At 42.5% G+C, this 257,879-nt stretch overlaps 3 protein-coding genes and 1 pseudogene across 5 annotated transcripts; 2 read left to right on the plus strand and 2 right to left on the minus strand.

Annotated features, from left to right (window-relative positions):
- The first annotated feature begins 10,553 nt into the window (after positions 1-10,553).
- On the plus strand, positions 10,554-36,053 carry LOC139453109 (protein FAM204A-like). The gene is made up of 7 exons (XM_071234734.1): positions 10,554-10,846; positions 14,673-14,766; positions 15,263-15,395; positions 17,006-17,204; positions 31,727-31,783; positions 33,382-33,431; positions 35,836-36,053. Exons 1-7 carry the CDS (start codon positions 10,640-10,642, stop codon positions 35,876-35,878), a joined length of 783 nt encoding a protein of 260 aa, XP_071090835.1. The 5' UTR covers positions 10,554-10,639; the 3' UTR covers positions 35,879-36,053.
- Positions 26,492-31,185, minus strand: LOC139452429 (ankyrin repeat and SOCS box protein 1-like; annotated as a pseudogene).
- Positions 36,054-57,136: 21,083 nt separating the features above from the next.
- LOC139453412 (dentin sialophosphoprotein-like) lies at positions 57,137-187,959 on the minus strand. Of its 3 annotated transcripts, none has more exons than XM_071235104.1 (4): positions 187,625-187,959; positions 149,691-150,954; positions 79,421-81,405; positions 57,137-59,816 (listed from the first exon to the last, which is right to left on the minus strand). In XM_071235104.1, exons 2-4 carry the CDS (start codon positions 150,154-150,156, stop codon positions 59,778-59,780), a joined length of 2,490 nt encoding a protein of 829 aa, XP_071091205.1. In that variant the 5' UTR covers positions 150,157-150,954; positions 187,625-187,959; the 3' UTR covers positions 57,137-59,777. The 3 variants fall into 3 exon arrangements, with proteins under 3 accessions (XP_071091205.1, XP_071091204.1, XP_071091206.1); XM_071235103.1 differs by having other exon boundaries at positions 149,691-150,957; XM_071235105.1 differs by lacking the exons at positions 149,691-150,954; positions 187,625-187,959 and adding an exon at positions 87,116-87,200.
- A 41,409-nt stretch (positions 187,960-229,368) lies between these two features.
- Positions 229,369-248,812, plus strand: LOC139452571 (uncharacterized). Its single transcript, XM_071234094.1, has 2 exons — positions 229,369-229,800; positions 247,953-248,812. Exons 1-2 carry the CDS (start codon positions 229,746-229,748, stop codon positions 248,414-248,416), a joined length of 519 nt encoding a protein of 172 aa, XP_071090195.1. The 5' UTR covers positions 229,369-229,745; the 3' UTR covers positions 248,417-248,812.
- The last annotated feature ends 9,067 nt before the right edge of the window (positions 248,813-257,879 follow it).

The raw sequence follows: 257,879 nt of genomic DNA on the forward strand, positions 1-257,879 counted from the left end.
GAATGTCAAGAATGACCACATATCACTGTCACCAGGAATATCCACCGATATTTGAAACTGACATAAACATATTGAACTGAAACACAAATGTATACAAATGTCCATGTGTCTACCTGTTAACCTAGAACTCACCTGCACAGGTAATCCTTGACGAGCGTCAGGTGTAGACCATGTTTAGTGTTAAGTACCTATGTGATTAGCGCCTACACGCTCACAAAGAAAAGAAATGGGCTTACTAATGGTCCTTAACAAGTAGTAACTTTGACAGCATTCCCTGAAACGGGCAACAACCGCTTGTGATATGGTGATTATGACGACTGGATTTTCCTGTCAAAATCATATTTTGGAATGCGGTTCGTTAGACTTTGTTCCTGCCTAGTTCAGGTGTATCATCTTGTATGGCTGACATTACAATCAAAACAATGCAACATTGTCTTAGCAAGGCCTGTGATGAGTTTAGACAAAGATAATATACATGTCGAAAGGTTTTCTCTGTTTTACAAAAGTGGGGACCAATAATTAATGTTAAGGGTCCTTGCAGGCAGTATGAGAGTCCTGTGAAGTAGTGAAACAGTGTTATGTACTGTATGTTCTGATAATTACTTTAGAGTCTGGAATGAATCAATGATAATGTGGACAGTGGTTATGACTGATGGACACCCATAACTGCTCTTGATGCACTGTAGATACAATGAATAGAATTGTGCATCTCGAAAGACGCAGTGTATTTTTTTTCTGTGTCCATTCGCTACATTTGTGTATCGTGTAAAACCCTGGTGTCGTTTACAGAGGTGAGTGCGTTATAGGCAAGAAAATAATTACAAATCTACAACAAGTAATCATACAGGTAGAAAGGTAACAAAATAGATATATTGTGTAAGAAATACAAGTTTTGATGAGTTTTCCACAACAACTTTAGTCGTGTGATAAAAATGTCAGGGCAAGGTGAAATGATGGGTCGTTTAGACCCGGAGAAACTCCTGTACTTGAGTGGGTGGTGGCGGCAGGGATGGGAGAACGACTTAAGACACAATATACACCTCCTGGTTTATTATCTGTTATCGTGCCAGGAATTCTCAGAGAACAAAGCAGACACCAAACCAACGAAATTAACCTGGATGGTCCAAGTCCGTAACATCAGCAAGCATTATTGTAATTACCTGTTCAGTTTTAATGCCATTGTTTGGCAGCTTGTTGCGTTTTGAAATGATATCCGTAACCATTAAACTTATCTTCCCCATCTCCAACATTCACGACTGACTCAAGTACACTCTCCGAACTTGCCACAAGTAAAATATAAGTGAGTGAGTGAGTGAATATGGTTTTACGCTGCTTTTAGCAATTTTCCAGCAATATTGCAGTGAGGGACACTGGAGATGTGCTTCACACATTGTACCCATGACAAGCGAACGCTTTAACCACTAGGCTACCCCAGCGTGCTCCAGGTATGAAACAATACTTAAATCAGTAATATAATTGTCGGCACTCATATACTAGTATCTCTGTTTTCCATGGTTCACAGACTACTTCCGAAACTACTACTTTCACCATCAGAAGCACGTATTTCAGACATCTGTATAAAAATTTATAAACTTAATAACTACTCAGTAAATATTACAGACAATGATAATTGTATCAACAGATGTCAATACTTTAAAACAGTATTGCAAATTAGTTGTGACTTTTTTGGCATGTACGGAATGGTTTTGGGATACAAGGAAAATACCTTTTTACCACAATGCAACATTCCTTGCTTCATCTGACTTCAAGGCCTACAAAGCCGTTGCTGGGATCGGTACATTGCATGGAGATATGTTAGAACTATAATTACAATTCAAATAAATGTACACTATCAACTATAAACCCACACGTACATTAAAACAAGTTTAAACTGGATAAACACAAATGTTCTTTATTACCTGGAGATGTGACTATAATGAACACTCTCAACAGCCTAGTTTCCACGTCAACTACGGAGGTGAGGTGGTGAAATGGGCTTTAACGCTGTGTCCAAGATTATTCACTTATGTAGCGACATGCATGCCCGTGTGTGGCTGCGTGTACAAGTCTGGACTAAAGCTGACTATAGAGATAGCCCACTGAGATACCATGCCTCAGTTTAACATGAACACCCCGGCCCACTTAGACACAGTGTACTGACTCTGAGCTGACCAGTCCTTGTTTTAGCCCCTTACTGCTGAGTGCCAGACAGGGTAACAACAAGTACCAACTTTCAATGTCTTTTGGTATGTCACGTTCAGGGATCGACCCCCACTCTCCCGGCGGACGTCATCAGAACATTGCCCTTGGTCAATGGTAAACTGCAATGCACTGATAATTTTTTTGCATATTATAGTGAATACTGGTAGAATTATTAAAATATTTAGAGAATAATAGAACAAATTCTAAAAAACCCTGACTTTTCACCAACATTGGGAATGCAATTTTTCACTGCCAATCAGGCAATGTTCCAGCCTGTTCTCTAGCCTTGAGTCTGCCTGACAAACTGGTCTAGGCAATGCAAAACAGAAGCAAGAGCACAGCCTGATGGTTGCACAAATGCATTGTTTCCAAAAGCATTTCAAGCATTTCAAGCATGTCAAATTGCAGTCATTTCTTCCAACAAACATGACCTAAAGTATGAAACACAAAACACTAGCTGTTTCCAAAGAATTTCAAGCATGTGAATTGTAATTATTTCTTTACACAAATATGACAATAACTTTGAAACACAAAACACTGTTTATCTTTAAAATCTTAACAATCTTATGTTTCCCTCACAAAATAATTAATCAAATTATCTGACAATTAATCAACTGCAATACCTCCCTTATAAATCTAATCATACAATGTCTCTCCCCTAACAAAGCCTTCAACAAACAATGAGCCTCGTTTTCTGGTAGCTGTAAATGATTCCTTCGATTGGTCTTTGATTGGACGTGGATTTCCTGGCATATTTGCCTAAATGAACCACTTACAGACAAAAGACACTGTAAACCTCCTCAGGGCATGTAATTGTGTATACTGGTCGTGTTTACAATGACTGAGCTTAGTCTTACAACAAATATTTAGCAAGGAGATTTGTCCGGCAGGTCTTAATGACTTGTATCTGTCGACGTGGTATGTTTTTATTTCAAGATAGCAGACAACACAAGCCGAGAAGGTTCAGGATAATAGATTTCAATGTGTTTTTTCTGACCTTGCAATTAGCCGCAGGCTATGACGTTTTGAGCAGTGTGAAAGGGCAACAGGCTTACTTCAGGGGTCGCACTCGGGACGCAAGCTTGGGTGATCATGGGCTGGTGGTCTGTACGTTGTCACACAGCCAAATAGAATCAAAGTCCTGTGCTTGGATCTGAACCACAGACCTGAATCCAAGGCTGGACACCTTGTCCACATGACCAAAGACCAAAGACCAAAACATTTAAATTGTGCTAAATATTGAGGCATCATGTCCAAAACTGGTGCACTGTTTGTGGTCAAAGAGTGCACGTGAAGCCTCCATAAGTGACTAGTCCCCATGATATTAAGAACAGAGGTCATCAGAGCCAAGTGCCAAACAAGACAATCTGGATCAGAATAGGATCCAGCTTGTCACACTGTAGGCAACCTGGTTAGAATAGGTCCCCAGGACTCTATTGCTTGACCCCATGTGATGGCCCCGGTTAGAATATGTCCCCAGCATTCTATTGTCTGACCCCCTGTGATGACCCAGGTTAGAATAGGTCCCCAGGACTCTATTGCTTGATCCCTGTGATGGCCCAGGTTAGAATAGGTCCCCAGAATTCTATTGCTTGACCCCCTGTGATGGCCCAGGTTAGAATACGTCCCCAGCACCCTTTTGCCTGACCCCTGTGATGGCCCAGGTTAGAATAGGTCCCCAGCATTCTATTGCTTGACCCCCTGTGATGGCCCAGGTTAGAATAGGTCCCCAGCACTCTATTGCTTGACACCCTGTGATGGCCAAGGTTAGAATAGGTCCCCAGCACTCTATTGCTTGACCCCCTGTGATGACCAAGGTTAGAATAGGTCCCTGGGACTGTTGCTTGACCCCCTGTGATGGCCCAGGTTAGAATAGGTCCCCAGCACTCTATTGCTTGACCCCCTTTGATGGCCCAGGTTAGAATAGGTTCCCAGGACTGTTGCTAGACCCCCTGTATAGACCCAGGTTAGAATAGGTCCCCAGGACGGTTGAACACAAATGTCATGGCAGAGATGTTGGTAATTGGTTTCAGGGATAACAGTGCGTGAGTGAGTTTGGTTTAATGTTGCTTTAAATTTTAAACAGTATTCCAGTTATATCATGGCGTGTCAGCTTAATGTGGGAGGAAAGCCTGAAATTATGCAGATCTCAGATATTTACCCCTTTTGGTCCTAGGTTTCTGGCATGCCCAAGGGACAGAACTGTGCATAGCAAATTACTCCATCTTGTATGACTGGGCCACCCAACAATGGAAACTGCAACGTCACACGGATATTGACCCAACAGGACGTTGAGGACAGAATATACCCTTATTAGAAAATACAGTATCCTACGGTTATAACGAACACAAAGGGAGAACTAATTTTAGTTTGTAATAACGTAGTTCTATGTGAGCATATATACAGCATATATATACTACAAATAGCCAGGATTAAAATATAAGTACATTATATCAGTCAGTTCGTTATAAGCGTATTCGTTATAAATGTAGTTTACTGTACAACAAAGACAGAAAAGAAATTTCAGCTCTAATCTGGAAGCTTGAATATCGATCTCTTGTCATTCCCTCGTAAAAATGTTTGCTTTTCTTCACAAATTGTGTTTTGTCTTTGAACTTTTGACATGAGTCACATCATGACTATATATATCCAAACTGTCCTCATATATAGTCTAAATATCAACAGCAATGAGCAACGAATCTTGGCAGCTTCGGAGTAAAGCCAACAAGTCATTTTCCATTAACCGAGTTAAAAATTTTCAATTAGTGTAGAAACATAGAAGACCACTTACCCTGTAGGTTGGCGGCCATGTTTGATCCTGTTAAATCAGCCGCCATTATCACCCTTGTCCACTCAAATAGCTGTGTGAGACCATCACCGCACATCCTGTGATAAAAACAATTCGTTTAGATAATCAATTTATTATACTCAGTGCAATCAAGGGTAAGATGATCCCTGGAATCTAAAGTTTCCGAGCTACTGTTTCTGGATGGAGCTCACCCAGCAAATATTGACACGCTACAGACATTCTGATAAACCCTCTTTTATGAGGTGATAGTCACAGGCTTGATTCTGGCTGGCTTCAGTTCTTCCAGGTTCCAGACAGACAATATTATTACACTTCACTTAATGTTAGGTAAAAGTTGTCGTGGTTTTAAAGATGCAATGTGGTCAAAATATAAAAAAAGCATGCTATCAGCACCTGGTCCGGATTTGATTATTTAAGGGCCACTGTCAAAGAGCGGGAATATTGCATGAGCGTTGAACAACAAATAAACAAAAACTTCATATAAAATGTTGTGAACATAAATAGTCTTAAACTATTTCAATGTTTGACAAAAGTTGTAGCTTTATTTCATGCAGTAATCAAGTTTCTAGGAAAAACCTAGACAGACAGATTTATTTGGTATAAGGCCTTTGGCCCAAAATAGACAGATTTAATATTTATGTTTACACATTTACCAAATATATCCTATTTTCAGATTTTTTATTTTTTCTGTCCTTTTTTTAAATTTCTAATCTTATAGACGTTATACAGAAATAAACCAATGATATAGATGGCTCACTGGTTTTCAATTTGAAAAAGAATAAATTTACCAATATATCTTACAATTTTTTTCTGATTTCTATATAAATATCGCAAACAAATAACACATGGAATTCATCTTCAGTACTCAGAGACTCTACAAACTAATTGTTATTTATCATATAATGACGATGGCTACTCCCACACATTCCCATCTTCACACTGAAACAATGTTCATGATTGGACTGATGAAGCCCTTCTCCCACCCTTGCAACACAGGTCGTGATTACAGTGTCTGCTACCCTAAGTAGTACAATAAATATGAAATTACTTAAGGAATCAGTGTTTGTAAGCTGTCAGATTGAAGGAAGTATTTAGCCACAGGACGTATGAGAGACTTGTGTATGTGACCACAAACCCAACTAAGCCCTAAATTATCTGTCTGATCCCAAGTTCCGTGTCGTGGACAATGCCTCAAAATTAACTCTTGACGATCTCCACCTTGAGGAATCTCCATGTGAAAAGTCACTTCAAAGGCATCCACAGTGGTGATTGTGGCACAAATAGCCTTATATTAGCCGCGATTAGACGGGCGACACATCACAAAGGTGTACCCATAAGCCATCACCATGGGGTTGGATACGGCCGTTATTCCCCAAATATCTCTGAACATTTGATAACTGCCAATTGTTTGCTTCTGTTCTCCAGGGTGATATAAGCAAATCATTTAATACTGAAGGTCATATAAGGCTTCTAACAAGGTTGTGGAATGTTGATAACAACTTCGTAATAACACGTCACTGAGGACATTTAGAATGAACAGCATGGGTCAGTGCAGCTAACTATATTGTCTAAGCCTGCAGATGTATCATCTTATAGCACTGTCTCACACCGTTATGTTCCCAGGAAGAGATGTCTTTTGGGGTTTATGATGGCTCTGGATGACTTGGAGATAGAAATGGCTTGCTGAAAAGAACTATCTTGTCCAAACTTGCTAACATGTCAGGCTGTAAAAGCAGGGCAGAATTTACTTCAGATTATATAAGATTTTGATGTTCCAGTGGTTGACAAATGTACCCAGAGAACACTTTGTTCATTTTGAGGTGGTCGGATTTGATGAAATGGGGAATGTCAGTCTCTTTGTCTTGTCAACAAGAGGATTAAAAGAGAAGAGATATGGGAATATGTTTGTTATTATTGTGTGCTAATCAATATTATTGCTACAGCTTTTCAGAAACATTGCAATATGAAAATACTGAACTTTTGCAATTGTCTCCAGGAACGATTCCTGGAACATAGCACACAATGGTAGTGTATGCGTGCATGCGTGCGTGCGTGTGTGCACATGCATCTGGCGTGTGTGTGTGTGTGTGTGTGTGTGTGTGTGTGTGTGTGTGTGTGTGTGTGTGTGTGTGTGTGTGTGTGTGTGTGTGTGTGTGTGTGTGTGGCGGGATAGGTGGGACGGGTGTTTCTCTGTGTGTGAGCATTTGGTGTTTGTCTTTGCGTGAAGTGTGGTGTGTTTGTGTCTACTATGTGTGTGGTGTATTTGTCTGTGTGTAAGGTCTACCAAGCAGCACCCTCATCAAGGTAGGAGACACAAACAATAGGCTACACACATTCTACCCAAACAGGGAATCAAACCCAGACCTGTGGCGCACCAAGCAAACACTTTCACCAAGCTAGGAGACACCAAGAATGGGCAGCAGCCATTGTATCCAAACAGGGAATCAAACCTAGGCCTGTGGTCTACCAAGCAACACTCTCACCAAGCTAGGAGACACAAACAATGGGCTACACCTATTCTACCCAAACAGGGAATCAAACCCAGACCTGTGGCACACCAAGCAAACAATTTCACCAAGGTAGGAGACACCAAGAACAGGCTGCCTACATAGTACCAATGTGGAGAATCGAACCCGGGACTTCGGTGTGACGAGCGAGCGCTATAACCACTAGGCTACCCCTCCACCCCAGAAGTTGGAAGAATATGATTACATGACTACTTCTTGATCCTTCATCAGGTGGCTTTTTTATGGATAGCAACTTTGTTTATTCTTTGCAAGACGTAGCTGCTGAAACACTGCACAAAGAATAAAAGAAGTTGCTGTCCATAACAAAGTGTCATGTATTCAAACAGTTTCTGAATACAAAATCCAAAAAGTAACAGAGTGAGTGGAAAAGACCACTTTATAGTAGCAACTTTGTGTCACACACCTTTCTAACATTGTCCACATACTTAACCTGTTTCCATGGCAACACTTATGACCAAAGAAATGATTATAAAGTCAATACCTGGAATGATCAACTTAAGCCTAAAGATGCTGAACATTCATTTTCCCATCCATTCTAGTTTGGACAAATTAGAAACAAAAGAAGATGCAAATACCAAAAACAACAAAAAACACCTGTTAATTTATTTAATGATACATGTCTGATCAAATGGTCAATACAGTCTAAACATAGTATTGTAAAAATAAAAAACGGTTTGCTAAAATCACAAATTGGGGGAGTGAGTGCTGTGTATACTGATCTATGCAAACTTTGACCAGGCTCCGCAAACACCCATGATAGGACACAATGGATTTGATTGGTCCTTCAACTGTACCGCTGTACCCAATGGCAGCAATATCAGATTTTGACATTTCTATAAATTCAAAACCTACCCACTATGGGATACAGCGCATAAAATGAGTTTCTTACAATTTCTGAAAAGATGGAACTGTTTATGGCAGCCAGCACACCATGACATCACCTCAGATGAGTCTACAGCTAAAGAGCAAAAAATATTTTATTGCCAAAAACCATCACCCATCACCATAACAACTAAATCCCCCTTCCGCCTCACTCTCCAGACCTTCAAACATCACTTAGAATAAATCTTTCTCTCCATTGTATTTTGTAAAGGGATAAAGGGTAAAGTTTCTCAGAACAATACCCGACAAGTTGCCTTTCTATAAAGAACAGGAGGGACAATGAGTGTAGATATATACAACCGAGGGAGTGCTGAGGGGTTAATAACTGGGAGATAACATCTATAATCACCCCAAACATTACAACAAATGGAATCACAGAGTCTCTTGTCTACGGAAAGTAAACATTTACATCTGTAAGGTTTATAGAGGGAACTATTGTAGGGGGGATTATGTAAACTAGCACCATCACACAACAGGCTCTATGTTGAACTGTATCAACTTGAAAGCAGTGCATGTGATAATTATTTCTTTTCCATTTACACAGGTAGCAGGTTACCAAACGGTCATAAATGCAAGACTGATGTTTCTCTACTTTATCTCTCGGTGCATACGACGACAAGTCCAGACCTTCCTTCCAATATTGGGGGCATGGGTGGCCCAGGCATCTAAGGTGCCTCATTTTGATGTGCAGTGTTGCATCCCTTAGGCACACCAGAGGCCTAGGACCGTATCCCAATTCGACCCGATTATATTTCTAGGTTTGTCAGCACCATACCCATGCTCGTGGGTTTCACTGAAGTGGTAAACATCTGAGACAGTTCAAAGCGACGTTAAGCCAAACTTCTTACATAGTAACAGATATTCTACTCCCAATCTACAAATTATTCAAAGAAAACGAGTATGCTACATTTTCAACAGCCAATATTCATTTTGATAAAAAGATATCACCAATTCTTGGAAATGGAGCAGAGATAAGGGGCACCAGGTATTTGAAGAAACTGAAAAGGTTTAAGCATAATATTTTAAAAGATTTCTTGTTGGAATGTTTGCTTCTAATTAGGCCATACATGGGGAGACTGGTTGCTATACTATATTTATTCAAACCCATTTGAAAGAAATTAAATACTGGATTCAACTTATAGGTATGCCACATTATTGTAATGAGAATTAATGGTTGCTAGAATCTGCAGGGATACTTTTTTTAAACTATAACAACCAGGGGTATTTCCAAATGACGACAACCGATGAGCTCCGCCATTCTTTTTGTCTGTTTGATTAGGCTGAAGAAATTAATTAACGAAATTAATGTCGAAATCTTTATTGATCACGGTTAACCAATCAGTGTTAAAAAATGGGTAAAACAAATATTGTCCCAAGTTTATTTAGCTGTCCTTGCAGACAGTAGCCCAGTCTCTTGTCACGCTCAGTTACTTTGCTTATCATCCGGGTACTCACGGGGAGAAAACAATAACAAAGGCAACAACCAGTCCCGGGCAATTGCTTTAGATCAGTGCCCCTTTAAGTCCAATTTTGGAAAAAATTTTTTTTACCTATAAGCCTTTAAATAATAACAAGATAAATCCGAGGAATTTATCACAATACATGCCGAACATTGTGAAGAAGATAAATTTGAAAATAATTGACAACATGGTAAGGTTGCGGGTGAGCAGAAACATGACATCAACTCATTAAATCTGGGCTTTTTGTCGTCTAGGCCCGCAAGAGTTATTTCCCTTCTACACCTTATAGCTTCCGCTATTTCATCAGTAATCCGTCTTCCGAAAGGAAACAATTATGCATATATGTTAATTTCTAGAACTTTCATATCATCTGACCTCACTACGTAGAAGTTCAATTCAGTCCTCCCAAACTCTAACTTCTGAGATGCTTTTATTAATTCTGAGATTAAAACGTGTCAATAATGTTTTCTAAAACGAACTACGGTATGCAGACAGAATAAAAGAGGAATGTTTCAAAGTAATGATTTGTATTTTAAGTCACAATGAAGACTTAAATCATATCTTTCGTACTTAGAATTAATATTAGTGGCTGAATTGCTAACTAAGAAACACGTTCCAATCATATAGTTTGTATTTTACATGCACCTGTCACGTGACGCGACAGGAGTTAAAATGGCGGCGCCCATGTTTGACATGTTTTCAAAACAATAACAATCTACATGTTCTTGTGTCTCCTCTGAAAACCCTGACAGACAACCATGTATGCACGAATACCTGCCCCTAGTGATTTATATGGCGAATCTGTATCAAATAAATCAGACGAAGATACAACGTGTGCTGAAGCGAAATGTGAAGAAAGTGACAGTTTTCTGAAAAGTGAAAAAACCGGGACCACAGCAGAATCTTGTTTGAGGATTGAAGATCGCCAAAGCAAACCAAAGAACATTTCTCAGCATTTGTGGGAGGTAAAGGATTTATTTCATCGCGAGGTCTGTGTTTTAGCCAAGAACCCATGATGTCTGGACTGCCATCCCCATCAGCTGCTCGAATATGTCGCCTTAGCAATTTCGGATGACCTGTCCCTCTTTGGGACTCATGAGTGTGACTTGGGAAGCAGAGACCATATAATAGATCTGTCTCTGTTGGGAAGTGTCTATTGGAAGTTTTAGTGTTGATAAATTTCTGTTTTTGAATTGATAAGGTTTCATTTTTCGTATTGATATGATTTCATTTTGGATTTTTAAAAATTGATAGAATTTCTTTGGCCACTCTGTACCGTGTACACGTTCGAGTAGCAGGCCATCTCTCAGAAAGAGTTAGTTTGGTGATAGCTATTGCATCTCTAAGCTTTAGGAGATCTACGACAGATAGCATATCTAACTGCAATTCTTGTTTTATCCAAGCCCGGGCTGGGCAAGGTCTTAACATTCCAGTAACAAGTGAGCAATGGATTCAGGTTGATTGCAAGGTGGGCATAATCTGCACCTAAGCAAAACGTCACCAATTTCTCGGGCGAAAACGGCACTTCGTTTGGCAAAAACAGCTCCTCTATCTTTAATAACAATAAGAGCGATTTATTTAGTAGTATATATGCTTAATTTACATGGTCTATTTCGTTATGTTGTAGTATATATGTTTTCCTTGGGCGGGGACACAGTCTGTTATCAGCAGAAACATTCTTGTGATTTCGGCTGTGCCAGAAAGGGGATATATTTATATATGAATTATCTATAAAATTACTAGTTGTTTCCTACTTACTAAGATAGATATCAAATATATAGTATACCTGCAGTCCAATTTCTTAACATTTACGCCAGACTCAGTTTCAGCTTGACTAAGTTAATTTGAGTACAGGTAATTAAAATGTCAAAGCATGTGATGCTGCACCTCCCAATCAGGGTTTCTCACTAGTTTCTAATGTAAACTTGTTTTAACATTCCACAATTATTTGTGTTTGCAACTGACCATGTGAGTTTAATTTCATGTATTTCAGTACCAAAGTAAAAAAAAATAATAAGGTGCCGTTTTCGTCAGGCAGAGTAGCCGTTTTCGCTTCAGGCGAGGTGCCGTTTTCGCCAATCGGTGCCATTTTCGCTCAGTGACGTTTTGCTAAGGTTCCGTTTTAGCTATAACCCTCTTGTCACAAAGTCTGAGGCGTGAGAGGGCTACATTTATTTGAGTTTGACGATGGCTTTTTTTGTTTGGGTTGACTTTTGTATAGCCATCTGCCGATCTTACTTGCATTCCATTGGGCTTGGCTATGGCTTTGATTTTGTTTTATATCTATAGTTTACTGTGGGGAATAGGGTGTATCTCCGCTTTGTCTAGAGCCAGCATTGCCAGTGTCCGCTTTTTCATTCCCATAAATATCCATGTGAGACTGGATCCAACACAGCTCCATCTGTTTTTCTTCATCCAATAGTTTTATATACTGACTGTTTGGTCTTGAGTTTGAGTTTCTGCCGCTGATTGCTTGTAGTGCACTTAGTGACCCTGATATGATTACTGCCTTTGCTTTCGATAGTTCCAGTATGAGTTTGAGTGCATGATAATTGCCTCCAATTCAGCAGTGAATACGGAATGTGCTTGGGGTTTGGAGCCATGGACACGGATCCTGAACCAGCAGTGTTGATCATAGGATTCTTGGATCCATCAGTGTGTATATGGGCCCAGCGGTCCCAGGTAGTTTGAATTTTAGTGATAGTAATTGATCGTACTGATTTTTGGTATTCATTTTAGTCCCTTGTGATGTTAAAGCAGTGTCAACTTCAGGCGTTTTTAAAGTCCAGGGAGGATGTAAGCTTTTGTAGTGACTTTCTGGTGGCTGAATGTCATCAAACTTGTGACTTCAGATGAGTTCACATATTGCGGCTCTCGGGTCTTGGTTATCCTTCTTGACTGATAGTGGATAAGTTAACATTTGGAAATAGCAAATGCCATTTTTTAAATTATGCGTTTACAGTTTATAGTTAAAACATGTCAGCCAAATAACTCAATCCTTATAGTATCATTGAATAAACAAGATTTAGGTGGGAACTCATTTGTGAAACGTACTCCCCGATGTTGCTGAGTGGTAGGTGTCACTGAAAGAGATGACTCATTTTTACCAACAAAAAAAAACAGGAAAGAAACGCGAATCATGAACTGTTAAAGTAAACATGGAAGACCCTGACACCATTGTATATCTGGCAGCAGAATTTGTATCTCGTGTCAGGAAAGGTTAGGGTAACAATAAGGGTTAATGAAAATATGTTGCAGGTTTGGGCGTATCCCTTTGTCAAAAAGGGCCATTGGAGGCAGGGTGAATTCACTTGATATATATTACTCCATGTATCCAGTGTATTCTTGACCCCAAAGCTGGTTGTCTTTTGAGGTTTTCATGTAAGCAGATTGTCACAGTACAGTGTTGATCTTGAGACAAATTAGTGACAACTGCAGACTGGGGTAGGAAATGCCAATCAAATTATCAAACATCCAGGCGGAGTATAAAACATTCAGTTTATGATATTTCAAAATATTTCTGAGGTTTAGCTATCAGCAAGATGAATGCAGGTGCTTTAGAATTAGTTGTCCAATTCTAGCATGAAGACTAGGCTCAGGCCAGCTGGTTGTCATAGCGATGTCGCTTGTCTTCATGAGTGACAGTCAGTTTGTTTCAGAAGTCTTAGGTATAGTAATTTGATGAGCATACCTCCCTGTTTTCATAGTTACTAGCTTATTTAAGATCTTTAGCATGAATTCTGTCTCTCAGTGTGTGTTTGACGACACCTTGACACTGAAAAGCAGCATTAGAAATTGGCACTTATAAGTCATGTTGCCCAATTGTTTAAGGTATCATAAGGGCTGGTCGACATTTTCCATTTTTAAGGGTTATACTATATGTTATCTAACGACTAGTGAACTAAAACAGTTTAGTTTCTATTGCTGAAAAGTGTAACTAGCTTTGCTCATTTATTCTTTGGTTTCGAAACTGCATGCACCTTTGAAATTTAACTATCCCATGGACATGAAGGGTAGCAAACATCGTATACAGGTTCAAGAGAGCAAAGATCTCCGGTAGATGCAAGGGAGACAACTGCAACATGTAGCATGTGTCTGTAAAATGAACTCCGAAGCCTTTTGAAATTCTTTATTATCCTGTTGCTTTGAAAAATTGGGGGAAATAGCAATCAGCATGTCTGTCTGTCTGTCGGCCATTTCCGGAGCAGAACTCCTAAACCGTTGAATACTTCTTGTTGAAACTTGCTATTCAAATTGTGCAAATGAGTCTAGTCGTTAACTGGTGCTTTTTGAGGATTTGGATATATATATATATTTTTTTTTTCTTCATGAAAAAAAGTTGGACTTAGACCATGTAGACTGAAAACGATGCAAGGGCTCATTTCCGGAGCAGAATTCCCAAACTGTTCAATCTGTCTTGATGAAACTTGCTATGCAGATCAGTCTAGTGGTGAACTTGTGTCTTTTGATGATTTGAGATATTGAAAGATTCTGAACAGCATTATTTTTTTCTCCACTCAACTGAAGGTATATGATGTATTACTATAAGTAGCCAAACTCTATGTCCGAATTGCACCAGACAAGGAAATACGAGTATGTCATGTTCTGACGACTCTTATATTAATTATGTAAAACAATCAGGTAACCATGATAACAACATTGTTATAATTAAGGTCAAATATCTCGCAATCAATCATTTTTTAGTTTTAGCACATTTGATATTGCATGATAGTATGTGTGATAGTTATTTACAGATTTATTATAAAGAACGTCCTCTTTCTGTTTCGACAGAAGTTTAAAGTTTTACAGAAGAGAACTGATGATGCCACAAGACGATCCACTGAGAAGAGGATCAAACATCTTCAGAGAGAAACACTTGCTAAAGGTAATAGAGAATTTGGACTTTGTACAGGTTTCGTAATAGACTTGGAATGAAGGAAAATATGTAAATGTTTAAACTTATCCTGTCTCACACAATGCATTTCTTCTCCTTTTGATCCTTTGTTTAGGAAACATGCTTGAACAAAAGTTTCTAGGTTCTAAAAATAAATAACCCGAACACATCCAAGCATCACCATCGTCACCACCCAAACAAATGGGTCACACACTGTAATCCTGTGCATAGCGACCAACACAACTAGATCACGCGACTATTGTACATGCATTTAGAAGCTGGAAACTTTTTTTCAAGTACATTTCCACATGGAGTCAAAAAAAGAACAAGAAATACATAGTGTGACATGGGATAAGTAATAAAAATATAAAATTTATGTAAAATACAATACCGTTCAAAGTGATGTCATCACCTCAACCAACTCAATACATGTATATATAATCAATTTAACATGTATATATAATCAATTTTTATGTTTCATTCCCAGTTCAGGAGGAAATAACCAATCCTGATGATATTGACATTTTGCGAGAACATGATGTACGTCTTGGGCCACCAGTTATAAACAATCCTGAGAAAACACCATCAGGCCAAAAGAGGAAAAATGAAGACAAGCCAAGGTACCTTTGTAGCCATGGATTCATCACAGACTAAAGATCTAGAAATTTAATGTATCAGATATTTATTTGTCTGTTACTATGGTAACATGTCCTGTAGGAGATTGGTGTGTCTGTTCCCCACCCAGGGTGGCTGGTAGGGTAGTGCTCCAGTCATTGGTTGGTCACACTGTCGAGGAGCCAGGGTCGAACCCCCATCTATCATGTCTTCAGCTTTGATGGAATATAGGTTGAAGCATCATAAACGCCCACTCGCTCCGAGGGCTGTGATGATACACTTTGTCATTTAGGAATTGTCTTCAATAGTTTTTAATTTTTATGGAGGTATAACATACAAAACAGTGTGCACTCTGTAAATCCACGTAGCAAAAACACATTGAAGTAAATTCTTATAAATTAACATCTAAAATAATAACCTGACAGGGTGCTTTGTTTATCCTTAACACAAAAATACTGTAGACAACAACATAAAGCAAGTGATATCGTTCAGGGTGCCGTTGTACAAAACAACCTTAGTGCTACGACTGTCGGGAGTCAATGTTAAGGTATGGGAGTTACGATCACCTCAGCGCTAAGATCGCTTTGTACAACGGCACCCTGCGCAATAAGGCCACAAAAGCCCTGCCCATCCTGTTATCAGCCAATCAGGGAACTAGTCCATTTGTGGAAGTGGCATATATTTTTTTTTGAAACATAAATGCTAATATAAATGCTTGTTTAGGAATCACTTGCACTCTATTTATGTTACGATACATATCTCGATAGTAGTTCACACAAAACAATACATGTTAACTTGACACTTAATATGTAAAGAGACATATTCCATCATCTTAGAAAATGAAAAGAAATCCAACCAGAGCAGATTCAGTAGAGGTGAGCTTACACATCATGCCTACTGACAGAATACAGTATTTTACAAGAAATTTTCACTCAGTTGTACTGTTACATGAGGCAGTCTGTTACACCATGCTTAACACCTGACATTGTGTTAAATGTGTTCAGTGGATTGTTTGTTGGTGGGAAAAAAGTAAAGTGTTCCTCCTTCCTCATCACTTGTTTAAATACGCCTGAAAAATAATTCTCAGGCATATTTTGTTTTTATGCAGCCTCACCTGGTTGCCTGGACTCCACATGCATGTCCGTTATTTCATACTTGGTGGTATCCGTGAAAATCTAGGGTAGAATAGGTCTTCAGCAACCCATGCTTGCCGTAAAAGGCAACTATGCTTGTCGTAAGAGGCGACGAATGGGATCGGGTGGTCAGGCTCGCTGACTTGGTTGATGCATGTCTTCGTATCCCAATTGCGTGGATCGATGCTCATGATGTCAATCACTGGATTGTCTGGTCCAGACTTGATTATTTATTATTTCATATAGCTGGAATATAGCTGAGTGCGGTGTTAAATAACAAACTAACTAATCATACTTGATGATCTGTAATGGTAAGTTTAATATACTAAATATAAGTACTCCCTGTGATTATCACAGATTGGAATAGTGATTACAGGTCGAGCTGAGATTGTGTTATTGACATTAACCACTAGTTTGGCCCTCAAGTATGAACAAGTCGTGTGATGGAAAGTCTGTTAATATGGAAACCTTGCTGTTTCCAGTGACGCTCCTTCCACGTCGACCAGCAATGCCGAGTGGCTGGAGGTGCGAGACTTGCTGACCGTCAATGACCATCTGAAGGGCGTGGACCGTGGGAAGCACGCCCCCAAAACTCAGCTGGAGAAGAATGTGGATGCAGCCATTGCTGGTGGAGATTTGGAGGAGGCGGAAGAGCTCAGTGATCGGCTTGCCACACGAGAGGTTCGGTGTTCAGATGTTTATGTTATGCAAAACCTTGTTAACTTAAGGCACTTCCGTCCAGAAGATGTGACGGTGTCCATAGAGGCAGATGGAGGGATGAAACTAGACAGGACATGTGTTAATGTTATTGGGTACCCATGACCAATGAGAAAAAGAAATGTTCTTGCTATTGAAATACTGGGTAATTAAAGCTTATATTTGAAAAGTTAACACACTCACCACTGAGGTATAATTAGAAACACGGGATGTTACATTACTTGTCTTGACGAGGTTCAGCAATATGCAGTGGAGGTTGAGGAGGTTTCACTGTACGTCTGTCTCTGAGGAATACTTACCCATGACTGCGCTGACGTACTAATTAGGGTTATAATGTGTGGTTTGTGAGCAACAGAAAATACTGTCTAAATTAGGTTACAAAAGTCTCAGTCTCCCACTCCACAGGATTACTGCCTGTAAAATGTTAAATTGAACCATGTGCCTTGTTGGTCCCCACCACTCTACTGCTTGTCCTACTGTATAGACCCGGGTTAGAATAGGTCCCCACCACCCTACTGCTTGTCACACTGTATAGACCCAGGTTAGAATAGGTCCCCACCACCCTACTGCTCGTACTCCTGTATAGACCCGGGTTAGAATAGGTTCCCCACCACCCTACTGCTTGTCCCCCTGTATAGACCCGCATTAGAATAGGTCCCCACCACCCTACTGCTTGTCCTCCTGTATAGACCCGCATTAGAATAGGTCCCCACCACCCTACTGCTTGTCCCCCTGTATAGACCCGCATTAGAATAGGTCCCCACCACCCTACTGCTTGTCCTCCTGTATAGACCTGCATTAGAATAGGTCCCCACCACCCTACTGCTTGTCACCCTGTAAAGACCCGGGTTAGAATAGGTCCCCACCACCCTACTGCTCGTACTCCTGTATAGACCCGGGTTAGAATAGGTTCCCCACCACCCTACTGCTTGTCCCCCTGTATAGACCCGCATTAGAATAGGTCCCCACCACCCTACTGCTTGTCCTCCTGTATAGACCCGCATTAGAATAGGTCCCCACCACCCTACTGCTTGCCACCCTGTATAGATCCGGGTTAGAATAGGTCCCCCACCACCCTACTGCTTGCCACCCTGTATAGACCCGCATTAGAATAGGTCCCCACCACCCTACTGCTTGTCCCCCTGTATAGACCCGGGTTAGAATAGGTCCCCACCACCCTACTGCTTGCCACCCTGTATAGATCCGGGTTAGAATAGGTCCCCCACCATCCTACTGCTTGCCACCCTGTATAGACCCGGGTTAGAATAGGTCCCCACCACCCTACTGCTTGTCACACTGTATAGACCCGGGTTAGAATAGGTCCCCCACCATCCTACTGCTTGCCACCCTGTATAGACCTGGGTAAGAATAGGTCCCCATCATCCTACTGCTTGCCACCCTGTATAGACCCGGGTTAGAATAGGTCCCCACCATCCTACTGCTTGCCACCCTGTATAGACCTGGGTTAGAATAGGTCCCCACCACCCTACTGCTTGTCACCCTGTATAGACCCGGGTTAGAATAGGTCCCCACCATCCTACTGCTTGCCACCCTGTATAGACCCGGGTTAGAATAGGTCCCCACCATCCTACTGCTTGCCACCCTGTATAGACCCGGGTTAGAATAGGTCCCCCACCATCCTACTGCTTGTCCCCCTGTATAGACCCGGGTTAGAATAGGTCCCCCACCACCCTACTGCTTGTCCCCCTGTGTAGACCCGGGTTAGAATAGGTCCCCACCACCCTACTGCTTGTCCCCCTGTGTAGACCTGGGTTAGAATAGGTCCCCACCACCCTACTGCTTGTCACACTGTATAGACCCGGGTTAGAATAGGTCCCCACCATCCTACTGCTTGTCACACTGTATAGACCCGGGTTAGAATAGGTCCCCCACCATCCTACTGCTTGTCCCCCTGTATAGACCCGGGTTAGAATAGGTCCCCCACCATCCTACTGCTTGTCACCCTGTGTAGACCAGGGTTAGAATAGGTCCCCCACCATCCTACTGCTTGTCACCCTGTATAGACCCGGGTTAGAATAGGTCCCCACCATCCTACTGCTTGTCCCCCTGTATAGACCCGGGTTAGAATAGGTCCCCACCACCCTACTGCTTGTCACCCTGTATAGACCTGGGTAAGAATAGGTCCCCACCACCCTACTGCTTGTCCCCCTGTATAGACCTGGGTTAGAATAGGTCCCCCACCATCCTACTGCTTGTCACACTGTATAGACCCGGGTTAGAATAGGTCCCCACCATCCTACTGCTTGTCCCCCTGTATAGACCCGGGTTAGAATAGGTCCCCCACCATCCTACTGCTTGTCACACTGTATAGACCCGGGTTAGAATAGGTCCCCACCATCCTACTGCTTGTCACCCTGTATAGACCTGGGTTAGAATAGGTCCCCCACCATCCTACTGCTTGTCACCCTGTATAGACCTGGGTTAGAATAGGTCCCCCACCATCCTACTGCTTGTCACCCTGTATAGACCTGGGTAAGAATAGGTCCCCACCACCCTACTGCTTGTCCCCCTGTATAGACCTGGGTTAGAATAGGTCCCCCACCATCCTACTGCTTGTCACCCTGTATAGACCCGGGTTAGAATAGGTCCCCACCATCCTACTTCTTGCCACCCTGTATAGACCCGGGTTAGAATAGGTCCCCCACCAACCTACTGCTTGTCACCCTGTATAGACCTGGGTTAGAATAGGTCCCCACCATCCTACTTCTTGCCACCCTGTATAGACCCGGGTTAGAATAGGTCCCGACCACCCTACTGCTTGCCACCCTGTATAGACCTGGGTTAGAATAGGTCCCCACCATCCTACTGCTTGTCACCCTGTATAGACCTGGGTTGGAATAGGTCCCCACCATCCTACTGCTTGCCACCCTGTGTAGACCTGGGTTAGAATAGACCCGGGTTAGAATAGGTCCCCCACCATCCTACTGCTTGTCACACTGTATAGACCTGGGTTAGAATAGGTCCCCCACCACCCTATTGCTTGTCACACTGTATAGACCCGGGTTAGAATAGGTCCCCACCATCCTAGTGCTTGTCCTCCTGTATAGACCTGGGTTAGAATAGGTCCCCACCATCCTACTGCTTGTCCCCCTGTGTAGACCCGGGTTAGAATATGTCCCCACCACCCTACTGCTTGTCCTCCTGTATAGACCCGGGTTAGAATAGGTCCCCACCACCCTACTGCTTGTCACCCTGTATAGACCTGGGTTAGAATAGGTCCCCCACCACCCTACTGCTTGTCCTCCTGTATAGACCCGGGTTAGAATAGGTCCCCACCACCCTACTGCTTGTCCTCCTGTATAGACCCGGGTTAGAATAGGTCCCCACCACCCTACTGCTTGTCACCCTGTATAGACCTGGGTTAGAATAGGTCCCCCACCACCCTACTGCTTGTCCTCCTGTATAGACCCGGGTTAGAATAGGTCCCCACCACCCTACTGCTTGCCACCCTGTATAGACCCGGGTTAGAATAGGTCCCCCACCACCCTACTGCTTGTCACCCTGTATAGACCTTGGTTAGAATAGGTCCCCACCACCCTACTGCTTGTCACCCTGTATAGACCTGGGTTAGAATAGGTCCCCACCACCTTACTGCTTGTCCTCCTGTATAGACCTGGGTTAGAATAGGTCCCCACCACCCTACTGCTTGTCACCCTGTATAGACCTTGGTTAGAATAGGTCCCCACCACCCTACTGCTTGTCACCCTGTATAGACCTGGGTTAGAATAGGTCCCCACCACCTTACTGCTTGTCCTCCTGTATAGACCCGGGTTAGAATAGGTCCCCACCACCCTACTGCTTGTCACCCTGTATAGACCCGGGTTAGAATAGGTCCCCCACCATCCCCACCATTGTCACTCTGTATAGACCTGGGTTGGAATAGGTCCCCACCATCCCCACCATTGTCACACTGTATAGACCCGGGTTAGAATAGGTCCCCAGCACTCTGTTGTTTATCATGAGAAGCACTTTCACTTGATCTGGTGGTCAGGCGTTGTGACTGAAACGATGTTCACTCAACTATGTTTACATCATGGAATGTCCTGACTGATTGAAACAGAAATATCTGAGTCTATTCCAAGGTTTATTGACATATGGCATGACATACACTTGCAACATTATCATCCTACAAACATGGCACATCTTCTTTTGATTGTAACACTCACAGACCCTTCATCCTGAGAACACATCAGTCACAAACACGAGTTTATCACGTCCACGTACCCTGTATTATACATATGCCCATAATAGGAAACTGTTTGAAGAAATACCTTACTCCAAAAGGTCATACACCAGTTGTCAGACACTCCAGTTGTTAGGCAGTGGATTAGAGATGGCTTGTCAAAACATATGAAGATTTGTGTTTATCTAATTGGGTTCTCATAAATAATGAGAAAACAATCTTCATGCTATTGAAATACTGGGTTATTAAAGCTTAAGTTGAGGCTGCAGCATGACATTATCATTCACTACATATATCTACATATAAACTTATTAAGTACATATTTCATATTGCTTTGGTAGACATACAAAACGCAAATATTTAGGCTGTTCAATATGATTCATGGGTAAATTGTATTCAGGTATGTTAAGGCATTTAATAACTTCTGTTATCTATGTATTTGGGAAGTGGACATAGTATTAGGATCATTACTAGTCTTCATAATTAGCCACTTGTGTGAAATTTTACCATGGATATACAGTTTTTGCTGAACTAGATACCTAACGTGTATTAAAGGAAGAGCTCTGGTAAATATCACTCACCTTATACTGTAACTTTTTCTGTTTTAAAAGTGAACATTTGATAAAAGCACCAAGTATATAATAATGACTGGTCAAAGGGAGATAACTATCAACCTGATTAACAAGCTCATCACAGTGATAGCTCGTTCGCGGAGCTCTCTATACTATCGCTGCCACCAGTCATAACTCCTCACTGTGATAGGTGGCCACAACCATGCTTGGAGTTGAACTTGCAACCAAATGACCGCTATGTTTACAAACAAGTGATGACTGTCGTGACACTCATCGCTGCTAAATTACTTTCTTTGTATGTCAATTTGAATTTCTGTTTCATTAAAACTATCGTGTTATTGATATTGTAAGAATGAATTGGAGAAGTTTGTTGATTTTCTGTTAGTCTGCAATCTTGAACCAATCTGATTATTAAAACAACAAAGTAAAGTCATCTGGAAAACATGGTCAGTCGTAAACCTTTTCAAAATGAAATATGATGACATTCCCAAAGACATAAACAAAAGTATAAACATTACTACAATTGGGGTCAGAGGGCAAATTTCAAGATTATTCTAATGGCTGCGCCTGGTGGCAGTGATGTTACCGAGAGTGTAACGAAGGTGTCACACGCTGGGAAGGAGCTTGCCTGATTAAAGGTAAGGAGAGATAGCAACTTATCAAAGGGAGATAACTATCGCGAAAATATTCTTGTCAGTTTTAGTTACTGGCAGCTTTACCCAAATGAAAATCTCATAACTGGCTACAAACATTTCCACCTCCATTGTCTGTCTAGTTCATTGTTCATCCTCTGTGTTGTCATGTAGGAAATAATAACCTGTAAATGTTGAACGAGACGAGACAATTGTGAAATTAGCCAAGGACTTAAAATATTCAGTAGCAACTTCAGAACAACACCACTAATCTTATAACAAGTTACAACAGTACAATATCCAAACAAGTCATGAAACAAACAAAAATATATCACAAAATTACAACATGTATCAAAAACAATCAAAAACAAAATATGGACATACATTTTCCTCAGTACTAATACGTTCCACCAGGTGTTCTATACGTCAAATGATTCAACACATGATTCAACACGATTCACACATACCTTCCTTTCTTCACAACCATAATTGCATATTTAGTATTAATCAACATGAAGAATTGGAATTGATTTCTACAAAAACAAATTGGTGATGCAGACAACTGTAGATATAATCAGTGAGTGAGTGAGTGAGTGGGGTTTTATGCTGTTCAGTAATATGCCAGAAATATGGAGAGCAACATCAGAAATGTGTATCAAACTTGGCACTGTGACAAGCAAATATTGTAACTACTAGGGCATGGTGGTCAGTATGGCATCATCATCACCGACTTCCCGGGAAGTATGACTGTTATATCCAGGGTTGCCTGCGCACTTTGTTATAACAACAACATCAAACAATAAGTGTATAAAATATTGCATACATTTCTCACATCATTATGCTCGGTAGAATTCATTTTTTACTTCAAAAATAAATCACAGTCACCGTGGTTACAATACATGATATGGTCCACATTTCAAAGAGTATATTTCTTGTTCATGGATACAACTGGTTAACACAATTAACCCTTGTCCAGCAAGCATCATAAGCATTGGTCAATTTTCACAGCTAATTGCTCACTGATTCATCAGTGATTGGTCAGATTGACGGAGACAACAGTAAATATAGTTCCAGCTGAAACAGTCCCACACAGTAATAAAAAAAGAAACAAAGTAAAATTTTTGACATATTTTGGCCATATCTAACTGTTTCCAATTTGGGAAAAGACCCCAAACTGCAGAGATGTGCAGGCACAGATCCCACTGGCATTTTCAGGTGTTTTCACTAAGTTCATTTGCAATTTACATTGCCAAAGTTGCCTTAACTAAAGGCTGCAGCTCTACCCATGTTAAAATTTTGGTCTAACGTAGACTATTCTTTTGATAATTTGTCCAGATCCTCAACCCCAATAGACAAGTGCGATGCCAAGTTTGTTTGAAAACACTGATATTAGTACCTCCTCAACCTGTCTTATTTGCATATTTATCTGTGAATGACACCAACAGATATGGTTTTTATCCACTTGCTTTATTCTGCCAAGAAACCTACACATTATAAGGCTGTTACACGTTACACACTGACACTTGGCACACTGTAACACATTACATACTTTGGTGAATGAGGACACAAGTTCCATACAAGCTTGAATGGCCTTTAATTTGGCAGTCTGGCCTTTAAAGGCCTAAAAAATCTATAAATGGCCTTTAACAGGCAATGAATTTGGCAACCATTACGACTGTTAACTACACGTCACAATGATTGTTTCCCCTAATAATTGTTACTATATAAAGTGCTGAATGATTATACAGCACATAGCACAGTTTGTGAATATGCTTGATTGGGGCTGGAAGTACCACAGTGTGGCCCTTGGTGAGTGTTACAGCTATGTCTTCCAGTTTCTGTGCACACAGAGATTAATATACATCATTGCTGAGTGCATAAAGAGTATTTATGCTGTGACAACATGCATGCACAAGACTCACAATATATATAGGTTTTAGTTATGAACATGGATAAAACTCATGGTATCAATATGAAAACTAATGATGTCTTAACATGCTCAAACAAAATGTTTATCAACCATCAATAGGGATAATGGGATGTTTCATTAATTTACTGTTAAAACTCAGAGGACTTATTGAAATGTGTACTTGTATATATCTTAAATTAAAATATAGCTGAATGTGTGCCATTTCTATGGAAACATTACATGCTAATTGCATGACATCATTTCCAAGCAATCAGTGATATCCCACCTGTACACCCAAAATATCCCTATTGATTGTTGAGTGGTATATGTAGATTATTTCAGTTGTGAGGTGTTATTGTCTTCACAACAGACATTCAGTGTCCAGATACACTGTCATTAAAAAACTCAGCGAAAAAATGTAATGTCAGCAAATTTTACCTGTGATATCATCTATAGTGTTGCCACACTTTAGAAAAAACATTTTCTCACAACCATTGCTAATGTCCTCGCATTATCATATTATTTTATGAAATTTCTAAAAATGAATACTCTAAGAAAATAATAAGCACGTAATGTTGGCAACAGATTTTAGAATCTTCGCCTTCCTTTATTTTTGGTTCTAATTTTGTATAAAGGTAACAAAAAATTTAATATTCAACATTTGCTGTGACACAAGTTTTATTTTTTTATATAGATGTGATAAAGAGAATGCAAATATAAATTTTAAACCATTTTAATCAGAATAACATACACTCAAGGAGAGTTACCTCCCCTTTGCCTGGACACAGATCTGGACAGTGTAGAACCAGTGTAGTGGAATCCTTCACTTGAGTAAAAAACTGATAGAAGTTGAATAAAAATTTCACACATACGAAAAAACAAATGTGATATCAATGCTGAAACATAGCATAACAAATTCAAATATGTTCTGATAATTCTATCACAAAGAAATGTGTAACAAAATAACAAGGTAACAATCAAATTTCTAACTCAGTATTGACAAGACTTAGTGGGTTGATATAGGCCTATGCTACTCAAGTTTTGATAGGGATCATCCTCCTATACCATGTTTAACCAATACCAATTAGATCTTCAGCAACCCATACTTGCTGTAACAGGCGACTATGCTTGTCGTAAGAGGCTACTAACGGGATCGGGTTGTCAGACTCACTGACTTGGTTGATGCATGTCATCAATCCCAATTGCGTGGATTGATACTCATGATATCAATCACTGAATTGTCTGGTCCAGACTCGATTATTTACATGCTGTCGTCATATAGCTGGAATATTGCCGAGTGCGGCATTAAAAACAAACAAACAAACAATAACCATTACTTATGGTACATGACAGTAGTGAGAAATATATCAGTATCCCTGTCAAGAATTGAATAGCATAGCAACAAATGCACCCTTCACATCCAACAGCGGAAGCCAACAGAGGTCCGTATTTAGCAACTTTGTATCACAGTGTCTTCATTATTTGATTGTCCTCTTCCTGAAACTAGCACGAAGGTCAGCCCAGGTCAATGTCTGCTTTTTCTCAAGGGTTAGTGAGTGAGTATGGTTCTACCCTGCTCTTAACTATATACTTGACCAATGTCATGGCAGGGGACACCAGATCCCATGTGGGGAATCAAACATGGTCCTTCTGTGTGCTGAGTGAACACTTAACATATCCTGCGTTTTCTAAATGCAAAAAAGAAATCGTACCATGATAACATGTTGATTTGGTGAACCAGGTAAAGTAAAATTAATAATGGTTTACATATCGAGCTTGTGACTATTGGGTCTACTCCCCGACACTGAAGTTACAAATGGTTCAAGTGGAACCCCCCTTTTTTAAAATCCTGGTTGCATCCTTCAAGTTTGATTAAATATTGGCTTATTTTGAACATAATTTCATCTTTTTTCCATGTTTAATCAAATGTTCCATTTATAATTTTCTTGCAAACCCTATACTGACACTGCCATGATGTTTGTGATCTGGCAATACCTACATCGCTTGGCCATCAACTGCCTTGGACAAGTAGAACTTTCTTGTTTCCTGTCAGTGTCTTGAAACTATTGTATGTGGAAAAGTAAGATATGAAAATATTGCATGAAAAATGTTTTGGGAAATATCCCTTCTTTGTCAGTTGGACCCTGGGATGAACATACAATGCACACTAGGAAGTTCTGTTCTACATTATTCCTATTTTGAAGCTGCTAAGCAACTGAAACTGTTATGATATGTCTGTACAATCTGTCATCACAAGCTTCTTGTTGAGGCCACCACAAACTAAAGAAATGTTCACCAGAGTTTGGGGGCAAAATATACAAATCATTCTGTTTATTTAGTATGACAAAAAAGTGCTATTGACTGAATTTCGTGGTGACCTTGACCTTTCTCCCAGGTTGTGTATAATAAAGCATTAATTACCAATGAATAGAGGATAAACCTAAGCCTGTTTATTCTTATAGTTAGGTCATTATAGGGTTACCTCCCTTCCCTAATCCTGTAAGTTGTTTTCTAAACTTTGTTATCAGACTTGAGAGACATAACAGACAGTGACATACTCGTGAGTCAATGGACCTTTAAGACATTTTAAAAAACACCTTACAAGTCATGGATATATTTAGTGGGGAAAAGAGCCAATGATTTCAACATTTTATCATTATGTTATGGCCTAATTCCCCCAATTCACTGAAAGCCCTCTGAAAGTTGACCTTAACACGACTACATAGCATCACTGGCGTCACTATTCTCCTCCTGCTTCTCCTCTGTGGAGTGGAGTTCACTGTCCATACAAACAAAGTCTCGTAGTGATGCAGGAAGGGGCAGAAACCTCGACCCATAGAAGACGTTGACGCGAGACTCAAACGCTCGTCGAATGGCAATGCGACAATAATGCTGTAATGTCTGAGGCTTGAATAGATACGACTTCAGCCATTCAAGAAATCGCTTTTCATCCGATGATTCAAGTTTCAACTTCTGTTCATTTGTTAGCTGGTACCCCCGTCATCACTAGGAGTTTTAAACTGTGTAGCATTTTCGTATCTACCAGTCGGTAAAATAAATTATTCTGTGTATTACTTCGAGTGGATCCAAAATTGGGTGTGGCACACAACAATGTTCCCATGACAACATCAGTGGCCTCTTTCCAAAGTATCATAGACCCGCCAGACTGCAACCACATGACGCTGATTTCAGGGAAATTGGTAGCGTAACGTAATAATAGTATGAGACAGTCCTGATGACTCTTCCGTGTTGCAGTGTCGATAGGCGTCAAGTTGAAGTCATTTTTTAACATGGGATCAGCTCCTGCTTCGAGAAGCTTCTTAACAATTTCCTTATGTCCGAGTCGGGTAGCCAGGTGGAGAGCGGTGTTGCCACCCTGTTGCTGAACCTTGCTGTTGATCTTGTAGTTCTTGATAAGTTCGCAGACCCGGTCCATGTCATTGTTGTTGACTGCGTCTTCCATCTGTTTCTCCTGACTCAGTGTTGATTGGAGAAAACTGAAGAAGTCGGCCATCTTGGTTGTTTAGGTCTGTTTCTGAAGAAGAAATAACAATGGAACTGAAGGCAAACTATTTGATGAATAATGTGGACAGCGTTTACATGCTCTAAAATTAACATTGGGATAATCATTTGATGATCGTAGATTTGACATATGAACAAATGAACTGCACTTCCTTGTCCTAGAATGTTATCGGCTGTATATCTGCCATGTTTGTTTGTTTGTTTGTTGTTTAACGCCGTACTCAGCAATATACCAGCTATATGACGGTGGTCTGTAAATAATCTAGTCTGGATCAGACAATCCAGTGATTGATATCATGAGCATCAATCCACGCAATTGGGATCGATGGCATGCATCAACCAAGTCAGCGAGTCTGACCACCCGATCCCGTAAGTCGCCTCTTACGACAAGCATGAGAAACAGTCTTTCATGAATAAAACTGAAAAAGGAAATGACTGAAGTCATTATATCAAACCACTGAACTATTTAGAAGTTTACATAAGAAATGGAGATATTAATTGTTAGATTCTCACACCAAACACTCTGCCTCACATCACCTTATTGTCCCCAAGTACCCTCACTTGTTCTGTCGTAAGAGGCGACTAGCGGGATTGGGTGGTCAGGCTCACTGACTTAGTTGATGCATGTCATCGTATCCAAATTGTGAAAATCGACACTCACGATGTCAATCACTGGATTGTCTGATCCAGACTCAATTATTTACAGACTGCTGTCATATAGCTTGAATATTGATGAGTGCGGTGTTAAACAACAAACAAATAAAAACACTTGTTCTGTCTTTCTTAATGATGAAATACGGTACACCATATTTGGAGTACAACCAGACATTCCTACTTCAACCAAGCATACACCAGAGCTACAGATAAACAGCGTATTTGTGAAAAACAACCCCCCCCCCCCCCCCCCCCCCCCCCCACCCCCACCAAATATTCAAAACCCAATTACTTTCAATTAACTTGCGTACCGAAATGCATTCGTTAAATGAAAAACTCAAATGTATAAAAACAGTTCACGTAAATACCTAATGAAGCTTTTTCAGCATGCTTACAAAGGAGCTAATTTACTTTTATATACATATAAAACATTATTTCATTTTTTCATAATCTTAAAATCTTCACTAATTTGGGAGAAAAACCCAACAGCGTGATGATTAGATGAGTGAAAAAATATTGGTTACCCAATGAAAAATGTAATAACCCAATTAAAATAAAAACCCTAGATTAAAAACTCAATTGATCAAAAAGTTATCTGGAGCTCTGGTTCACAGATGACTCCATTCAGTGAGTCGGACTATATTTTTATCTCCGACTGGGCTCAGTGGCTGTGTCTACCTTTCATGTACTGTCACAAGTGCCTGTGGGGTGAATGAGACTGTACACAGGCTAGATGCACCAGCAAGCCGAGAAAGGAAGGAGACGATTTCACACAAGTGACAGTTACTCAGACACTGGCAGGCAGCCTCATAGATAGACTAGCTCAAGTCTCTAAGGCAATAATTATTATTTTAAATCATGATTTCTAGATCATATAAATAATAAGAACATGCTGTCCCTATAAGAGACTGTAGTCCTTACTGTCCACACATCTAGACTTGCCTATTTGGAAGAGAGATTTACTACACATCCATGGATGTTTCTTTTATGAGTACAGCCTTGGAGTGAGGCTAACTCATAGAGGACGAGGCTCTGTCATAGGAAGTGATTAAAATCTCTCAAAACACCACTTGTGTTAGTTTCACAAATGACAGAAAGTCAAGAACTGTACTGTAAAAGGTAGACTGGAGCATGGTCTCTCGATGAGCAGGGGTAGAAACTAACATTTTTGCTCCACTAGTCCTTATAATGATAATATATAGCAAAATCCTTAAAAATGGCAAATATCTACTAGTCCTTAAGATACCTTAACTATTGGGCAGTTTGGCAAGGACTATAGGACTAGTGCCAATTTCTAACCCTGATGAGTAGACGGACTGGTACTGCCAGTCATGTGGACAGTGAAACAAAATGATTCTGCTGTAATCTCTCATCAACTTGACTTAGCTAGTCTGTCTCATAGTCCCTGAACCGTATTATTTCCCCTTCCGACCAGCCCTTTCTGTAATGCAAAAGCCCCAAAGAAGTAAGTCTAGATTTTCCTCAGGAATTTCCCATCTCACTGGGGCTCCTTTTCAAATTAAACATGTTAAATGGAGTTATTTCATTCTATCAAAACTATAAAGTTTCAGAGATGGTGTTAGTCTAACCCTGACCTGACATGAAGCTGTTCAAATGATGAACGAGGAGGTAGAAGTAGCAGAAAGGAAGTTTGCCGGCCTGGTGTTCGTGTCCGCAACTCTTAGTTCCTAATCTCTTATTTTGAAATTACGACCTTCTACAATCATTATTATTGTCATAACAAATAGTCTTTTAAAAGTTGCTGAAATCAGTTATTGCCTCCCAGTGGTAGAGATGTCAACAGACATGCAGCAATAACATGTCAATAAAGAATATGTCAAAATATTAATGAGAGATGTAACAAATGTTATATTTGAGATAACACTATCTTAGTAAAGTACGGATTCTAGAACTTTTGGGGTTGAGTCCAAACAAGGATTCGAACCCACACTGCCAGAGTGAGGCACCGAATCGCCAGCACGGGGCCAAAGTCAATGATCAAACCCACCCAGCCACTACACTCCCAAGGAGATATTTTTGCTACAACTTACCCCCCTACACTAACATGGCCCTTCACCCCTCACCGCATGTCTCTTCTGTACCCTCTTCCTTCTCACCCTATCCATACTATTTCTCCCTCAGTCACAGACACCCCTCCTCTCAACCCTCTCACCCCCTCCTCTCTCTCTTCCCCCCTTCTCTCTCTCTTCCCCCCCCCCCCCCCCCTTGACAGTTTCATCTCTTGATCATTCACCCACCAACTTCAACAATCAGTCAATTTCCCTCCAGCCTCCATCTTGCTTTGCGCACCCTGACTCACCACTAGTGTCCAGTGTGTCTGACTCCTCCTCAGCCCCGGGGTGGGGTAATATAGAAGGGTGGGGGCACCACCCTGCCAGCCACAGTGGCCGGAGTCCTGACAGTGTCAGTAGACACCACTGTAATGATTCACACTGACACACTGACACCTGGTGGGGAAGGGAGACAACTCCTGGGGGACTCCCATGGTGAAGTGAAGTTCTATTTGTCTGCTCACAGCTCCTGTTGGAGATTAATCAGATTTTGAGAAAAAATTGTGGAAGTTTTGTCATACATGTTTGATATGTGAAGTAAGAGTAATTACATTTCTCAAACATGTTTTAGTGTGAATTTTAAAAATATTATATATTGTCAACCATGTTTGGTATGTGAAGAAATATTAATCAATTTTCTTTTGCTAAAAAAAATATTTTCAAAGAATTATTTTAAAAATGCCAATTGCTTTTGAATTGTTTACCTTGCCAATTAACCAATTAATGAAGATCATTTGTTTTATTTATGAATATCTATATGTATTTTTTGTGTAATGTTCTTTTCTTTCTGTTTACCCAAAGCCAAGATCTAGTACTCCTTGTTCTAGAATATAACTTCTTAAATGATGAACAGGTACTTAATTAATTTTAATTGTGATTTTTTAAAACATATAACTTATATTGTTTTGTCACTTATTCCAGTTTGGAAAGAAAATTGCTGATGCTATGGATGCGAGAAACTACCTGAGAGACAAACAGGTGAGCCGCTGAGGACACACACTCCAAGAACAACTCATGTATGATGGCCATTGTTATGTACGAAGTTTCCTTGCCATCATTATCATTAACACAAGAGGCACAGGTGGCAGAGTTGTGCCCCTTATTCATGCCAGGATCTGCTGATCATATATTTGCGTTGATCATAATCAATGGTTTGTCAGCATCACACTCACCGGTTGTACACCGGTTGAACATCTGCAACTCGCATCATTTCAGGCATCCCTCCCTAACCCTAACCTAACCTAACCCCAAACAGCAGCAATATGTTACCATGGTTATGCAGAACCGGTTGATATGTCTTGAATATCTATAGACATCAGCTCCCAATCCTTGAAACTGGTGACTGAGTGATGACAGGCCAGGTTCATCTTCCCACTGTTCTCCCGACATATTGATTGACTGGTACTGACAGTGAGTCACCTCCACCAAGCCCCGACCATGGCGGCTGTTTGTTCAGACAACTGGGCTCCACAGATCAGGGGGCATCTTCTTCTACCAGCAAGGAGATCTGAATCATTGATCTGATTTCTCATCATGTAATACATCTTTATGTGTCGCATGAGTCTGGGGGACGGGGAGGCAATGGTGGCCAGTCGGCCAAGGAACCGCAATTCGCTGTGCAGAATTGTGTCCCTTTGAAGCTTCAGAAACCTATGATCATTGGTTTAAATCCCGGATGACCCTAAATGTATTTTCAGGTTTGTCAGAAAGCTTCTATGACCTGCATCACTTGGGGCTTTCTTCCCGCATAAAACTGGCCTCTGTGATATAACTGGAATACTGTTGCCAGCAGTGTTAAACCTTACTCACTCACTCACTCACTCAATTGCTAGGTTGATTGTGATTCATTGTTACCTGATTGCTTGGTTAATTGTGTTTAATTGTTACCTAATTGCTTGGTTGATTGTGATTAAATGTTACCTGATTGCTTGGTTGATTGTGTTTAATCAACCACTGGTTTGCTTGATTGATTGTGTTTAATCGTTACCTGATTGTCTGATTGTATTTAATCGTTACCTGATTGTGTTTAATCGTTGCCTGATTGGCTGATTGTGTTTAATTGTTACCTGATTGGCTGATAGTGTTTAATCGTTACCTGATTGACTGATTATGTTTAATTGCTACCTGATTGGCTGATTGTGTTTAATTGTTATCTGATTGCTTATATTGTTGCTGGTTTTGTATTGACAGGTTGTCGTGATGTCCCTAGAATATTACCGATTGTGGCTAAAAATAGCATTTACTCATTGCATCCGTGAATGTAAAGTGAGTTTGGGTTTGCACCACTATTAGCAATATTCCAGCTGTATCACAACAGATGATACCACGAACATCCTTCACACATTGCACCCATGTGGAGAATGGAACCCTGGTCTTCAGCATGCGAATAAACACTTTAACCACTGGGCTGCAGGGACTTGCCGTGGAGTATAAGACTGTATGTTCTGGGGAATATCGGTAATCCCGTTTGGAGGCCCCAGGGTGACCACATCAGCAAATAACAATTATAGGTAGGTGGGGGATGTAGTACAAAGTGACATGTCTTTGAAATCAACAGAATGTTATTTACATTTCAGAAAGAGGCTGAGACGGATAAAGCCAAGAAAAAGAGGAAGTTAAACTGGGGGTTGGTGGTCGAAGATTATATTTCAGTTTCAGACTTGGATTATCTGCCTTCAGGAAACTGCTTTCCTTCTAATTTAGTTGACTGACCAGCACAGGCATTCGTGATCAACTCGTGATCAACTCGTGTTATTTCGGGAACCGAATACTTAAAAGATTTGTCAAATCGTTGCAATGCCACATGTATTTCTCCCCTGTCATATATCAAACATATGCTTTTTAAAACACATCGGGACTTACGATATTTATTCAGTATGAACATATTTATCTGTATCAGTGGTATATTTTAAGATGCAAGATCAAAAATTATTCCTGAGGGATCGAAGTACTTGAAGTCATACATGCATTCTGATTGGTTTGTTGTTTTTTCGCACATAAATATCAAGTGTTATGTTCAACGCAATGAAATATCAAGTGTTATGTTCACTGCAGTGAAATATCAAGTGTTATGTTCACTGCAGTGAAATATCAAGTGTTGTGTTCAACGCAATGAAATATCAAGTGTTATGTTCAACGCAATGAAATATCAAGTGTTATGTTCACTGCAGTGAAATATCAAGTGTTATGTTCACTGCAATGAACATATCACTTTTCCAAATTTCAGAAAACTCAGTCTTTTACACTGAAGTATGTAATAGAGGTTAATGTATGATTTTCATTTTAAAGTAACAGAAACAGATTGACTGTGTGATAGGAGAAGTTCATGGCTGTGTGAAATGGAGTTCTGTACCGTCAGATGGAAATAGGCTGCCAAAAGTAATATGTACAGGCATTGAGGACAGTGGCAGTCCTTATTTAACAATAAGTTGAACAAAACCAAGTATTGTCTTGTTTCATGTTCCCGGCATATCTTGCATGTAAACACACAACTCAACATCGGAAAATAATCATGACTATACGATGAAACAGATTCAGGGGCGTAAAAGAGATATCTTTTAATGATATTTCTATCAAATCGTGCACTGTCATAGGACCGATAAAGGGAAGTAACTCTTCCAGCTCTACTGATTAATTGCAGCATGTTAAAGGGATCAGGGTTTTGCGGAGTGAAGTGATGGATTAACGCATCAATCGGTGAAGAGACACTTTCATTTCAAACGCTATGGTTGTTGGTTTCCTGCCTGACATTCTGGTTGGTCAAAGTCTCCAATATTACCAACATCCGGGTAGAATAGGTCTTCAGCAACCCATGCTTGCTGTTAAAGACGACAAACAGGATTTGGTGGTAAGGCTCCCTTACTTGGTTGATGCATGCCATCGTATCCCAATTGTGTGAAATGATGCTCATAATGTCAATCACTGGATTGTCTGGTCCTGACTTGAATATTTACAGACCACCGTTATAGAGCTAGAATATTGCCGAGTGCAGCATTAAACAAGAAACACAAACAATCAAACAAACCAAAATGTTACCGAAATACAAGATAGACACAATTTTTATGGATAACAACTTCTTTAATACTGTATTAAAGTATTAAAGAAGTTGTTATCCATAAAAATTGTGTCTATCTTGTCATCCACTAACTTCTAAGTAATGCCTATCAAACACGTTACCGAAATACATGTACTAGTTTTTCAACAGTTGCATCATAAAATACCTCTCCTTCCACCTGACATGCTGCTGTATAACAGTCACAAAGTTTGGGAGAATGTTTCATACGGATGCTATGTGTGTTTGATTGTTTGTTTGTTGTTTAATGCCTCACTCAGCAATATTCCAGCTAAATGACGGCGGTCTTTAAAAAATCGACCAGACAATCCAGTGATTGACATCATTATTCAGCATTGATCCACTCATTTGGGTACTTTGACATGCATCCACCAAGTCGTTGTATTTGTTGAGGGGATTTAGTAATGTTGCTTTGGATCTGAGAATTGTCGACAGTCAGTGGCTTAGAGGCCGAGAGCCACCTGACCCTTCATCTATGATTGTATGTGGTGTCTTCATCCGTTAACTGTGTTTAATCACTGTAAGTGTAGCTGTGTACAAGAGTGTTGCTGGCGCCATGTGCTTGCAGCCAGCAACATGCTCGCGAGAGTTATCTCCCTTCCTGTCTTTGGCTGAGGCCCATTTAAGGATGGGGCCCATTTAGGGTTTAGCTAATACCACATGTTGCAGAGGAATGTTATTTTTAGAACATTAAGTGGGATGCTGATTTGGGCCCTGAAAGACTGGCGGTTTAAGTTAAAACCTTTGGCTTTTTCATATTACTAATTAGACATACACATTAATCTATATTTATGCGTATGTATTGAGCTGTGGCCATGGTCAAATAAATAACGAAGACAAAAGATTATGTTTCTTGTACGAATATGAGAAAAAATTTGATTACATGGCAAAATCAGAAATAAACTGAATGCATTCATTTGACTGCAAAATATTTTCAGAAGAACATTTCCATTTTCAGATTTGAACACAAGCAGCGATGGGAGACGAAGGGAAATATGTAGGAGGAAGCAATGCATGCTGGGATTGAGACATCTGTTGCAATGGTTACATTGTATTTTGTTTTGTCTGTGTGCCTCACCTTGGAATCATGTACAAAACATGTTCAGTCTGTGGTTGTTCATGGACAATGAATCCATTTCTTCATAAAAATATAATTATCTTTTTTTTAGATATTTATCATGTTGTTTTCTAGATCTGAATAACCATGTATTTCTTAGAATAAAATTACAAATAAAAACATAGAAAACAATCAGAACTTCAAAAAGAAAATAATATTTCTTTTTCTGATATTGACAAGATGTCAGGAGTTGAATATGGCAGATGTTTTTCCCCCCCAAAAAACTCAGATTTCACAACCAACAGACATTACTGATTTATAATGAAACAGGATTTGAATACAAAAAGTTTTGAAAAAAAAGTCTTTTGAGGAGGAAATTCATGTTTTACCATGTGGAAGCGAGAGCTGCTGTTCAACTAGTTAATCATTCATCTAACAAATACTGTACCACCTCTAATAACCACCAGGTTTTATAGGGGCGGTCGGGTAGCAGTTAGTGGTTAAAGTCTTCGCTCGTCACGCCGAAGACCCGTGGTTTGATTCCCAACATGGGTACAATGTGTGAAGCCCATTTCTGGTGTCCCCTGCCGTGATAGTCCAGTTTCCATCCTTGCAGAACTAGGCTGGAATTCCGGAGTTACATTTTGGCTGGACTAACAAAAAAACAACGGTTTGTAAACAACATGGATTTCAACAGGCAGATTTCGGTCAACTACTGGATTTGTAAAACATGTGTACGGCTATGTGGGCGTCACAGATATTTTCAAAATCTTTTCACGTTTTTAATCAAGGTGCTCAAATGATTTGATGCACTTCGTGGGGAAAGACCCGTTTTATTACAATATACATCTTGATAATCGATCAGATCGTCTTGAGTGGGCTGCCATTTTGTTTGCAAGTCATATGAGAGATCAAATCTGGTTGCTCAATAGGAGGGACATCGAAGGGACATAACTCGTAATAGCTACTGGCAGCGCTACATTCGAACCTGGAAATTCAAGCCAAGTTTGGCAGGGGTGGAAACTGGACTTTTACAGTTGTTAACTCCCTGGTCTCAGGAAGATGGATGCATCTAAACAAGAACCAGGGCTCTGAATAGTGCCAGGTCTCCAGTAAGACCTTCGTACATTAGATTAACTGACTTCTCCATGGTGTTAATTAGAGGAAAAACATTAAGGTCCCTATGTCATCAGTGAGAATTAGAATGGACACATTTTAGTTAACAACAAATGTATCTATAAATAGTGGTAGTTGCATTAGTAGTCCAAAAATGAGAAGTACTGGACGTCATTAAACCATGGAGTCTGGAAGCTGTCTGAACTTATTACTGATTAACATATAACATCAGCATATTGATTAGATGTATGGATGTCATGAGAAACTGTCATGGTACCTGAAACTGAGCCAAATGAGTGATTGAATGTTTATGTGATCAAGTCTGGACCAGACAAACCAGCTGTTGATGGCATGAGCAACAACCTATGCCATTGGGGCACAATGACATAATGGATCCAATTCTACCCCCGACACAAGCACTGGCTTGTGGAACCATTTCTACCCCCGGACACAAGCACTGGCTTGTGGAACCATTTCTACCCCCGGACGCAAGCACTGGCTAGTGGAACCATTTCTACCCCCGGACGCAAGCACTGGCTAGTGGAACCATTTCTACCCCCGGACGCAAGCACTGGCTAGTGGAACCATTTCTACCCCCGGACACAAGCACTGGCTTGTGGAACCTATTCTACCCCCGGACACAAGCACTGGCAAGTGTCACCATTTCTACACCCGTACACAAGCACTGGCTAGTGGATCCATTTCTACCCCCAGACACAAACACTGGCTGATGGATCCATTTCTACCCCCGGACACAAGCACTGGCTTGTGGAACCTATTCTACCCCCGGACACAAGCACTGGCAAGTGTCACCATTTCTACACCCGTACACAAGCACTGGCTAGTGGATCCATTTCTACCCCCAGACACAAACACTGGCTGATGGATCCATTTCTACCCCCGGACGCAAGCACTGGCTAATGGATCCAATTCTACCCCCAGACACAAGCACTGGCTAATATATCCATTTCTACCCCCAGACACAAGCACTGGCTAGTGGAACCATTTCTACCCCCGGACACAAGCACTGGCTTGTGGAACCTATTCTACCCCCGGACACAAGCACTGGCAAGTGTCACCATTTCTACACCCGTACACAAGCACTGGCTAGTGGATCCATTTCTACCCCCAGACACAAACACTGGCTGATGGATCCATTTCTACCCCCGGACACAAGCACTGGCTTGTGGAACCTATTCTACCCCCGGACACAAGCACTGGCAAGTGTCACCATTTCTACACCCGTACACAAGCACTGGCTAGTGGATCCATTTCTACCCCCAGACACAAACACTGGCTGATGGATCCATTTCTACCCCCGGACCCAAGCACTGGCTAATGGATCCAATTCTACCCCCAGACACAAGCACTGGCTAATATATCCATTTCTAACCCCAGACACAAGCACTGGCTAGTGGATCCATTTCTACCCCCAGACACAAGCACTGGCTAATATATCCATTTCTACCCCCAGACACAAGCACTGGCTAGTGGAACCATTTCTACCCCCGGACACAAGCACTGGCTTGTGGAACCTATTCTACCCCCGGACACAAGCACTGGCAAGTGTCACCATTTCTACACCCGTACACAAGCACTGGCTAGTGGATCCATTTCTACCCCCAGACACAAACACTGGCTGATGGATCCATTTCTACCCCCGGACACAAGCACTGGCTTGTGGAACCTATTCTACCCCCGGACACAAGCACTGGCAAGTGTCACCATTTCTACACCCGTACACAAGCACTGGCTAGTGGATCCATTTCTACCCCCAGACACAAACACTGGCTGATGGATCCATTTCTACCCCCGGACCCAAGCACTGGCTAATGGATCCAATTCTACCCCCAGACACAAGCACTGGCTAATATATCCATTTCTACCCCCAGACACAAGCACTGGCTAGTGGATCCATTTCTAACCCCGGACACAAGCACTGGCTAATGGAACCATTTCTACCCCCGGACACAAGCACTGGCTAATGGATCTCATTCTACCCCCAGACACAAGCACTGGCTAATATATCCATTTCTACCCCCAGACACAAGCACTGGCTAGTGGATCCATTTCTACCCCCGGACACAAGCACTGGCTAATGGATACAATTCTACCCCCGGACACAAGCACTGGCTAATGGATCCAATTCTACCCCCGGACACAAGCACTGGCTAATGGATCCATTTCTACCCCCGCACACAAGCACCGGCTAGTGGATCCATTTCTACCCTCAGACACAAGCACTGGCTAGTGGATCCATTTCTACCCCCGGACACAAGCACTGGCTAATGGATCCAATTCTACCCCCAGACACAAGCACTGGCTAATATATCCATTTCTACCCCCAGACACAAGCACTGGCTAGTGGATCCATTTCTACCCCCGGACACAAGCACTGGCTAATGGATACAATTCTACCCCCGGACACAAGCACTGGCTAATGGATCCAATTCTACCCCCGGACACAAGCACTGGCTAATGGATCCATTTCTACCCCCGCACACAAGCACCGGCTAGTGGATCCATTTCTACCCTCAGACACAAGCACTGGCTAGTGGATCCATTTCTACCCCCGGACACAAGCACTGGCTTGTGGATCCAATTCTACCCCCGGACACAAGCACTGGCTAGTGGATCCAATTCTACCCCCGGACACAAGCACTGGCTAGTGGAACCATTTCTACCCCCGGACACAAGCACTGGCATGTGGAACCATTTCTACCCCTGGACACAAGCACTGGCTAGTGGATCCAATTCTACCCCCAGCCACATGCACTGGCTAGGGGAACCATTTCTACCCCCGAACACAAGCACTGGCTTGTGAAACCAATTCTACCCCCGGACACAAGCACTGGCTAGTGGATCCATTTCTACCCCCAGACACAAGCACTGGCTAGTGGATCCATTTCTACCCCCAGACACAAGCACTGGCTTGTGGAACCATTTCTACCCGCCGACACAAGCACTGGCTAGTGGATCCATTTCTACCCCCCGACATAAGCACTGGCTAATGGATCCATTTCTACCCCCGGACACAAGCACTAGCTAATGGATCCATTTCTACCCCCAGACACAAGCACTGGCTAGTGGATCCATTTCTACCCCCGGACACAAGCACTGGCTAATGGAACCATTTCTACCCCCGGACACAAGCACTGGCTTGTGGAACCATTTCTATCCCCCGACATAAGCACTGGCTTGTGGAACCATTTCTACCCCCGGACACAAGCACTGGCTTGTGGAGCCATTTCTACCCCCGGACACAAGCACCAGCTAGTGGAACCATTTCTAACCCCGGACACAAGCACTGGCTAGTGGATCCAATTCTACCCCCGCACACAAGCACTGGCTTGTGGAACCATTTCTACCCCCCGACACAAGCACTGGCTAGTAGATCCAATTCTACCCAAGGATCCCCACGGGTGTTGAATGAGTGTTATTACTTGGCTTTGATGTCTTTATCTTGTATTTATTGTGTAAGAAAGTTACTGCCGAGTGCCCATTTACCATTGCAGGACCTGAAAAGAGAAATTGAGAGTTCATGGAGCTTGGCGTTTTAATCTGACCTGAACCCAGGTTCAAGCGATTTTTTGAACCATTTCGACCCGGACACAAGCACTGGTTGGTGGATCCAATTCTACCCCCGGACACAAGCACCGGCTAGTGGATCCATTTCTACCCCCGGACACAAGCACTGGCTTGTGGTGCCATTTCTACCCCCGGACACAAGAACTGGCTAGTGGATCCAATTCTTCCCCCGGACACAAGCACCGGCTAGTGGAACCATTTCTACCCCTGGACACAAGCACTGGCTTGTGGAACCATTTCTACCCCCCGACACAAGCACTGGCTAGTGGATCCAATTCTACCCCCAGACACAAGCACTGGCTAGGGGAACCATTTCTACCCCCCGACATAAGCACTGGCTTGTGGAGCCATTTCTACCCCCGGACACAAGCACTGGCTTGTGGAACCATTTCTATCCCCCGACATAAGCACTGGCTTGTGGAACCATTTCTACCCCCGGACACAAGCACTGGCTTGTGGAGCCATTTCTACCCCCCGACACAAGCACTGGCTAGTGGATCCAATTCTACCCCCAGACACAAGCACTGGCTAGGGGAACCATTTCTACCCCCCGACATAAGCACTGGCTTGTGGAGCCATTTCTACCCCCGGACACAAGCACTGGCTTGTGGAACCATTTCTATCCCCCGACATAAGCACTGGCTTGTGGAACCATTTCTACCCCCGGACACAAGCACTGGCTTGTGGAGCCATTTCTACCCCCGGACACAAGCACCAGCTAGTGGAACCATTTCTACCCCCGGACATAAGCACTGGCTTGTGGAACCATTTCTACCCCCGGACACAAGCACTGGCTTGTGGAGCCATTTCTACCCCCGGACACAAGCACCGGCTAGTGGAACCATTTCTACCCCCGGACACAAGCACTGGCTAGTGGATCCAATTCTACCCCCGCACACAAGCACTGGCTTGTGGAACCATTTCTACCCCCCGACACAAGCACTGGCTAGTGGATCCAATTCTACCCCCAGACACAAGCACTGGCTAGGGGAACCATTTCTACCCCCCCGACATAAGCACTGGCTTGTGGAGCCATTTCTACCCCCGGACACAAGCACTGGCTTGTGGAACCATTTCTATCCCCCGACATAAGCACTGGCTTGTGGAACCATTTCTACCCCCGGACACAAGCACTGGCTTGTGGAGCCATTTCTACCCCCGGACACAAGCACCAGCTAGTGGAACCATTTCTACCCCCGGACATAAGCACTGGCTTGTGGAACCATTTTTACCCCCGGACACAAGCACTGGCTTGTGGAGCCATTTCTACCCCCGGACACAAGCACCGGCTAGTGGAACCATTTCTACCCCCGGACACAAGCACTGGCTAGTGGATCCAATTCTACCCCTGCACACAAGCACTGGCTTGTGGAACCATTTCTACCCCCCGACACAAGCACTGGCTTGTAGATCCAATTCTACCCAAGGATCCCCACGGGTGTTGAATGAGTGTTATTACTTGGCTTAGATGTCTGTATCTTGTATTTATTGTGTAAGAAAGTTACTGCCGAGTGCCCATTTACCATTGCAGGACCTGAAAAGAGAAATTGAGAGTTCATGGAGCTTGGCGTTTTAATCTGACCTGAACCCAGGTTCAAGCGATTTTTTGTTGAAGCATGTTGTCTGTCCAACCAGCAACCCATCTGTCATATACACATCTAATGAACTACAAGGCCCGTGATGCTGAAATTCTGTATGGATGATCCCAGCAATGGTGTCTTTAAAGAGAGTTCACTGAATTTGCAATTAGACATGATCGACATGGCAGCCACATTGAGAATATAACGTTTGTCCCAAATTGAGCAATTATTGCACGATTCAGTATGAAATTGTGTGCAGTATGTGGTATGCAGAATAACATTATTATTTTTTTTGGGGGGGAGGGGGGGGGTGGGGTGGGGTATATTGATTTCATTATTGTATCTTATCTTGAGTGTGCCTTTTTTATTTTGATCTTTGGGTCGGAGGGTAGCCACGTGGTTAATGCAATTGCTCATCACGCCGAAGACCCTGATTGATAATGTGGGTGCAATGTGTGAAGCCATTTCTGGAGTTTCCCACGTGATATTGCTGGAATATTGCGTAAAGCTGCGTAAAACCCATCTCACCCTCTCACATTTAAACTTAATGTTGTAGTTAGTACTTTACAATCAGTCAACATACAGCGCCTTGTGGCTCTAGTTTTTCTAAATTTTAAACTTCACCTGATCTTTGCCTGAAAAGGTCGCGCTAATAAACTAGTAATTTGATGTGGCTTGAACACACCTGACAGAGGAGTGAATGGACTTTGTCATACTACTCAGAGATTGCCTTGGGATTACTCCCATCACGTGTGACGAGCATCATCATCATGTTGGGAGTTAACCACAGAAACACAAACCTGTAATTAGTGAATGTGTGAGGGTTCGCAAATCATTTCCAGACTGTCTGCCCGACAACTGCTAATTGTCTGTAATGTCTATTTCACAAGGTCGTCAGTAGGTCGGTCTGTTTTACAGCAGCGTGGTTACATTGAAATGATAGCGTTGTATGCTTTCAAAGTTGCTGTGATGGTGTTCTTTGTGAGTGAGTGAGTTAAAATGTAACGTCGCATCGGCATTATTTCAGCCATTGAGAACAAGTTGCTATATACTCTGTGTTCTTTGTGGGACGTTGGTGGCAAGTACTTAAATGTTTCATAACAAGTTGTATCCAATGGTATCCAGGCTGCTTTCAGGAGATGAGAGGCCAAGATAGAAGCAAAGACACGTTTGTAGTGTTCCCCCACTGTGGTATTGCTGGAATATTGCTATTAACCGCATAGGATCTCAAAGACACACACACTCACTCACCAATACAGACAGGTTATATATAGTCTATACACTAGAATGTAAACCTCTGTAACTGAACTTAATCAGGACTTCCTGGTACAGGGTACAGGATCTCAGAAACCCGAATCCAACCAGAAATACTTTTTGGAAGCAAGTAAAAATCCAAAAATCCAACCAGCCAGCCGCCAGCTGCTAACACCTGTACTGGAATCAAGTTAGCTTTAGTTCAAATTTGGATTAGGTGTCTTCGAACCCCAAGTGCGGAGATCTGTTGTCCACCTGCAGTCAGTGGTTTGACTGGTTCAGACTCGATCATTTAAAAACTAACTCGAATATTGCTGAAGCGTTAAACAACATTCAATCGGAGATGGTGTGTGCCTATCTTACATGCCATTTGTAAATCAAAACATGACATTACCGGTCACCAAACCTCATCCATCTACTGCATGCGCCATTACATCGTGACCAACTCGTGTCATCTCGGGACAAGCCGAACATGCCTTCGGTGGATTACGGGGAAATGCGTATTTCCTCACCCACGATTGATAGAGGATGGTGGCCCTTGATCATCAGCTCGGGGCTTGTCACACCGGACAGGGGGATGTGGCATGAACAGCTGATTAACTCCATGTTAACATTTCATCATTTACACGTCGTCCTACACCGTGGTGGCGTTACATATACGCCACCTATCCCTAAGGTAACTTTCCAGTGAAGATCCGGGTTAGAATAGGTCTTCAGCAACCCAGTCTTGCAATAAAAGGCGAGTATGCTTGTTGTCAGTGGCGACTAAGGGGATCGGGTGGTCAGGCTCGCTGACTTGGTTGATGCATGTCATCGATTCCAATTGCGTGGATCGATGCTTATGAAGTCCATCACCGGATTGTGTGGTCCAGACTCGATAATTTACAGAACGCCGTAATATATCTTTAATATTGCTGAGTGCGGTTTTAAACAACAAACAAACAAATAAACGAACAAACTAAGACAACTGAAGCACATCCTGCGGTAGTCCGCAGCTTCGTTATACAGTAGGCGTTACTGTTCAGGTATATGCCGTTATCAGCTTAGCTCCTACTTCGTTTATGGGGATTCCGGGATGGAATTGGCCCCTAGTTGTCCCGACATGTCTTACGAGTGTGAGTGAGTTGGGTTTAACGCCGCTTTTCAACAGTAGTCCAGTTATATCACGGCGTGTCAGCTGAATGTGGGAGGAAAGCCCGGAGTGATGCAGGTCTCAGATGTTTACCACTTCGGTGAAACCCACGAGCACGGGTATGGTGCTGACAAACCTAGAAACATAATCGGGGCGAACCGGGATTCGAACCAACAATCATAGGTGTCTGGCGTGCCCAAGGGACGCAACTCTGCATAGCGAATCGCGGCGCCGTAGACGACTGGGCCACCCGTGCCCTCACATGTCTTACGACTAGATGGACCTTGTTATCGGGCTCCGTGGCTTGGTGATGTGGTGTCATCTACCGCGACATCTTGTGACGTCCCTCCTGATATCCATCACTGGTTTGTCTTATTCAGACTTGATGATTGTTATACAATCCACCGTCGGGAATATAGCTCATTATAAACAACAAACAAACAAACATCGTGTATCATGATGAAGAAGCAAGAACGAAAAACATATAATTAATGTGATGTGATGTCATTTTCTATGTGTTATTTTATCTAATAAAGGTGAGCATCTAATAACTCCGGATGTACAAACACGAATTACCAAACCAACGTGTACATTTTCGCAATGCCGATTTGGAGCTGCATGAAGAAATTGTCTGGTCCAGACTCGATTATTTACAGACCGCCGTCATAGAGCTGGAATATTGCTGAGAGCGGCGTTAAACAACAAACCAAACCAAACCAAAAGCAAAGGTTGTTGCCTCAAACTGATTCTCTCTAAGTGGGAATTACGGTAAAAGACTTGCATCGTCAGATCAATAAATCTTATTTTTTGTTGACTTACAGTATCCGAGTGCAATTGTCCTTGTGGACACCAAGCCATAATAACATTATTTATATCTATTACCCCTCGCAATGATTATATCAGTGACTGTTGGGGTACATCAATTTATGCTCCACAGAAGTTGTTTCAAACAAAGTGCTTCCGAATCGTCTTTGAAGAGAAATTTGTGAGCGCAGTAAGATGAGCTAACGAGCTATAACAGCTCAGGAACGCTGCATGCGCAACTTCCTTCTGTGAACACGTGGAATATGTCGACATGCTACACCGAGTTACACTGCCACTCTTGGTATGTCGAAACATTCCTCGGCTCTCGGAGCCTACCTCCATTATGTCAAAACACAAACACGTGGGATGAGAAACTACATGAAAGATGTACGTTTAGACAAATGGTGTGAGTTTAGATATCACTATGCGACAATTGTGTCCGATATGTTGAGATAAACGTAAGCTGATGATGCTTTGGTAAAAAACACGGACGTTTGCTACCTGGCTGTCAAAACTACAGAGGAAGTGTTAGTTTGTGTAGCCTCGATCTCATCACCTGTTGTGACAGTCATCCCGCAGTTACAGTGTCACGTGATATAATAATACATTCTTCCTGTTATTGACGTTGGTACGTTAAGACAATAATTTGGTGAGAAAATAGAATGGCTATAAAGATGAGTACTTACCCCGGATAAATTGTAGTCTGGATGTTAGATGTGTAGATAAACTTTCCTTGAATGTGAAGAAAAAGGATTCCTTTGGTAATGAGATGCGTGTGGGAATTGGAGAGCCCCACTTTACAAGCAATGGTTTATGTATATTACCTCAGTTCGGGGTTACAATATAGGTCCACGGCAACCTATTTACTGGTCGTGAGTGGCGACTGGGTACTGATCGGGTGGTCAAGCTCAGTGACTTGGTTGATAGCGCGTCATCGTATTCCAACGGTTAAGATCGTTGCTCACAATATCAATCACTGGATTGTCTGTTCCAGATTCATTTGTTTACAGGACGCGGTCGATGACTTGAATATTGCTCAGTGTGGTGTTAACGTTAAACAATAATCAAACTAATACGTGACCCGTGAAGATTCCGGGGTAGAATAGGTCTTCAGCAACCCATGCTTGCCGTTAAAGGGTGACTATGCTTGTCGTAAGAGGCGACTAACGGGATCGGGTGGTCAGGATCGCTGACTTGGTTGATGCATGTCATCGTATCCCAATTGCGTGGATCGATGCTCATGATATTAATCACTGGATTGTCTGGTCCAGACTCGACCAACCAACCAAACTAATACGTATATACAAGATTAGAATATCTAGCATATTTATCCTCTCTTGGAATTGTTCACCTGATCTCACATACATACTCCGAAACAGTAACTCAGTTAAACATTTCTTCAGTTGTGAGTGAGTTAGTATAGTTTTACGCCGCTTTTGGTAATATTTCAGCAATATCACGACTGGGGACACCGGAAAATGGGCTTCAAACGTTGTACCCATATGGGGAATAGAACCCGGGTCTTCGGCGTGACGAGCCAACGCTTTAACCACTAGGCTACCCACCGCCCCCTTCTTCAAGTGTGAAAATGAAGCGATTTGTAGCTCCTTTCTATTATATATCAAAAGACAATTTAACCAAAAACCCTACACTATATTCATTTGAAAGGCTGCAGGTTTGTCCAATGGCTGGCCTGTGCTGGTAATAAGGGGGCGCGGACGCCCCAGACGTCCAAGGAATCGGAACATGTTGTGCAGAGTAGCGCCCCCTAGTTGAGTCAGAATCCGATAATCGCGCGTTCGTATCCCAGAGTCGCTTGCTTGTGATAAAGGGAATCGTGGGTTTCACCAAACTGATGAACGCCGAAGATCTGAATCACGTCAGACTCTCCTCCCACATCACGCTTAGACGGGGCGGTGGGGTAGCCAAGCGGTTAAAGCGTTCGCTCGTCACGCCGAAGACCTGGATTCGATTCCCCACATGGGTACAATGTGTGAAGCCCATTTTCCGGTGTCCCCCGCTGTGATATTGCTGAAATATTACTAAAAGTGGCGTAAAACCATACTCACTCACTCACAACTGAAGAAATGTTTCATGTGTGAAGACCATTTCTGGTGTACCCTGCCGTGATATTGCTGGAATATTGCTAAAACAGGTGTGAAACCTTATTCACTCACTAGGACGCCGCGGGATCGGGTGGTCAGGCTCGCTGACAAATGCGTTGATCGATGCTCATGTTGTCAATCACTGTATTGTCTGGTCCAGACTCGATTATTTACAGACCGCCGTCATATAGCTAGAATATTGCTGAGAGTGGCGTTTAACAACAAACAAACAAAACAAACACTAGGATATATTAATTAAACTATAGCAGACACAGAAATACTTAACCTCCATTGTGTCTTCAATGAATGGGTGGATGACAAAATTATCGGTCGGTGAGTTTATGCTGTGATGTATGTCCCTGTGTGTGATGTTTCCCTCAGAGATTTTGTGAGGAGTTTGGGGTTTCACGTTTGTTTTTTCAGTCCACCTGCACCGAAACGCTACATGAATTGATACGGCATTGGCGTTGACGTAGACGTCATATGCCTCTTTCTCAAACGTTGTTTGATTGGAGTTATAACATTCAAAGCCCCAGTACTGTTTTCAAAACGTTAAATATTGAAATGTGGAGGACATTTCCAAATTCGACGCATCAGTGACAAAAATTGTGTCTGATGCAATTCCCTAGTTTGACTTGTGCCGTATGTTACAGTGTATTTTCATGTGAAGAATTTACTTGCTTTTGCATGCGTTTGTGACGGGTGCCGCCGATGGGTCAGGATACATTCACATATTCACCTGGTATCATCACTATATGATAGTGGGATGCGCGGGTGGCCCAGTCGCCTCAATTCGCTGTGCAGAGTTGCGTTCCTTGGGCACGCCAGAAATCTATGAATCCCGTTTCACCCCGATGATGTTCCTAGGTTTGTAAGCACCATACCCGTGCTCATGGGTTTCACCGAAGTTGTAAACGTCTGAGACCTGCATCTCTTCGGGATTTCCTCTCACATTAAGGTGACACGCCGTGATATAACTGGAATACTGTTAAAAGCGGCGTAAAACCCAACTCACTCACTCACTATTTGATGGTGATTCATAAACACATTCTTACAATAATGGAACTGGTTTTGTCGCTTTTATTTCTTTCTGTATCTTATTTATAGCTATCAGATTTGGGGGTTTTACCAATTGAGACAACCCTCACACATGAAACTGGCATGCCGTGATATAACTGAAGTACTGTTCAAAATGACACTCATTCACTCACTAACTCACTCACTCACTCACTCACATAAAGGGCACCCATGCAGTGTTGTTCGAATCACGTGACCCGATTCAATACTTCTGCAACAACTGGCAACAGCCCACCGGAAGTGCGGCCACACCAAACCGTAACATGTATTGGGTCGGAAAACATACGGTGCGACGTGAAACATCTTATCTGAAACTCTCTTGACCCACCTCAAAACACATCCGACGTCACGACAGCGTGTCTAAATAACTGATGGCTTAATTTACTGGAAGGCTACAGTGAAGCCTGTAGGTAGATCTCCTCGACCAGCAGTGACCATTAGTCACCCGGCGCTTCCTGTAGGGATATAGGTCTATATATCACGGGCTATGGGTAATTACAGACCTGTTACGCCTGGGTTAGTTACAGGGGTGATCTGGAACCTGACCGGACTCCCGTCTATCACTGTATAGCTGGCAGTGTTGCTGCAGGGTGAAGTGCGCCCCCTCTCGTCAGTTCCTTTTGGCCATAACTCACACGTTGAGAGAAGGAGTTCCTGGCACTGCTGACGAGTGTGATCTCGTTTTCATGATTCATGTGTCATGATTGTTATATTTACTGTGGTTTGGGGAGTTTTCTCTCAAATAACATCACTTGAAAAAGATATTCCTGAAGGTTTAAAATCTTTAGTATGTTTTCTCGTCTCATAAAATTTATTTCAAGGGGAGCTGATTTACTGAAAGGCGTCGTTATCCAGTGCGTTTCTGCAGATATGGGCGGAACATGAAACATGCATGGAAAAAGTTTCTTAAAAGAAAGTAAACCGAGTTGACTTAACGCATTCGAGAATTATTCAACTTTTGCCTGAGTTAAAGCAGAGACCATTTAATAGATTATATCTATTATGTGGTCTCCCGTTAAAGACTTGGCAAAATATATTTCCCGTTTTAATAAGTCTTTATAATGATGGTTTCTAATTTACCAGGCCATTGCTAATGGTGTTTCGAAGTCTAAACATGCTATGTCTTGTAAATATCCAAGGCCGAACGTAGGCTGTTTCGAGAGATTGGAAATTTAACGACATTGCATGAGTTACGAGGTCCTGATCGACAAACGACAGTCCATGAGTTACGAGGTCATGACTAAAGACAACTGACGAGTAACGAGGTCCTGATCGACTAACGACACTCCATGAGTTACGAGGTCATGACTAACGACAATTCTTGAGTCACGAGGTCATAACTAACGACAATTAAAGAGTTACGCGGTCATGAATAACGACAATTGATGAGCTACGAAGTCATGACTAACGACGATTCATGAGCTACCACGTCATGACTAACGACAGTTCATGAGTAACGAGGTCCTGACTTACGACAATTGATGAGTTACGAGGTCCTGACTAATGACAATTGATGAGTTACGAGGTCATAACTAACGACAGTTCATGCGTTACGAGGTCATGACTAACGACAATTCTACGCGTTCGCTTTCAAATGAAATTTAGATACTATCAATTCGGTCTAACATTTATCTAATTTTCAAACAGTACGTTATCTCCTAATTCATGTGTTACTTGGTCATGACTAACGACAATTCATGAGTTACGAGGTCCTGACTGACGACATTCCATATCATGCACAAGGCCCTTACTTGGTACGCTCAGCTGTATGTGGAAACATGACGAAAAACGTCGAGAAACTTCTATTCCGATGAAACAAAGTTACGAACAAGCAAGGTTCCATCAAGTGGTTATAGCTCAACTGTACGACCATGGAGTTGATATAATAAGCCTTGGTACAACCGTCTCCGTGTCGCCATAGTTAGTGTTCCCCGAGGCGACATATCCCGCCTGCAGTAACCTTGGACATGTCTGTGGCATCGTCCTAATAAGCGATGCCGGAGATGCACGTCAAAAGAACGTGAAGGGTTTACAACCTTATCACAGACTACAACGTTAGCTGTCGCGGAAGCTGGTGTGTGAGGTTAACTTTAAAAAAGTCCGGAAGAAAATCTGACTCGACGTTCTTTGATCAGACAGAACCGCCAATCAGGGCCATCAGGCCGGCGAGGCCGACAGATCGGATTAATAATAGATTTGATGTCGTTGCTGGACGGATCAGCGGCACAGGGAGAGAGTGTTTTCTACGGCTGGTAATCCGGGATAAGCTGAACCAACTCACAAAACGCGTTTGAAACAAGCAGGCGGTACACAGAATTTGGGCAAACATATTTGGTTTGTTAAAAGTACAGAGGGTGTACACATGTTATGCACGTGCAGGTCATGACGATGACATTGACTACGCTCCCATGGACACGTGTGTTGATCATAAGACCATTAAGAGGTCTGTGTGGCAAGTCGATACCAGAATTCGCTGAAAGTCGTTGTTAATAAGTGAATTACAAACAAATAAAATTGGCAAAGTTAGGTAAGCATGCAAATCATAAGTCACGGGCTCGAGAATTGTCATCATTTACATGGAGGAAGAATGGGATTAATTATGGAGTATGTTATTGTTCACTACGTTAAGGTTTTCTTTGTTTGTGTGATGTCTAACGCCGCACTCAGCCGCATTCAGCGAGCCTGACCACCCGATCCCGTTCGTCGCCTCTAACTTCAAGAAAAGTCGCCTTTGACGGCAAGCACAGGTTGCTGAAGACCTGTTATATCCCGGATCTTCACGGTCCTATGTTAAGGTCTCAACCTTCACAATCATTTGGTGAATGGCATGACACTTTTCATTATTGCTCTCTAGGGTAAAAATAATATTCTTACAGCAAAGGAATTCACTTCATTGTCACGATACTTCTCAAATGTCGTTATCTTTACAGATTTGTTTGCTGTCGCCGTTTTGACAGTCCCCGGGAACCTCACATCAACACGTACTGTTATGTACTAACTCGCCATTTGACCTCGTTGTTAGCCGACTGGTCGCGGACCACCCGCTACCCCTTTCCTCACAGTGGGTGGACCTCATGCATAGTCATACGGGGTTCATTGTCAGGTCACAACTGTAGTTATCCTGGCTTACCAGTTGTGTCTCTCACAACTGATTGTTTACGTGTGATATTCAGTACCAACAAGTGTTTGAGATGGCCCCTATTGCTGCGGTTACGTCACACAGTCATGTGACATGATGGCATTATCAGCTGTGATCTGGGTCTCCCTTCCAATAATGGGGCGCTGGGGTAACCTAGTGGATAAAGCGTTCGCTTGTCATGCCAAATACCCAGGTTTGATTTCATACATGGATACAATGTGTAAAACCCGATTTCTGGTCTCCCCCGTCGTGATATTGGAATATTGCTAAAAGCGGCGTAAAATCATACTCACTCACTACCAATAATGGTGATACGGACATAAGTTTATTATATTCGACCATCAAAACTATGAAATATTGCATCTAATTGTGTGTCCGGGCAATTATCTTTATACAACTTACTGAGAACAGTGTACACACACCCATTCCTTAAATTGCTTTCAGATCATACAGTGAGTTCGTGAGCTGGATTGTATCTTGCCTTCATGTAGTGTAAAGTGCAAACTTACGGTTCCTGGTACAACTAAGGGACACAACTCTGAATGCAATACAAAAACTATTCAGTGTTCTGCGCCACTCGCCTGTCAGCTCCGCGGAGGTTCCGGGTTAGAATAGGTCCTGGTAACCCATGCTGGTCTTCCATTGGTCAATCCGGGTTAGAATAGGTCCTGGTATCCCATGCTGGTCTTCCATAGGTCAATCCGGGTTAAAATAGGTCCTGGTAACCCATGCTGGTCTTCCATTGGTCAATCCGGGTTTAAATAGGTCCTGGTGACCCATGCTGGTGTTCCATTGGTCAAACCGGGTTTAAATAGGTCCTGGTGACCCATGCGGGTCTTCCATTGGTCAATCCGGGTTAAAATAGGTCCTGGTGACCCATGCTGGTCTTCCATTGGTCAATCCGGGTTTAAATAGGTCCTGGTAGCCCATGCTGGTCTTCCATTGGTCAATCCGGGTTTAAATAGGTCCTGGTAACCCGTGCTGGTCTTCCATTGGTCAATCCGGGTTAAATTAGGTCCTGGTAACCCATGCTGGTCTTCCATTGGTCAATCCGGGTTTAAATAGGTCCTGGTAACCCATGCTGGTCTTCCATTGGTCAATCCGGGTTAAAATCGGTCCTGGTAACCCATGCTGGTCTCCCATTGGTCAATCCGGGTTTAAATAGGTCCTGGTAACCCATGCTGGTCTCCTATTGGTAAATCTGGGTTTAAATAGGTCCCCAGCTACTTATGAGGGTCGCAAGAGGCGACTTAACAGATCGGGTGGGAAGGCTCGCTGACTTAGTCGATTGCATGTCATCCTTCTCAGACAGAAGGGGGCGGCGTTAAACAACTTACATACAAACAGCTAAATCAAAATACAAATAACACACACACCAAAAAAAAGAAGAAGATAATAATTCAGTTTTCAACAAATTTATTCAACCAATCACACAGTTTGCTAATGAAGTAACATCTGCAAGTGACCGTTAATTGGCATAGCACCATAACTTCATGTGATGAAGCGCATATTCAGTCTCTATAATAAAACACACAGCTATGCAAAATATTCATATCGTTTGTACAAATTATTTCCAATCGCGCAAAAATACAAATATGTACATTTAATATTCAAACGTATAAAGCATTGTGCCTCCAAAATAAATTTGATAAAAAGCTTGACCTATTTCAAGAAAGTATTTAATAAAAGATCAATAATTTAAGTACATTCGACAACGTCGAGAGTGACCACGTGACCTTATCCTGTGTGCACGTGGTGCTCGTTGAGTCTGTGGGCATTCAGTGGAATAGGTGCTGGAATCAAGTTAACATAGATGCTCTAAGGCCTCAACAAATGAAGTATTTGTTCTTCGGAAGACCTCCACGCTCGCTCCCGTCGTGGAGCAGACTGGTGTACATAGACTCTCAGACTAACAACGAGTCTGTGAGACTACCAACCAGTCTGTAAAATGAACATATCTTACAGAAAAAAAAGTTCTTAAATTATCATAATAAAAATATAATAAAAAGAAGCCAAGAGACTCTCTTCATTTTTAGACCCTGTAGAAATCTAGACTTGCCAAACATTATAGACTTGCATGGGCTGGCTTGGGTATATTTGTATCAGGGTTTGTATGACAGACTAATAGACCCTCAGTCACATACGCTGCCTGGATGAACCAGTCACGGCCTAGCAATAAGACAAAATAATAATTCTTGATGTCATGTGAACATTGTTCAGCCAATACCAGTTCTAAGTTCTAACTGCAAGCGGTAAAACAAATCTTCGAGTTTTCAAAATAAATAATGTCGTCATGTTAAGAAATCGCCCACCATATTCGCCATTTATTTCCCAGAGTGAGTGGGTGAGTGAGTGAGTGAGGAGCCATGGCGTCTTCTCCGAAGAACAAACCTATGTTTGTTGTGTGACATCATACACTTTTTACGTGACCTTGTGACAGTTGAAATAATACACCCCACACAAACAACAGTGATATTTCATATTTCCATAAATGGAAACAAGTCAAATGAACAATAAGAGGTGTGACGTCATAGCTGACGTAGAAATGAACAGATGGTTCTCATGTGTCTAAATGATATATCACAAGGGTTCCTCAACGAAAGATATATTTCAATATCCCCTACTGTCGACTCCATAACCGTTTCTCACTGTCAAAACAGAAAATGTCAAAGGTAACATAATAAGTAATTGCCTTTCAAGAAGCCTAACTGCTAACATTGTATGTTTTAGAACAAGATTCACCTTGTAAAATAAACATAATAAACACGACAAATGCGAGGAACCGTTATCCCGAAAAATGTAAACAGATTGCGAACACTTACAGATACATAAGGAAACCCTGAAGACATTCCCTTCCTTACTCACCACACCACCCGGTGTGAGGAGTTCTCATCGCAGTCCTGCACGCGCATTTACGCGGGAACACTGTTCATGCCAAACTTTTTACAACCCCTGACTCTGAGCCAAGCACAACACGCCACAGATATTGTATTATTCGCTAAAGATTTATGACATGGAACCCACGTTTTCTCGCCGCCGGATTTACTCTTGTCGTCATCGCGCACGTGGAAATATGCCAAGACCTTGCACCAAAATTCTTCCAGGTAATTGTGAATACGCATTGCACAACAAAGATTCCTGTTGCTAGGCAACGAAACAAAACATGTGTTTTTTTTACGTTGGTAGTGAAAATAAAGATTTTGTCTCTAATTTCATTACGGTAAACACAAACGAACGACGGGGTTGTTTTTCTGTAAGTCCCGTTTGTCATGGCTGAACCGTTCTACACACATCACACGCACCTACACCCCTGTTTTTTCTCTTAACAAAGAATAAGCTGTCATCACACACATGGTTTAGTGGCTCGATGTGAGAGGACGAGAGATAAACTGTCGTAATGAACAACGGACAAGTACAAACACACACCTTTCATTTCACGCATGCGCACAAAGAAAGCATGATATACGAAGAGATTACTGGTATCCTAGAGGAAAAAATGATATCAATTTTGGAAACATCTCACTGTTTATTTTTCTGGAATCCTTCGTTAGAGCATATGTGCGGGCACTTTACCACGTGGTTACATGCTGGTGCTCTAATACAGGGGATCATGTTTGACAAACTTCACACCCATCTGAAGCCAAGACAATGAACGACTTTACTTTACTTTTGAGATTAAAATATTTTTACTTTTAAAATAAAAGCCTTATCTTGACATTGAGAGCGGGGCGCATTCGGGACCAACTCGTGTTATTCCGGGACAAGCCAAATAGCGACTCGTGCCCGTCTCGTGGCCATTATTGCGACCGGGTTCCGTCTTAGCGCAAACGGGCATACCTGAAAAAATTGTCAACTCGTTGCGTAATGGTTCACATATATTTCCTCATATATTATATATATTTCAGATGCAATTTCGGGACGTGCGGAATTATACAGTATGATTGAACACATTTAACTGTGTCTTGGGTATAATTTTAGCTGCAAGACATATGTAAAATCAAAAATAATTTCTGAGGGATTCTTTGACGAAGAACTTGAAATCATACGCGCATTCTGATTAGTTTGTCGTGTTTTTGCACATAACATTCATCGACAGGGTAAGGAGTCTTCTTGCAAGTTACGGAAATAGGCGAGTGGTGACGATGACTAGAGTGAGTGAGTGAGTTGGGTTTTACGCCGCTTTTAACAGTATTCCAGTTATATCACGCCGTGTCAGCTTAATGTGGGAGGAAAGTCCGAAGTGATGCAGGTATCAGACGTTTACCACTTCGGTGAAACCCACGGGCACGGGCATGGTGCTGACAAACCTAGAAACATAATCGGGGCGAACCGGGATTCGAACCCACAATCATAGGTTTCTGGCGTGCCCAAGGGACGGCACTCTGCCCAGCGAATCGCGGCGCCTTAGACGACTGGGCCACCCGTGTCCCCGCGATGACTAGAAAAGGGAGTGCTGAACCCGTAGGTTGAGTGTTTATCATCACACTCACTGGATTCTCAACGAATGACTGCAACTTGGTGGTGTTTACTGTTGAGCAATCTTCACAATTACACGGACAATTAAGAAACCATATGACTTTGTTCAGTCATAAAGTGCATGTTGTTTTGCACTATAAACAATCAGAACGCCAACGCTTAACGTTCTGTATTTTGAATAGAGACACTATTATTGTGAACTTCGTGAAGCCATAAATAAAGGTTTGGAGATTAAACATCATAACTTCAAGGAAAATAGGTGATAATCGCCAAAGAACCGCTTACTTTCTAAGAAGAAATCATGAGCGTCAAAGATAAAGAGTAAAAATACTACTTTCCAAACGGCTGCCTCTAATTGAATTTTGTTTACGTAATAAATGTACGTCCAACCTGTCGGTGTCTGCCACAAATATGTAACCCATTTTTGATTTACCTGCGCCTATTACAAGAAAAATCTACATCAAAGGCAAGCACCAATCCACGACTAGTTGGCTACAGTGCTCAGAACTTGTGGAATTTCGTATTGCATGTTTACGAGTTGTGAAACCGGAAACGCTAAGCCAACAAGAGGACTTGATTTGTTGAAAGTTTTGCCAACAGCTCTTTAAAGAGAATCATCGAAAACAGGGCGAATGTTTCAAGAGTTATGATTCTACAACCATCAGTGTTACGTGTCTGAACCTGTTGTAAGGTCAGGGGTCTCTCCTTGTTAGTATATCTAATTTCATGCAGACTGAATATCACTGTTGCATTTGCTCTTGAAAACACGTGTAGGGAAAGAAGAGGTTGCGTTTTGGAGAAGCGATCAGGTGCTGCATTCACTATTTTGTATATTACGCCAAATGGAATCTGTTTCAACTGATAATGGAGACTGATTATACTCTGGCGTTGACGTTACGTTCAACTTGAACGCTTCTCTGTATTCCTGCACACTACGAAAACGTTAGTGATATTTGCAAATATGATTATTTTTTCAAAGGAAATGCTTTTGAAATTTCATCTATTGGGTTTAACCCCAAAGGAGAACACATAATGTTCACTTCAGTGTTATACAAAGTGTTGACATCTGTTGTGTTCATTGGTGGAATGAAATCCTGTCAGGAACACATAACCAATCCGTTTCCCTATTCAAAACATTAGCTTGGTCATGTCTCCAAAACGCAACATCATGTTTCCACAACGCAACAGCATATGCATTTACACAACATGTGTATTCAGCTATTCGTGCACAAATCCCAAACAGACTCCACACACCGATACGTTCCTTCATCAAGGTCACTGCATGATATGCACACATGTATTACGCTGACGCAACGTCGTAAAGGCTCCACACACTGCCTGTGTTCCTGATTGAACGCATCGTTCACGGCGCTTCCTTAGCTGAGGGAAGAGGTATTGCCATTCTTAAGAAGCTAACCTCCCAAGATTTATCCTGCCCGTTTAACAAGGAACGACATCTATTGCTGTTGATTTAGAGATGAACACATTTATCGCATTGTTTCTAAAGGGTATTGCTTCAGTGAACTTCATACGGTATCGGTGTACCTACCATCTGGGCGCATCACTACCCTCCATCGTTACCTGAACAGCTGAGAGCCAGATTGACATAGACCGCCCCCGTAGTGATGATGCTATAATAACCAGACAGTTACATTGCCCCTGTGCAAAGCTGGCACAATGAGACGAGCATACTGTTATGGGAGCATGGGTTGTGCAGAGTTGTGTCCCTTAGGATCCGATGATCACAAGTTCGAATCCCGGTTCGCACCCGTTTAGAATTGTTGGCCTGGCAGCACCATACCCGTGACACCGGGTGTCATCAAAGAGATGTACGTGAACGACGATGTGGGAGCTTGAGACTCCTTCCCACTTTAATTTCACACGCCCTCCAACTGAACCAGCCAGCGACAGACACAACTGATGGATATATTTAAAATCAGACTAATGCTTGATTCTTCTGAACACTGCATATCCTACTCATCACGAGGTATAACGCCCCTTTGAATAAGGTAATGCCTTTGGTAATAACATGACATCAACCGAAACCATACTGACGGGAAGAAATAGGGGGACATGTACTATTTTGTAAGTACTTCCGGGTTGCATATACCAATTCCTCACTTAGTGACATGTTTGATGACATGAACTATTCGTTTTGCTTTGAGTTACATTGGTATCCAACCCATGAATGATCAAGTCAAGATCAGATGATTTCACAGGGGAGAACCATCAACTGCGCAAAGCCCAAATCCTTCACCGGCTGCAGTCCGCGACCTGGAGTTGGCGCTGCTAATGTCAGCCAAGGAAACAGAGTCTTTTCACGTTCACTGACGTCTCTCTGCCTAATGGTGAAGTTTGTATGTGAGGCAACACTTACAATTATACACACAGCCCCAGACCGTGGGGTCCTCACATTGCTGCCCGAGGATCTCCCCTCAGTAGAATTCTCAGCGAGGGACCTGATCCAGTTCCTCAGTCTTGGTGCTAAATTGTGTATATTCTTCACGGTGTGTTGCGAACACAATGAAAACTATGTAACATTATTCTAGAGTTTCTGCTACTTTGTACATTTACTGATTCGATTATAGGGGAAATTGTAATCATTTCGGAAACTAGGATTGGCCAAGACGAGAATGACTTGAAAGTTTGCAGAAAGACTCAATGATAGCACTATGGAGATAATCAGTGATAATCGAGAAGAACATATATTAACAGATACATGAAAAGTGAAACAAATTAGAATAACATATTTGTCTCAAGGTGTGGAGTATTGAGTCTATAGCAACGGGACAGGCAGTGACATATGCAGGTAACCCTTTCATCAAATATACTCATGTAATAAAATAAGGGAACAAGTTCAGAGGCAGGCATTATTATACCATCCCGGGTGTAACTGTACACTGACCGGGGCTTGTCTGGAAATGAAGTGATATCAAATATATATATCATCGACTCCTGGCGGTAACGGGAAAACATGTACAACAACAGTTATGCGTTTTCCTCCCTCGTCCTATTACGTTCCCTTATTTGTGTTCATCAGTATAGTTAAGACCAAGGTTCTCTTTGGACCTGATGACATTAAAATAACGAAATAATCCACGGAGATATTCGAAATGACTTCTTGGACGTAATACCGAGTGGCGACGTAACTCGCCTAGTGTGACGCCGCTTCAATGACGCAGCCTGCCCTTGAAGTCTTCACCAGACCTGTCTTGCCCTTCCACTGCTCAACAAGCGTTCATATCACCCATGATGAAGTCGTGGTGTCCGTGGTGTAGTGTCCAAGCACATCATCCCGTGTCAGTCTTGGAGTTCACATCAGCGTGTCCGGCCCTGACGACCATGGCACCGTCAGTGCATTGGTCACACATACGCTCCTTATCAGTCAAAGAGATTCCATCCTTTGACCAACAACGTTACTTTCAGCTGGAGTATGTGGGACATTCCTTATCTTGGACACAGTACACACAGGACAGACATACTACAGCCGTGATTCAGTTGTCCATCCACCCCCTCAGCCATCATTCCGTGGTAAGTGACTTGGTCGAACGTTTGCCTCACCCCTGGGATAGTCATTGCTGTTTCTCGCTACTCTGGGAATCGTGGCCATTCTGGAAATAACAAGGTTACAATTAGTCAATATCTTTATGGCAATTTAGAAGCCGTTGTATCAATGAATGAAGACAACCTGCTTGATAAAAGTACTAGCACCTGTAGGGATATAGAACTTCAAGACAACTCTTACACATAAGTCATGATGTTCGACTTGGCGGGTGGTGGGGTAGCCGAGTGGTTAAAGCGATGGCTCGTCAAGCCTAAGACCTGGGTTCGATTCCCAACATGAGTATGGTAGTGTCGTGATGTTGCGAAAGCGTCAGAAAACAACATGCTCTCACTCGTTACTAGTTCTCCAATCATAACCCTTTTCTACTTTCTACCATTTCGTAAGTTTGAATCAATATATCATAAGATGCCACTGATATCATTCGTTCAGTCATCACGAGTGAGTGAGTGAGGTTGGCTGCTAAACTACATTGAGCAATATTTCAGGAGTATCACGGAAACGTAAAACATACCAGTGTAGGGAATCAAACCCGAGTGGTTGACGCGATGAGCGAACACCTTATACGTCATGGATACTCCACCTCCCATTATGGATTCCACAATGCATTCGACGCAAAACATGCCTGTAGAATATAGATTAATACATCTAGATCTACACGGCAGCGGGCGTTTTCGTTAATACTATCACGCCCTTTGTAAATTTGCATTTACGGGCCCATACACGCAGTTCCATAGTTCCAGGGAACTCTTGGACATAAGTAAGGTCCCATCGAAGATAAAAAAGATGTACATAAACTTTCATACTCTAACATGACTGAGTGAGTGAGTTGGATTTTACGCCGCTTTTAGCAATATTCCAGCAACATCACGGCGGGGAAAACCAGAAATGGGCTTCACACATTGTACCCATGTCGGCAATCGAACCTGGGCCTTCAGCGTGACGTGCGCACGCTTTAACCACTAGGCTACCCCACCTCCCCTCCAACACGACTGATTCAGGTCGCTAGCGATACTTTAATACTAAGCACATGCATACTTGTAATCATATCGTATCAGTTATACCGTCATCATGCATACATACATGCAATAACAATGCAGATCCGGGGTAGAATAGCTCTTCAGCAACCCATGCTTGCCGTAAAAGGTGACTATGCTTGTCGTAAGAGGCGACTCACGGGATCGGGTGGTCAGGCTCGCTGACTTGGTTGATGCATTTCATCGTATCCCAATTGCGTAGATCGATGCTCATGATGTCAATTACTGGATTGTCTGGTCCAGACTCGATTATTTACAGACCGCTGCTAAGTGCGGCGTTAAACAACAAACAATCAAAACAAACAATGTGACGTAGCTACACAGCACAATAGTCTTCAAAGAAATTATAACGGAAGCATTCGTCACCACTCGAGCCTTTCCGTAACCTGATTCGGTACGTTCCGGAAAAAGACACGAGCGGTCACGAAGACACAAAATAGATGCCAATCCAATGGTGCGGTAATATGTGTCTTGGGACAGATGACCAGCGTGTACTGACAACAAAGGGGGGCAATTCTACGAGGTCAAAGTTGACGTGATCGTCAAGATTGTCATTCATTCTACCCTACATTCACACTATTTAAGTAAATGTTTGTGTTTGCCCAGATTGTACTAATCAGTCATCCATGTTATCCACTGACCAGGGCAGCACGTGCGTCCACTAACAACCTGCTGCCCATTAAGTATTTAGTGGACACCCCTGAAGGCGACTAAAGACGCCGGTAAAAAAATAATGACACAGTTGCATCGTAATGAATTACTAAGACCATCCTTTGACCATGTGTCAAAACCGCATTAAGATGATTCTATTCCATACTACAAAGGCTGAAAATGCTGAAACATAGCGTCCTTTGCATTAACGATTGTTGACGGACAAGACGCCTCCGGTTGTGTGAGAAATGTGTCCCTTCATGCCAGACATGAATGTTTAAACACGGCCTCGCTTGAGGTCTGGAAACTATATGAAGCTAATTAGTGTTCGTTACCTTCCTTCTGCTCCGCGGGATCTCAGATCAACCGATCGTTAATTTAGTTATTAATGTTTACTTTATGCATTAGAAAAGCAACCTAATGGAGCAAAGGAGACCGTGCGCTTCAATATAAATTTCACAATGCTAATAAGCAGCTTTGATTGACTCGATGTGCTATTCTAGCTGAACGAACTCAACCATGCATACTTTTGACCAAAATCTATATTCCTTTAATTTGTTTCCTAAAGTCTAAACGATTACAATTATTAAGCGTAATGAAAGATCATATACCGCAGTGTAGCCTATCATAAACAAAGTAACACTACAACTACTGATATTATGAATTCTGATTCATGTCTAATTAAAATGTATCTTAGATGATTCATATTTAATTAATAAACACGATATCGTGCTCCTCATCGATAACACAGTGATCAAAGGACGCTTCATTATTAACCAGACCAATTAAAACGAAAAGTGATAACATCAACTACTGACGACGCTCTTGAGATGTTCCCCCGATGTTCCCCCGGAGAACAAAGCGGTTCCCGATCCGAAGTTCTCTCTATCGACGCGGCCAAACTGAACGATATTGTGTTAATTGTCAATAAAGCGCTGTTGATACTGCCACGAGTAGAGCCACTCCGTCATTCATCAATTACCGTCTTCGATTCTCTCATTTCGTTCCAAACTTTCTAATTGTTTCTCAGGGACTGGGAAGGATCAGGGCTGAACTCATGATCAAATCCATTAATATTTTAGCTTCATTAGCAGTCAAGAAAATTATGGTTAATTAGGAAAATCACTTTTTACACTGTGGACGACAGAATGTGGTTTTGCAGTGAGGCGTTGTTTGAAGGTTAAGAGGAAGTTCTGATGGCAAAGATTAAAATAACACGTAGAACAGAGACAGTCTATTTTGGCGAGTTTCCCATAAGAACAGTCTGTGGATGAGTCTCAGATAGTATAGTGAGTGAGTAAGTTTGGTTTAACGCCTCTCCGAACAGTATTTCCGTTATATGACGTCGTGTGGGAGGAATCCTAGAGAACGGGATGGTGCTGACCCACCAAGAAACATAACCGGGATTCATGGAGACATGGAGAACCGGGTTTCGACCCGAGATCACATTTCTAGTATGCTGCAAGACTCACCTCTGTACAGCGAGTCGACAGGGCCAACCGTGTGCCCGAAAAGGTTATATTGTTTGCTGGTTGTTTAACACTACACTCATTAATATTCCAGCTATATGACGGCAGTCTGTAAATAATCGTTTATGGGCCAGACAATCCAGTGATTTATTTCATGAGCATCGATCCACGCAATTGGAATCGATGACATGCATCAACCAAGTCAGCGACCCTGATCACCCGATCCCGTTAGTCGCCTCTTACGGCAAGCATGGGTTGCTGAAGACTCTTCTACCCCGGATGTTTACGGCTCCAATCCAGAGATTGACATCATGAGCATCGATATACGCGATTGGGATACGATGAAATGCATCATCAGCTAGCCAGATCACAGGATCCCGTTAGTTACGAGAAGCATGGGTTGCTAAAGACCATTTCTAACCTGGAATCTTCATGCGGGGGAGGGGGGTTGTATCGAGATTACATATTTTTCCACCCACAACTACAAAACCAGATATTTATATTTTTAATATCGCCTGATTTTCTTTCCTAGAGCCTTTTAGAAATTGCCACATTACGTAACCCCTCGGACCATCAAGTATGACCTGTGTTTAACAACCAAGGGCAGATGACTCTAAATCACACTTCCGGTGAAGATTGGCGACAACTCTCGATATTTTACGAGCGCCTCAATTACCTGCTGCGAATGACCATCACTGTAGAAATAGGCCGGCCCACAACCATCTCCACTGCCAAATAATCCTATGAGCTGTCACTATCAACACATATGTGTGCTCTATCGTCGACGGTTTAACGTCGCGTCCAAGATTATTGCACTTATATAGCGACGTGCATGTACGTGTGTGTGTGTGTGTGTGTGTGTCTGCTTGTACTAGTCCGGATTGATGCCGATTTATAGTGCTAGCACATTGAGATACCATGCCGCAGTTTAACGTGAATACCCCACTCAGACACAGTATACTGACTCGGAGCCGACCAGTCCTTGTTTAAGCCCAACCTCTTACGACCAACTGGGGTACTTGGGGCCTTTTCTGACCGATAACCAATGATACTTTTGTGAGCGTATTGCTTACCAAACCTTGAAAAATAGAAATTAATATATTCACAGTCTAGTGTAGCATCACTCCTATAACGTGTTGGAGTGACTTGGGCTTAACGCTGTCTTTAAAAGTACTTCAGTTATGCCACGACGTGTCAACTAAGTGTTAAATGTTATGCATTTCCCACTCACGGTATGGTAGTGCAAACCAAAGATAATTGGTTTCGAACCTGGGATTCGAACCTACGACTAGAGAATCTGCATAGCGAGTTGTTTCGCCTTCGACCACCTGACCAAGCCTTATCGAAACCAAGATTTAGATGTTTCGATACTCGTTTCAATACTCATCGAAATCTGGATCGGGTAGTTAGGGGACACAACTCCGCACAGCAAGTTGTGGCGCCTTACACCACTCGCTTCACAACAAATACCCATGTGTTCCGAGGATGCCCATGATACTGCTCTTTAAGAAAAGATTTCAAAGTTTAACAACAGTTCTCCGTGGCGAAAGGCATCATTGATGGTAGACAGATATATCACGCGGTCACGTGGCCTTCACCTCAGCATCACATAAATCCCGATCAGACACTGACACATACAGACTGTCCTGAACAAGACTTCCCTCACTACAGGCCCTGGGAAATCAATTAAATATCAGACCAAATATAAATGGGAACCTCTCCGTCTTTTTGTAAGAGGACGTTTAACTAAACGGCCCCCGATAAGAATTCAAGGGAGAGTGCCAGGTCTCCTTGGCGACCTTCTCGAGCTGGAGATTGTCTACGTTTGTTATCTGTTCAATTACGCGCTGACGTCTAGAACCCACGATCAATGCCTTATGTAGATAAGTATATAGACGTAGTGTTAAGTTTAATTATTCTCAAGTATACTTCTCGCTAATGTGATCGTTGAGTTCGATTAAGATAGATGTCGTCATTGTCAATTCAATTCTTCTCAGGTCGGAGGAATTCTGTGATTTCTTTCTTGTTGGATTTTTCATTGTCACTGCTTCAACCTGTAAGACATACATTTTGTTCTCTGAAATGTTTCTGAGCGCCTTGAATTTGAAATTCGAAATAATTTATCATAAATATTAAGATGGTTTTAAGGTTGTAGGATATGTGTTTGGAGAAATTAACAGCATGATGTTGATGAAAACATTATTACCGCTGTCGGAGTGGGCTGGGAGTGGACGGGACGCATGGCACTCAAACACCAAGGTTGATAATCGGGGTGAACTGGAATGCGGTTTTCACTTCGCGCCAGACCTGTCATGACCATATGCATCTTCCCGAGGCAAGAAAGTTAACGGACTATAAAAGTCCAGTTTCCACCCTTGCCGAACTAGGCTGGGGTTATGGAGTTAAATTTTGGCTGGACTAACGAGCCTATGCATAGTCCAATCAAAATCGCGCACCGAAATCGAAATCCGGTTCGTAAACTGTCATGCAGAGTTCGGTCGATTGCAGGATTTGCAAAGCATGTGCATCGCCAACTCGTTGTCAACAGATATTTTCCAAATGTTTTCATGTTTCTAATCAAGGTGCTCACGTGATTTCATGTACTTCGCGAAGTGAGAGCCGTTTTATCACAAAATAGATCTTGATGGTCGATCAGATCGTCTTGACTGGGCGCCACCATTTTGTTTGAAGCAAATGCATGTTATACGAGAGTTGCAATCTGATTGGTCCATATTGGAGAGGCAAAGAATGGACACAACTCGTAGCAGCCAGTGGTGGCGCTACGATCGAGCCCAGGAATTCTAGCCTAGTTCGGCAAGGGTGGAAACTGGACTTTTAGAGTCAGTTAACGCTCTTGCCTCAGGAAGATGGACCATCTGCGACGCGCACGTTGTTGATTCAAGGGACACAACTCTACAACGCGAGTCGTTCTGACGTGTTTTAACACAGACTCCTCATATGAAGCTAATTCCATTTGTATCCTTCATGTATAACTCAGGAATAACACAAAGACGCCAAGATGTGAGAAGAATATTAGACAGTGTATTTTTGTCAAATAGAAATGCATACGTGTCCTGAAGATCAATGACAAATTGAATTAATTAAATGGTGTGCCAAAAGACAACGCCCTTGAGAACTAAGAGCTTAAACGCCTGCAGATAAACGAGCGGAATCAGGCGACCATCAACGCCCTCAGAGACAAGATGGCTGAATGAGATTCTTTGAGCCGGGTCAGCCATAGAATTACTTTCCTCTCGGACGCGTCTCTTTCTTTTTAATAGGGCGTATCAAATTAAAATCTGCTGATTTGGCGCTCTCTTCTCGAGCTATTTAATTCTGTCGATTGTGTTTTAAAGTCATTATTTCCATAGGGACAAAAATCAACGAAACAAAGTTATTTCATAACATTTTTGAATGTGATGAAATCGTCTTTCTTCGACATCAACAGATGGGACTGATTTATGCCTTTCACTTTGTTGTGAAAACGCTAGTTTCGTTTCTCTTTTAAAGTGGTGTAAATCCCCGGCGAGTTTGATTTATCAAAGAGGTTCGTGTGTTCTGAAGGTCCTTTATTATCGGTCAGTCTTCGCCATGGCGAATCAGCGACAAAGCAGGTCATGACTAAATTACTCGGTCTGGGTTGGTTTTATAATGAAACAAATGAGCAAAGCAACTCTTAATGTTGAGAATTATTCAATCAATATATTCAAATGTGTTCCACTGGGCACTGATGACTGTGAAATACGCTTCTCTGTGGCGCGTTGTTTGAGATATGAATCATGCTTTTTCATAGCTTAAAATGATTTCAGAGAAACTGGTTATTCGGTTAATTAGAACCAAGACGTTTATTGCTGGGGTCTGCTCTGATGCAGATTAAACATAACGGGAATTGACAAAAATCGATTCACATGTGTCATTGTATTTTTTCAACGTAAGTTAACAATTGCCGGCTAGAGTTTGTTCTGGCATGTATTGCTCGATGGTGTCAAGCATGTTATATAACTAACCCCTTCTTAACGCCTAGCGAGATCATCGATGGACCTTTTTTATGGAACCTTCAAATATATCATTCACCATCAAATATATCATTCACTATTCACTATTTACAGGACGGAGGTTGTTTATTTCAACAGTTTCTTTACCTCTATCACGCCGAGCCAGCTTCACGTGTGAAGAAAGCCCAAAGCATTGCAATGTTTATTCATTTGTTGGGCCGATGTTTGCACCCATGGCTCAAGTTTTGAAGCACCACCGTTTTGACTTGCTGGTTGACTAGTCCATGTATGTGCACATTACTTTACCATTGGAATTGGTCAGTGGAAGTTGTGACAAGCAGTCGGAAATATTCCAGCGATTATCACGCCAGCCTGTAGAAGATCGAATCTGGACCAGGCAAACCAGTTGAAGATAACACAAGCAAAGATGAGGATGACACACAAACATCCAGGTGACTCTCTGTCCTGGAATCCCCACGGACTGGATAGCAAGCGAGTAATCTGATTGGTTGATCTTGATGGCCATTTTTGTCTAGATGAATATATAATACTGTATCAGTTGTCAAAGGAGTCGTTTCAATGGTTGGTTATTTGTCCGGCTATGTTTGGGGCGGGTCATACTTTGAATGGCTGTTCAACAGTCTGTAGTCTCTGTATCAACAAAAACAAGTACATTGATTGGCTGTAGAGTCTTCGATAGCGGTTTATTACCCATGAGGTTAGAAATTGCGAAAGCCTGATGGTGCTACTTTGGTAGCATACATATTTACTTCTAAATCGAACATTTCCTTATTTGAATTACATGTATGTGTTTATTTTCTTGAAATTTCGATTTTCTCTCTCATAATTTTGATTTTTTTCTCTCGTTACTTCAATTATTTACTCGTTATTTCAATTATATTCCTCCTTGCTTCGAGTTTTTTCTCTCGGTATTTCAATAAATTCTCGTAATTTCGATAATCATAATTTTCTCGTTATTTCAAGTTTATTACTTATTATTTATTACAATTATTTTCTCCAAATTATGAGTTTCTTCTCATTACTTCGATTATTTTCTCTCAATTTCGGTTATTTTCTTGTTATTTAAAGTTACTTTTAAAAAACCCTCGAAATTACTAGTATTATCTTGTTACTTCAATTATTTCCTAGTTATTTTAAGCTCACTTTAAAGGTTCCAAATGCGCGTTCGGTTCCAAATTCAATTTAGTGTGGTTACATCTACAGGTAACCTAGCTCTACATTGAAAGCACAGTATGTTATCTTCTAATGACATTATTATTATATCTACCTGTGGGCATGTGAAAGTAATAATGCGTTTTCCAAGTCATGCCCTTGTATAGGGCACCACTAAACAGAAATTCAAGTTTGCTTTTCTGAAGAATACCGTGTGGGTTTCAATAGGTATCAGTGGTGGTAGATCACTAACAACGAGCGGTCAGGACCGGCTGAGTTTATGTGTGACCGTACCCCTCTTACACTGATCGACGTAAGGGTTTTTGCCCAAGGCACCTTACACATGACAGGCGTCAAATAACGCCAACAGCGGACAGAGTCTCTCCTTCCTCGTAAGCCATGTAAAGGTGCTTTGCCTGGTATAAATAACGAAAGACAATATGACAGTAAACTGTCGTCAGACTATTCATCATGTTTCGTTTCATAAGAGAAAACATTCTGGAGGTAATTTAACTTGTGCTAGTTTGTGCTCATGTTTCGTTATTTACAAGAAACTTTGCCAGACAGTTCAGTAACACTTATCTTTTCTTGCAGCTAAGGTTGGCGTTTGTGTTTTTGCACTGAAGAGCACATGCATCATAACGGAACATTCCTCGCGAAGCATTATGGGAAGCTGCATACATTTCAAATTGCTTTTCAAAGAATTGCTTTTCGGTGTGTTATTTTTCCGAATGGTAAATTGATATTGATGGGTGCATTGAGTTTTCATGTTTTTCACGAAGGTTAATTTGCGCATACATAAATTTTCTCATGTATGAAACGACTGAGTGAGTTGTGTTTAACGCCACTTAGATGACTATTTAGTTATATTGCTGTGCCTCAGATAATTGTTGGAGGAACGCCCAGGGTCACGAGCAGACATTTACCCCCCAGGTGAAACCCGCGAGCGACCCGTGAAGATACGGGGTAGAATAGGTCTTCAGCAAACCATTCTTGCCGTAAAAAGTGACTATGCTTGTCGTAAGAGGCGACTAACGGGATCGGGTGGTCAGGCTCGCTAACTTGGTTGATGCATGTCATCGTGTCCCAATTTCGTGGATTGACGCTCATAATGTCAATCACTGGGTTGTCTGGTTCAGACTTGATTATTTACAGACCGCCGTCACATAGCTGGAATATTGCTGAGTGCGACGTTAAACAACAAACAAACAAAGGAAACCCGCGAGCACGGGCATAATGACAGGCCATCGGGGTCTATCACGGATTCTAACACACGACCAGCCGCTCCTGGCCCGGATAAGGGGCGCAACTTTTCACGTAATGGTGGGAGCCCAGATCACCCGTAGAGGAAAGTGGTAAGTGGAAGTGATTGAAGATGGACAAGTGAGTGAGTGAATGAACGGAAGATGGTTAACGCCCAATCTGCATATTTGAAAGACCTGTCAGTAAAATCTCCACAACCTGACGATACCTAATTCGTGGGCATCGACCACGACCGTCAGGGTGTGAAGTCATACTAGCGCAGCCAGACTAAGGATTTGTCACCTGTAGTGGCTACAGTCCTACGTATATTTCCCTGCTACGGCTATTCCACGATGACGGTGAAGGTCAAACATTTGCTTCCATGGAAGCGAATGAACATTAGCTGGAAGCCCTCGTATAAACAACCCCAACATGTAGACGGTCAGAAACCTAAGAATAAAGTATATTAATGGAATTATTTTATGGTCTCTGATATACGGTCTAACCGCCCAGACGCAACTTCCGACTTGACAAATTCCATTACAGACTCAAAATAGCACCATGATAAACTGCATACCACAACATACAAACAATTTGAACATGATATTATTAAAAAAGTTCAGAACGTCCCAAATCCGTTTCGATTCTACCCGCACGGCCTTCAGATCGTATCTAAAATTCCAACAAACAAATCAAACACTGAAAATACCACCTACTCCCACGCCGATATCTACCAGGACAATCCTCGCATATTTTTCTTCATGTATTAGAACAAAAATGTTTAAGCCTGTTGTGCCGAGGCTTGTAATAGGCCGTATACTGCATGTTTAGTCTACAGGGTATTAATGTTTTCGTGGGATCGTGTTTATAACTCCCAGGGAGTTCGCGCTGGAGAAGTGTTCTTCAGCCTCGTCTTGTTACACATGATCAGCCAGCTGTTGTACGTCAAACCAAGACATGCGTTTGAAGCCATCCAGCCATTTTGTAATCAACGCTCACAAACATTCCACAGTCGGAAACTTTATTTTCTTATCCTGATTGTGCAACTCACTGCGTATTATAGAGCTGTATCTGCCTCTCAAACTACCGCGTGTCGTTTCTTAAGATACCGTGTGTCGTTTCTTAAACTACCGCATGTCGTTTCTTAAACTACCGCGTGTCGTTTCTTAAACTACCGTGTTTCATTTCTTAAACTACCGTGTGTCGTTTCCTAAACTACCGTTTCTTAAACTACCGCGTGTCGTTTCTTTAACTACCGTTTCTTAAACTACCGTGTGTCATTTCTTAAACTACCGTGTGTCGTTTCTTAAACTACCGTGTGTCGTTTCTTAAACTACCGCATGTCGTTTCTTAAACTACCGTGTGTCGTTTCCTAAACTACCGTTTCTTAAACTACCGTGTGTCATTTCTTAAACTACCGTGTGTCGTTTCTTAAACTACCGCATGTCGTTTCTTTAACTACCGTGTGTCATTTCTTAAACTACCGTGTGTCGTTTCTTAAACTACCGTCTGTCATTTCTTAAACTACCGTGTGTCGTTTCCTAAACTACCGTATCTTAAACTACCGCGTGTCGTTTCTTTAACTACCGTTTCTTAAACTACCGTGTGTCATTTCTTAAACTACCGTGTGTCGTTTCTTAAACTACCGTGTGTCGTTTCTTAAACTACCGTGTGTCGTTTCTTAAACTACCGTTTCTTAAACTACCGCGTGTCGTTTCTTTAACTACCGTTTCTTAAACTACCGTGTGTCATTTCTTAAACTACCGTGTATCGTTTCTTAAACTACCGCATGTCGTTTCTTAAACTACCGTGTGTCATTTCTTAAACTACCGTGTGTCGTTTCTTAAACTACCGTGTGTCATTTCTTAACTACCGTGTGTCGTTTCTTAAACTACCGTTTCTTAAACTACCGCGTGTCGTTTCTTAAACTACCGTGTGTCATTTCTTAAACTACCGTGTGTCGTTTCTTAAACTACCGCATGTCGTTTCTTAAACTACCGTGTGTCATTTCTTAAACTACCGTGTGTCGTTTCTTAAACAACCGTGTGTCGTTTCTTAAACTACCGCATGTCGTTTCTTAAGATACCGTGTGTCGTTTCTTAAACTACCGCATGTCGTTTCTTAAACTACCGCATGTCGTTTCTTAAACTACCGTGTGTCATTTCTTAAACTACCGTGTGTCGTTTCTTAAACTACCGTGTGTCATTTCTTAAACTACCGTGTGTCATTTCTTAAACTACCGTGTGTCGTTTCATTAACTACCGTTTCTTAAACTACCACGTGTCATTTCTTAAACTACCGTGTGTCGTTTCTTAAACTACCGTGTGTCATTTCTTAAACTACCGTGTGTCGTTTCTTAAACTACCGCGTGTCGTTTCTTTAACTACCGCTTCTTAAACTACCGTGTGTCATTTCTTAAACTACCGTGTGTCGTTTCTTAAACTACCGCATGTCGTTTCTTAAACTACCGTGTGTCATTTCTTAAACTACCGTGTGTCGTTTCTTATACTACCGCGTGTCATTTCTTAAACTACCGTGTGTCGTTTCTTAAACTACCGCGTGTCGTTTCTTTAACTACCGTTTCTTAAACTACTGTGTGTCATTTCTTAACCTACCGTGTGTCATTTCTTAAACTACCGTGTGTCATTTCTAAAATGAGTGAGTGAGTGGGTGAGTGAGTCGGGGTTTACGCCTCTTTTGAACAGTATTTCAGTTATTTCACGGCGTGTCAGCTTGAGCCCGAATTGTTACAGATCTAGATTACCGCTTTAGAGAAACCCAGATCACAGGCATAGTGTAACGAAACATTATGAAGTCAAACCGGGATTCGAACCCACGATCACAAGTTCCTGGCAGGCAAAGGGACGCAACTCTACCCAGCCACCCATGCATCGGCATCTCGACATGCCTGTGGCATTACATCATACTCATTGACCCGTGTTCGTTACTGACACCACATCTTCCCATTGCAGAGCTTCCATGTGAAGGACTGCTTTTCTGAGACCCAGATACGTGGAATGCCGTTAGTGAGCTAAAGCCAGTGTGTTGATATGTTTATCTATTCTGGGCAACGACACATATCAAGATCGAGAGAGATGTTGCAGTTAAGAGGTTCAGCTTTCAGCGATTATTCATGCCCTGCGGTTTTGTAGTTTGTTTTATTTGTTTTAAATAAGTTTGTTTTATTTGGTTAAACGTTTACCTTAAAGAGACGCCTGACTCGGATCGACTTGAGGCAAGAACACCACCGTTTGTTTGTTGACTGAAATGCTGTGGGTTTTATTATTGTTCATCAATCTATCAGTTAAGGATTATACTATTTTCCCACTGTCTCAGTTTCATATGTAACACTTACTACAATACATGGATCTAGAATACACACGGGCCTCGGTGGAGCCTCGTGTCGTAGGAAAAGAATTAGATTTCAGAGATGATTCATTTGGTTAAAAGCTAAATTATAAGTCTACATCTAATTATCCTTATGAATATTAAGAGTAAGGATATTGCTTTCGGATTCTCATTTACTGAAAAAATCTTTGAATAACTAAGTTCTAACTTTAGATTCAGCAAATTTAATTTCATATTTAGAAACGTACGGATGTTAAACATGCCAGGTCAACCTCTTCCAAAATTTAAAGAATCGTCACAATTTCAAACGAAACACAAGGATGTCCTTCCATCAAATCCCAACAAAGATCCCCATTGTAGTCAGCTTTGGGTGGCAGTGTTTGTACTGCAACAGATGACGCAATGAATATGTTGTGTGAACGTTTGCACAAGCACGGGGGGGGGGGGGGGGTGAGGAGGATTCGGACATTGTTCCTGGCTGTTGTCGGGAGTGCCGTCACAAACACCTGTACCCCAAGTCTGCAACGACGACAAGACTTCGGCATAACTCTGTTTCAGCTTTCATGTGTTAAACTGTCAGGTTTGTGTGAAAGGTTTATTTTGGGGATAGTTTGCTATGGAATGAGTAAGAATAAAGTATGTTTTAAAACAAACACGGATCAATGAGACATGATGAACATATTAACTTATAAATAACTGTAACAATTCTCTCCCAAATGCCACTGTAAACTTTGTTATTACTTCAAAGTGAGGGATGGAGGGGGATTTATAATTTCTTTAACTGAATATTGAATACAAGGCAAAATCTATCCAGTATTGTCTCATGGCGTATGTCAATGTCTGTTGAAATAAAGGAACACTACACATTGCTGATGTATGAATTCAAGTCCTTTGGGAGTGGCTTGTAAAGTGGCCCAACATGCCAGGCACCTAGCGTTACTTTAAACATGGTGTTCGTATATGTCTTGATTTATCTTATTATCTTATCCGGATCATGACGTCATACTAGTGTCTCGTATGCCATACCTGGTCGGATGCTATATTTGGATGTTAGTGTACGTGTAGTAGTATATAGTGTATATAACATGTATTCTATAATAAACATTATTCTCTCTCTCTTGTTTCAGCTGCTGGAGGGATGCCCGTTGCCTTATCCAGAGAAACTAGCGATCACTTATAGACACAGGTACTCCCCTCACCCCTCCCCTGCTATTTGTGTACACGTGTACCACGCGACGACTCCAACAGCAGAAATACAGTAAGAATGAATAACATCATACACATACCCTGTCCAACATATATATAAATACAGTAACAACCTGCCTCACATCATACACATACCCTGTCCAACCAAACACCCTGCCCCACACCATACATATACTATGTCCAACCAAACACCCGCCTCACACAGATATACACCTTGTCCAACCAAACACCCTGCCTCACACCATACACCTTGTCCAACCAAACACCTGCCTCAAACCAAACATACACCTTGTCCAACCAAACACCTGCCTCATGACATACATATACTATGCCCAACCAAACACCCTGCCTCACACCATACACCTTGTCCAACCAAACACCTGCCTCAAACCAAACACATACCTTGTCCAACCAAACACCCTGCCCCACACCATACATATACTATGCCCAACCAAACACCCTGCCTCACACCATACACCTTGTCCAACCAAACACCCTGCCTCACACCATACACCTTGTCCAACCAAACACCCTGCCTCACACCATACACCTTGTCCAACCAAACACCCTGCCTCACACCATACACCTTGTCCAACCAAACACCTGCCTCACACCATACACCTTGTCCAACCAAACACCTGCCTCACGACATACACCTTGTCCAACCAAACACCCTGCCTCACACCATACACCTTGTCCAACCAAACACCCTGCCTCACACCATACACCTTGTCCAACCAAACACCCTGCCTCACACCATACACCTTGTCCAACCAAACACCCTGCCCCACACCATACATATACTATGCCCAACCAAACACCCTGCCTCACACCATACACCTTGTCCAACCAAACACCCTGCCTCACACCATACACCTTGTCCAACCAAACACCCTGCCTCACACCATACACCTTGTCCAACCAAACACCCTGCCTCACGACATACACCTTGTCCAACCAAACACCCTGCCTCACACCATACACCTTGTCCAACCAAACACCCTGCCTCACACCATACACCTTGTCCAACCAAACACCCTGCCCCACACCATACATATACTATGCCCAACCAAACACCCTGCCTCACACCATACACCTTGTCCAACCAAACACCCTGCCTCACACCATACACCTTGTCCAACCAAACACCCTGCCTCACACCATACACCTTGTCCAACCAAACACCCTGCCTCACGACATACACCTTGTCCAACCAAACACCCTGCCACACCATACACCTTGTCCAACCAAACACCTGCCTCACACCATACACCTTGTCCAACCAAACACCTGCCTCACGACATACACCTTGTCCAACCAAACACCCTGCCTCACACCATACACCTTGTCCAACCAAACACCCTGCCTCACACCATACACCTTGTCCAACCAAACACCCTGCCCCACACCATACATATACTATGCCCAACCAAACACCCTGCCTCACACCATACACCTTGTCCAACCAAACACCCTGCCTCACACCATACACCTTGTCCAACCAAACACCCTGCCTCACACCATACACCTTGTCCAACCAAACACCCTGCCTCACACCATACACCTTGTCCAACCAAACACCTGCCTCACACCATACACCTTGTCCAACCAAACACCTGCCTCACGACATACACCTTGTCCAACCAAACACCCTGCCTCACACCATACACCTTGTCCAACCAAACACCCTGCCCCACACCATACACCTTGTCCAACCAAACACCTGCCTCACACCATACACCTTGTCCAACCAAACACCTGCCTCACGATATACACCTTGTCCAACCAAACACCCTGCCTCACACCATACACCTTGTCCAACCAAACACCCTGCCTCACACCATACACCTTGTCCAACCAAACACCTGCCTCACGACATACACCTTGTCCAACCAAACACCCTGCCTCACACTATACACCTTGTCCAACCAAACACCCTGCCTCACACCATACACCTTGTCCAACCAAACACCTGCCTCACACCATACACCTTGTCCAACCAAACACCTGCCTCACGACATACACCTTGTCCAACCAAACACCCTGCCTCACGACATACACCTTGTCCAACCAAACACCTGCCTCACGACATACACCTTGTCCAACCAAACACCTGCCTCACGACATACATCTTGTCCAACCAAACACCTGCCTCAAACCAAACATACACCTTGTCCAACCAAACACCTGCCTCACGACATACATATACTATGCCCAACCAAACACCTGCCTCACACCATACACCTTGTCCAACCAAACACCTGCCTCACGACATACACCTTGTCCAACCAAACACCTGCCTCACACCATACACCTTGTCCAACCAAACACCTGCCTCAAACCAAACATACACCTTGTCCAACCAAACACCTGCCTCACACCATACACCTTGTCCAACCAAACACCTGCCTCACACCAAACATACACCTTGTCCAACCAAACACCTGCCTCACATCATACACCTTGTCCAACCAAACACCTGCCTCAAACCAAACATACACCTTGTCCAACCAAACACCTGCCTCACGACATACATATACTATGCCCAACCAAACACCTGCCTCACGTCATACACCTTGTCAAACCAAACACCTGCCTCACACCATATAGACACCTTGTCCAACCAAACACCCTGCCTCAAACCAAACATGCACCTTGTCAAACCAAACACCTGCCTCACGACATACATCTTGTCAAACCAAACACCTGTCTCACACCATATAGACACCTTGTCCAACCAAACACCTGCCTCACGACATACATCTTGTCAAACCAAACACCTGCCTCACACCATATAGACACCTTGTCTAACCAAACACCCTGCCTCACGTCATACATATACTATGTCCAACCAAACACCTGCCTCACACCATACACCTTGTCCAACCAAACACCTGCCTCAAACCAAACATATACCTTGTCCAACCAAACACCTGCCTCATGACATACACCTTGTCCAACCAAACACCCTGCCTCAAACCAAACATATACCTTGTCCAACCAAACACCTGCCTCACGACATACATATACTATGCCCAACCAAACACCCTGCCTCACACCATACACCTTGTCCAACCAAACACCTGCCTCAAACCAAACATATACCTTGTCCAACCAAACACCTGCCTCACGACATACATATACTATGCCCAACCAAACACCCTGCCTCACACCATACACCTTGTCCAACCAAACACCCTGCCTCAAACCAAACATATACCTTGTCCAACCAAACACCCTACCTCACGACATACATCTTGTCAATCACTGGATTGCCTTGTCCAGACTAGATTATTTTAGTCCATCACAAGACATCTAGCCACTGGCTGGTTTTCTCACAGAGTTTGATGATAATTACTTTACTGTGGCCTAATGTCTTGAATATTAGTAGTGTGATAACTTGGCATAAACAGTCAAATAATTATTTGACATAGGTTTCAAGTTCATCTTTCTTATTTCTCTGCATAAAAAGAAAAAAATGACAATAAAATCTGCAAGTCAATCTGTCTTGATTGATACTGCAGCTTCATCATGGCACTGAAGTAAGTGATCAATGATAAAGCATGATTCTCACCACATCAATAAACCATTAAACCATATTGTCTTAAGCCAGTTATCAGCATGCAAGAAATGGCATTTCCCTGTATGGAACATGATGGCAGCTGGAGTCATTCTACTTATTTCCATTAATGTTTTCTAGATAGCTGAAACACAAACACAGACCGTCTGGGGGGGGGGAGTCTGGGAACACAGGACACTGAACTCGCATGCCACACATCACATGACAGCCACCAGATGGCGCTCCACACTCATCACTGTTGCATGCTGGGAATACTTTCTAAAAGTTCAAAAATAAACATGGCTTGAAACGGAATATTTTTCCATGAATAAAAAAATGAAAATTCCTACGTGCACTGAATTTGTTTCCTTAAATAATACAGCTGACTATGCTTGTTGATGACAAGGATGCACAACAGGACGAAGTTCCAAAGTAAAATCACTTCATATTTTGTAAATAAATGTTTGAAATTGCACTTCTCATAACCTCCTGTGAGTAAAATATCAATAAGCTTTTCTAATTTCATGATTTGACACTAAAGTCAAATCTAAAAAATAAAAATGAAATGTTTTTCAAAAGCATGAAAGTCATCAAAATGAAATATTTTGAGCAATTCGAAACAGAATAATTGGTTTGGCTAAAACCCTTGTGTTAGGCGGAAACGGTAATATCCTAATAGTGCCTTCCTGTTTGCATTGTCCCAGGCTGCAACTTTCTCAGCAGAAGGTGGTGTCAGCCAAGGTTATGGCCTATAACATATTGACTTTGCTCTGAACCAACAGTGAATGTTAATGAACACCAAACGCTTGTCTCAATGGAAAATATTGTTATTTCATTTTTTAAATAAAGATATACACAATTTTGTACAAAATATGAGGATGACATTTAGTTCAAACATCTCACGGGCAGGTCATGCAGAGAACAAAATAACGAAGGTAAAAAACAGCATGCAATGGAAATCAGCTTCTTATAGAGTCATGGCAGTCACTGGCAATGTGTCTTCATTTACTTCTCCTTAATAATCATTGATGATGTATTCTTGAACATTTCGATTAAATCTACTTAAAATATAAATTGATATTTCTTCATCAATATCATGTCGGAAATTGGCAGTACGAGTATATTTATATATAAATCCATAAGTTTCATATCTAATAGCAAATTGTTAAAATTGCCGAATATTGATCCATACAAACGGAAACACTGTTTTTTTAAGATGATGTATATGTTTTCATCAGTTTGATCATATAGGACATGATTCCTGAGGTAGTGAGGAGGTCATACAGTGCTCCACTTCTTACCACATGAAATACACATTAACAAGATTCTTCAAATTCATATCATTACTTCTGAGTATATGTCAGTCCAATTCCCTAGTTTCCATGACAACCACTGAACCGAACCTTCATGCAATGGTCACTGGGAGACATTCATCTGCACACTCAGGCCAAACCATCTTGTTTTTTATTATTTTATGGATTATTTTTCCACTATGCCAAGATCCAGAAGAACAAATTAATACTAGGATCATGTCTGATTTGACGTTAACGACCTTCAAAGGTAAAGGTAAACAAAGATTTAAACATCACAAAAGATATCAAAAGAATTTTGTCATACTATTATTTTTTTTAATTTAGAAACATTTGTCCTTATGGACAAAACAGTTTTGAACAACATCCTCATTAACAAGTGGTCCATTCAGAGGTCCTTTAACAAGACTCAGTGGTCCATTAACAGGTCCATTAACAAGTGGTCCATTCTTAATAAGCAAAACAGGGCGAAGGTTTGGCAGAGATATGATCAATAAATGTCAGAGGTCTTACCCAGTGACCTACTGAATATTTTCAACATGCATGTTAACCCTTCTGCCTTCATGTTGACGCAAAGGCAAAAGAGTTACTCGCACAACACAATAAAACATTATGCAACAGTTTCACTTCTAAAACGCCAAGCTTAGAACACAATCACTATACTTGGCTGCAGAGTCCTTGCCCCTGATCGGAGTCGTTAGACGACGTTTCTTGTGATGACGTTAATGAATAATTAGCTGAATCCCGCCTCCCAATATCCCCCTTCTTCACTGATAAGTGGAGCGGTCTTGGAAAGAGGTATTCTGATTTGTCCAATGGAGGGTAGCCATTCTTTGCCCTTTTTTTCAAGCTGTTATCAGGACTGTCCGTTGTCCCATTAACAAGATGCCTGCTTGAATTGGGCAAGGGAAGAATGTCATTTGACATACTACTGACACCAGACGTGCTAGTCCTCTTGGAGTCATCACTGTTACAGGATGAGTTTCTCTTACATCTGTTAAGAGAGTCCAGATTGTCCAGATGAATATCATTCAGTTTCAGAGACACCTCCCCAATCTCACTTTCCACCAACCCCTTCCTCTTCGACAAGCTGCTGCTGTCTACATGTCCATTGGAAGAACTGTGGCTGGATTTCTTCTCCAGAGAGTTCGTGGTTGGGAACATGGACTTACTCTGTTCCTTGTAATTATTAGCAGTCCTTGAAGATTCCTTGACCTTGTCCCGGAATGAAGACATTAATGTCGGGAGAGGCTCAGAGATGGATGTAGAAGGAGTTTCCTCTGATGATGTTGATAAATTATTGACATTGCTGTAATACTCCCCACACTTATTTCTAATACTGTTTCTGTACTCTCGAGACATGTTGGTGTCCGTTCCGCTGTTCATCCTCCGCAGAACACCATCCCCTCCGGACCTTTTGTCCTCGCCATTATGGACATCCACTGTGACGTTCATCATCTTCGCTTCCGGAGTTGTCCGCCCATTTACTGCGCCCCTGCCCCTAATTCTACCATCCTCGGACGATGCGTTGCTGCGAACAGATTCGTCAAACGTAACTCTTTGTCCTCCATTACGCCTGTTTTTGGATTTCCTCATGGCCCCTCCATTGGCTGGTTGATCCATGTCGGATAATGGATTTTCGGTTAGGTTCATGTTGTCGGAGTTGTCCGTTCCATCTTCCGATGGCATGTCATCAGTTCCTTCTGTGGAAAGAGCTTCCAAATATCCTGGAGGGGACTCGCGTTGTCGGTTCCGACTAGGTGGTCGCTCTTTGTGGAGTTCATGCAACTCCATGTTGTTTGTCTCAAATGAAGGGTTCTTCATCACATGACCATTCTCGGCGGAGTTGATCATAAACACGGGCTGCCCAAGAGGAACATAGTCAAGGATTCGGAACCTCCACTGCTGCTTTATTGTCAGCCCGAACCAAAGAACAATCCAGAACACCATATAACACACCTCACAGACCACACAGGCCAAGACTAGACCGTCTTTGGTCACGCGATACACACTGACCAAATCATATAATATTGGGCCTTTACACACGGCAAAGAATATCAGAGCAGCCATTGCACAGGAATGAGGAATATAGCCCTGGCACCCACTGTGAACTATGACAGTCTGTTTGACATAAGTCTCCGAGCTATGTTTTCGTTCGATGATTTTGAACTTTTCCTGGAAGTAGTGTGCGCCATATTTAAACACTGTCATGGTGGACAGAATCATGATGATTCCGCCGATGACGTACAGGGCAATAATTGCGGCACATCCAAGCGACAGATGAACATTCTGGTAAAGTTGAAGGTTGTAGGAGACTTTGTACAAGACGGAGAAGCCACAATAACCGAACACAGAGGTCAAGGACATGAAGAACATCTGGAAAGCAAAGATGGCTGTGAGGACCTTGTTCGTGAACCAAAACACGGAGGAGTATCTGATGGAGAAGGTGATGAGGGCGGCAGTGAAGTTGACGAAGGCCACGGTGAGGGAGTATTTGTTGGTCCAGCCCCAGGGAGGGGGGCGAGGCGTGGGAATGACGAGCAGGGTCTCGTTGTGGGCCTCTGTGATGTTGATGCTGCTCTTCACGTCACTCATGTGGGCTCTCTCCGGCATGAACAGGAAGTCCATGTCACTGGTCCACACAGCATCTGGAAAAAGAGAATTGAGCAGGTTAGTGATCTTTGGATCAAATGAAAGCTCTGAAAAATACATTTTCTCATCCGAAGCTCATTTTCAATAGCCAGGTTTCTAAAAAAAATTCTTTTTCTTTTCTGGGTAAGTAATTGAACAAAAAATAATCAAAATTGATATTCTCAAGATTAATAATGTAAGACAATTTTGTACAAGACAAAACCAGAATTATTAATTGCTCCGAAAACAATTTCATTTACATGGCATGCCTGATATATCATATGGCTATGTTGAACATTTGTAAACTCAGAATTAACATGCTGCATATGACGTATTCATTGTCCAAACTCTCACATGATTAATCTTAACACACTTCGTCATTGACGAAAGGATCCTGATTCAGAGAATCAGGGATTCAAACCAGCATGTAGTGAAGCAAATCCCAGTAGCTAAGGGAGGCAACTCTAGACCACTCTCAAGTGCCTCCATACATGTTTACAGACCCACGTGCTGCAACCAATCTCCATTTTAGTTGCTCTTGACACCAAGCCTGGAGGCAATGGAAGCACACGCTACAAAATCACCAGTCATACTGTTTTATATATAAATAGCTGACATCACAGCCAAGCCACACTACCCATAGTATCTAGACGTAAGAAATTAATGTTATCCATTCACTGCATTGATCCAAAATAAACCTCGCTCAAAGATGCATTCATTCAGAAAATATATTTTCATACCAAACAATCAGCAGCTCTTCCCCCAAACCCCAACTCCCCGTCTGCCATGGCAGCCATGTTGGATTGTTATGAAGTCAAATAATTCAAGGAAATGAGTGTCTTAGGAAAATTAGGGGTGCTGTCAAGCTCTCGCAACAGTATTGCAATAGCTGTACCTATATGGCAATAGTATCGCATTCTCTCTCCTAATACTATTGGAATTAGAGAAATGGCTTCAGTTTCCCTACTGACATCCCGATTATGATAAGCAAATGGGGACGCAGCAGAAGAATTAATTGCTCACTTTGGATTCAACCATGACTTTGGAAACTAATCAATTCTGATCGGTCAATCAGTGGTTTCAAATCCAAATAATCACCTCCCACTGACAGGACATCCACATTACCATGGAAACTAATATTTATAGAAACGTACATTCTCAATCATTTCTGGTAGGCAGTTTCAAATAATGATATGCATGATGCGAAAGAATTAATCACAAACGTCTCACTAACCCCATCTTTGAAGCAAGCCATGTAGATCTAGATACATACAGTTCAAATGTTGTTTGCGAGTGCAGCAATGGAAGGTTTTTCTCATTTACAAACAAACATACACGTCCAAAATGATTTACACGTTTAGCTGCGGCTCTGGTGCACAAACACCTCTAATAACTATCTTCAAAAACACGAAACATACATCAAAAGATTGTGCTCAACACACTGCATTTAATACAAGATAAAACATATCCAAGTAATCCCTCTTCTGATAAAGAAGGGTCATAGATATACAAAAATATTTCCTTCATTCTTCAGAGTGACAGTTTCCAACAAACTGCTTATTTGTAGTAGAGATCTGTTCACCAGATGATGGCGCCCCGCGGAATCAAAGAGAATTAATATGCTCATTTGAGGTGGTCTCATTGAAGGGGATTTACAGTCATCAGTTCGGTCTGGGTTCAAAAGACACATTATTCTAATTTGAAACCTTGGGAAATCCTTACCCTGTCAACAAGATGGAACTAGTTAACAGGGATTGTACTGAGAGGTAGGTGTCTAGAAACCTTAAGGATTTGGAAACAAAGTTGTAATGCCATCTTGCACAAATCACAAAAACACTGCCAATCTCATTAAAATCAGAACTCGGTTTCGCTACAGCTAAACAAACATCTGAGTACATCCAGGTTATGTCAGAAAGACCATCAGGAACTTTGACCGACCAATAAGAAGTCGGGATGTGACTCTGAATACAGAAACGGCAGCCGAAATCTTTGCAAGGCCAACAGGTGGTTGATAGTATGGGCACTCACACCTGTGGAGCCATGACACACTGAGCCACCCATTCCCCAGTCAGCTCTTGGAGATGTACTTGAACTGGGGATGTGTTCCAGCTCAGAATCTGGTCGAACATGGAGGGATACACTTTGTGGGAGGTCCTTTAACACAAGGTATCAATTAATCACCACCAGTGTCATCCACTAGGCTCTGCAGACCATCAACATAGATTTACAGAAAGTTTTAATCATCTGAAAATAATACGTCTGCATAATCTCCCAAAACGGAAACATCCTCACCGTGATTGATGAGATTGTTCGACTTATTGCCAACAGACTTTCTAGATTGAATGTTTACGGAAATAGAAAACTCTCAAACAAACATTCCTAAAGTAAACTAGATACAGCAAATGTAAAACAGGCTTAATTAGAAAACACTTTAGTAGAATCGTGATGAGGTTAAAGTGTCTTCCAGTGTGATAGATGTTGAAGCAGACGGCTACCAGCAGACGGCTAATTATGACCTGCTGCTGTTGGTGCATCCAACTAATGACATAACGAGAGCCACACTCTACTCTTCATCAATGACCTACACTCTTGTGTGAACTACCTTAACGATTCAGAAACAATTATAGTGAAATCCTTAAAGAGCGTCTTAAAGAGGTGTTACTAGAATTTCAAGTTGTTGAATGTAGAGATTTCCTATGATTGATACAAGGTGTCCAAGACTTGCAGGACTTATCACAGAAGAAGGTATGGATGTTGGTTCTGCAGGAGAGCAGCACCATTTGTGCCAATAAATAATGCATGACATGTGCTGGGATTCCTGTAGGAGTCTTGGAGGAATCAGCTGATGATTAATGCTTGTAGTGAGTGTCACAATTTGGTAGGAAGTTGTAACAGTTTCAGTATTGTAAATAAACAGAAATAAATATATAGATAAAATAAACAGTAATTATTTTTTTTTAAATATTCACACGAGCACTTTTAGTTAAACATGGATAAATAAATATAAATAAATATATAGATAAAATAAACACTAATTAATTTTGTTGAAATATTCACACTGGCACTTTTAGTTAAACATGGATTTAAATGAAAAAGTATGCATTATTCCAATAAAGTTCTTTGGAAACATTACTGCCAATAAAATTCTTTAATTGTCCTACAAAATTCTTTGGAAAAAAATGTTCCTCTAAAGTTTTTCCTCTATAAAATGGCAATATATTCCCAAAAATATCATAATAACAGAGAATGTCAAAACCTCTTGCCAGTCATATTTTGAAACCTTGACAAGGTGGGTTTTGGTGCCTTCATTTATTTGAAGAAAAATCTGAACACAAGTGGTCATTCCTTAACTTCAAGTTATCTGTACCTAACTGATACTGTGAATGACCTTTTGAACTATTTGCCAAACACTGGTGGTTTTAGTAAAGTGTATAACTGTACAACCGGGCATCCACTCATCAATCAGTCAGCTGGTGAACCACACGTAATTAGCTGTTGTATTAAAGTACCGGTAAATTCAGTTCCGCAGTCGCTGGTTTGAGAACTTTGAAACTGATGGAACTGCGAGGACCTGTAGCAAATTGGGTTTTGGATCAAACATGTGTTGTTGTGTGGCCGAGTGCACATTGTAGCAATGTAGTGAGGTGATACACTTCTCAATAGTCACAACAACATCTGCATTGTAAGGTAACAATAAGATAACTATCTCATAAGAAAGGTTAGGATACTTATCTCAATAGTAGGGTTGCAATACCTATCTGAATAGTACCTATTTCAATAGTAAGGTTGTGATTTCTATTTCAATAGTAGGGATGGGTACCTATTTCAATAGTAAGGTTGTGATTTCTATTTCAATAGTAGGGATGGGTACCTATTTCAATAGTAAGGTTGTGATTTCTATTTCAATAGTAGGGATGGGTACCTATTTCAATAGTAACATTTGGGTATGTATGTCAATAGTAAGGTTTGGGTACCTATTTAAATAGTAAGGTTGTGATTTCTACTTCAATAGTAGGGATGGGTACCTATTTCAATAGTAAGGTTGTGATTCCTATTTCAATAATAAGGCTAGGTACCTATTTCAATAGGAAGGTTTGGGTATGTATGTCAATAGTAAGGTTTAGGTATCTATTTCAATAGTAAGGTTTGGATACCTATTTCAATAGTAAGGTTTGGGTAACTATTTCAATAGCAAGTTTTGGGTACCTATTTCAATAGCAGGGTTTGGGTACCTATTTCAATAGTAGGGTTGTGACACATTCAGAGCCACCTTCAAGTGTCTCAGTGCAATCTAAACTGGCCATCCTGAAGAAAAATGAATAGAAGTAGCTGGAAAACTGGAAAATTGTAAAGCTTATGTTTTGCACCATGTAAATTCTTTCCTCGTAATGCAAGCTCATTAAACAGATACTCAAGGTAGTTCTAAACTACAGAACATTGAGGGGGGGAGGGGGGAGAGAGAGAGACACAAATCTAATAACCAAATTCAAGTACTTCTCAAGATCTAAAAGTAGTTCTCCTGGTCTGCTTCACACAGTGGGTGGGAAGATGAGTGAGTGAGTGAGTGATTGTCTGGGTGGGTGGGTGAGTAAGTGTCTGGGTTGGAAAATGAGTGAGTGAGTGAGTGTCTGGGTGGGTGGGTGAGTGAGTGTCTGGTTGGGAAGATGAGTGAGTGAGTGTCTGGGTGGGTGGGTGAGTGTCTGGTTGGGAAGATGAGTGAGTGAGTGTCTGGGTGGGTGGGTGAGTGAGTGTCTGGTTGGGAAGATGAGTGAGTGAGTTTCTGGGTGGGAAGATGAGTGAGTGAGTGAGTGAGTGTCTGGGTGGGAAGATGAGTGAGTGAGTGTCTGGGTGGGTGGGTGAGTGAGTGTCTGGTTGGGAAGATGAGTGAGTGAGTGTCTGGGTGGGTGGGTGAGTGAGTGTCTGGTTGGGAAGATGAGTGAGTGAGTGTCTGGGTGGGAAGATGAGTGAGTGAGTGTCTGGTTGGGAAGATGAGTGAGTGTCTGGTTGGGAAGATGAGTGAGTGAGTGTCTGGGTGGGTGGGTGAGTGAGTGTCTGGTTGGGAAGATGAGTGAGTGAGTTTCTGGGTGGGAAGATGAGTGAGTGAGTGAGTGAGTGTCTGGGTGGGAAGATGAGTGAGTGAGTGTCTGGGTGGGTGGGTGAGTGAGTGTCTGGTTGGGAAGATGAGTGAGTGAGTGTCTGGGTGGGTGGGTGAGTGAGTGTCTGGTTGGGAAGATGAGTGAGTGAGTGTCTGGGTGGGAAGATGAGTGAGTGAGTGTCTGGGTGGGAAGATGAGTGAGTGAGTGTCTGGGTGGGTGGGTGAGTGAGTGTCTGGGTGGGTGGGTGAGAGAGAGAGAGAGAGAGAGAGAGAGAGAGAGAGAGAGAGAGAGTGTGTGTGTGTGTGTGTGTGTGTGTGTGTGTGTGTGTGTGTGTGTGTGTGTTTGTGTGTGTGTGTGTGAAGGTGATAGATGATGTTTGGATGCTGGTGATGGTGATGGTGATGGTGACGGTGGGATGTGTGTTTTACATTTGTGATGTTGCAGATGGTACAATTTGATGGGGTGGTTTTGGGTGGCAACTATTCACTGGTGCACTTTGCCTTCAAAGTTTCAAACCCAATACATTTCATTCCCTATCTGGACTTACATTTTATAAATTGTCCTCAACATCTGCCTTTAAATCTACAGACTGACAGGGGTAACATTTAATCATGTAGTGAATCCTGCTTACCTGTCCCAGGTACCCAGGTAACATGACTGAGACGTAATCAGACCAGAGATGCTAAAATAACGCCTCTAATCCAGCAGCCTATGTGTCATCCTGTTCCTACAGCTCCATTACTAACTTTCTCTATCACCAAGTTTTTAGTCTCAGCAAATATTGGGCAATGACGAGCAAGCCTCACTAAAAACATGGACCTCCAACAGCGAAGAGTTATCTTACCCAGCATGCCACATGTTTCTCTGCCATTCTCATTAACCCTACTGAGCTAAAAGCCCAGCCTACTAAGCAGCAATTAATACAATTATATTTTGTTCATAATTTCTAATTTCCAGATTATTACAGTATGACTGCTTGAGTGAATGAATGAGTGAGTGAATGAGTGAGTGGGTGAGTGAGTGAGTGAGTGAGCGGGCGAGTGAGCGGGTGAGTGAGTGAGCGAGTGAGTGAGTTCACAGCCTTTAAATAATTGAGTCTGGACCAGACAATCCAGTGATCATTATTGTGAACAATGATAGATGCCATCGGGGTACAATGACACGCTATCAAATACAGACAAGACATAATCCCTACATGGCAATTGCCTTGTCAGAAAGCTAAATATATTCCTCTCAACTGACACCAAAAACATTTTCTTTCTGATATTTTGAAATTATCTGTGACTCAATCCTTTCCATTTTGTACTTGTAAAGGTTAAGGAGGGAAGCTCCTCCAACATTCATCCATAAAGAGTAGTTTGTTTGTTTGTCAGCAATATTCCAGCTATATGATAGCGGTCTGTAAATAATCATGTCTAGACCAGACAATCCAGTGATTCACATCATGAGCATCGATCTACGCGATTGGTATACAATAACATGCATCAACCAAGTCAGTGAGCCTGACCACTTAATCCCATTAGTCGCCCTTAAGACAAGCATAGTCTCCTTTTATGGCAAGCATGGGTTGCTGAAGACCTTTCCAGATCTTCACTCGTCGACGCTGGAAGAGGGGGGATATAATATTTATTGACTGATCTCCGCTTATTTTTGTCCTAACTTTTTAACCCTGGTTACTACTCCAATTGTTCATCGACAATATCATCTTCCTTGGCCGTGATTCACTGATGCCAGTATTGGTTGTCAAAAGACAGACACTGTGACCTAAGGTCACACATGTTTTCTGTGTCGTAAACTGCAAAACAGACATACCAGTCATGATGTACTACTTCCTGTTCAACAGTAAAATCTGCACAATCTAAATGGTAGACTATCTAACGTAGCAACTTGTTAAACAAATACACTGCTTGATGGATTACTTTCATAACAGGATCTTAGTACACATTATTTGGAAACAAAATAGCCCAGGATTCCCACTCGCAGCCAGACTAAACAGTGCCTGGAATGATACCTGTAGCCAAACAGCCACATCTCCACTGCTGGCCTCCAGTTACTTCACTAAACACTGGCTACAAGCAACAACTACCTGGCCAGGTACAGGCATGAAGGTGGGGGCAGGTGAGGGACTCGGGGCGGGGAGCTGGTGGAGGAGGGGGGCACTGGAAGCTAGGAGGGACCTCAGGGAGGGACTATTGGGAAGGTGTGGTGTGTGGTGGTGCTTGGAAGACCACAAGGGGGACGGGGGGACCTCAGGGAAGGACCATTGGGAAGGTGTGGTGTGTCAGGGTGGGGTTTGAAAGACCACAAGGGGATGGGGGGGGGACCTCAGGGAGGGACCATTGGGAAGGTGTGGTGTGTCAGGGTGGGGCTTCGAAGACCACAAGGGGGACGGGGGGGGGGACCTCAGGGAGGGACCATTGGAAAGGTGTGGTGTGTGGGGGTGCTTGGAAGACCACAAGGGGGACGGGGGGACCTCAGGGAGGTACCATTGGGAAGGTGTGGTGTGTGTGGGGTGCTTGGAAGACCACAAGGGGGACGGGGGGACCTCAGGGAAGGACCATTGGGAAGGTGTGGTGTGTGGTGGTGCTTGGAAGACCACAAGGGGGACGGGGGGACCTCAGGGAAGGACCATTGGGAAGGTGTGGTGTGTGGGGGTGCTTGGAAGACCACAAGGGGGACGGGGGGACCTCAGGGAAGGACCATTGGGAAGGTGTGGTGTGTGGGGGTGCTTGGAAGACCACAAGGGGGACGGGGGGACCTCAGGGAAGGACCATTGGGAAGGTGTGGTGTGTGGGGGTGCTTGGAAGACCACAAGGGGGACGGGGGGACCTCAGGGAAGGACTATTGGGAAGGTGTGGTGTGTGGGGGTGCTTGGAAGACCACAAGGGGGACGGGGGGACCTCAGGGAGGGACCATTGGGAAGGTGTGGTGCATCAGGGTGGGGCTTAGAAGACCACAAGGGGGACGGGGGGACCTCAGGGAGGGATCACTGGGAAGGTGTGGTGTGTGGGGTGCTTGGAATTAATGGAATTATTACAATCAGAACATTATAACATAACTTATGGAGTCCATTAGAAAATATCTGTAGAACTTCCACATCTTTCAATCCTACTTTGTTTATAAGCCAGTTATCTGATACCTTCATATATTAATACCTCACTTCTGAGGGCATCAAGAACACAAAAAGACAGCTGAGTGCACATTTCTTCAGCTTGTGACTCATGTACAATGTTTTAGTTTTGGGTTCATTGTTTTTTCAGATACCGCCAAACCATGTTATGCAAGTTTGTAAACAAGCCACATTCATCAGGAAGGATGCAGACTTCGACAGCCAGATGGAAATGGCATCAGGTCTAACATCTTTACATGTGTGATGTGGAGTTGGAAAGAGCTTGGCACCAAATGTTCTGTGCAATATTTGATTGTGTTACAAGTCATGCAACTAACAGCGTCATTGGATTCTGGTGCTGATGGAGATACGAGGAGGCAGGTGGGTTTCTGGAGTTAAATATGGCAGAACATCTGAAAATATACCTAATCAGAACCTGTAGGATTAGATACAGTGTGCATGTTTGTGGATTGTTGGAGGTTTGGTTCTCGGTAACAGGTGGATGTTTATATGGAGTTGCAATAGACCATAACAAACACAGCACATTGTTTACAAGTGGAGCAGTCTTGTACAGCGCAATCTGATGCGCGAGCTGGCTAGAACTCGTTATGGCCAGGATATGAAACAATTTGTCCATGATCTCACAGAATAGATATAATGCTAGGAGTGAGTGAGTGAGTGAGTGAGTATGGTTTTACGCCGCTTTTAACAATGCTCCAGCAATATCACGGCAGACACCAGAAATGGGCTTCACACATCGTACCCATGTTGGGAATCGAACACGGGTCTTCAGCGTGACTAACTCTTTAACCACTAGGCTACGCGACCGCCCCTTATGATGCTAGGAATAATTCAGAAAAACTGATAGGGGTGCACATGGTAATTGCGGATTGTAAATAATCAGGACAAGACTAGCAGAACCATTGGATGATAACATGTTCAATGATGTTTTTGTTTAGTTTGTTTGTTTTGTTGTTTAATGCCTCACTCAGCAATAGTCCAGCTGTATGATGGCGGTCTGTAAAAAATCGAGTCTGGACCAACCAATCCAGTGATTAACATCATGAGCATTGATTTACTTAATTGGAATACGATGACATGCATCAACCAAGCCAGCAAGCCTGATCACCTGATCCTGTTCAACGTCTCTTACGACAAGCATAGTTGCCTTTTACGGCAAGCATGGGTTGCTGAAGACCTATTCTACCTCGGATCTTCACGGGTCTGTTCAATCATGACACATGCATCAGACATAGCTACCACAGGATCCTTACAGCTGGGTCCTACAAGATGGGGTTGGTGGGGTAGCCTAGTGGTTAAAGTGTTTGCACGTCACCCTGAAGACCAAGATTCGATTCTCGACAAAGGTACAAAGTGTGAAGCAAATTTCTGGTGTCCCCTGCCGTGATATTGCTGGAATATTGCTAAAAGCGTTGTAAAACCATACTCACTCATTCTCATAAGATGGGTCCTATGGACCTAATCTGGATCCCAATATTCCATTGGGAACTATCCGGACATCAATATTGATGCATGTGTTGGTGTTCCTAACGGCCTTAGTTGATTTACTCTTAGCATCTGATTCCTTGGTGACATCAATTTTGAACCAATAGCCTCAAATTAAAATCGACGATGATTCTCTCTTCAGAAAGGCAACAAATCAACGTTTAGGCCTTAATGAAAATATACATATGAACTGGTCACATTTGATAAAATAGTGATTTATGCTAAATATTCCATGATAAAAATAAAATATGCTGAGAGAAACACCAAAGACCGATGAAAGAATGAAATGAGTCATCAAAACTTCAGTGTCTCAGATAAAATGATTACAACAAATACCTGATGTCTGCTGCCATCTACAGGTGGGAGTAGACACAGACAGACCTGCTAGGAAACCCGACATTACACCCGTGTTACATGGACTGTCTGCTGCCATCTACAGGTGGGAGTAGACACAGACAGACCCGCTAGGAAACCCGACATTACACCCCCGTTACATGGACTGTCTGCTGCCATCTACAGGTGGGAGTAGACACAGACAGACCCGCTAGGAAACCCGACATTACACCCGTGTTACATGGACTGTCTGCTGCCATCTACAGGTGGGAGTAGACACAGACAGACCCGCTAGGAAACCCGACATTACACCCCCGTTACATGGACTGTCTGCTGCCATCTACAGGTGGGAGTAGACACAGACAGACCCGCTAGGAAACCCGACATTACACCCCCGTTACATGGACTGTCTGCCGCCATCTACAGGTGGGAGTAGAAACAGACAGACCCGCTAGGAAACCCGACATTACACCCACGCTACACGGACTGCCTGCTGCCATCTACAGGTGGGAGTAGACACAGACAGACCTGCTAGGAAACCTGACATTACACCCCCGTTACATGGACTGTCTGCTGCCATCTACAGGTGGGAGTAGACACAGACAGACCCGCTAGGAAACCTGACATTACATCCGCGCTACATGGACTGTCTGCTGCCATCTACAGGTGGGAGTAGACACAGACAGACCCGCTAGGAAACCCGACATTACATCCGCGCTACATGGACTGTCTGCTGCCATCTACAGGTGGGAGTAAACAGTACAAAAACAATGCAAGACTGGTCGATCTATCTCCTCGATCTATCTCCTCGATCTATCTCCTCTTGCCTCAAGTCATGCACCAACAGTAGCATTCACCAGGCCAAGGAGACTGACATTCAGTCCCAGAAATAAACTTCTCATTTAAAAATATATATCTACAAAATAAAAAAAATGAAATCCTAATCGAGCCCTTAAAACAATCCTAAGTTTTAGAGCTGAAGCAATCAAGACTTGCAAAACCATTCTAGTCTTGAGTTGGACTCCTTTTTTAATTTATTCTCTTGGGTCTGGCAGACTACAGGCCCAGCAAGCTAGTCAGATTCACTGAGTGAGTGGGTGGTTGATGGACTGACTGTTTATAAATTGTTTCTTGTTTTTCTGGAAGAAGCAAAAATGATGATGATTTACCTTTTCTTGCCTCATCTCTAGCATGGTATAAGAGATGTTTATTCAGAGACCCTTATCAGGAGTGAATTTAAAGTGATCTGCACTTGTCATATAAAATGATTTGTTTTGTTTGTTTCTTCTTTCTTTAACGCCACACTCAGCAATATTCCAGCTATGTGACAGCGATCTGTAAATAACCAAGTCTGGACCAGACAATCCAGTGATTGACATCATGAGCTTGGATCCGCACCATTGGGATCGATGACATGCATCAACCAAGTCAGCGAGCCTGACCATCCAATCCCAGTGTTTGTCCAGAATTCATTTGTTAGGAATAACACCTTATGGACGTTCTTATTGGGTTGTTTACACATAGATAAAGGAACATTGTTCATAATTTGTTCATGCAAACATTTCTTAAAGAAAACCCTGCTTGTATGTATGAGATTGTCAGTGTATCTTTGATTTGACAATGTGTAAAACAACAGAAAGAATTATCAGAAAAAGTAAAACTAGAGTTTGGAACATAATTTAGAAGAAAAAAGAGAATGACACTCCAAACTTTTAGAAACAGATTCTAAATCCAATCATCAACTTTAATACTATTTATTGTAAAAAGTGTTTTTACACAATCTTCCAAAAAACAACAAATCTGTTTTTCATGACAGCACTGCATAACATAGTTTAAACTGAATCAATAAAATCCATTTGACATCCCTCACAGGTTTAAATGTAAACTAAGTTCCTAAATGCCGTAACAAGAAAACGTTGATCGACACCATTAAAGGGAATTCCTTGTTCATATCCAAGTGTATTCCCTGGTTACCATGCCGACTCGTTACTCCCCAGTGAAGGCTATACCCCTCCTCTTAACCAGACTCCCCTGTACAGACGAACAGGGGATGATGGACTCAACTACTTGCCATGTCTAAAGGCATTCAGCAACAACATCACGTAAATACACAGACCCTAAGTGTTCACACGTCAGAGTCAAGATACAAGCAGAACGACCACTCCTACAGCACAATTATTGGAAATTACAATTAATTGGTCTGGGATTAAAAATATTCCCGTCACGTCAGACTTTGTCTAGTTGGAAGGATCAGAGATATGTACAGATGAGTGATGATAAATAAAGTCTGCATGGTGTGTCTTTCAATCACACCTCACTTGCCAATTTCACATCCTTGGTGTGTTAGGTTCAGAGATGGACGATGGAGATACTGATGACTGGACCCGGTGATGGGCATCAAATCACTGGATCCTGACATGACCAAGGTAGACAACTCTGCAGACCTGGATGTCAAATAAAGTCTGGATGGTTTGTCTTGTACTTTCCTCCTCCACACCTTCCATATCCTTGATGTGTAAGGTTAAGAGATTGTTGATGGAGATACTGATAATCTGGGATTCAGTGCATTATCACTGGATCCTGACACAACTAAGGCAGGCAACTCTGCACACCTTGATACAAGTCTTATAAAGAGGACTTAGCAAGAGGCAGTAGACCTGTGACCTTATTTCACTCTAGTTGCCAACTCAGCAGTGCGTAGTACAGGACGAATCATCACCCAATAAATATACAATAACATCGGGTCGGTGTTTTTTTACCTAATGAATAAGCTCATGAAAGTCTAACAATAAACACGGACAGACAAAAGTGTCTGGATCGAGTAACGGTAGGTGACCATGCATCGGTATAAATGTGTCAGAACATGGCAACAGTGAATAACCATACATCTTGGAATGTCAGCACCATACCCGTGCTCGTGGGTTTCACCGAAGTGGTAAACGTCTGGGACCTGCATCACTTCGGGCTTTCCTCCCACATTAAGCTGACATGCCGCGATATAACTGGAATACTGTTAAAAGCGGCGTTAAATCCAACTCACTCACTCACTCACTCTAGCTATACGTCGGGCCTATTATGGCATGGAACTCAACAGTAGGGCTTTATGTATTGTTAGTCTGTCCAAACCCAAACCAAGTGAGTGAGTGAGAGAGACAAACCAGCTGTAGATATGAATGAATATACTGGAGCAATGCATGGTCCACACCACCACCACACCAGTACATGCAGCATTAGTAGTTGCTGGAGATGTAGAAGTAGCAGCAGCTGTAGTAGTTGCAGCAGTAGAAGTAGTAGTAGCAGCAGCAGTGGTAGTAGTAGTAGTAGCAGCAGCAGCAGCAGCAGTAGTAGTAGTAGCGACAGTAGTAGTAATTGCAGTAGTGGTAGTAGTAGCAGAAGTGGTAGTAGCAGTTGTAGTAGTAGTGGTAGTGGCAGTAGTTGTAGAGGTAGTAGGAGTAGTGGTGGTAGCAGCAGAAGTGGTAGTAGTAGCTGTAGTAGTAGTGGTAGTGGCAGTAGTTGTAGTTGTAGTAGTAGCAGTAGTAGTAGTGGTAGTAGGAGTAGTGGTGGTAGCAGTAGAAGTGGTAGTAGTAGCCGTAGTAGTAGTAGTAGTAGTGGTAGTGGTAGTAGTAGGAGTAGTATAGTAGGAGTAGTGGTGGTAGTGGCAGTGTAGTACTTGCTGTAGTGGCAACAGTCGATGCAGTAGCTACACAGGCTATATCACGTCTACACAAGTCTAATGATCTATACATGAACAACTAAGCCTTTACAACAACACGAACTACCCCAAACCTAACCCAAATAGGATGGCAAATGTTGAACATAACTGAAAATGCAGCACCTGGAATTCTCGTTCAAGTTTTGCCGCGTTTCACCATGCTACACCTGCTGACAAGGTCTACCTGGAACCTGATCCCAGGTAAAACTGACAGGTATGATGAATCTCCCCACGGGGGAGCCGATGGACCCTTCTCTTCACCCCCACCTCAGTACATGCTCTCTGTGGTCCTTGAGTCACCCCAGTTAAGCATGAAATAAGCTTTTATTTCACATAAATACTTGTCAAATTATAAAAATCTCCCTGACAATTGTTAACTTTAAACCCTGATGATGGGCGGGTGTGGTGAAAAGGTGCAGCCCCAGGGGTGGGGAAACAAACAAGTGGCATCATTATATCTTTAAACACCTCATACTGGCCAGAGTCAATGCAACTGGAGAAGGTCCTCAGTCAGATTTAAACGATCGCTGTTTGACATTAATGGCACTAGTTTGACACATCAGTGGACAGAAAGAGAGAGAGGACCTTGTATGATCACAGCCTGTCACTGGAGCATTGATACCGCTCAACCATTGCTAGGGATAGTGTTCGGTGGAGCCTGAATGTAACTTGCTCGGAGATAAAGTAAACTACAGTTATAACGAACTGAAAGGGATCACTAATTTTAGTTCATAATAACTGTAGTTCGTTCGTTATAAGCATTTATACAACAAGAGGCCTGGACTAAAAATAAGTTTGTTATATCGGTCAGTTCGTTATAAGAGTGTTCGTTATAAACATAGTTTACTGTTGTGTCATACCAATAAATTTGGCATTGCCATGGAACTGACACATTTTCAGGTTTATTTTTTAGCTTTAGTGAGTTGACTACCAGTTCAAACTACCGATGTATCCCTATCAAACAGTGTGTAGTATATACAGAGGAAGGAGACAGCGTTATGGAGATGAGAGATATGGCTGGGATAGTGCTACTAAGGTTGCTCTCACCAGGATAGTATTCCTACATGAATACGGACATCCAAATACAAAACAACCTCATATCCCCTGCCTGTATAACATGTATAATTGTGTGCAAGGCATTTACCCTCCAGAAACGAGCACTACCACTATTTTCAGTCCAAGTCAAAGTTGTTGCCATGGACTCTTGAATTTTTTTTTTTAAATCCCAAACTATCAAAACCCACCAGTTCACCACTAGACCTATCCATGTGTCTATTTTGGTTAAGATATCTCTCATGGTTTTTTAGTTCTGCCCAGTGTGAAGTTTAGTGAAGTGAAAAACGGTCAATAGTTAAAGCCCTCGACTGAGTGGCCAATGTTCCCAGAGCAGACCAGTGATCGAAATAATTTAAAACCCAACAAGACAGTCGGGGAAGTGAACCGTCAGTGTTGCCTGCCCATGTTCAAAGTTTCCAAAGTTCAGACATCATAAATATTGAAAAATCACAAACATTAGAGACAAACTGCATCTTGATTGAGTTGAAATAATGCAAACAATCACTTGAAAATGTATATAAGGCGTAATAATAAAACTGAATATGAAACTTAATTTATCTGCCAGCCAGTCGGGCAGGTGGAGGAACATTTCATGCAGCCCAACAGAAAAGTTACCAGCCACGGGCAGGCGGGCAAGCAGTTATTTTGGACACTGGTGCCGACACCAGTTCTATCATTCATTCACATGAAGGAAGTTGAACAGCGATTCTTTTAAGTGACAGTCATAAGTATTAATGTACAAGGAAAGTACTTGAAATGAAATATTTCTTGAACTGTATTTCTTTAATGCAAATCATCCTTGGATGAATGGCTGTTAACATACACTGAACATCAGATACTGTAATAACAAACAATAAAGATGTGTTTACAATAGAAATTTAACATTAACTGCACAAAAACAGAATTAAGCATGTGGTTCTGATTCAGAACTTTCAGTTTTATCTCAACGAGGTCACTATCAAACGGAGTGTGATGTTTCCACGTCATACCAACCATTATACAGATGATAATAAGTTGTCTCTCTCCTCTAGCATCTATTGCAGGATGTATTTACAAATAATGTCAGAAGGAAATGTGTTTTCCATGTGTTTTTAGAATCTGTTTGACTCGGTGATGGAGAAATGTTTAAACTGTAAACAAACATGGATGTAACAATTCTACTTCTACTCCAGCCTGCAGTGCAAGATAGCAAGGGTGCAGATGACGATGTTTTGATGAGGATATATAAGGTAGCTACGCGATTAATCCCAAAGAACAGTGAAGAACATTGTTCAATATTGTCATCATTTCTGGAGATTCGAACATGTGCTTGCAACTTGATGACGTCGTGTATTGGACAACGTTATTTTTGAGAGGGGTTGTCAAGTGAGTTGTTCCCCATACATGTAGCTGGGCTACACAGATACCTGCAGTGGCCGAGTGATTGCATCCAAATGAGGGAGAGATATGACAATCGGTATTGGGGGAAAAGGTACAGGTTATCGACATGAGGATTGTGAGGATAGCCAGGAAATAGCCACATGTGCATAAAATGGACTTATCTGCACCCCTCATGGTTAAATCTCCCTGCAGTGTCTTATTGTACAAAAAAACAACAACTCCCACTCCACTGGAAATATTTTGGGAGTCCAAGGAGTGAACATGTGGGTGCCAGGCTGGTGTGTTGGGGCATGTGTCTGCAGGGGCTTCGCAGCCTTTAGCCTGTTGTAGACATACATGGGGATTTCAATGTCAGATTGAAGAAATTCAACCACTTAGACTTTGAACTTTGAGCATATTTCCGGAAAAGTCAGTCATATGCCCAACACTGAAGCACATACATGTAGCACATGTGGTGTCTCCTCAGACAAGTGACACTGTTCAAAAAGTGCCTCTGTTCACCCAGCATTGAATGGGTACCTGGCAGGTAATGTGGCTGTTAACCTTTGAGTGCCTCACAAGCAGCTGGGGTTGTATACTCCCCAGGGAGCTGAGAATGAAATCCATTGACTGGAGTAATAAGGTAGTGCTTTGAGCATGCTTTTGGGCAAAGTTTTGGCGCATCATAAATATTCACATGATGATGATGATGATGACGATGATGATGATGATATTCATTGTTTTGATTCAACAAGCCAAATTTTCCTGTATTCACCAGGGCACACAATGTTAACTATTTGTTTCCATCACAATAACACTGCGAGAGAGGACAGAAATGAGAAGAGCATAAACTAACAAAGGATCCTCAATAAACATGCAAAAAAGAAAACAATACAGATTTGACAATACAAGAATGTGACTTCGGATCATAAGGTAGGTTCTTTGCCGCGTCATACAGTTGCTGCCATCCTTACGTCTACATCGGCCCCTGCTGAACACCTCCCTCATCCCCATCTCCACAGAGAGTCAGTACAAGATACCACAAACAACCCCTTCAAATGTTATCATAAATGTTACTTAAAATGTCTGTTTATTAAACCCTCAAACCCAAACAAGTACATCTACACACAAAACAAGCATATGTCGAACAATGCCAGTTTTTGTCGTGGCAATGACTGATGTAAGCCCCGCCTGAAGATACACTGGTTATCGTTAACGGGTGAAGATAATATATGATGAAAAAATAGCTGCTCAACTCACGAAACTGATTATTTGTAGATTTAAGTTCAAATAAAGGAATGAACATCGGCTGTTTGGCGCCAAGCAAGCTTCCAGCAACACAGCTCTCAGAAAGTAATGAGATACTTGGACCATTCTATTTGGCTTACCTAAACAATTCTTACGCAATACCAGACACTCAAGGAAGCATGGAGGTAAATTGCTTTACTGTGAGTAAATTATACTAATTGTTTTCATTTGGGTGTGGTTGACAAAACAAGATAAACAAGTTAGTGGATGTTATTTAGAAGTGATCCTGGTCAGTTTTTCTGCTATGGTATGTGACGGGGCCTGATGTGATGGTGAAACACATTAGTGTCACCTGGCAGATCAACAAGGAGATAGCAATGTTCTACACACCCACCTTGTGAGTCCTGGTGTGCTATGGTCACATACCTAAGTCATTCAATTCAAATAACTATGACACAGATCTACTGTAAGTGGCACTATGGAAGCTGAAGACAGGTGGTTTATGGTTCCAACTTCTTGTTTCTCTTAATCAAAATCCAGAAGTCAGCCCGTTTTCAGTCAAAGAGTGATCTGTACCCCCCCCCCCCCCCCCCCCCCCCCATTTAGCACTTTGCATACTTACAAATTCTGCAGTGATAAGAAACAACCAAAAGACTTAGTCGTACCTGTAAACCCACTGACCCCTCTGACCTCTTTTTTAACTCATTGGCACTGATATTTGTTCTTCTCCATTGGAAGAAGTAGGGTAGCTAGTGGGTGAAGTGGTACTTGTCACATTGAGTACCCAGGTTCAATTTTCAATGTGTGAAGCCCATGGTGCAAATATAGTGGGGAGATTGCTAAATGCAGCTGAGTTAAATCCCATTATCTCACTTGTAATCAGTCAATACAAAGCTGGTCAAAGGACAATGAGATGAGGGAACTAGATGAGGGCTTAGATGGGTAACTCGGGTACCTGGGTCGGGTGGGTACTGAGTAGGACCTCGGTACCCACAGGACTACCCGAACCCATGGTTAGTCACTTGATATATTGTTTAATGACAAAATTATCTAGAACTCTATGGTTACACTACAAGTCTCTAATGTTCGCATTTCTTTCTGACTATGCAACCATTCCTTCTGACTTTTAATATGGTTGAATAAAGATATAACGTAAGTCAACTTCAGTGTATGCATGACCAGAATGTTTAATACATGTATCTAAATTCGTTTTGCCAGGGTTTTGGCATCTTCCTGAGGCAAGTGAGTTAACCGACTTTAAAAGTCCAGTTTCCACCCTTGCCGAATAAGGCTGGAATTCCTGGGCTCGATCATAGCGCCACCAGTGGCTATTACGAGTTATGTCCCATCTAAGCCTCTCCCATGGACCAATCAGATTCCACTTCTCGTATCACTTGCATTTGCTTCAAACAAATGATCGATAATCAAGATCTATAATGTGATAAAACGGGTCTTACATCGCGAAATGCATCAAATCACGTGAGCACCTTGATTAAAAACATGAAAACATTTGGAAAATATCTGCTGACAACGAGTTGGCGGTGCACATGCTTTGCAAATCCGGCAATCGACCGTAATCTGCACAACAGTTTAGCAACCGGATTTCGATTTCGTTGTGCGATTTTGATTGGACAATGCATAGACTCGTTAGTCCACCCAAAATGTAACTCCATAATACCAGCCTAGTTCGGCAAGGGTGGAAACTGGACTTTTAAAGTCAGTTAACTCTCTTGCCTCGGGGAGATGAGGCTATGGTAAAAAATGACCTCTCTTGAGACCTTCAGTGGGTACCCGGGTAGGGTCGGGTAATAGGGAGGGGTGGGTAGTAAATTTGGAATCGTCTCAGCCCTAGAGGGAACATTTAGATTCTTGCACATCTCCCCCAATCTCCTGCAGATACACAGGCACCTTGTCCCAAAGCTCCCATCCCCTCCTACAGCAACCCAATCAAGTAACTCACACCCCCATCCCCCTCCCTCCCTCCTGCAGATACCCAGGCATCTTGTCCCTGTGACTGGTGCTGCACCCCCTAGATTGGGGTTTAGTTTACTCCAAGGTGTCTGTTCACAGGTGCCTGCCAACTCTCCCCAATGCCAGCCTGCCTGCCTCTAAGACCAGCCTACAGCCTGGGGGGGTATCTGGGTCTTACCACATACCAATGCTGGGCAAATTGGGAAAAAACAAATTCTCATTTTCGTACTAATGTTAACCAAAGTCCAATTCTCCTTACTGATCTTTTTATTTTTAAAGCAAAGTAAAACATCTCCTTTGCAAAGGTGTAACATTAGTTAACATTAAAAACCTGATAGCCTAATTGGGATATCTATAATCCCTATTAGGGAATTTTTACCGCTATTTGCTTACAACTCAGGCTTGACTATCAGACTCAGACACAGGTAACTTAGGCCATGATTTTTGGATGTTACAATCAACATGTTTCACTTACAAATTAACTTGTTTACTGGAATTTGTTTACTGGAATGTTTCTGATTCTATATGGCACAACATACAGGACCACTAATTTTACTTCCTAATAACCGTAGTTCGTTATAAGGATATATACAGCATATATACAGCATATGTACAACAAATGTCCGGGACTAAAATATAGGTTCATAATATCAGTCAGTTTGTTAAAAGCGTGTTCGTTATAAATGTAGTTTATCGCCTGTAAAATTAAACAATTATTTTCCTTATGCTGATTTCTGTGGGATTGAGCTGGCTAGACTTGCTTTTTATACATATCTAGATTTATTTTTTTCATAAAATAAATATATTCCACAGTCACTGTGCAGGATGATAAGTTGATCAACATACGAAATGTAAAATGTGCCACAACACAGCAACTCGAGACATATTTCAACAAGAAGCCAGGGTCGCGGTCTCAAGGCAGGATGACAAAGATGACACGGATGAAAATAAGCATGATCACATTTTTCATTAGGCTTATCAAAACAGTAGAGAATTCCATTGAAAAAGCTGCACTCCAGTTAATGAAACTGATTCATGCAAGAAAAACTGTGTTATTTTTAATTCTTTGGAAAATTCTAAATCAACAAATACTTGAGGCTACTGTCTGCTCTTGCTTTATTGGGTATTGTAAAAATCATATTTCATCTTGTCCGAAAAATATTGAAATAAAATTTCATATAGTTAAGTACTTCCAGAAAATTACTTTCTACATAACAGCATGCCCAGCAACATTGTAATCATTGTGTGTCTCACACTCGGCCGACTCAGATTAAAAACTTCAATGCTCCACTTCACACACCAAGCTGAATTGAAGCTATCTCTCAACATCCATCAAAACTTCAACAAAAAACACAAACACACCTTTCAGCTGCCTGAGAGTGATGTAAAAATCAAAATGTACACGAATGGTGCAGACTGAAGGGGAAAGGCACCGACCCAAAAACTCCCCCTGCCAAAGTCCAATCTTCAACCCAGAGGCAGGGATCTCATGGCGTCCCATAGACTACTCACTGCATTCTGAACAGCAAAACAAACTATGAAAGTACCGCCATGCATGCCTTGTGCAAGGAAAAGCCATTTTGTTGTCATGTTTTGCAGAGAACGTCATTACAGCATGAAGGGAGTTATGGACTGGAACACAACCACTGTGCTGGGAGGACAAGCACACATGCGAGTCAGGGAGAAACGGGGCCCCTTGGGGCTTCCAGCCAGGATAGACTGACAAAAACATGGAAGGGGGAGCAACTATGGGGAGTTCAAACGAATCATCACATCAGCGGTGTATTTCATGCTCTTGTGACCGGACTTCCTGTTAACATCCAAATTGTGATTTATGGGTGATATTTCCCCAAAAAAACAAGGTATTCCAAACAAAAATCAAAGCAAACAAGCTCAAAATGAACAGAAAAAGAAGAATTATTTTTCAATATTCACATAAGCAACATTACAGGGAGGAGAAAAGAAGAGCCATAAAGATGTTAAGCCCTGATTTTCCGTGAAACCGTTATTCAAATGAGAATCTTTTTAAATGTGTCTTGCATCCATCAGCACTTTTGTAAGAAGCTCGTTGCTGTCATGATATCCAAAACTACAGATGTTGTTAAAGATCTGAGATATACAGTACACAGGGTAATAACCTGAAGTCCCTGGAGCAGGCAGAGAGTGTGTGGTAGACGATGGGATCCCCTCTTTATCACCCAACACTAGCAATTACCTACAGTGAACACCTGTCTATCTTCTCATGGAAGACTATCTATCTCACACACGGCCCATATCAATAATCACATCTTTACGATGTTAATTAAACACCTTGTAATTAAACCACAAGGTGTTTCCTTAACTCGTTAACAGGTTGATATCTGTTTCCATTGTGCATATAATGACCTTAACCTTGCGATTGAAAGCAAGACTGAGACTATCGGGGCTTGTTTCTGTGGGTGACAGAGCATGTTAAGGATGATCTCCAGTCTTGCATGGCAACATGTGAGAGGGTCATATCTTTATTCCCATCTACAGGAGGTTAATTCTCGGCCTGTGATTGATGTAGTACTGTTTTTGTAGTAGTAATGGGCATATCAAATTTTGGTGTGACTAGCCATGATGGCTAGGGTGGGGTTTGTGTGATCACTTCTGATTTGTACACATCACACTTCATCCGGTCAGGGACAAATTTAATTGTGATACAGGAATTAAACAAACATTAAAAACAGTATTTACGAATACACTCACTCAGAGTGTTATTAATACCTTGTTCATTGTAGTACTTACATGAGAGCATGTCTTACCAAGACATGTTACAACATTCAAGGCCTCAGTAAAGCTTTCATCAAGTTTTATGGTAGATATAGATGTGTGTACGATCTTCCCAAATTTGAGGCATCAGTGATAAAATGATGTCCGATGCATTCCCCAAATGTGACTTATACAATTAATTCTTGTGTTTTTTTAAAAAGAATTGATTTGCCTTTGCATGTGTTTGTGATGGGTGCCAGTGATGAATCGTTCCACAAGACATCAGTTTCCACAACACACATCATCCCTATCTAACCATCCTTAATGATACTCACACCCTAAATCAGCCATCTTTATCTACCCACCCTTAATGATCTTCTCCACACCGACATCACCCAAACCATGTCCACCCACCTGTTATGGTCCCACCCCACCCAACATTACTCCACCCCTGTCCACCCACCCACAGGGTATGTCCAGAAATCCATCAGGGAGCCTGGAGACACACAGGTTATCTGTTACATCTCAGATCCTATCAGGTAATTCATCCACTTAACCAACCCCCATTGTAAGCCTGACTGTCCAACAGAACTGTCTTGTACCATATCCCACTCTAATGACCAACACTAAATACACGTCCCTGCTAAGCCATCAGCTAAGTACTGGCAGATCTAACCTACGGCCGAGTGACTGAGTGAGTGAAGTGATGCCTGTGGTCAGTCATGTGTATCGTCCCAGATAATACAGGTCAGTCGGTATGTGTCCGTCTGACAACATCGGACAATTTCAACGATTTGTGCTGTCACTGCAGGAGAAACGGACAATGCCTGATGGCCAATCTTCATCACATTCACGTCTTGTCTGATTTTCTGGTCAAGCGACTGACAACGCTGGTGGCTTAACAATGGCAACTATGTGAAGGATTTCTTTGTGTGCAGCCGTATCAGCTGTGTTATTCCACTGTCCGATATCACCGAGATGTGCGAACTTGTATACACATAGACACACACACAGATGCGGTTGTCACTTCTGTTCTCATTGGTCACTCATGCAGAAGTTGTTGGAAATATTTCAAACATTCACCCTGGCATACCGGACCAACTTGTCCTCGGGTGCATTGTGTCCCCATGTTAAATTATCACATAAGGAAATACAAATTAATAAACCTACACTGATCCAAAGATATTAAGGAACAAACATATTGGAAAGTGTTTATTTAACAGACACATTTGGTATGCATCCCACAAATTTAAGGTGATATCTTTATAAAGTATGCTTGGACATATCAAATCCATACATTTCCCAGGGAGCCTTGTTCTGTTGATTTGAAGCAGCCATGACTGAACTCTGTATGCCTGTTACCTCTGTTTCGGGGGTTAATCAGTTTCTGAAAAAAAACCCTAACAAACCTTGCTGTACAAGTAGATGAGTGAGTGAGTGAGTTGGGTTTAACGCCGCTTTTAACATTATTCCAGTTATATCACGGCGTGTCAGCTTAATGTGGGAGGAAAGCCCGAAGTGATGCAGGTCTCAGACGTTTACCACTTCGGTGAAACCCACGAGCACGGGTATGGTGCTGACAAACCTAGAAACATAATTGGGGCGAACCCGGATTCGAACCCACAATCATAGATTTCTGGCGTGCCCAAGGGACGCAACTCTCCACAGCGAATCGCAGCGCCTTAGACGACTGGGCCACCCGTGCCCCCGTAAAAAGTAGATGTGAGACCAGTTATTAAAGCGTTATTAATGAGTTACATCATAAATAGATAATCAAACCTAACAATATTTGACAAATACACGTAAACTGATGAGTTTTCAAAAATTTCATTGGTTTTTTTACTGATAAGTTGGCATGCATAATATTGATAAGATATGTTTATAATATCAGAAATTGTTTATATATTAAATATTTATGTTATTTTACAACTTCACCTAATTTCTCCAAAATGCCAAAAGGAACATGCGTGTTTCCGGTTTCCGATTGAACCTTATCTGGAGACCCAAACAAAACTTCTCCCGAAGATGCACCCACGCTTTTATCACCACTCCAAGTATTGTCCATAATTGATGCCACCAGCAGAAAGTTGTTGCGCTTCACTACAGATAAACAAGTCATTATCTATATTTGAAACCCTTTATTATTTGTATTTGAAACCCTTTATCATCTTCAATTGAAACCTTTCATTATGTTGATTTGGAAGCTTGCTTTCACTGACACACTAATACAAAAATAATGAAAGAAAAGAAGTAATAAAAATAAAAAAACGAAAACTGAAATACCGCCCCAATATTTGAATGGGCTAAATTAGGAAATACAAGCTTTTTCTTGTTTTTTGTGTGTTTTTTTTGTGAGTGTTTTTTGGGAGGGAAGAGTATCTCCCAATATCTACTGCTTGGTGACCTGTATAAGTTGTCTGAATCCAACAGTGTACTACTGTGACAAGTGTTCGCAAAACCTTAAACCCTCCTCAATCCACAATTGTAAACGCGAGACATTTCACAGATCTGATTACACAGATAGTCACACCCTCACAAAAGTGTATATGTGACATAAGACATCAACATGTATCGTATTCATGAATTACATGCATATAGCTAGCATTCACACAGTCTATTTCAGACTTCAAGCTGTCAGCTTTCAACACGCCTTTCATCTTCAAACCGATAATGGTGTCTCAGACAGTACATAATCCTTAGGACGCGATTTACATCTGACTCCCCGCCCATATACTTGGAATCATGGGAACAAAGTCAACAGAGGCTACGGAAAATGGGTTCGATGATCTGCATGGAAAAACAGGGTAATCAGATGACATGCACTGGGCTATATAAATAATACCTTCATGTTTGATATCTGGCACCTTGACTCATGAATCAAAGATTAAAGGAAACATTACTTAGCATGGTTACATTATGTGTTCGATGGAATCTGGATGTACAGTACGACCAGTTTGCTCATGGTTTGAGGAGGTGAGCTACGAGGGGGTGAGCTACGAGAAGGTGAGCTACAAGAAGGTGAACTACGAGGAGGTGGACAACCAACAGGTGACCTACGAGGAGGTGAGCTACCAGAAAGTGATCTACAAGGTGAGCTACGAAGAGGAGGGCTACAAGATGAGCTACGAGGAGGTGGACCACCAACAGGTGACCTACGAGGAGTTGAGCTACCAGAAGGTGAGCTACGAGGGGGTGGACAACAAGAAGGTGAACTACGAGGAGGTGAGCTACGAGAAGGTGATCTACAAGGTGAGCTATGAAGAGGTGAGCTACGAGGAGGTTGGCTACAAGATGAGCTATGAGAAGGTGAGCTATGAGAAGGTGAGTTACAAGGTGAGCTAGAGAAGGTGAGCTACAAAATGAGCTACAAGAACGTGGGCTTTGAGATGGTGAGCAATGTTGTGAATCAGTGAATTTTGTTTTACTCTGCAATATTCCAGCAATATCATGGCAATAATCAAATCTTGGTCAAGCTAACCAGTGGTTGATAGCAAAAGCAACGATCCAAGCCATGACACATAGTCAGTTGAGTCCTCATCTTATTCTGCTCTGATGACAAGATTGGTGCTGGGGAACTATCAAGCAATTATTTAACAAATAAAATTAATTTTCAGTAATGAAAAATTAATTCAAAGTACCGTGTTCGACGTAATAAGCGCCCGGGCTCTAATAAGCGCCCACGGCAATATTTGCTAATATATTGGCTATTGAACAATCCCAGTTAGCACCCTTTCCGATTGATCAATGTACACAAGACTTATTTATTCGAGTATAATACGCAATCGTTATTTATATGCACCCTTAATTATGGGCAATTAAATTCTGGAAAAATATATCTGTCGTGTATAATACACACAGATTCTTCTTTTATATCATTTCAGGCTGTCAGCATAAACCACAAATTTACAATTTTTCAACTTCGTTTTTAATCTCACCAAAATTATATTCTAATTAATAGCCCCCTATTTCTAATTTTGAGAGCGCCCTGCGCGCTTATTACGTCAAATACGGTACATGAATAAGGGAAGGAAAATAATCCATTGATATGATTTGTTTGTTTATTTTATTTATGGTATTTAATTGTTTTTAGTTAAAACAAAAAAGACAGCATCCAACTATTGAAGAGAGAGCAGAAAGTTCACTTAAGAGATGGAACTAACTGTTTCTCCCCAACCTGTCCCACATAAGAATGTTACAAAATACCAACATCCGATAAACACAGCATCAGTCTCAGAGACTAATGACCCATTCGGCCTGTGAGTTAATGAAGTCCCCTCATTACTCCTGAACTCCACCAGGGAGATTCCAGTCTCTAATGAAGATGTCATCCACTGGTTTATCTGTGAAACTGTCATCGGTATCTTCAGCAAGTGAAGGTAACAACCAACAATGCTGATCTTGTTTGCCCGGATGTCAGGGGGCTGATAGGAGACTAATGGCCACCAATTGGTGGGGTATCTCTGTCTGGTTCCAGGGAGACGCTTTCACGCGGTGGCAGAACATTGGTAGCAGTGATACGATCAGGGGCTAGTTACGATGAACATTGGTAGAAGTGATACGCTTTGTGGCAAGTTACGATAAACATTGGCAGTAATTGTGATGTCTTCAGTGGAAAGTTACGATGAACATTGGTTGTAATATCATTGGCAAGTTCTGATTAACGTTATTATCATTACGTTAGTAATATCACTGACATGTTACGATGAACATTGGTAGCAGTGATACACCAAGAGGCACGTTACGATGAACGTTGGTAGCAATGATACACAAAGAGACAAGTTACGATGAATGTTGGTAGCAGTGATACACCAAGAGACAAGTTACGATGAATGTTGCTAGCAGTGATACACCAAGAGACATGTTACGATGAATGTTGGTAGCAGTGATACACCAAGAGGCAAGTTACGATGAACGCTGGTAGCAGTGATACACCAAGAGACATGTTACGATGAACGTTGGTAGCAGTGATACATCAAGAGACAAGTTACGATGAATGTTGGTAGCAGTGATACACCAAGAGACAAGTTACGATGAACGTTGGTAGCAGTGATACATCAAGAGACAAGTTACGATGAATGTTGCTAACAGTGATACACCAAGAGGCACGTTACGATGAACGTTGGTAGCAGTGATACATCAAGAGACAAGTTACGATGAACGTTGGTAGCAGTGATACATCAAGAGACAAGTTACGATGAATGTTGCTAGCAGTGATACACCAAGAGGCACGTTATGATGAATGTTGGTAGCAGTGATACATCAAGAGACAAGTTACGATGAACGTTGGTAGCAGTGATACATCAAGAGACAAGTTACGATGAACGTTGGTAGCAGTGATACATCAAGAGACAAGTTACGATGAACGTTGGTAGCAGTGATACACCAAGAGGCAAGTTACGATGAACGTTGGTAGCAGTGATACATCAAGAGGCAAGATACGATGAACGTTGGTAGCAGTGATACATCAAGAGACAAGTTACGATGAACGTTGGTAGCAGTGATACACCAAGAGGCAAGTTACAATGAACGTTGGTAGCAGTGATACATCGAGAGGCACGTTACGATGAACGTTGGTAGCAGTGATACATCGAGAGGCAAGTTACGATGAACGTTGGTAGCAGTGATACATCGAGAGGCAAGTTACGATGAACGTTGGTAGCAGTGATACATCGAGAGGCAAGTTACAGTGAATATTGGTGTCAATACTTGAATAGTGATGTGTTTATTAACATGTACTGATGCAAATTGGTAGCAGGAGAGATATTTTTGTAGGCAAGATACGATCAAATTTGGAAGAAACAGAGAAACACTTAGATCCCTTATGATGAACAGATTTGAGAATCCTCCTCCAAAAGTCCTAAGACTGCCTTGATCTGAATCTTACATATACCTATTCCACATAATACTTCCCAAAATCAATACTTTTAAATTAATTTAATTTTTTTTTTATATGAGCAATTTTTTCCAAGAAATATAAAAAAAGCAACTGATTGAGCATGTGCTACAGCACATCCATCCACTCTCCTCTCACATCAAATACCAAGGCCCCAGCAAGGAACATATTTACTACCAAAGAGGACATTAAAAGGAATTTTCTTTTGAGATATATCCACAGTATATAATTTTTCAACCTGGGTATGTAGTGAAGCTCATTCTTTTTTTTTGCAAGATGTCACTGACATTGTTCTGCATCATATAACAGCCAATCAGGTTCACTTCACGTCGGTCGTAAACCACTCAGATGCTCATTCCCCTTTAAATGCGATGTACGCTCTGATGAGCCAAGGGCAAGACATCACTGAAGGCTCCACAAACACAGAGCCAATAAGCAACTCATCTGCATTCACTGCAAGAAACAGTCAGGCTTCTCCAGGACCAACACGGCATCAGATAAATCATGTACAATCAAAACGGTGAACGAGTACAAAGTGACGAGTTTGGGGAAAGTTCAGTGGTGCTACGTTTTCCGATTCATGACATTGTCTCTTTGGGTGTTCACAGAGCAGAACTAGTGGACACAACTGATGGAGGGAGATAGCGATGATATCAGAAATTGTCTGACACCTTCATGTGGCTTATCGACGACAATACGATGACCCCAAACCTTTCATCATTTCATCTTTGATATTTTCTCTTAACACAAATTGCTGAGTCAGGATTTTGTGAATAAGAAGTATTATTTTCTTATCAACTTTACAATTTTCTGATGTCCTGACTGTCGATAGGGCAGAAAATGTGGACCCTCTTCATGAAACACCTGGTGTTATCACTGTAAGGTAATGATTCATGAGTGTTGGTTTCTATGAATGTGATGCTCCTATTCAGTAATGGCAATTTCTTGTCATGTTACAGAGATCCGAGTCAACACTTCCCAGGCATGGACACCTTAACTGTAGGACTGTGCTGTACAGTAATGGAGACCACTATATGTTAATAGAAAATTTAATAGAAAATAAAATAAATTGAAAGAACGATGCAGGAACAAAATGCTCTTAAAAAGAATTTGTGATACGGCATTACTTCTCAGAGGCCAGCAATAGGCAAAGGGATGTCAGGGGGAAACTGGTAAATCAGCCTTAGACCATCAACACATCACAGAAAGTTGGTCGATAGCATGAACAACGATCAACTGTTAGGGTTCACTAACACACAATCAACCAGGTCACGCTTGTAGTGAGTGAGTGAGTGGATATGGTTTTACGCCGCTTTTAGCAATATTCTGCAATATCACAGGTGGGGACACCAGAAATGGGCTTCACACATTGTACCCATGTCGGGAATCGAACCCGGGTCTTCGGCGTGACGAGCAAACGCTTTAACCACTAGGCTACCCGACCGCCCCCAGGTCACGCTTGTAAGTACCTGATCAACAACAGTTGTCACTGGTCACCTATTCTTTCCTGAAATCGCCACTGGTGACCTATTCTGCCCTGAACTCGCCACTGGTGACTTATTCTCCCCCCGAACTCGCCACTGGTGACCCATTCTGCGCCAGATTCCCCAATGGGAGACTAGCATGGCACATTCAGGACCTATTCTGCCTCTGAATGCCCAAAGATGACAAGCAAGAATGGAAGATTCTGCCCTGGAATCCTTGTCCAACAAACAGATCTCCATGCATTGCCAGATCTGTGACTGCTAGAAGATGCACACCACCTTACTGGTGTTTAACAGAGGGAAGTGATGACCGAGATAATCCAGCCCAATCTATGGATGTATTTCTGTGTATTTCTGTCCCAGTCCAGCTCAGCACTGGATCCAAGCCAGGACGATCTGCAGCAGTAGCATGCTTCTTGGTGCAGCCAAAGTCAACACAGAGGAACTCCGGGGTCGTTTCATCAATGCTATTATTAGCACCACCCACAATTGCTTGTACTTCCTGTCGGTAAACAATATGGCACAATTGTTTAGAAGTGCACCATCTTGTCCCTGGGCACATATCCTATATTTTGTTACTGGATGAACATGTTTGTCCATTATAGGCTCGAGCCCAACCGTTAGACTTGCACAAGTCTCTAAAGCAATAATTATTAGTTTAAATCAAAATTTCCAGATTATATAAATAATAAGAATAAATTGTCCCTACAAGAGACTGGCGTCCTTACTGTCCACATATCTAGACTTGCCTATTAGGAGGATAGAATTACAACACACCCCTGGACATTTCTTTCAGTACAGCCTTGGAGCAAGTCTACCTAACAGTCAATCTTTGTGCTACTTTGATCGTAAGCCTATGATAAAGTAAGGGAGTTATGACCAACTTAGCGCTAAGATTGCTTTGTGGAACAGGGCCCTGACAAGGTGGATATTGGGAGCCTAGTCTTCCACAGTCTCCCTGGTTTTTGACAAATGGTACCCAAAAAATCTCATATAGGAAAAATTAACCAAAGGAGTTAAATTCATATTGATAATTTCCCCCAAAGAGACAATATATTTATGGATAACAACTTCAGTCTTGTGTGACAACAGTATTAGGATAGATACTGAAACATTGCCATTACAGTATAATAAAGAATTTGTCGTTCATAATCTCTTTGAATACTTTGCCATCTGTCAATTTCTAAGAAATGCCTATCGAACAAGATTTTCCCCATTTACACAGAGTCTCATGCAACACGTGTTTCAAGGCCCATGTGTAGATCTCTTGAAACCCTCGTCTCCCACACAAGCACACACCTGGATTGTCCTTGACAGTGTGGATAGTTACCACCTTCATTTGAGGATATAGGATTGCTGTTAATGGACACTCTCAGCTGATCCTGAGGGTTTGAATGGGTTTTCCTGACAACTACTTCTACATCACACATCTTGTCACGAGTGCCAAGATGGGTTGGCTGCTAAGGTTACCAAAAACAGTTATTCTGGGAAGAGGCCTGATCAAGATGTTCCATAATCAGAATTAGTGTGAACAAGCTGAAGTCTGGCCTCTTAGGTTTATTTGTCGGATGCTGCTCTTGTAAACAAGTCCTCCAGCAGAGTGAGTGAGTGAGTGAGTGAGTATGGTTTTATGCGGCTTTTAGCAATATTCCAGCAATATCACATTTTGGGACACCAGAAATGGGCTTCACACATTGTACCCATGTCGGGAATCGAACCCGGGTCTTCGGTGTGACGAGCGAATGCTTTAGCCACTAGGCTACCCGACTACCAGCAACAGAGTGCCAGTTACAGGTAACACACCAACTGTTTGTTTCATACACCTTAAGTGGGAGGATAGGGGCTACCAATGAAAATTAAAATAAACAAGTGAGATACGTGAGTGAGTGAGTGAGTGAGGGAGGTTTTATTCAAAAACACAGCAACACCATTGTGTCTTGCATCTATCAGAACATTTCACTCTGGTACAGAAACCAAATCTGGTGTTTGTGTGTGCTTGTGTGTGTCTGTGCATGTGCATGTGCATGTGCATGTGTGTTTGTATGTTTGTGTGTCTGTGTAGAATCATGAGAATATAAACAGCAGGTCATCTCTAACAAGCCCATACTCATATAAAAACATAGTTATCAATAAATCTTGTCAGTAAAGATTTCTGATCACCTTAGCTGAAAGCTTTTAACTAATTACACTCATACAATACATAACAAATTTTATTTAGCTTCAGCGTTCAAAGGTCACACCGAACATCAACAGCAAATTACAGGAAGTCCATACATCAGTGGCCTGCTGGGATATCCCATAATCCCCCACTGCGGTGGCATGGTCTGCACATGCAGTATCTATTAAGTGCGTGTTTAGTTTGGCAGTTACTATTTACATGCCGACACACAGAGGTAAGATGGTTCCTGGAAGAGCAAAATGCCCAGTCTAGTTAAGACGTCTTTTAGATAAAAGTTATCGTTGTGCAAACTTTGCTTTAGTGGGAATTCCTGTGAAGGGTTCATGCTGTGGATGTTTAGAGGAGTAGCAACAGAGGCGGCCTTCACCCTTAAAAGGGGCAGACACACTGAGTATGATGTCTGCGCATGGCTCAATCATACGTAGTGGTGAATGAATAAAATAGTCCTATCTGACAGGTGGACGTGTCTTACCATGTCTAAAGGGAGTGGGGGATGTTATAGTGGTTTTGGTCAGAGACAGTCTTGGACTACACTGGGGCAGCAGCCAATGTTTATTGAAAATATAGAATTTTGATTGAAACAAATTAAATTAATGTTCTGCAGAAGCCACTAGAAGGATGCCTGTCCTGTATCTCATGGTCCATATTATTCCCCCTTCCGACCAGCCCTTACTGTAATGCTATAGCCCTAAATGAAGCAAGTCTAGAATTCCCACAGGTTTTGAGTCTCCCATCTCACAGTCCCTCAACCATGTTATTTTCCCTTCCAGCCAGCCCTTACTGTAATGCTATAGCCCTAAATGAAGCAAGTCTAGATTTCCCACAGGTTCTGAGTCTCCCATCTCACAGTCCCTCAACCATATTATTTCCCCTTCTGACCAGCCCTTATTGTAATGCTATAGCCCTAAATGAAGCAAGTCTAGATTTTCCAAATGTTCTGAATTTCCGATCTCACTGGGGCTCCATTTTTCAATCAAACTTCTATATTTTCGGAGACTTAGCCTTAGTCTAGGCCGCCTGCAGTGCAAGCCTTCCTGTGATATTTATGTGGTATTTCCGTGTGTTTGGGGGAAGATACAGACTGTGACAGAACAGAAAAAAGTCCCATGTTTTCGGTCTTTACTTGCATGATTTCCTCCTTTCACCAACCCTTAACATTATACATAGAACCATTTGTTTCATTCTTCGTAGGTTAATCATTGCTGCAGTATTGTTAAACTTTGCTCACATGACCAGAGAGGACTTTTGTTTACAGTATAACAAAATATCTGCCGATGTGTCAACCACCTTTCTTCTTCATACAATCAGTTAATCAGTCACAGGTGCACAGAGCTTGTCCATCGTTCCTTGCAATAAACAAATAAACATATAATAAACAAATCAGACAATGCTGTAATGAAGCTACTGTATTTTTCCCAATTCCTCAAATCCTTCCACTGTGGAAATGGCAGAAACTTAAAGTGGCTTGCAATCACTAAACTATCAAGACCCGTGAAAATCCAGGGTAGAATAGGTCTTCAGCAACCCATGCTTGCCGTAAGAGGCGACTATGCTTGGAGATGAATAAAGGGATCGCGTGGTCAGGCTCACTGACTTGGTTGATGCATGTCATCGTATCCAAATTGTGTGGATCAATACTCATGATGTCAATCACTGGATTGTCTGGCCAAGAATCGATTATTTACGGACAACCGTCATATAGCTGGAATATTGCTGGATGCGGTGTTAGCAACAAATGCAACAATCTAACCTGATCAATCAAAGATAATTTAAAGTTCTTCATCATTATCTTTAAACCAAAGAAGCCAAACCAGCACCCAGAGGTTTTTCCATGACATATTTAACCCCGTCAGAGTGCTAACAAAAAATAACTTCCAGAATACTTCTCATGCTAATAAGCCATTTGATCACAATGTATATCTTCCTCTCCCAACGATATTCCTGCGTCTAAAATGTGTTGACATTCTCTGATTTTGTATGCCGTAAAATTCCTAATGTTGATGAAATAACCTAAAGAACAAAAGACACATTAATGTTTTTTCCTTTTAACAAACATTCAAGAGCTGAAGTTTAGCCCCTAAAGCTTGTTTTAGATGGCATAGCCATTCACTGACAAACACGAAGACGTTATGTAAACATGGCCCTTCTTGAATGGCAAGACGTAGTGTGCTACAATGTGCTACAACGTCACAACAATGTTACAACATGTTGACAGTCCCTTCACACACCTTTGGTAAGCACAAAATAACGGCATTCTTCCTCAAAATGAAACGCAAGCGAGGATCTGTGAAGAATTCCTTTCAAAACAAAGGTTAGGCTGTGGCGCAACTGTTTTTGTTGTCGTGAGTTTGATACGGCAGCACGCAAAGAGAAGATAATCAGGTGAAGGTCAGCCTTGAAGATTATGCGATATCGTCTTGCATATAAATAAACATGTCGATCCTTTGACGACAGATGAAAAGACAAAAATATTAACTCGTAACAAATACTGACTTGAAAACGCACCAGAGTTGTCTCAATAACAATCTCATTGTGTCATCACATTTCTGACAGTCACAGCATTTTAATGAAGGATCTCTAGTCTAGGTCACATATTTATGTCTTTACTGCATCGAATCTGGAGCTGTATGCACATACATTGTCTGCAGTCAATGAATGGATCAAGGTATTGAGAAGTGATAATATTATGCCCTTTGGGTACTAATATCTCTGTCACCTGACAGGAAACAGGCCAATCAAATAGCAGCAACAAATGGGTCAGTATATAGAAAAGCCATAGGAACATAAAAAAAATGTTCAGGGTTTTCCAATCTCCCTGAATCCATTTTTATTAATTTATGATATGTACAAATATTTGAAAACAAAAGGCAATCAAAGGATTCAGTATAAATTACCATATTATTTGAACCTTCAAGTGTAAAATAAAAGCACTGAAAACAACTCTATCAATATGTTGCAATCAAAGTTGGATAATGTCCCATACACACACAGAAAGATAAGACATTGTGTGTCTCTGTATTGCAACACATATATCATCCCCCATCAATGATGAGATTTTGTATCCAGATCTTTTCAGGTACAGCTATTAAACCAGATATTTTTTTATTTAAACTATGAACCTGAATTTTTTTTAAGATAAACACCTTGCAACAATGTCATTTTTGTGGCAGGCACTTTCTTTTTTTCCAACAGTCTGTCGGCATTCAAGAATTTTCAGGGACAATTTATTTTTTTCCATAAAATCCCATGCCCCTCCTTTAGGATATCAAACGGCCGGTCTTTACTTCTGATCCTAGTATCAATGGCTGCATGACCTGTTAAGTCTAAGTAGAATTTTAACATGGAAATACTGATGCTAAACATGATGATATGGACCTCACACCTGTAAGCGAACACACTGAGTCCATCACAGTGTAAACATGCCTGGCAGAGAGGGCATCCTTAGGCCAGACATGCCTCAGAAATCACCTGTGAAAGACCACAAAGGTACCCACTGTCAATACACCTTGATAAAACATCTATCATAAGTGGACAATTTTGATGACACAAATCAACCAAATGGGCCGATTCCATATCACTCTCCGACCACCTATTTACTTGATGTGTAGGATAACTGTCAATAGCATATTTTGGGAGTGTGAAGAGCCCATGCTCGACTGGCTATTAGCCAGTGTTGACCGACTCTCTTAAAGGTCACCACTACAAGAGGGGCGTTCCACAGGGGCACCTGCTGAGAGACTCATTATTCTCAGTAACTAACTAAGTTTACTTTCACAGGCTAAAACCTGGTTCCTCCACCTATTGAAAGAAGTGCACCCACTCGCCATATTTTGAACAAAGTTATTACAAGTTTTGTATGCTTTTACCAACAAAAGCCTCGATGAATTGGGGGACTGTTCAAACAAACAGGACAATATACTTTGACCATTCTGAGAAATCTTTTGACGCAGACAACATTTCCACATTTCTGGTAATCGCCAGAAGTAATATCACATCCATAGAGCAAAGAGCAAAGAAAGTATGTCCCCACAGACTGTCCTGGTCCTCGACATGACAATGATGTCTTCTCTGGTTCAGGACAAGGAATACATCACTTTATGGAGGTTGGCGGTAAACACATGCCATGTTACTTCACAACAGAAACATCGGAACAATCAAAGTTTGCTACAGCTGGCATCCCTGTTGGGACTTAATGATCTTCAAGATGAGGTTACCAATAACAAACATTTAAAATATCGATAGATCAAACCATCCAGATTCAAGATTTAAGATTCAAACTTCCTTATTTCAATATTCAGTACACATTAATATCTAATTTATTTGTGTATTTTACACAATTGATGTTCAATTGTTCCATGATATGCGACATAATAAATAATACATATATTTGTTTGTTTTTTAATAAATTTAATTTACATACATTTCTCTTTCAGATACAAAGCTAGACCTTTAATTGTTGAATACTAGCATTAATAATCTAATCAATGTTTGTGGTTGAATTTAAATGTAACCCAATTTTCAAATATTTTTCAGAAGCGAAAATATCAAACTAATAGCAGTATTCATATTTTAAACTCTGTTTCATGCATGAAGGAAAAAACCTGTTCTAAGAAACATGATTGAGTGAGTGAGTGAGTGAGTGAGTTGGGTTCAATGACGCTTGTAACAGTATTCCAGTTATATCATGGCATGTCAGCTTAATGTAGGAGGAAAGCCCAAGTGATGCAGGTCTCAGACGTTTACCACTTCGGTGAAACCCATGAGCACAGGGATGGTGCTGACAAACCTAGAAACATAATCAGGGCGAACCGGGATTCGAACCCACAATCATAGGTTTCTGGCGTGCCCAAGGGACGCAACTCTGCTCCTTGTGGCGCCTTTGTCAACTGGGTCACTATGCATTTCACCCTTGAAACAGTGTAAAGAATGGGTATTTAAAAAATAATTCTTGAATTTTCCACGTCTATCTAGTGCATTAGGTCACGTTACCAGTTCCAGAATGAGGCTGGTGGAAAGCAATCAGGAATCATACAATGACAGACAAGCTCATCATGGACCCAAGTCTTTGATACAGAAGCCGGGTATCAGTGGTGATCCACCACCAACTAAACCAAGACAATATATAAAACACTGTAGTTGGAGTGAACTTTTGATAAATGGTGACAGTCGATTTTATCTTGGGCATGAATAATGCTACGTCTATTTCTTTTAGAGATATCACTGAAATCTTGTTTACATTCCCCCTGTACATTTGTCTTTGTGTTATAATTTCCAGGATATATTGAATCGGGATGGCAAGCACAGAGTATTACCAGCATGGGGAGGAATGTGTGTCCCAGGAACTCATCTCAACGCAATCCACAAACATCAACACATTCATTCTGGATCATGAAAGTTCCTCTCTGAATGTATACATTTCCCAAAATAACATTCATAAAGGAGGGAAAGCAGAAGAACTCTTGGCTCTAGGATGAACCAGTAGCCGCATATAACTCTAATGAAATGTTTCTATCAAGAACATTGACATTGTTACCAGCCATGTTGCATGTGATAGGATGCAGGCATCGTCAACACCGTTGGTCTTTCCCTAAATGATTATTTAGATAAGACACGGCAAAGTCTTATGTTTGGGTCTCAAACATGGAACCGTCTTGCTTCCTGTGGAATAAAGAAGGTTTGGAGGTTTAGTTACCTGGGCGTTGACAGGAACCATTGATGGTGCCAAGCGGAGGAAAGTATACTGTTTATTACCATTCCAAACCAACTTACCGACTCACTCAAAATTTTACAAGTCTGTGTGCCATGAAAAACATACCCAGAAACGATTTTAGATCAGCGTTTAGATATTGTGGCCAAAAAATGAAATGAGGTTTCTTTTTTTCGCGATGTGTTGTTCTGTTATTAGTAGAGTCTGTCACAAGATGCTGCTGTACAGACAACTACTCACAACACAACTTTCTATCCACTGACTGCTAGTTTGGAATTGAAACAAATCTACATAAATAACACCCATCGTGTGCCAAATGTTGTGTGTCTGGTCTATTGACCATGACATATGGGGCGGTGCGGTAGCCTAGTGGTTAAAGTGTTCGCTTGTAGACCGAGGTTCGATTCCCCACATGAGTACAATGTGTGAAGCCAATTTCTGGTATCCCCCATAGTGAATATTGCTAAAAGCAGCGTAATGAGTTAACTTATAAACCCTTGAGAGAGTTAACTGATAAACCATTGAGAGAGTTAACTGATAAACCATTGAGAGAGTTAACTGATAAACCATTGAGAGCTAACTGATAAACCATTGAAAGTTAACTGATAAACCATTGAGAGTTAACTGATAAACCATTGAGAGTTAACTGATAAACCATTGAGAGTTAACTGATAAACCATTGAGAGAGTTAACTTATAAACCCTTGAGAGAGTCAGCTGATAAACCATCGAGAGCATTAACTGATAAACCATTGAAAGTTGAGAGAGTTAACTAGTACATTTGCAAGAGTTAACTGAATCCCACAAAGGAACATGACATTTCAGAGAAGGCTTGATAATGCATGTCACAGTGACTAACAGAGACAAGACCTTCTTCATACACTTTCACAAAAAGACAAAAATATTTTGACTCTGAAACTCAAAGTAATCACCACTCCTCATTCAGGTTCTGTAAATCCATTTAGAGCTCGGGAATACATACAAATATAGATCGCAATCACGATTCTAATAATCCAAAGTATTGATAGCCAAATCATTCTCGGAGGAAATATATCATTGTAACACGCCTAAATAAATCATTGGTAGGTATTACAGCCAAATAGTTTTTGAAATGAAATTCCGGGTGAATAAAGGTCATCCCCCTCAGCAAGAAGCTGTGAACCGGCAGCCTATCATCTCTTTCGAGACTTGTCCAGTTACTTTACAAATAAAATGTTGATATTTTCAAACAACATTCCTTTACATAAACGCTTGTCCAATGCTTCCTGCCAATAATCATAATTGAGGAAATGGCCAAGTTATTCTCGGAATTCAGCTTTGTGCAGCCCTTTGTAAACAAAACTAATTATTTTAATCTCTGAAACAAAGAATTTGACATGCCTGCTTAGGAGTTTATTCAGCTTTGGACAGTCACTCCACAACCTAGTTGTGTGGACAGTAGTGCCCACTTGACCACAGCCTTGTACTGTTAATTACACTTCCCTAACAACCCTTGTTGACCTGGAGTTGTAACAGCCAGCTTTTCCATTGTGACAACACAGGTCAGGAATTTCACATCCACTGTCTAATTTTTGCTAAGAGGCAGCGAGTATGTCAAGGTCGTGGTGTGGTCAAAAAGAAACAATGCCAAAGCACGAAAGTGGTTTCCGATTGTTCAATTTTGACTCTTTGCCTCCTACTTGTTTGTGAACAAAGCTAACACTACTGGGGTGGTGTCTGTCAATGAATAATACGTAATAATAGATATTTTGTTGGAATTTCTTTCTCAATAATGTTGAAATATTGTCAAAAGATAATTTTTATTATTAACAAAAATTAAAGGAAAATGAATACATGTACACGCAGGAAAGATAAAAATCTGAAACTGAAAAGCAAAAGACTACATTCATATTGAAACCCATTATTTAAAATTACTCAGATTGTCAAGTCATATTAAACAAACCAGGAATGTTTAGAAATGACTGCACCCCTCTCCAAGTCTACCATTTCCCCATTGTGAAGAAGAGACAAAGATCCTACAACCTGTCATAACAAATTACTCTATGTAAACAAATGACGACTGTAATATCTGTAATTGAAACGCAGTAGCTTTAAACTAGCTAGTGTATTATATTATGAAAGGCCAACAGATGTCCGCTCTTGTAATGTGATTAGTTGCAGGTAAGCGCAATCACGTGCTGTTATGTAACATGCGACAGTCGGAATAAACAGCCGGTCAAGTGGCAGGCTCGTCTCCCTATTCCCGCGTTTGTCGTTCCTCCCTGAGAACCCAACATTTTGGCGACGAGGATGGGATCCAAGGTAGCTATGAAGTATATGTAAAGGAATTGTTGTACGTTTATCTGGCTGTTTGACGGTACATTGGCGAGGTGTGTTCGTTGCGACGAGTGTGTTAGCCAAGAGCACGTGGTCTGCTGACCTTTGTTTCACCCGTCAGTGTGAAGTAGGAGAAGCGGTATAGATGAACATTGACTTTTGTTTCGCTCTTCTTGAGGCATTATAACCGTCACTATCTTCAGCTCAGAGATTATGGCTACCACGGGTTTAGTTTGTGGATTGTTTGAATTTAATCCAAAGAAGTCGACATGGGAGGAATGGTGTGAGATACTGACACATGTTTTCGTGGCAAACGGAATTACAGACGAAGACAAACAGAAAAGCATACTGTTAGCGTCATGTGGAACTGAAACTTACCAGTTGATAAGAGCATTGGTTCAGCCCGTGAAACCTAGCGAGAAAACGTTTGACCAGCTGGTGGTTTTATTGAAAGAGCATTTCACGCCAAAACCATCGGAAATTGTACAGAGATTTAAATTTCATTCACGAAATAGGAAGGCTGGTGAAAGTGTAGCTGCTTATGTCGCCGAATTAAGAAAGTTGACTGACGGGTGTGATTTTGGAACGTCTTTACAGGCCATGTTGAGAGACAGGTTAGTGTGTGGTATTTGTGATGACAATATTCAGAAAAAGTTGTTGTCAGAGACTGCTCTAACATTTAGTAGTGCATTGAAAATTGCTAACGCAATTGAGGCGGCAGACAAGAACCTACAGGATCTTCACGGTGATAAAACTGTGGGACATTCAGTACACAAGTTTCGCAGTAAGCCATCAGCACAATGTACCAAAGACCAGAGGCCTCATGTTGGATCTGGAAATAACAAACCTTGTTTTAGATGTGGAAAAACTACTCATGCTCCACACATGTGTTTTTATAAGAATGAGAAGTGTCATAAGTGTGGAAAACGTGGCCATATTGTGAGAGTCTGCAGGTCAGAGGAATCAATTCCGCAGAAACAGAATTCTAAGGCTAAATTCAAGGGAAGACAGAAAGTGAATGCTGTAGTGAGTGAGGTGAACTCGTGTGGCCCAGGTAACTGCAGTGCTAGTGTGGAAGACTTGTTTGAGAACTCGCTATTTCATGTTAGTACTCAGCCTTCGGCTAAAGGTGATTCAAACTACCCAAACCCCTACTACATTACAGTGGATGTTAATGGCACACCAGTGACGTTTGAGGTTGACACGGGATGCCCAGTGACCATTGTGAATGAGCAGACGGCTCAAAGAATTGGCCTTCAGTCATCGACATTGTACACATCACAAGTACCCCTGCGAAGTTATACAGGACAGGAAGTGGATTTGAACGGTTATACTACTGTGGATGTATCTTACGAGGAGAGATCTTACTCCTTACCGATTTCCATAGCCAAGGGTAATGGTTCCAATCTTCTAGGTCGTACATGGGTACAGCCTTTGAACTTTGACCTGAGGGATGTTTCGGTGAACCTAATGAAATCTACAGATTTGACACTTAATGATGTTCTTGAACAACACTCAGCTGTTTTTGAGGAAGGTCTTGGAACACTTAAGGGATTCCAAGCTCATATCTACGTGGATAAAGATGCAACTCCGAAGTTTTTCAAACCTAGATCTGTGCCGTATGCATTACGTCAGAAGATAGAAGTTGAACTTGATCGCTTGCTGAGTGAAGGCATTATTGAGCCAGTCAAGCATTCTGAGTGGGCGTGTCCCATTGTGCCAGTCATTAAACCTGATTCTTCTGTCAGGATTTGTGGAGATTTTAAACTAACAGTGAATCAGTTTTCAAAATTGGAGCAATATCCAATACCAACGTTGGAAGATTTGTGCACGAAGCTATCTGGGGGTGTACAGTTCACCAAACTTGACATGAGTCATGCGTATCAACAGTTGGTCTTGGATGAAGAATCCCGAAAATATGTCGTGATTAACACCCACAAAGGACTCTTTAGGTACACAAGATTGCCATTTGGAGTATCTTCGGCACCCGCTATCTTTCAACGGATGATTGAAAGTATTCTACAGGGACTCGATTACTCAGCGGGTTATCTCGACGATATCATAAACTCTGGAATCGACGACAGTGAGCATCTTCGTATTCTGGATGAAGTACTTGATGTTTCCAAACCTTACCTCAAAGGTGAAAAAGAACCAGAGAAAACTTGTGGATCAGTCAGCACTAACGAAATGTAGGGCATTTCAAGTGAATGACTCAGTGTGGGTTAAGAACTTTGCTTCAGGTCCAAAATGGATTAGTGGACAAGTTGATAGTGTAACTGGTCCATTGTCGTACATCATCAAGTTAACGGATGGAAGATTGGTCAGAAGGCATGTGGATCATGTCAGACGCAGGATGTCTTTATCTTCACCCCGAAGGGACGTGATTGAACGTTCAGACACTCCGCTAGAATCACAGTCTTCACGAAGGAAGGACTATGAATCAGACTTACCTGACACACCACAGGTAGATTCCCATGAGGAAAGTATCCAAGGGGATGTTTCAAGTGTACCAGATATGTCTGAACCGGGGGAGGAAACGCCGGTAGTGACATCGCCCGTAGCACCCATACTTCGTCGTTCAACCAGAGTGAAGCAGCAACCGTCTTATCTGAGGGACTTTGTGTCAAAGTGACATTTGAGTGAACTGTGATTGTCATTTTCAGTGAACTATGTGTCAAGGTGGCATTTGATTTAGCTGTGAATTACAGTTACTTGTATCAGGACTATAATACTTCAGCAGGTTATCAGTATTATTATGTGTCGAAAAAAAATTTAGTTGAATTTCACTTTTCATTATGACTGTAACTTGTCAAGTTATCAGGGTTATTAGTACTTTACAAGGGTCAGTGTACATTGTTAAGTTACTTATACTTTATGAAGTCCCGTGGACTGTGTTGTTTATCAAAGATTATTATTTTTGTTTCAAAGTAACTTAAATTTAGGAGGGGCGGATGTAATATCTGTAATTGAAACGCAGTAGCTTTAAACTAGCTAGTGTATTATATTATGAAAGGCCAACAGATGTCCGCTCTTGTAATGTGATTAGTTGCAGGTAAGCGCAATCACGTGCTGTTATGTAACATGCGACAGTCGGAATAAACAGCCGGTCAAGTGGCAGGCTCGTCTCCCTATTCCCGCGTTTGTCGTTCCTCCCTGAGAACCCAACAACGACAACACTATTACCACCGAACAATAAACTTGCTCTGGTTGAGGTAATATGCTTTTTAAACTACACAAAACTGATCTTTTTAACATCATCTGCACTCGGAGAACTGTCTGATTCGAGGTTAAATACTTCTAAAATTAACTACAGAAAACATACAGTTCTACAAGTTTCAGTGAAAGCTGGGCAACTAGGAAGTGTGCAAGTAATCTACATGATGTTTATAGGCTTGTTGTCATATCTGTGTTTTGCTTCTTGTCAGCAATATTCAAGTTTTGTCATACAGGGCCCCTGGTCCACAAAGCGATCTTAGCGCCACGACTGTTGTAAGCCTATGTTAAAGTATGGGAGTTACGATCATCTTAGCACTACGACTGTTGTAAGCCTGTGTTAAAATATGGGAGTTGCGATCAACTTTGCGCCACGACTGTCGTAAGCCTATATTAAAGTATGGGAGTTACGATCATCTTTGCACTATGACTGTCATAAGCCTATGTTAAACTATGGGAGTTATGATCATCTTAGCGCTATGACTGTCATAAGCTTATTTTAAAGTATGGGAGTTATGATCATCTTAGCGCTATGACTGTCATAAGCTTATTTTAAAGTATGGGAGTTATGATCATCTTAGCGCTATGACTGTCATAAGCTTATTTTAAAGTATGGGAGTTATGATCATCTTAGCGCTATGACTGTCATAAGCTTATTTTAAAGTATGGGAGTTATGATCATCTTAGCGCTATGAATGTCATAAGCTTATTTTAAAGTATGGGAGTTATGATCATCTTAGCGCTATGACTGTCATAAGCTTATTTTAAACTATGGGAGTTATGATCATCTTAGCGCTATGACTGTCATAAGCCTATGTTAAACTATGGGAGTTATGATCATCTTAGCGCTATGACTGTCATAAGCTTATTTTAAAGTATGGGAGTTATGATCATCTTAGCTATGACTGTCATAAGCGTATAGGAAGTAGGAAGTTTCAACCATCTAACCATCTTAGTGCATCGATTGCTTTGTGGAACAGGGTCCTGGTCTGTAAATGGTTTGAGTCTGGGTCAGATGAACCAGTGGTTGATATAATGAGCATAATGGAATGATAACACACAATCCACAGAGTGACTTGAACACCCAATCTAATCAAGTCTTGGCATGTGTTCTCTGCTTATTCAGGTTACATCACTAAATCAAGAGTGAGTGAGTGAGTGAGTGAGTATGGTTTAATACCGCTTTTAGCAATATTCCAGCAATATCCTGCTCGACGAGGGTACCATCACAAACACATGCAAACGCAAGTCAATCGTTCACCTTAAAACATGTTGAACCATTTGAACCTGATGCGACACTGTCTTGTGTAAATCAAGGGTACACACAGTGTATTTGAAAATTTATATATCAAGGACATAAGAAAGGATCTATCTGTGGGACCCTCTTATTTTTAAAGAACCTGTAAAATGTCTTATTTCACGAACTTATCACCTTCTTAAAGTGTTTCTCATCCAGAAAGTGTTTTGCCACAAACCAAGTTCGACACGTTCCCAACAAGCAAAAGATCATTAACTTTTTACTCCTACTCAAAGTACACAGACATGGCAAAAATTACCCATGTACTATGCCATCTAACTCTTACTGACCACTCCCGAAGCAACTAGCACCTCATCATAATGTCTTTACCTGCTGATCTGTCTCCTGATGACCTTAACATTGGCCCACCACGGGTCAGCCATCTTGTTTTACTGGGCTCTGTCTAGACTGACAGATAAAAGACTCTCTCAACAGTAAACAGAAATTATTTATGACACGAGTTCCTACACATCCATGTTGTCTGGAATACTCGTGTATCTCCCTTTGAGGCTAATGATGCTTATCAGGGCCAGACAATAATGTAGGGTACTTATATTGCGCTAGCCTCCATACACTCCCTGCATGCTAATGTTACCCTGGTCACCGGATCACTGTGCACTAGATTTTTCATTTTCAGCTCCCTAGGGAGTATACAACCTAAGCTGCTTTGTCAGGCACTAGAAGGTTTAAAGTCATATTTCCATTGCATTCCACCGGGTACCCATTGTTACTGCTGGTGAACAGACAAATCTGTAATGTGTAACCTGGATAGTCAAACGTCAAGAGAGTGCACGGACGTAGATCTATGAATAAATTGCAAGTGAGGCATTTGATTGGCTAACCTAGAAACTGAAAAAAACCCATTAGACCACACCCACTAAGTCTACTGTTTCCTGATTGGCTGATAATAGAGTTGGCTGAACCATGTCACTTATTTGTACTGTCGTCTTCAACCTGTGAAGTTATCATAGTCGACGTATTTATACTGATGGAAATGAAAAAGGGAACAATGAAAAATATATTTGTGCATACATGTGTTTGTGTGTGTGTGTGTGTGTGTGTGTGTGTGTGTGTGTGTGTGTGTGTGTGTGTGTGTGTGTGTGTATGTCAATTTCATAGTGCTAGCTGAATGAGATACCATGCCGCAGTTTAACATGAGTACTCAGACAGCATACTGACTCCGAGCCAACCAGTCCTTGATTCGCCCCTTATACTGAGCACCGGACAGGGTAACAACAAGTACCATCTTTTAATGACTTTTGGTTTGACGTGGCCGGGGATCGAACCCCTAACCTTATGTTCTCTGTGGGGACGCTCTACCACTAGACCACTGATGAAATACACCATACACATAGTCTACCTAACTTTCATGCTTAATGTGAAACTTTGTCAGATGTAGACTGATTCCAGTTTAAACTGATTAAAATATATTTATATGTAACAAATGTGTGCCTCCCGCCTCACATATCAGAAAAAATTGGAAGAAATCTCATACTGTATCATGGTCTATGAGGTATTTAGAGAAGAGGTAATTGTTATGTAATACAATACCTATCTGAAAACATCCATGTTATATCGCACTGGAGTATGTAGAATGTTCTATTTCTGTGTCCAAAATGAAATTAATGCTGCTTTTAGTCTGTGGCTCAATGACACTTTGGTTTTCAGACAAAGATCAGTCAGAATTAAAAGATAAGGTTTCTTTCCTTAAAATGCCACGTTTTCTAATAATCTGATAATGTTGGCATTTCTATCATGTCGACATAACTCTCATTACAAGAAAAGGGAAAAACATTGTCTATATATATTTCCTACAGATTATATTTTCCATGTATCATTCAAACAGATGATAACATCCATGTACCATTTTCTACAGATATCATCATCAACATATCATTCCTACAGATGATATTGTCCATATATCACTTCCTGGAGGCGATGATATTGTGCGTACATCATTTCCTACAGATATCATCAAGATATCATTTCCTCGTGATTATGACATTGTCCATATATCATTTCCAACATATATCATCAATATATCATTTCCTACAGATATATAATCCATGTATCATTCCTATAGATATCATCAATATATCATTCCTGTAGATGATATCATCAATATATCATTCCTATAGATGATATCATCAATATAGCATTCCTGTAGATGATATCATCAATATAGCATTCATGTAGATGACATCATCAATATATCATTCCTACAGATGATATAAATATATCATTCCTATAGATCATATCATCAATATATCATTCCTGTAGATGATATTGTCTATATTTCCTTTCCTTCAGATGATATTGTCCATGTATCATTCCTACAGATGATATAAATATATCATTCCTATAGATCATATCATCAATATATCATTCCTGTAGATGATATTGTCTATATTTCCTTTCCTTCAGATGATATTGTCCATGTATCATTCCTACAGATGATATAAATATATCATTCCTATAGATCATATCATCAATATATCATTCCTGTAGATGATATTGTCTATATTTCCATTCCTTCAGATGATATTGTCCATGTATCATTCCTACAGATGATATAATCAAAATATCTTTCCTACAGATGATATCATCAATGTATCATTCCTGCAGATATCATCAACATATCACTTTCTGGAGATGATGATATTGTTCACATATATTTTCTGAAACATTGTGATACAGATTATAGGGCATCCTATCACAGAGAAGGTGTCAGGGTGCCCAGTACATCATCGTAACACTTCAGCCTGGATTTCAGTGGTATATGTTCCGTAACACCCGTCTGGTAATCCCCTGGAGAGTGCTGTGACGAGGGTTGGAGACGGTTCCCACCAACATAAAGGTCATCGTGAGATCTGGCATCTCCTACACTTGGTGGCGGAGATCTGGCATTGGCTGTATTGTGGTAGGGTAACCTTTACCGCAGGTTGCAGCATGGCTAGGAATGACAACAGTGATGCTCCCGGGAGTCAGGTAATCCTGCCCTACAGAGTTACATGTATATCAGCCTCACACCTGGAGATTCTTCACCACCTACAGAGTCAGGACTGTCATGTGCTCAGTCCGAAATGAAACTAGGGTCTTGTTAAAAGTAGGATTTATAAATCCTTGGAATGTTTGTTACCAAAGGTCATCTGTATAAATTTGGGGTTTTCACCATTTCATGAGCAAAAGTACTTGCTAGGTGGAAAAAGGAATGAATAAGAAATTATTTATTTGTTGCTTTTTATGCCATTGTCAGCAACATTGCATCTATATCATGGCAGTCGATAACTAATCAATTTTTTGACAGTTTGTTACAAAATGGCATGGTGGGGTAACCTAGTGGTTAAAGCCTTCACTCGTCATGCCGCAGACCCAGGTTCGATTCCACAAATGGTACAATGTGTGAAGCCCATTTCTGGTGTCCCCCGCCCTGATATTGTTGGAATATTGCGAAAAGTGGTGTAAAACCACACTTACTCACTCACTCACTACACTGGACTGGACAGAAATCTGGGTTTTTTAACTACCCAGTAAAATGAATCTTCCTCCATTATACATAGCAAATCTCTGCTCTGTATCATACCATGAGAAAGTCTAACAAGAATTATGCACATAATTGTCACAGTTCTAAGGCTTATTGAGAAAAGAAATCCTGATTTGTAAGTCTTCTTATAACTCTGAATAACTGAGTAAAGTCTTCTCTTCTAATACTTTTTGCTTTGGAGTATGAATTGTCACTTTGTGTAACTTACAGACACTGTGAGAACTTGGTTCGTCCTAATTAAACGGTTTGGACACTACTTGAGTTGGTTACAATAGTATCTTCCATACCACTGTCAATACATCCGAACATTCCCCAGACCATCTGTTGTTCAGCGTCCGTGGACAGGATTGGATCATACCACCACAACATGCTGTAAAGAACAGCACACAATGAAAACATATGTTGTTGCCGCCAATACTGGGTAGTGTTTATTATTCAAACACTGTCAGGGGGTAAGAGAAATACCATAATATCATTTTTTATTAGTAAATGAGCCCAAAATTCTGAAAAGTAAACCAATATTGTTTTTTATCAATAGCTATTTTGAAATGGACTTCTGAAGAAAGAGATTGTATTGCCGACATATGGGAAAATTTGCGGTAAGCTTGTAAAGTTAAAACTTTCTGTTTCGAATTGACATTAACACTAATTTTAACACAAAACTTCACAACATAAACATGATCTCGTTTTGAGATGAAGTGGTAACAAATATGCCAAAACACTATCTAGCATGTATGTGTTTCCCTTGCCTAACTAGGCTGGAATTCCAGTGGCTATTACCAGTTATGTCCCTTCTAAGCCTCTCCTATGGACGAATCAGATTCCACCTCTGTTATCCCTTCATTTGCTTCAAACAAAATGGCAGCGCCCAGTAGGACGATCTGATCAATAATCAAGATCTATATTGTGATAAAACGGGTCTTACATCGTGAAATGCATTAAATCATGTGAGCACCTTGATTATAAACATGAAAAGATTTGGAAAATATCTGTTGACGGTAAATTGTCGGTACACAGGCTTTGCAAATCCTTCAATCGACCGAAATCTGCACGACAGTTGAAGAACCGGATATCAATTTCGTTACAAACTTTTGATTGGAAATGTGCATAGACTCATTAGTCCAGCCAAAAACTCCATAATACCAGTCTAGTTCGGCAAGGGTGGAAACTGGACTTTTATAGTCAGTTAACACAATTGCCTCGGGAAGATGGTCTCCAATATGGTGGGAAGTTGGGGTAAGCTTGAAAAGTTTCTGTTTTGAATTGAATTAAGACTAATTTTAACACAGAACTTCACAACATTAACATGAGATCTTGTTTTGAGATGAAGTGGTCAAACATATGCCAAAACACCATCTGGAACCTACCTGTCTCCAATATGGAAGCAGTTGGTTCTATAATGAATGACAGGGACATTGTGAACTTGGCAGCAATATTAGAGCCATATTCCAGCAATACTCTATCATAGCAGTGGCCCAGTGGTGAGACCCACTGTGCAGAGTTGCTTCCCTTGGCTGTACTAACATCCTCATTCATTAATTTGAATCTCAAATTTCTCTGTAATTTCAAGGGTTTTTTGCATCATCGGATAGCATGGAGGGTGAACATTGATTACATCTCAGCTCATCTGAAGCATGAAGTAAAAACTCCTTATAACTGATCCTCATTTCACACGAAATTACTGAGAACAAATCCTTGTTTTCATGACTCTCAGTTGGATCTCTTCCATGCTTCAGCTTTGCCCTTTACATAAATAGGCCTCTAAGATAGAAGAGCTAGTGTCTCCATGATCGAAGAGTTCCCATGTGTAGCGTCTATTACCCATGGCTATAGTGTAGGAGGCAGCTCTTCAAAGAGATGTTCGGTACAGGTGACAAGCAGTGTAAGATGCTTAAGAGAAAACAAGTGAGTGAGTGAGTGAGTGAGTGAGTGAGTGAGTGAGTGAGTGAGTGAGCGAGCGAGCAGGAGCGAGCAGAGCGAGTTTGGTTTTACACCACATTTAGCAATATTCAAGCAATATCAGGGCGGGGGACCTCAGAAATGGGCTTCACACATTGTACCCATGTCGGGAATCGAACCCAGGTCAGTTGCGTGATGAGCGAACGCCTTAACCACTAGGCTACCCGACAGCCCCATGAGTGAGTGAGTGAGTGAAGTTTAACACAACATGTCAGCTTGATTTAGGAGGAAAAATCATAGTAATGCAGGTCCTAGACGTTTACCACTTTGGTGAAATCAACCATTACCTGATTTCATGACATAGTGCTCACAAACCAAGAATAAAAATCGGTTAACATTTGGGATTCAAACTGGATTCTGGTAAATCTAAGGGATGCAACCCTGTACAGTGAATTGAAGTAACATTACAGTTGTCATCAATAAAATATCAAGATTGATTCTTTTGAATACCGGTATGTGACACTTTGTTATGGGTAGCAACTTCTTTTATTCTTTGTACAATGTTTCAGAGCTACTTCTTGATCTTCATCATGTTGCTATCTATAAAAAAGTGCCATGTATCAAAGACATCTATTCTTTTTATCTTTAATTGCTGAAATAAAAAAGAAATAATCAGCCGTACTTACTCTAATGCTACTGGACACTTCAAACACTATCTGCAGGTTTCTTTTCTTCAAAGTCATCCAATCACTTGTCATTATCTCATTTTACAACAATAATCTCTAAGGAGGCATATCGACAGGATCAAGCACTTGAAACATGTCAACCATTTGGCTATGTGGCATACACTGGTGGACCATAGGCAATGAAAGGAACATTAGTCAGTCATATATCATTTCAGATCAGTAAATTGACTGGCAATACCGTCTAGGCAAACAACATTACCTATTTCAGTAATCTTCAAGTTGATTAACTCTTATTTCAAACCATGAATAGTTTCCCTAACAAAATATCTGACTGAAAATGGTATGTAGGTCATGCCTATATAGGCAACTCACACCTTGCTCCGTTTTCGTCACAACAATCCGTGTTTTCACCACGGGAGCATTATACCCATGAAGATAGTTACACTTCCCTTCAATGGACTAGCTACTGAAAGCTGATAGGGTAATAAAGTACTGGAGGCTTATATTCACATTAAACGTGAACAGAGTGATTGGTGCGATGATTGCTACTTACGAACATCCGATTCGAATCTCGCCGCAGGTGTTGGCATATTTGATTGTAGGTTTGGCAATTGTGTTGGACAAACATATAACTGTATAATGAGACATGGTTCATTTACTTTTTGCTTTGAAAGTGTCTACAAATAGCAACATGTGTTGATTGTACAATGTTCAAACACTTTCCCCATCTGAAAGCCTTTATTCTGCCCTTGTTTATGTGAGAATAATTTTTTGTACTGTTGTTCTTTTGACACTAATATGTACATAAATATGATTTGTGCAATATATCTACACAGAATCAGTGAAAACATAAATCAAAGTAAATTGATTTATATCATTTTAATTTTTTTAACAAAAGGCAACTTTATTTGAGACTTAATCAATCTAGGGTATTCATCTTGAATGGAACAAAATATTATTTTTATAAATAATTTGACTTTTTCTTTTATAATATTAAATTTTCTTAGAGATTGAAGAAAGTCGAGTAGGTGTGTCTTTGACAAGAACAATATAATTGATGGTTAATTCCCTTACTACACCCTACATCACCCGACAGTGTTCCCGGGAACCAGGATTCAAACCCACAATCATTTGTTTTCTTGCAAGGGACGCAACTCTGCACAGTGAACTACCTCAGAGGACTTGGCACCCGAGCCCCTGTTGCCGAGTAGACCCACAAATCTTCAAACATTACTTTGATTCATACATGTTTTCTTTCCAAGTGTGTCCAGGCTGAAATATCACAGCTGTTACAGTGACGAAGGTGATGATGGCGATGCTGTGATCCTGAGCCCTGATATGTCAGTAAAGTGTTGAGTTTCCATATCTCACTGAAATAATTCTGCTGACAACACATATAAAGTAAATAGTAAAGTCAGGGGATCTGCAAGGTTTTTTGCAACAGAAACATATCTATTAATTAGACACATCACGCATTAAAGTGAGGTGGTTGTACGAGCAATTACAGTATTTCAGGTTCCTCGGTAATAATATAACTTTAACAAAAAGCACTAAAAGGAATAAAAAGAGCTAATGGCATTCCCTTCCATCTTTACAGGGAATAACAAGTCATTTCAACCAACTACAACTTAAAATCTTATGAGAAACTAGTACTGAAAAACTAATTTTAATACAATATATCATTATGTAATTTTATATAATTATATATATATTATAATTGTAATGTTTGGACTCTTTCCCGAGCTGGAATTTCACACAATAAATTGTCTTCTTCTTCTTCAACATAAACACCATAGATATGCTTCATTTTGAACCGATACATTAACATTTTGTTCCGACACATTAACATTTTGATAAATATTCATAATCAGACATGTCAAGGCAGAAGGCACTGCAGTGAGCTGATACACTAATACACTGCTACTCCGGTACATGGTAGCAGAGTTATATATTTCCAAATGATACTTGACAGGAACTCTGTGCATCTGTTTACACAGCCAACAAGTTACTAAGTGAAAGGAATTTTCAAAATGTTTAACACCAGATTCCACAAACACAATGACATCCACAGTCGTCCCTGCAAGTGCTGGAGGTGATGGTATCTGGCCAGTTGGCATGGTGTTATGTCTTCAACAGTGAGTGGCTGAAATACTTCATCAGTGATGCCAGGACCAACTGTCCAATGTCATCAGCCAGACTTCTGTGGAAGTGGCGCCAATGCCTAGTGAAATCCCTGGCAGGTACTGCTTTGTTGCAGAGTATTGTTTGTTTGTTGTTTTAAGACAACACTCAACAATATTCCAGCTATACACCTGTGGCCTGTAAATAATCACTTCTAGACTAGATAATTTAGTGACTGATATTATGACAACCATCCACGCTGTTGGGGCAAGTTAATACACCATCAACCACGTACCATTTTTGCACTCTTTCACACACCCTTCTGCATCTGCCAGAGAATTGATTAGACCTGTTTGTCGGTTTGTTTGTTTGTTTGATGTTTAACACCGCACTCAGCAATATCCAAGCTATATGATGGCAGTCTGTAAATAATCGAGTCTGGACTAGATAATCCAGTGACTGACATCATGAGCATCGATCCACACAGTTGAGATATGATGAAATGCATCAACCAAGTCAGCGAGCCTGACCACCCGATAGGACCTGTTACAAACTCGCAAGGAGTGAGTGTGAGTGAGTTTGATTTTACACCACTTATAGCAATATTCCAGCAATATCACGGCTGGGAACACCAGAAATGGGCTTCACACATTGAACCCATGTTGGGAATTGAACCCGGGTCTTTGGCATGACAAGCGAACACTTCAACCACTAGGCTACCCAACCTCCCCCAGAACCTTGCAAGGAAGTGGTAGCGAATTCTCCCACTGATTATTACAGACATTGAATGTTTATCAAGTGTCATCATCATCAAGGGGCAAGTGTCATTCAGCTCAAGGTCATCCACTGAAGGTTCATTAAAGTCTGACAAACAAACATGTGCAGTCCAAAGACAACAATTACCATTTTGGGGGTATCTTTGTCAAAATGACGTAAACTATTTCATATATCAACATATGAATCTTGCGTAACAGTAAGTGAATCCTCCATCTGTACCCTGCATGAACCAGTGCTGGCCATCATACATCCATTGGCAGCTGTCTCAGATTGATAAGTGTTGTTTCAGATGGTGACCAGTCCGGGGACACAGGTCAGTGTCTGGTGTGTTTTTCTCCGACCATGTCATGGCCTCTAACCTTTACAGAATTGTTTTGTGATGTTTTCTTTCCAAGGAGTGACATGCAGGATCTTCTACACATGTGGAGATTGTGGCCACAATAGTTGGAACCTGTCAAGTATTCTGGAGGTGTGACTTCCATGCGGGAACCATCATGTGTTGAACAAACAGACAGTTGTCAGAAGAGGGCTTCTTTGTTAACATGTGTTTCGGCTATGGGATGAAGCTGGTCAAGATTGAATACTGGTTTCATTTCCTTTTTTAATTTGTGTAATTTCTGAATTTATCCGTTCTTGAGATGATTTGATAGGGATTTGATGGCCTCTTCTACGAATGCTTGTTTATTGTTTTAACGCTGCACAAAAATTCCAGCAGTAAAACAGCCTGTAAAGAATAGATTCAGGACCAGAAAAAAACAGTGATTTATGTTATTAGTCACTTCGTACAACATGGTTGCTGGGAGCCTATTCTAACCTGGTATCATAACCATAGTGCAGTTATATGAATTTTAACCCCATGGGATTCTGGTGCAGTTATATGTATGAATTTTAACCCTATGAGATTCTGGTGCAGTTATATATGTGAATATACACCATATGGGATTGTGGTGCAGTCAGTGGTATATAAACATACACCCTATGGGATTCTGGTGCAGTCAGTGGTATATGAACATATACCCTATGGGATTATGGTGCAGTCAGTGGTATATGAATATATACCCTATGGGATTCTGGTGCAGTCAGTGGTATATGAATATATACCCTATGGGATTCTGGTGCAGTTATATATACGAATATATACCCTATGAGATTCTGGTGCAGTCAGTGATAAATGAATATACACCCTATGGGATTCTGGTGCAGTCAGTGATATATGAATATATACCCTATGGGATTCTGGTGCAGTCAGTGATATATGAATATACACCCTATGGGATTCTGGTGCAGTTATATATATGAATATACACCCTATGGGATTCTGGTGCAGTCAGTGATATATGAATATACACCCTATGGGATTCTGGTGCAGTCAGTGGTATATGAATATATACCCTATGGGATTCTGGTGCAGTCAGTGGTATATGAATATATACCCTATGGGATTCTGGTGCAGTTATATATACGAATATATACCCTAAGGGATTCTGGTGCAGTCAGTGATAAATGAATATACACCCTATGGGATTCTGGTGCAGTCAGTGATATATGAATATATACCCTATGGGATTCTGGTGCAGTCAGTGATATATGAATATACACCCTATGGGATTCTGGTGCAGTTATATATATGAATATACACCCTATGGGATTCTGGTGCAGTCAGTGATATATGAATATACACCCTATGGGATTCTGGTGCAGTCAGTGATGTATGAATATACACACTATGGGATTCTGGTGGAGACCTGACAACAATGGGAATAGGTTATAACCTTGAATTACCAGGCAGCCTGACTGTCATTGTACCAACAGCTATGGGTGGGGTGGGGGGGGGAGGTGGTCCATGCCCCCAGGGAGCTGAGAATGATATTAGCATGCACACTGATCCGTTGACAGCTTCAAGCTGTGGATTTGGTGCATCATATATATAAACCACAGTTCACTTGGCTTGATTTTTCACAAGAAACATAGAAGTAATTCCACTGGACTATTGATGATTGCAGCGTCAAACAATAATCTCTTATTCACTCTACGTATTTCCTTTTTGAGACGAAAAGGACAAAAATAGTTTGGAAAAATAAGCACTTACACATAGGCTAATCAGTTACATTGAAGAACCCCCGTTAAAATCTGGGTTAAAAAAAATTCAACCCATTTTTGTCAAGAGAAGCAACATCGGTGATCAGGCTCGGTCACTTTGTTGATGCAGGTCATATACCAATTGCATAGATTGATGCTCTTGATGTCAATAACTGGATTGTCTGGTCCATACTCAATTATTTACCGACCTCAATCACATAACTGGAAAATATCTGTGAGCACCATTAAGCAACAAACCAAAAATTTAAGAATTTACCAAGCATAAGACAAACCAACCTTGCCTCAATATAAGCACACATACAGCACTGTGAACTTGAGCTATCTGGCGACATGGGAACAAATATGTCTTGGTTTGACATTACCAAAGGACAACTGAATTAGGGATGTGTCCAGTCCAGTTAAACTAGCTGTTTATATCCCAGAATTCCCCAAATTCCCAATGTCCAGCTGCGACTCCTGCCACCAATTCCAATCTCAACAAAGCATCACAGTTCGCAGACAGATTCCATGGTTTATGAGTCGGCCATTAAGCAGGTGCCATGACCGCTTACATCCCACTCAAGACACACTGCAGGGTGAAGCTTCACTAAAGAGGTAAATGCAATTAATTAACCAGATCTATGTTCACAGCAGGATTCTGCTCCTAGATTCAATAACACACATGTAAAGATTAAAATAACCATTTTTTGCTTGTAAGGAAAGGTGTGAACACTGCGCTGAACCTGATCAATTGCCATGGAAACACATTGTTAGACAACCGTTATCAGTTGTTGGTTGTATTCTTGGTCTGTGTGGAAGGTAAATTACAATTAACTTAAACATGAGCATGATCTGTGTACTTAAATGAATCTGCTTTCATTGTTTAAATCTGATAAAGACTATTTGGAAACAGTTCGCATCTGTGTGGAGGAGAGGTGTAATGATACGGTGGGTCGCGATATGATATGTATCACACTACTGTGGTGAGATACGATTCGTATCCGCTACAGTACTTTATTTGCCAAGTTGATATTTTTTCTTTTCACAGGTTAACCCTGAATCAAGACTTATGACATGAAAAACACTTCCCAACTCTCAGCATTTTTATTACAAAGATGTTGAGAGGACATACCAAAGCCCATCACGTATCTACTGTTCAATAACTAATAATATTAACTGATATCCTTTCAGATTGTGTACAGACTGATTGTTGTGAAACGGCAAACATAATGGAAGACATTCCATGAGCTGACAGTAGCCATCTTCCTATCTATCCCAACAATCCAGGAAATGATTACATGAAGGCTTATCTGAAACTAATATCAGTTTTCCTGCAAACATGACATGTGGATTAGATATTGCCTTTATTATTAGAGAGGAATGCGATACAATCAAATGTTCCGTGTGATCTGTTATCATCAGAATCTGTTCATGGTAATCATCGGACATAAAACTGCGGGATGTGAATTAGAGCCTATCTGGATCAGATCGTAGATCACAAGCAAATCACAACTTTGTATTTAATATGCAGGCTATTAATGTTTTTCTGGATAATGATTCAGATTTTCATGTTACCAACACGCCCACATCATTTACTCATGAAAAAAAAACTATGACCCTCTAAATCTGCCACTATTCTGTTAACCATAAAACTCTGCAAAAAAATATTCCATGCCAAATCAATAGCTTGACAATGGTCTAGGCTTCTTCAGTTATGAAAATGAAGAGATTCTCTGGGCTCATTTCTATTATATTCTAAAGATATTTAACAAATTATGTTGTAAAATATTTTCATTTCTGTGTCCAAAGTTTAGTGTATGGGCCCCTGCAGGGTCTAATGGTTCCATAGTTTTCAAACCATCAAATGTTTTTCACAGGTAATGGATCACTCAAGCAGTACTTTTCTAAAACAGTCTGAGCCTTGATGACCATCAACCAAGCAAGGCATTTATGAGGTTTTGTCAGAAAAGAATTGCCTTCCCCCATAGAACACTTGATACTATATATCACTGTCTATAAAGCAACCCTAAGTATAAGGCGACCCCCCTGTACAAACCTTCAAAATTGATGCTAATTTATATACCCCGTCTATACAGCAAATCAGAATGAAGCACGTCACCAGTGCATACACAATCCCTACATTTGCAATAAAAACGTGTTGTCTTCCAGATTTATTTTTTTTCATCACATCCCTTCATTGAATTCAGGGAAGCAAACAGATCATAACAATTAAACTTGGTCAATACAAATTTAAAATTTGAGATAAAAAACATGAGACATGATGATTTACTAATCACCGTTGATGCTCCCGCGCTCATGATAGCAAAAACTTTGTGTTGACATATAATAGTCAAACCACAACAAATTATATGACTTTCAGTGAGTCAATGTGTGGCATTTATGATAAATATATCCATAATTCTCTATCCACTAAAGTTTGTTTCAAGGCGTCAATAGCGGTAATATGGCCATGGTTGCTGTAAATAACAGTGAGTTGTGCGATCTTTTCATCACTTCACATACAATTTCGCCGAAATGAATATAAACAATATTAAATTAAATTTTGAATAAAATTAATAAAATAGATAACACACATAAGTCCAGAACACTTTTGATAACTAGGCAGTGTAATTACATGATTTGTTTGCGTACTTCAATACACATTTTTTGACAAGGTATTTCCAGTAGTTACATGCTCCAGAGCTCCAGATAAGCTTTTGGTGTTGTGGGTATTTTACCCATGCATTTTAAAATCATTGGGTATCAGTAATTCTACCTGCGTATTCAAATTTCTGTTACCCACTAGTTTTTACACATGTGGGTATTTAAGTTAAATATTTAAAAACACTATTCATCTAGTCCCTGCAAGCTGGTGTCGTGTGGGTTCGAGAGCTTTATAGGACTCAAAAATACCACGATACTTCCACAAGAAAGTGTGATGGCAAATGATCATGATGTAACTGTCATCGAGTTTGGCAAGGTTGACGGAATGCCCCTTTATAATTTCAAATTAAGTTGCTGATTTGCTAATCGAATACGCAGGGTTACTTCACAATATTTTCATGATACGCACAAGTTATATTTTTGTAGCGTATCTGTAATGTTCGTTGCGTATTTGATACGCTTGGATTATATTTTACTGTGTATTTCTGCATTTCTGATGCGTATTTCACGCAGATACGCAGCTTATCTGGAGTTCTGATGCTCACAGTAATGTCTTTGTGTTGGGGAAAAAACATCAAAACTCTTCAACCCTGTGTATAAGATGACCCCCCTTGAAAGCCCATTAATTCTAGATTCGAAAAACTCGCCTTATACACAGCGATATACGGTAATCTCCCTATCGGGATACCAGGGCAGAACAGGTCTCAAGCATCCCTGGGCTGTGGTCCGAACAGACCGAACGTGGATTGGTTGGCTATGACATGTGACCTGGTTGATCTTGAGGTCTCAAGGACTGTGGTCCTTGGACTGAGAGTGAGTTAAATTTTAACGTTGCACAGGCATTATTCCAGCCATATAGCGACGAGCCTTGGACTGAGAGAGGGGTATCATGCTGAACCTGCAGCAGTGGACTAGCATCATAAAGGCATTAGCACAGACCAGTGCAAGCACATACATACACATGCACACACTTACACGCACGCACATGCACACACATGCACGCACGCACATGCCAGAAGCGTTCTACATGCTATAATAAAACCCTATTCCACCACACTTCCTTCATTCTGGTCCATCATTCACCAAAATTGCAGCTGGGTGCAATCAAGCAGGTAAACTAAACATAAAAAAATGACCATGAAGTGTTTTCACATTATGATTTATTTGTTACAAATAAATGTTCGAAACGGGTCTAAAAAATAACCAGATAAATATCTCTATCATCACTCCGGCATGGAGTGGTACTGACATCTGAAGATGCACCATGATATTACTGCAAGTGTTACTTAACCCAATGCGCAAGGGCCGAAAGACAGGATAAACAATTTATTCAGCATGAAGGTTTTTCACAAGCATCCATTGAGCCAATTGATGAAACATGTTCAGTGACAAGAAACTCTGACTGCTCCCCCAAAACAACCTGATGAAATGAGTACAAATATTAGAAGAAGAAAAATATTTTTAAACTTCCTGGAATTTTGAGTCAGGATGATTGGGTAAACAAGTAAATGACTCATGTGTATGTTATTTATCACGGTGATAAAGTACCTTTGGATATTTATCTGTAAAACATATCTGGAAATTACAAGTTCAAAAAACATCAAACATGTTCCCAAGAAATTGCCTTTCAAACTGTCGGCAAGGATGAAACAAAATTCCATCAGAAAGCTTTCCAAACTCAATTTTCCAAAACGTATGCGTTTTCTGATACTACAGGACAGAAAATTATACTTCATGTTGAAATATACTCCTGGAAGAAACTACTTCTGTCTTACAGTAGACCAACTGATCAAGTTTAAAGCTCATGCTGGCAGCCTGTTTAAACATGGCTGTATGTGTCAGCTTACAAGGTGTGGAACAACTAGACACAAGGAAGGTCAGGCCTACATCACAGATTAGCACTGTCAGGAATAATTGTAGCCTGTATGTCGGAATCACAAGTTAGAAAGATATTAGTAAGCTCTTTGCAGAGCCCTCACTGAATGGAAATCAATCACACGGTGAATTTGTTGAGTTAAGACATGCTAACAAGCTCCATACATTGAAGTTGTCTCCTGAACAGTAAGCTCCTTACAGAGCCCTCACACTGAAAGGGCATCTCATGGTGAAGTTGTAGATAAATGCTTAAAAAGATATATACAATATTGATAGAAAGAAATAGCTACATTTAAATTGAAAAGGAGCCCCAGTGAGAAGGTTCCTGAACCTGAGGGAGGTCTAGACTTGCTTCGTATAGGGCCTTTGCACTACAGTAAGGGCTGGTGCAAGGGAAATAATATTGTTCAGGGACTGTGAGACAGACTAGGTGTATTTTATGAGTTATGAAGTGAACATGAGCTCCGTACACTGCAGTTGTCTTTCAAATCTGTCAGCTCTTTACAGAGCCCTCACCTAGAAGGCATCACATGGTGAATTTGTTTCACAAATGACACGCTCCAAAACTTTGTACATTATTACTGATAAGGTAACAGCAAAACAGTGTCTTATTCGTGTTCATCAAGTAGTTTATCAAAATGTCAAAACATTTATAATGTATTCAGTTTTACATGAGGTGTCTTGAGACACACATTATTGATCACCAATAAAACAAATTAAATCTTTTTCTGATCCACAATATGCTGACGAGAGCAGTCGATTTTTCCCAGACCACTGTCATATAGCAGCGCTAAACAAACAAACAAACAAACAAATGTTACAAACAACCTGGTCATAACAGACACAGCACAAACAAAAAGGAAAAACAACAGTAACCCAATAACATACAGTCCTTCAGGCTCTTGCGTTTCCATCATCAGGAGAGTTCAAAATAGCTGGCTGCAGCCGAACGAGATATCATCATATCAAATATAGCCGAACATATTTTGAAAAATAACTTGAGCTAAAGGCATAATGTTTATTAAAGCAACAATTACACAGCATCACAGCTACCACTATATCATGTCTGCCTGTAGCAGTCTGGGCCAGTACAGCATGAGCAGCTATCGAGGAGATGTTTGTTTGTTGTTTAACAAGGTCTGTAAATAATCGGGTCTGGGCCAGACAATCCTGTGAATGACAGCATGAGCATTGATCCTTACAATTGGTACACAATGACATGCATCAACCAAGTCAGCGAGCCTGACCATCCGATCCTGTTAGTCTCCTAACCTCTGCCGGTCTTCTGTTGAGGTACTACGGATCTTGTCTGCCCCGGGGATACCCATGGTGATTGCCACAGGTGTAAACTCTCACTCCATGGTGAAAGCAGGTTTAAAATGATGATGTCAGGCCTCTAAACACAGACAGGTTCAAATGTTGATTTTCCAATCCAAAAAGCCTCTGCCAAATATCTATCAAATTAATTGTGGGAGGATATTGCAATATGTAGAATGTCAGGCATTTGGTATACAAATCACAACAATTACCTGATCTGACAACAAATCCTATTGTATAAATCTTCACAATGATCCAAACTGATCATACACGTCAAATTACGAGACAAGTCTGTAAGGTAAAACTACTTTCACCTATCTTCAAGTAATGGGCAAGATTGACATCGATACAATCATTTTTACAACCAATTTCATCAAGTGTAAAAAAAGCATGCATTAGTTATTCTTACAAGAACATAGTACACAGAAAGACATACAAGATACGTGCTCAGCCATTTTGATCTTCATTTAGGATCCTAGCAAATACTCTTACAGCATCCCACTTGTGCATTGCAGCACGTAAATTACCCACACAAGTCATCTCAATCACGCCAAAGAAAATCTTAATATCATCTTAAATCCTATTTATTTATTTTATAGTTGCTGGCTTCTGGCTCCAGTGATCCTTGAACCGAAGATTTTAAAAAGTGTGTGTAAGCATAAAATAAACGGCCAAATGTCTCGTTCACCGATATCCAGCCCGTGAAAAGTCGTGTAAAGCAGCCCTTCTGACAGATGAAGATGACTACTGCAAATACAATCAATTATTCTATCATGTTCTGTTTCCAGTGTAACCCTCTCAATAATCCATCAAGTTCTACGATCAAGTCTGTTTAGAAGATCAAAGAAAAAGACCCGGAACTTGCAAGACTACAGAAAGTTAGCAGAGAACATTCTCCACACATATCCAGCCAGATAGTGGCCCACACTTACACATCTTGACCAAACTGCACATCCAACGATTTCAACATCAAGTCTATATAAGACGAGATTTAGCAGCCTTTAGAACCTTGCGTCGAGACAAGGGTTGTAGATGGGCAAGTAATCAGAGCTGCAAAAACTAATAGAACCTGCATAACCGTCTCCAGAAAGCAAAATGGCCCCAAATAAGGTGTGAGTGAGTTTGATTTTACGTCGCTTTTAGCAATATTCCAGCAATATCACAGTGGAGGACACCAGAAATGGGCTTCACCCATAGTACCAATGTCGGGAATCGAACCTGGGTCTTCGGCGTGACGAGCGAACGCTTTAACCACTAGGCTACCCGGCCGCCCCCCCAAATTAGGGATGTTTTCAAGACGTCGAAACTGAGGTACGTAGTGCAAACTGAAATGTCACAGATTGCAAACAAAATGGAGACCAGGTAAACTAAAGTTGTCACAAAGATTAAAAAAGGATGGCGACGTTTCATTCGTTGACTTAATTTGTAGACTGGTGGCTGTTTGAAGTGATTAGTGATTGAAGTTTCATTGTTTGACAGAGATATAATGAGTATCATCATAAAGGCATTGTTTTAAGTAAGGTTCATAGTGGAGTGGAGTCAGGGGTTATCAGGCAAATTTGGAAAAACAAATCATTTTGTTAAAAACATTATTTTAAAGTTCTTTTTTCCCTTTTTTCAGAGGTATTTTAACACTACGTTGTAACAATGCATTCAATACAATACTGTAAAATTAGGCCTCTTGCTCTTTGGGTCCTGTCATCAGTGGAATACAAGACATCACATCAGCTATGACAATATTACATGAAATAGGAACTTCGTAATTCCCATTCGGGACTATTTACTGACAAGTGCTGGAGACTTGGCGCTGAATATTGGCCTCTGAGCAAGTCAAGATAAATCCATGGGAGTGGAGTGAATATTCTTAACATTGTAACCCCCATTCTGTTTCATTCCTTTTTGTTGCGACAGAGAAAAGAATAAGCACAACACCGAGGTCATGTTCTTCTGGTATCTTCACTGTAACCTTAAACTGTGTGTTCTTTACTATTTTCTGTAAGAGGCAATTAACATGATCGGGTGATCAGGCTTGCTGACTTGGTTGATACACGTCATCGTATCCCAAATGTGTGGATCGCTATTCATGATATCAATCACTGGATTGGCTCGATTATTTACAGATTGCCAACATAAAGCTGGAATATTGCTGAGTGCGGCATTAAACAACAAACAACCAACAATTTTCTTCCATCCTTTTAAGGGTTTTGTATCACTTCCAAATGACACCAATTATGATTCGATCAACAGATGAAGTTAAAAAGTCCGATAATAAAGAATACAAGAAGCCATTCATCAAGTCTTGGAGGAACATTGGTACTGTGGCGCTGTGACATGCAAGAACTCTGCATGAAGATAACCATATGTGCAGAGGAAGCAAGGCAATCTCCCCTTCTCCATAATGGCTCCCACGCCTGTCTGTGCCACTTGATCATCAGCAATGCCATGTGAAAAACATGCATGGTTCCAAGGGTAGAATATTTTGGTCACCCTTTTTAACAGCACCTTCAGCATGTTCAGGGATTGATCACATTATTCTTACTTTTCATTTAACAGATGCGTTAACATTTTAAATGCAGTCTTCCTGTTTTAGATATCCAACAGAAATTAAATGTGACATGTATATTAAATCGGGTGTACAAGGTGAGGTCTCTCAAAATGTCTGTCATGTTTCATTGCCTGATAACATTAATCAAATGGATCGTTTTGCCTAGCACAGTGAGTGAGTGAATGAGTGAGTGAGCGAGCACCTGACATGACCTTCACAAATTGTACCCATGTGGGGAATCAAACCCATCAGTTCAGTGTGATAGTCCAACACTTTAGCCACCAGACTATCCAACTGTCCCTTAATGTTGGAAATATATGAGTTGTAACACTGCTGACCTTGGAAGGTAAAGAACCTACTTTACATTAGCTTTATTTCCGTGGCAACTTAAACAAAACCAGAAAAAGTGACAATTCATCATATTACTGGTCCTAGCTCTAAATACCGCTTCAAAGATGGTGTGGCTTAAATTCAAAACTCACTGAACATTACCTGGGGAGATTGATCACAAAAATAGCCTTCACAAGAAGTTTCTGTCTTCTCTAACTTAATTAAAAGTGATTAATGACCGTTAGAAAATAAGGCAAAAACAACGAGGAGTCCAAGTAACTACCTAACACCCTATCTCAACAGTATCCACAACTCTCTTAAACAACGTACATATTTTACCACCTCTATTGAAACAAACTGCCAACCAATCTTAATTAGAGCTTCATAACTACATAACAAATTACATGTAACAGTTTACGAGTCTTCTTCAATAATTTTACTCTACGCTTTGGTCATACCCCATTCCAACAAACATGCCTGCATTCAACATGTACAGTACGTTAATTCAGTTAGGATATTGGCAAGGTTCCCTTTTAATTAAGACAATCTGGAGCCAGCTGCATTCCTCGTCTAACTGGCTAATCCACACAACGCACTTGCTTTCTATCATATATTACACACATCTTTCATCATTTCTCTTACTAAGTTCCATTTCCTTGAACTAATATCGTATTTCATGGCTACTTTAATTATACATGGCATACTATGCTGTTGTATGTACACCAGAGATAAAAATATTCCCTTTCGTATTTATTGCTACCATATGATGTTGCCGATATTACATATCTCTTTGGTTCATAAATGAACGTATAATGTATAAGTCCCACAGGTGTAAGGAAACAGCTTGCAAACAGTCTACTTTCAAAGGTAATACACTGTGAATAAAAATAAAAATAAATTGAGATTAAATAGGTCTTTTTCCTTTGTATATTTAAGTACTTTTTCAGATTTTTCAAAATCCCAAGGATGGGAATGAAGAAATCCAATTTTCCAGATTATTAACTATTATGCTACACAATCAACATCTTGATTATTAACTTGCAAAGATTACACAAGCAATGCAAATCAACATGTCCTTTTTCCTTAGGATAAATAAATTGAAAATGTGTCCCAACACTACTGTTTCTTACATGTCTGCAACATGCATTATAGATGATTGAAGATGGGAGTTGTGTCCCCTGACCGAGCCCATCAAGGCCCTAGAATGTAGCGGTATATGGTCTCTGTATAGCTTTAAGAAAGTTAATAATACACCAAATCTTTACGACTATTTCAACTCTTCTTGGCTGACTTGACAGATTATTTTTTGGCCTTGGACTAAATTAAACAAGAGTTATCTTTCCCTAACAACAAAATCAGATCACCAACTTTAAAAAGTATGAGCTAAGGCTGTGATGGATCTGGCTCAAATCATTTGATCCGCAATGCAAAAAATAAAGATGTATTATCTCATGACATGGAGCAGCCGAAACACAAAGATCTCCAACATGGTTCAACAGTTATCACTCCAATCAGGTCTTCATGTGGAGAGCACACCACATCAAGTGTTATGCAACTGTATCATCTCCACAGGGTAAAATTATTGCAGCGGTACAAAAACAAACCTGACTTGCTAACAATAATCTCCGGCAGCTAAGAAGGACATCTCGGATTACGACAATGTGCCTCACAATCTGGGCTCAATTAGAGATGAACACTATTCCTACTGATAGCTGGATCAAAGGATGCTCAAATCTTCAAGTGACCACTTCAGATTGAAAATCTCGGTACATGTAACAACTCAGATTACAGATAAAGCATGCGTACTTTAACATGTGTGACATTTTCTGAACACTTTGAATACATTATAATGACTGATGAAAGCTTATGTAAGATGTCTGAATGTTCCGGTCCTAATCGTTAGAAATGTAGGGCATTGGTACATCTGTGTCTTGATAAGCATCTCCCACATTCTCCGTGAACAGTAGCAAGGATGTAGGGTGGGGGAGAACCATTCCACCTAAATGATAACGGTCTGAAATGAATCAAGTCCAGACCAGACAATCCAGTGACTGATATTATGAGCAACATCTCACGGCAAAATGACACACAATGACTTAGTTGCCTCTTACAACAAGCATCGGCTGCTGGCTGTGATTAATGGTATTTACTTACCATTTACATGTGAGAATAGTTTGATATTTTAAAGCCAAGAAACTTTATTCACATTTCTGATGACAAAAACACCCACCTGTTCTATGAGTGACTAAAAAGAAAAATGGAATGAAAAAATCACCTTTATCAACATCGTGTCAGATAATTTGTCACCTCATTTAAAATTACCACTTTTCACAAATTTCTCTTGAAAAATTCTCACATTTTGGCTCTTTCACAAATTTCTCTACACTAAACTCCAAGCAGATTTCTTGTAATGTCCAAAAGAGAATTAGTGACCCCACTTTCCTCATTTCATCTATTGTGATTCATAATCCCCCATTCCAGAAGCCAAACCCCTTCCTCAAAGAATACCAGAACAAATGTCTTTGTTTCCAACTGCCAACAAGCACGCCAGCAAGCATCTCTATTTGATAGTACCAACAATCCACAGACTACTTAAGGCCTTCCACTGGAGTCATCGCTGCAGCCAGTGGCCAAATAATGTCACCTTGGACACAAAGGAATGACGGGCCGGCTTTAAGTTCATGCCTGGGGAAGTACAATGAACAAGGAATTTGTGAGAAAGGGATGACTTTTTCAATCTGTGGTAGGGTTATCATATTTCAAAGATGCGAGAGCTATTACTAAATAATTATCACAGAGTGTCCAACTCTTATTGTCACCCTCCTATTATGTTGTCTGGAGTGAAATGCATTTAATCCATGGTGATATCCACTGATGAAACAGAATCGATCTAACATGTTACAAATTTGAGCAATTCAAGAAATGCAAATATGTTTTAGACCAGTAATTTAGAGAGCATCAAATGTTTGATATTCTTTGACTCTTTTGAACAGTCCCAACAATGTTGCTTACTGTTGTGTTTTTTTAAAAATAACCAATTACTTGACAGGCATTCGTTTGTTCAACATATATTGACAGCCTGGATACAAAAAAAATCCAATTCCCATACTAATTCATTCATTCCGAGAATGTAATATAATATTTACAAAAAAAATCAGCAAAATGACACAAAACTTCTCATTCAAAATTACCATCACTTCATGCCGATCGAGTATCTTATCAAACATGTTATCACCCTGACGCCTCTCAAAGGTATCCACTCTTGAACAAATAAAAACTGCACATAAATGTAACACATCTATCATGGGTGCCGATAACTCCGTCACGCTCTCTACTAAACTGAAATCAATACGTTAAAGTCCCCCATAAAACTTTCATCAGACAAATCGGTCAGACGTCCGCATCTCAATATCACGAACTTGCACGTGCTTTACAAAGGGCAGCGCGACATGCCAATTAGAAATCGTGTAGGATCATGTCGTCTCACCGTAATTGGAGCAGATGTATTAGCACAAGTGCAGTTTTACAACCTGCTACCCCACCCATAAACCAGATGTTCATGAGATAACCCCTCCCCTCATCTAACGCTGAGGTCATAGGGGTGACGGTAATTTGGATAATGGACGCTTGATGACCGTCACATCCGTAACTGGGTGAACGAGGGTCCGATTAGCCAATGAACTTCCTCGTTACAAGAGCTGATAGGAACAAAAGAAAGCCTTCAATGCGACGTATTCTTAGAAGTGCGATTTATGACACCCACCTGCGGGGTTTCGAATTGATGAAAATCCCGAGCTAAAACACGTGGAAGTCGGTAAGTATAAATTGACAAGTTTAAAAATACCCAATCACTCAAGGACATTGACATTCTATGACAGGGGTTAGTTCCATATAGTTTGCAATTTAAACTCATAATTGGTCGGGCGGTATGATGATCTATGCCCATTGCTGACACATAGTAACATACACTGCTCCTCTGCCATAGGTAATAACTATACCCACTTGGGGTCTAGTTAGCGTATAGCTTGACATGATAAGAAGGTAGTCAACAAAGATCGTCAAGCCGATTTACTAGAAGTAGATGAGATAAAAGAACAAACATTAATGACTTTTCTTTGTTAGACTTTCCGTGAATAAGTGTAAGTTGAACATGTAGGTACACTGTCTGACTTGATTTAACAATTCCTCAATGGCGTCAACAAAACTACGATTTATAACAGTGTCTGCTTATACTTAAAGTTTAGATTCACTTACCTGTTGTCCTGTAGCCGTACTGCACCTCCACCGCCGACAACATCGTCTCGGGGAGGACGAGAAAGAAAGCGGAAATCAAATGAAAAGTTTGCGCCATGGGACAAAAATGTTGCCAAATTCTTTTCATGCCGGCTTTCTTGATTTTTTTACAGAAAGCGTCCATGTTGGTGTTCAAGGCATGATCTCGGCCTAATTTAATCCCATCGTTACCGTAGTTCCCCACACGGACCCACGAGGTTATTACGAAGAAGGGTAGGACGAGAATTGACACGATGATCAAGGCAAGGTGAGCTGAGACCTCGCCCGGTCTTCCGTCCTGACCACCCGGCCACGCCCTCTCCGAAGCCTCGTTATAACGCCCGACGGCGGCATATATGGCATAACTTTGCACTCCTAAAACCAACAGGCAATAGATGATGGACCAGAAAGAATTCAAACTTGTACTGTGGGTTACGATTCCTGCCATTGTTGAACGATCGACACAATCCCGTTTGAAGAGTTAGGACACCCTGCTGGACACCTCTCCGTAGATTCCCATGGTATGAACCACTTGCACAAGGAACAGTTTCTCTTTCGTGGTGTTTCGTAATATCCCGAAATATCGTGTTTTAAACCGTCATTCACATTCCACAGTTATTCCGTAACGTTCCATATAATCCAGAACAATTTCAAAGTTTGGCGAATAACATCCTGTCATCCAACACGGACAAGAGTACACTTTCGACTTCCAACACACAATGTTTCTGCACCTATCCGATCCAGAAAATGTTTCTGTAAGCAATATCCTCAGAAGAACAATCTATCCGCGCTTCCGACATCCAGCCGAATGTGTCCATTCTCTGCCGGCGAACTGCACTGGCGATGAGCCACAGCCAGGTAGCGGTACTCCGCGTTGCAGTGGGAAGCAGTACCGGCGAAGCATGTAAACACGGCCCTCTCGGCTCAACAACAATCTCCCTGGCTTTTCCCTCTCACCACGTTCACCTAATAACAGCGTACACCGAACTTCACTTTCATGTAACGCTAACGCACAGTTTGAGAATTCTGTGGTTTTGAAACCGGAATGTCCTTGAAAACTTCCGATTCCAACCCACGTGCTGGTATCGTCTGTCACACGGCCCTTCACACGCACGCGCGGTGTATCTCCGCTGTGGCGGGAATGCGTAATTCGTCCTCCTATTCCCCGCCGCGTTCCCTGTTTAGCATATAACTTGCCAACTTTTCACCCATTCTGGAGCTGCGTGTGTTACAGATGCATCGAAGACTACTGAAAAACAAAAGCAATGGAGTTACAATTACAAAAGTGCTACGGGTTGCCTGTCGTCTGCTTCAACTGTTCTCGTCTGCCGTGTGTCTGGTGCACGTGTTGTCTTCTTTCTGCGGATGGGAATGTGAGCAATGCCAAGGCATCGTCAAGAATTTATCAACTGGATCTGTTTATGTGTGTGCCACATGGTCGGAAGATGTCATTAAGAAACCCAAAAGGCTTCTAAATAAAGTTTTCTGTGAAAAAAAGATAAATATGCAACGATTGAGAAACCATTGATCATAATTTACAGCCTTTACTGATTTGGGCGATTACCGAGAAATGACGTTGATTACAAATGTCAACATCGGTATCGGTATACACTTTCAGTTCTCCAAAGAAAAGGCAAATGATGTGGAGTTTAAACATCAAAGAGATATCTTGACTCTTGGCATCCTAAAACACGTTAACACTCCTCCAGCAACGGCGTGAAAACACCGGCTAATTGAATTACTTCAGGGTAACTCACCACATAGAAATGTCATTTTGAATTTAGGAACACTTTTTCCTAAACCCTCTTAACCTATCGCAATAGATCGTACACCGGCTTAGTATCGATTAAGGAGTGTAATCAAATGCCTTCGTTCTAATACATCATCAGCTGTTGATGCCAATTCGTGGCGAATTATCGAAATTACAGATATTGATATTGTTTAGAAAAACAACTAATCTCATTTCGGTCGGTTCAAATAATTTTCATTTTTCATGGTGACCGTCGTATCGTGATCGATGGCCAGTAATGTCTGACGGGGACTCCCTGAAGTGGAATTACTCACTGTGTTCCGCCCCGTTCATCTCAGGACTGACAAGCAAATTATCCTCTCACCTATCTGCAGACAAACTGTGTTGATACTGTCTTCGATTAGGGCCCTACAGTTCCTGCTAATTAGCCCCGATAATGTGTTGGATAACATCTTGTCACCGATGGCAACACGCTGGCCGTTTTGGTGGATTATGACGGGAGTGAATTCATGGTATGGGTCTATTGTTCCAACCCATTTGCCCTGATTGAGAACTCACGTTGGTGCAGTGGCTGATTGATGATACCTTGTGACGTTGCAGAATCATACGACTATGAAAGTTTTTACGACACGTATTCATGTTCTGGGCTATCATATTCTAGTCATTCGCCGTGAACTGGCGTACAAACACGATCTTGTCAAAGTTTCGAGCATGATGATGACGTCTTTGTACGACAGGATGGGGACGTTGTAGATATGTACGTCGTCGCGGAGGACACATTCTTGCAAGAACACTCTCGGTTCCAATACGAACGTTGCTGCGATCATGTTACGTCCTCTAACAAGTTCATCACCTGGAACGATGACGTCACACTGTAGACACAACCTTGAAAGACATCCAAAGATGCCGCACCCGACGTCGGGTTTACTGGTACACAACAGTGTAGTGAGTGGTCGTCGTCGGTTCTTGTCGCCTACAGCAGTCTAGTTGTTAAGAATTATTAAGACAACACTGTTCCGTTCGTTGAAAGAGTGAAGAATGTCATTTATTTAGTCCGCATCTAATGCTTGAATACTTATGAGTGAGTATAGTTTTAAGCCGCTTTTAGTAATATTACACGGGGGAAACCAGCAATGGGCTTTGTACCCATGTTGGGAATCGAACCCGGCCTTTTGGCGTGACGAGCGAACGATTTAACCACTAGGCTGCCCAACCGCCCCAGAATATTTTTGTGGTTTATTATACTGCCTTAGTTAAAGCGTTCGCTCATCACAATGAAGACCCGAGTTCGATTCCTGCCTGCAAAGTGTGTAAACCCTCATTGCTGACTGCACTATGATGTTGCTGCAGTGTTGCCAAACGCTTCAATCCCAACTCATCCAGTTGTGTCTTCGCTGTCATATAGCTGGAATATTGCTATGTGCGGCGTAAAACAACAAAACCCTTGTGTCTTCAAACATCACGTGACTATTATGATATTTAGTGCCCGTATGTGCGCGCGTGCGGATGCGTGTGTGGATATATCATGACCAGGGCGTGGCAACTTCATTGTTTTAAGAAGAATGGTTGGAACCCGCCCCTTCCTGTAACGTGTCAAAACATCACTGTCACATTAACACTACGTTTTCGTAGGGCTGGGTGCAGGCATCCGGTCCACTCACCCACAAAGAAGAAATACGATACCCCTTGGGACTTAGAATCTGAAAACCGGTGACAATTCTGTGAAGATCCTGTGAATTAAGCACGCTCTCATTTTACACCACGTTGGTTTACCACCGACGTCATGATATCCCTGAAATACTGACGGTGTGGTTGAAACCAAACTCACTAACCCACTGCAAAAAGCATTCCATTACGGAACAGAGGCAATTTTTAAATCACACTACCGGTACATTACAATTCCTACATAATTCTACAGTTCCACAATTCCATTATCCCACGAGCCGTCATGTAAAGGTATATCGATGCTAGAATACCAAAGATAACACCTTACCAAGGCAAATTCACGTTGTGCAATTAACTGAAAGAACACTTTCCATGTTTGACACTTGAATGTTTCAAAACAACTGCAACGCGCGCCCAGAGAGACTCACACACAAGACTTAAAGAAAACAACGGCACCTTCTCCGTGGCTTCCGGTGATGTCAACAAAACATTCTTCTGTAATGCGAGCCTCCATCTCGGGCCAAAGTCACTCTGACATGCGCAGCACCTACACCGGAAACCGATGCACGCTTGTTTATTTTTTTCGTTTTTATTAAAGACAAAGCCGGTGTGAATTTTCAAATTTGAATTTGTTGACATGGGTTTATATTACATTGCCAGCCTAGGAAACAAACAGCCAGACGTGTCAAGACTTCAAATAGTATAACAAACGGTAGGGTATACCAACTAGGAGGTATGCGGGGTTTTTTTTATTTTTGAAATTCTTAGCATAAATGAATACAACTTTTTTACGAAAGAGGTGGTTGCTCTGAGATATTCAGGACAACGTGTCTCAAACACCGGTGCCATGAGAGGCACGTGTAAATTGGAAAAAATGGTATTAACAAATGATAGCTGTTATGATTAATTTACAGTGTTAATGAAACTATCTAATTTTTAGATAAATAAATAGTGGAAATTTCAACACCTGCGGGAGGGGCATTGAATATCGAGTAAACTATTCAAGGAGGGTTGTATACAATTTGTGACATATAGAAGGAAGGTTATAATTGCCACGTACAATTATTTATCTGTTCTGAGAACGACATTTCTTCAACTTGAGTTTAAATACATTATTGTATTGCAGAAATTAAATTAATGTCTCATACATTAAATTAATGTCTCATACATTAAATTAATGTCTCATACTATTCGGGATTATTTCTATTACTTTGTGGATTATTAAACTTTCCATTTTACCACGAATTTCAAAACTTTTTCACACATCTTGTTTTAAATGTAGCGTTTCGGAATCAAACGGAAACGACCGAGGATGGTTGAGTGTCCCGCGGGAATGAATCTCGGTTCTGAAGACTAAAGTCATGGCCGATTGTCTCGGATTTTGATTCCGTCTCAAATCAATTACGCTGCTATGTCGCCACTACCGATGTCGTCGACTGATAACGTGTTGACGTTGTCTGCCGTCTATGTCGGCGTGCATCCCGACACGATCGCTGCAATCGGAGCCCCAGTCACTGACGCTTTCAACATAGTTACAGAACAGAGCAATTTAACTCAGCGTCTTTTCTGTAGAAAATTAAAGGTGCATTTACGCTTTGGAAAAGTTGTTCCATTTTGAGGCTTGAATTCTTTCGCGATAAATAAGTCAGCCTGGCTTTAAACTTGACATTGAAAGGTTTGACGAAGACTTGAGTCATAAATCACGAGACTCATTCGGCACCTCCTTTTTATCCCCGTAAACATCGAGTAGTGACGATTTGTTTCGGCATGACACGGGGGGTCCCGAATTCCGAAAAACGATTAAAAGAGAAATGTTTTGAAAATTGATATTTATGGCTGCCTTGGGGATTGTTTGTGGTTCCACCAAGTGGAATAACCCATTTACAATCCTTTATCATAGGGCGAGCGTTTGATTTTGTTACATTGTCTGATTTTATTGTCGCGGAACTTCTCAATAATCTCCTGAAAACATGCAGAATTGTTTGACTGCTTGTGCTTGAAAACATGCTGAAATCTTTGACTGCTTATCGTGTCATACAAGTCTATAATAAGGTGTTTACGAAAAGTGTTTCAATTATACGTAAATACATTGATGCGTAGATCTTAAACGTGTATATATTCTGGTCACATGACGTATGTTAAGAATCATTAAAGTTTCATTTTGCGATTTATCATAAAATATTCAGATAATATAAACCTCACATGATTCCAATTCAAATTAGCAAATAAATGTACATCCAAAGAACGATACGCCCAACACATTTAAATATACTTACAGCTTTAAGTGTTCATCATTGACCTTCAGGTGAATGAAACTTTTTTTGTGATAAAAGACAACTTGCTTGAAGCGGATAGAACCCCAGGACTACCCACGGTATATATGTAGCGATACTAAGCCGCGCGATGATCCTGAACCCATATGTTGTCAACAGGCGTCGAGGTAAGCACCGGCGTTCACACAATGAGCCCATTTCTGTTAAACAACGTATCACCCATGTATAATGCATTATCCCCAGTCGGAATAATACCAGGCATTCAGGAGTTGTGTTGTAGTTTTTGAAAGAACAAATCGATTTTTCCTTTTTTTCTCACCACCGAGCGTCTATAAGTTCACGCACCACTGACTTCAATTGTTATGGACATGGATGGGAATGCCACACCGGTCTATAAAGATACATACATGAGTATCTTGTAGTATATGTATACTTGATGTTGCACTTTGATTGCCGGGTTTCCCTCGAGAAACTGTCGTTTGATGATGTAGAGGTCGGAGTGGAGTTTCAAAGACGTCTCTATCCACTGGACCAAAGGACGTGAAGAAACATCCCGCATGACAATAACCCCTATACCCCATGTCTGGCCAGGTGTAGAAACATATGTGATAAATTATATATACCCTGTGGTCGTGTGTGATAGTTAATCGGACACTTGTCAATACACTTGGGAGAAACTGAAGAGTCCAGATAGCTCACGCTGGTATGCAGAAGAAGGAATGGAGTGGCTGTTGTTTTATGCCACACTTAGCGATATACAGGGTATCCATGTCAGCCTGTAGATACCCGGGCCAGATAAACCATTGATTGATAGCATGAGCAGCGCTCCACACCGGCGGGGTATACATGGCGTATTACGGCCAGCTCCCGCTGTAACCACACGCTCACTAACCGGCTCATTAGTCAGTTAACGCCAAGTATTGGGGACATCTACCACCGGAATCACCAAGGGGAAAGACAAAGAATCAGATTCAGTTTATTCTCAGAGAAACCACCACCGGCGGTACATGGCAAAAGTGGAGACGTCCTCTATGCTAAGATATTGGTTAGAGCCTGGCTGTCTTTATATGTTATTGTACCGCTCTCGGGTCAGTGCTCTCGCTTTGTGCCATTTGCTTGGCAATTTGTATCAGCCAAATTGATTTGCAATTATAATGATATATACTCAACATCTCATGTAGGAGGTGAGATGAAATGGGGTTTAATGTCGTGTTCAAGATTATTGCATTAATATAGCGACGTGCGTGGCATGCGCGCGCGCGCGTGTGCCTGCTTGTACTAGTGGGGACTAATGCCGGTTTTATAGTGCTAGCTCACTGAGATACCATGTCGCAGTTTAACATAGGTGAGGTGAGGTGAAATGGGGTTTAACGTCGCGTCAAAGATTATTGCACTCATATATATAGCGATGCACGTGTGTGTGTGGCTGCTTGTACAAGCTCACTGAGATACCATGCCGCAGTTTAACATGAATACCCCACCCAGACACAGTATACTGACTCCGAGCTGAGCGCCAGACCCCTTTATGCCGAGCGCCAGACAGGGTAACAACAAGTACCATCTTTTAACGTCTTTTGGTATGACGCGGCTTGGGATCTAACCCGGACCTTCCGCTCTACAGGCGGACGCTCTACCACTAGACCCAGGGGGCTGTCTTTTAACATAGATACCTCAATCAGATACAGTATACTGACTCCGAGCTGACCAGGGTAACACGTTCCATCTCTTAACGTCCTTGATATGACGTGGCGGGGGCGGTCTAGGTGATGTTGGATCTGAGAGTGATGTGGGAATTAGCTGGCTTCACCCATTGATTGACTGATTGATTGATTAATTCATTGACGCCACATTCAGCAATATGCCTGCACTAATAACGGCAGGGCTAGCTACATAATTCCATTTTATCTGACATGAGCCGAATCATCTTCCGCAAACATCACACACACTCATGGCGCTCTTGTACAAAATGGCCTTTCTGGTTGCGGCAGACGGCAATCAGTCGGCATGTCTGTGATAAAAACATTCAGACAAATGCGTGCTGCGGATTTATGAATAACAGATGCAATTGGCTGTGTCGTACGTAAACTTGGTCAGTTGAATTGACGTCACGATTGCGTAACGATTACTGTTAACTGGTAATCTAACTGGAATGCGCATCTGCGTGGGTGCACCTATTTGCATGTATTTGTAGACAGGGGCTTAGTTTTTGAAAGTGATGGCTCGCGTGCTAGCATGACACAAACTTGTCTTTAAAGCGGGAGAAGAACAAAGGGAGGTTAATCCATTAGATTTGGATCCCATCCCGAATTTTAAAGGACAGAATCCCATCGCCAGTCTTGACTAGGATTGAAAGGAGTCACCCAGGCTTTGACGGAAAAGTATTCCAAGTATTTGAAAGTGTTGACTTCGATGATTTATTACACGCATTGCTCATTGAACACGAATACAGCAAGAGACAGAGATATGTGTGGTGTGGTCAGGGTGTTCTCGTCAGGACTGTGAAACACAGGATCAGTTTCAGTGGAGCGGGAGCGTGCGTTACCTGCTCGCACAGATCACCAAACTGAGCACATTGCCTACCACCATGCAGACTGTCCATGCAGCTTAACAGCGAGGCAGTGGTTGATATAGGATTTATACCACTGTGTTAGCTTTGTAGCTGATCACGCAGGAGATGAGTTGGACGAGTATACAGGTGTTATTGAATTATATATATATCATGTACAACGTTCTTGAAAGCAATACTAAATGGAAGCAAGTTTTTTTAAATGTCGGAAAAATATGTATTTATATAATGTTTTAACTTTATCAATCCCGGTTTGTTTTTCGCTGGCCGCCGCCCTACAGGTGGAATATTGTTGCTGACTGTGAAAAACACTCACTCACTCGTATATGAAAGATGATTATTTCGGACAATGTAGGTTCAAAGAAGGAAGACTCCTTGCCATACTAACACCCAACAGAACCTGATTGTTCAGCCACACTAAACCAGGCCTCCGTTCCATACAACGATCTAATAGCACTACAGTTGAGTGAGTGAGTAGATTATACCCGCTTTGACCACTCTCCCAGCAATACCACGGTGGGGAACATCACGAATGGGTTTCACACATGTGGGGAATCGAACCCGGCCTTCTTCATGACGGACGAACTCTTTAAGCACTAGTTCACCCCGACGATCATCGTTACAAATATCGTAGATAAAACACAGTATAGATATAAAATTACCCAGAGGCCATGGCGGCCGCAAGGTGTCACACCCTTTCATTTCGGTGCAAACCTCGACAATGCTGCCATTTCTAGAAACAGCAGTCATGTGGTTAAAAGCTTCACCTTACTAAACTACCTTTGACCTTACGTTATTTTCAAAACTGAAGGTCACAGAGACCCCGTGCCTTGATAAATTACCTGCCACGGCGCCACGCGCACAAGCCCGAACTGTCAAAGTGTGGTATAACTTTACATATCCCCCGCGCAACGTATCCATACAGTTAGGATAAAGTTTGACAGGATGATCACATCTCTGAATCGAAACAGACAGGTTCGGACTGGCGTAATTCTCCCCCGACGCTCGAACGTCTTGAGAACTTAGGAAAACTGTTTTCCCTGGGATTACTTGAAGAAAAGAAGAGGTGAGGCCCCCTGTTCTCCTGCAGATCGTGTGGCAAATAATTATAGGCGGGCAGATTACGGGTACAAATGACACTTGGAACTATTTTAGGCGGAAGAATATCCTTCAGAATCTGAACGCTGCGGAGTGAGTGATTAGTGAAAGGTAACGCGTACCGTGGCTTATTAACACAGTGCACAGCGAACAGTTGGGAGACTTGTCCATGTGTTAAAATGAGTCCATGTGTTCACAGTCGGTTAAGACAGATTACGTTGCGTTACAGAACACACGTAGTTCGTACACTTCCGGGATGTTCTGACAACCGTACATGTACAAGTATATTTGTGTTGATTTCTACACAAAGGCGGTAACTTAATATGGGAACTAAGAATGGTGTATTTTTTGTAGGAACATGCATCTTGGAATGCCCGAACTTAAACCATTCTTTGGTACACCATACATCATGTCATGAACGCCAGCCTTGAGCTACATGAAGAAGTTGATTGTATGATATAATTACATAACACATTCCTGAATACAACCATATTAGAAGTGTTCTTCCTGGACTATTATGATAAGCATTAGTTATTATGATAACGTTTTCACTGAGAATACTATTTTCTGACGGGCAACATGTATCGCTCGTACAAAAATCAAGACCGCTTATACTGTCTACCGATAGAGCTGAATGCGCGTTCCAACAATGCAACCAGTGTTTACAATATCACTGCGGGGAGCTAACAGTGCAAGATTTAGACAGGAACCGCCTCTTCATAAAACATTAAAGGCAACACTCCATTGCCATTTACTCTCAAGGACATTATATGCAAATGAGAATAAAGTACAACCGATGGCTGAACCATAAGAACGAATAAACGGCTGCTATGATTTGTGTCATAATGTGGTTCGCGGTGATAAAGTTTGTGATATGTATGTATATGTTTGTGTAAATCGGGAATGACGGGGGCTCAGCGCCCGAACCCGTGTTGTAAACTTCATCAAGGTACTTGAGCAGAAAGTGTGTGTGTGTGTGTGTGTGTGTGTGTGTGTGTGTGTGTGTGTGTGTTAGGGATTGGGGGGACTAACTGGTTAAAGCGCTTGCCCGTCAGCAGGTTCAAGTCCCCACTTGCAGGCGCTGACAAATGATCATACTCGGGAAACACCCGGGATTCAAACCCAGTGCATGCTGATCATGGTAGGAAAGGGAGGCAACTGAGTAATAACTAAAACGCTTTGGTTGGACGCAAATCAGCCTTCCTGTGGCCCAAGTTCGCCCTTAAAAGTCACTACTGCTACTACTACTGCTTCTACTACTACTACTGATGCTGCTGTTGCTACCACTGCTACTGCCACTACTTCTACTACTACTACCACTACTACTGCTTTGGTTAGTTGAACGGTAAATCTGTTTCAACTACCGCCAAGCCTTAAAACTCCTCCCCAAAGCTGACCCTGAAGGCATCCTGGATAAACCGGACGCCTCCAAACACATCCTATACCGAGTCCGTCAATAATTATTTGGCATTTTGACATTTGTCTAGCATAAAGCTGTAGAAAAGAGAGTGTAACAATGTTCACATTAAGGCGTGAAGGTTGTCGATTCCATGCCGGGATGACAAATGCGGTAATGAACTTCCACACGAACATATTTCCCTCCTTCCTGACACCCCCCTCCCCACCCCACCACACCCCACCACACCCATCCCTGCAGCGATCGGTATCTATGGAAGATCTATATGTTCCAAACATCGAATTTATTCTCATAATTGGATTATTGATCAGAAAAGCACTCTGTGGGAGCATCTTCACCAAGGAACGACTTCAGTCGACCATCTCTAAACATAACCATTAACGAAAGTCCCGTCTCTGTCAGTTCAAATTGATTACATATCGTTTTAGAACACGTGTAGTCCGGCAAAGGAAATGTTCGTACATTTCCGGGTTGTTTCGTCAACACATGAAAGATCCCATGAGAGTGTTCCGATTGAGATGAAGGTCGATTGTCTAAACGTAATCTGAACAAACATGGGCAAGCAAGATATCACAGGCACATTGTCCCCTTTTCCAACACATGTCCAACAGCACTTCAGAAATCCAATTGGCTATCTATTGATTCCAGGCGCCTCATTCCACGGCGTTCTGGTCGCACGTTAAACGCGTGCAAACAATTGACCTTCGGTAGCCGACCTTCTCTGTTGCCAGGAGACCAGACACGTGGAAGATTAAGAGGTAAAACTATAAACTTAACCGAATATACAAAGCCAAAAAGCCGTGCAGAGAATCCCGACTGTAAACAACGATGTTTACGTTTAGGGTCATAGGTTTCCGAGACCACGATCAGCTTCTTAGCGTCGTGTGCTTCGTTTGTCGGGATCATCCGCGTGAATTACCGGAATGTGTATCTCGGTTGTAACGTTAGACGCTCGATTAATCCATACATCAACTGGACTAGGACATCAAAATAAGCGACAAATAATGGACTCTAGAGAATTTGAAGGCCGTCTTGATTATGAAAGTAAAGAAATGTTCGATTCCGTCAAGTGTAATGTATTATTTTGATTGTGGAGAAACAGGCTTATATACAGCGCCGAGTGTAGAGATAATACGCGCTATGTTGACGGACAAGGAGTAATGCAGAAGATCTTTTAACCAAACATGACTTGTAAATAGTATTGTACAATGGTTTCTACAATAGTGTTTTTAGTCTGACTGTGGAATTTATATTTTTTAGGTATCTCTTTTTACTAAAAGCCTAGGCAACTCTAGATCAAACTAGCCAAGTCTAGTTTGCTTGATTCCACAGGGGTAAGGTTATTTCGAAGAAATTTTTAAAATTATTTTTTTATTGACTAAGTGTTAGTTTAGAGTGTTCTGTAAGCTGGTCGAAAGTACATTGGCATTCCGTGTGGGATGCAGTTTGAAAGGTGAGCGAGTGAAGTTTGGCTTACGTCCCATTAGCAGTGTTGTAGTTTGTGTCAGTCAACCAGCCATGTGGATGACAACATGAGCAGCGATCTCCACCATGGGTCACGATGACACGCTGCCAGCCAAGTCACGGAGACTGACCAACGGCGAGGCGGGGGCGGTGGGGTAGCCTAGTGGTTAAAGTGTTCGCTCGTCACGCCGAAGACCCTGGTTCGATTCCCCACATGGATACAATATGTGAAGCCCATTTCTGGTGTCCCCCGCCGTGATATTGCTGGAATGTTGCTAATAGCGGCGTAAAACTATACTCATTCACTAAGGCGAGGCGAGGTGGAATGGGGTAGAATGTCGCTTTCAAGGGTTCTGCGCCATCATGTATATACAGCGACGTTCCATAGCGACGAACACAGGACTCCGAGCCGACCAGTTGTTTTATCCCCTTAATGCCGAGCGCCAGGCAGGGTAACAACAAGAACCATTTAGCGTCTTTTGATATAACGCGTCTGGGGATCGAACCACTACCATTCGCTCTCCGGGCACACGCTCTATCCACTGGAGGATACAGTTTTTATGGCAACATCGTGAAGGGATATTATGATGACAAACCCTAGATCAGGATGGATCGGGTGCTCATCATTAGCGGATCCTTGCACGACAAGGGATACAACTCTGTATAGTGAATTGTTATGCCCCACAGCCCCCATAAATGATTTTAAAAACTACAGAGTTAAAAAGTTAAATCCGATGTCAATATCAGCAATATGGAAATATATCAATGGAGACATAATAATCTTTCAAACTTGTTACATTATTATGAACTTGTTGATGTCAGCCCACGAAAGGGTTAGATCACAGGTCATAAATATTGGCAATTATGTTTTTTGTGTGTCAAACCTCAAGCCGTAATTTCAAACGGGCTACCATGTTAACCATTATGAAATCTACTAACTAGATCAAGACTTTATCCAAAGCCACAATTAAAAGAGTTGACAAGTGTACAGGACCGTTTCAAACCACTGATGAGATCACCCATGCAAACATTCGACCTAACAGACTCATTTTGAAAGTGTAAAACGTCTATGTCAAACAGCCGAGCAAACAAGGAGCGTCTGTGCACGTGAGCGTCAAGAGAACACGTTAAACCAGTTGGAAAATTGAACAAGGAATGTACAAGAACTGTTCTCCTCAGTGATGGGAGATCCATAATAGTTGTATCTTTTAGTGTGATTAACGGTGATTTTCCTAACGCCCGTTCTGCACTACGGTAATGGTCCATATGGAAAGTGGTACGCCCGCCGCGCTATACCTGCCACCTCGATAAAGGCGATAAAAACATTTAGAAGGATGAGGCATGCATTCTTGTGCTTTCTTCATCTGCCTCCAGTATTTCCACAATGTATCTCCACCGAGATCCCCTCAAAACGTGACAGCGATAATCGAAGTCCATCTTAATGCATGCGCATTCAAATATTTCATCATGCTATCGTCCAATGGAATGTGACAAGACGCCAATCACTCCAATAAAGCACATTAAGTGAATGCACGTGCACTCTGTGCCTGGAGCCAAGGGAGATGCCTTAAGAACAGTAAGAGCCGGCAATGTATTTTTAGAGCCAATCAAATCACCTTGTTCACATTGTCAACCAATCCGGATTGAGAATGTACAAAATGATACATATGTCATTGATAAGTCAACATTTGCCTTTGGCGTCCGTCTCGGAAACAATACAATGAAAATAAAAATGGTAAGTGGAAGTGCAAAGACAATGTTAGTGTGGCGTTTATCAATGGGGGTATCTCTCCTCGGGAGACGCTGCTCGTCATAAAGGGGGTTGGTCACACGGGGAGCGGGGCGCATTCAGTTATCTGATATACTGATCTCCTTATTATATGGACGTTGGTCAGTTAAGGTCAGTGGGTGTGTATATACATTGTATTTAGTTTCGTTTCGGGGGTGATATTCTTCTTGCTATTTGTGAAAATAAACATGGGCGACTTGATCCGCCTGTAGCAGGAACACGGTTGGGAGGAAATGGTACGGCGAGGTACCAATTGGTTACCATTTATCTGACATACGAAAAGATAACATTAGACACACTAGACATTATTTACCTCTCCCTTGAACTAAAGGTTATGGGGAATGTGGCTTTAATGGACTGCATCACGCCTATATCATAGTGATAGTGTATATATAGTGTGTCGTCAGTAACAAGCTCAGGATGTCGTACAAATATCCAGATAGGGTTGGAGTACGAACATCTCATTACATTTTGTTTGGTAATTTGTTAAAAACAATCTTCCTTGTAATATTGCTGTATGTATAGGGCTGATAACATCTAACCCGAGGCTATATAATGTTAGAAGGGAATGTTTTGTTTGTTTGTTTGTTTGTTGTTTAACGCCGCACTCAGTAATATTTCAGCTATATGACGGCGGTATGTAAACAATCGAGTCAGGGCCAGACAAACCAGTGACTGACATCATGAACATGGATCCAAGCAATTGGGATACGATGACATGCATCTACCATGTCAGCGAGCCTGACCACCCGATCTCGTCAGTAGCCTCTTACGACAAGTATAGTCGCCTCTTACAGCAAGCGACGGTTGCTGAAGATCTATTCTACCCCGGACCTTTACGGGTCTAAAGGGAATGTGCTTCACGGGCAGGTTCGGTTGTCGCGTCCTTCTACGGTGCATTTATTGCAATGGATAAGTGAGTGAGTGGGTTTAACGCCGCTTTGAAAAGCATTTCCGTCATCTCAGCGAACAGCTTCACGGGGAGGGACAGGGCAAGTGATGCAGATCTCAGACGTACACCCCTTCGGTGTAATCTCCCAGCACAGGCATGGTGCTGACAAATCAGCAATGTCATCTGCGGGAATCAGGGGACGCAACTCTGCACAGCGAATTGCCTCAGATATGTAATTTTTACGACACTGTCATGATATAAATAGGGTATTCACTGACACGTTGGATTGATAATTGACTTTAGCTAAACTTGCTAAGATTGCCCCGTTTGCCCAGCCCCATTGTAAGGATTATACATTATTTTATTTTTTGACGCCACCAGCAATATTCCACCTGTATGAATATGGTCTGTAAATAATCGAGTCTAGAGCAGACAATCCAGTGATTGACACCATGAGCAGTGATAGATCACATGCAATGAACCAAGTCACTGAGCCAGACCACCCGATCCATTTAGTCGCCCCTTAAGACAAGCACGGGGCGCTGCTGGGAATTTATATTCTTACCCTGAATCCCCACGGCAACGGGAGAGACGTGGTGCTTGATCCACCTGTGTAATTTAGATACACTTTCTGCCCATATGATGTTATAAATAATGATGTTCGTAAATGACCTCACTCACTCTATACAAAATCCATTAACAAAGAACAGTGCTTGAACCATTGCCGGTATTGGCGTTATTCAAAACGTGAAGATAAATGACGACGGTCTTCAATGACGTGTATGCGCGTGCAGGCAACACACAACACAACCATTGGGAGGCCTGAACACGGTCTTGAGCGGGGCACTAACCACAGGCCCAACGCCCACCAGGAACACATTGAGAAAGAATCCAAGTGATGGAATTCTCCGTGTCAGCATTTGGTAGCTGGCTGGTGGAGCAATGCTGAGATTAATCGGACAAATTACCCAAGACCAGGCACCGTTAGATGGGCTTCCATTGACTACGGAAGTGATCGCGTGATGTGACGTCGATCATTGTAACTGATGGAACCCGGATGTTGTTGTACAAGTGATATCACTTAGACAGAGTTCACTGCAAAGTGATGGACAACACACACACACACACACACACACACACACACACACACACACACACACACGTACACAGAGAAAGAGAGAGAGAGGTGTGTGGGGTGGGGTGGGTGGTGGCTGGGGTGGAGAGGGTTAATCAACACTCAATTCCATAACCGGTAACACATGACTGCTGCTGTTTTGTCGCCCAGACGCACTGCACGGCAAATTAGAGAAGAAATATATTTTTTAAATGTTGATTGTTTTTGAGTTATATTTTTGTCACGAGAGGGGTGCTGTGGTGTGGAATTCAGTTTAACAAGTGTGTGTGAGTGAACTGGCTCTATGCCACGTGAACAGCGTTTTCGCGTTATATGTGTGGAATGAAAAACGCAGGTGGCCACTGGATCCGTATACATTAATTGGGACCGCTTACATTAGCTTGGACCGCCCATATTAGCTGGGACCGCCTACATTTCATACGACCGCCTACTGTAGCTGGCACCGCCTATATTAGTTTGAACCGCCTACATCAGTTGGGACAACCTACATCAGTTGGGACCGCGCCTACATTAGTTGAAACCGCCTACATTACCTGGGACCGCGATAGCCTACATTAGTTGGGACCGCCTACATTAGTTGGGACCGCCTACATCAGTTGGGACCGCGCCTACATTACCTGTGACCGCGCCTACATTAGTTGGGACCGACTAAATTACCTGGGACCGCGATCGCCTACATTAGTTCGCTGAGACATAACGTTAGACACCTGAGACATAACGTTAGACACCTGAGACATAACGTTAGACATCATCACTGGGATCAGAAGGGGTCTCGCCATAACCGGATGTTCGCTATATCCGACATTGATGTATCGTGAGTTTATTGTAATAAGTAATAACATTTCACTTCGTTTATAAAATCGGTGTAAGCAAAACAAATACGAAAACGGTTCACTGAAGAAAATATCTTACGATATGAATCCTAAAAGCATAATACTAGTATTACTATTTTTAATTTTCTTTTTAGTCAAGTAACTTCCTGAACGCATTATACACCAAGGGATACCTGTCACCGGTTAATGGAGCTGTATTAATTCTTGAGATATATGGGAATCCACGTAAGAAAAGGTTTTGAAAAGAGGCTATATGGTCAATAATAGGCATTATCTAAAATAAGCTTGATTTGAAACGATTATTTCAAAGTTCTTGATGCTTGTCACCCCCACTTCCGTAAAGGTCGAACGGTACAGATACATCAGCCATGACCTTAAAGAAAATTCCAGTAAAAATATCTTAATTTGAGTCAATTGTTCAATATACTACTTTCCTGAAGGAGGTTGTGTACCCACTGGCCGTGCCGCCCCTTTGAGGGCTAATAGATGACTGTTACTTTCAGATGGACAATGCAGAGAACAGGACGGATTACTCGGAACCCACTCAAGGATGTGAAGGAATGGTCAAGCTGCAATTGGTCAGTATTGGTCAGTGTCGAGTGGACATTGAATACTCTAGCTTTGATGTTATCACCTGTCAATATCTTTGGCCAGTGAGATGAAAAGGGACAGGGCCCCATCGAAAGCCAATCACAGGGAGCCGATTTGATTGTCCTAAAAGCTCTCAATCGACGTTCGGGCCCAAGTCTGAGTAGAACCATTCAATTTATTGTCCGACTCTTAATATCATTTGACCGAGTGTGGTAGGTCTAATTGTCCGTTTAATTAATTCGTATTCCGGATCTGTTTTGACATGCATGGCAAGGACATGGCCGCCGTGACCTTTGACACGCAGCACGTGCAGTGATCGTCTGCTCACTTTCTGCTTGAGAAGGGGCTTACGGTCTGGATCTACTCAACAGGAACGATTGATCATTTGAACTTTTGATGGAATGTGACGCGGAACGGGAACGTGGACGCCCTCATCACAAACTACGGCGAAATGGAGCTGGTTCACAGCTGGGTGGAACTATGCACCACACAAAACCAACTTGAAGGAATCGTCAATATCAGTTTGGTAAATGAAACTACACAAATTCCACAATTAACTGTTGTTGAATAAAACATAGTTTCTGTGACCGATATCCATCCTTATCAGTGAGTGAGTAAGTGACATTGTGTGCCGCTTTAAACCCATCCAGCAACATCACGGCGAAGGGACAGAACTTGCTTCACATATGATAACCATGTGGGGAATCGAACCCGGTCCTAGTTTTAGATGCAAAACTTAAAGCCCATCGATCCACGAAATTGGGATACGATGACATGCATCAACCAAGTCAGCGAGCCTGACCACCCCACCCCGTTAGTCGTCTCTTACGACAAGCATTGTCGCTTTTTACGACAAGCATGGGTTGTTGAAGACCTATTCCACCCCGGATCTTCAGGGGTCTAGTAAATTTAGGGTTCAGGTGATGGTCTTTTCGGTTTCGTTTCACGAAAGTTTCACAGAAGTTGAAGACGTCTTTTCTGTCTTTTTTCGTTTAAAAGAAGCAGCTTTCAACAGAGCACATATCTTGAAGATGCTGTCTCTTCTGCTGTTTGTCTAAACGCTTCCATTTGAAACAGTCAGAGATTTGCGACAACGCCTAAAAAGGTTAAATAGCCAATAACTGTCGTCACATGGGAAAATACCACAAGAAACATATCAACACATGTCCAATCCGCCAGGGACGTCCTTTAACTGACAATCACCAGCCGTTATCAAATCCGAACTGATTTCTCAAACTATGATTGGAAATTCCTGACTATTACATAACGAGGCTATTCTGGCGAGTGTCAATTCTGGTTTACTAAGTGCGAGCTCGAGAAGACGTCATTAGGGCGTGAAAATTACATCCGGCACACGCAGCACGCAAGACCCGGATTCGATCATGTTTGGCACCCCCTGGTGGGGAGATGACACACGGCCTGACGCTGCGAGTCAAAAGGTTACGACCTCTGCTTCTGATTGGCCTAGACGGTAATAACCCCGCACACACTGACATGGTTGAGGAACGGCAGAAATTGTCTTCCATTAAAAATTAGCCACCCCCTGTGCTGAAATTGTCCTTCTCATGTCCAGCAGCGCACGTCTGTCTGTACTAACACTGGGGACAAGCGGGTATACGGACCCTTCACATTCCATCACTTTCTTTATCGATATAAGAATAAGAAAGTGTATACTATAAACCTATAATTACACACGGGACAAGAAGCGTGATGAATAGACTCATGTTTGATCTAATTCGAAGGTCTACACTCTGTCTGTCTGTCTGTCTGTCTGTCTCTCTCTGTGTCTCTCTCTCTCTCTCTCTCTCTCTCTCTCTCTCTCTCTCTCTCTCTCTTACTTTCTCTCCTCCAGCTTCATTACCGCTAATGTCTGTTACCTCTGTGGCATGCACGAGTACCATTTCCCGCCGCTCACCGAGCCTCTCAACTCCACCACACCCAATACTGTGTTGATTCTTCCCGACGTCGGGTAAAGCAAGCATGTCAAAGTTTCATTCTGTTTGACGATATCACGCACACACCATGTCAGACGATCAACTGATGCCTTTTGATTTCCAGCAGACGTCAACGTCTTTTTACGCCGACATTAAACAGTGCTGTTGTTTTATTTTGCTGTGTTTGCCAATCATAATCTTTTGTCACAATGGTTACGACACAATGCTTGAGTCTGGAGGAAGGTATTCCAGGCATCTATTCCTTTCTCCGCTTGTCCTCAAAAACGTTATAAATACTGTCCGTTTAAAACATTCAACTTTTTTCTCAGGCTGGCACACAGGAAACTGTAGGCGAAGAGGCTCGCCCTGTCTTGACGCCCTACATATCGGAATGTGCAACATCCCAAATTAAATGAATTTTTTTCATTCAAATTCGACAAATACTCTCCAACTTCTTGTTATGTTCACCGCCATGCTGACACCATCTTACACTACTGTCTGAATTCTCGTCTGCCGCCATATTGCCAAGGTCGAAAATCAACCAATCAAAATGCAGTATTGTTTTCGGATGTTTCCGCTGACCAAATTCGTAATGTTTGAGCACGAGCCTGGATAACAATGAACAACTAAGCCCTTTATCTTCCTCTGATAACGTTACAATTTCGTTTTGTTACTTTTTTATCGGGATGCTCCTCTGTTTTGTTAGCAAAGCGACGACAGTGTTTCCACCGACAATAGTCTATTGTCCTTAATGGCCAGCATTCTTTGTAAATGAGGCAGCGTAAGCTCCGACAAACATGGCGTACGCTCACCAGTCCCCGAGTAAGGCTGACTTATAGACAGAGCAACGTGACTGTATCTGTGTGTGAAACGCGCAGCCTACTGTCTTCATATATCCTATAGATTATGACAGACAGAACTCAGTCTGTGGTGGATCCAAAACGTAAAAGGACAACAATGCTGAACTATCGAGCCCGTGAACTCAGTAACTCTTCGCCGTCACAATCACATGTGTTTCTCTTTAAGACCATAAGCATGAGAACACAAAGCTGGGGACCACGGGGGCATTCGATGCCTGGACGCTAGGTCACACGATGGACATTTTGGTCACGGTGATCTCGCCAGGTCACGGGAGACAAAGATGTTGGTCCGTTATTGAAAAATATTGTTGTAAATGTATCCATATATCAATATTTAAGAAGGATTTTCTTTCTGCACAAGAAGAGGTTTTTATTCAAATTTGATAGAAAAAAGACACTGCTGACACCCAACAGATTTGTCTAAAAATGGAAACATTACATCCGCACAATGAAATGCTATAAGTTAATGTTGTATTCGAAATATAAGAAGACATGCAAGGCTTATCAAACATTCCGAGTAAATCTGCAATGTACTCTACACACACACACACACTCACGCACGCACGCACGGTTTGTCCTTGGTTCCAATGTAATGTGACATGCTTCATAGAAGGAGATCACGCCTACACGTACAACTAACGACACGGAGCATGCTATCCGAGACTAGCTCACTAGAACTGACTGAGTGTTTATTGTTTTACACAGCCTTAAGTTATATTCCTTCAATATTACGGCGGGGGACACCAGAAATTGGCTTCACGCGTTGTAACTACGTGGGAAATCGAACCTGGGTCTTCGGCGTGACGAGCGAACGCTTTAACTACGACGCTACCCCACCGCCCTCATTTCAAATGTGCACAACTTCGTGGAATATAATAGCATCAGAAGTTAGGTACAATTTCATCAACTTTCATCTTCACAAACCCAGTAGTTTCAGATGAGTTGTCGAAAATACAGTTATATTAGAGGTTAGGGGATTCATTAATCTAAGCAGGCTCCACCCTGAACACGCAGACATGAAACTGTGTAAAAAGGCACATATATTTACATGAATAAATATTTAAGTGGAAGATGAAAATAACATTTTTAAATCAGATCATGTGGCGGCCAAGTTGAAAATCGGGTTCAAATATTCCGTTGTTACACTGACACAATGTTATGCGCTGTGTGCAGGGGAGCAGGGTTTTAGATATACTATCGAATCATACGTGCAGTCAACATGGGGCTACTAACGGACGCCGTAGACTCCCTGGCACACGCTCACGCGAATCTTCGCTGCAGGGAGCTGGAACCAATCTCATAGACACGAAGTGTCAACAAGCAAGGGCGTTTCTTAAACACGGAACACTTTCATTGAAACAAATTGAACAACCCTACAAAAAAAGAAATGTCGATTCACAAAAAAGCAATTGAAAATGGTAAATTGAATCGGGAGTGAAATGACTCCGCAACGCCTACACCGACAACACATGCACCACCAGGTTGTAACAACATCGGTGGAAGGGGGAAGGTTTCGACCAGGTTAATTATCAGAAATCACGCCATAGTTGCCCAGTTTGGTGCCGAGCATTCATCAGACTGGTTCCCTGTGTAGGTCGCGCTGGCGCTTCAGCGTACCTCGGGAACCAGGCTGGGCATTCATATACAGTAGTGTGAGGGGCGTTCGAATAGCCCAGTGGTTAAAGCATTCGCACGTCACGCCGAAGACCCGGGTTCGATTCCCGACATGGGTACAATGTGTGAAGCCCATTTCTGGTGTTTCCAGCCATGATATTGCTGGAATATTGCTTAAAGTGGAGTAAAACCTCACTCACTCACTATACAGTAGTGTGAAATTATCGAGCTATCCCAAGTGTCAACATGATTGTTTGTTGTTTGACGCCGCAATATTCCAGCTGTATATATAGCGGTTTGTAAATAATCGAGTCTGGAACAGACAATCCAATAACTGACATCATGAGCACAGTTGGGACGAGGAAACAACCTAGTCAGCAAGCCTGACCACCCGATCCATTTAGTCGCCTCTTACAACATGCGTAGGTTGCATGGGACCTATATTCTTACCCTGAATCCCCATGGGGACGAGGGTTATACATGAATTTAAAAGTACAGATACACTAACGCCGCAGTATTCCAGCTATATCTGGACTAGACAATCCAGTGATTGACATCATGAGCACCGACATCATCTACGCAATTGGGATACGATGGCATGCATCAACCAAGTCAACGAGCTTGACCACCTGACCCCGTTAGTAGTGTCTTTCGACAAGCATGGTCGCCTTTTACGGCAAGCATAGCTAGGTTGCTGAAGACGTATTCTATCCCGGATCTTCACGGGTCGCTCATGTAGGAGAGCGTTACAACACATAATACCTGCTTCCATTTACCACACGTCCTCGGTTGTCCCCATCTTATCTATGCTCATGGATTAAACCAAGTGTTAAACGTCTAAGACCTGCTACAATGAAATGGCCTTCCACGAAACACGGCGTGGTCTAACTGAGCTACTGATCAATGCGGCGGTAAACACACCACACTCCCTACTGCCACTACTACAACTTGATCACTAAAACTTGCCGCTCTACTTGGAGGGGTGTGATATAAATGTAGAGTATGTGACAACAAAGAAAGTGTAAACATGCTGTGAAAGGTACGACCGCTAACCGGTGCAATATCAGCTGTATAGCCCTGGCTTGCAGTGTTCCTCAATCACATGTCACAGTGGTATCAATACAATTGCTGCACAATCACATCACGTGACATGGCTGCTGGACGATCACTTCAATAACAAGACAATTGAATAATCGAGTATAACTTGAATATATCCAGGTGAGTACTCGTGTATTTCATGAATACATGCAGGTCATTACATGCGAATACACAAGTCAAATACTCGAGTATATCGTGAATACGTCTTTTGGAGAAATTATTGTGAATACTTTTTACAGTCGAATTCTCGTGTATCTCGTGAATACTTCCTATCGAATAGTCGAGTATTTCAGGAATACTTCAAGCTGAACACTCGAGTATCTCATGAATACTTTCAGTCGAACACTCGAGTATCTCGTGAAAACTTCATATCCAGTACTCGAGTATCTCGTGAAAACGTCTTTAGGAGTAATTCTCGTGAATAATTCCAGTCCGGTACTCGAGCATCTCGTGAATGCTTCCAGTCGAACACTCGAGTATGTCGTGAATACTTCCAGTTGAATACTCGAGTATCTCGTGATAACTTCCTGTCGAATATTCGAGTATCTCGTGATTACATCCAGTCGAACACCCGAGTATCTCGTGAATACTTCTAGTTGAACACTCGACTATTTTGTGAATACCTCCAGTCGAAAACTCGAGTATCTCGAGAACTCTTCAAGTCGTACAATTTGTGAAGCTCATTTCTGGTGTCCCCCGCCGTGATTTTGCTGGACTATTGCCAAAAGCGGCGTAAAATTAAACTCACTCACTCAAACTTGATATAGTATTTGGCACGCTGTTGCTTGGGTGTTGATTACGGTCCCGTGTGTGTCTACAGGGAAGACAGTGAATATAACACAGTTGATTCTACAGCAAACAGATCTGAATAACGTCCGCAAATAAGATCTTTTGTAAATAGGATGTTGCGAATGGATGTTGTTTGAACCTTTGACTTGACATCCGGATGTGGGTGTATATGACACATGATTCATATACTGATGGCACAAAACAACGGAACACGGGAAACAATGGAGAGTATTGGTTTAGCGTCACGTTCAAGATTATTGCGCTTATATATGGATGTGCATCAGGTATGTCGGAGTATGGCTGCTTGTACTAAAGTACTTACAGAAATGAAAAAAAACTGTTTTTCTCAATTTAAAAATCGACACAAAGTGTTACGTAGCTGTAAATACGAAATAACAAAACAACTCGAAAAGTACTAGTCTGGATTTGCTAGTTTGATCTCAGTGAACAATACAAAATGTACTTTACAGGAGGTATTTTGTCGGCACTTTCAACATTCAAAAATAAAACTAAGTCCAAATTGACATAGCAGAAACAGACTATAGGCATTATGCACCTGTTCTCACTTGTCGTCAAGGTGTCATAGGTCACCTTGATCAACTTACACCTGGTTATGCCCTGTTTCACAATAGTATGTTTTATTCACATTTTTACACACTTTTACGTGTAAAAAGGCATAAAAACATTTGATACGCTGTATTTGTGCCACGGCCCAATTATTACTAATTTAGTTGTTTGAATATTTACATATTTTGCATATTAACTGCATTTATTTATTCAAAATATGGAAGTGAATATATTGTTAATATCTGATGATCGTGTATTCACTATTGTGCCGAATGAGTGAGTGAGTGGGTATGGTTTTACGCCGCTTTAAGCAACTTTCCAGCAATAATCACGACGGGGACACCAGAAATGGGCTTCACACATTGTACCCATGTCGGGAATCGAAACCGGGTCTTCGGCGTGACGAGCGAACGCTTTAACCACTGGGCTGTGCCGAATGATCTGTGTCACGTGGTACATGCGTCATACTACATTCAACACATTTTTTTCCATAATTTATAATGATATGAGAGTGCAATATTTGTCCCCACAGAAAACTTTCATCTGAATTTTAAAACAAATTCAGATAACTCACCCACGATTCTATTATCAGTAAACTGGTCTAAAATCACGTTAGGATTGACGTATGTCCTCGTGACATACAACATAAATCACCAACACTGGAAAAAACTACGTATATACAAATCTCACTTTGAACCTTGGACAATCGAGGTTTTATGAATCCAAGCGAGCCACTGAAATCCACTTCACGCCGTAGGCTCAATGATCATTGAGTTGCGGTGAGAACATTAACATGGTGTACAGAAAACCACGCCACCCATTTCTACACTCCCGAGAGACAGAACAATGCAGACCGCATGGAAAGGGTATTTTCAATAGGTATGGGTTCAGTATTGAGTAAAAAGAAGAGCACTGAAATCCCGTCTTAACATTTCACCGCAAGGTTGCATTGAAGGCTGGATCTGCTTGATGAAATACGCCTCGTCATGTGCAGCACTGTCAAGGGTCGTGGGAACGATGTCGTACGCGCGTGTTGACGTAGAATGTGTGTAGGTCGTTGGGTGGTGTGTGTGTGTTTGAGAGTGTGTGTGTGTGTGTGTGTGTGTAGGCATGGGAGCGTGTGCGTATCTGTGTGTCAGCGTGTGTGTGTGTGTGTGCGTGCGTGTGTAGGCGTGGCAGCGTGTGTGTAGGCGTGTGTGTGTGTGTGTGGGGGGGGGGGGGGGGGGGAGCGTTTGTGTCCATGGAGTGGGGAGTTGCTGTTGCTTAGATAGGCTGGATAGTGCAAGGACAGGTGCGACTGATTATTATCGCATCGCGAATACCTTAATAAAATGAGAAAAGCCCATATGGCAACAAAAACAATTATCAGTTATCAAGCAACCGTTTGATAGAACTATTATCACACTCTCCCTCCCCTCAGAGTAACACTTGACATTAATGACGAAAATGATGAAAACTATTGACAAAACTGCGTTAATTTGAGTGGCACCGAAAACTCCAACACACTAACAAACCTCATCAGTTCTAACCGACTGAACACACAAGGATGTTCGTCGAGATACAAGCCATTACATCCTGCCCCTCCTCTGTGTCGGCGACGCTCCTTCCTACCCCCTTTACAATCCCTCCTTGGGGAATCCAGGTGGGAATTACGTCCATTGTCTTCCGATGGGAAACACCAAAGCTCATCACAACTCAAAACCCCTTCGTTAATGCCCACAGCTGATAATCGTTAGCGTCATGATGGACTGGAACATCAATCGACTTTTAAGTCGTTAACACACCGTTTTGCACGTTGCGCCCAGTTAGGCGATGTTTCGTTACATTGGATTGCTTCAGTTGATTACAGATGTTTTTGTTGGAGATTCTTTGCAATACTCTGGGCGTGGCTGTTCGAGGATTTCAACAGTGTATTTAGGTAACGGGTGTACAATCTGATTTGTACGATAAGTACTTATGACAGTGTTGACAAATGAGGGACTCAAGTAGGGTTAGCCGTCACCAGGTAAGTGGTGGCATGGACTTGTAACGCCACCACCCGATGTAATGCGGGTAGATACGGGTAAATACACCACGTATTGTTCATAGAATGGGTGGTCTTGGCGTTCAGGGTATCGCTTACTGTTATCTCCAGCAACAAGGGGGCAACACGTACACACGAAGTCCGTATTAATGTACACAATGACTCGAGACGATGCCACTCATTTGTACTAATTTACCTACTGACGCTGACGACCGGGGTTCGATTCTCCATATGGGTACAATCTGTGAAGCCTATTGCTGGTGTCTTCGGGGTTCGAATCCCGTTGGCGACACACGTTTATCGTGAAACCTTAATTGCCAAGTGGTGTCTAAATCAAAAGTCAGTTAGTTAATGCAGGTTCAATGACAAAGGAGATATAGTTTAAACATATTTAGTAAACCCGAGTCAGTGACTTAAATGTTATATATACGCCGACATAAAAGTATCTTATTGTCTCATTTTAATACCATGTGCATTGGATATAATTGTATGGTTTGACACAGATGCAAGGCCTCTGAGCAGGAAACGCGTTGTCCAATATTCGCGATGCACAAAAGGGTGAATTTCCAGCCTTGGTGATTTGGGGGCAGATTAAGTCTCCAGCAGCTGATGCTTTAGGCGAACGCTTAAAAATATCATTTTGATAGGAAAACAACAATATTTGAATTGAAAAGGAGCCTCAGTGAGATGTGAGATGTGTGTCTCCTTACCATGAGTGAGTGAGTGAGTATGGTTTTAGGACGCTTATTAGCAATATTCCAGCAATATCACTGCGGGGGACACCAGAAATTGGCTTCACACATTGTACCCATGTCGGGAATCGAACCCGGGTCTTCGTCGTGACGAGCGAACGCTTTAACCACTAGGCTACCCACCCCCCTTACCATGACAACTAAGTGGCGTCCTCAACCACGTGCACAGATATGCCAAGCTACCGTTGTTTACATCACGTCGCGACACAGCAAGAATACCGCTGACTGTGGTTTAAAATCATTCACTCACTTCCCCGTTGAGTCTCAATACATAATGAACAAACCATAACATTTCATGACATAGCAGTGCATGGGTACCCGGTAGGATGAGATGAGGTAGGTGGTTGTTAACCTTCTAGCGCAGGCAGCTTGGGTTGTATACTCCCCAGGGAGTCGAGATGATTGTTGAGTACACACCTATCCAGTGACCAGGGTAATGATAGCGGTTTGAGCATGCCCGAGTGGTGTGGAAATATGCGCAATATAAATAGCCTGTTATTGTAACATTTCAACAATCCTGCTCTCCATCAGTGAGTGATTCAAACACAACAGGGCGTAGTATCGTGCAGCCCTTCCAGTAGACTAACGCTAAGTCTCTGAGAAAATATGTTATTTCATACAAACAAACAGCTACATTTAAATTAAGCCCCAGTGACAAGGGAGAACCTGGAGAAAATCTAATCATGTTTTACTTAGGACTACAGCATTACGTAAGGAGGAGAATTAATGGATGTCAATTTCTTTATTATGAGGAACACAACGTTTCGGAGTATATACTTACTCCTTTGTTGTGTTCCTCATAATAAAAAGACTTATAAAGACTTTATGGCATTGCCGTTATGGCTGGGAGGAAGGGAAAATAATATGGTTCAGTGACTGGGAGACAGACGACCATACCAGGCATTAACAGACCAGTAACGTCCAAAGCGTCTTCAGCACACCTTCCCGAGGGACCTTTGTGTTTTCACCTCGGAGAACATACGGATCCCGTGGCACTGGGAGTGTGCGGCCGAAACGCAACACCGATCTTTGTAATTGGAATTAACCTGCAACACGCCGATACGCTTGATCAGCTTGACGGGATAATTGGGAACAAGAAAGGAGATATTCTAGTTTCAAAGTCGAGACTTGTCGGAAGAATCCTGTCGGCCATTCTGCTAACTGCTTCAGAGGCGAAGCTGTTCCGTTAGATTGGGTGATATGTGCGCTCTTCCACTTTTCCTGCCTGTTTGTTGTTGTTGTTAGTTTAAATACAATAACATCAAACACATATCTCACGTCAGCTTACATACGAAGACTGTCAAGATTTGTTTGGCGCCACCAACGAAACGATGTTTATTGTCGTCTGCGCTTTTAAAATTGCGTTAGGCGGTGAGTGACCTGGAAGTAATGTGGTTGTAAACAAGGCGGCAGCCCTGTGACAAATGGTCCTTGTGTGGGGTTCGAACCCGGAAACATGCGAGACGAGCAACAACACTGAACTCCAGACTACCATTGCCTTGCCAGATCCTAATCCATGTAGATCCATTTCTGTCGTCAGGTCACACTCCAGTAAACTTTATAACTTAGAAGCTGACCCATTGTGAGGAACACTTATGACATCTATACTCGTCAATATTGAGATACGTCATCACTGACTCCCCGCGATCACATCTAGTTCCGGCAGACGACAGCCCGCCGGCGTGTGTCACAGGGCCACAGGTTGGTCGCGTGCCAGGCGGTCCGTGCGGTCCATGAGGGCCCCCGTTGGTCATGATCCAGAGGTCAGTGGCAAGTGAGGGGTCATAGCTACCACCGCCCAACCAATTTGCATTTAGATCAAATTGGAGTCTTTTATGAGTTATGAACGGCAATGGAGGTAATTGAATTGTAAATGACCTGTCCACCTTGTCCCGACCCTTGACCAGTTTTAGCGTTGTATGGGACGGATCTGAATGTTGGACGTTAACCTGGGTATATCCATTAAAATTAAATGTTTTGAAACATGGGCATATCTTCAAAAGTTAAAAAATCGACAACATGGATAAGATCGGTAAGAAATCCAAAGCCATTTTATTTGAGGAAAATGAAATAATATTATTGAATGAATCATTTCTACAGTAGGCGACATCCCGGTCTGTTTTCTCATTCCTGTTACACGTAGCTGGCAGGAAAAGAAATTATACAACCTTGTTTGATGGTGGATAAAAATAAACAAACAAGAAATGTTTTTTCGATGGTAATGCCTTTAAAAAGGGTTTCCTAGTGTGCTTTGAACCTTAATTTTGCAGTGTTTCGGCGATTGTTTTCAGACTAGTAATGTTTGTAATTTATGGATTATCATCTCCAAGTTTCGAGTGAATACTTTCTTCTGCCCTGCAGTGTATTTGTCAGAAGTACCTTTTGGCATCTATATTTAGTCGCCATGTCATCCATGGTCAAGCACTGCTGGACAATTCATCCTAAAGGTATTATACGTTGAACAAGAGTTCACCTATCTCACCCACAGAACAAGGGAACCACCAACAATTGCCCTTTCCTTTTCATAACGCAGCTAAAACCCAACGATTAAACTGAATTGGTTTATTATAACTCGGTTCCCCTGTTTACCAAAACATGACAATGCTTTGTGGCAGCTAAAGAGACAGAAGTGCTGACGAATGAGAGTGTTAAAATATTTTGTATCCAACGTTCCCACCGACTTTCTTTTGACCCTCGGCTTATGATAAGGACACTTACAGGTGACCCTCATAGAAACAACCCTTAGGGGGGAGGAGGGACGGTGTCAGGCCAGGTGACACCCGACAGCCTACTGTGGTGTGCCCTGTCATCTACCAGAAGTACCTACTTTACATCTCATCCACGTTTTCATCGTCAACATTGATTTAGCCGTCACAGTCGGTGTGTCAGCGTCCCCTGTTTCTTCTAACACCCAGGGTTCACTTTAAGAGCTGATTAGCTGGAACATATCCAAGCTGACATTTATTGAATTTTTCCTGCATACGTTGCACATTATTCTGTAATAACGGTATTCTGTAATCCCGAACAAGCGTGGGCCGTTTACAGCGCCTGATGACTTTCTACTGGTATAACTCTCGGCCTTTTATCATCACGTAACTATAACTTAACCTGCTGTCACGACTGCATCTTCTATTACGTCTGCCGTCAGCATTGCAACATCTTCTACGACAGTTGTTACGATGGCGAGAAAAACACAACAGACGCACCAGACTGCCCAGTTACACTTCTCAAGTGAATGGCGCTTGACGTCGCCTTCAACATTCATTACCCTTTAACAACACACAAAGAAAACGGACGAAGGAATATAGATTGTTTACACATCAATATGCGTCCCTTGCCGAACATACGTCCTCGCCAATCACCTCCCTTTACAACCTCAACGGCATCCACCCGACTCCTTCACAACCTCAACGGCATCCACCCGACTCCTTCACAACCTCAATGGCATCCACCCGACACCTTCACAACCTCAATGTCATCCACCCGACTCCTTCACAATCGCTCTTGGAGACACCCACTAACTTCTTTACAATCGCTTTTCGCTCTTTACGGCATCCACCCGACCCCTAATAACTGCTCTTCAAAACATCTACCCGACCCATTTGCCCAAAATACCCAACGTCCTCCACTACACAGACGTCAGTCTACACCGACATCATCTACAGCTACACCTAAGTAACATCATGGGCGACGTCTACAACATCAGAACCAGACAAAGAGGTCGATCTTCATCTCTAACTACCCCGCCTTGGTGTCCAACACAACATCTTCAGCGACGGCTAATTCCCCGACTACATCATTCTTCACGCCCCACTGGCCCGCGGATGTATTACATAGCGAGCTTACCTTAATTGCCCGGATTTTGTTGGCAGTTTGAATTACTAACCAGGGAGATATTGGGTATATGGCGTTCCACGTCGCCGGAGCCTTACGTGTATTAATGTGTTATTTCCATCCCAGGATGGAGTTAATATATCAGTATTGCTTCACAGGCGTGTCTCTTTCAGCCACCAGGTGGAAGATCAATATTCAGTGTCTTGTGATGCGTTAAAAAATATAGACTTGACTTAGTCTGCACTAAACCATAAATAACAACAGAACTTTATAAAACTATGTCTCTGACGTATTGATTTATATATTTATATATATGTTTGTATTTATTTGGCGAATTGCCATTTAGGAGTTGGTTTACATGAAGACAGGAAGTGAGGGAGTAGTAACAGGGAAAGAAGTAGACTTGAAACGTCGTGACGTAAGAACATACGTTGATATCCTTAAAAATAATGTCTTCATCTTTAAATGACGATTTTATTTTTGAATTATTTTAGTCAATGCGATACACATACTTTAGAAAACAGGGTCGGTGACTGCATCGGTGGCACGTGTATGGTGGAAGGGAGAGTTTATTATAATGTGTTTTACACAGGGATCCCAGCGTTACAGCTGTCATAACTTCACATATTATAGGCCTACGGGAGTCGTATCTCCAAGACATACAATGTGTGCCGGGACAGGTGATGGCTATAAGCGTGAAGTGGGTGAGAATTTGGGTTTGGGTGAGTGAGTGATTAGGTGGGCGAGTGAGTGAGTGAGTGGGTTTGGGTGAGTGAGTGAGCGATTAGGTGGGCGAGTGAGTGAGTGGGTTTGGGTGAGTGAGTGAGTGAGTGGGTTTTGGTGAGTGAGTGAGTGATTAGGCGGGCGAGTGAGTGAGTGAGTGGGTTTGGGTGAGTTAGTGAGTGATTAGGTGGGCGAGTGAGTGGGTTTGGGTGAGTGAGTGAGTGAGTGATTAGGTGGGCGAGTGAGAAAGTGAGTGATGAGGTGGGCGAGTGAGAAAGTGAGTGATGAGGTGGGCGAGTGAGTGAGTGATTAGGTGGGCAAGTGAGTGAGTGAGTGGGTGGGTTTGGGTGAGTGATTAGGTGGGCGAGTGAGTAAGTGAGTGGGTTTGGGTGAGTGAGTGATTATGTGGGCGAGTGAGTGAGTGAGTGATTAGGTGGGCAAGTGAGTGGGTTTGGGTGAATGAGTGACTGAGCGATTGGTTGGGTGGTTCTGGGTGAGTGAGTGAGTGTGTTAGAGAAAGATACCTTTATCGCCGATTTGAACAGCATTATATCACGACGTTGCAGGCTATCGTTCGGGAAAGCGCGACTTTAGAACAGGACGCTTTGGTGAGACTACCACGTGTGTTGTGGGAGAACCAGGATCGCAATCTATGGAACATAGGATTCGAACCGAGAACAAGAACATGTGAGACTGTGATGAGAGAGATGCGTTCTTCCTTCAGAACACAACCGTACATTTATATATTACTACCTAAACATAGTACCCGTAAAGATCCAGGATAGAATAGGTCTTCAGCAACCCATGCTTGACGTAAAAGGAGACTATGCTTGTCGTAAGAGGCGACTAACGAGATAGGGTGGTCAGGCTCGCTGACTTGGTTGATGCATGTCATCGTATCCCAATTACGTGGATCGATGCTCATGATATTAATCACTGCTGTCATATAGCTGGAATAATGCTGAGTGCGATTTTAAACAATAAACAGAAAAGTAAACAAACCTAAAGATAGTTTGTATACAAGTACATGCTGATCTACATGCAAGATACACTTATTCACTTCGATGTAACAAGACCCCAGTACACTTGACACCCTCCCCCCCCCCGTCTCCCCCCACACTGACAACACAGGTACACCCACCTGCCTCAGTGTCCCTGTTCCCAGGTAGATCCAGTTACTGTCACTGCAGACCTCTAGGTAGACTTGCAAAAGTCTAGGCAATAATTATTAATTTAAATCATGTTCTAGATTATGTAAATTATAAGAACAACTTGTCCTTATAAGAGACTGTCCACGTATCAAGACTTGCCTATTAAGAGGATAGAATTACTTCACCTCCGTGGACATTTCTTTCGGTACAGCCTTGGAGCAAGTCTAACCTCTGACATGTATGTTCATCACGAGTATGACGTCACACCCTTTCACAAGCAGAGAGATCGCTATCACTTCAAACTGGTGGTTGAGGAACTACTGATGCAATTTCAATATTTGGAGAATGGACATATAAATCATTTCAATAAATTGTGTCTTTTATGCCGGTTTAACAACTTGAACTGAATTGTATTTTTTTCGTGGGGCGAGCGACAGTGCATTATATGCGACGACCTGAAATATTCATACATCCTGTGACTCATACCAATAAAATCTCAACTGGCTTTATAATTTCCAAGTAAGCCCAACTGTGTGTAATGTTATTCCAGAGGTCCAGTATTTATTGGCGTTGTTTGCTCCGTGTTTCTGGCTGGGTGATTAACGCCGACCCACGTCAGCGTGAGTGACGGCGATTGGTGTCATGCATGTAACGCTTCGTCACTCCTTATCACGCAACTCGGTCAAAATGCGGTTATACCCTTATACTGAACAACAGAAGATACGCAACACCCTTGAGTTCATACAGGCACCAGTTTACTGCTTTTACAAAGGGTCACGTGAACGGGTCGCGCTTACCGGGGCGGTCGGATAGTCAAGTGTATGGTTAAAGCGCTCGCTCGTCACGCCGAAGACCCGAGTTCAATGCCCGATATTGGTACAATGTGTGAAGCCCATTTCTTGTTTCCTCCATGTGATAGTGCTGGAATATTGCTAAAAGCGGCGTAAAACCATACCCACTCACTCACTCTTCGGCCAAATATGAACAAAAATGCTCACGATGTCTGGAACCCGGTCTTTCATGTCCTTGGGTTCCCAGTCGTGGTATAATGACACTTCCAGTCTGAACATTCTCTCCAATTCCAACATCGTATTTATTGTATGTATATCTAAAAGGTCCAATGTGATTATGTTTCCACATAGTAGAAGTATTAAGCTATGAATACATAATGACACACGTCAATAATTATCATTTTCAAAAGGAGACAGAAAACAAGCAACGTAGTTTACGACATAAAACGGAAGTACGGAGCCGACTTGTGGCATATTGCCCTAAGTCGTACACCGCCATCTATCAACATGATACCATCAGACACGAGGGCTGGAGCGTTTCTCCGTTCGGGTTATTAATTACAATAATTAATTAGCAATAACGTAAGAATGTGATGGCATCAGGTTGGTTATGAAAGAGGGTTAGCGCCCTATCTCGCATACCACTCGCGCACGCTACGAGACTTGTAGGAAACTACAGATCAATCGAAGGCTTGATGAGTCAGTCCCGGATGTGGCACAATGTTTAGCATGAGCAACCAATGACCGAGGCAGCAGTGGTCACATGGCGCGCTATCTCTTGGTATATCTTAGATAATCGTTCCATTTGTTTACCGTCCCAGTGAGTGAGTGAGTTAAAACTTTATGGTCGCATCGGCAGTGTTTCACTCATTTCGCAATGAGAACAAATTATGAATAAAAGAACAAGTTATCAATGATATATTATACCAATTGGTAAGACCTATTTTGTCATATCAATAAACATGTATGATCTGATACATAATCTAGTTACAATTTGACACTCTCGCGATCTGACAGGACAGTACAAGTCGGCTGAAAAGATTATTAACATCTTTAACTTCGAGGTTTCGGTGTTATTCGTGATCAAGATATAAACATCATCTAGAGTCTCGAGGGCTGCTTATTGCAAGAACAGATCGTAGATAATTTGAAACACCGTGTTTTATAGTCCTTCACTATGACTGCGGAATGTATTTATTTAATGAAAACAAAACCAAGATTTCTATACGTAATTCCGAATTGGAATGAGCTATTTCCAAATGTACTAACAAAGAGTGAATGAGTTGGATTGAACGCCGCTTTTAACACTATACCAGTTATATCACAGAGTGCCAGTTTAATGTGGGAGGCAAGCCTGAGGTGATGCGGGTCTCAGACATAAAACCCTTTGGTGAAACCCAGGAGCACGGGTATGGTGCTGAGAAACCTAGAAACATAATCAGGAAAGAACCAGGATTCGAACCCACGATCATAGGTTTCTGGCATGCCTAACGGACGCAACTCTGAACAGCGAATTGCGGCGCCCTAGACGACTAGGAAACACGTACCCCCTATCAAGAAAGAAATAATCTTAAGTGTACAGACATTATTTTAAATGCTACATTACGAAGAGTGTCAGGAGCGCCGACATACTCGTCAAGACGTTTCGCGTGATAGAATGTGAAGTGAATGGTTTACTGGTTCTCTAAAAGGCTGATCATCTTGTTTCTACTTATGTTTAATTCAACAATGAGCTGATAGCTTTAAAGGGAATTAGAGGACTACTTGCCATGAATAAGTAAGGAAAAGTCATTAAATGCGATACAAATCGGGTTGAACGAACGCTAAGTTACCTGAAGACACGTGTCGTATATATCAATGTAGAGGATCGCCTACATCTATCTCCCCGTCCTAGTATATCACAGCGTCGCTTTACCGAGTCAATAATTCATGGCAAGGGTATTTCCTCTTCGTCGTCTTTTACGAAGATTAACAGGCTGCTTTTAAACTGGAAACATTATCGACGTAGTGCTGTAATTTTGTATGTCGGTTTATTACAATTTTATAGTAAGGAGGTGATACACGCCAGATAGCTGAGAGTGAGACTAACATCTTGTCTCTGAAATGAACATGTTTTACAAAACAGTTGTTAAATTAGAGTTATAAAATATAATAGAAAGGAGCCCAGAGACTTTCTTCATTTTCAGATCCTGCAGTAATCTAGAGTTGCCAAACATTATAGACTTGCATGTGCTGTATTGGATATATGAGTTTTAGGGTCTGTATGACAGACTAGCTGAGAGTGTGCAAGCTCATCACTAGTCGCCTGATTATAGGAGTGCATCTATGTTCACACGAACGCAGTCTCCTCCTTCCGGAGACTCTCTTCGCAAGAGGGGCGGTCGGGTAGCCCAGTGGTTAAAGCTTCGCTCGTAAATCCGAAGGCCGGGGTTCTATTCCCGACATGGGTTCAATGTGTGAAGCCCATATCTGGTGTCCCCCGCCGTGCTATTGCTGGATTATTGCTGAAAGCGGCGTAAAACACTACTCACTCCCTTTCCAAATATTAGAGACATGCATGAGCTGTATGGGATATATTCAATTTTGTATCAGGGTCTGTATGATGGATCAATTGTCTCGCACAGTTGCATTTTCCACTCAAATTTGTTTTCTCGCATACTGACGACTTCATTGTGATTGGTTGCCTCGCACGCTCATAGTCACTGTCTCGCACAGCCACACTCATTGTCTCGCATACACACATTTCCATTGTCACACATACTCACACAATTGTCTCGCATACTGACATTCAATGTCTCACACACTGACACTCATTGTCTCGCACACCCACACTCATTGTCTCGCACACACACACTCATTGTCTCGCACACACACACACTCATTGTCTCGCACACTCACACTCATTGTCTCGCACACACACACTCATTGTCTCGCACACTCACACTCATTGTCTCGCACACACACACTCATTGTCTCGCACACACACACTCATTGTCTCGCACACACACACACTCATTGTCTCGCACACTCACACTCATTGTCTCGCACACACACACTCATTGTCTCGCACACACACACTCATTGTCTCGCACACACACACTCATTGTCTCGCACACACACACTCATTGTCTCGCACACTCACACTCATTGTCTCGCACACACACACTCATTGTCTCGCACACTCACACTAACATCCACTTTGTCTCACAGATTCACACGCCTAGAATCCATCTCAACTGCCGGGTAAAGGAAAGCATACACTTGAACACTGGATTCAAAAACATCACAAACGTTATCAAAACGTTACTAGGCTTAAAACAGTCGCCAAAAAAAACCCTGCTAACTTAAGTCCAAAATACAACTATGATACCCTATCAAATACACTGTCTACCATGGAATAACCATAGCTTGTTTGTTCCAACTTATCCACCATCAAACATGGCTGTATACTTTCTTTTGCCCGGCAGTATATATCCATATGAAGGACATAGCGAAAGTCTATTGAATGTATAAATTAGACCTAAATATGAGGTAAATAACTCATAAACTTCTATACGACAGGCACTCCTACAGACACAGCACCACTGCCTCCGGACAGCGGACTTAGCTATGTATGGTATCACACAATGCAGCAATATACGACACTATACAACACTACATACAGCACTATACAACACTATATACCGCACTTTTCGGCCATTATCCACCAACATAATGGAAGCGAGAAGGTGAGCTACCCGTGCGAGAAACGCTCGAGAAACTCTTTTTACCGACCGTAATTACTGTCTCACAGAAGACCCGCGTGTGGCAATGTTATTCCGTTGTTTACAACAAAAACGGGAGAATATTAATTATCAACTTTGAAATGTTGTGTATTAAGTTCTTTTTGAAACTGTGTAGTTACAAGTGGATGTGCATACTCCCAAAATGTAGACAAACAACCTACAATAAATATTATCACAAAGACAGAGGCACACTACATCAGTTAATTAATCTATGGCACAGAAATGGCTACGGGGAATATTTCACTTCGACATATTTATGAATTTAACACATAAAACTATGTTATTGAAAATATCTTTATACGATTGCAATTATTTGTTCGTGTGAATGATTGTCCCGATTGTACAATGACCAATACGTCCCAACAAGATCAGGTTTGAAATTCTACAATATATGGCTGAGGCACAGATATTAAGAATGTTCTTGCCATAGTCACAATTAAAACATATTTACATCAGAATGATAGCAAACTCATAGTTATAGCATTTCAAATGATATACGACACTGCCTGAATATAATCTCACCTCCAGTTGACAGTGTCCGCGATGTCAGCAGTCACACGAGGTACTCCGATCTGTGACCGTGTAGTATCACAAACAACGTGATGAAATAGATGTATAACTCCAGCACCACTTCTCCACGTCGCTCGTGACGTCCCACCGCTGTGGTATAACAGCGATATATCCTTCAGCACTGTCTCTGTCTGCGAGATCCTTACAACGACTCGGGGATCGTCAGTTTGTACCGCTGAAAGCTAAACCGAGGGAGCTTAGGGTAACCGTCTCCATTCACCAAGGCTCATTCCACGGGTTATAATGCTAGAGGCGCGTTGAGATTCGCTTTATTGACGCTCAACAGAGTACACACACGACCACTCTTGAATGGACACCACGGCGAGTCTCCACTGTCAAAAGCCAGCGTTTAACACACGCAGACGGTCTCCGAACTGCGGAAATTGACAGTTTGATTTGTGAGTTTCGATATGCAGTTGCCTGCTTACATGTGATTTCGTATGTTATAAGACTCCGGATGAAATTAATACGCTATAAATTGCTGGTACGAGTCGGTGGCGCATTTGAATACCGTCTGTTGACTGGAACGCGCCGTTTAGTAATTTGGAACGGAAATTTGCAGTGGGTTTACTTGTTGATGTGAAGTTATGTAAACTGGTTTAGATTCTACAGAAGCTCTACAAGGGTCGAGTGTGTTAGGTCTACTGGTGTGATTGTGTCCACAGCGGGACAATCAATGCCCCCCAATCTCTCTCTCTCTCTCTCTCTTTACATCCAGATCAAAGAGTTGTATTGATATCACCTTCGAGGCCTACACTTGGTAGTGTTCTGCTATGGAGTAAATATAACTGTGTATCCATGACTCACTTGTGTATAAATCAACTTGTTCCCGTCGTTATATGACTCAAATAATGCCGAGGCGACGTTAAATTTTAACTCACTCACGAGAGTAATGCGTGATGCAATCACACGGTGAGGTGAAGGTCGGCGTAGGAATACAGAATTGCGTGATGCAAGGTCACACGATGAGGTGAAGGTCGGCGTAGGAATACAGTAATGTGTGATGCAAGGTCACACGCTGACGTGAAGGTCGGTACAGTAATACAGTATCGTGTGGTGCAAGGTCACACGATGAGGTGAAGGTCGGCGTAGAAATACAGTATTGAGTGATGCATGGTCACATGGTGACGTGAAGGTCGGTACAGGAATACAGTATTGTGTGATGCAAGGTCACACGGTGACGTGAAGGTCGGCACAGTAATACAGTATTGTGTGGTGCAAGGTCACACGATGAGGTGAAGGTCGGCGTAGAAATACAGTATTGAGTGATGCAAGGTCACACGGTGACGTGAAGGTCGGCGTAGGAATACAGTAATGTGTGATGCAAGGTCACACGGTGACGTGAAGGTCGGTACAGGAATACAGTATTGTGTGATGCAAGGTCACACGGTGACGTGAAGGTCGTCACAGTAATATAGTATTGTGTGGTGCAAGGTCACCCGATGAGGTGAAGGTCGGTACAGGAATACAGTAATACAGCCTGTAGGTATCTGTGTGTGTGCATGATGGGTGAGTGTGATGTGTGTGTGTGTGAGAGAGAGAGAGAGAGAGAGAGAGAGAGAGAGAGAGAGAGAGAGATAGAACGAGAGAGAGAACGGGAGAGAGAAAGTGACAGAGAGAGATAACAGAGAGGAGAGAGGAAAGACCAGAGAGAGAGAGAGAGAGGTGTGTGTGTATGTGGGGTGGGGTGGGGTGGAGACACGATACCATTTTTAAGCTGTTTAAATCGTGCTTAATGCGGCAAGGGAAACCAACTGTTTATGTTTACCCTGTCAGGGAAATAATACTGCCTGAGGATGTTAATGGTAGATTTAGCAGGTAGACCAGAGCCGCAATATTCCCAACCCCTGCTGGTAGATGGGATATGGCACATATCACCCACCGTTATATACCATCATTGGGGCATATACCAGGCTCTGTTAATCGTAGTGCATAATGTATATTGCATAGACGTCGATATTCCATGTCTGTCAAGCATAGAGTATAGAGAGGCGCCTCGATCAGATCATATAGCATTAATCACATATCTCCATAGGATTATCATTCCTGAATATATCCTTCCATATGCTTTAAATAACTGTGTGGCCAGCCATGGTTATCGTGGAGTAGATAATGGGATTAATCTTTCAAATTATGGTCCAAACACAGACAAGACGGCAGGGATGGTCGCCTATTGGGAATAGTAAAAAGGAAAATTAGTCACCGGATACCCAAGACGGCCGCCAATTGGCCTTCAAAATGTCTAGTTTCTGCTTTATACCAGAGGTCAAAGGTTAAACAACATCAAAACTTATCTTAAAACTAAACTTTAAAAGTCGCCAAAACCAACTTTCCACCAGTGTTATATCTGGTCAAAATATGTACTAAATAAAAGAAAAGAAAAACAGAAAATATAACTACCCAGCAAAATACAATATTGGGTACTGCTTCATATGTTTGATCGTGTTTGACCGCTGTGCTCATGGTGACAACAATGAGTGAGTGAGTGAGTTGGGTTTATCGCCGCTTTTAACAGTATTCGAGTTATGTCGCGACGTGTCAACTTAATGTGGGAAGAAAGCCCGAAGTGATGCAGGTCTCAGACCTGAAGACCACTTTGGTGAAACCCACGAGCACGAGTATGGTGCTGACAAACCTAGAAACATAATCGAGCGAACCGGGATTCGAACCCACAATCATAGGTTTCTTGCGTGCCCAAGGGACGCAACTCTGCACAGCGAATCGCGGCGCCTCAGACGACTGGGCCACCCGTGCCCCCTGTTGACAACATATGGCAACACATGTCAGAGACTTCACTCTGATGTACCTCCTGTTATAGACTTACACTTAGTCAATGAAAACATGTCTTTAAATTATTATTTTTCTTTGAAAGAACATTTCCTCTTCTGCTGTTTGTGGAATCAAGCATATTAGATTGGTTAGTTTGACCTTGACTTGCCTAGATTTTTAGTAAAAGGAAATATCTAAAAAATATAACTTCCATATTTTATGAAAATTTTGAAAATAATAGCCTATATCTTATTTAACCGATATTTACAGTCGAACCTCGTGTCGAACTAGAATGTGTGGCATTCCCGGTTGTCTCGAACACACATTCCGGCCCGAGCGATAACGGCACATCCTCCATTCCAATACCATATCAACTCTACACAGGTTTGTCAGACTTTATGTACTTACTGGTGTTGATAACCATAATACACTCTCCATACTTCAACACCGTCACTCATCTTAATGTCAAAGTGAACAGACGCAATATCTCTCAAACATAAGACACAAACACACAGCTCGGTAAACGTCCATCTTGCTTTTATAGGAATCGCTAGACATAGCCATGGAATTCGGAGTTGTGTTAGTAACAAGTATGTTTCATATGTGTAAGCAATAATAACAAATGGAGTAGATTCGACTCAATAACGCCAAGTAGATGGCGCACCATGAAGTGGAATGGGGAATCTACATGTATTGACATGTGTATTTGCTGTTACAATATTGCTTTCATATCTTGTGCAGTGCGTTTGTATAGGGTCGCTGCGCGGAGCTTAGAAACGTATCAAAGGGTTCGTGATGAACCAGCGGTTATGACGTTGAGAAGGGCTGTTCCCATGCGGAGAAACTGGGTTATTACATATGTTATACATATGTAATAAAAGGTCGGCGGTATCAGCTGGATATTGATTGGATGGACATGAACGCAGACCCATGATGGCGAGGTGTATAATTCAACTTGTGAGAACATGACTGTTTTCCCACGCACGAAAAATGAATAATATCAGATCGGGTAAGGGAATTGAACACGGTAGCTGTTCATGACGAGCAACCACCTCAGTCACTGTGCTATGTAAATTACAACAGTGGGAACTTCATTCGTTCTTTTGCCAAATATGAGCGAGTGAGTATGGTTTTACGCCGCTTTTAGCAATATTCAAGCAATATCACGGCGGGGGACACCAGAAATGGGCTTCACACATTGTACCCATGTCGGGAATCGAACCCGGGTCTTTAGCGTGACGAGCGAACGCTTTAACCACTAGGCTACCCGACCGCCCCTTGCCAAATATGAACTGTCCATACTGTAAATGCTCACAATGTCTGGAACCCAGGTTTACATGTCCTTTGGTCCCCCATCGTGGTATAATGGCACCATTACCCGCCGACTGACTGACTGATTGACTGACTCCCTCACTCACTCACTCCTTGCGGGCACTTGTCAGATTGTTTCAAATCGAGTTCTCAATTACAATCCTGTTTGAAATCAAATTAGCAAGCAACTGGTTTACCTCAACATTGACACTCTCCCAAATCAATGACAAGTGCAATATTGGCTAACCCGGAGGTCAGTTGGTGAAGAGCTCTGGTCAACGACCAAACAGATCAAATATATTGCCCCAAAAGGAGCTACGGGGAAGGAAACAGTTCTCGCGTGATTCTGCGAGAGCTACATAACGTGGCAAGAGTGTATAATCCCACATTCCGTGTTTGGCAATAATGATGAGGCGACAAGCAGCGCCCCTGATCGACGTGTGAACAACCAGCGGTGTTTGGCTGGCTAATACACTTTCAGACGCTCACACCCCTACCAGTCACACCATGGAGCCTGAGCGTCAATGTTAGAGACCCGATCAGTAGGTGAAATACACTATTGACCAAAGGTGACTGTTGATGTATCGGAGCAAGGGATACCTCATGAAAATAATCCCATTTTTCCATGTCATCAACGGCACTGATTCAGATCTTTACGAGAGACACATCAAAAGACAAAACTAAAAAGCAAATCATTAAATCTAAACATGTATGAATATAAAATAATATTGATTTTAAATTAGGTTTCGCAGGAATTTTATCAGTCTATAAATAGATGTTGGTGTGTGGGTGGAGAGGGTTGAGTAGAATTAACCTGGGTAATATTTGTTGATAAAAACAAAAACAGTAGTGTGTGTGTTGGAGTGAGTGAGTGAGTTAAAATTTAACGTCGCATCGGCATTATCACAGCCATATAGCGACGAGACCAATAATATATATACAATTTAGTCATTAATGCAAAGTTTTGTTTAAAAACAAGTTGAAAACATATTTGAGTATACTATATTAAGAAACAATTCATATTTGAGCATAACAATATTATACATACAGTTTTAAAACACGGGCTATAGGCCACCAGTAACCAAAGTTAGGCCACCTCGCTTGGGATCATGGGGACTTACAGTACCTCTGCTTCCTGCATGATACCCTAGCAGGATTTACGTCATCACTTCAGCCACTGGTGGTTTTGCACAATGCTAGCCAATATTAAAAAAACCCTCATCAATGAGTTGGCTTAAAAACACTGGTTGATGATAGTTACATTGATTATGATGGATTACGTGTCACACAGGGGGGCAATATTTTTACGGTACTTTAACCTCATGGACAGAACCTTCAATAATGTCTGTTAATAGTAGCATCACACTAAAGTTAAAAACAAGCATTTAATTATTCACATACATATTTAAAATTTATTATACTTATAATTTATTTCAAGTAATTTGTGATGAGATGCCCGCTGACACGGGAAAAGAGATCTTTTAGATTTACACTTTGATAATGTGAATCCCTTGCGATTGCAAAGTCCACACAGTCAAGCAATATATGCTTGACAGTGAACCTTTCATCACAAGGGATACACTTAGGAGGTTCGTCCTCATCTGTCTAAAGCAGATATTCGTGTGTAAACCGACTGTGGCCAATACGACATCGTCGTAAAACGACCTCGTCATGTCTTGACTGACAACCCAAGTAGGTATGACCTATTGTTGGTTTCAATTCGTGTAGTTTATTGCTTCCTACATGGGTGCCCCACCTCTTTTGCATGAGATCCCGAGTATAAGATTTGATAGTTGGTTTGAAATCACTGTACGGGATAAGTAATGGAGATAACATTTTGTCAAGAGCTGCTTTAGCTGCAGCATCGGCTTTTGAGTTACCTGTTATGCCTACATGACTTGGTAACCAGCAAAAGATTATGTCATATTGGCCAGTAGAAAGATCATTATAGAGTTCTAAAATAACAAGGATAATAGGGTGATATGGTGAGACACTTTTAAGTGCCTGAAGGCAACATAACGAATCAGAGAAGATGATGAAATTTTTAGATTGGATTTGTTGTTGAATATAGGTCAAAGCTGTTAGCATAGCTTTGGCCTCAGCAGTGAAAATTGAACTTAAATCTGGGATTCTTGAGGAGACAGTTCTGGATCCAATGATGGTGGCACTTGCAACTTTGCAACCATCCTTGGGCCCGTCTGTAAAAATGGACCTGTGAGAATTATATTTGGAGCGTAATTGGTTATATGATTGTTGATATACCAAAGGATTGGTATCCGACTTTTTTAGATTGGTTAGAGTGAGGTCTACTTCTGGTTTCACCATCTGCCAGGGAGGAGAAGACAAAAGACGGTGAGGTGATATAATATCTAAATCTATTTTAGCTGCAGTGATGTGTGGTTGAATTCTGATTCCAAGTGGTGGAACCAGGTTTGATAGATTTTGAAACAGGTTTTCATATTGAGGGCGGAAAACACAATTGTATGCTGGATTAGATTTATTTGAGTGTAATTTAGTGATATATTGCAGTGAAAGTTTAATGCGGCGCAGTTCGAGTGAAGGTTCATCTGCCTCCACATACAAACTGTCCACGGGAGAGGTCCTAAGAGCTCCAAGACAGAGTCTGAGGCCTTGATGGTGTATAGTGTCCAATTTTTCTAAATTGCTTTTGCAGGCTCCACCATAGACAATGGAACCATAGTCTAGTTTGGAGCGTATTAACGATCTGTACAAGTGAAGGAGGGTGGTCTGATCCCCCGCTCCTACGGACCTGATCGTTATCAGTGTTTTAACAACAACCATATACTATTGCTAATAAATAAGCGAACACCTACAAACATGCACCAGTTTGAGAGAGGTCAGGGATTGTTGGACAGTTAGTGAGTGTCTGAGTCTGTCGTCCGTGGCATTTCTCTAATTTCTCCAAACTAAGAAGACATGACGCCGATATTCAGTGTCCACCCATACCAAATGACCAGCCGGCCGGTACGGATAAGGGAGATAACCCATACCAAATGACCAGCCGGCCGATACGGATAAGGGAGATAACCCATACCAAATGACCAGCCGGCCGATACGGATAAGGGAGATAACCCATACCAAATGTCCAGCCGGCCGATACGGATAAGGGGAGATAACACGCAACGATTTCCTCAAAACCCCACCGGAGAGGTTACGAGGTACGACGGGTTAGGCTAGAACTGGAATGGTTTCAGATCGGTTCAAGGGATACTTACATTAACAAAATCCAACACAACGTCACTCAAAGTCAGGACAAAGCACTTACTTCAACAATGAAACCAGCGATAAGATGACATTGCTGGTCCACCATAATCTAAGAATGACACTCAAGGTAAGATCAAGCCCGTTTCACAAAGACATCGAGCTTCGGCTATTTCCACTGTAGGCTTTCTTGACGTTACAGATAGACCAATACAATACAATATAATACAATACCAAAAAAATGAAATGAAAAAATAAAATAAAATGAAAAAAAATTACACAATGATACAACAATACAATGTTTCTTTTCACAAAATATGAGTTAGATACGTTTAGGTACGTGAAAATACAGAATTCTATCTCGGAGTAGGTTGCCATTTCTCGTGGACGTTTATAGACGAGATATATTCAGTTTTCTTTCCACAGGACTTGCAGACTGTCCTCGGTCACGTGCTGATGAGTTGTGATGAGTGGGATGTGTGAGTCTGTGACACTCTGTGTGTAGGATCACTATTCACTGCCAGTCTGTCACACAGACCCTGAAACAAATACATGTATATCCAATACAGAACATGCAAGTCTACAATATTTGGCAAGTCTAGATGACTGCAGTTTCTGAAAATGAAGAGAGTCTTTGGGCTTCTTTTTGATATTTTATTGATAATTTAACCAAGTTTTTTTTCTGTAAAATATTTTCATTGCAGACAAGATGTGAGCCTACATTAACTTGTAAAGGATACACACCATAAACTTTGATTTAGAGTGCAATCCAAGTGGGTGTTAGTGAATTAAACTTGCCGGGACAACCAATTTGCCTAATCCTCATTTAAAACATAACGCTTCAACGGAAGGCGACCTTCACTCTAAATTTGGCACTGCTTATCTTCCATACAAAACAGTTGTTCCCGAAGATAAACAGACCAGGAGACTAATCACGTGTAAAGAGATAGGCAGTTACAAGTGCGAGGCACCCAGAGTTAGGCAGTTAGTTACCTGCCGAGAGTTCGGCAACCAGCGTGTATCGCCGGGTTTCCGCCTTCAGGTATCAATCTCCACCACAATGTCCTAACGGGGATAGTGGAACGTTGACAACAACGTCCGTCTCAGGTTTCTGTGTTACAACAATGACGGACTTTTACAAAGAGCATACGGAAACAGGATAACACTGAGAAAGAGACACCCCCCACACCCCCCCACACCCCCCACACCCCCACACCCCCCACCCCCACCCCCACACCCCTCGCTCCAGAGTATGGAGGATCTTCTCCCCTCCTCCTCTCGCATCCTATAACTCGACCTACGGATACACCCACCGAACTACTGAAAACCGGATAACTCCATCGACCGCTAGGCAGAGTTGCGTCCCTTAGCCGCACCAGTATCCGATGATCGATAGTTGGAATCACAAATAGCGATTCGATCTTCCAGCACCAAATCCGCGCTTTCAGGATTCTCGAAGGACACGTCTACGACCTGCGTCAGTTTGAGCTTTCTTCCCGATTAAGTTCACACACGGTGATATAACTGTTTAAAACTGCGTGAAACCTAGTCAATCACTCATATCACGCCAACAGTCAGACAACTCGCGCATCAACAGCCAAGTTCAGGGTAGACTGACCTCGGTGCCATTATCTTCACGCAATTACGTACCTAGACAGAGCTCGGTCTCTTGGGTTACATAAATACTCCATACAGAAGTTTTCGGTAATTTGACAAGTTGACCTTCACACGTTGTAGTCGAGCAATAAGATCAATCCCTCATTCTACGTCTGTAGTTGTAGAGAGGTGAAGTGGGTACCGCCATTTCAAGGTCAGGAAATGTCCCTCATCTTACGTTATCTTGGAACTATATGCCCAACCTCTCCTGGCCCGCTCACAGTCAGTGAGTTGGGTTTAACGCCGTTTTTTAACAGAATTCCCGTTATATCACGGCGTGTCAGCTTGATGTAGGAGGAAAGCCCACTTGGGTGAAACCCACGAGCACGGGTATGGTGCTGACAAAGCTAGAAACATAATCGGGGCGAACCGGGATACGAACCCACAATCAGATTCTGTTGTAAATTATATGAATGAAGTTACGAATGTTGTTTAAACCCGCAATATTACAGTTATACCGGGTAGATAAGACAGATAATGTATTAAAGTCTCACTCCAATAACATACAGCAGTATACACATACAACATAAAACAGGTAGGGCAACTGTATATGAAGTTACGAGAGACTGTAAAGCATTCATAAATACACACAAGAAATATTATATACACTTATATAAAATAGATTTCCTTTTTTTGCAATATGTTATAGTAGGTTTTGGCAGTCAAAGAAAATAAAACATTGCAAGATAATATCAAGGCTGTCTTTGCAGGGTTTACATGACGACATTCTTGTCAAATTCAGTATAAACTATCATCAGTATAAACTATCATCAGTATAAACAACAACCACTAAAGTCTAGGTCAGCCATTTTAGCCACCCGATACTCATTAGATGAGCCCCGGGGTCTATTCGGCCATCTTGTAAAAACGTATATCCATGTTAAACGATAAGTTAGAATATTCGGAAATGGAATTTCTTCCCAAAGACAAAATCCACAATTCAGATCAGCGGATGGTGCAGTGAGTGAGTGAGTGAGTTGAGTTTTACGCCGCTTTGAGTAGGTATGGCTTTACGCCGCTTTTAGAAATATTCCAGCAATATCACGGCGGGGGACACCAGAAATGGGTTTCATACATTGTACCCATGTTGGGAATCGAACCCGGGTCTTCGACGTGACGAACGAACGCTTAAACCACTAGGCTAACCCACCTCCCTAACGCAGCTTTGAACAGTATTCCAGTTATATCACGGCGCGTCAGCTTAACGGGGGAAATAAAGCCGGAAGTGACAGTCAAGTCAAGTTTTTACTCTCAAATGACAACATATGATACAGAGAGGGCTGATGTTTGTTTGTTTGTTTGCTGTTTAACGCCGCACTCAGCAATATTCCAGCTATATTACGGCGGTCTGTAAACAATCGCGTCTGGACCAGACAATCCAGTGATTGACATAATGAGCATCGATCCACGTAATTGGGATCGATGACATGCATCAACCAAGTCAGCGAACTTGACCACCCGATCCTGTTAGTCGCCCCTTACGGCAAGCATAGTCACCTTTTACGGCAAGCATGGGTTGCTGAAGACCTATTCTATCCCGGATCTTCAGGGGTTTTATACATATGCATACATATACAGACATATAAATGTTAAGTGAGAATGCGTAGATATTTAGTAATTATAACAGTATAAGATATATACATAGTATATGTGAGAACATACAGATATACAAATATATACTAGTAACGTTATGTATGCAATTTCATTAAGGCAGTGTACAAGAGCCTAATTGACAGAAAAACAACAACACTGGTCACGTATGAAGAACTGGGGTCTTGGAGGTAATTTTAAAATACAAGCGTCCAAACGCCTATTACAGAAATTACGGTAAATCGTGTTTTTTTAAAAGACATAGACATAAACATTCGCAACGTCCAAGGTGCATACAAATGCGTGTCGTCGGTGTGACGTGTTCCTTTTTTCCCTTGTGTTTTTAACCATCTCGCTCCGGCTGAAATGTTCGCCGGTGAAACTAGCGCATTGAGCAGCGAGGCGGGTGAGAACGAGCTCGGGTCGTCCTTTAATAACTTAAAGGTATAAAAATATTTACAGAGGACTCTGACTGAATGGCAAAGGAGCAAAGGTGCGGGATTAAATTTAGTTAGGGATGAGACAACATTATTAAACACACAACTTCCCTGTGTACACTGACGGGCGTCTAACGCTGCCGACACTCGTCTCGACTTGACAATCTATGCGAGATGCAGTGCACCTGGAGCTGTGTCACGTGACGTAAGTCACCAGCTGGTGGGAACAGGTATGGAAGCTATGTTGGGTGTGAGTGAGTATGGTTTTTCGCCGCTTTTAGCATATTCCAGCAATATCCGGCGGGGGACACCAGAAATGGGCTTCACACCCATGTCGGGATTCGGACTCGGGTCTTCGGCGTGACGAGCGAACGATTTAACCACTAGGAAACCCGACAGATCTATAAATGGGAGCACCCGTCTAGGACTTCTCTTCACACGTGGGCTAGGCAATAGAACTTCCTGTATCAATAGCATTTCTGTGGCCCGCTGGGAAGAATCAAGAGGTAATATAATCAATAATATACTCTTTAAAAAAAAGAAGAAAAAGAAACGCAAAGCTAGATTTGTGTGAGGTAGGAAAATACATTTATACGAGGAACCGTACAGGTATTGAGTCAAAATGTTGTGGAGAGAACACTTGCTGATTGTAGTCATCTCAGTTACCGGTACATAGGAAAAGTCCAAGGTGAAGGTCAACTGCCATCATTAAAGCGTATGTCCCCCGTTGGAATTGAGAGCAGCCTGACATCTCCTGCTCCTGGAAGAGACAAGTATGCGAATCACATCCTGGTCGTCCCGACCTTGGCCGATCACGTGTTGACCCACGCTGTTGAAACCGATCCAATAACCTTGTGATGGTGCTGGGTGCTACATTGAAAACCCTGGCTATTGCTGATCTGGATTCCCCTGCCTGCAAGCGGCCTATGACGCATCTTCTTTGCACTTCTGTTAACCTTGGCATGTTGTTGAACTGTCACTGTTCGATTGACGCAAATGCCTGGCAATCAAAACTCCTGCACTTTGATACCGTTCATAGAACTGCTGCACGTACAGTGCGTGCAGCTCCATGGCCCGTTTGCTTACGAACTGGGGGGTGCGTTTTTCCCCGAATCACACGCGTTTCCCTACTTATGGTTTGCGTGTCCTTGTTGTGATCATTTAGTGCGGGAAATTTGGCACTGACACTATAACACATTAAACCTCTTCGTTTTGGACCTCTTGGTCCGCTAATTTAGCTTTACATCCGTTTTGCGTTTTTTAAGGCGTATATAAAGGTTTACGGTAAAGGAAAAAATACATTTGGTTAAGTTGTAAAAGTTCCATTAAATTGGACGAGGGTTGACTATAGACGTACGCATAGATGTAAGCAAGTTCGGACGCTCGTTGATTCATTGATTTGTAACCTCTTCCTCTATGTGATGACAGTCACACGAGACTTGGTTCATAAGACTGTCTGTACGCGATATGTCCCAGGTCGTTTGACTTTAAGATACATGTCGTTTACATATCGTTAATTGGAAATATGACTCAAGCCACGATTCACAATACACACGCGGATCCCTTTCGAAACATACTAATCATATTGACGTATAAAAATATATGTAACTAATTCCTATGGAAGCATGTTGCCAACAAACAACTTGCACATGCACACGCACGCACACGCACGCACACGCACGCACGCACACAAAGCTACGCCCAGTGTGACATCACTTCTGTATCCACACCTACGCCTGTGTTATATCTATTCAAAGGTAAAAGTATAAATTCAATAACGTAACTTTATATTGTACTCCTGGCAAGGTTCCATGTAAAATCAACATTTGACATTTCGGAAACACAATATTGTAGTTAGTTATGCCCAGTTGACGTATCAAGTTCAATCAACAGGCAGCAGAAGTGAACAAGCGTATCCAGTTCAAACAGAGGGAGAGTTATTTTATTTTTTTCTCTCTCTCCAATTCAAAGAATTACGTTGCACTGAAACGACAGAAATCAAGCCTGACCGCCCGGGATGTCCCCGTTGAGGGTAGAGCTTACCTACGAATTACCTCCAACGGTGAACACGCGAAGTCACGTCTCACATTGACGGGACACAATACAAATGGCGACCGGAGGACGCCGTTTGGGAGAGAGGTCACGGTTGACGCGTGGAAGACAGCGACTAATAACAGCTCATCTTCAGGTCATAAAAGAGCATCTTCGAGAGAGCACCATCACTGCGAGATGGACTTGCGATAAAGAAAAGATTTGAAGACCTTATTACATGGTTAAACATTCGTCAAACTCGGAATCAGCAAGGAAGACGAGCCGCCCTTGTTCCCGGATGTCGGGATGCTCACGTGTAAAGAAAGGGAAGCGAACCGAATACAATTTGTGTTTTTAAACATAGTAATTGGTCAGCACGTTGTGAGGAGACATTTGGGACATTGCTTCGAGTTTTTCGAGCGTGAAACGATGTGGTCCCAACTGACAGGCTCAATCCTGTAACCTCAATGATAGACTGTCTATTGAAAGTCGTGTTAGTTATATGAGCGCCATTCATGCCATGCAGTTGTGTGAGAGCATTTCCACTGTCAATGTAACATATTACAGAACAGCAGGGGTATTACTTTGTAATAATAAACTGCCCGGCAAAAGACGTATAAACCCATGCTTGATGCTGACTAGATGTGAAACAAACCAATGGTTACTCGATGGTGATGTATTTAATACGGGTATCATGGCTGCGGTGTTACGTTTGCAGTGTTTCGGCAGCTGTTTACACCATATTAAAGCTTTCATACGTTGTAATGTTGTGGTCAAACCAATTTTCAGGTTCATGTTTCTTTGGCCCGACAGTTTACGTTTCCTTCATAGCTTTAGATATATATCTCTTGAACATATTAGAAACGTCTTTTGTAGTAAAAAGGCACTATTAGGTCCAAGGAACAGACATACATCTACATACTGTAGCTTGCAACATGATAAATCTGTACACAGTCGTTTTTTCTCAACGAGTGGAACCGCCTCCGTGGTCTAGAAGTAGAGCGTCCGCCCGGAGAGCAGAATGTCCATGGTTCGATCCCCGGCCGCGTCATACCAAAAGACGTTAAAAAATGGTATTTGTTGTTACCCTGTCTGGCGCTCGGCATATAGGGGCTAAAACAAGGACTTGTCGGCTCGGAGTCAGTATACTGTGTCTGAGTGAGGTATTCATGTTAAACTGCGGCACTGTTAAAGTGTGCTAGCACAATAAATCAGCATCAGTCCGGACTAGTACAAGCAGCCACACACACACACGTGCGTGCACGTCGCTATATAAGTGCAATAATCTTGGCCGCGACGTTAAACCAAATTTCACCTCACCTCACCTCATCAAGTGAGTGAATGAGTATGGTTTAACGCCGCTTTTAGAAATATTTTAGCAATATCACGGCGGGAGACACCAGAAATGGGCTTCACACAATGTACCCATGTAGGGAATCGAACCCGGGTCTTCGGCGTGACGAGCGAACGCTTTACCTACTAGGCTACCGACCGCCCCTTTTCTCAACCAGGTTGTTACAGTTGTGTAATGGTTATGGGTGAATTGTCCAGTGTGTATATAAACAGGGCAACAACAAGGCCTGGACAAGTGGCTAAGAAGGTGCCAACCAAACCAGACACATAAATAAGACTGAATAAGGAAGAAACCCAAGTTTATTCAGATGCGCTGCTGGTTAGGTTCGTGAAGTGCTACTTGGGAATCAACAACGTCATCCCCCGTGGGGTCAATAACGTGTTCCCATAATGTACAATTATCTCCGCCATGCACCTGCATCTCATGGTTCCAAGGATGAGGGCTGACATCCCATACCTTGTGAGGGGTGTGAGGAGTACGTCCCAAACGCCGTAAGGTTCCATTTCGACCCATACGTGTTCAATTGGAGAAATATCAGGAGAATTAGCTGGCCAAGGCAGAATAAAAACGTTCTTCTGTTGCGTGAACTGCTGTATACAACCGGTGTTGTATGTGGATGAGCGTTATCTTGTTGCAGGACACCTGGGCCGTGACGTTTAAGGACACCTGGGCCGTGACGTTTAAGGACACCTAGCTGGGCCGTGACGTTGCAGAGAGTGAGTGAGTATGGTTTTACGCCGCTTTTAGCAATATTCCAGCAATATCACGACGGGGGACACCGGAAAATGGGCTTCACACATTGTACCCATATGGGGAATCGAACCCGGGCCTTCGACGTGACGAGCGAACGCCTTAACCACTAGGCTACCCCACCACCCCATGACGTTGCAGAAGGACACACCAGCATGCACGCCACTATATAAGTGAAAAGATCCTGAACGCGACGTTAAACCCTATTTCATCTTAACGTCTAGGGCCACACGTCAGCTTGTACTTCATGGTCACTTATTGGTTTACGGTGTGAAACCCAACTTACTTACTCACTCACTCATTTCTCTCATACAGATAATAACAGGCACTACGATCCATCAAGCTTGTAGATATATAGTATAATATATTCCTGGTTACTAAGACAAAGCACTTGACGAAAAAAAACCAAGGATAAATATCAAATAAAAAAGGACCTGTAAACTCCAAATCATTGCTTCTATTTCAGGTAAAACCTGTAAACCCTTTGTGGATGTATGGCTCTGGACTTGGTACCCCTGATCTACGTTCTCATTGATGTTTAGTGTACGGCCCATATCCTACCAGACATCTAACGCAGCAAGCTTATCTTCTCATTATCGTCAAGAACCAGCCTAAACTAAATAAATCTGTTTGCGTTTACACTTTAAAACGTGCCAAGCTCCATCCTCAGTTAAATTTCAGCTTTTGTTGGTCTGAGAATCGTCCAAGATAAATCTATTCCTTTTATTGTTACAGTAACTTAAAACACTGAACCCCCCACAGAGAATCTGAACCAGTGCAATAAATCACAGCTTACATCAACTAACCGCGGAGTGATACCATCTACCCCTCCAAGTCACGTGCTAGGGTGTGATGAGGTTCATCAATGCGAGACGAGGAAGCTTGGTGCACGTGATGAAAATAGCACGTGTTGCACGTGCCACAAGTGACTCTTATAATAGAAATGAATATTTGCAATGTTTCTTTTAATCATCTGAAGAAACTTTTGTATTCCCAATGGAACCGGAAGCCAGCTGAGCGCGTCCGTCCGCCCTGATTTACTTTAAAAAGAGCCGGATAAGTTTGAGATGATATCACCATACTCATTTTGAATGTGGGTCACGGACCTGGGAAAACTTTCTCATCTAATTCACTACTTCATACATTAATCCGTTCAATCTACACGTGTTATTTTATTTCCAAGCGTCTGCACAGCAAACTTTGCTGTTTATTATATTTATAAGTGGACCATTTGTTTGTTTTGTTTTCTTTGTTGTTTAACGCCGCACTCAGCAATATTCCAGCTTACTCTGTAAAGTGGTTCCAAGCGCGTAAGGCGACCGACCACCCATGGCCCCGATACGATTACAAAGCTAGTGTCCATACAAGCTGGTTGCGTCACTGTTGACGTCCCTGTCATACGTCGCTGAGACGCCGTGGTGGAGCTGAAGGCAACTCAAGGTGCAACTGGGTACAATGTGTGAAGCCTGTTTCTGGTGTCTCCCGTCCGGACATCCCTGGAATCAGCGGAGTAAAACCACACTCACTCACTCACTCCGAATAGTGAGGTTTTTTTCCATGTGTTATTTTTGGCACTGAATTCATGTCCAGAGCGATCTGCGCTCGGGAATGTTTGGATGAACATGGTGTTACATTGGCATACAAGGTCAACAATCCATGGTCAACAACCCAAGACAACAGCGCATGGTCACCAGCGCATGGTCAACAGCACACGGTCAACAGCGCATGGTCAACAACCCAAGTCAACTGCACACGGTCAACAGCACAGATCAACCGCACACGGTCAACAGCGCACGGTGGTGTAATGCTACCATCACACCAAAGTAGTTCTTTCGACTTCTACCCCGTTCTATACAAAATACTAGAACGGGCTGTGATCACGTTAGAACGCGTAGTTTGGCGTAAAATACGATGCTAGTTCGTTCATAGGCAGTCCTCAGTGCGTCTATCTCGTTCTTAGCCAGTCTGCAGTCCGTTTGTGTCCAGTTGAGATCGTGTAAAAGTGCCCGTTCACCTCATCCCGACAACGTTTCGAAGCCGATTGAGCACGTCCGTAGCCGTTCTCAACCCGTTCTTAACCAGTTCAACCTTGTTCTACCCCGTTCACAATACGTCCAAGCCAGTTCTAACTGATTCTTAACCCGATCAACTCGTTCGCAGTACGTCCTCATCTCGTCCCAAGTGCGTGTGTATTCGCGTCCTGGCCCGTCCTGGCCCGTCCTGGCCCGACTCCTCTGGATACTGAGCGCGTTGTAGTCAGTCTTCATTCAAGTTCAGGGCTCCGAGATCATGCCTCCAAAGAGAAGTCGATACGGTCGGTGTGCACACGTACTGAAATTTATGTCCGACTGCACCAAGTCGTAACACGTCCCTAGTAGGTTCGAAGTACGGCAATTCCGTTCGTAATACGTCTTTCTCGTTTTAAGTACGTTGTCAATCCGACTAATTGCAGAACGGGATGGACGGGAATTTTTTTGGAGCAGACTCAAAGTTCTAGAGCACCCTCCCCGTCCGAGCCCGTCCATGAAGTTCGTAAAAAGACTGTCAATAGTTGCTACTACGTCCACTACGTTCATACACAGATGGAGCCCGTTCGACAACATTTTCACGAACGTATTGAGAACTAGTTTAGTGTGATGGGGGTATAACTGAAGGAGCCCGTCGAAAGGGGAGATAACCCCGCGTCACTCACTCGCCCCGGTGTTTACTCGGCGCTGATTGGTGTTTTACTACAGATCATAACGCAGAACCATCCACTTTAATAACATATCTCAACAGGCGATATAAACAATAACGTTTGTTTGTTGTATGTTTGTCGACATGTAAATATAATATAAGGTACTGTATATTAGTTGGGAGACACGCACGCGATAAAACATCTTGATTCATAGCCTGACATGACATTTATCAACAAACAAAAATGTTCAACGTAGCAAGAACGAAAAACAACGAGGGAAGTCCAACATCGGGTCTCACTGTTAAATGTTAAATGGCGGCGGGTACGTTCATGAGCCTCGAGAACATCTGGATGCCGGGAGATCTTCCGATACACTCACCTGGAGGAAGCTTCTCAGCGTAGTCAGGCCGCCATTTTTTTCAAACGCTTCAGACACAACGTTAAGAAAGGGGGAGGGGAGGGAAGGGGGTGTGGTTAAAGCGTTCTCTCTTCGCGCTGAAGACCCAGGTTCGATTCCCCACATGGGTACAATGTGTGAAGCCCATTACTGGTGTCCCCCGCCTTGATATTGCTGGAATATTGCTAAACGCGGCGTAAAACCATACTCACCTACTTTAACCAGTGAGTGAGTGAGTGAGTTTGTGGAAACAAGACACGTGACAGCTAAAGGATGATGTTGTGTAGGTCCTCGCTCCACAAGAAATCTTAGCTTCGTGCTATGAAGCTCGTAACTCACATCGCTCATTAATGACGTGCGACAGTCATGGCGCTTTTATGCCAGCATTTATTGTGACGTCACGATCACAGTCTACACATTATGTCAATGGGGAACCCAAACCTTCTAACTAGTTATCACTATTAGAAAACGCACTCTTCCAGGTCTTTTGCCTGGTTTAAAAGTGTCCGGTATAACGAGGTGAAACTGTACACAACGCAACCTGACATCTACCTGACGCATGCAGGCACTTTCACCCCGGACAAACAGACAACCTGACATATCCATCCACCTGACGCATGCAGGCACTCTCAATCAGGACAAACACACAACCTGACATATCCATCCACCTGACGAATGCAGGCACTCTCACTCCGGACAAACAGACAACCTGACATATCCATCCACCTGACGTATGCAGGCACTCTCAATCAGGACAAACACACAACCTGACATATCCATCCACCTGACGAATGCAGGCACTCTCGCGCCCGACAAACACACAACCTGACATATCCATCCACCTGACGAATGCAGGCACTCTCAATCCGGACAAACACACAACCTGACATATCCATCCACCTGACGAATGCAGGCACTCTCGCGCCCGACAAACACACAACCTGACATATCCATCCACCTGACGAATGCAGGCACTCTCAATCCGGACAAACACACAACCTGACATATCCATCCACCTGACGAATGCAGGCACTCTCGCGCCGGACAAACACACAACCTGACATATCCATCCACCTGACGAATGCAGGCACTCTGACCCCGGACAAACACACAACCTGACATATCCATCCACCTGACGAATGCAGGCACTCTCACCCCGGACAAACACACAACCTGACATATCCATCCACCTGACGTATGCAGGCACTCTCAATCCGGACAAACACACAACCTGACTTATCCATCCACCTGACGTATGCAGGCACTCTCAATCCGGACAAACACACAACCTGACATATCCATCCATCTGACGTATGCGGGCACTCTCAATCCGGACAAACACACAACCTGACATATCCATCCACCTGACGTATGCAGGCACTCTCAATCCGGACAAACACACAACCTGACATATCCATCCACCTGACGTATGCAGGCACTCTCAATCAGGACAAACACACAACCTGACATATCCATCCACCTGACGTATGCAGGCACTCTCAATCAGGACAAACACACAACCTGACATATCCATCCAACTGACGTATGCAGGCACTCTCAATCCGGACAAACACACAACCTGACATATCCATCCACCTGACGTATGCAGGCACTCTCAATCCGGACAAACACACAACCTGACATATCCATCCACCTGACGTATGCAGGCACTCTCAATCAGGACAAACACACAACCTGACATATCCATCCAACTGACGAATGCAGGCACTCTCGCGCTCGACAAACACACAACCTGACATATCCATCCACCTGACGAATGCAGGCACTCTGACCCCGGACAAACACACAACCTGACATATCCATCCACCTGACGAATGCAGGCACTCTGACCCCGGACAAACACACAACCTGACATATCCATCCACCTGACGAATGCAGGCACTCTCGCGCCCGACAAACACACAACCTGACATATCCATCCAACTGACGAATGCAGGCACTCTCACCCCGGACAAACACACAACCTAACTTATCCATCCATCTGACGTATGCGGGCACTCTCACCCGGACAAACACACAACCTGACATATCCATCCATCTGACGTATGCAGGCACTCTGACCCCGGACAAACACACAACCTGACATATCCATCCATCTGACGTATGCAGGCACTCTCACCCCGGACAAACACACAACCTGACATATCCATCCACCTGACGAATGCGGGCACTCTCAATCCGGACAAACACACAACCTGACATATCCATCCAACTGACGAATGCAGGCACTCTCACCCCGGACAAACACACAACCTAACTTATCCATCCATCTGACGTATGCGGGCACTCTCACCCGGACAAACACACAACCTGACATATCCATCCATCTGACGTATGCAGGCACTCTGACCCCGGACAAACACACAACCTGACATATCCATCCATCTGACGTATGCAGGCACTCTCATCCCGGACAAACACACAACCTGACATATCCATCCACCTGACGAATGCGGGCACTCTCAATCCGGACAAACACACAACCTGACATATCCATCCAACTGACGTATGCAGGCACTCTCACTCCGGACAAACACACAACCTAACTTATCCATCCACCTGACGAATGCAGGCACTCTCGCGCCCGACAAACACACAACCTGACATATCCATCCACCTGACGAATGCAGGCACTCTCGCGCCCGACAAACACACAACCTGACATATCCATCCACCTGACGAATGCAGGCACTCTCACCCCGGACAAACACACAACCTAACTTATCCATCCATCTGACGTATGCGGGCACTCTCACCCGGACAAGCACACATCAAGCGGCGGTATGCACATAAATCTTCAGTTTTTGCTACCGTGTCATGGCATGCGTCACATCATAGAACCACCCTCCATCTTCCGGGACTAACCCGTCATTATGGATCCCCGACTGTTCCTGTGACGACACATTCTACTTCTCTACATGCTGTATCGTCCCTGTTATTTAGCTTTCTGAAAACAAAGTCGACAAAGGTGTCTGTGGAACGATTCTGTTGATAAGATGGCGTAGTTATTGCAGGCGGCAGAAATAATAAACAGCACACCACTACATGCAATTAATGTAGACCCAGCTGGAGCCGAGCCAGGGAATCACGTGACCATGCTGGGTGAAAGTAAGAAGGTCAAGGCAGCTTACGAAATCCAAGGTCAGGGTCGCTGTGACACTAATGTGGTTGACGTCATTCGGGGTGTAAAAAATAACTTAATTGGAAATTTGTCTCATGTATGTCTCTGATGTCGCTTACAGGGATACATTTGCTTCGTCAGCTACACGTACGTTCACTTGCTTGGTGCTTTTGAGATGGAATCACATATACAGTGACCGGTTTTGGAGATAACTGTATAAAATAATGAAACGTACAATGCTATTCTGATGCGACTAAATTGTCCGAACCTTTCTGGGAATCTATTGTTTCCATTTGTATTTTTACCGCTGCCTTTCCTTGGTAAAAGGAACGATGGGTAGCCTCGTGGTTAAACCATGCGCACGTCTCGCCAAGTCCCAGGTTCGAATCCCTACAACGGTACAATGTGTGAAGCCTACATCTAGTGTCTCCCGTCAGGACATTCCTGGAATCTTGCTAACAGCGGAGTAAAACCACACTCACTCACTCACTCTGAATAATGACGTTTTAAAGTGTTAATTATTGCACTGAATTAATGTCCAGTGCGATCTTGGCTCGGGAACGGTTGTGTGAACATTCAAATTACCGTTATCATGTTTATTGGCACTTGCGGTCAACAACTCATTGTTAACAACGCATCGTCAACAGCGCCTGGTCGACAACTCTTTGTCAACAACGCATGGTCGACAACTCTTTGTCAACAACGCATGGTCGACAACTCATTGTCAACAACGCATGGTCAACAACATCGTCAACAACACATGATGAACAACACATGGTCAACAACACACGGTCAACAACACACGGTCAACAACACACGGTCAACAACACACGGTCATGTTCTTTGTGTTATATGTCTGTGTAGTATGACAAGGTTCGCCAGAACAAACACCAGGACACGCCCTTTTTTAACTCAAACACATTTACATGTGCGAAGCCCTTTGATTCCTGATCTACTCTTTGCATTTATAGAAGCAGTTTGTTACTCTTTTATTTTTATTTTAGCATTTTGTATTAAGCAGTCCCATGTTAAATGATCCAGTGTTTGCAGCAGGCTGTCTTGCTTTGAGTTTTAGTAACCAGTGTGTTGTACTTTGTTGGGCCTTTCACACAAGAAAGAAAATTGAAAATAAGAGTGAGTGAGTGAGTTTGGTTTAACGCCGCTTTTAGCAATATTCAAACAATATCACGGCGGGGGACACCAGAAATGGGCTTCACACTTTGTACCCATGTCGGGATTCGAACCCGGGTCTTCGGCGTGACGAGCGAACGCTTTAACCACTAGGCTACCCGACCGCCCTTTGAAAATGAGTAAATTGAATAACTTGAGATGTTAGTAGGTTGTGATTTGGTAAATACAAGACTTTCGTCGTTCGGTGATGAAAGGATAAAACCAGTTAACCGTAATTAATATCAAGCGTACATCACAAACTACTACACAACATACACAAGACAGAACCCAGTCTGACACAAGCGCGTATGACGCCACAATGAAATACATGAATCAGTTAATGGCCTGGCACTTGTGACCGATACCGAGGAGTGAAATATGACAACAACATCCCAGGTAGCTGGCACTTCTTTGATGTCATTCCGTGGCATTCTCACGTGCAGGTGTAAAACAAATCCCACGTGTTGTGAGATCTCCCGAGCTTTGGGAGCCCTGACTTTCCCACGTGTTCAGATGTTGCGGAGCGGGGGTTCTCTGTTATCTTACCAAGACGTGCGAATGCTGCTACTCCGCGGGGCTAATTTCAGAGATAAATGGTAATATACGGTTTTGTTGATGACGCAGATGAAATCAGATACACCTGTCAAAAAGTCAATGTTGTTTACAGAAGTAAACATCCAACACAAATACAGCGTTTGTCTTCTTTCTACCTCCGCACGTGGGTTGCATGTTAGAGTGACCATGCTATGTGTAGCCCTCTTACGTTTGTTTTGCCAATTTAATGAAACTCGTATCGGATTACGTGTATTCAAAGTAGGTCAGTCGGTAAAAATAATATTTTCACCTTTTCTATACACAAAATCGCACAAACGTTCTAGACGAAGGTAACGTAACACTGCGTCTCGCCTGAATGTCCTTGACAACCAGTCGTCTAGGTTGGGACGCCGTGATATAGCTGGAATACTGTTAAAACTGTGTTTAATGGCGTGTCAAGATTATTCCACTTTAATAGCGATTTGCATGCACGTGTGTGGGTGAGTTTGTTGCTGCTTGTACTAGTCCGGACTAAAGTCGATTTTGTAGTGCTAGCCCACTGAGATACAATGCCACGGATTGACATGAATAACGCACTCAGACACAGTAAACTTATTCCGAGCCGGCGAATCCTTATTTTAGCCCCTTAATACCGAGCGCCATGCAAGATAACAGCAAGTACCATCGTTTAAAGTCTTTTGGTATGACCGACCGGGGATCGAACCACCGACCTTCCGCTCTCCTGGCTGACAATCTACCAACAGACCACGGAGGCGGTCGTGCCAGAAACAGACGTCGTGGGTTCAAAGATTCGCCCGATTATGTTTCTGGGTTTGGCATTAGGGGAATAAGTTTGTTTGATTGTTTGTTTGTTGTTTAACGCCGCACAAAGCTTTATTCCAGTTAAATGAAGGCGGTCTGTAAATAATCGAGTCTGCGCCAGACAATCCAGTGATTGATCAATTGGGAGACGATGACATGCACCAACCCCGTCAGCAAGCCTGACCACCCAATCCCGTTAGTCGCCTCTTACGACAAGCATAGTCGCCTTGCGCGCCAAGCATGGGTTGTTGAAGACCTATTCTACCCCGGATCTTCACGGAGCCGTTGGTACTAAATCTGAGGCCAATATCACTTTGTTTGAGCTTTCACAGGTGCAGTAACGAGAGCAATACTAGTATTCTTCTTACGCTATGAAGAATACGGTGGACTAGCGAACCAAGGACGTCGCCACTGTGCTCAAAGTTGGCTTCCTTCACCGTGCAAGGATACGCTGATCGGGGTTTGAATACCAGACTCAAACCGATTGTCATCTTTGGTGTGATCCAAAACGTCCACAGCTGAATAATGAGAGAACAAGGAATGACGGATGTAAGCCTCGAAGCCTTTGTCTGAAGACCGTCTCCATGGCGTAGTGGACAGAGTGACTGACTGCAGAACTGAAGTTCTACTAACCAAAAGAGGTTAAAGGACAGTACTTGTTGTTACCCTGCCTGCCGCTCGGAATTAAGGTTCGGAATCAGTATATTGTGTCAGCAATATTCATGTTAAAAATGCGTCATGGAGTCTCAGTGGGCGAGCGCTATAAAACTGACACTTGTCTGGACTATCACAAGCAGACCCCGACCCCCATATATGTTATCAGTGCGTTAAACTCCAACTCCATTTCACCTCACCTTTGTCTGAATCATTTTAACCTCGATCGTTTTGTAACACTAAGCGGTATGTTGGGGTTTCTAGTGGTATAGACGATCCCATCAGTGGGCGACCGTCAGAATTACAATCCAACACTCACGATCTCCAGTTCTAGCCCGTTGTGATGCTGATATCCATCCTTTTGTGGGTGGCCAGTCTTCACCGCCCACTGTCCCGTAAGTGGTAGACTTTAGTCTACATGAAGACAACATTCGGTACAAGAGACATTGTCACGTCAACGCGCAACAGATCCGCCTTCTTGAGATGGTGCAGATAGCTTCTATAGCGTTGTTGAAGGTCGCACGAGGCAAACATGTGTTGGGATGAATGGGACGCCGTCAGCGCGTGCCCACGTCTCATTTACAGGCTTTCATAGCGGTAACCCAGTCCGGTTAATTTGTCGTAAGTTTATCTCCCTTTGGCGACTTTCTGTGTGGGAGAAAGCATTGTGTTACGCAAACTACGTGAGATTCAATGTTGAACTGGCTGTTGGTATACCCTCTCGTACAGTCATGTGTTGTATTAGCAATAATAGTAGCACTATCACTGGTAGTAGTAGTGGTAGAAGTAGTAGTAGCAGTAGTAGTAGCAGTAGTCGTAGTATTCGTCGTAGTTGTAGTAGCAGTAGCAGCAAAGGTAGTAGTCGTAGTAGTTGTCGTCGTCATTGAGGTAGTTGTAGCCGTAGTAGCAGAAATAGTGGGAGTAGTAGTAGTCGTAACAACAACTGTAGTAGTAGCAGTCGTAGTGGTAGAAGTAGTAGTCGTAAGGGTAGAAGTAGTAATCGTAGTAGTAGTAGAAGTCGTAGTAGCAGCAGCAGTAGCCTTAGTAGCAGTAATAGTTTCAGTAGCAGTAGTTGCAGTCGTAGTAGTAGCTGTAGTCATAGAATTAGTAAACGAAGTAATAGTTGTAGTTGCAGCAGTAGTAGTAGTCGTAGTAGTGGTCCCTACAGAGGCGTCACTGACCTGTACATTCAGGGCCACAACAAGGACGCTGCTCCAAAGAAGACTCCGCGTGGTGTACCGAGGTGATAAGACAGTTGTCTTGATGATAACCCATGTTGATTTCTTATTCTATCAACTAGTTTCTCGGCAATGTAGTCTTGACCAGAGGAACAATTAAACTAGCCAGCGGTATGGCCGCTGCATCTCGTGGACTCGTCACTGACCACTATTTGTACACGACGTTGATCAAGAATACAAGAAAATCAGATCGTAGGTGTTACTCGCATTGCGACACGTACAAGTTGTTTAATGTTGAGTGGGCGTCTTTTAATTTTGCAACAGAAGTTAACTTTTACGACGTGAGAACTCCCCCCCCCCCCCCGCCCCCCGAACTATCCCCCTAACCACCTGGTTAATCCGGACACCGTTAGCCCAGAAACCTCGTTATCAGGCTAGGGCCATTACGTCGTGCCAGGACTCGTTCATCCAGAACACGTTATATAATGAACCGCAAAAGAAACGTCACCACAAGTAACATTGCATGAAAAGTTGCCATTTAAATATCTGGGAAATTTTTGTCAAAGTTTCTAAAATTTAACGTTATCTTGTCCGGAAAAATGAAATTTGATGATAAAAAACAAAGCAGATGACAATAAAACCGATCGCCCAAACGCATCACGGCAACGGCCATGGTAACCCGATGCACGTGAGTTCCGTGCAAATTGAAATGCGCATGCGTTACCCCATTTTTTCTTGCCCTATAAAAATCCACCCAGATCGGATAACATTCATTCGTTATTGAATATCTACCACATGCCAAGATTGACAAGAAATCAGCGACACCAAAACCTTTGACGAAGCTGGACAAACCGCCCGGCAACTAGCCAATGCATTTCAAGTCTACGTGAGGACCATATACAGGCTCCAGCAACGGTACCAGACCACCAACACTACAGATGACCGCTCACGTAGTGGAAGACCAAGGGTCACAACCCGACGTCAGGATCGTCAGATTGTGCGACAGCATCTTCAAAATCGCTTTGTTACTGCTGCGGAAACCAGACCATGGGGACACTCGACAGACCATGGGGACACACCAGCGACACATTAGTGCGGACACCGTGCGTCGACGATTGGCGAGCAGACATCTCCACTGTCACAGGCCACACCAAGGACCCATTCTGACACCACGTCATCGCCGGGACCGTCTTCAGTGGGCAGCACAGCACCAGCATTGGCACCACCAGCAGTGGAGAAGAGTCATCTTCTCAGACGAGAACCGTTACTGTATCTCAACAGCAGATGGCACACAGAGAGAGAGAGAGAGTCTGGCGACGCCGTTGGGAACCTTATTCGGATGCTTGTGTTGTTGAGAGAGACTCAGGGGGTGGTCCGAGCATCATGGTGTGGGATGGAATTGGTCTTGCACAGAGTATCAGTCCAGGGAGAGACACTGGTGTCACAGCAGCTCGGAACATTGATCAAGTCTTGAGGCCAAATGCCATACCTCATTTCGCACGCCGCCGCAACCACGAGTTTCAGAATGATAACGCCCGTGCCCACACTGCGAGAGCAACAAGAGACTTCCTCCAGCAGAATGGCATCAGAACCATGCATTGGCCTGCCCTCAGTCCCGATTTAAATCCCATTGAGCACGTGTGGGACGAGATTCAAAGACGGCTGAATGACGTCCGACTAAGGCCGACAACTGCAGCTGAACTGCGTCAGGCGTTCCTCAGAGTGTGGGCTCAAGTGCCTATGGCCTTCATCAACCGCCTCATCCATTCCATGTATCGACGTTGCACAGCAGTCATCATTAATTTCAACCTTGATCATCAGTTTTGCGAAGTTTCATCTTTTTAATATGTCTCAAAGTATGTTTACAGTGTTTGGACAAATAAGGTTGCTCATATATCTATCCATGGTGTGGTTTCTTTTGCGGTTCAGTATAATTCATGTCCAGATTAACTGGGGTCAGATTACCAAGAAGACCACTTGGAGACAAATGACTTCTTGTTCACCGACCCGTGAGTGACAGTGAGAGTCTAGTCTCTAGCGGCCGGGGCAGGGGTGTCCCACTTGTGCCTTAATGACCCTGATTTCAAGGATGAACTAACTGGACACACGGACTGATCTGATAAACCGCTGCGGTCAACCGATTTAAACTAAAACGTCTTCTCCCCTTCCTTTATATAGTTCCTCAGTGAGACGGTCTGCAAATTAGTTTGTCAGAGGAAGGGCTGATATAATCTCATCACCGTTCCAGTTTCAGATAATTTGTCGCGGATCAAGAAATTCAACAGACAAATTACCGAAGACCCAGTGGATTTCATCTACGGCTGCTGTTAAGACGGATATCGTCTATTTAATCACATACACTTTGGGCCATTTGTTTACAGAGGCTGTGTCTCAGACAGTGATCATCTGCCTCATCGAATGCACTGAATGCTCAGTTAGTCGTAAAGTTGCCAATTTCCTCTGTTCAGGAACATAGTAGGAATCACTTGTTACAACCATCGTTGTCATCATCATCATCATCATCATCATCGTTGTCGTCGTCGTTGTTGTCATATCAATATCAGTGCCATCAACACCATCACCATCACTACCATCATCGTTGTTGTCGTCATCAATATCAGTGCCACGAACACCATCATCATTTTATTGTAACCAATGTTATTGTTAACACCGCCAAAGCCTAATGGGAAATCCAATAATTAAGTTGTGCGTGAGGTTTTACCCAAGGAACTAATGCATGTCTAGACCGAGAATGGGAACCTGGAGGTGACTTGTTTTAAATAAAATAATGTTTTTCACGAGAGATAACCACATGAGAACATAACTAGAACATCTCAGCGTAATGTCGACGAGACATTCACTTGTATTTCTTTTGGCAGATTCGGATACCACATCCATTGATCCGAATGAGTCCAATGCATGGCTCTGATTTTGGGTTTTTTTTCAACGTGAACCTTAGCATATAAACCCCACTCTTCCCTGTCCATTCATAACCAATGTGGGATCTACGTATGTTCCTAGCTAAATACCGTAACATCTAAAATCCTAAAAATATGTTTATATTTCTGTACACCATGAATCTGTACAGAGGAACAAGCGTCCACGTTTTCACGGCCTGTGTCAGGCACGCTACCGTAGATGATCTGTTGGAAGTGCGGGGTTTACGGTTGGTGTATCCTGGTGTAAGATATTGAGATCAATGACATGTTCATCTGATCTTCCACCCCCCATCTCTCCGCCACGCCTACTAAGTCTGTGTCTCACTTGACTGATGGTTTTTCAATTGATGCTCTTTTGTCCAACCTACGAACAAATGATAAATGACCCGCATCGCTTCATCACCTGCAAATTTAACAATGACGTATGTTTTTACCCAGTCAACCGGAAAAAAACCGTTTGAAGAAATATTGCTCTCACGATGGGCCTCGCTCGTTAACAACCCATGTCGAATACCATTCATACAAGTTTTTCTTAAACTAGGAGTAATTTTCCTATCGAAGGGATGTATATTTCCAGTTAATATAATTTCTCACTGGCCTAACGTATCGAGTCCAATCCAGAATACCTCCACGCACCGTTACGCAGTTAATAATAAAACAACAGTGTACTGGAAGGGTGTGTGTCTCTTGGTGTGTTTTCTGTTTATGCGTGCGTGTGTACGTGTGTGTGTGTTTATGTGTGCGTGTGTTTATGTGTGCGTGTGTGTGTGTGTGAGTTTGTGTTCATGTGTGCGTTCGTTTGTGTGTGTTCGTGTATGTTTATGTGTGCGTGCGTCCGTCCGTCCGTGTGTGTGCGTTCGTGTGTGTGTGTGTTTATCTGTGTATGCGTCCCTATGTGTGTGTTTATGTGTGCGTGCGCCATGTTAGTGTGTTTATGTGGTCGTGCGTGCGTGCTTTCGTGTGTGTCTATGTGTGCGTGCGTTCGTGTGTTTATGTGTGCGTGCGTGCGTGCGTGCGTGCGTGTGTGTGTGCAGATTCTAAAATACAGTCAACGTTTTACTTTCAGTAAGCAGGACCGCTATGTTGCGCCGTGTACTGTATGTTCGAATGATGCGTTGAAAACATCACCGTGATGCCCGTAATGCCGGGAGGCACCAAGACGGTTCGCTGGTTCATGCTATCGACCACCTGTTTGCCAAATCAATTTTAGATTAATTACACACCGTCGTGAAAGAGCTGTAATACTGTCAATACATCTTAAACCTACATTGACACACACATTGTAGTGAATATCGGATGAAAGAACACTTTACGCGAACATCAGTATTGCACAAAACAACAGCAATCGATCACTCAATACACCCAAGCGTGGTCACGTGGTCGGCCCAGCTCCTCAGAGCTCGGAGAATTGATAGACGCGAAACTGTCACTCACATGTTTATAGCTATGTCTGAAGTATTCAGAAAAAATTAATGTGTTCACTGAAAAATTGAAAGCTTGCATCCACCCAACCTTTTGTCCTGACGTAGAGTGACCGATATCGCTGCTAATGACATCAATTAGTCTGAGCTTTATCATAAGAATAGTATTAGTAAAACACATTTTATTTGCTAGAAACACTAATCGGTCTATAATTCCTTTGTCCAGAAAACACCGCCGATAGATTTTGCAGACACGCTTGACAGGTCCCAGTAATTATATATCCGTTAGTCGATATTGACCTGATGTTGGCCATTAGCCATGGGGAATTTAACAAAGGGCCTTCCTTATACCTGTAGCGGTGAGGTGAGGTGAAATGGGGTTTAACCCACCGGATGCCAGAGGGACATATGCGTCCTCCTCTTCAACCTTCACTTTTCAGATCTTAGGAAAATGTGCGTCAGAAAAGAAATCGGCATCCAGCGGGTTAACGTCGCGTTCAAGATTATTGCACTTGCATGCACGTGTGTGTGTGTGTGTGTGTGTGTGTGTGTGTGCGTGCGTTCGTGTGTGTGTGTGAGAGAGAGAGAGAGAGAGAGTGTGTGTGTGTGTGTGTGTGTGTGTGTGTGTGTGTGTGTGTGTGTGTGTGTGTGTGTGTGTGTGTGTGTGTGTGTGTGTGTGATAATCAAGACTAATGCCGAATTTATAGTGATAGCCCCTGAGATACCATGCCGCTGTTGAACATGGATACCCCACTCAGACACAGTATACTGACTCCCAGTCCTTGTTTTAGCCCCACAATGCCCAGCGCCAGGCAGGGTAACAACAAGTACCATCTTTTAACGTCTTTTGGTATGACGCGACCTGGAATCGAACCCCCGACCTTCCGCGATTCCTGGTAGTATGTGCTGTAGAGATTATATAGCAGACCCGTGGGGATTCCGGGTAAGAATATAGGATCCCATGACATCCCACGCTTGTCTCCACAAGCGGCTAAATCCCCATATCGCGTGGTGAGGCTCGATGACTTGGTTGATTGCATGTCATCGCATTCCAATACCGTGGATCGATGCTTGTGACGTCAATCTTTGAATATTGACAGGCTGCTGTCATATATCAGGAATATTGCTGAGTGCGGCGTTAAACAAAAATCCAAAGAAAAATGCAATTTTTTTGCGACATTTGCTCATGCCATTTCAGCAATTCTCAATGCTGAATGGTCGGTTGAAGCGATATGACGTCACATATTGAAATAATAATAATAATAATATGAAGTGATATATTGTTCATGACGTCACAAACAGATGACATTGCGACATCACCACAATTTCCCTGTTGGGCGGACATTTCATACATTTTCATCTCTCTTCATACAAAGGTAAACACATTTCCTAATACAGAGAATGGAAAAAAATCTCCTTATACATAGAATTGTAAAAACATCTCATACTTACAATGGTAAATACATAAAACATTCTACTCGAGACTCGGGGTCCCTCATTTTGTGCCCTTGTGTACGAAAGATCGCAGGGGGTCATACTGTATACTACTATTTCTACTATCACTACTACCACCACTTCTACTACCATACTACCACCTCTTCTACCACTGCTGCTGCTACTACTACTACTACTACTGCTGCTGCTACTACTACTACTACTACTACTACTACTACTACTACTGGTACTACTACTTCTACTACTACTTCTACTACCACTACCACTACTACCACCACTTCTACCACTACTACCACCACCACTTCTACCACTACTGGGGCGGTCGGGTAGCCAAGTGGTTAAAGCGTTCGTTCGTCACGCCGAAGACCCGGGTTCGATTCCCGACATGTGTACAGTGTGTGAAGCCCATTTTTGGTGTCCCCCCGCCGTGATATTGCTGGAATATTGCCAAAAGCGGCGTAAAACCACACTCACTCATTCACTGTACCACTACTACTACTGCTACTACTACAACCACAACCACTACCACTACTGTTACTACCACTACTACTACTACTACTACCGCTTCTACTGCTGGTGCTGCTACTACTACTACTTCTACTACTACTACAACTACTACCACTACCACTACTACCACCCTTTACTACTACTACCAGTACCACTACTGCCTGCCACCACCACTGCTGCTGCTGCTACTACTACTACTGTTACTACAACCACTACTACTACTACTACTACTACTCCTACCACTTCTACTGCTGGTGCTGCTGCTACTACTACTACTACTACTACTACTACTACTACTACTACTACTACTACAACAACTACTACCACTACTACTACTACATCAACTACAACTACTACTACCACCCACAACTACTACTACTACCACCATTACTTCCTGCCACCACCACCACTGCTGCTGCTGCTACTACTACAACGCCGCGTGGTCATTCCTCCGTGACGTGTTGCCGGTCAGGGCGGCAAGTGTCATTTCGGGAATGGTCAGACGTATCTGGAGCTGATTGTCCGGAACATCTGTCTGCCGGACGCTGGGTGGAGATCCCAAGGGAGAGGGGGAGCACAGGAAACACGGGGTTTCAAGTCAGTAATGGACAGGCACTGGACTCGTTATGCGTGGAATTACGGACACTTCAGAACTGCTCGCCATTCACTGTAACCAGTCCAAGAGATTCCGACAGATGTTGGAGGCTTTCCACCGTTGATGTTCTGTGTTAATATTCTGTGTTCACATTCAAGGCGTTTCATCAAGCTTTTAAGCCCTTAACAAATTATTTTTCTCTCTGGAATATCGTCACGAATGAGTACATGTTGCAGAATGAAGGTGAAATGGTTTCCCAATGTTCATGGGCGACAAATGAATTAACGCAGTCTGCCATGGCGCGTGTGGATTATGTTCAACCCTCCAAACATTCGTAGATCGCCTCCGTGGTCCAGTAGTAGAGCGTCCGCCCCGTAGTGCGAAAGGTTTGATCCCCGGCCACGTCATACCAAAAGACGTTAAACGATGGTACGTGTTTTTACCCTGTCTGACGCGCGGCATTAAGGGCTAAAACAAGGACTGGTCTGCTTGGAGTCAGTATACTGTGTCTGAGTGGGGTATTCATTTTAAACTGTGGCATGGTATTTCAGTGGGCTAGCTCTATGAAATCGGCATTAGTCCGGGCTGGTACAAGCTGTCACACACACACGTGCATGCACGTCGCTATGTAAGTGCAATAATCTTGGACGCGACGTTAAACCCCATTTCACCCCACCCCCAACCTTTCGCCAGCAGCAAATTGTCTGATGGTAGTCAGGCCACCGACACTACTAGTCTGCCAGGTGAACAGCGTTATGTGCAGGTAGTGCGACGCAAGTCCATCCGTTTCAGCAGACATATGTATGGGTTACACTGTATGTGTTTTGTACTTCTTGAGTTTTAACACAAGGATGATTCCATTTCATGGGGCAGATCTCTATCATGAAGCTAGAGTTCAGCTGTATTTGTGTATAGTAAGATGAGACTTGTGCCATGGGAGAGGACCTTATCTGCTGGCTGAGAGTAGAGGACATTGTCTGCTGGCTGAGAGTAGAGGACATTGTTTGCTGGCCAGGAGTAGAGGACATTGTCTGCTGGCCATGAGTAGATGATATTGTCTGCTGGCCATGAGTAGAGGACCTTGTCTGCTGGCCGTGAGTAGAGGACATTGTTTGCTGGCCATGAGAAGAGGACATTGTCTGCTGACCGTGAGTAGATGACATTGTCTGCTGGCTGTGAGTAGAGGACATTGTTTGCTCACCGTGAGTAGATGACATTGTCTGCTGGCCGTGAGTAGAGGACATTGTCTGTTGGCCGTGAGTAGAGGACATTGTCTGCTCACCGTGAGTAGATGACATTGTCTGCTTGCCGTGAGTAGAGGACTTTGTCTGCTGGTCGTGAGTGGAGGACTCAATGCATTTGTTGTTGACAGTTTGTACTAAGCAAGACCCTTTTTAGCCTTTGAATTGACCGCCTCCTTGGTCTTGTGGTAGAGCGTTCGCCCGGAGAGCGGAAGGTCCGGGGTTCGATCCCCGGCCGCGTCATACCGAAAGACGTTAAAAGATGGTACTTGTTACCCTGTCTGGCGCTCGGCATTAAGGGGCTAAAACAAGGACTGGTCGGCTCGGAGTCAGTATATTGTGTCTGAGTGGGATATTCATGTTAAACTGCGGCATGGTATCTCAGTGAGCTAGCACTTTAAATCGGCATTAGTCCGGACTAGTACAAGCAGCCACACAAACACACACACGTACATGCACGTCGCTATATAAGTGCAATAATCTTGGACGCGACGTTAAACCCCATTTCACCTCACTTCACCTGGTCTTTGAATGGCATTTGGAAGTTATACACATAAGTTTCCGCCTTTGTTATCTTATTACTTTTGTTGTCTTACATGTACATATATATGCTCTCTGCATCCTAGCGTTCCCCTCATGAAGGTTTGTTTGTTTGTTTGTTGACGACGTCGCTTCCGGACTCTAGCGGAAATGTTTTCTTTATTGAGTAAGAGTCTGCTGTATATTCGTTTAATCTCGATCTCAAGCTGTTCATGGGTCATGTTAAACATGGCGACAAACGCGTTGCATTCACACACACAGTCGGCAGTGTTGGTGCTGTTTGTGGCCAATGTCGTCAGCCCATAATCGACTGTCGTGATGAAGGAGAATCCGGATACTCCTGAAATAAATAGATGTAGATAAATAAGATGTGTTGTTTGTTTGTTTGTTTATTGTTTAACGTCGAGCTCAGCAATATTCCAGCTATATGACGGCGGTCTGTAAATTATCCGAGTTTGAACCACCAGACAATCGAGTGGTTGAATTCATGAGCATCGACCCAAGCAATTGGGAAACGATGACATGCATCAACCAAGTCAGCGAGTCTGTCGCCTCTTACGACAAGCATAGTCGCCTTTGACGGCAAGCATGGGTTGCTGAAGACCTACTCTACCCCGGATCTTCACTTATGGAGGAATAAGCATGCAGAAAGATGTTCACATCCATAACTTTCCGACTTTTGGATAGGAGCGTTCCTTGCCAAATGCACACGCTGATTGTGCGAAGGAACACAGGAGTAGACGCTGAAATTTCCATAGGATCACATGCGTAGGCGCTGATTATGCGAAGGTTATAGAAAAATGATAGACAATAAAACAGAGGGACTCGCAAAACTGTGCACGCCCAAAGATGAAATATATCGCCAATGGCAGTGTACACTCCGCGATTAGCAAACAAGCTGCATAAATCAGCAGTGGAATGCCCGTTTCTTGTCATGCTATATTCAGATAAGCCATATTCGTCGGTATTCAAACACCCTGCTTAACTCTTAACGCCCTTGTTCGGGAAAGAAACTGATTATAAATAATGTCATAATAGAGATAACACAATAAATATAGTAGTTTAGAAATAAGCAGTTCCGTTCGACGTGCATTGAGGGGGCGCAGCGCACAGTGCAGTAACGGTGCTTTTACGACCGCTTCAAAGATCGTGACCCATCCATGGGCTTCTGTGGAGATCTTGTACGTTCCAAGTTGTATCACAGTAGTTAAGGAAGTGAGGGAATAAGTGCATCTTCCGCCTCAGCCTCCGTCATCACCGTGACCTGGACGCTGGACTCTGGATCAGGCAAACCAGTGGTTGAGTCAATGAGAGTCGAACACGCAGTCAGGTGTACGTGACATGTACATCCCAGGTCACTCGTTCATCCAGCATCTGTAAGTGTAACAAGCGTTGTCGTTTTTTACGGCAAGCATGGGTTGCTGAAGACCTATTCTACCCCGGATCTACACAGGTCGCTAGGGTGAGTGAGTGTTCGTGTAAAGGACATCGTCACCCCCGACCTCTGTCAACATCTTCTCAGAAACTGCTGGACCTTTTAAGTTTAAATTTAGCATGAAGCGACGGTTGATACTTAAATGTAGGATCGAGCCTCGTTTTGACTGCTGTATTGGAAGCCATTGTATGGCCAGTAGGAGAAAGTGAGTGAGTGAGTGAGTTAATGCTTTACGTCACATCGAGTAGCAGAAAGAGGTTCTGACTTGAAGCTTGATATGAAAGGCGTTTGTTTGAAATTTGAGCTCATAGCATTGGTCATACTCCCAGCCTATAGCATTGATCAAACTCCCAGCTCTTAACATTGACCATACTCCCAGCTCATAACATTGATCATACTCCCAGCTCTTAACATTGACCATACTCCCAGCTCTTAACATTGACCATACTCCCAGCTCTTAACACTGACCATACTCCCAGCTCTTAACATTGACCATGCTCCCAGCTCTTACATTGACCATACTCCCAGCTCTTAACATTGACCATACTCCCAGCTCTTACAGTGACCATACTCCCAGCTCTTAACATTGACCATACTCCCAGCTCTTAACATTGACCATACTCCCAGCTCTTACAGTGACCATACTCCCAGCTCTTACAGTGACCATACTCCCAGCTCTTACAGTGACCATACTCCCAGCTCTTACAGTGACCATACTCCCAGCTCTTAACATTGACCATACTCCCAGCTCTTAACACTGACCATATTCCAAGCTCTTAACACTGACCATATTCCAAGCTCTTAACATTGACAATACTCCCAGCTCTTAACATTGACCATACTCCCAGCTCTTAACATTGACATACTCCCAGCTCTTAACACTGACCATACTCCCAGCTCTTAACACTGACCATATTCCAAGCTCTTAACATTGACCATACTCCCAGCTCTTAACATTGACCATACTCCCAGCTCTTAACATTGACATACTCCCAGCTCTTAACACTGACCATACTCCCAGCTCTTAACATTGACCATACTCCCAGCTCTTAACATTGACATACTCCCAGCTCTTAACACTGACCATACTCCCAGCTCTTAACACTGACCATATTCCAAGCTCTTAACATTGACCATACTCCCAGCTCTTACAGTGACCATACTCCCAGCTCTTAACATTGACCATACTCCCAGCTCTTACAGTGACCATACTCCCAGCTCTTAACATTGACCATACTCCCAGCTCTTACAGTGACCATACTCCCAGCTCTTAACATTGACATACTCCCAGCTCTTAACACTGACCATACTCCCAGCTCTTAACATTGACATACTCCCAGCTCTTAACACTGACCATGCTCCCAGCTCTTAACACTGACCATATTCCAAGCTCTTAACACTGACCATACTCCCAGCTCTTAACATTGACCATACTCCCAGCTCTTAACATTGACATACTCCCAGCTCTTAACACTGACCATACTCCCAGCTCTTAACACTGACCATATTCCAAGCTCTTAACATTGACCATACTCCCAGCTCTTAACATTGACCATACTCCCAGCTCTTAACATTGACCATACTCCCAGCTCTTAACATTGACATACTCCCAGCTCTTAACACTGACCATACTCCCAGCTCTTAACATTGACCATACTCCCAGCTCTTAACATTGACATACTCCCAGCTCTTAACACTGACCATACTCCCAGCTCTTAACACTGACCATATTCCAAGCTCTTAACATTGACCATACTCCCAGCTCTTAACACTGACCATACTCCCAGTCTACTGTGTCGTACTCCCAGCTCTTAACACTGACCATACTCCCAGCTCTTAACACTGACCATACTCCCAGCTCTTACAGTGACCATACTCCCAGCTCTTACAGTGACCATACTCCCAGCCTACTGTGTCGTACTCCAAACCTGCCCCGTATCTACTTCATTGCCTCATACGAACATGGTCATTAGTTTTGTATGTCGATGTAGAATTATCTGTCCTAAATTTCTATTCGTGACAATCGTGATACATTGCGAGAAGATATCAGTGCAAGGGGGGTAACTCCAGCTAGCATAGTGACTTATTGCGATATTCTGACGGCCATGCCCCAGTTGTTAGACAGTGGATAAGAGTGAGTAAATGAGTTTTACGCCGCTGTCAGCAATATCACGGCTGTGGATACCAGAAATGGGCTTCATACATTGTACCCATGTTGGGAATCGAACCCGGGTCTTCGGCGTGGCGAGCGAACGCTTTAACCACTAGGCTACCCGACCACCCCCGGTGGAGAAGAGATGGCTTGTCAAAACATATGAGATTTACCGAGTGTGGTAATGAACCAGTCTTACTAGACTCAATCCTCTGTTGAATTAAGATCAAATAAATAAAGACGTTTGAAGTTTATTCGTAAAATAATTGATCTGGTCAGATCCGGTAGGGTCATATTTTCTTTTCTTGACTACCCGTATACGTTTAACTAATGAACTATTTCATCACGAAAACAACTTACATTTGTAAGTTTTCACCTCAGCTTCTTACAAGAATATTGAGTTTTCTCAATTTACATGTTTCTTTATTACGAAATTGTGCCTATTTCGTCAGAGATATCTGAATTTGTTAAAAAACAGGTTTGCAGAAAGTTGACTTTGTTACATCACAGATAGGTACGCCCCAGGTACTCTTTCAACATCACCACTATAGCAAGAACAAGATTGGGTGATTCTACCAAAAGTGCAATATTGACACATGCTTACATTACAAATTGAGTTGATTAAATTTATTTGTTTTGGCATGACTATTGTAACCTATTATTATAAAAAAAATACTCAGGAACAAATTGTACACGATATCAATTTATAACGTTGCGGAATTATTTATGTGGCTATTAAAGCCTATGAAACACAATGACATCTCATTTATATATTACAAGTCATATTCGCATGAGGTGTGTGAGAGATGGGGTATGATTGGGACTAATCCATTTTACCACTTGGGTAACACGCATTGGATAGAACACAACCGTGGCATTTGTGATTATATTCGTTCGTTTGTTGTTTAACGGCGCACTCAGCAATATTCCAACTATATGACGGCGGTCTGTAAATAATCGAGTCTCTACCAGACAATCAAGTTATTGGCTTTTTGGTCATCGATCCACGTAGTTGGGATACGATGACATGTATCAACCAAGTCAGCGAGCCTGATCATCCGATCCCGTTAGTCGCCTCTTACGACAAGCATTTTGTGGCAGTCATGGGTTGCTGAAGACCTAGCGTTATGAGCTGAGTGGGTCCGAATGTTGTCAACTACGTCTATTGGACAGAATATACGTGGAATTTTTCACAATTAATTTATTGAATTTTTAGAATTCACCAATCAGAAAGGTCATAGTCACTAGCCAGAAAGGTCATGATCATTGGCCAGAAAGGTCATGATCATTGGCCAGAAAGGTAGTGGTCATTGGCCAGAAAGGTCATGGTCATTGGCCAGAAAGGTAGTGGTCATTGGCCAGAAAGGTCTTTTTCATTAGCCAGGCAGGTCATGGTCATTGGCCAGAAAGGTCTTTTACTAGCCAGAAAGGTCATGGTCATTGGCCAGAAAGGTCTTTTTCATTAGCCAGACAGGTCATGATCACTGGCCATTAAGGTATTTTTCACTAGCCAGGAAGGTCATGGTCATTGGCCAGTAAGGTCTTTCACTAGCCAGAAAGGTCATGGTCATTGGCCAGAAAGGTCATGATGATTGGTCAGAAAGGTCATGACCATTGGCCAGAGTCAGACATGCTCTAAAAAGCATTGACAACGTTACCAATAACTGCGAAAATTGCCGCTCAACCTGAGCCCGAGAGAGAAGCTTAGTTTGTATTGTATTCAACAAAATGTACCGATAAGGACGGTAGTGTGGAGCAATGGGCAAACCAAAGGTAGATGGTGTGTATTCAGGCAGATGAAGGTGGGTATTCAGGTAGATCGAGGTGGGTAATCAGGTAGATGAAGGTGTGTATTCAGGTAGATGAAGGTGGGTATTCAGGTAGATGAAGGTGGGTGTTCAGGTAGATGAAGGTGGGTGTTCAGGTAGATGAAGGTGGGTATTCAGGTAGATGAAGGTGGGTATTTGGGTAGATGAAGGTGGGTATTCAGGTAGATGAAGGTGGGCATTCAGGTAGATCGAGGTGGGTAATCAGGTAGATGAAGGTGGGTATTCAGGTAGATGAAGGTGGGTATTCAGGTAGATGAAGGTGGGTATTCAGGTAGATCGAGGTGGGTATTCAGGTAGATGAAGGTGGGTATTCAGGTAGATGAAGGTGGGTGTTCAGGTAGATGAAGGTGGGTGTTCAGGTAGATGAAGGTGGGTATTCAGGCAGATGAAGGTGGGTATTCAGGTAGATCGAGGTGGGTATTCAGGTAGATGAAGGTGGGTATTCAGGTAGATGAAGGTGGGTATTCAGGTAGATGAAGGTGGGTGTTCAGGTAGATGAAGGTGGGTATTCAGGTAGATGAAGGTGGGTATTCAGGTAGATGAAGGTGTGTATTCAGGTAGATGTAGGTAGGTATTCAGGTAGATGAAGTAGGGCATTCAGGTAGATGAATGTGGGTATTCAGGAAGATGAAGGTGAGTGTTCAGGTAGATAAAGGTGGGTATTCAGGTAGATAAAAGTGGGTATTCAGGTAGATGAAGGTGGGCATTCAGGTAGATGAAGGTGGGTATTTAGGTAGATGAAGGTGGGTGTTCAGGTAGATGAAGGTAGGCATTCAGGTAGATGAAGTTGGGTGTTCAGGTAGATGAAGGTGGGTAATCAGGTAGATGAAGGTGGGTATTCAGGTGGGTATTCAGGTAGATGAATGTGGGTATTCAGGAAGATGAAGGTTGGTATTCAGGCAGATGAAGGTGTGTATTCAGGTGGATGAAGGTGGTTATTCAGGTAGATGAAGGTGGGTATTCAGGTAGATGAATGTGGGTATTCAGGTGGATGAAGGTGGTTATTCAGATAGATGAAGGTGGGTATTTAGGTAGATGAAGGTGGGTATTCAGGTAGATGAAGTTGGGTATTCAGGCAGATGAAGGTGGGCATTCAGGTAGATGAAGGTGGATGTTCAGGTAGATGAAGGTGGTTATTCAGGTAGATCGAGGTGGGTATTCAGGTAGATGAAGGTGGTTATTCAGGTGGATGAAGGTGGTTATTCAGGTGGATGAAGGTGGGTATTCAGGTAGATGAAGGTGGGTATTTGGGTAGATGAAGGTGGGTATTCAGGTAGATGAAGGTGGGTATTCAGGTAGATGAAGGTGGATATTCAGGTAGATCGACTTTAGCGGTATCGCCATCATGCCGGTCACAATAGTAAGGTTTACACGAGCAGGGGGGGATGCGAACCCACCACGTCAGGGCGACGAGTGAGGCGTTATGGCTATCAAGCTGGAATCTTCGGTAAACTAAGCAAAGAGTGCTGGCGGTGACGATGAAAGCTTCATGAGTAGGACCCCATGCTCCCTGTTCTCAGTCATTACCAGAACACCACCACCCGAACAAAACAACATCATATCAGCGAAAGCTTTTAACTGTTGCAGGAGGAATCGAATGACAATACAACCGGACGGCCATCACAATATACCGATCACACTTGTAAATATCCAAACAGCGATCTGATTAAAAGCTAATGTTGAGGGACTGAGATCACGCCGTTCTATTGTAGTATTTGTTTTCGTTAGTGGATCATATACGATAATTGCTGCTTTTAGATAAATTGACAATCCGCATGTGCCATCACGAACATTAAATCTCCTGGCGGACGGATTACCCTCGTGTCTGGTTGCCATGGCGATATATTAACTCCGGATGGGCGTGTGGGACTTCCAAGAAGCGCAGAACGCGACGCCTCGGAGGAATATAGCGGGAGATGTTTTAGATGTCGGCTGCTCGGAGTGTCGTCTGCTCACGTCACCTGCTGCACATGTCGTCTGCCGCGGAAAGATACCGACAGTCTGACAACTTGTGATTTATAAATCTTCTTGGACAAAAGCCATTTATATGATACTGTGAGAAGGGGTTGTGTTTTTCAGTTTTCATTTCACGTAAATTGTTGAATATTAAAGGACTGTCGCGGTTGTTAACGTTTCATGGAGGTTGCTGAGGTAAAAAGTGACGATCTCCGAGTTCGGTGGTAGGAAGATGAACTGGATATCACATTTGACTTCTGACAACGCCATTCCTTCTCGCCTTCGTTGACGACGACGCCTGCAGCGGGGATGGACGTGCACACCCGACGTCTCCTGCCGTTCCTGGTCTGGCTTCACGTGTCTGGTAGGTCTTCTCTTGCATCATTCAGTGGCACAATTTTGAAGTGATACTCCTTTAAAGACCATCGAAACACACGAACAGGATTACTTACAAATATAGTTTTCAGTTTCATAATCTTTGAAAGAAATTGTTCAATTTATTAAATCCAACTGCCCGGTTAACCATAGATTTATAACATGCATAGTGGTTAGTGTCGGTAGACCGGGTCGAATCCTGGCTCTGGTATAAAACTAGTCGAACCAACTCTATCTGCAGCGCTACCTGTGTCACATGGGACGAGTTAGATACGATGTAGGTCCGAACAACCCATGCTTGTCTTGAATGGATCGGGTGGTCAGGCTCGGTGACTTGGTTGATCGCGTGTCATCATACCCCGACGGCTTAGGGTGTTGCTCATAATATCGATCACTGGATTGTCTGGTCCACACTATTCTTTAAAGACCGCCATCCGCTTAAATATTGCTGAATGCGGCGGCGTTAAACAACAAATAAACAACAATACAACATGATGCAGGGATGGTGCGTTTGTCCAGTGGTTAAGGTGGCCGCTCAGCACGCTCAAAGCCAGGTTCTATTCCAAACATGAGTGCAATAAATTAATACCCGCTGCCTATTTTTACTGTTCCCCGTCCCCGCCCTGAAATGTTGCAAAGGTTACAAAACGTTCAGGTAGAACAGGACCAATGTAACGTTGATGCTAATGGAAGAAGAGCATCATGGGGCCGTAGTCCCACAACATCCGTCAACAGTGACAGTGAGTTACAATGAGTTAAAATACGTTACACTACTCTACCATGTAATGATAGATTTAATATCAGCAGCTCTGAACAAGTAATGTCAACTAAGCCTGCACATACTACGACCCGTTAGACCAGCCACGTGGTCCTGTAGGGTCTGTTTTAAAATCGTGGCACCTTATGCGAAATAATTATTTTTTTTAAAAACGAAAAAAACAAAAAACAACACTAATTACACTATTCGATATATTCGGCACTCAGCAAAAGAACAAAAAGTGCAGCCAGAACAAGGCTGATGACACGGCCAATGAATTTCACACATTGTACCCCTGTTGGGTCTCGAACCCGGACCTCCGGCTTCACGAACCAGCGCTTTACCCATAAGACTAAGATAACGCACATATTAACTTTCCTTCAAATTGAACCATGCCATTGCACAAGCTGTGATCGTTTGTTTGTTTGTTGTTTCACGCCGCACTCAGCCAATATTTCAGCTATATGACGGCAGTCTGCAAAAAAGAGTCTGGACCAAAGAATCCAGTGACTGACATCATGAGCATCGATCTATCAATTGGGATATGATGACATACGTCAACCAAGTCAGCGAGCCTGACCACCCGATCCCGTTAGTCGCCTCTTACGACAAACAAACAAGCAAACTTTTTTGGCAACATCACTGTACGTCATCCAATCAACCAAACATGTGTCGGGTAAGCCATAGTTCGACACAAGCGGATTGTCGGTATTAGACTGTAGAATAAATAAGCATTTTGTTTGGCCCATAGAGATAAATGGTCTTAAACCATGGCTCCTTTATCTTTGACCGTGGTCTAACCAACTGAATTGTTAGTTAAATACCACTTGGCAATGACGGAACTTCTTTTTTCCCTGTCATTAATTTTGATGACAGAACAACTTCATGAAAAACGTTTGTCGCTTGTAGGATTCGAACCTGCAAAGTCCGCACGGAAGACTATCGAATGTAGTCTTCTGTCACGGCGACAAGGGTGAAATTGTATGAAATGAACAACTAAATATTTACTTACATCTGGACTGAATGCTTATCGTTTATGAACTGTGAAATATGTTTTATGCAATTGTTATACAGTATGTTACTCTATGCATTCTGGTATTTGTACAGAACTTGTGATTTGTTAGCTTTTCGTTCCACGAAACGAACAGATTGAAAAGAAATTACTATTATCCTGATCAGGGCTGCGGTAGCTCATAATCGGCCCATCAACATGGGCAAGTACTATTTAGGTGATTGATAAATGTGCTCGAGTTGGTCCAAGATGAATGGTATACTTGCCCCGTGACATGCATTTCATAACCTGAGTCGGCAAAGTGCGAGGTGCACGTGCGAAAGGCTCGGGGAACTCATTTCACGTGCTTCACGCAGGGCCGACTCACACAGTGTTTTCACAGTTGAGCATTGAGTCCCTGAATATCTTTCAAAATACCTTTTACAAAACCAAAAACAGTTTGTCAGACCATTCGATAAGACACTGTCCTCGTGGACTAACCTATACCTAAGGTAAACCATAATTATACGTAGACAATGACAAGCCGATAGACTCTATCACCAATTGACACATTATTTACACGTTCAAAAACTTGAAATCACGATAAATCAAAATGACTGATTCTGAACGCGAGTTCGCATAGACCTAAACTCTCTGCTCGAACACGTGATGTACACGTTGGTTGGTTTGTTGTTTAACGCCGCAGGCAGGAATATTCCAGCCATATGGCGGCGGTCTGTAAATAATCGAGTCTGGACCAGACAATCCAGTGATTAATATCATGAGCATCGATCCACGCAATTGGGATCGAAGACATGCATCAACCAAGTCAGCGAGCCTGACCACCCGATCCCGTTAGTCGCCTTTTACGACAAGCATAGTCACCTTTTACGGCAAGTATGGGTTGCTGAAGACCTATTCTACCCTTGAATCTTCACGGGTCTGATGTACACGTAAAAACCTGTCATGATGACCCATCCTCGCTCCCCTGTGCACTGAGATAACGAGGACTGTACTGCGGAGACGTGTTGTCATGTTGATGTAGTTCCATGCCTCGTGTCCATCAACTAGATTCTCACCGTGGTTATCCGGATTAGAAAAGGTCTTCAGCAACTCATGCTTGTCGTAAACTTCCGTTGGTCAGGTTGGTGTATGTCACCGTACCCTGTTTTGTAGATCGATGCTCCTGGACAGACAGAATTATTTCGTATTTGCGGCCATGAAGCCAATAGTACAATGACATTTTGTTGTAAGAAAATTCGTCGTGAAGCACCACTTGTATACTGATTAGATTGTAGCTAAATGTGGTGTACACAGTTCTATTTATATTCAATGTATTATCCTTCTTTCAAATATCTTATAAACACAAACTGCAAGTCTGAGAAAAATATTGCTATTTTTGCTGTTCATTTACTGTACAAATTTTCTTTGTGATGGATACGTATAATAATAGTTAGGCAGGTATTCTTATATCTTCATATACTGGACATATCAATAAAACATGGTATTCATCTTCTTGGTAATATTTGCAGTAAGGACACATCGATGTTAAAACATCATTATCTTTGGAGTGTCTGGAATTGTATATTGAGGGTATGTATACCAGACCTGAACTTCGTTAAAGATCTGCGTAAAGATAAAGATCGAATTGTTGTTATATACATTTCTAGAGATATGTAACGTATCAAGATCTTTCTAGATAAATGTAACGTATTAGGACCTTTCTAGAGATATGAAACGTATCGCGACTTTTCTATGGAGATATGTAACGTATCGCGACCTTTCGTCAATGGAGATAAGTAACGTATCGCGACCTTTTTATGCAGATTTGTAACGTATCGCGACCTTTCATCTATGGAGATATGTAACGTATCGCGACCTTTCTGGAGATATGTAACATATCGCGACCTTTCATCTATGGAGATATGTAACGTATCGCGACCTTTCATCTATGGAGATATGTAACGTATCGCGACCTTTCCAGAGATATGTAACATATCGCGACCTTTCTAGAGATGTGTCACGTATCGCGACCTTTCTATGGAGATGTGTAACGTATCGCGACCTTTCTATGGAGATATGTAACGTCTCGCGATCTTTCTATGCAGATTTGTAACATATCGCCTTTCGTCTATGGAGATATGTAACGTATCGCGACCTTTCTATGGATACATGTACCGTATCGCGACCTTTCTAGAGATATGTCACGTATTGCGACCTTTCTATGGAAATATGTAACGTATCACGACCTTTCTAGAGATATGTCACGTATTGCGACCTTTCTATGGAAATATGTAACGTATCACGACCTTTCCAGAGATATGTCACGTATTGCGACCTTTCTAGAGATATGTCACGTATTGCGACCTTTCTAGAGATATGTCACGTATTGCGACCTTTCTAGAGACATGTCACGTATTGCGACCTTTCTATGGAGATGTGTAACGTATTGCGACCTTTCTAGAGACATGTCACGTATTGCGACCTTTCTAGAGACATGTCACGTATTGCGACCTTTCTATGGAGATATGTAACGTATTGCGACCTTTCTAGAGACATGTCACGTATTGCGACCTTTCTATGGAGATATGTAACGTATCACGACCTTTCTAGAGACATGTCACTTATTGCGACCTTTCTATGGAGATATGTAACGTATCACGACCTTTCTAGAGACATGTCACGTATTGCGACCTTTCTAGAGATATGTCACGTATTGCGACCTTTCTAGAGATATGTCACGTATTGCGACCTTTCTATGGAAATATGTAACGTATCGAGTCGTATCGTAAAGGAACGTATTGCATAATATTTAAATCATGTCCCGTCCTCGTGTTTTCTATTTCAGAAATATATACACATTTTATTCTAAAAGATGGAATACCACATTGCGTCTTTTTTGTTAAATTACTCGGTTGAGATCGCCTGAACGCGACAATGTCACTTACAGAATTCCATAAATGGCCTCTCCAGCTATCACCACTTGGCAATAAACTGTAGTCATTTAACCACAAGGCGCAACCGCTGATGTGACATTAACATCATCTTGTCCAACAGACGCAACCAACTGGCTTATATACATGTAAGTACAATGGGTGGTAGTTGATATACGCGTGCTCATAATGCTCCGGTAGGCGGGTGTAATTGTGAGTTATCCACGATGACATGACGAGGAAACAACCAATCAAGCACACGTCCTGAATCTCCGCCCGTGACACGCTATGTATTCTTGTAACTTATGTCGTTACCAGTCCAAATGATAGATCGTTGACATCGATTCTTCAAAATGACTGTTCTCAAGTGACGAAGATGCAAACAAGTTTCTTTGGCGCCAATGAACCGAGATTAACCTCCAGCTATTACGTTTCAAATCTGCCACTCTTCCGACTCATTACTTAAATGTCTTAGTGTTTGTGTGGAGCTCTTTGTTTGTTCGCAGTAATATTAGAATTAATTCGACTTGTTTGGCTCATATTGAAAGTATCGCTCTCCCTACGCCGATAACATAGTACAGCTTCCCCCACCGTATTATTCCATTCATCTAGCACCTTGCGCGGAGATCCAATGTTAAGAAATATCTGATCAATATCAGGTTTTTACGTTCTCCGAGATAATCAGGCCATTATATTTTTTATGATACAGAAATCAATTTGATAAAAACATAACACGACACGTATTTGGCATGCCATAAACATGAGTTATCAGTTTATCATGTGATCGAGATAAATCGATTCCGACTCCCGTCTTGTGAAAGTTATACGTTTTTTATTATTCTTTGATTGGAAAAAAAACTCTATAACGTTATAGTCTAAACAGAGTAACGCACAGGTGTTAAATTCGTTGAAACAATTTAATGAATAAGACATGTTTTGAATTTTGGTCAGTCACGGAAAATTAACTAGTTTTATCAAATGAGATGAATTCTTTGCTTTTTTCACTTTTGTGTTCTGTGACGATTGTTCAAGGACGCCATACTGATATTAACATTTTTCAGTTATTTTATTGCCAACCTCGGCAGCAAGTTGTCATCATTCGTCAATACTCGCAACTTTCCGTAGCCCATTACTAATGTTTTCGGCTTATCCCGGAATGACACGAATTGGTCACGAATGCCACATAGGATATTGTACATGATCTTTACCTTGTCTACAAAGCGCCCGGCTTATCCAGCCGCAGCCAGTTATACTCCAGCCACATCATTGGGTATGTACATAGTAGAATCAGGGCCACACAAACAAGATCCGCGAGGACATTCAGCCAACTAGGTCACATTTGTAACCATCCGATCCTCATTCTTCGGTGTTTCGTGACAATAGCCGTAACACAGCAATAATAGCGGTAAGGCAGCAGTGACAGCCGTAACACAGCAATAATAGCCGTAAGGCAGCAGTGACAGCCGTAACACAGCAATAATAGCCGTAAGGCAGCAGTGGCAGCCGTAACACAGCAATAATAGCCGTAAGGCAGCAGTGACAGCCGTAACGCAGCAATAATAGCCGTAAGGCAGCAGTGACAGCCGTAACGCAGCAATAATAGCCGTAAGGTAGCAGTGACAGCCGTAACACAGCAATAATAGCCGTAAGGCAGCAGTGACAGCCGTAACGCAGCAATAATAGCCGTAAGGCAGCAGTGACAGCCGTAACACAGCAATAATAGCCGTAAGGTAGCAGTGACAGCCGTAACACAGCAATAATAGCCGTAAGGTAGCAGTGACAGCCGTAACGCAGCAATAATAGCCGTAAGGCAGCAGTGACAGCCGTAACGCAGCAATAATAGCCGTAAGGTAGCAGTGACAGCCGTAACACAGCAATAATAGCCGTAAGGTAGCAGTGACAGCCGTAACACAGCAATAATAGCCGTAAGGCAGCAGTGACAGCCGTAACGCAGCAATAATAGCCGTAAGGCAGCAGTGACAGCCGTAACACAGCAATAATAGCCGTAAGGCAGCAGTGGCAGCAGTGGCAGCCGTAACGCAGCAATAATAGCCGTAAGGCAGCAGTGACAGCCGTAACGCAGCAATAATAGCCGTAAGGCAGCAGTGACAGCCGTAACGCAGCAATAATAGCCGTAAGGTAGCAGTGGCAGCCGTAACACAGCAATAATAGCCGTAAGGCAGCAGTGGCAGCCGTAACACAGCAATAATAGCCGTAAGGCAGCAGTGACAACCGTAACGCAGCAATAATAGCCGTAAGGTAGCAGTGACAGCCGTAACACAGCAATAATAGCCGTAAGGCAGCAGTGGCAGCCGTAACGCAGCAATAATAGCGGTAAGGTAGCAGTGGCAGCCGTAACACAGCAATAATAGCCGTAAGGCAGCAGTGACAGCCGTAACACAGCAATAATAGCCGTAAGGTAGCAGTGGCAGCCGTAACACAGCAATAATAGCCGTAAGGCAGCAGTGGCAGCCGTAACACAGCAATAATAGCCGTAAGGTAGCCGTGACAACCGTAACTCAGCAATAATAGCCGTAACGTAGCAGTGATAGTGGCAAGGTAGCAGTGATAGTGGCAAGGTAGCAGTGATAGCGATAAGGTAGCAGTGATAGTGGCAAGGCAGCAGTGATAGCGGTAAAGCAGCAGTGATAGCGACAACGCAGCAATAATAGCGGTAAGGTAGCAGTGATAGTGGCAAGGCAGCAGTGATAGCGGTAAGGTAGCAGTGATAGCGGTAAGGCAGCAGTGATAGCGGTAAGGCAGCAGTGATAGCGGTAAGGCAGCAGTGATAGCGGTAAGGCAGCAGTGATAGCGGTAAGGCAGCAGTGATAGCGGTAAGGCAGCGGTGATAGCGGTAAGGCAGCAGTGATACCGGTAGAGCAGCAGTGATAGCGGTAAGGTAGCAGTGATAGCGGTAAGGCAGCAGTGATAGCGGTAAGGTAGCAGTGATAGCGGTAAGGTAGCAGTGATAGCGGTAGAGCAGCAGTGATAGCGGTAAGGCAGCAGTGATAGCGGTAAGGTAGCAGTGATAGCGGTAAGGCAGCAGTGATAGCGGTAAGGTAGCAGTGATAGCGGTAAGGCAGCAGTGATACCGGTAGAGCAGCAGTGATAGCGGTAAGGCAGCAGTGATAGCGGTAAGGTAGCAGTGATAGCGGTAAGGCAGCAGTGATAGCGGTAAGGTAGCAGTGATAGCGGTAAGGCAGCAGTGATAGCGGTAAGGCAGCAGTGATAGCGGTAAGGTAGCAGTGATAGCGGCAACGCAGCAATGATAGCGGTAAGGTAACAGTGACAGCGGTGAGATAGCAGTGATAGCGGCAACGCAGCAATAATAGCGGTAAGGTAGCAGTGATAGTGGCAAGGCAGCAATGATAGCGGTAAGGCAGCAGTGATAGCGGTAGAGCAGCAGTGATAGCGGTAAGGCAGCAGTGATAGTGGTAAGGCAGCAGTGATAGCGGCAAGGCAGCAGTGATAGCGGTAAGGTAGCAGTGATAGCGGTAAGGTAGCAGCGATAGTGGTAAGGCAGCAGTGATAGTGGTTAGGTAGCAGTGATAGCGGTAATGTAGCAGTGATAGTGGCAAGGTAGCAGTGATAGTGGCAAGGCAGCAGTGATACCGGTAGAGCAGCAGTGATAGCGGTAAGGCAGCAGTGATAGCAGTATAGCAGCAGTGATAGTGGTAAGGCAGCAGTGATACCGGTAGAGCAGCAGTGATAGCGGTAAGGTAGCAGTGATAGCGGCAAGGTAGCAGTGATAGCGGTAAGGTAGCAGTGATAGCGGTAAGGCAGCAGTGATAGCGGTAAGGCAGCAGTGATAGCGGTAAGGCAGCAGTGATAGCAGTATAGCAGCAGTGATAGTGGTAAGGCAGCAGTGATACCGGTAGAGCAGCAGTGATAGCGGTAAGGTAGCAGTGATAGCGGTAAGGCAGCAGTGATAGTGGTAAGGTAGCAGTAATAGCGGTAAGGCAGCAGTGATAGTGGCAAGGCAGCAGTGATAGCGGTAAGGCAGCAGTGATACCGGTAGAGCAGCAGTGATAGCGGTAAGGTAGCAGTGATAGCGGTAAGGCAGCAGTGATAGCGGTAAGGCAGCAGTGATAGCGGTAAGGCAGCAGTGATAGCGGTAAGGTAGCAGTGATAGCGGTAAGGCAGCAGTGATACCGGTAGAGCAGCAGTGATAGCGGTAAGGCAGCAGTGATAGCGGTAAGGCAGCAGTGATAGCGGTAAGGCAGCAGTGATAGCGGTAAGGCAGCAGTGATAGCGGTAGAGCAGCAGTGATAGCGGTAAGGCAGCAGTGATAGCGGTAAGGCAGCGGTGATAGCGGTAAGGTAGCAGTGATAGCGGTAAGGCAGCAGTGATACCGGTAGAGCAGCAGTGATAGCGGTAAGGCAGCAGTGATAGCGGTAAGGTAGCAGTGATAGCGGTAAGGCAGCAGTGATAGCGGTAAGGTAGCAGTGATAGCGGTAAGGCAGCAGTGATAGCGGTAAGGCAGCAGTGATAGCGGTAAGGTAGCAGTGATAGCGGCAACGCAGCAATGATAGCGGTAAGGTAACAGTGACAGCGGTGAGATAGCAGTGATAGCGGCAACGCAGCAGTGATAGCGGTAAGGTAGCAATGATAGCGGTAAGGCAGCAGTGATAGCGGTAGAGCAGCAGTGATAGCGGTAAGGCAGCAGTGATAGTGGTAAGGCAGCAGTGATAGCGGCAAGGCAGCAGTGATAGCGGTAAGGTAGCAGTGATAGCGGTAAGGTAGCAGCGATAGTGGTAAGGCAGCAGTGATAGTGGTTAGGTAGCAGTGATAGCGGTAATGTAGCAGTGATAGTGGCAAGGTAGCAGTGATAGTGGCAAGGCAGCAGTGATACCGGTAGAGCAGCAGTGATAGCGGTAAGGCAGCAGTGATAGCAGTATAGCAGCAGTGATAGTGGTAAGGCAGCAGTGATACCGGTAGAGCAGCAGTGATAGCGGTAAGGTAGCAGTGATAGCGGCAAGGTAGCAGTGATAGCGGTAAGGTAGCAGTGATAGCGGTAAGGCAGCAGTGATAGCGGTAAGGCAGCAGTGATAGCGGTAAGGCAGCAGTGATAGCAGTATAGCAGCAGTGATAGTGGTAAGGCAGCAGTGATACCGGTAGAGCAGCAGTGATAGCGGTAAGGTAGCAGTGATAGCGGTAAGGCAGCAGTGATAGTGGTAAGGTAGCAGTAATAGCGGTAAGGCAGCAGTGATAGTGGCAAGGCAGCAGTGATAGCGGTAAGGCAGCAGTGATACCGGTAGAGCAGCAGTGATAGCGGTAAGGTAGCAGTGATAGCGGTAAGGCAGCAGTGATAGCGGTAAGGCAGCAGTGATAGCGGTAAGGCAGCAGTGATAGCGGTAAGGTAGCAGTGATAGCGGTAAGGCAGCAGTGATACCGGTAGAGCAGCAGTGATAGCGGTAAGGCAGCAGTGATAGCGGTAAGGCAGCAGTGATAGCGGTAAGGCAGCAGTGATAGCGGTAAGGCAGCAGTGATAGCGGCAGAGCAGCAGTGATAGCGGTAAGGCAGCAGTGATAGCGGTAAGGCAGCGGTGATAGCGGTAAGGTAGCAGTGATAGCGGTAAGGCAGCAGTGATAGCGGTAAGGCAGCAGTGATAGTGGTAAGGTAGCAGTGATAGCGGTAAGGCAGCAGTGATACCGGTAGAGCAGCAGTGATAGCGGTAAGGCAGCAGTGATAGTGGTAAGGCAGCAGTGATAGCGGTAAGGCAGCAGTGATACCGGTAGAGCAGCAGTGATAGCGGTAAGGCAGCAGTGATAGCGGTAAGGTAGCAGTGATAGCGGTAAGGTAGCAGTGATAGCGGTAAGGCAGCAGTGATAGCGATTAAACAGCAGTGATAGCGGCAAGGCAGCAGTGATAGCTGTAAGGCAGCAGTGATAGCGGCAAGGCAGCAGTGATAGCGGTAAGGTAGCAGTAATAGCGGTAAGGCAGCAGTGATAGCGGTAAGGCAGCAGTGATAGCGGTAAGGCAGCAGTGATAGCGGTAAGGCAGCAGTGATAGCGATTAAACAGCAGTGATAGCGGTAAGGTAGCAGTGATAGCGGTAAGGCAGCAGTGATAGCGGTAAGACAGCAGTGATAGCGGCAAGGCAGCAGTAATAGTAGTAAGGCAGCAGTCATAGAGGTAAGGTAGCAGTGATAGCGGTAAGGTAGCAGTGATAGCGGTAAGGCAGCAGGATAGCCGTAAGGTAGCAGTGATAGCGGTAAGGCAGCAGTGATAGCGGTAAGGCAGCAGTGATAGCGGTAAGGCAGCAGTGATAGCGGTAAGGTAGCAGTGATAGCGGTAAGGTAGCAGCGATAGTGGTAAGGCCCTTCAGGGGCAGAGAGCATATAAATGTACATGTGGAAAGGAAGTGGAAACTAAAGGGGAAACCGAAGGTGGAAACTAACCAGGGAGGCCTTCTGTTTGCCCAGTATCAATCAATGATAATCCAGTTATCAATAACCATCAGCGCCAATTTCTGTAAAGTATTGGCTTCTATTGTCTTTTGCTAATCACCCATCAGCGGCAATTATCAGTTGGCCTCCCTTGTTAGTTTTCACCTTTTGTTGTCTTATTTCTTGTGTTGTTCTTTCATGTACGTATATATGCTGTCTGCCTCATAGCATTCATTCACCTGATGAAGGAGCAAGCATATACTCCGAAACGTTATGTTTCGTCATAATAAAGAGGTCGTCATCCATAAATTCTCTTCCTTATGATTATCACTTCTAAATGCCGTTCAAAGACTTTAATAAAATATTGCTTCGCAAATGTGATAGAAAGTTGTAGTTGCCAGCGTTGATTTGTTTTGAAATAATAATTGCTTCCAAGCATCGTCTGTTGTGTCGGGTCGCTGAGAAAGTTTGTAGGACATGAAAGTAAAAAGTGCTTCTCATCTTCAACATCGTGAACATTATAACGTTGCCATGACCTTTATTCAAATCATTCCGTATATATTTGTCAAAGTCATCGTTATACGTGTTTATATGACATGTTTGGATTAACTCAATGTTCTTACTTTTTGATAATGAAGACTCTCAACAACATGAAAACTGGCCATTTCTTACAAACCCAGCTGGGTGTTGCGTTAAAAACCAACCAACAAACTGTTACATGGCAGTGTATTTTATTGATGGACAATGATTGTAACTGCTTACATTGTTTCTTATTGAGATTCGGTAGACGCTCATTGCATTGTGATTGGACAGTTACTTAGTCGTCAGGAATGTGGTGGTGTTTAGTGTAGACAGTCGTCAGGAGGTTACTATGTTTAGATGCTAGTGGGGCGTGTAAACTTCCGTGGTCGTGGATATATGCAGAAAACTCTGTAATGTTCTAGTACCGCTAGACTGGTGAGGGCACTTCCCGTAGCTAGGTGTATATAATAGGACAAGAGCGTGTTTACGTTTCTCTTCCACATTTCATCACTTCGGAACCAGCATTCATGTGAGGATCACTCATCATCCCTGATTCCCTGCCTAGCCAATCACGGAAGCTTGAAAACTGTCGCCACTGGGTGAATATATATTCTTATCATTGCCTTTTGCTATCCCCACTGTATTTTGGTATTTGATACTGACTACTGTCGTCATATTATATATTGTCATTGAATACTGTACTACCTCTCTATTGTGTACTGCCTTTGAAAATTCTGTGCAGTAATTTGTATTAATTTGTAAAATTGGTGACTTTTGTAATACAGTTGTTAATTGCATACCGTTTTGTTGTTTGTTAGTTTCACACTAGGTTCTTTTACGTACAGATTTCTGGGTTAAAATATTGTTTCAATTTGGGAATCGACACGTCACACATACAAACCGTCCTTTAACAGAATTAAGCATTCATTACTTGATATTTATTTCCACCCTTGAGGGTTCGTTTGTCAGTACCTGAGCTTGCCGCGCAGGGATCCTGTTAAGACTAACACGTTGACCAATATTATCTATTAGTGATAAAACAGTCAGCCATTCCGGCGCCAGATCGAGGGAGAGATAGCAGCACGGCAGATCAATACACGATCTGTCGATAAGACTGTCTTCACATCGGAAATGATTGCACTACAAAGCGAGGCGTTGTTATTTTCCAGCTAAGCTGCACCAAACAAATTTCTCATTTCCGGGGCCTCCATAAATAGTAGTCCATTAATACTTCAGGAAATGACAATACTTTGTGAATGTGTTTACGACTCCTTAAACTGATCACGTGACTCTGGAGTGAGAGAGTCTTTATATCACCACTAAACAGTAGACAGACGGTCTCCATTCTCATACATTTTATTGCAATAAAACAAACGTAGCCCTGAACAACATACTTTAGTGAGTGAGTATGGTTTTACGCCGCTTTTAGCAATAATCCAGCAATATCACGGCGGGGGGGGGACACCAATAATGGGCTTCACACATTGTACCCGTGTCGGGAATCGAACCCGGGTCTTCGGCGTGACGAGCGAACGCTTTAACCACTAGGCTACCCGACCACCCCTCAAGTCTTGGAATTTGCGAAACTGGAGTCGAGTGCGATGAATCACGATTTTTTCTTCACCGGCGAGGTTAACGCCGTTGAAATGAGCGTTTTGCCCCACATTCGATAAATTCGGTGGTGGTAGTGTCAGGGTTTTGGGGGCCATATCCTAAACCACGAGATCTGGCTTGGTTGTGGCTTGCAAATCGCTACATGAATCAAATTCTTCAACCTCACCTTCTTCCAATCATTGACCGCCAGAGAGACTGTTTCAACAGGACAATGCTCCACCGAACACAGCTCGTGTCACAGTAGACTACCTCTTATGCCAACATCAACGTCTTGCCCTGGCCGTCGAGATCTCAAGATCTCAACCCAAACGAACACCTCTGGGGTGAACTTGATCGACATGTGCGTCAACGTCAAAACACGCCGCAGACACTCCCACAACTGGCTAAAGCGTTACAAGCAGAATGGCGCAGAATTCCGCAGGACAGAATTCGTACACTTATCCAGTCAGTGCCGAGGAGATGCAGAGCCGCGATTGCTACTGAGTTAAGCGCAACCTTGTGGCCTTATGTGACATGACAATGTACAGTTTTCAATGCCTTTGTACAACGACAACACGTGACTATCGAGCTCCAAAATTTCATATTTGTATCTATGATATTAAATTAAATATATCGATTTTACTAGGTACAATACATTTACTAAAAATCTACCTATGCGTTTCTTTTTTTGAAGAGAGTATATAAACATCCAAAGAGCACGCTCTTTTAATCTCAGCCATACAGTCGGCCACTCGCTACGTGGTACCCCAAGCTGTGCAATCAACATGGTTCGTTTCCTTGATCTATCAACTGATTTTACTTCCTGTCTGACCTTTTTGAAAAAAAAAAAATCGAAATGAGTGTGCTCATCAAAGTTAAACGCCGGACTTCAATACGAATTGTTATTGTTAGTTAAGTCAGGCACACTTCCACGTTTTCGAATAATTTGTGTCGAGCATTTTGGCGTGAGTGATCTGATCGTGCAGCCGTTCATTCATACGCAACCCGTGAAGTTCCGGTGTAGAATAGGTCTTCAACAACCAATGCTTGCCGTAAAAGGCGACTGTGCTTGTCGTAAGAGGAGAGTAACGGGATCGGGTGGCCAGGCTCGCTGGCTTGGTTGATGCATGTAATCGTATCCCAATTGCGTGGATCGATGCTCATGATGTTAATTACTGGATTGTCTGGTCTTGACTCGATTATTTACAGACCGCCGTTATATAGCTGGAACACTCAGGAATTCGATGATAGCGTGTATAACATAATATATTCCTATAGAAAACAAATGACACCCCTCTATATACATACATAGAAGCAAGGAGTGACACCCACCATCTTGGTTCTTATTCAAGATTTCGCATTCGGTTCGCATCACAGCTCGATATCGCAACACCAGGTCAACACACACTAACATCATTGTACAGATAGTGAGTGAGTGAGTGAGTATGGTTTCACGCCGCTTTTAGCAATAATCCAGCAATATCACGGCGGGGGACACCAGAAATAGGCTTCACACATTGTACCCATGTCGGGAATCGAACCCGGGTCTTCGGCGTGACGAGCAAACGCTTTAAACACTAGGCTAAGCGACCGCCCCTCGTACAGATAGGAAACAGACAAAAGGCGTACTTGGCCATATGAGGGACGTATTTGAACACCTGAACAATTGCACCTCATCAGTATCAGTTATTGATTAATAAATAACGCTGTTTTTTTCTATCGCAGACTTATATTTGCATTATTTAGCGACCACTGAATATGGACTCCCTGTCTGAAGCGGGTATTCACGGTTTCCTGTCGACACAACTGGTCCCTAATCTTTTAATTTTCCAATCACGTAATTGAGAGCCGCCATTAAAATAATTGCTCTGATACAAACGATTTCCGGTTGCGTTCTGCCCGTTTGTCCCCGAATGAAGTAATCACATGAAGTAATGATTGTTTGATTTACTGTTCGCTCATTAATGTGTAGTCACGGAGATTTAGTACAATGAACACTGTTTGCTGGTCACACACTGATACATGTATACCATATCGTGAGTGAAAGACATGCGTTAACGCCGTTTTGAACAGTGCCAGCACGGCATGGCGCCTCAGAAGTAAAGCACAATATGCTCCGTTCATTGTCTGGCCTCGTGGAAGACATCCACCAGGATGACTCATCGGATCCCAGATGACGGAGGCCGTAAGCTTTTTATCTGGTGGGAAAGTCTTTGGCTCTTTGGGGGTAGTAATTAATTTCAAATGCTTCAACTGTTTTGATTGTTATTTGGGCCCAGCTTTCATCCACAGTCACAAACCTTTCTGGATCAGCTTCAAACAGAGTTAGATTACCTGGGGCGTTTATCAGCTCTCTGAAGACAGTTTCATTGCCAACGTTCCTGTGACAATGGAATATACTCTCTCCTGAGAAATGCCTGCTGAACTAGCAATATGAGCTCAATCATTCGTCGGTCATCACCATGTCGTGGATTCGATGGGTCATTTCTGGAAATGCTGACGCGACTGGTTTCCCAGGTTGGGGGGTCATCTTCAAGGCTCTCCCTTCCACGCTTTACTCTGCTGCTCCTCTTTACGGTGACACAGAAAGGGGTATCCAACCCTCCTGTTGTACTTATATCTTCATGAATGGCTTTGGTGTTGAGCTCTTATTTTGCAAGTACCTTATCACCGCACGTTTCTCAAGTTTGTCCATTTTCCAAAGGTCACAGAACCCAGCTTATTTTATTGACCTGTCAAAATGAAACAATTGGCGGAACTGACACAAGTGTTTGTGGATATAACTCTGTGACATCACGTAATGTCCACAACATTACGCAATTCTTTCTACGTTATCAACCGACCTCCAAACTTTATTTTTTTAGATTTATACCCATCTAGATTATTTTATATACCAGACCGTCTGAGTGGTCTAGTAGTAGAGCGTCTGCCGGACAGCGGAATGTCCGGAGGTCATCCCAGGTCGCGTCATACCAAAAGACGTTAAACGATGGTACTTGTTGTTACCCCGCCTGGCGCTCGGCATTAACCGAGTGGTCGGTTCGGAGTCAGTTTACTTTGTCTGAGTGGGATATTCATGTTACAGTGCAGCATGGTTTCTAAGTGGGCTAGCTCCGTAAAATCGGAATCAGCCCGGACTTGTACATTCACGTCGCTTTGTAAGTGCAATAATCATGACCCGACGTTAAGCTCAATTTCACCCAACCTCTGTTATATAACAACAACAATGTCAGACAAGGACAGGCCAATGTACCTTAAAGCATGAAGTTATTGATTATGGATTTAACGTAAAGTAGACAGGGGCATTAGATTCGTGCAAGTGTTCAACGATAATGCTCGTTAGCTATTGACAAACTGGATTTTGTTGTCGCGGAAATCAGAGCAGAAACATTATGTAAGAGGTTTTCACTATTGTGTGTTTGAAAAACAGATAAACGGCACTGCCGTGGCTTCAAAGGCAAACGCAAATGTGAAATGATTGCAACTATTTGTCTTTTGCATCTACATATAGAAATACATATTGATTTCCTCGTAATGCTCTATGATGGTGGAAGTCAGCACGTGCTATCTGGGCTCCAATTTGCTTTCGTGACTGTATTTTGTGATGTGCTTGCTAAAGCGAGATAAATATGACTCTAAATACAAAAGGAATCAGACTGAACTGTTGGTTCCGGAAAGACACGATGTGCTCTGAATGTTGAGCTTGCAGATGTTTGGTCCATGGTGCTGTGGAGGTCATAGCAGTCTTGTCTCATAGTTTATTTTTGTTTATTAAAGTCATTTACATTCAAGAAAGAATGGTCGAAGATAGATATGTCAGTTATTCTGGGTAAATGTAAGCCGAGGTCATCTGGCAGACATCTTTACATCTGTATCCTACACCCCAGCTTATTTTAAGAACACAAACGCCAGACAATAGCGTCATTCAGTCCATGAGAACAGTTTTACATCGCTGGGAGCAACACTCCAGCAATATCACGGCCGGGGACACCAGAAAGGGCTTCACACATTGTACATTGTACACAGGTAGGGAATCGAACCCGGGTCTTCTGCGTGACGAGCGAACGCTTTAACCACTAGGCTACCCCACCGCCCTAAAACACCGCTGATGAACTAACCTGTTTTATTTGGCCAAGGTGTTGTTGACCTAGCATTCCAGTTAACGCAATTAGTAGCCATTTTGTTTTAAACCACCTTTATCATCGCGTCTTGGAAATAATTCATTCTGGTGTGAAAGCGGTGGTCCGGCTACAGGAACAGGCCCGTAGACGCCATACAGCTCCAACATGTACTTGCACAGTCAACCGGTTGCGCCGGTGAAAACATTATACACACTGAAGTTGTCCGATGCCCCGAAATAAACAATATAATTTTTCCCGGAAGTCAGCATTATCAGCTGAAACATCTACTTTATCATCAGCGTACCTGTTTTTTGTCACTGAGCAGACGCTGTGATAGGTGATTGGGCGGTCGGGTAGTCTAGTGGTTAAGCGATCGATCGTCACTCCGAAGACCTGGGTTTGATTCCCGACATGGGTACAATGTGTGAAGCCCATATCTGGTGTCCCCCACCGTGATATTGCTGGAATATTGCTGAAAGCGGCGTAAATCTATACTCACTCAGTCACTCAATGATAGGGGAATACTGTTCATGCATGTCCTTCCCATTCCTTTTTATGTGACCCGTGAAGATCCGGATTAAATGGCGACCATGCTTGTCGCAAGAGGCGACTAACGGGATCGGGTGGCCAGGCTCGCTGACTTGGTTGATGCATGTCATCGTATCCCAATTGCGTCGATCGATCTTCATGATGTCAATCACTGGATTGTCTGGCCCAAACTCGATTATTTACAAACCACCGTCATATAGCTGGAATATTGCTGAGTGCGGCGTTAAAAAATAAACAAATAAACAAACAAACAAAACATCTTATTTATCTACATCTATTTATTTCAGGAGTATCCGGATCCTCCTTCATAACGACAGTCGATTATGGGCTGACGGCATTGGCCACAAACATCACCAACACTGCCGACTGTATGTGTGAATGCAACGCGTTTGTCGCCATGTTTAACATGACCCATGAACAGCTTGAGATCGAGATTAAACGAATATACAGCAGACTCTTACTCAATAAAGAAAACATTTCCGCTACAGTCCGGAAGCGCATCAGTGTCCCGGATTCTCGTCCGTCCGCGCAGTCGATTGGCTATGTGGGGATCCTTGTTCTCGTGGCGTCACTCGGCAGTATCGTCGTCCTTGACTTTACGACGTTGATGCGAGATGTCAAGGTCGCAGTCGTCAATCTGAGAAAGTTCATGACACGGGACGATGTGAGTGACACGACCTATCACAGCGTTGCCTCGGGATCAGGAGCAAATAGGCCTGAGGAGAAACATGTTCGTTTGTCCAAGTACTGATTTCAGCGACACTGTATTTATTTGTTTTGTTGTGTGTTTCAAAACGAAATTTGTTTTGTTCCGTGTTTTTTAAAAACGTGGAATATTTTTTATGCTGTTAATAACGGTTTATTGTTTCTCAGAGAGCAGCCATTGGCACGCCATCGTTCATCAACATGGGACCTGCAAACCATGTGCGAAACAGCTTTGTTGAATAATAGTTTAAAAACTATGATGTGATATTGTCAGCTGTTTCGAGTGAGTGAGTGAGTACACCACTTTCAGTAATATTTAAGCAACATCACGGCGATAGACACCGGAAATGGGCTTCACACATTGTTCCTACGTTGGGAATCGAACAAGGGCTTCAGGCGTAACGAGCGGACTTTTACCCGCTTGACTACCCCACCTCTCGAACTGTTTTGTGTTATTTTGATGCCGATTCAGCAGGGTGGTGGAGGCAGGTGGGTGCTATTGAGAGGGGATCACAGTCGGGGTGCAATGGGACGCGGGTTGACTGGGAGGTGACCCGGCAGTAATTACGATCTCAGTTGGAATGGACATGAAGTGGATAATTTCATAACCGTTTTATTTATTTTTTATTTGTGTGAACTTATTGTCTCTATGATGTGACCAACGGTCATACATTTAGCAGTTTCTGAAATGACTATGAATTAATGTAATCCGATGTGTATATGTTTGTTTGTTGTTTAACGCCGCACTCAGCAATATACAAGCTAGATGACATCTGTCTGTAAATAATAGAAGCTGGACCAGATAATCCAGTGATGGGCATCATGAGCATCAATCTATGCAATTGGGATACGATGACATGCACAACCAAGTCAGCGAGCCTGACTACCCGATCCCGTTAGTCGCCTCTTACGACAAGCACAGTCGCTTTTTATGGCAATCATGGGTTGCTGAAGAAGTAATCTACCCGGATCTTGACTGGTAGATGTGTATATATACATACTTTGTGTTTTGTGTTTCTGGAGTAACTCCGATCTGTGTGTGTACATGTATTGTGTTTTTGTCTTCTAATTTATTTCTAGAAAGGCTGAGTTCGAATCCTTTGTTCGCCTAAATTATTTTTCAAGGTTTGTCAGATCGTGGGTTTCACCAAAGCGGTAAACATCTGGGACCTGCATCACATCTTTCCTCCAACATCTAGCTGTGATATGGCTGGAATACTGGTTAACTGGGCGTTAAACCCAACTCACTCTAGCAAGTCAATTCTCATCCAGGCATTGGCACTGACTCATTTGCTCATTGACAAAAGCTTGAATAAACATGTCACTCAACGCTTGAAAATCTTCTTGGTTCGGGTTGTATATCTTTCCCCGAAAAAGTCCGAACTAGGCTGGACTTTCTGGGCTCGCTCGTAGCGCCGCCAGTGGTTACTACGAGTAATGTCCCTTCAATGTTGATTCCACCTTTCGTATCACTTGCATATGCTTAAACAAAATGGCGGCGCCAGTCATGACGATCTGATCGATAATCAAGATCTACATTGTAAGAAAACGGATCTTTCTTAAGGTAGAGCATCAAATCACATGAGCACCTTGATTAAAAACATGAAAAGATTTGGAAAATTTCTCTTGACGGCATGCTGACGGTACACGAATCCTGCAATCGACCAAAATCTGCACGGCAGTTTACGAACCGGATGTAATTTCCTTTCGCGATTTTAATTGGACTCCATAATTGGATGTAATTCCACATATTCCAGCTTTTCCGCGCATGGGTGTCATATCATGTCATCAAAGCCAGCGTACATCCGGGCGTCCGGATTCAAAAGAATTCAAACGCCATTCAGGTAAAATAACCTAAAAAAACTTAAGTAGAGTAATTCAGGGATCGTGTTTTCAGGACGGAATAGGTTTGAACAGGGACACAATTTCCGTAACACAACAACACCCATGGCGCACTGTGAGGAAAAAGCACAAGATCTGCCGCCTCACCAGACTGCACTTACCTAAGCACACAACGTAATTACGGCACTTTACGGCAGAACCTGTCGCAATCATCGTACCGATTGAAGTTGTTATCGAAAGGGAAATTATCAGCATTAATCAATAATTTCATCAACACGTGTTGGGTTTGATAGCACTGACCTCGAGTTGGGCACATCACAACATTTCGTTGACATGAAAACACCATCATTGCGTCCATGGCAACGACGCTACAATCCCAAACTTTGTTGTTTCTTTAACCAGGCTTTCTTTTATCCCGTGTAACAAAATAAAGTGAACAATCTGATTTAAGAACTTCAATAAGAATCATTAATGACCTGTCAGACAGACGTGGCTGGAACAGTCCTTGTGAAAGACGAAACCCAGGGCTGTTTACACCCAAAAGACGCCTGTAGTATCCACATGAACCGCCTCGCTAAATAGTTATATTGATTGGATTAAGTGCATTATAGCAAATGTGTTTTTTCTCTCTTGAAATATAACATTTAATTTCGTTGTTGCTAAAACAAAAACCTTTCAGGCGTTTTAAGTCAAACGATGTTTGCAGTTGTGTACTGAAATATGCATGTTGCCATGGGGATAGTGCCTTCACTCAAGTCTGAGCTGGATGCACTTGTACTCTTACTTGCCTTGAGAAATACAACATATTTTAAGGAATTAATCTAAAGGGAAATACATTTTGAAAACTGCTATTAAAGAGTTGGCTTCAATATATTTTTTTGCGTTTTTGGAAAAGAAATCCTAAAAACGGGTGTGCAGACTTCGGCGTAGGTAATCTTCCCGAGGCAAGGAAATTAACATACCTATAAAAGTCCAGTCCCTTGCTAAACTAGGCTGGAATTTCGGAGTTACATTTTGGCTTGACGAACGAATCTGTGCATTGTCCAATCAAACTCGAGTAACGAACATGGATAAGGCTCGTCAACAACAGGGATTTCAACGTGCAGATTTCGGTCGACTGCAGGATTTGCAAACATGAGTTCCAACAACTGGTCGTCGACAGGTATTTTCCAAATGTTTTTATTTTATATCAAGATGTACTTTAATGCACTTCGCGACATAAGACCCGTTTTATTACAATATAGACCTTGACTATCGATCAGATCGTCTTGATTGTGCGCCGCCACTTCGTCATGTGAAAGGTGGAATCTGATTGGTCAAAAGGAGGCACATAGAAGGGACATAACTCGTGATAGCAACTGATGGCGCTACCACCGAGACACGAAATTCCAGCCTAGTTCTGCAAGGGTTGTAACCGGATTCTTATGGTCAGTTAACGCCATTGCCTCGGGTAGATGGGGCTGGGGGTGCACACTGGTTTTTACCTATAAAACGTCATAAACGCAAAAGCACAATGAAGTCAATTCAAATAAATAAATACGTCATCAGTAATAACGTTTAAGATTTCATGATTAACACAAAAAACTGTAGACGACAACACGGAATCAGTCGTTCAGCGCACTAGTGCAACACTTGCTCAACACATACCATTATCTGCCAATCAGAAAGATGTTTTCAGCCAATCAGGAAAATGTAAACAGTGAGTGGGCGTGTTTTTTTTTCTTGATTAACAAATCAAATGCCACAGAAATACTTGTAATATATTTTTTTGGAATTATCCTAAGCTGCGCCGTACACGTGTTACTTCGTAGACACATGACAGTCACAACATCTAGGTTTTTGATTGGCTGACTCGCGAGCTTCCCGGTACTGCTTTTCTTTGCTTTCCACACTCATTCCAGGGCAGAACATTACACGCACTTGGTTGTCCGCCAGGTTGACATCGGAGTGAGTGAGTATGGTTTTACGCTTATATTCCAGCAATATCACGGCGGGGGACATAAGAAATGGAACACATTGTACCCATGTTGGGAATTGAACCCGAGTCTTCAGCGTGACTAGCGAACGCTTTAACCACTAGCCTCCCCCACCGCCCAACCACTCATCGGAAAGAAATCGGAGATACACTTTTATATAAGGATGGGGTCGTTAAAAAGCGAGCGCATTTAGCTCCATCGAGCCTCATCAGGCTATGCATCTGTCATTTAGAAGTGTTTGTACACTGTCTGGGAGTGGAGTTATATAAACATTACACATACACGCACATACACACACACATGCACGCACGCACGCACGCACGCACGCACGCGTCAACTACGACTTTCAAATACTTTCAGCTCATAACTGTCACGTCACAAGATGTCTTCAATTCGGCGAACTTTTTTTATGTATACAGGACAACAAAAGCTCCTGTGACATTGAATAAGATTTAATGCAAAGTTATGTTTTTTTTACCAAATCTGAAACAATTTCGGTTTGCAACAGATAAAAGACTCCTGTAAGTGTTCAAATGGTTTAATTTGCCATACTGACTTCAGAAAATGCGTGATTTCATAAAAAAAAAACCATGAACATGCCAAAATGTCAATTTACAAATCAATAGCGTGTGTGTCACCTCTAGCTGCGATGCAAGCAACACATCTTCGTCTCATGGAATGGACCAGGCGTCGCACAAAGTCCTGTGGGATATCTGTCCATATCTGCTGGAGCATGTTTCGAAGTTCCCGGAGTGTCTGCGGAACACGTGGTTGACATCAAAGGCGCCGATCCATCTCATCCCACATTAGCTCGATTGGTGAGAGATCAGGTGAGCGAGCCGGCCAGGGGGTGACATTCACGTTGTTTTGTGGAAGAGAATCCTGAACAAGTCAAGCAATACGAGGCCGGGCGTTGTCATGTTGAAAGGTAATGCCTGGGCCATGACGACGCAAAAACGGTAGAACAACACGGACGATGATCTCGTCGTGGTAGTGCTGTCCATTGAGATTTCCCTCTACCACCATCAAACGGGTCCTCTGTCTTGCTGTAATCCCACCCCATACCATAACGCTGCCGCCCCCGAACCGATCTTCTTCCATGACACAATGATTGACGTAACGTTCACCTCGACGTCGGTACATTCGAATCCGTCCATCGCTGTGGCTGAGGTGATAACGAGACTCGTCAGTAAATAGAACTTGTTCGCTGTCTGCTTGACGGTGGTTTCCTGTCAAAATGGGACTTCTGGCAGGTCTTCTTGCGACGATCCCTGCACATCTGAGGCGACGACGTACGGTTTGTGAAGATATTCACCGAATGCCAGGGATGCTTCTTGCAGTCAATGTTGCTGGCTGGAATCGATTTCGTAGGTGTGTTGTTCGAATCCAGTTGTCTTGTAGATTATTGGTTACGAGTGGCCTGCCACTCCGAGGATGATCTCTGACTGTCTTGCAACATCACGTTGACTCGATCCTGCTTCAAGCATACCAATGGCTCGCAGACGCTCATTTCGGACAGTCGTGCCATTCGTAATCTTGAATAATTGCGTAATTTTGTTGTTTTTCTGAGTGGTTGTTGTCAGCACGATGCTAAACAAAGCATATGGAATCCCGTTAACGCATATGTTTTTATACCCATTTTTGGTAGTGAAATGCATGGGGCGTGCATAAAAGTCAACTTTTGCATGGAATGCATGCTTTTCTGTAGCAGTGTGTGTGTGTGTGTGTGTGTGTGTGTGTGTGTGTGTGTGTGTGTGTGTGTGTGTGTGTGTGTGTGTGTGTGTGTGTGTGTGTGTGTGTGTGACATGAATTCCCCTCTCAAACTGGCCGACCAGTCCTTGTTTTAGCCCCTTAATGCCGAGCGCCAGACAGGGTAACGTCTTTTGGTATGACGCGGCCGGGGATCCGACCCCGGACCTTATGCTCTCCGGGCGGACGCTCTACCACTAGACCACGGAGGTGGTCAATATATATTACATATAAACGTAAAAAGGTAACTGTGCTTCATAAAAAAAACTTGTGTAAATTGTAATTAATTAGACGCAGACGTGACGTCACACTTGTGGTGACAGGCCCGAGGTTGGTCGGTTGGCTGGTTTGTTGTTTAACGCCGCACTCGGAATTATATTCCAGCTTTATGACGGTGATCTGTAAATAATCGAGTCTGGACCAGACAATCCAGTGATTAATATCATGTGCATCGATCCACGCAATTGGGACCGATGACATGCATCAACCAAGTCAGCGAACCTGAACATGAACACGTGCAAATTGTGAATTACGACTTTAAAGTCCAAGACATGTCTTCATGAATGTTTATTTAACTTTATATGAAGCACGGTATTTTTCCTTTACGAAATATTATGAATAATAACTCATATATGTTACATTCATAATATATGGTATGTATCATACGGATACATAAGAGGGTAGTAATATCTTTATCATATAATGTCATTCTTTCAGTAATGACTGTTTAAGACGTAATGTCTTTCAATGAAGAAGCTTTGGAACAGTTGTTGAGAGAACTGACCAATGAGTCATATCGTGGCGAACGACCGGCAGCCATGTTTCGGTGACACAGCGGGCACCCCCTATCTGAGCACTTTTGGAACGTTTGTCAACTGTTTACTGAGAATGAAGGCATCGCATTGACGTATGGAGATGGATGGAAGCAGTCCCTACCAGGCGAATCACGATACCAAGTTTATAAAATTGGCTAAAAACAAAAGTCTTAATATGATATTTACTACCAAATGTGCCTGTTCCTCTGTACAAGCTCGGGATACGAGTGAAGCAGTGGTCTCCAGTCAGCTGTGCCGAGTTACACGCCCTTGATCAATGGCCCCTCATTCGCCCAAGGTTCGACACTGTCTCCGCCATACATGTATTCGTGTGATTGACCAAAGCTGAAACAATCTACGTGAAGCTGACTTGCCGTGAAGAACTGCAGTAATGTAAGACGCGGCGTAAAACCCAACTCACTCACTCACTCACTCACCTACCCAGCCACTCACTCACTCACTGTAGAGCATCCAAAATGTAAAAGTTGACAATTGTCTTCCGAAAGAGTAGTTTTGACAAGTTCTCAAAATGTACCCCACTTAGGTAGGTCTGTACAAATATGTGTGCCCTACATCAAACGGAGCCGCCGTGAAATACTTTACACAGCGGAATTAAATCACTCACTCACCTACTGTATATCGGTGAACAGTGAACGGTATCATTGTCTTGCTGTTATCAGTACAATGGGTTATCAGGACGAAGTGTTATCAGGACGAAGTGTTATCAAACAAACGTGCGTGTCCAGGGATACAGGCCGACTATAATCTCGTCAGCCACTGAAACAGGTAAGGCGGCGTTCATTTGTACGGCACTGACACTCTTTATCTCATATACGACTGATTTTAAAATGTGTCGCTAACTTCGTTAGCTTTCGACAACATGTTTATATTATAATTCTTCCAGTTTATATTGTATTATGAAGCGTTATAGGTCTATACAACATCGATCAGAATGTACGTCTTCGTGTGGGAGGGACACGGTGGATGGGGTGTCGAGGGGTGTGGTGTGTGGTGGGGTGGAATTCTGGATGTCAGCTTACAGATCACCACACGTGTCATCAACATGCACGAACACTGTTAGTTTTCTAACCGAGTGGCTACAGTCTCTCGACTGTTACACTTCGGCTTTCTTCGGCCTTTTCCGACAAAAAGCGATAGGGGAATTATCACTCTACTATCTGTATACATTGGACCAACCAGGCACACATTGTCTACAGAGATTGGTTGTGTGATCTCTGTACAAGAACACTTGGTATGATATATACATAATTTCTACATACCTGAATGTTTTAATAAAAAGGACAAAACACCTTCCATATTCATAAGAAAAGCAGAGCCCATTGTACATTTCTGACTATATCATGAGCAGGTGTTTATAAAACACTATCCAATAGAGACGATACCAGGTGTTCGCGAAAAGGTGGGGTTTCCTGTCCCACCAGTGGCACAAACACACGCAAAGGCAAGTCAAATGTTCACCTGAAATGACACGGGAACATGGGGATATATGGTATTGCACCGGGCGCTAAAGTTCAACTTCTTGGTCAAATTGCCTTGTTTGACATTCAAGAAACTCCGAATCATTTGCATAAAGACATAGACCTGCAAGAAGGGGGGGGGGGGGGGGGGGGGGGGGGAGGGGAAGCGCACAGTGGGTGCCCATGGGGATGCCTACTTCCTGCCTGTATGTCTTACCCCACTATTTAACATAGAAGTGATCAATGAGGAAGTCCAGCTATTCACACATTGTTTTCTCAGTAAAATGACCTAAACTTCTAACCATAGGTATGTAACCGTATCTATGGTCACCACGTTTTGTAACAAATGCCCCAGATGTGACGTCTGTCATGAGGTACGGTGGTCTACAAAGTAGAAAAATCAAATGTTTTGACAAATTTGACAAGGTACGAATTCCACCTGTTTCAAATACTTTCTGAGCACGTGAATATCCAGAAAGCCCTTCCTTGCGTGTGTGAAGGGTTATGGTCAGTCTGCGAGACCGGGATTTGGTGGTGCATTTGCTGGACCCAGCAATATATCTCTTTGTTCGGAGTTTTATGTAATCCAGTACACGAGAGGCATAGTCATGTCCTCAGGTTTTAGAGTCAAGTCAAAAGTTGCTGGAACAGATGCATGGTTTTGACAGATTTCCCCCTCAGTTAACATACTGGCATCTTATCCAATAGGAATCTCTCCATAAGGCAGAGTCGATTCTACGATTCCGGCTATATCCTGAGTGAGTGAGTGAGTGAGTATGGTTTTACGCCGCTTTTAGCAATATTCCAACAATATCACGGCGGGGGACACCAGAAATGGGCTTCACACATTGTACCCTTGTCGGGAATCGAACCCGGGTCTTCGGCGTGACGAGCGAGCGCTTTAACCACAAGACTACCCAACCGCCCCTCTGGTGGAACAAAGAGCAGAGCAGTATCAAACGTTTTCTTTCCGACAAAGCGGAATGTGTTATGAGACAAATAGTGTCTGTCCACTCTGAATGAACCCTTTAACCACTAGGCTACCAGACCGCCCCTGCTACATCCTGAGCATGTATGTGTTTTGTTCTTAATCACTATGAAATAGTGATGACATCAAGCGTTTGCGACAAGGTGAGTGTAACCCGTCACAAACGCCGCACTCAGCAGTATTCCAGCTATATGACGGCTCAACAAACAAGTGAAGTCAATTGTTTACCTGAAAAAACACGGGCACATATGATACAAGACAAAATAGGGAACTGCATCCGACATAATTTTTGTCACTGATATGTCAACTTTGGAAATGTCCTCTACATGCTTTGGTTGGTTGGTTTGTTTGCGAGCCTGACCCCCCAATCCCGTTAGTCGCCTTTTACGACAAGCATAGTCACCTTTGGGTTGCTGAAGACCTATTCTATATACCATAAAACTTTTGTCAAAGAAATATCATATAACGCTAAAAACATCGGAGTATATGCTTACACCTTCATCAGGTGATAAAGGTGTAAACATAAACCCCGAAACGCTTTGTTCCTCAATATAAAGAAGTTGACATCGGTACATTCTCTCTCTAATTTGTACAACTTCTATATGCCAGTAAAAGATAAGAAAACACCATGTTAGTCATTTAAAATTAACGTCGCATCTGC

Source organism: Haliotis cracherodii, unplaced genomic scaffold, assembly GCF_022045235.1.
Source record: "Haliotis cracherodii isolate W230 unplaced genomic scaffold, xgHalCrac1.p SCAF_9, whole genome shotgun sequence".
Classification (NCBI taxonomy): domain Eukaryota; kingdom Metazoa; phylum Mollusca; class Gastropoda; order Lepetellida; family Haliotidae; genus Haliotis; species Haliotis cracherodii.

Bases quoted from the DNA above. Each gene is read 5' to 3' on its own strand.
- LOC139453109 (XM_071234734.1), top strand. From the start codon at position 10,640: ATGTATGCACGAATACCTGCCCCTAGTGATTTATATGGCGAATCTGTA. The intron at 10,847-14,672 runs GTAAAGGATTTA...CTGTTTCGACAG, and splicing joins TTTCTCAGCATTTGTGGGAG to AAGTTTAAAGTTTTACAGAA. The intron at 17,205-31,726 runs GTTCGGTGTTCA...CACTTATTCCAG, and splicing joins ATCGGCTTGCCACACGAGAG to TTTGGAAAGAAAATTGCTGA.
- LOC139453412 (XM_071235104.1), bottom strand. From the start codon at position 150,156: ATGGCAGGAATCGTAACCCACAGTACAAGTTTGAATTCTTTCTGGTCC. The intron at 81,406-149,690 runs GTAAGTGAATCT...CTCTTTTTCCAG, and splicing joins GTACGGCTACAGGACAACAG to ATGCTGTGTGGACCAGTGAC. The intron at 59,817-79,420 runs GTATAGTGATTG...TGTTATTTCCAG, and splicing joins GGCAAGGACTCTGCAGCCAA to AATGGCCACGATTCCCAGAG.
- LOC139452571 (XM_071234094.1), top strand. From the start codon at position 229,746: ATGGACGTGCACACCCGACGTCTCCTGCCGTTCCTGGTCTGGCTTCAC. The intron at 229,801-247,952 runs GTAGGTCTTCTC...TATTTATTTCAG, and splicing joins GGTCTGGCTTCACGTGTCTG to GAGTATCCGGATCCTCCTTC.